Source organism: Podarcis liolepis (assembly GCF_965112155.1).
Source record: "Podarcis liolepis genome assembly, chromosome: 4".
NCBI lineage: Eukaryota > Metazoa > Chordata > Lepidosauria > Squamata > Lacertidae > Podarcis > Podarcis liolepis.
In genome coordinates this window covers 98,379,246-98,618,047 of record NC_139558.1, presented here as the reverse complement: position 1 = coordinate 98,618,047, position 238,802 = coordinate 98,379,246, and the positions used below count along the sequence as shown (strand labels likewise).

Genomic DNA, 238,802 nt, shown 5'->3' with positions numbered 1-238,802 from the left:
GATGGGACATGAAACCAGGTCCATTCCCGCCTCCGCCACTTTCCGCTGGGCTACAGCAGCTTTTTGGAGGAAACAGCCTGTTCTTTATCCATCTTCCCATTCCTAAGGAACAACTTGCCCTTTCAAGCCAGGGATTGCTTTAAGGGCTTGTGTATAAAACCATCAATTGATCTGCTGAGTCCATTATCTTATGGAGTTGCTCTTCGCAGCTTTGCCAGAAGGCAACTGAGAATTCAATGCCTCTTATTGTATTTTATCACTGGCTGGTGATCTACAAAAGATTCTTTAAAAGGCTGCCAAACAGAAGTCTACAAGCCACTGCGGGCAATGACAGGCAGAAATACACAAATACAATCATTTTTGTTTTGCTGTTAAGAGAAGAAAAAAGACATGGTGGGAAATTCTGACAGCTAGCAATTTTGACGACGAAACCAAAGAAATAACCCTGGCAACATATGCCCCCTAGTGGCAAAGAGACCAAGATGATAAAAAATCTGGTTTTGTTAGGCAAGGTTGGAATAAAACAGGGGTCAGTAAACATTTTCAGCAGGGGGCCAGTCCACCGTCCCTCAGACCTTATGGGGGGCCAGACTATATTTTTTTGGGGGGGAATGAACAAACCTATGCCCTGCAAATAACCCAGAGGTGCATTTTAAATAAAAGGGAACATTCTACTCATGTAAAAACACACTAATTCCCAGACTGTCCGCAGGCCGGATTTAGAAGGCGATTGGGCTGGATCCGGCCCCCGGGCCTTAGTTTGCCTACCCATGGAATAAAAGGTAAAGAACCCCTGACAGTTAAGTCCAGTCTGGGTTTGCAGCGCTCATCTCACTTTACTGGCCAAGAGAGCTGACGTTTGTCCGCAGTTTTTCCAGGTCATGTGGCCAGCATGACCAAGCCACTTCTGGCAAAACCAGAGAAGCGCACTGAAACACTGTTTACCTTCCCGCCAGAGCGGTACCTATTTATCTACTTGCATTTTGACGTGCTTTCGAACTGCTAGGTTGGCAGGAGTTGGGACCAAGCAATGGGAGCTCACCCCGTCGCAGGGATTCGAACTGCCAACCTTCTGCCAAGGGATTCGAACTGCCAACCCTAGAGAGCCAGTGTGGTGTAGTGGTTAAGAGCGGTAGTCTCGTAATCTGGGGAACCGGGTTCGCGTCTCCGCTCCTCCACATGCAGCTGCTGGGTGACCTTGGGCCAGTCACACTTCTTTGAAGTCTCTCAGCCCCATTCACCTCACAGAGTGTTTGTTGTGGGGGAGGAAGGGAAAGGAGATTGTTAGCCGCTTTGAGACTCCTTAAAGGGAGTGAAAGGCGGGGTATCAAATCCAAACTCTTCTTCTTCTTCTTCTTCTTCTGATCGGCAAGCCCTAGGCTCTGTGGTTTAGACCACAGTGCCACCCACGTCCCATTAAGGTTGGAATAGCCATTTATAATTAGTACTTTGCAAGAACTGGATTACCTATCCATTCTTAAGGAAATCAGCCTTGGACAGATCCTGAAGCTGAGGCTCCAATCTTTCGGCCACCTCATGAGAAGAGAAGACTCCCTGGAAAAGACCCTGATGTTGGGAAAGATGGAGGGCACAAGGAGAAGGGGACGACAGAGGACGAGATGGTGGGACAGCTTTCATAGAATCATAGAATCATAGAGTTGGAAGAGACCACAAGGGCCATCGAGTCCAACCCCCTGCCAAGCAGGAAACACCATCAGAGCACTCCTGACATATGGTTGTCAAGCCTCTGCTTAAAGACCTCCAAAGTAGGAGACTCCACCACACTCCTTGGCAGCAAATTCCACTGTCAAACAGCTCTTACTGTCAGGAAGTTCTTCCTAATGTTTAGGTGGAATCTTCTTTCTTGTAGTTTGGATCCATTGCTCCGTGTCCGCTTCTCTGGAGCAGCAGAAAACAACCTTTCTCCCTCCTCTATATGACATCCTTTTATATATTTGAACATGGCTATCATATCACCCCTTAACCTCCTCTTCTCCAGGCTAAACATGCCCAGCTCCCTTAGCCATTCCTCATAAGGCATTGTTTCCAGGCCTTTGACCATTTTGGTTGCCCTCCTCTGGACATGTTCCAGTTTGTCAGTGTCCTTCTTGAACTGTGGTGCCCAGAACTCGACACAGTATTCCAAGTGAGGTCTGACCAGAGCAGAATACAGTGGCACTATTACTTCCCTTGATCTAGATGCTATACTCCTATTGATGCAGCCCAGAATTGCATTGGCTTTTTTAGCTGCCGCGTCACACTGTTGGCTCATGTCAAGTTTGTGGTCAACCAAGACTCCTAGATCCTTTTCACATGTACTGCTCTCAAGCCAGGTGTCCCCCATCTTGTATTTGTGCCTCTCATTTTTTTTGCCCAAGTGCAATACTTTACATTTCTCCCTGTTAAAATTCATCTTGTTTGTTTTTGCCCAGTTCTCTAATCTGTCAATGTCGTTTTGAAGTGTGATCCTGTCCTCTGGGGTGTTAGCCACCCCTCCCTGTAATTCTTGAAGCCACTAACATGAGTTTGTCCATGGGGTCACGAAGAGTCTGACACAACTAAACAAGAAGAACTGGAATGGTCAAGCCCCACGTATAGGAGCCAGCTCCTAGGGGCCGAGATCCTTGCACCCCCCCAATAAAATATTTGAGGGCTGGCCCACCCCAAAGTTGATGGACATTGCCATTCAAATAGATGTCTGTGCACCGTGTCATGTGATCAATTGTGCATGGCAGGGCTTACTTGGGCCGTCCAATCAAGTTAGCACCCCTGATACCATGTAATTTGCATTTTGAGTTTGCCCATTGTTTGGACCTCTATTACAGCCTGGTAGATCCTCAGCACTATCCCTTCTCCTTACAAAACGACAAAGAATGAAATCTTATATCCCTTTTACCTGAGAGTAAGCACCACTGAATTCAATGGGCCTTTCAGGTACTTTTGAGTAGATACAGTTAAGGTTCCACTGCCTTGTTTATTTAAAGAGAAGGACCATGCATGCAAAATCCTTGACATCTTCATGTAGGGCTGAGGGGAGCATTGCCTTAAAATCTGAAAGCCACTGTGGTGTAGTAAGTTACAGATAGGTAGCCGTGTTGGTCTGCCATAGTCAAAATAAAAAAGTTCCTTCCAGTAGCACCTTAAAGACCAACTAAGTTAGTTCTTGGTATGAGCTTTTGTGTGCATGCACACTTCTTCAGATACACTGATCTGGCAACTAAGAACTAACTTAGTTGGTCTTTAAGGTGCTACTGGAAGGAACTTTTTTATTTTGACTGTGGTGTAGTAGTTAGAGCAGTGGTTCTCAAACAGGAAGCATATTGGGAAACAAAAATTAAAAAACACCTACTGCTTGATTTATATCACAGAACACAACTACTTTATAATATGATCAAGGGACATCCAGGAAGTATAAAACGACACAGCTACATAAGAATGTGAATCATCCCCAAAATATAATTATAAACGAGCCACTTGCTTTTATATATATATATATATATATATACACACACACACACACCTGAAGTATGTAAACAAACTCAGCGAGAGATGTGAGCTTTCTTTTACAGGGTAATCTCATTTATTAGGTCTAATTTTGAGACAAACACACTCCCATCTCCTCATCAATACAAAGAAACCTTTCTCTTTTCTGATCTTTCATATTTGTTAGAGTAGAAAATCCTTCTTCACAACAATATGCTGTGGAGAACTTTAGAATAGGCAATGCTCCTGCTTTCATTTGAAAAGATATATATATATATCCATATTCTGCAAATTTAATTTTCTCTTATAGTATCCTATATGACACTGAAATGTTTCTTTGGTGGTCCTTGAATCTTCCCACACTTGTCATTCTCTCCTGCCGCACCAATGTGGCATGCCATTATCTTTGAGAACCACTGGGTTAGTGTTGAAGTGGGAGCCCGGGGTTCAAATTCTCACTTTGCCATGAAGTTTGCTGGGTGACCTTGGGCAAGCCTAAGCTATAAAGCGAGGAGGGTAACTATGTACACCACCTTGAGTTTCTTGAAGGAGCAGGCTAGAAATGCAGTAAGAAACCTTGGAGAGCAGCAGGCTGTGCAAAATCTGTTCACTCTACATCCAGCACACCTCCACCACTGGTTTTGGGGTGCCGGACACATTTACGTTGGCCATACCCCATTGTTTCTCATGACCTACTGCATTTTTAAAGCGTTAACCGCCCCCCCAAATCCTCAGCTCTGATCTGAATTACGAAAAATAATGACTTTTATTTAAATTGACCCTGAGTCTACAGCCTCAGAATAAGGCAGCTTGCCATGAACGCATGGAGGCTTACTACCCCGCAACCACGCACCGGATGACCGAATTCCCAGGTAATTGCACGCAAGCTCCAGCAGCGGGACCCCAATCCGATCACACGTGCATAGATAGGATCTGCAAATGTATCTCGCTTGCGCCTCCACGACTCGCTGCATTCGCGGCGTCTTTCCGCTAGGGGGCAGCAGCAGCTAAGCCGGCTCACACTATTTAAGCACGCTCGCACTCGACAGCCAATAGGGAGGCGGGGCAGCGTCGGCGCGTGCGCTCCTTCCCCGCCCACTTAACCCGCCTGTCAGTCAAATCAGAGCGCGAGCGCCCCGCTTAAGCCCCGCCCCTCAAGACTCTCCCGTGTTTCCCCGCCCATTTCTCTCCCCGTGTCTAGGTGGTCGTCTGAATCGGCGGGATGCGGGGCTGGCTTGGAAGGACACCCCCTTTTTGGGAACGATAGAATGAAACGGAGACGGAAAGCATTCGCGTTCTCTTTATCTCCCCGCGCCGCCATCCCTCCCCCCCCCACGTTGTCACGGATGTGAAGCGCGGCGGGTCCCCCTTCACACGTGCGAGGCGATGAAAAGCCGGTCCCGCCTCTGTCACACCGACACGCGCGAAGACGCCACCCCCTAAAAAAAATAAAATCCTATTTTTTTTTGTCCCCTCAGTGCGGCGGCGCCCCTCATTTTCCGCCTGTCAGGCCGCCGCCGCCGCCTCCTCCCGCTTCTCTCCCCTCACAGTCCTCTCATCTCCTCACGACGGTGCGGGAACCCGTATCCCGCTCCTCGCCTTTTCTCCCCCGACAAATCTCTCTCTCTTTCTCCTCACGCCCCCAACCCATTACTCGCTCCCCTCAGGCCCGCACGGGAGGGAGGCGGGCACGCGCGCGCATTCCGTTAGCTGGGCGGCAAAGCCGGCGGCGGCCCCTCAGTGAGAAGACCCCGCCTTTTATAACCTCGCCTTCTCGCGCGCGCCCCCGACGCGAGGTCTTTCTGCCTCTTTCTCTCGCGCGCCAAGCTCCTCCCCCTTCTCTCACAGACGCTCGGCTCCTTCCCTCCGGCGGCGGCGCGGGAAAGGGAGGGCCGAAAGCCGCGCCCCCTTTTCTTCCTCCTCACCCCCCCCCGGCGCCGTAGCCACGCCCACCGCTCGCTCTCCCTCTCTCTCTCCGCCCTGGCCACGCCCACCCGCAGCTCCCTCTCTCTCTCCCTCTCGCTTTCTGCCTCTGCCGCAGAGAGAGCGAGACGCGCCGGGGACCGAGCTGGGCCGGCTTCGCCTCCTCCTCCCTCCTCCGCCGTCTCTCCCGCCGCCGCCTCCTCGGAGCCGACCGTTGCCTGCTCCCCTCCCCCTCCAGCTCCCCTCAGCAGAGCCGCCGCCGCCGCCGTTCGGGGCGGGGAAGGGATTGATGTGGAGGCCGAGAGCGGCAGCGCCGCCGCCTCCGCCATGCAGCCCCCGCCGAGGAAGGTGAGGAAGGGGGGGGGACTTGGAGGGGCAGGCCGTGCGGGGGAGACGGGACTGAGGTAAAAATTAAAACGGGGGGGGGGAGGACGGAGAAGAGGTGCTGCCCCCTCACAGGCGGGGGGGGCAGGCTGAATTGAGGGAGGGGGCTCTGAATTGAGGAGGGGGGGATGCAGAGAGAAAGACAGCCTTGGTTGCAAAAAGGGGGGGCGGGGGCGTAGTGATGTGTGGGGAGGGAAAGGGGAGCGAACGAGAGGGGATGGTCCTGCTTTAGAGAGGTTTAGCGTGGGGGGGGGGGAGAAGAGGGTCGTTGAAGGCCCCATGGGGGGGGGAGTGTGATTTGGATTTTGGGAGGGTGGGTATATGTGTGTTATAAATGCGTTGCATTTGGGGGTGGCACCCACCGCAGCAGGGGCTGCAGAGGTGCCGCCTGCGGAGCTGGATTTCAGGGTGCGGGGCATGGCAGGGGGGTGAAGGCGGCAGCAGACAGGGACTTTTGATGGTGGGGGGGTCTATTAGCTGTCAGGCAGGCTGCAGGAGCCTCTGAATGGGGTTGCAGGTGGAAGGGATGCTTGGTGTTGCAGGCCGGTGGGCAAAGCCATAGGCTTTCGATTTTGGTGGGGGGGGGTGGCATCTTGGGGGGAATAGGAAAGGAGGGTTGCAAAGGTGCTATTTGTGTGTCTGCTTGGGCTGCAGAGCTGCTTGTGGCAAAGATGGCATAGGGCAGGGAGGTGCAGAAGACAGGCATGTGGCTGGGTCTCTTTCCATGAATTGAGGCTTTTTATTTTTAGGGGGAGGTACAGTGCAACTTGTGAATGTGAGCAAGGGTTGCTAGATATACAGTGGAACCTCAGGTTACGTATGCTTCAGGTAGCAGACGCTTCAGGTTACAGACTCCGCTAACCCAGAAATAGTACCTTTTCTTCAGGATGAGAACAGAAATCGTGCTCTGGCGGCACGGCAGCAGCAGGAGGTCCCATTAGCTAAAGTGGTGCTTCAGGTTAAGAGCAATTTCAGGTTAAGAACGGACCTCTGGAACGAATTAAGTACTTAACCCGAGGTACCACTGTATTACTGGTGGAAGGTAGGTTGCTGTCCCTGTGGGACGACATACACTAAGCGTTTTGGAGGTTGGATTCAGATTGCAGTGGGTGGAGGTTGGTAGCAGGTTGCCCTGGGGCATGGAATGAGTGGGGCCTAAGGGTGCTTTTGACATACTGAGATTTGGGGTGTGTTGAGTGTCGGATGGGCTAGTGCCATGCAGGCTACCTAAAAGTAAGGGGCCGTTGGCACAGTGAAGGGGGCACAGGGCTTTGCAGCAGTGCCATATGCTTGCAGCTGAATTGGTGGAGGGCAGTGTGTAATTGGGATGGTTGTAACAGCAAGAGAACAAGCAGTTGTGAGGTGCTGAAGAGGTGGAGAAAATAGTTGCAGTGAGAGCTGTAGGGATTTTGAGGGTAGGCGGCAGAGGAATGGGAATTGTGGCAGAATATGATTGTTAGGGAGGCAAGTTAGCATCAAAAGTGTCTGAAGGCTGTGGTGGTCGGCTATGGCGATTTGGTCTGTTTGGGGGTCAGGTTGCTTGTAAGGGGGCAGATTGCCTGCCTTGGTTAGATATGGGGCTAAGTGCAATTTCTGGTGGATGCTGGCTGTCATAGGAAGTTGGAAACTGACTCGGTTTAATAGGAATGATCTGCACTGCAGAGAGCAGGGGGAGTGGAAGGTAGGATTCTGGTATAAGAGGACTAAGGTCCTGATCAAAACAGCTATATGGATGCTTGATTTGCTGTGAGTGCTGTGAGATTGGAAGGCTGGTGCCGTTTTAGGGTCGGGTCATGTTGGATCACACAGAACGGGCCACAAAAATCTGTGCGGTGGATGCTAGCAGGGGTTGTAGCTCCATTGTAAAGCACCTTCACTGCATGTGCAAGGCCTCAGAAGTTTGCTTACAGGTACCGGTAATTGGCCAGGAGGCCTGCAAAAGACCTTGGACAGCTGCTGTTCATCTGAGTGCATATGTACAGTGCCAAATACACTAGCAGGATACCGAGGCAGCTCCTTAGGGATATAGGATGCATTAGCAAAGTTTGGTGACTTTGTGATGGCGGGGAAAAGAGGGAGTGAGTGTTGGTGACAGCATTAGAGAATAAAGAATCTTTGTGGTGTCAGGTGTCCTAAAGTTGACTTTGACTACATTAAGATGTTAGGAGGTTGGTCAGCTGTTTGCATTGCAGTCATATGATTCAAGAGCTCTGGTAGGTCAGGACAGCACCATGCTAAAGCCTCTAAAGAAATAAGAGAGGCTTGTAGATTCCTTTCTTTTGCGGTGCTTTTGCAGCATCTCTGGTGTTGACACCCAGTGGTGGGGATAATCACTTTGAAAACCTGGGCAGTGAGTTACAGAAGGACTATAAATAGCAATTCAGTCTACAGGACACGGATGAGGGTGGGTGGAGTTAACCATTTGTGATATAAAAGGGGGAATGAGTAAGTCTCAAGAACCTAGGAGCCTGGATGGATCAGACCAAGACCCAATCTAGTCTAGCATTCTGTTTTCACAGAACTATGCACTGTGTGAAGTACTTCATGTTGTATATCCTGAATCTTGATAACCAGCTTAATTGCAAAGCCCTGAGTTCTAGTATTATCAGACAGCATGTTTAATGTGATGCACGGGATTGGGGATAAAAAAAAAAGAATCCAAATAATGCTTTTGGTAGTGTTAGGAGTGGGGTATAGTGCTGTAAGAGTTGAGGACATTACCCTTGAGATCTCGGGGCCTGTTTACTAGAACTCTGTAAAGAGCTGCATATGTATGTTTGTGTGTTTAAAATGGAACTTGGATGCGACCGAATATATTGGAGAGAGTGTGTGTGTTTGAACTGTGTAAAACAAAAAGCCTGAACTCCTCAGTGCATCAAGATAGCTTGTTACGTTTGGGGGAGGGAACAAGGATGCTTTTCTCTGCCCCTCTCTGTTGTTTTGAGGGTGGACTTGGCCAGGAAGCAGAGTTTATGTTAAAGGCCATTCTAGTTTCCACTCTGTTTATATTGCATGCAAGTTTATGCATTGTGCACTGTGTTTCAATTTCACAAGGGGATTTTATCTCCATTCCATGGGTTAAGGCAGCTATGCTTGATGAATTTATTTTTCGTGCTGTTTGGATAAAATTCAAACATGTTCAGCTTTTTGGTTTTTTAAAAAAGAATACTGGATTCTCCATTTGTTTAAAAGTACTAAGTCTTGGCTAACTGGGCATAAAAGCTTGCCTCTTCGTGTTTTTCTAGGATTGGGGCATTCTTGTTGCTGGGGGAATATTTTCAGGGTTGGGATTGCCAGAAGAGGGGGAGGTGAGATTTCTGTTGCCTAGTGGATAAGATGGGGAAGATTGCTTTTGCTTGAGGGAAGGTCTGTTTCCCTGTTTTTCTTCTTCTTTTTTCTTTCAGAAGAGTTGTGTTTTTTCTCTATATAATGATCTGGCTCAACATGATGCTAAAAGCAAGAAGGGTTAAAAGGTTTGAGCCTGTGTCTTTTAAAAAATGTTTGTGAATTTCTGTGGTGATGCCTGTAACGAGTCAGTCCAACCCCTGTCATGCTGCTGAGCGGCAGCTTGAAAAAAACATGACCTCAACATGATGTATTGTTACGACACAAAGGTATATTTGACTGCTATATTCAGAAAACATCATTAAGGATATTGGACTCTCGACTGAGATAATTGCATTTGAAGGTTGATGTTACATGGAGTTAACCAATGTGAAATTTAGTTGCATCAATTGCACCGTTCTACAAATCTAATTAATAATAATAGTAATAATGATAAAATGTCTCTGAATACTAGTTGCTGGGAATCGCAGCTGGGAGATATGTTAAACCCACATCCAGCTTGCAAGCTTCCCAGAGGCATCTTGTCAGCTATCCTGAGAACAAGATGCTGAAGTAGATGGACCATTGGGCAGGCACAGCAGATTCATCCTGTGTTCTGGTGTTCTTCTTAAACATCCTGAGTTTTGGAGTGCTTTACCTCTTTCCCCTCAGTATTTGCACTCTTACTCCAAGCACTACAGAGCTGAATCTCTTGTTGCAAGTGGGTCCGTGCTTGGATGTTTAGAGAGAAGTGAACATATTGCTCGTAGTACCAGGAAGCAGTGAGAGGCTGTGGGTATGAAAGTTTAAATTCAATACAGTGTTTAGAACAGAGAGAAATAAGGACTCACGTAATTCACATTATCTGCATTTTAAGAATGATTTTGAGAATCGTTTCAGTAAGCTTTTTTGCACCTTGGAATTCTGAGCGCCCTCTCCCTCCTTGTTTGTTTTTTGCCAACTTCATATGTGACCTGACTGCAAGGTGACATCTCAGTAGCTCAAAGCTTGAGACTCTGAGTTCTCGTGATTGTTTGACTGTTTAGCAATCTGAAAACTTTGCTTGCGATACCATCCAAAGGCAAAGTTTTTTGCATTGTGCCAGCTTGAGGTATTCAAAATAGGATATGCAAATGACTTTCCTTTGGCAAATGGTATGAATTTAAAAACTCGCCGATGTTAGTTGCTACAGTTGTCAAATTATAAAATGAGAATATTGTGGATTAGGGATCCATAAATGTTACGCTGGCTCACTAGTTGGCCGTTATTTGCCTTTGCTTCTAACTTGTTCTCAAGCTCCATAGTACATCCTGGGGTAGCTTGGCTGAGTGGGAGAAGAGATTCGGAAAAAGAAAGAGGGGTGTTTTCTATAATACCGGATTTGGGTAAAATTGTGAGAGACATTCTGCCTTCTTCAGAGCTCACTGCAATAGAGAAGTGGCTCCTACTCTTCCTTAGTGGTGGTGAGGTGCTTTCCGTGCTGACATTTGGTCTGCTTGCTTCAAATCATCATGACATGAGACCTGCTCCTCAAGTTTACTGCAGTTCAGAGAAAATTCAGAGGAGGGGTATGTTTGCTACATGGTGCCTTCCAGGAGTGTAGACCATATACTGTAAACAGATTGGTAGAGGGCATGCTGCCTGTTCTACAAAGTTTGGAACTGCAATGTTTAGAAGTAAGCAAAAACATGTCTCTGTTCATGGAGCTTGTAATATGAAATAACATGTTCCAGAATCTAGCATCTTGAGAACCAACTTTACAAGACTAAAACCGATTTTAAATCACACCTTTCGCTATATGTCTTTTTATTTTTTAAGGTGAAAATCACTCAAGAGCTAAAACTTATCCAGGCTGAACAGATGACAAAAATTCAAGCCAAACATCAGGCAGAATGTGACTTGCTTGAAGATATGAGGTAAGGCTACGACAAACACTCCCAGATTCCTTTCAGAGCTCCTTTTTGGAAGAACATTTGGGTTACAAAACTCCGGGAACTGACGATGGAATTTCCTCTTGGATTTCCTGCTTTTAGACTCTTAAAGCATTGACACAGCTGGAAATTATAACTGGAACTAACACAATGCATACTTGCTCAGTTTGAAAGAGGGGTGGTTATAAATATGTGTCATGAACAATCCAGGTCCTTCTGGCAATATTCTTCTTATAGAAAGCTCTCCGATGCTTCCTAGCTTTACCTTACAAATGTCTGGGTGTGGTAATTCACCTAAATTGCATTTAACTAACGTTTCTTAATTCAGCCTTTATGCAACTGTCCCTTATGTTGATCAGTACAAAATTCGTTTATAACCTGATCTTAAAGAGGAATTTCTTGTTCTTAGTGTTTATGCATTTTATTGTCAAAGCAACTATGGGGAGTAATGTGTATCTGAGAAGCATCTGGAGAAATAATCAATGGCTCCATTTAGAGACCATTGATTTCTAGGATGGACATGTTGAGGAATATTTAAATGTCAATAAACCTGTAGCTGCCCTTTCCCTCTCAGTACTGTGTTTCACTAACTGCAAATTCAAAAAGATTACCTGGGCTTACATAACAGCACATAGAAAAGGTGGAAGAGACAGATTAGAAAGTGTCGGCTTGATAAAGTCCTATAATCTGACAGTACTTCTGTATCACTGAAATTCTTCTAAAAAGTTCCATAGTCTACGAAGATCAATATCTTAACTAGTTAAACTTGCTTTTTATGGGAAAGATTGCAGCGTATGTTATGTAAAAATAGCAAGTATGCATTATTGGTGAAATAAAACTTTAGTTAACCACAGTCAGGTTGATTTGAGTAGGTTGTTTATAGGGATTACACTTTATGACCGTGGCACTTGGTTGCAAGTCCAGGAACTCTTCTCTCAATACTTTCTATAACATGACACATGTAAAGTTGTGATATCTAGGATGTGTAATCATAGGGTCATCTAGTCCAGCCCCTGCAGTGCAGGAATCTTTTGTCCAAGGTAGGGCTTGAACCCACAACCTGGGGTTAAGAGTCTCTGATTGAGCCATCCCAAGCAAATATGTCTGTTGTAATATAATATATGGTGAGTGATTGTTTACAGTCTTCAGTCTTTATCAAACAAAAGACCTGTGTGGAGCAGTCTATAGTTTCATGAGGGATGTAGCTGCAGCCACCCCACCACCTGCAAACAAATTCCCAGGATTCCTTATTTTTTTGGGGGGGGGGTCCTCCATGTTTTACATGGAATGGCTGTGTAGAATTTCTAATATGATAAATTGGGGTAACTCACACATTCAAAATTTCAGATATGCCCCTAAAACCTGGGTATTTGTAAATTCAGGCTTACATTCTGTTCTTTTCTATGTTAGTTTCTGAAGCATTGCAATGCAAGATAAGGGGGAAGATAACAGGTGCAACTACATAGAGAACATCTGTAATAGAGAATTCGTTACCAGTGCTGATCTGCAAAGTGTTTCCGTTTTAGTTTATGAAAAGGATCTGCAGGTGGCCTGCCGTTGTTGTGGTTGGAGTTTGATCTCTTCACTATAGCAATCAAAGGTTCAAGGTTCTTCGGAAATAACAAGACCGTACAGCATAGGATCTGGCCCTTTTCCAGTTTTGAGGCTTTGGCAGGTTGATGAAAACCACCCAGCATATGAGTGCTGGGAAACCTCTGACCTGCTGGATGCAGCAGCAGCTAATATTCTTCCAATACTTGTCAATATCCATGCCCTCTTCATGTGTTATAACTAGAACGCATCTCTGCCCCAAGACTGAGGGACAATCACAGTCCATCAAACTTGCACAATCTCATACAAATCCAGTTGTGAAACTTCTGCAGGGAAACAAGTACCCTGCCTAATAACTGCTAGATCTTACAACAGTTCATGCATTAAAATAAGACAGGCAGACACTAATCAAATGGTTCATCTGCTTTAGGCTGTAGCTACCTTTTTTAAAACAACAGCAGCAACAACAACAACAACAACAGAGACCTGGGCAACAGCAAACCTTGTCTTTCTGGTGGGTAGAATCAGATGCCCCCTGAAATCCAGATGGGGTGGTTTAGTTATATTTCAAAGTTCTCTTAAGATTCACTAAACTTTAGAGTGTACTGTTAATTAAGTGCCAGCACGCTCTCCTCTTCCCCCCCCATCTAACTTGTTAAATATGAGCTGAAAAATCTGTTGTCTGCCGACAGCCAATTTTAAGATTCTGTGCTGTTACTGTTGAAAGATATTTGTAAATGCCTGAAACATAAGTAATCTGATTTTTCCAACTGTGCTTCAGTTGTCATGTGTTCCCATTCTGGCTGTGATAATGTCCATTCCTGATCATAAAGTTTTTGGACTGCTTTTAAAAATTATTTTGTAATTTTGGTGTCAAATATGCACTGCTAATTATTGCAGAATAATTGGCACTTCTACACTTAAATGTAACTAGCAATTCAGAGTCAGCACTGATTATTCAAAGCAAGTAGAATTAAGGGGTACTCTTAGCAGAACAGAGGTACATGGACAAAAGCGCATATCTGATTTAACATACAAAGGACTGTTCCCTTCTGCACATGGTAGTTTTGTTTCTATAGTAAGTCTATTGCTGTTGTTATTATTGGGTTAATAATTAGGGTCATATTAAACATGGATGGTGAATGCACAAGAGTTCAGGTTCATGTTTCGGCTCTGGTATTTGTGGCCTGGGTTCGTGTTTGGGCTCTGGTGTGGGCAGCCTGGGCTCAGTTTTGGGCTCTGGCATGGGCGGCCTGGGTTCAGGCTCTGGCTCTGCCCCAATTTCTTAATTTGGGGTACAAAAAATAGGGCTTGTTGGTCTTATTCATGGGGGCATCTTATACATGGAAAAATACGGTACTTAAAAATTCAAATTCAAATAACTCCTAATGAATGGATTTCTGCACCTATTGAGCAATGGAGGGTGATAATTTATGCTCTTCAGCAACTGAGATAGCAATAGAGGTGACAAAATGTTGCAGCGTGAATAGTATCTGTTCAGGGTTCCTGCCATTCCATCCCCCCTCCACCCAGTTTTCTGATACCTCCCCCCCCTCCCCCCGGTTATTCAACAGGCTTTGGCTGTTGAGCTGGAGTGGGGGCTTTTGCAAATTTTGAGGTTCCATTTGTGTGTGTGTGTGTGGTGCCATTTTTGACTACATAAGAAGTGGCACTTGGGAGAATTGGGAGCTCTGTTATCATAGATGATGTGCAACTGAACTTGATAAATGAGCTGTGTTCTTAAAACTGCTATACAAGTTACTAATTCGTGCTTTAGCAAATGTGATTAGTAAGACTGAGAACATTCTACAAATGTGCACACTTTTTTTTCCCCCCTGCAATTTCTTTGGGGAAATGGAGGTCCCTCCAGAGGTTACAGATCTTTTTCTGAACTAGCTTCTTTTGCAGTTGCCTTCTATAATGTAAATACACACGGAAAATGTTTTGTTTTAAACATGAATCTTAATTTACTGTGCACTGTAGTTTGCAGGAATTTTTAGTAACTAGCCACATGGCACATTGTTGTGGAATAGATGGCTTCTTTTGACTCTTACTGTGCTGTCCCAGATTTGACTTGGTGTTCAGAACTGTGTTTGTAAAAGAGTGATGTTTATTTTTAACCACCTTGCTTGTACAAAAAGTGAAAGTAATCTGATGCTGGAACTTGATACAAGCATGGAGGTGTGGATTTGGCATGGTGGCTCATCTTCACAGAGGGACAGAAGGTTGCTTGTCTCAGGAGTATGTGTCATGGCTTGTTTATAGATGAGCCAATACTCTCTATTATGCACCAAAGCTCGCATTTAATAATGTGCTCTAGAATGAATTCAGTTCTTTTTAGTATTTCTCAGCGGCCACTTTGCTGTAAACCACACCCAAATTAAAAACACAAAAAGCCCACAGATTAAAATATTAAGTCCCCAGCAGCTTCAGATCACGGTTAAAATGTATAAATTAGAATGGGTTACCCATGCCATCCACCGGAAGAAAACATCTACTAAAACTGCCATGTCTTCAACAGGCAGTGAAAGAGCCAGGCAGACCTTTCTCAAAATGCGTCCTAAAAAGTGGGGGCTGTTTGGGAGAAGACCTGGCCTGAGCTTAACTGCTTGAAGGAAAGGCTGTAAAGTGAGGCCTTCCAGGTTTAAATAAGGAGGTGTATTCATAGAATCATAGAGTTGGAAGAGACCACAAGGGCCATCGAGTCCAACCCCCTGCCAAGCAGGAAACACCATCAGAGCACTCCTGACATATGGTTGTCAAGCCTCTGCTTAAAGACCTCCAAAGTAGGAGACTCCACCACACTCCTTGGCAGCAAATTCCACTGTCAAACAGCTCTTACTGTCAGGAAGTTCTTCCTAATGTTTAGGTGGAATCTTCTTTCTTGTAGTTTGGATCCATTGCTCCGTGTCCGCTTCTCTGGAGCAGCAGGAAACAACCTTTCTCCCTCCTCTATGTGACATCCTTTTATATATTTGAACATGGCTATCATATCACCCCTTAACCTCCTCTTCTCCAGGCTAAACATGCCCAGCTCCCTTAGCCGTTCCTCATAAGGCATCGTTTCCAGGCCTTTGACCATTTTGGTTGCCCTCCTCTGGACACGTTCCAGTTTGTCAGTGTGCTTCTTGAACTGTGGTGCCCAGAACTGGACACAGTACTCCAGGTGAGGTCTGACCAGAGCAGAATACAGTGGCACTATTACTTCCCTTGATCTAGATGCTATACTCCATTCAACAGGTGGTATTCCTTTAGGATACACAGGCCCCGGAGCTTAGTCCTAGCGTTTGTTCTCTTTGCAGGGCTTGGACCTTTAATAATTCACTACTGTACAGTCGCATCTTAAGCACTTTTAACTTGGGTGATTTCAACCATATGTGGCTGAAGGCTGGTGACTGAAATCCCACAAGTTAAATGCAAGCAAGGCAGAGAGCTTAAAAGCTTTTTTGTGCTGGTAAAACCTGCTGCAGAAAGAGCTTTTTAGCTCTCTGCCTTGCTTTGAGGGAGAGGGAGGGCAAGGCCTTCTCGGCACGCTGCCTGCAGCGGCCCCAGGATGCTCACTGGGGAGTTTTCCCCCCAAGGGTTTAGATATACATGATATAATTTTATTTGTATGCTGCTTTTCCATGGTTCAAACCATGCTCAAGGGCGGCTTACAACATGAAGAAACACATAATTACAACATGAACTATCCAAAAACGCACAACCAAATTGAACAATTTCCACATAAATCATACTATCTAAAAAACAAACAAACATCAGTAACAGCAACAAACCCCCCTAAGCAATACTTGAGCCCAAGAGTCTGTTTATCGGCTTATGTTTTGTAGCTGGAGTCAGTCTGGGTCCTGCCTTCCAGGACTCACAGCCATATGCATTTTTGCATATAAGTGCAACCCTTGGAACCAAACACCTGCATAAGATACTGTGCAGTATTCTGTCCTTGAACACTGAGATCAAACTATTGGTGTAGGCTATAGCCACACAATTAAGAACTCTGCTTCCAGCAGAGGCAAGCCAGAGGCTTCTGTAAGTTCATCAGATGGTATGAAACTGATAACTGTCTCCAGCATCTGGCAATCATAAATTAAGCATGTCACCTTCGGAACATTAGGGTTCTTTTCAGCTATCCTGGCCAGAGCTATTGATAAAAAGACACATCTTCCATTGATTTCTCTATTTCTTTTCAAAACAAACTGGCTGACTTAATGCCAACCACTGAAATCCACCCACCACTTCCTGAAGCTCTCCTGGCTTTACCATGTCTTCAGAGGAAGGGAGTTGGTAAACACGAAATAGCCACATGAAAGACAGAACACACCCACTGCAAATAAGATTCACTTCTGTACAGATTCTTCATGAGGCATTGCCTGAACAGAGGTGTTCTTATTGAAGCTTTCTCACTGATAATGTGCTTTTTTTGAGCACTGACTTACTGTCTATCTTTTTCACTCTATGAATTGAGCTACTGGGTTTTTCCGGGTTGCATGTATGTGTTTTGCCAGTGCTGAAATTGAATAATAGTAAAATTGAAAGGAACCCAGGCACAATTTGGCCATCCAGTTCAACTCTTGTAACTTGTGACTCATCACACCAAATGGGAGGTAGGGGGCGCTTGGTGGGTCAGTAAACATTTTGTTCTTGCTTCCTGTCTGGAACTATAATGCCAGGGGGATTGTCAGGCATCTGACACCCCCCCCCCCCATATATGCCTGGCTTGCAGCTTGGTAGGTCACAAGTTGTGTAAGACCCACCTGCCGTATCCTCTGCCCAAATGCAGGGCCATCCATCCACCAACCAAATAAAGCTCAGCTCCCTTACCATCTTTCCATTAATTTTGTTGGCATCCATCTGTCTCCAGAGAGAATGGAGTGTACTTTTGGGGGGGGGAGTCAGATCCCACTGCATTAGTAGTACTGAAGTGACCTCCCCGAGGCACAAGCCTGGGCAGTGTGTCTGGAGGTCCTGAGAGGCCCAGACAACAAAATCTCCCTCTCAGCCTCGCTGCGCAGTCCAAAGAAAAGCAGAACAATACATTGGGTACCAGCTTAGCTGCAGGAGTTGCTGGAACGAGGCGTACAAGGCACCATCCAACCATCTTAGGGATGCCACTCTAGATTTGTGTAGGGTTTACTCCTTAGCCTTTTCTTCTCATGAAGATATCCCACAAGGCATCAGAGGTTTAGGATCCATTTCCCTTTCCCTAGATGGGCTACCTTCCCAGGTTGATGAGCCCCATCTGCCCCTCACTTCCCTCTACAGCTCATGCAGAAACCACCTTCTTGACATTCGACCCGCTATTGGTCTTGTCTGCACAATCTGCCAGAGCCTGTCTTTGAATGCAGGGATAGTCCTTAACTCACTGAGGGTTTAAGACTCATTGGCTACGCTCACCTGGTTTAGCCGGCCAGTCAAAGCTATAATTTACTATGTACTAAGGTAAAAGGTACAGGACCCCTGGACAGTTAAGTCCAGTCAAAGGCGACTATGGGGTGCAGCGCTCATCTTGCTTCAAGTCGAGGGAGCCAGTGTTTGTCCGCAAACAGCTTTCTGGCTCATGTGGCCAGCATGACTAAACCACTGCCAATCATTCTCAAATACATAAAAGCTTGGTGAGTTATCCTTCCATCTTTTATGTCACTGCAAAAAAATAATAAGTGTAGATAAAGAATACTTGGTTATGTGGTTTCTATCCAACACGTATCTCAGTAGGAGGCAGGAATAGATTAAAGTACTGTATCTAAATTTGGGAAGAGCCTAGTCCTACAGAAGTTTGAAATTATGGGGTGAAATCAGAAGATGCTACATACTGCTAACTCAGGTATCGTAAGATAGTTATTCTAGGGCAGCAAATCATGTTTTGATTATTGGGTATATGTCTTAAACGGAATAACTGAGTATAGCCTGTCATTGATGATGTACCTAACAAAACATAAAAGCATCAAAGCAGAAACATTATTTCATTACATTGTTTAACAATGTTAGTTAACAAGTGACACAGATTCCAAGCACTGATTAGAGAAATATGTTCAAGAAATAGACTTCAAAATCAAGATGCATATTGGACATAGACTGTGGCATTGTAGAGACTCAACATGGAAATAAAAGCAATTATTGAATTCAATTTTCTCCTAATGCATAGAAATTGAAGAACAGGGTGAGAAAAGGGTACTTGGAGAAAAACTCCTACAAATAAAATGTGCTTTGAATAACTGTAATTCACATCATCTTTAACACATATCTTAGCAGCTACAACTTGGTTTACCATGTGAAAAGGATCAGAGGTGAACATATTAAGGTCTTCTGCTCTTTGAGTAGATTTTAGTAAAAATGCAATTCTTTCCACTAATCAAAGTCATGGCTCTAGAAAGAATTATTAAGACTGATCAGATTTCTAGGCTCTCCTTGCACTGAAGGTTTTTCAAATACTATTGATGTTTACCTTGTCCTGTTTCCAGACACCAGCAATCTAAATTTCCTTTCCTTTTAAACTTTCCAGTTACAAGAAAAGCTTCTGAGTCTGCCTTCCAGCTTTAGCATTTTTTGTTTACTGTAGAAGAGACTGCCTTGTGTTCGGGAATGCACCTGAGCATGTAGTGGAAATCTTAAAAGCAAATACGTTCAGCTAGCAGGCACAACTTAATGCGTTGCGTGAGCCATAGAATACAACATGTACTGCAAATATGATAAACAGGGATCTGTGATCGGGAATCTGATTAGAGGAAAGAGGGAGGAAATTGAGAAATGCAATACTTAGTGGCTGAGTTGTGAGACTGTAGCTTGCTGTTTGATTTGCATCTCTTTCAAAGCAAATGCTTTAACAATATTGAGCAGGGGAAATGTTATATTGAAAGGACATTAATGCATAGCATGGACAGAGCTCTGGATTTTGCTTCTTTTTGAAGGAATTAAATTAAAAGTGTTGGTGCCTTTCAGTCGTACTCTTATTACAACAGACAGGTAATTTTTGAAAAACAGATAATATTTCCTAGGTTTCTTTCCTTGGGGGCACCTAATACAGTTTCTGCCACTCCTTCATTCTCCACCATAATTATTTTCTTACTAATGCCAGGTCTTTTTTAAAAAAAACACACCAAAAAACACACACACACCAAAACACTCTTGAAAGAAAATCAGCTACGTCTAGCAATTATTCTTCTTTATAGTTACCAGACTATTTTATATTCTAAACCACTCTGTGATCTTAGGATGAAGAGCAGTGTAGAAATGTAATAAACAAACAAAGAAACAAACATTTTACTTATTTGCTGGTAGCCTCTAGACTGTTCTTTGTGCCAGAGTTTGTGAGTCCAACCGCTTTCCCTACTAGCCTTAGGATATTTGGAACAGTAGTAGTTTCAGGGGTGAGATCATCCAGCACTTCTTTCTATTATTACTAGAACTTTCTAGCTAAGGTCTTACAGACACATGCTAGTCAAAACCCTCCATGTAACTTCAACACCATTGGCATTTCAAGTTCTCTGAAAGACATGCTGGTCGCTGGTTTGCTTTTCATGAAGCTGTTTTGTTTTGAAATGGAGCAATAGTTAGATCACACATGTTGCCATTTATTTGTTTTATTTATTGTTTAAATTTGTATATCACCCTTCATCGGCAGATTCTCAGGGCTGTTCACAGCGTAATGCAATATAAAAGCACAAAATACACAATAAAAACAGGAACAGAAAGACACAAACCAATAACCCCTCTCCCCTCCACCCATACAGTATGCATACTGGATCCGTTTCAATCGGGACTTAGGCCTGGGTTTGGCACAGAAACTGCTTTGGTCATCCTGTATGATGACTTCTGTTGGGGGAGAGACAGAGGAAATGTGTCCCTGTTAATTATCAACATCTCAGTGGCTTTTCATACCATCAACAAGTCTATCCTTCTGGAGTAGCTATCCTACTTTGCAGGGTTGTGGTATGACTGTGTTGTGGTGGTTCCAGTCCTACTTGGATGGCTATTTCCAGAGGGCAATGCTTGCCGAGGGCGACGTGGCCCCTTGGAGCCTTCAATGTGGGGTTGCTCAGGGTTCAGTTTTATCCCCCTTATTGCTTAACATCGACATGAAACCGCTAAGTGGGGTCATCCAGAGTTTTCGAGCCTGTTGTCAGCAATATGCTGATGACACACAGCTCTGCTTCTCATTTACATCTGAAGGTGGGGCAGTGGATGTGCTGGACCATTGTCTTGTCTCAGTAATGGCCTGGATGAGAGCCAACAAACTGAAGCTCAATCCAGAAAAGACTGAGGTACTATTAGTGGGTAGTTCCCTAGACCGGATGGATGGGAGGTTGCCTGCTCTTGATGGGGAGCAGATATGTAGTTTAGGGTACTTTGGGATCCATTACTGTTGTTTGAGCCACAGGTGGCCTTGGTGACATGAAGAGCCTTCCATCAGCTTTGGCTGGTGGCCCAGCTGTGCCCCTATCTGGGCAGGGATAGCCTAGCCTCTGTCATCCATGCTCTGGTGACTTCTAAGTTAGATTACTGCAATATGTAATATGTGGGGCTGCCTCTAAATACAGTCCAGAAACTTAGGCTGGTGAAGATTTACATTAATCTTGTCTCTGGAAAATTCTGTATCCCATAATGTAGCCTAGGGAGATTTGGTAGATTAACTTTGATCGCAGTGACATTTTAGCCAATATTTGGAACTATGGGTTGGAACCCAAGAACCATGAGTGGAGTTCCATTTGTGAATGAGGCATTCCTGCCCCTTCCCTCCTGGCTGTACACATATGGGACAGCATTTTTGTTAGTACAGTGGTGCCCCGCAAGACGAATGCCTCGCAAGACGGAAAACTCGCTAGACGAAAGAGTTTTCCGTTTTGGAGGTGCTTCGCAAAACAAATTTCCTATGGGCTTGCTTCGCAAGACGACAATGTCTTGCGAGTTCCTGCTGGGTTTTTTCCCTTCCCCCCTTTTTCTAAGCCGCTAAGCCGCTTATCAGCTGATCCGATCAGTAGATAAGATGCTAATAGCGCTAATCGCTATTCCATCAATGGGCTTGCTTCGCAAGACGAAAAAACCGCTAGACGAAGAGAATCACAGAATGGATTCTTTTTGTCTTGCGAGGCACCACTGTACTAGGGTTAATGCTCACATAAGAGGATTTCCTGTTTCCCCATTAATTTCTCTGGAGGGTTTGGTGGAACCACAGAATTACTTTAAAGGGGTATTGGGGGATGAAAGGGGGAGCTAATTCCATTGTCGCACCAGCACAAGATTTTTCCTTCACATTCTGCTGAGCGCTATATTGAATACAACCCTTGGTTTCAACTAGCATGTTAGATTTTCTGAGTTGAGTCCAAACCGTTGCCCTGGGGATTAGTGAATAATATAGATGGCCTTGGCAGTTATAAACCCTCCAACCTGGCACACAACACCATTTTAAAGAAAAAAATATACATTTACTTCATTGTGTATAACTAATACTTCATTTGCATCGTTAACAATGATGGGGTCCAACCCTCCTTTCTGGAAAGTTTAAATGTTGGTTGCAAATTTCCATAGTGGATATTACAGTGTTTCTTGCTATAATTCCTATAGATTGTTATCTTGCTTTGACTACAGAATACCAAAGAGCCAGCCTTTTGTTTATCTGTGACATAAATTGGCACCGTGTGGTGTAGTATATCCATATAATGGGTGATGTATAGGTGACATGTTCAAAGATTATGATAACACGAGGGGACAGATATCACATGGTTCTGCTTTTTCAATGAAGTGTTTGTGAAGCTTGCAGCTGCTTCAGATAGAATTGTGTGTCAAGTTAAAACTGCACCATACCTTTTGGTATGTGCCATGGAATGCTTTGACTTCATGAAACAGTACCTTCTTTTATCATCTGCAAATCCAAACATCAGTGAGCACTGTGACCTTGACTGCGTGTCTTAGCTGTAACACCTTTGCAAATATCAAAATTCAGTTCTATGTCCATACAACTGTTCTTTCTTTTCTAAAGTCATGTGACTCCACCAGTGTACACAAACATTGGATCACGAGTGTAAGCTACTGCAGCTTAAAATTTCCATTCCTTCCAAGACCTGAACAGATATTGCTTGGTTATCACTTTGCAAGCTCATACTTCTGCTGTATTGTAGATCTGTGAGATATAATGACCAGGAGGGGTGAGCAATGAGGTGACCAAGTTGTGGAAGACTCCAGATTGTTTGTGTGGGCAATGAACACAAAGGGATTTCATAGAGCTCCAAAATGATCTCTTGAAACACTGTGAGCAGGCAAGACAATGGCAAATGTCGTTCAGTGAAAGCTTAATGCGATGCACACTGGGACAAAAATTCTTCTTTCAACTATACACAGATATAGACTGAGTTGATGGTGGCTAAGCAGGAAAGAGGTCTTGGGGTAATGAGGGATTGTTCAAGGGAACGTCAACCCAGTACACAGCAGCTGTGAAAGGCAGATTCCACACTGAGCATCATTAGCAAGAAGATCAAAAATAAACCCACATTGTAATGCCTGTATAAATGTATATCATGTTCACTCTTAGAATTTTGTTTACAGTTCTGGTTGCTACACCTTGAAAAGCTTGAGAAGGCTATCATGCTCATGTCCTGGTTTTGGTTGGGTGCTGAGAAGAAGATGCTAGACCACATACTGTATTATTTTTCCAATATTCTTCCCACCTATGCTTTCTGGGATGGCAGTGGATGTGTTGTGCATCAGACCATTGCTCCATGTCATCCAGGTTCAGTACAATAAGCTGGGTTTTGCTTTATGAGCTGTCAACACTTTGGGTCCTTCCTATATTCAGAAGCTGCCCTCCTCTATGTGTTCCGTTGTGATCTTGACCTCTCAACTTTCCATCAAGCTTGTATGATGGGGTATCCTGCAGTTCTGGCACTCCTTCTGGAGATTTGCCAATAAACTCAAGCACTTCCCAGAAGTGCTGCAATACATTTTTATTTGCACTGGCATTTATAATTGGAAGGTCATTCTCATTCTGATGCTATCTTAGTACATTAATAGGTGTATCTGATGGTTCGCTGTGGACACAGGAGGTTCCTGAATCACAATGAGCGATGACATTTCTTCCTTGGAGGAAAGAGCTGCTTTTATGCTTGACTCAGAAAGGGATACAGGATCACATGTGCAGTTTGCATGCAACTCTATTCCAGGGTTGCAGGTCTTCACCACCAGTGGAGGCACTTGATAGTTTGACCATGTAGTCAGGCGGCTGTTGAATTCTCTGCTGGAACTGGTGAGATAGTAGTTGCAAAACTCACATGCTTGCTCAAGTAAACTTTATATGTTCTTAAGGATGCTCAGACTTTTTGTTAACTCTCAGGATTGAGGGGAGCTTTAACAGAAAATACCTCCTCAATGGTTTTGCCAGTTAACACCGGATACCCAGAGGCTGTTTTCCACTGTTAAACATGTTGGTGGTACATGAGTCTCCAAGGCTTGTAGGGTACAGGTGGCATACTTTGTAGTCCAGGCATTGAGCCAGCCCTTGAGTTCATCTGGTGATATATATATATATATATAAACAATATGTGAAGAGATAACCCATTGGATTGTTGTATCAGCATTCTTGTTAGAGGGGCAGCACTAGCTATTGCCTGCTAATTCTTGGAAATATGAGAAAGGATTGATTTTGTAGAAATTACTTGTATTACTTTTGTTCTTTGTTCAATAAAAAATTAATTAAAGGGTAGCTTAATACTGTCTAGACCAGTGATGGCCAAACTTGGTCCTCCAGCTGTTTGGGACTACAATTCCCATCATCCCTGACCACTGGTCCTGTTAGCTAGGGATGATGGGAGTTGTAGTCGCAAAACAGCTGGAGGGCCAAGTTTGGCCATCACTGGTCTAGATGAAGTAATTACCAACAGCAAAAGCCAGTCAGGGCTTTTATGATGTATTTCTAGCATATTTGTCATTGCGTATATAAAATCAAGCACATCTGTTACTAGCAGCTTTCATTTTAATGTCAGCAATTCTATGATTACCTTCTTCCATAGCTACCCCGCCCTGCCCCTCCCCCCTGGGAAAAACCACCAGTCTTGGTACTCCATTGTGTCTAGGATGAAATGTTCTTCTAAGCATTTGATGTACTCCAATGTCTTTCTGATGAAAGCAGAATTGCTGCCTAGGATTTACTACTTCTATTGCTAAGGGAATTCTAGATGCCCCAATCTGATTTTTTTTAAAGCTTTGTTGCCAATAGCAACGCATTGTAATCCTTTACAGTATGTGGCTTATCCATTTTTAAAACTGTTACACAGACTAGAATATTTTTCCTCTTGGTGTTTACATATATATATATATATATATATATATATATATTCATGCTGCTGGGGTTAGAAGGTTTTATATAGAACTTACAAGTCCTAAATAGATATGGTGTCAGGACAATAGAATCTGACTTCTGCATGCAAAATCTTGGGTGACACAGTTTCTGTGCTAAAACGAGACGTCATTTAATTGCTTCTAGTAAAGCTATAAAGCCAAGTTTACAATTTCACAGTGTTGTAGCTGACTGCCACCTGTCCTGTATTGTTGCATATGGCTTCTGGTCAGTAATAAATGACAGCCAGGTAGGAAGAATAGATGTTTCATACTGGTTGAACCTTTGCATTAAACCACAGTGAAAAGACAATGGTTAGTGAAGGAGTTGTCAGTCCCCATGTTTAGTTTTATTTTCTAAACGGGAAACCCTCCGTGGCAGAAAGATTTCCATAATAGCCTTTATAGGGGTAGTTGCTTTTTAGAATTTGGGGCAGTAGAGTGAACACAGTGTGTCAAAGACAGAACTTCATTTCCCAACTTAAGATGTAACTGGCTGGACCTCTTGAAACGAGATGGTTTTTATTATGTGCAATGGTCTAATATTAAATATCTATAGGTAATCAAAGGAAAACAACATATCTTCCGCTTGGCAGCAGAGAAAGCAGCTGCGTGCACTATTAAAGTGTTTTATTCTTTGGAACCTGAGGCAGTCTAGGTTATATAATAGTCCTTGCATAACAGAACATGAACCAACAGGAAGGAAATATTATTTTTCAATGTAGACTTTTTGTTTGCATTTACAACCTGGCAAAACTTTACATACGAAAAGTCAACATGACCTTTGAAGCATAGGACCAGAAGGAAAATAATTTTCTGCATTACGTTTAAAACTTGTCCTGTACCTCTGAAGAATCTTGGGAGCATTTTCAAATGTTAATGGTATAAAAGAATTAAACAAGCAAAATCTGTGCGTTCAAAAGCGCAGAGGGTGACATCCAGAAATGAAGCCGCAGCCAAGTGGTAAAAGAGCAGGCTGGAGGAATGGCTTCTTGTCAGCAGTGAGGTTCACTTGTTCCAGTTCCAGGCATCCGGAAATATTTTGCCAAAACGTTGCAAAACAACAAATAATCCCAAAGTTTGTTTGTTTATTTGTTTTAAAACTGCCTTTTGCTTTTGGAGCCTTGAGGTTCATGTGTTCTCTGCACTGCTAACCTTTTCATAAGCATAAGATGAAGTTCCCAGGCATTTTGCTCAAGCTGAGAGCCAAGGGCTTAACATTGGAGAAGTTTCTTGTCAAATACTGCAACATTCACGATCAAATAATACAAACTGACAAAAAAACCCCAACACTGTTTAATGTGGGGGTGTAGCAAAGCGCAATAGTGTGCAAAGGCTTTCCTGCAGAAATGGTTTGTGGGTGCCTGTTGAAACTTGCACAGTCAATTGCATATACATTCGTTGAGGGATACAGGTGAGCTACACTGGTAGAAACTGCACTTTTGAGATTTAAGGACCAGTTCATGCATGTATACCATGTCTTACAGTCAGAGCTTGAAGGCTTGCAAGCCAGTGTGTAAACTCACTCCATCAAAATACCGCGTGTGATGGTGCTGTCTCTGCTGTGTGTTTTGTTTTTGTTTTTTTTTAATAAATTTTTATTGATTTTACAAAGTTTTTTAAAACACAATACAAACATATAAAAAGTGTGTTTTGTAATGGCTCATAAGCTGTGCTTTTTTCTGGGGGGACACAGGGGTACACATACCCCTAAACATTTTGTGAATCTAAGTTTGGCCTCATTGAGGGGCAGTATTTCAATATGAGTAGGAAAATGAGAGTGCCCCTAAACATTTTTTTAAAGAAAAAAAGCACTGCTCAGAAGCAAACTCAGGTCATCAAATGACGTGTAAAGTAACCCTAATAAAGCTGGAATAGCCCTTGGTGGTTGTATTCAGGGGTCCACAATTTGCCGTCACCTAGATTTTACTCCTCCCTAGCTCAGTTTGAACTCTTGTTCCTACACTACACAGTGTGTGGCATTATTTTCATCACATCAATTTGGTATTGGAGAATGGCTTGGGATCCCAAGAATGTTTCAAAAAGTGGAGGCATCGTCAGCTATAAGGGACGATGTGCCTCTTTATTACGCCATTTATTGATGGATTGAGCATATATCACTTCCATGCGGTTTCTTGAAAATCTGTCATGTGGGAGAGATTGCAGGGAGTGGGAGGCAGACTGAAAAAGACCGTGTCAGGGCCTGCCTCAGTTGTACTGTCGTCGTCACCCCCCAGCAGCACAGGGTGATCCACCATCTACTATCGTGTGGGGCAGATCCTGCTATGTCGTCCCCCCCCACTTGAATATGCTACTGTTGTGTATATAATTGAATGTTATTTGAAAGCTGTCTTGATTGGATTTAGATTCAAAAAGGTGTGAGATAATGTTCATAAATAAGGTTTTAAAAGAAAACTTGGATAAGTAGCTTTTAAAGTGCATGTTGAGAGCGATGGCAGAATGGCAACTAGTGTTGGAAAAATTAGACCTGGAGACTTTGAGTCACTGGAAAAGCTTCATCCTTTTGAAAACAAGTGGCAGCACAGACATAGAGAAGCTTTCCTTTGCTAGCAAGTCATGTATTTACCCATGTTTTATTGCCTTACAATTGTAAATAAAACAAAGGTTTTTTCCTTCAGTTTCCATCATTGGATGTTATAGTAAAGCCGGGTGGAAAAGTCCACATGTCTTAAAAGAATAAATTCCTTTTTATATTTGCTGGACAGGTGTAGTACTTACTTTTCCTGAACTCTGACTCAGAGCATTATGTACATGTGAGATAAACTTTTAAAAAGACTGCCTGCACTCAGCCTGGTATAAAAGTCTTGGGGGACCATGGAGAATAACTAAAGGGGGAAGGATAGCATTGGACAACTGGCGAAAACTGTGAGCAGACTTTGGCAGCCCCAGCAGGTATTTGACACTGGACTGTACAGATGGGTGTCTTTGCATTCACCAGTTGAATACAAAACTAGAATCAGATTGTGTACCAGAGCACTTGAAAGATTCTCCTTGTCAAATGAGGTTCTTCCACACTGTTAGTATACCTGAGAAGATCACCACAATCACAGTCCTGTTCATTTTGAAGTCTGGGTCCTCTGTTTCATGAACATGCTCCTTTCTATTACCATTCGATGCCTTTATTAGCTTTTGGCCCCTGCTCCACCGTAACTTTCTAAACCTTTACAATCCCAACCTGCTTCCTGCATTGAATTTCAGTTTCACATCAATTTGAAAGCTACAAGGGTGATAGAAAGAGGATGTGCTGGCAGGTGTGCCAAATTCAGTTTGAGTCTTCATGATCTTCTGAGAATCATTAGAAGAAGTCTGTTTCTCTGGGTTCAAATGCACCAGCTTCCTGAGATAATGAGAGGGCTTAATCTGACTCCATGCATTGACATAGGAAAAGGAAACAAAGAAAAGAATGCAATTGGTAGGCACTTAAATACTTTTTAAACAAAAAAGGTAGTATTTACATATCACAATCTACTTTCACAATGAGTGGCAGCGAGCCGTGTATGGAACTGGAGTGGTACAGTCTTAGCTTGGGCTTTTTTCCCTGTGCCACACATGCCAAAAAATAGTTGGCCAATTGTGTTATGCGGTAAATGGTAAATTTAAATAGTAATTAGTAATTATTTTAAGCAAAACAAAATCATACTGCCTTTCCCTCCTGCAGTGTGAACTTCCTTAAAGAGCCTTTATAACTGTAAATTTTATAAATTGTAACTTGTGACAGTTCTTGGTACAAGGCAGAAAGCTGATTTATAAACACTGTGTTAAAACAGACTCAAAGCCACAAAGCTGTCATCTAGCTCTAGCTCTCTGAAGCTAGTCTTTTCTGTTCATTTAAGCAACACTTTGCTGCATCTTGACTTAAGATCTTGCAGTGGCATTGCTTTATAAAGGCATCCATTTCAAGATGGTGTGTAGAATATTATTTGTTAATCAGGGCTATAAACTAGCTCGCCAGTTGCAGCAAACAATCTATAAGGAGGCTACATTCTGTCTGCAGTGGTACATTTCTTGCAAATCTTCTGAAACTGGAGTTGTTCATGAACCTGCCAAGTTCTGTCAAGTGTGTGTGTATGTGTACACACACACACACACACACACACACACACTGCTTGCTTGTTTTGGTATAAGGAGGAAGAACTCTTTTAAAAGCCAGACCACATAATACTGGTTTCCTCCACAGTTATGTATAGAGGAAGAACTAACATATCCCCCTCTCACCTGTTTTAGGTGATTCCCATGGGTACTGTTGCTAGCCTTTCTGTTCCCCTGGAAAGTCCAAAATGTATCTTCGAACGTATAAACTACACTTATATAAAGCATAGTGCAGCTAGCTAGCAGCCCTTAAAAGGGAAAAAGAGAGAGAGAGAGAGAGAGAATTGTTGGCTTCCATCATTCCATTCCCATTGGATTGAAAAAGCTTCCCCTAACTCTTGTGTATGCTTTTTCTCAATGCTTCCTTTGTCCTTCCCTAGTATTTTATTTGTAGAAAGAGGCAGGGGGATCCAGCAGAATGAATGGTGGGGACAGCAAGAAACTTTGGGTCAACCATCTTATTATGCAACAGATTTTTAACCAATGTTAGAAACTCAGATATATAAGCTCGGCGCCAAATAAAACCAGTGTTATAGTTGCCAAAATGGAACACCTAGTTGCCATTTTTGGGCCAGAAGGCCCGAAAACCGCGTTTTTCAATACAACTTTTTGGTTCCTAAAATTCATTCTGATCGTGCAGATAAAATATGATGGATGGAATTCTACGGGATGTGTTGCTAGTGTGTGAAAATAGTCAAAATCCGAGGATCCCCAGGCATGCATCTCCAGGAGGTGGAGACTTCAGGCGACATCTTGGCGCCTGGGTGTCTTCACTTGGTCACAAGTGACTGACAGCCAGGTACACCTGGCGAATTTCAAACACTGCTTTTAACTGCACATTAGGAAGTCATCCAATGTGAATGGGTCTGTTGTTAATTATCTGTCTGGACGTATGCATGGATATCTCACTTTCCCAATGTAATAGCAGGGACTGGTTAGAAGTGCACCAGAAATGTCCTCACTATTGTGCTCTCTAACCTTGGCTCATGCCTTTTTGCTATCCCCTATGTGCATTCTACACCAGTCTCCTGACATGGCTAATACCTCTACAGTGGTACCTCGGGTTACATACGCTTCTGGTTACATACACTTCAGGTTACAGACTCCGCTAACCCAGAAATAGTGCTTCAGGTTAAGAACTTTGCTTCAGGATGAGAACAGCAGCAGGAGGCCTCATTAGCTAAAGTGGTGCTTCAGGTTAAGAACAGTTTCAGGTTAAGTATGGACCTCCGGAACGAATTAAGTACTTAACCCGAGGTACCACTGTACTGTGTTTCTATCCCCACCCCTTCCCTTTTATTGATTCTAGGAGTTCCCCTGGTTTTGAAGTCTTTGCTGCTTTGAGAAGAGGCCCTCCCTTCTCAGAGAGCATGGTGGAATCTCCCTTTTAGGGCAGAACTGTCAAACTCATGGCTGCCTGTTTTCTATTAGCAACCAACAGAGCGCACAAGACAGAGACTCAAGCTCTTGTTTTGAAGTTTACCTGGGGCTACATAAATTATATTTACCGAGCGCTTGGCAGGCTGCAGTACAAGACCGGCGTGTTACAACTGAGGCCCCGCGGGGTTGCTGGCTTGGCAGGTCTGCCCCAGGAGCAAATCTTAATGGGGCAGTACAAGAAGGCCAGAACATGACAATCTCACTTAATTTCAAATGAATGAGTTGTATATAAAATGCCCATCTGAAGAATTTGCGCAGGAAACCAATTTTGTACCAAAAATGACATCTCTCCCCATCCCCTGGTTGACATAGGTTAACTGTTACACATATTCTATTTCCAAAGTTGTTGTTGTTTAGTCGTTTAGTCATGTCCGACTCTTCATGACCCCATGGACCAGAGCACGCCAGGCACTCCTGTCTTCCACTGCCTCCCGCAGTTTGGTCAGGCTCATGTATGTAGCTTTGAGAACACTGTCCAACCATCTCGTCCTCTGTTGTCCCCTTCTCCTTGTGCCCTCCATCTTTCCCAACATCAGGGTCTTTTCCAGGGAGTCTTCTCTTCTCATGAGATGGCCAAAGTATTGGAGCCTCAGCTTCAGGATCTGTCCTTCCAGTGAGCACTCAGGGCTAATTTCCTTAAGAATGGATGCGTTTGATCTTCTTGCAGTCCATGGGATTCTCAAGAGTCTCCTCCAGCACCATAATTCAAAAGCATCAGCCTTCTTTATGGTCCATCTCTCACTTCCAAACATCACTAATGGGAAAACCATGGCTTTAACTATACGGACCTTTGTTGGCAAGGTGATGTCTCTGCTTTTTAAGATGCTGTCTAGGTTTGCCATTGCCTTTCTCCCAAGGAGCAGGTGTCTTTTAATTTCGTGACTGCTGTCACCATCTGCAGTGATCCCCTTCATGGATCACTGCCTTGCCATGGCTAAGGGGCTTGAATAACTCAGAGAAGCTATGAGCTATGCCGTGCAGGGCCACCCAAGATGGACAGGTCATAGTGGAGAGTTTTGACCAAACATGATCCACTTGGAGCAGGAACCAGCAAGCCACTCCAGTATCCCTGCCAAGAAAACTCCATGGACAAAGGCAACAGGCATTTCCAAAGTAAAGCCCTTTAAACCATTTACATGTTTGTTTTCTATCTTGGCAAGCACTTGAGAGGCAGGTGGATTGTTGGGGGCAAGAAAAGATGCATTGCGGAGTCATGAGGACCTGATGTAACTGTGGGAGAATATATGGCTGCTGCACATCACCCTACCCAAAGGCCATTCCTGATTTCTGCCCAGCCCTGATTCCTGGTGTGAGCAGCTTCTTCTGATGTCTGCATATTGTCACATTTTACTCTGCACCCAAGAAACCTAGGAGGTTGTTTTTTAAAGGGGGCATAAGACAGGTACATGATTTTTATGTTTGTGAAAAGGTGCTTCCTGGCCCTGAGAAGAAGATTTTGGATTTGATACCCCGCCTTTCACTCCCTTTAAGGAGTCTCAAAGCGGCTAACATTCTCCTTTCCCTTCCTCCCCCACAACAAACACTCTGTGAGGTGAGTGGGGCTGAGAGACTTCGAAGAAGTGTGACTAGCCCAAGGTCACCCAGCAGCTGCATGTGGAGGAGCGGAGACTCGAACCCGGTTCCCCAGATTGCGAGACTACTGCTCTTAACCACTACACCACACTGGCTCTCACTGGCCCTGAGTAGTTTAGGAGGATAAATGTGAACTTAAATCAGCATATAAAAAAAAATAGGCAAAGCATTTTCCCCACCTTGGTCATCTAAAACAAAACCTTTTGCTTTTTCTATGTGCTCTTATAGAAAAAATGAAGGTAAACATTGGAAGCATACTGCATAAATACTCTGTTAGGACAAGGTTTCCTTACTTGACAGATTTCTTGAAAACACCAGCTTCTGCCTCAGAGACAAGGTCAGAGGGAATGCAGTTTACCATCTTTAGCCTTCTTTTGTAGCAATTATTAATGTCGAAGTCATGCATATAAAACAGCAGTTATGAATACATGTGCGTAATGCATAACAGATGGGGGAGGGGGTTGTGCAAGCAAATAGGGTCTTTCCAGGATTTTAATGAGTGCTACAGAAGGCTTTTGTTAATATATAATGCCAAACATTCACTATTAGAATGCTGGGGAACGAACAAGCCCCCTCCCCTCTCTTGAATTAAACTGTTAAATCTGAAATTCTTGACATTGTACAAATGTGGAATGTCAGATTACTCAAGATAAGACAGTAAACGTTTTAGATCAGTGACTTTTTTCCCTGCTGCTAGCAGAGGTTCTTTACTCTTGGGAAATCTGACTCTTTAAATCTTGTTTCTCTTGATGTCTGGTAATAAACGTCTAGATGTCATAAGAGGGTTCCTGTATAAACTGTCCTGAGGTGGAAAAAAAAAGCTTTGTATATGTCTGTTTAGGGGTGTCAGTAACACAGCTGGAGAGAACACAAATCCTGAAAACATAAAAGGCTGGTACTGTCAGTCTCCAGTATTGCTTCTTCCTAAGTCAATTCTTTGCAAAGAGAGAATAAAATGCAATAGCTAGTTCATGCTGCAATTAAATATTGGGGGCGAGAGAGGCTTTTCCTGTACCTTAGAATAGCATTGCTACAAAGCAAGATTTCTAACATACTGCTTGATAATGATCACAGGGGACAAAAAGAAAGTTTTTAATCATTGTAGTGCAGTCTGTGCAACTTAGTGTATCTGTTGTCACAAGAGACAGGAACATTTTATTTGAATTGGGTGCAAAGCAAACTAATTTGAGGTTGTTTGATGGGTAGGGAGCCTATTGCCATAAAATGGATTAAGACGACAAAAAAAAAATCAGTTTCTGCTTCAGCTGTTGAAATCCTTACCTTGGTTGTTAAATAATTTTCAAAGTGACTAATTTGGAATGCAGAAAAAAATTAGTCTATTTGTACAACATAACCTCGTTGTTGTTGTTTTTTACTTTGTTCTGTAATTTTTGAAAGGTAAAATGCTGCCTTTATTGGCATTTCTAACAGATGTTGGCTATTCTGTATCTTAAAAGCTGCTTGACTCTTTCACAAAGTAGCATGAGCAACGCTCATAGTTGCTGTACAGTATTCGTTCCTGCAATAGAGCTTCAAGTTATCTTGAAGGGAGACTCATACAAAGCAGACTTCTGTGAGAGGAAGCAAGTATGAATTGAACTTATGTTTCAAGTCAGCTTCTTAGGGGGAAATCCTCAAGGCCTTATCACTACTGTTAGTTTATGCTGGGGGGGGGGGGACAAAAGTTTTAAGCTAAACAGTGAGCCATAGCTTAATGCAATTACACAAATTTGCATATTTCTGCAACTCCTGCTCTCGCATAATTTATCATGGTTTTGCTAATCAGAGGAGGGGCAAGGACTTTGGAAAATTTCACAGATTTTAGCAGTCAGAAACGTGCTTTTTAAAAAAAGCAAGCCGAGATTATGAATAATAACTCCATGCTAAACACTATATTCTGTACTCTTGCAGAATTGTAGGAAACACACAGCCCTGACTAAAGCTTGAATGTGTACACCTAAATCTTTTAAAAAATGAATAAAGGGAAAATATTTATTTAAAGATAATAAAAATATTGGAAATAAAGAATTGGTTTGAATATTTTCATTTGAAGTATATAAAAAGGTAGGTCAGCAACTAACTTGGTTTGAAAAATTGTTAGTATAATTACAGGCGACTCAGAAGGAGATATCTAAATTTTAATGGAGAATGAAAAGAATAAAAATGCATTATTTAAAAGCCGAATGAGCAAATTATTGTCAGGTAGTCATTAATGAAAATATAGAGAGAGCATTTTCTTCATCATCATCATCATATATTATTATTATTATTATTATTATTATTATTACTATTACCCACCCATCTGGCTGGGTTTCCCCAGCCACTCTGAGCAGCTCCCAACAGAATATTAAAAATACGATAAAATATCATACATTAAAATTTTCCCTAAACAGGGCTGCCTTCAGATGTCTTCTAAAAGTCAGATAGCTGTTTCTTTCCTTGACATCTGATTTAAGGGTGCCACTACCGAGAAGGACCTCTGCCTGGTTCCCTGTAACCTCACTTCTTTGAGAGGGAACCGCCAGAAGGCCCTCAGTGTCCGGGCAGAATGATGGGGGTGGAGACGCTCCTTCAGATATACTAGGCCAAGGCTGTTTAGGGCTTTGAAGGTAGCACCAACACTTTGAATTTTGCTCAGAAATGTGCTGGGAGCCAATGCAAGTCTTTCAGAACCAGTGTTATGTGATCTCAGTTAAAAATCTCAATCTCAACATGACTAAGTAAAATAAATAAGGATGCACTTGTGTTAGAGATGTGCTGAACCAATACCATATGCCTTTCCAGGTGGGCATGTAGAAATATTCAACAGCTCTGAAAGAAATCTGTCAAAATTATTAAGAATTGCTATGTGTGAATTTATTAATACCATTAAGGCTATTACATGGTTATAATGAGGACCTGGTACCTAAAAGATAACAAGAATTGATGTAAATTCCTACAGCTTGAAGAAAGCTTGTGTTGAGCTGAAACTCATCTGTTAAAATTGGAATATATTTTCATGGAAATATAGCTCTGTTGGTAGAGCATGAGGCTCTTAATCTCGGGATTGTGTGTTCAAGCCCCATTGCACAGGGTTGGACTAGATGATCTTTGGTTCCTTTCAACTCTGCAATTCTATGGTTCTATGTTTCTGGTATAATGGTATCTGAAGAAGTGTGCATGCACACGAAAGCTCATACCAAGAACTAACTTAGTTGGTCTTTAAGGTGCTACTGGAAGGAATTTTTTTATTCTGGTATAATGTAATATTCATGGGTTATTTTATATATAGCATATGATTTATAACCATTATTGACTAAAACAATAAGAAAATACTGGGGGGTTTTAATCTCAGTTTTCAGTTACATGGTCTTTATGTTATTTCTCTGTTGAGAGTTTCCTTTTAAGTAGATTATATATATTTCATTCTGGTGTTGCTTTTATTACCAAGAATTTTAAAATATATCTTGGAATGTTCAGGTTATTACTTGACAAACCTTTACTGAATTTGCTGAAAAGTAGAAAACTGATAAAATAAACACCAATAAAGAATGAATGTCTTTTCACCTCTCAACTAGGACTTGTTCATTACAAGGAATAGAATTGTAAATTGACATGCAGATTTTCAGTCTGCATTTAAAGAAAGCCGTCCTGATGCCCTAGAGAGTGATTTAATTTATTTTAACTTAAAACCTTTGAAATTGCTAGGCTTGCCTGATATTTATTTGTAGTTTGCTGCTAATGAACTTAGGAAATGGAAATAAATTCCTCAGAAAAATGAAGCACTGGGAAATTTCCCATTTCACTTCACTGACAGTAAGGGGATCTATGCCAATGTGACTGAAGCAGGGCATTTCTTTGAGAGGGGATGAGAGTCTTGCACTTGGAAAAACTGGCCAAACATGCTAAGGATAGAACTGGAACAGTTCCTTTCAAAAAGCCTGGGTGTGGCTCAGCTGGGCTGGTTGAAATATCTTGTGGCATCCCCAAGAACTGTCCTCTGCTTGAGGTGGAAGTGCTTCTGAACACATAAGCTACAGATGCCCGTTAATGTTTTAATCATTGAACAGTTCATTGTTTGCGTGTTTTCTTGCCAGGGCAAACCTACAAAGTGAGCTGAGCTTATGCAGAACTTATTTTTAAAGTGCATCAGTTGCATTTGCACTGTAATACTCTCTGTTTTGATGACGTTTCCTTCATGTTTCTTGTAGGATATTCAGTCAGAAGAAGGCTGCAATTGAGAGAGAATATGCCCAGGTAAGTCGCAGAAGAACTCTGTGCTGATTGTCTGAGGGCTGGCAAAGTGTCTCTTTTCCTCTGCTCCAAGTCTTCTCCCTTCCCAACTAACCAAAAAAAGCCTGTCCTGGTGACACGGCCACTGCCAACAAGGCAGACCCAGAAAAGGTAGCAGCGGTCCCACAAAAATTAGGTATAGAGAAACTTAACTAACCTCCACATTCCTGGCAGTAGGAATGTTCTTGTTGTATACAGGGTCTTGCTGATGATCTGTTCCCTTGCCTCAGGTGTGAGACATTCGGCGTTCCTTCTTCCAGTGCGCTTAAGACAGGGATTGGCAACCCAAGGCCCATGGGCCGGTAGCGGCCCACGAGGCTTGTCTAACTGGCCCATGGCGACCCCTGCTGCCCGCTCTTCCCAGCGCAGCACGGGGACCAACTTCCGGGGTGATGGTGCCTGTGCGCACAAGTGCTCCTCCGCCCTGGATGTGTGCCGGAAATAGCGTGTGTGCACACATGCAGGACGGAGAAGCGTCTGGCACCCGTGCGCATGCGCACACACTATTTCTGGTGCTCTTCCGGGTCAGAGTAGCGCCGGAAATAGTGTATGCGCATGGGCGCTCCTCTTACCCGGAAGAGCGTGCATGTGCGCACGCTCTGGCCCATCCTCTGTCAACCAGCCCACCCTCCGATTAAGGTTGCTGGCCTCTGACTTAAGAGCTGGGAAAGAGACTTTGGAGTCTTTGTGCTACAAGGCTGGGGTTGCATAACACGGCCCTGCCTTCAGTGTTCTGCACATTGTACTCTATTCTTAGTACACTTATTGCGTGATCCAGTGTGGTGCTGTTGAATGGCTTTGGACCTCTGAAACCTAGGGATAAATCTCCTTCACCGTGAAGTCCCTAAATAGCTTTGAGAAATGCAGGGTCTGCCTCATTAAAACAGAAATAGGGGCACTCTTCTCTGGGTCTCTAAAGAAGATGAATTTCGCGAGAAATTGGATATCCTTTGCACATTCTATCCCACGTGAACAATAAATAATACCAACAGCACTACTAAAAATGCTACACTGATGCACACAGTTAACTATTCTGGTTTAATTTGGTGCAACTGAACTATTCATGTGCCTGCAAGTGTCTATGCTTTCCTGGCATGCTGACCATCAGCTCGTTAGGCGAATTCGGACACTAAATAAAAACATTTTCTATCCTGTCTGTCTGCAACATATCTGAAATTCATTTTCATTATTTCTGACAAGGAATACATGTATAATGCCTGCTGGTCGCAGTTCTGTCAGACTTGTCACATTCCCCCCCCCCCTTTGTGTCTCCCCTTCTGCTATCTTACGGTCTGTCAATTACCAAACATTTATCTTCAGTTGTTTGTTGTTTGAAGGCAGGGGAAGAGTTATTGAGGGGAAATGTAGCTTGCCAATAAATTTTGAGTGGCATGTTGAAGACCACAAGCAGTGAAGAACAGACCTCATCGTGAAACATTTGGCTTCAGCGAGTCCCTCTTATTGCCCCTTCCTTCGGACAGAAATAGTAACCTTTTTTCTTGCTCTTCAGAAAACGAAATGGTACAGATGAAATAAACTGCTTTGTGTGAGTTCTTTGGTGCTGTGCCAGCCGTGTCTTGTTGGAAACAAAGAAATGGCAGTGTTTTGTCATTTAAGTCCTATAATAAAACATACTGAATTGCAAAGGCTGTGCTCTTTCATGGTCAAAAATGTGTCGATTGAAGGAACATGCGCCAGCATTTCTGAGCAGTAGGAGACCTTGAAGAGGATTGAAACATGAATTGGATGGAATATGTCCATCCTTCAGGCGTAGGTGTTTGTGTATAGTCCTGCTGGGGCCCTTTTCTGTAGCAGTAGTTAAACTATAAAGTTGGCCATGGTTCCCATACATTTAGTACAAATTAAGCCAGACTTTTATTGACCATCCTAAGGACGCCCCTGATTTAGTGAGCAGGACTTTACAGGAGACCCCACCAGATGCACTGGATGGCTATGAGCACAGCTGAGCAAGATGGTTTAAACAGTGCTTTTTTTCTTAGTCTAGGGAATAGAAGGGGCATAGTGAACTCCTTAAAGCCTGTTTCCCCTCACTGCAGTGCTAGAAGCAGTGCTTTCAGTTGCAGAGAAATCCAGAAAGTGTTGACAGCTAAAGAAAACAGAGAGAATGTTTAAGTTAAATCTGTTGTAAATGATTATTCAGTGTATAAGGTCCTAAGTGTACAGTAGCTGACTTGTTTGGCTTCGAGCAGATAAAAAGCCTTCTATCAGCCCAGCTCTCCAGCCTTACCCTCCCAAGGAAAGAAAAGGGGGGAGAGCGGAAATGTAAGGGTGGCCAAGTCGACTCAGGAAAGTGGCCTGTGCCAGCTGCCAAGTAATAAAAAGGCAGGCTCCTAATCTGACAAATATTTGCTACCTGCAGAGAGAAGTTCCTGTAGGGCCGAAGGTAGTGGGTTATATTTGGCTGACCATGGTGAAAGCTGCAGTGCTGCATCTGCCATTGTCATAATTATCTTAAGCAATTCAGGATCAAATTCCCATTCCTCACCTGAAGTGTAAACATTCACTTGGATAGCCTTATTTCATTAACGAAGCTAGAACCCCCCCTTTTTTGTTTGCAATTAATGCTGGAGGGAGCATGCAATATCACTGAGATCTGAATCCACTAGTGTGACTTAAGGCTGCAAATTCTACGCAGTTCCTAGGAGTTTATCTTCTTGAACTCCGTGGGAATTTCCTCTTGGTCAGTGTGCGTGAGATTATAGTGCGAGGCAAGTTAAGATCTGGGTTGCTGTCCAGACAAGAAAAATACTTACTGAATGAAAGTATTGGATTTAAGTTAAAAACCCACCTTCTGCATCTTTCAGTTACAGCACGTTACTGAACTTGTTGGCATAATGGTAGTGTAACCCATCATGCCATCTCTGTCTAGTAGAACTTGCATTCTCCAGCTTTTCATGGATCCTTTAAGAGTGCTTTTACAGGAAAGGCACACACATCCATTGCCCAGTGATCTGAGGACCACTCCGCCCTGGCTTTGTTTGAACATATTGCATAGAGTGGCATCAGTTTCATGTGGATACCCATTTGGACTTCTAGAAAACTTTAAAAACTCATATATTTAACTTAAGATGCATGCCCTGGTGGTTACTGTATCTTTAATGTGAACTGATCATAGTGGTTTTTTATTACTATTAGTTTTATTTATATCTTACATTTTTTTCTTTCTTAAATTTCCAAATAATAAAGGGTGTGTGTGCTTGGTGCTTAATATTTTAAAATTAAAAGTCCGAATTCTGTTCAGTGGGGTGGTACATTTTTGCAACCTGAACTATTGTGTCTTGCCTATTAGACACAAGTTTGTCTTCTGCTAATGTCACAAGGAACAACACAGAGCATTGCAGACTTCCACTAGGACCTGTTTGGCGTGTTCTTCCCCAGGGTGTTCTGAGATTTCACTAAGCGCTTTGAATATTGTCATAACTTTCTCTGTAGCCCTAAGGTCCTTTTTTCTTCTTTTAAAAAAGATTATACCCTAATTTGAAGGAGTGCAGCATTTAGTGATAAGGCTCAAACTCCAGTTCAAATGGCCAGAAGACTGACTGCCGTGAGCAATGTGATCTTATTTAGCCACTACAATGGGGTAAAGGAAATATGCATAGATTTTTCCTCCCCTTTCATAATTTCTGTGCTATGAAGTCATCTGTTAAGGGTTTTAAATTGTGTGTGAAAGATCATGGTTCAGATCCCAGGGACTGGTGAACTTCCTGTGCAAATGTTATTTTGTTCAGTGTGAGAGAGATAACATATAGCTTAATGTCTCCCGCACTGAACAAAATATTTCATACAAAATTTAAAACCCTTAACAGATGATTTCATTATAACTCTGCTGGTTAATTGCAAACTATAGAGAAAGAAATCATGCATACATTGACCTTAGGAATGACTGTCTGAAAGTCACACATTCATTTCACAGAATGATCAGCCCTCTCAGTGGGTTATTATTTGGATAAAAGCTGCCTGAAGTTGGACTCTAGCGATGTCCAGAGGGCCAAAGTTTCCTCATCCCTGACATAGTAAGTTGCGAGCTTAATGTATATGTAATGACCGAAACAGTTCTTCGATTTTAGCTTCAGCGTGCTTTTTGCTCACGAGGAGTGAAACACATATTTTAAAGAGTCACTTTATATGTTTGCATGTCGCCCTTTTACAGAAGTCAGAATGGCGCATGTAAGACTTCCTGTTCCCTTCAGTTAGTGCCCAGCCTCTTCCCACATGGAGAAACATTATTGGACTAATGCAAAATCTGAACTTCCAATAGTGAGCAAACTCCACTCTCTCCAAGTAGTTTGGTTTTGGCTCATTGCTTTGACAGAGCTGTAGGGAGTCTGAAATATTTTTAGTCTCTTGGTAACAAGACACCAGTTTAATTACTCAGGTTTCCTTATCCACAATGGCTAGGTAACAGTCTTCCTTGGCGATGAGATAAAGAAGGTAGCCTCAGTTCCAAGGTTTATCTTGTAAGGTCACACTCAGCTTTGTACAGGAAGAAGGGTTCAATTTCCCTGTCTCTAAAATGTAAGGCCCTTAGTACAATCACAGGAACACCCTTGCCTAATAGCATATTGTTGTTGTTGTTTAGTCATGCCCGACTCTTTGTGACCCCCTGGACCAGAGCACGCCAGGCACTCCTGTCTTCCACTGCCTCCTGCAGTTTGGTCAAACTCATGCTGGTAGCTTCGAGAACACTGTCCAACCATCTCGTCCTCTGTCGTCCCTTTCTCCTTGTGTCCTCCATCTTTCCCAACATCAGGGTCTTTTCCAGGGAGTCTTCTCTTCTCATGAGGTGGCCAAAGTCTTGGAGCCTCAGCTTCAGGATCTGTCCTTCCAGTGAGCACTCAGGGCTGATTTCCTCCAGAATAGATAGGTTTGATCTTCTTGCAGTCCATGGGATTCTCAAGAGTCTCCTCCAGCACCAGAATTCAAAAGCATCAAATCTTTGGCGATCGGCCTTCTTTATGGTCCAGCTCTCACTTCCATACATACAGCATATTATAGGCCAGGACAAATCTGGGATGAAGAAGCAGGGAGTGCGGGCAAAGTCCCCTCCTGAAGATCTGTCTGTTATCGAAGGCTGTGTGTTGTCCTAGGCCGGGAGAGTACAATTTCAAATTCACACCATCCCTCAGCGGAGGAGACGGATAACTATGACATCTCACTGATTTTAAAAGTCTATCTGTGGCCTTCTGTTGGCTTTCAAGCTGCCACTTCTTTCAAAATCACACCATTGCAACATCTGGAAATTCAGCAGAAGCTCAGTTTGTGTAATGAGATTCCTTTAATGGCTGTTGAAGATGATAACCAAGTTATTGAGAGAGAATCAAGAGTGAGTAGACTTTAATTAAATAGCACATTGGCCACAAGCCCAGAAGCAGCGCTTGGATAAAAAGAGGTGTGTTTGTGAGATACAGACTGAGTGAATACTTTTTTTTTGCTTTATTTATTGCCATTGGCTTCAAGATACTCATGCAATGCAGATGTTCAGTCTGTATACAGGTACAGGAGGAGTATCATTGCCAATTATTGGTATCAGTGGTTCTTCTTTTTAAAAGAAGTTTGCCCTGAGGTTACTTATTTTTTATATGGAGGAGATAAAAAGGTTACTTATTTTTTATACAGTGGTGCCCCGCAAGACGAATGCCTCGCAATACAGAAAACCCGCTAGACGAAAGGGTTTTCCATTTTTGAGCTGCTTCGCAAGACGATTTTCCCTATGGGCTTGCTTTGCAAGACGAAAACGTCTTGCGAGTGTTCTGATTTTTTTCCGCTTTCCCCCCCTTTTTCTAAGCCGCTAAGCCGCTAATAGCCTTTTAGACGCTAATCCGCTAAGCCTTTAATAGCCGCTAAGCCTTTAATAGCCGCTAAACTGCTAATAGCACTAATCCGCTAAGCCGCTAATAGGGTTGCTTCGCAAGACGAAAAAACCGCTAGACGAAGAGACTCGCAGAACGGATCAATTTCGTCTTGCGAGGCACCACTGTATGGAGGAGTATTCTTGCCAATTATTGGTATCAGTGGTTCTTCTTTTAAAAAGAAGTTTGCCCTGAGATTACTTATTTTTTATATGGAGGAGATAAAAATGTCCAAACAAGCATAGCTGTGTAGACAAAAAACTGTCTATCCCCGTGTGTGCATGTTGTGTGGACTCTGCGCAGGAAAATTCCTGAAACCCCCCGACAATTCCTTAAGGGCATAAGAGGTAAGGAGAAAACGTGACAGTTCCCTCCGTTGCCACCTGCTCACTTCTTGAAAAAACGGAGTGATGCAACGCTGGAGTCATATGGGATTGCAGATCTTTCTTTATGAAGTGGAAAATTGAGTTTTCTATTACATTATCATCCTTTAAATTTCTATACTGCCCCTTCATCTGAGGATCACAGGGCCATTTGCAATATAAAAAAACAGAAGTACATAACATAGTAGCAAACAGAAACACACGCACACACAAAATTTAAAAGGCCACAGATTCTTTAATTAGCCAAAAGCCTGGGAGAAGAGGAATGTTTTTGGCTGGCACCTAAAGATATGTAATGAAGGCGCCAGGAGGGCCTCCCTAGGGAGAGCATTCCACAAACGGGGGCCATTGCAGAAAAGGCCTGCTTTTGTGTTGCCGCCCTCCAGGCCTCTTGTGGTGGAGGCACATGAAGAAGGACCTTCAATGATGATCCCAGGATCTGGGTCAATTTTCTAGCTCGTGTAAGAAGAGCTCTGTGTGTGTCTGTGTTTTCCTGAATGCTTGAGGTTACTATGATCCAACCATGGGATGAGTTTTCTCAATGTGTGTCCCATCAAACTGTTTGTAAGGAATTGGTCCGCAGATTAGCTTTCATAGCTTCCTTTACTTTCTCCATTCTATTGACAAATCCTTCGCGCCCTCTTCTCCCTTTAGTGTCTTCCCATATACAGTTTCCTGTTAATGATGGGACTTCTATATCACACTGGAGTGTTGAGCTAGTGGCTCAGGGAAGGAAGTGGATAGTGTTGTGCTGAGATGATCAGTGTAAGCATATGTTTAGGAAAACCACTAAGTGTGATACTGGCATCAGCAGTTTGGGAATCTCTGTTCTGGTCTATTTTAAGGCAAATTTCTAAATATTACAGTTGTGGTGATCTATCTGAAAATCTTTGGGCGATATCAGATGAAATCTCTGAAGCCAGAAAAGTGATTCAAGGACATGACGATTGAGCTGCAGTATGTTCCAGTAAAGGAGGGTAGCTGAATGCACAATTTCCTTATGGATTCATGTCCACATGACCTAGTGACAGTCAGTGGCTTAGACCTACCCTCCATGAGTCAGTTCTGTCAATCATGGAGGCTTACGTGATGCTTGTAATGATAGGTGCTGGTCTGAACTTTCTACATGCTTTATGTCTATGGATCATGGCATTCATGCACCCGGCATGAGTTTAATATAAAATATACAGCTCATGAACTATCTGCGACTTGAACTGGGAAGAACAATTAACATCTTGTTCCACAATAGTTGCAAAAAAAGGAAAAAAGATCAGCATACTAATCCTTGTATGTTCCAGAAAGGTTTAATTATCACTCTCCTGCAAGCAGAAACCAGACTTCATACAGATAATGAAAACATTTTAAGGTGACTTAGTGATTCAGGTGTTGGGAAAGATGGAGGGCACAAGGAGAAGGGGATGACAGAGGACGAGATGGTGGGACAGTGTTCTCGAAGCTACCAGCATGAGTTTGACCAAACTGCGGGAGGCAGTGGAAGACAGGAGTGCCTGGCGTGCTCTGGTCCAGGGGGTCACGAAGAGTCGGACATGACTAAATGACTAAACGACAACAACAAAGTGATTCAGGAACTGTAAAGGTGAAGTATGTGGTCTTCACAAAATTAAGGTCATGTCCTCTTCACTTCAAACTCACCTTACTAAAGACAAAGGTGAGCTAGAATGAATAAACAACAGTTCCAAAGACTTATGTGTTACGTTATTCTCTCACTAAGAAACCCCCTCCACTCTCCATAGAAGTTAGAGTTAAAGTAAACTTAATACCCCCCACTCCATTTAATAATTACTAGTCAGCACACAGACAGAAGCAACCTTTGAAGGTGACCCGGAAACTACAACTAATCCAGAATGCGGCAGCCAGACTGGTGACTGGGAGCGGCTGCCGAGACCATATAACACCGGTCTTGAAAGACCTACACTGGCTCCCAGTACGTTTCTGGGCACAATTCAAAGTGTTGGTGCTGACCTTGAAAGCCCTAAACGGCCTTGGTCCTGAAGGAGTGTCTCCACCTCCATCGTTCTACCCAGACACTGAGGTCCAGCGCCGAGGGCCTTCTGGTGGTTCCCTCACTGCAAGAAGCCAAGTTACAGGGAACCAGGCAGAGGGCCTTCTCGGTAGTGGCACCCGCCCTGTGGAACGCCCTCCCACCAGATGTCAAAGAGAAAAATAACTACCAAACTTTTAGAAGACATCCGTCCGAAGGCAGCCCTTTTTAGTGAAGCTTTTAATGTTTAATAGGTTACTGTATTTTAGTATTTTGCTGAAGCTGCCCAGAGTGGCTGGGGAAACCCAGCCAGATGGAATGGGTTTAAATAAATTATTATTATTATTATTATTATTATTATTATTATTATTATTATTATTATTATCTCTCTTGGCCACCTCCACTCATACAACAGAAGGCAGCGATAGCCTAGCAGGCTTTCAAAGAAGATTAGACAAATTCATTGAGGTGAGGGCTACAGTGGTGCCCCGCAAGACGAATGCCTCGCAAGACGGAAAACCCGCTAGACGAAAGGGTTTTCCGTTTTGGAGGTGCTTCGCAAAATGAATTTCCTATGGGCTTGCTTCGCAAGACGAAAATGTCTTGCGAGTTCCTGCGGGGTTTTTTCCCTCCCCCCCCCTTTTTCCCAAGCCGCTAAGCCGCTTATCAGCTGATCCTAAGCCGCTAAGCCGCTTAACAGCTGATCCGCTAAGCCGCTTATCAGCTGATCCGCTAAACCGCTTATCAGCTGATCTGCTAAGCCGCTAATAGCGCTAATCCGCTAAGCTGCTAATGGGCTTGCTTCGCAAGACGAAAAAACCGCAAGACGAAGAGACTCGCGGAACGGATTCTTTTCGTCTTGCGATGCACCACTGTACTTGCCACAATGGCTATGCTCTGCCTCCACAGCTGCAGCCAGTAATGCTTCTGAAAACCAGTTTCTGGAAACGGCAGGAGGGGAGCGGGCCCTTGTTCTCAGATCTAGCCTGCCAGATTCCCACAGCCATCTGGCCGGGCACTGTGAGAACAGGATGCCGGACAAGATGGTCCCTTGGCCTGATCCAGCAAACCCTTCTTATGTTAAGATGTGACGAAAGCTCTAAAGGAAATCTATAAGGACTCTGACAGTTAACTTGGCTTTTTTAAAAGAAAAAAAACAAATCTAAACTTACACCTGCCTTGGGGTTTATTTCCCCTATTTCCTGCCAGCCATTCTAAGAAATGCGTATTCAGTGTAATCCTGGAAATACTTTGTTTCCTCCTGCTTTGTAACTTCGAATAAAGGAGCATGAGGCTGTTAGAACTGCGGACCAAAAAAGAAAAGTCCGGTTTTCGTGAAATAGCCTTTGTGGAGGGAAGAGATTTTCCTCCTCTTGGCACATCTTTCAGGGAGACGAGACACTGTCTGGCTTAGCAACTGCTGCTGGCTGTTTTTGTTAAGATGCAGAGCTGGTCTAGTAACTCATGAGTGGAAAAACAAAACCCAAGTGAGAGCTGTCCTTCAGTTGCTGTGTGGTAAGAGCTAGGTTGCATGCCATTAAATTAAACTGGTAATTTGCTATTTCCCAAGTGCCGTTTGCCCATGAAGGAAATTGTCTGGGGAAACCTTTCCTTTCAATTCCTTCTTGCTGCTTCTCTGCGCAACTAGGCATTCCACTGTTATCTTCCCATATTAGTTATGGAAGCCCCAATTCCAAAGACTTAACCGTAGGAAGAGTGTGCAGCCCGGTCTACATCCAGCCCACCACCACCTCCAAGAACTGGTCTAGCGCTTCAACCTCATCTCTTGATTCAGATGGAGTAGAGAGAGAAATCTGGTGTCATCTGCATGTTGGTGATACCAGGTCTCCTGATGACAGCTTCCAGTGGTTTCAGGTAGATGTAGAATAGCATAGGGGGCAAGACCGAAGCCTGCAGGATCCAACAGACCAACTTCCATGGCACTGAACAGTCCCACACACACCATATCCCCCTTGGGTGACCAAGGCTTTTCCTATGTGATGACTGGGCATGACGTCAGACTGAAACAGTTTCAAATAATCTGTTTTCTTCATCCATGCCTGAAGCTGGCCTGCCACCACCTGTGCCCTCCAAAGAGGATATTTGTCACAGCCTCCAAAGAGGATAGTTGGCATTTCTGGGTTCAGAGAAATCATCTTAAGGAGGGGACGTGCCACCACCTCCTTCAAGGCAGATGACACAGTACCTCTGTCTCCTCTAGTGAAGCATCACTCACTCCCAGGACCAACCAGTCAGTCCCCTTTGGCTAGCTCTAAGAAGTTAAACGGCTAAACAACAACAACAAGAAGTTGCCATGGGTCAGGAAGGCAGGTGCTCAGCTGCACTTCCCAACACGTTGTTGTCATTTATTCGTTTAGTCGTGTCCGACTCTTCGTGACCCCATGGACCAGAGCACGCCAGGCACTCCTGTCTTCCACTGCCTCCCGCGGTTTGGTCAAACTCATGCTGGTAGCTTCGAGAACACTGTCCCAACATCTCCTCCTCTGTCGTCCCCTTCTCCTTGTGCATCTTTCCCAGCATCAGGGTCTTTTCCAGGGAGTCTTCTCTTCTCATGAGGTGGCCAAAGTACTGGAGCCTCAGCTTCAGGATCTGTCCTTCCAGTTGAGTACTCAGGGCTGATTTCCTTCAGAATGGAGAGGTTTGATCTTCTTGCAGTCCATGGGACTCTCAAGAGTCTCCTCCAGCACCATAATTCAGAAGCATCAATTCTTTGGCGATCAGCCTTCTTTATGGTCCAGCTCTCACTTCCACTTCCCAACATACCTCCGCCATATCCAAATATCTTGGGGGAGTTGAGTTTTCAAAGAACTCTGTTTTTTAACAAATCCTGCTCTCCACCTTCAGAAAGATTTTGAATTGAAATTCCATTTATTGTCAGTGCTGTGGAATTCTGTTTGCGTCGGAATTTTGAAAATGAACAGTTTTGCTGTTTTCCAGTATGAACTATATTAAATCTTGTCTGCTAAGCTTGGTATTTAGAATTTGTGGGTGATAGCCATTTGTGTCTACCCATGCGTGGAACAGGCTTCCCTGAGTGGGAAGAGTTCCCAAGAGTTATGGGACTCTCCGGAGCAGAGGCAGGAAAGTCTCATAACTTCGGATACAGGTGTCAGAAAAAGATTTTTTTTCTTCTTTATTCAGGGTAGGCTTTTTTGTTTAGTTTATTTAATATTGGCTGGAATCCGAATAATGGAGCGACTAATTCTCTACTGGGGAGGGACAGTTGGACCTGTGTGTGGAATGTTTGATCTGGGGCTGTTGTGGTATTGAAATCTAAAAGTCCTACATTTCTGCACCTGATGATGACTGGCATTGTAGTCTGTTCTTAGTGAGAGGGCTGCATATGTATCAGCCAAAGGTACTTAAATTTTTACACTGTCCTTGAGTTCAGAATTGGCTCTCAGCCACTGATTATCATAGCTTCAATTTTGTCATCATTTACTGGAAATTCAGGAAATTAAAGAGCACTTTGCTGCTTGTTACTGCTGACCAGTAATTCATCATCTTAAAAATCAACATGCCAATAAGCAGCAAAAGATTTCATTCAACCTCCTTATTTTACTTTTATTGACCAATGTGTTCTCTCTCTAGGCACTTCAGTTCGTCATTTTGAACATGGGATTATTGGTTCCTTTTATTTTATTTTTGGCCAAATTATTTTGTGCTTGTGTGCTCAAATAATACCCCAGGGTATCTGGTTTCCTGTACAGCATTATATACTTCTTGTTGAGAACGCAAGTCCACAGACTCCTCAAGAACACGGGAAGTGTTCCATTTGAGTGTACACCTTTTATCGGTGATGACTGAGTTGGGTTCCCCGAATTAATGCAGAATACAGTACGGTTGGAATTGGTAGGCTTGAGGATACGTTGAATCTGCAGAAGTATTATGTGTCTAGGTCCTTGGGCCTTTTTCAGCCCAAGGGTCATATTCCCTCATAGAATACTTTTCAGGGGGATGAATGCCTTTGGTGGGTTGGGCCACAGGTAAAACTGGAGAAAGCAATGAATGTGACTTCTGCCTTTGTACATTAGGCAACACTCCTGCCACTCCAAAATGTCAGAGGGCTGTGTCATTCAGATATGCCATGTGCATGGACACATATAGCCAAGCAAGGAGGAAACATCACTGTTCAATGACACATACCAGCCAAGCAAAAGTTCCTCCTCCTGCTCCTCCTTCTTATTCATACCCCCCCCACACACACACATGACTGGGTTGCCCCACCTACTCTGGGCAGGCTTCCAACATATATAAAATAATAATAATAATTTATTATTTATACCCCACCCATCTGGCTGGGCTTCCCCAGCCACTCTGGGCGGCTTCCAACAAAATATTAAAATACCATTATAATCAAACATTAAAAGCTTCCCTAAATAGGGCTGCCTTCAGATGTCTTCTAAAAGTCTGGTAGTTGTTGTTCTCTTTGACATCTGGTGGGAGGGCGTTCCACAGGGCGGGTGCCACCACCGAGAAGGCCCTCTGCCTGGTTCCCTGTAGCTTTACTGCTCACAGCGAGGGAGATCTTCTCTGCTGGATTTCATTATCCGGGCTGGACGAAGGGGGTAGAGGTGCTCCTTCAGGTTTACTGGGCCGAGGCCATTTAGGGCTTTTAAAGTCAGCACCAACACATTGAATTGTGCTCAAAAATGTACTGGGAGCCAATGTAGGTCTTTCAGGACCAATGTTATATTGTCCTGGTGGCTGCTCCCAGTCACTAGTGACAGAGCAGAGCAGGACTTGTGAGGCTCGTGGCCTGGGGAGGACCCCCCCAACAAGAACTGGATGGAGGGGCCTGGAGGGCCACATCTAGGTTTGAGGTTCCCCACTTCTGTTCTAGGATATATATGCCTGTTGAAAATGTCAGCAATGATGGTGATATCTGCAGCCTGCCAGTTCTTGTTGCTCCTCACATGTGGCTTGACACACACTGGTATACAATACTCTTAGAGGCTTGGCAAAATTGTAATTCTGAAAGGAAGGCAAGTAAGGGAGGGGTTGAAATGAACCAAAGGAAAATTGTCCAACCCCCTGCCCAGCCAGCCTCCACAAATAAACCTACACACTGCTGTAATTACCAGATAGCAGGTAACGTTGCATGCATTTATATTTTTGCATCACTAAGCATATGCTATCAATATTTGCATGGGGGTTCCTAAATTATATAAAATCTTTGGAAATGCGCTTGATAATCATGAAACTGAGCTTTCGAGGTGTGTAGCAGAATTTGTTTCCTGCAGCTTCAGCACCGCTTTTGACCTGCACAGTCATACAGGTTACAGACGCTTCAGGTTGCATTTTTTTCGGGTTGCGGACTGCCGAAACCCGGAAGTACTGGAACGGGTTACTTCCAGGTTTCGGTAGTCATGCATGTGCAGAAGCGCCGAATTGCAGCCCACGTGTGTGCAGATGCGGGTTGCGAATGCTGCAGGTTGCGAATGTGCATCCCGCACGGATCACTTTCGCAACCCGAGTATCCACTGTATTAACATGTCTTTTAGAGGTAGCACATCTTCTGTTTTGATCTCCCTCCCTCTCCCTCTCTTGCCCACCTCTCTTTCCGATTGTGCCACGCTTCTGTGGAACAGCAGGAGAAAGGGGGACTTGGGGAGTGAGTTGCGAGTAAGTTAATTTTGCCCTCTTACACTTCGGCACACACGTCCACAGGCAGGCCTGCACGCTCTCTTCCCCTCTCTCGCTCCTTTCCTCGCCTTTGGGGAACAAGCAGAGAGGGAAATCCTGGTTTGTTTTTCCACATGACTGGGAAACAATCGCTCTTTCCACATGGACCCCTTCTCCCATTCCTGGGAAAATAGCAGGGAATAGTGGCTATTTGCATAATCGTCTTTAGTACTATTGTGGGCGGGCTCTGGGTGCCAGTGTGGAGGAGCAGACTGGCCACCTGTCCAGAACAAATGAACTTAGCCTTTGTGCAACGTTTATCTCTGTTTCCACAGTGTTATTTCTACGTAATGAATAACTTGATTAAAATATTATAAAACTAATCACTCAGTAAATGCTTGTGCTGGGTTTTTAATCCCCCCTTTCAAGGGAGCGAAGGAATTTCCTACTTCTATGCTAACACAATGATATTTTGAAGGTCTTCTCTGACATAGTTTTATAACTGCCTTTGTGAAATTATCCTCATGAATATTAATTAGGGGTGTGGGAATTGTGGGGGGGGGGAAACCCCTCCAAACTTCAAAATGTTTTCTATAAATTAAGTGTTGTCCAGCATTCGCTAATGGTACAGTTCACCTATGCAGAGCAATTAAATAATGATAATATTAATGACGACGATGATGATGATAATAAAATAGAAAATGGGGGGGAAAGAAAATTGCTGGTAACCAATTATGGAGATGATAAACTTCACTGATGCTTCATTGCAGGAAGTTACATGAACCTCAGAAAATGCTGCATATGAATATAATTTCTAATAAGCAAATAGAAATAAAGTAGAAATAAAAATACCTACTAAATGCATCCATTATTTTTTTTTAACCTCCTTGTGTAATGTTCCCCAGGTGATTATTTGGCCAAGAAAGTGGGCTTACGAAGCTAGATCCGTTTGTACCTCTTTATAAAATGTAATGTATTTTGATAAAGTAATATTTGCTGTTAGTTGCTTTGTGCATGGGTTTTTGTTGTTGTTGTTGTTTACTGTGGGGGGGGGCGCATTAAAATAGAAACTATACCATTTGGCTGCATGGATTTTCACCACATCATTCTGACCTTTCTATGTAGCCCCTGTTTGGTTTAGTCATTAACCCTCTTAAGAACAATAAAATGCTGCTGATTTTCAAAGCTGAATAACTGCATTACTTCTTGCCAAACTATATTAAGACATCAAGTTGAAATCCAAATACAAGGACTGTTTATATTTAAAGAGGTATACTATAATATTTCTAGCCAGCCCTTTCTCTCACATCAATTTACTTTTATCTATGTGTACATGTGGGGACGCGGGTGGCGCTGTGGGTAAAACCTCAGCGCCTAGGACTTGCCGATCGCATGGTCGGCGGTTCGAATCCCCGCAGCGGGGTGAGCTCCCGTTGTTCGGTCCCAGCTCCTGCCCACCTAGCAGTTCGAAAGCACCCTTAAGTGCAAGTAGATAAATAGGTACCGCTTTATAGCGGGAAGGTAAACGGTGTTTCCGTGTGCTGCTCTGGTGCCGGTTTGCCAGAGCAGCTTCGTCACGCTGGCCATGTGACCCGGAAGTGTCTGCGGACAGCTCTGGCTCCCGGCCTCTAGAGTGAGATGAGCGCACAACCCTAGAGTCGGACACAACTGGCCCGTACGGGCAGGGGTACCTTTACCTTTTTATGTGTACATGTAAATCCACACGTAACACCCAGTATGTAAGGGTTAATTCATGTCACTAGATTACACTCGATAGCTGACTTCCTATGAACTGACGTCATTAGAAAGTATGTTTGAGAAGCTCTTGAAAGGACACAAAAGTTCTGTCTAATGCATGATGTTTTTTGTCACCACTTCCTGATGTAATTGTGGAATGGTTGTTAATTGATGTGTCTCAGGTTGATACACTTTTATGATAACACAGCTTTTTAAGAGCTGCCTTTTGTACTTGGATAATGAAGGGTTTGCAGTAGCATAAGCAATTGTTTGACGTGGTTCCTACAAATGGTACAGTGTCTCCCACTTAATGCCACTTTTTCCGATAAGGTTGCTTCATGAATGTTTAAATATAACATCTCTTTCTGGGATATAGATTTTTGTCCTTTTTTTCTGGCCTGGAATAACAGAGCATCCAAACTGAGATCGTTAGAGATGCTGCAGATAAAAATATAGGGGTCTTTGTATTATACCAGGATTCAGGCCAAAGAGTTGTATACTGGACCTGACAACGATCAGGATGGCACACTTTTGGCAGGCAGGGAAAAATATTACTGAGAGAGAAGCTCTGTGGATCCTGGTTGGTGACAAACCATTGCTCTAGAGCAGGAATAACTCACTCAATGCCTTCCAGATGTTAGACTGCAGCTCCCAGCTCTCTCTGGCTGTGATGGCTGGTGCTGCTGGGACAAACCTGGAGGGCACCATGTTGACTACCCCTGTTTTAGAATCAAGTGATTCCATCCAGCTGCAGTGGTTAAAATTCTGGCAGCTAGTTTGAAGCTTCTGAGTCTTCTCCAAGAGCTCCAAATAACAACAATAATAATAAATTTATTATTTATACCCCGCCCATCTGGCTGAGTTTCCCCAGCCACTCTGGGCGGCTTCCAATCAAGTGTTAAAAACAATACAGCATTAAATATTAAAAACTTCCCTGAACAGGGCTGTCTTCAGATGTCTTTTAAAGATAAGATAACTGCTTATTTCCTTCACATCTGAAGGGAGGGTGTTCCACAGGGTGGGCGCCACTACCGAGAAGGCCATCTGTCCGGTTCCCTGTAACCTCACTTCTCGCAATGAGGGAACTGCCAGAAGGCCCTCAGTGTTGGATCTCAGTGTCCGTGCAGAACGATGGGGGTAGAGACGCTCCTTCAGGTATACAGGACCGAGGCCGTTTAGGGCTTTAAAGGTCAGCACCAAGACTTGGAATTGTGCTCGGAAACATACTGGGAACCAATGTAGGTCTTTCAGGACCGGTGTTATGTGGTCCTGGCGGCCACTCCCAGTCACCAGTCTGGCTGCCACATTCTGGATTAATTGCAGGTCACCTTCAAAGGTAGCCCCACGTAGAGCAGTAATCCATGCAGGAGTTAACTAGAGCACGCACCACTCTGGCAAGACAGTCCACAGGCAAGTAGGGTCTCAGCCTGCGTACCAGGTGGAGCTGGTAGACAACCGCCCTGGACACAGAATTAACCTGCGCCTCCATGGACAGCTGTGAGTCCAAAATGACTCCCAGGCTGCGCACCTGGTCCTTCAGGGACACAGTCACCCCATTCAGGACCCCATTCAGGACCACATATAAAACACATTGCCGCAGAGGTAGCCAACGTGGTGCTCTCCAGCCTCTGGAAGACTGGGAGCTCTCATCAGTCCCTGTCTATTGAGCACGAAGGGTGAGTAATTCAGTGGAAAGGCTACCAGATGATAGGTCACTGTGGCAGAACGATCCTTCCCTAGGAATGGTTGTAGCTAATGAACCAACTGAAGCCGGGAAAAGGTATCCAATGCAGCAGAGACCTCCTGAGCCTCTAGTGACCATGCTTGGATCCAGGAATAACCCCAGTCTGCATATCTGTTCCTACATAAAGGGTACCTTGGTTCTCAAACTTAATCCGTTCCGGAAGTCTGTTCCAAAACCAAAGCATTCCAAAACCCAAGGCAAGCTTTCCCATAGAAAGTAATGCAGAACGGATTAATCTGTTCCAGACTTTTAAAAACAACCCCTAAAACAGCAATTTAACATGGATTTTCAGTAATCAAGCAGTAATCAATGTACTGTACAGTGGTACCTCCGGCTATGAACAGGATCTGTTCCGGAGGCCTGGCCGTATCACGAAGATTTTGTAACCGGAGGACCACTTCTGAGCACGCATGCGCTGCCGCAGAGCGCTTCTGCGCACGTGTGAGCGGCACACCCACTTCCGGGTTTGCTGCGGTTGCAACCCAAAAATTATGTTACCCAAAGGTAAAGTAACTCGAGGGTCCACTGTACTAGAAAATAAATAAGCAGTATTGTAGGTGATAAAAATAAAAATTATTTTTTTTTCCTTACCTGCCCTGATGATAGTCATTGTTTGGATGGGGAGCTTTTATCCATTTCCACAGTCACACAATCAATCAGTAGCTGAACTGGGTTCCGCGCAGTCACAAAAACAAATTAACCGAAAAGGCCTCAGAAACAAAAACGCAAAATAAATAGCAAAAACAAAAGCGCAATACAGTAGTACCTTGGTTCTCAAAGTTAATCCATTCCAGAAGTCCGTTTGACTTCCGAAATGTTCGCAAACCAAGGCACGGCTTCTGATTGGAGCAGGCGCCCCGGAAACAATAGCCGACAACCGCATCGGATATGCGGCTTCCGAAAAACGTTCTAAAACTGGAACACTTCCTTCCAGGTTTTTGGGAACCAAGACGTTTGAGAACCAAGGTACCAGTGTGCTTTTTTTCACTCCACAGGCTGCAGAAACTAACTCCTGGGCACAGGAACATCTAGCTATACTGTATTTCTGTCTTATTGCGATTTAGCTTCTGTTTTTTGTTCCTCACCCACCCCATCCCATTACTGAATACAAGCATGTTATTTAGGAAGGTCTTCAGCAAAAGAACTTCTCTTCTCATGGTGCATATGTTTTGGTTGTTTCCATTTTTTGAGATTTGAGAGTTGCTCTGTGTTGCTTTCGGAATGCTTCAGCTTTCATGAAGCGGTGTTCTCTGGTGTGGTTTAATAATTTTTGTGAATTTATTTTGTATCTTGTATTGTTGCAAGGCGCTTTTGAGTTTTTAGGGGGGATGGGAAGTAAGATGCAAGTTTTAAAAATAGATATAGTTAAGTAAACAAGTGACAACTGGGGACTGGCTGACGCATAAGTGAGTCCATAATATCTATGTTTGTCTTTAAGGTGGCACAGGACTCCTAGTTTATTTGCCACAGTGGAATAACCTCGATATCATCTTCTAGAAACGGTTACAAATTGTTAGATTACTTCCCCAAAAGCTAAAAACCCGTCTACCTGGTGTGCGCACATTCAGGGACTAGAAAAATCTGAAAGCGGTCATCTGAGTATGTCTCCCTTGAGTACCCTAAAGACATAAGAGATTTTCATGATATCTAAAAATCTGACATTTCCTAATGTTTTGCACGAGGAATGACTAATTTTCTGAGCCTGGATGGCTGAATTTCTCCCACCTCTATCATGATGATATTACCCTCTCTCCCCAGCATTCATCATCATCATCATCATAGACTTTTGTTGTGCTAGCCATAGGCCATGGCATCATTCAGAAAAATAACAAAAAGAAAAACAGCAATAACCATAAAAATCATCAGGCAGCACACATACAAACCACAGTCACAACTACTAAGATTGTTTGTTGCATTAAATAGAATAGCAGAAGATTCTCTAGTAAAATATGCCAAATTAAATATCCAAATCCCCTTTGCAGTTGACCGCTATTTTATCACTCCCCAGCAGCTTTTCCAGGAAGATCCTGTTCTCCCAGACTCACAGTTCATATAATCATAAAACTGTAGAGTTGGAAGGGACTCCAAGGGTCATCTAGTCCAACCCCCAGCAGTACAGGAATTTTTGCCTTACGTGGGGCTTGAACCCAGATTAAAATCTATGCCAGGATTCTAAAATTAGAAGCCGTGTACATGTATGCATGCTGGGTTCAATCCAGTAGGCGCTCTTTTCTTTGCAAAATGAAATTTACCCCAGAGGCTTTGGGATAGTCTCTCATTTTTGAATGGGAGAAGTGCCCTTTAAGATAAGTGAGCACATGTCTCTTCTTTGACTCTGCCAACCCAGATTAGACTTTAGCCCTCTTGGTTCCTGATGGGAGGGAGCCGTGTCAGGTAAGAAGCGGTGCAGCTTGATCCCCTATTCTGGGCTACAGAGGGATGTCAGGGGCCAAGGTAACACAGAAAGATGCATAATGTGGCCCCTGGGCCTGAAGGTTACCCACCTTGGGACCTTAGGGTGAAGGATGGGTACAAAATATAAACATATTCATAATCCCAGAGACATCACCTTGCCAACAAAGGTCCGTATAGTTAAAGCTATGGTTCTCCCAGTAGTGATGTATGGAAGTGAGAGCTGGACCATAAAGAAGGTTGATCGCCAAAGAATGGATGCTTTTGAATTATGGTGCTGGAGGAGACTCTTGAGAGTCCCGTGGACTGCAAGAAGATCAAACGTATCCATTCTGAAGGAAATCAGCCCTGAGTGCTCACTGGAAGAACAGATCCTGAAGCTGAGGCTTCAATACTTTGGCCACCTCATGAGAAGAGAAGACTCCCTGGAAAAGACCCTGATGTTGGGAAAGATGGAGGGCACAAGGAGAAGGGGACGACAGAGGACGAGATGGCTGGACAGTGTTCTCGAAGCTACCAGCATGATTTTGACCAAGCTGCGGGAGGCAGTGGAAGACAGGAGTGCCTGGCGTGCTCTGGTCCAGGGGGTCACGAAGAGTCGGACACAACTAAACAACAGCAACAACAACAACAATTCATAATCCCTGGTTTAATTGTCTTTTAGGCTTGCCTCTGTTATTAAACCAAACGCCAAGCAAGAGCAAGCCAATATTTCCAATAGCAGCCATGAATGCAAGCTTAAGCTGTGCAAGTGTGCTCTGCTGTAAAACTAGATTTCATAAAAGGCGAAAGATTTATACGATCTGAAGAGAATGAAAATGATATATAGGTGGTATTTAACTCTGAGCAGATTAGCAAAGAAGTATAAATCTGAATCTGATGTGTGCTGGAAATGCAAAGAAGTAGAAGGAACATTTTGTCATATGTGGTGGGCATGCAGAATAGTCAAAGAATATTGGGAAATGATATGCAATGAGATGAAAACAATGTTTTAAAAAACATTCCGCCCAAAACCAGAGGCATGGTGCAGACAGAGGTACCCAGGAGTCAGAAAAACCTATTTATGTATGCAACTACAGCAGCTCGGATTTGGTTAGCCAGAAAATGGAGGGTGAGAGAGGTCCCTAAGGAGGAAGAATGGTAACTTAAAATGATATACTATGCAGAGTTCGCAGGTCTAACCAGCAGATTAAGAGAGCAAGAAGGTCACGTATCTGAAGAGGAGTGGAATATCTTTGTGGAATATTTGGAAAATAATTTTAAACAAGTGAAAACGTTAGCAGGATTAAGGTAAATTTGACAGTATAATGTATAATAAAGAAATAGGATTGGGGAAAATTAAATTAAATGAGGTGGGTTTTTTCAGAATATGCAGAAACTATGGGGAAATTAAAAGAACCATGGGAGGGGAAGAAGGGAAGTCGATTAATGTGGATATTTAATGGTTGAAATGTACGTATAATCAAAACCTTTTTTTAATTCATTTATTTTTTAAACTAGAGTTTGGAAGCATTGTTTTCTAGACAGCTTAAGCAAAATGCACCTTAGTACTTTCAAAAATAACGCAAACTTTGTTAGGTGATAAAACATATAGCCCAACACTGATGGGTTAAATTTGACACCCATATGGAAAAAATAAAAGAAGGAAATCCAGAGTTAGAGCAGGGTGTTGCACTTTCCTCAGCCACCAGCTGTGGAAAGCATGGTGGCATCACCCTTTCAGCTGTTGCTTTTTATGCCATTTAATTGTAAGGTCAGCTTTCTTAAAAAGCACCTTATGGTCAGTTCGGTATGTGAATAAAATGTAAGTTATTTTGATTTGTCTTTGCAGTTAGCACAGAGCGCAGCTGACTTTGCAACTTGAAATGATAAATATTTTCAGACACACTTTGCCAGTATTTTGACACCTAACAATTCTGTATCCTGGGGTGTTAAAGCTCGTTACCTTTGGAACTTGAATGCAAACACATCTGCAGTGATTACAAGTCTATCAGGTATTCAGTAATGTAGGGAAAACAAAGGAAGCATTTTCTATTTTAAGAGAACCTCAGGGCTGCATTGGCCACAGCTCTTTTAAAAGGAATCTTTTTAAAGTTGCTCAACTCTCGCTTTGGACTAACATAGCTCAAATACTTGAGCTGTTACAGCGTATTTTTATAAGCACGTCCTCTAATCATGTATGAGATGAAGGGAGCTTTGAAGGGAGCCTTTAAATACATTTTAAATTTGTTTCAGTGGAATTGGGGGGAAAACACTTGGGTTTCAGGGGGTGTATGAGATGCCTTCACCGTTGCTTAGACATATTTGTCTAGAAAGAACACAGATTAGAAAAAGCACAAATAAAAAGGAGTCAGTATGTTTAATATCAGTCAAGAAATAAGTGAAAATCTTACGCAAATGGTTAAGCACAAACTTAATCTAATCCAGTGTAAAGCTCCAATTCGGCATACCCAAAAACAAGCATATAAACACCTGACAAACGACAAGGTGTCAGCCTTTATTACCTGAATAAATAAAGTAATATGTTAGCTTGGTTGAAAAACACACACACACACACGAAATGAGCAGCTTGCCACATAGTATTGATTTGTGATATGACCACTTTAAGGTATGTCATGAGAGGCATGAGAGGATTAGCAGTTCTCCCCCAGTATGAGGAGGAACTATCCTTTCCCTGGCAATGGTTCTAGGATGATCTGATGGGCATCCACATAAAAGATGGTTCTGATGCTTTCTAGTGTCCTGAATCCCCACACTGAGCAGCTATCAACCTATAGGGCATGGAGTACCAAAATGAGAAAGCTGCTTTTTGTAGCATTAGGCTGACATTCTTCTTCAGTCTCCTATGAAGTTGCTCAACAATACCTGTATCTGCAGTTGGACTTGAAATCAATATACTTCCCTTTTTTAGGTAAAGGGACCCCTGACCATTAGGTCCATTCGTGACCGACTCTGGGGCTGCGCCGCTCATCTCGCTTTATTGGCCGAGGGAGCCGGCATACAGCTTCCGGGTCATGTGGCCAGCATGACTAAGCCGCTTCTGGCGAACCAGAGCAGCGCACGGAAACGCTGTTTACCTTCCCGCCAGAGCGGTACCTATTTATCTACTTGCACTTTGACATGCTTTTGAGCTGCTAGGTTGGCAGGAGCAGGGACCAAGCAATGGGAGCTCACCCCGTTGTGGGGATTCGAACCGCCGACCTTCTGATCGGCAAGTCCTAGGCTCTGTGGTTTAACCCACAGCGCCACCCGCATCCCTACTTCCCTTTTTTTACTTGCTCCTTAAAAAAGGAGGGAGCAATGTATGTCACAGCAAATGATTCATCTAAAGGGGTTGTTTTTGGAGGATTTGAGAGACTTTCCATGATTTGCAAGAATGAACTGGAGGACATTGACAGGATGATGCCTCCCTCTGGATCTGACAGGTATGGTCTTCAGAGACTTCTGCATCCTAAGGGAAGGAGTTGTCCCACCTTCTAGATCTGATCTGCCTCTGTCTACAATAGACTGGGTATTTTATTGCTGTGGCTTAGTTTGGCCACTGTGAGCAGGACTTAGGTCAGTGTGGATTCTGTTAGAATTTGGATATTCTGAAGCAAGAATACCATTCTTCATTAAATTTACATATCATCCTTCATCCAAAGATCATGTCTGGTACTGGAAGCAAGAACAGAAGTACATTCAGAACATAAGAACACAGGGATGACCAGCAAACATCAGCCAAGCAAGAGGACAGGCAGAAAAGAAAGCTAGGAAAGTCGGTGTTAAAAAGAAATGTAAAATACCATGCTGATGAAAAACAGAAGCTAAGGGTTCCTTTCACAGGCTAGCAACAAGTCTTCTCTGAAGGCAGACGTGGTTGAGCCATCTAAGAGGTAGGAGCTCAGCTGAATGGGATGGAAGAAGGAATGATCCAGTATTTACGGGGCTATCTGCTTAGCCCATTTTAGTGTTGGCTAAGTTCTAAAATCTTCCTGGAGCTTTTAACTGTGTATTGACAAATGTACTTTTTTCTGACTGACGGTCGAATAAAAGGTTGATGATGATGATGATGATTCAGTGTTCTCAACTAAGTCTCACTCACCACAGCTCAGTCCCCTGATCCTGACACATCCTTCTGGGGAACTGCACTTAATCTTTCCCCCTTTTTTGGTGGTAAAGTAATTTAAACTAGAATTTAATTCAAGGCAGAAGAGACTTCCATTCCCATCTGGGTGGGGATTCTGAGGTGCCTGGAGGAAGGGTGAATTCTGAGGCAGTTGAAAAGTGTGGAAAAGTAAAGGGACTGATGACTTGATTAGGGATTAATACTCAATGTGTGTCATGTTCTGGGTCTGGCCTCAGTTTCCCATCTGGCCAGAAGATGTGGCTTTACCAGAGTCCTTAGATTTGGAGGGTGCCCCCTGATGTGTTCCTTGCCTTTACACACTAAGAGCCAGTGACTGCAAAACTGGGCAGTGGCCCTTAGCTGGAGTGGGATTAACTGCAGGTCCAGACTAGCCAGCTTTCAGAAGACAACAGCTCTCTTTGGGGAGTTCTAGCCAACACCTGCCACAGTTATCTTTCTATCTATTACCTTGCCTGTTGTGATCTGGCACAGTCTATTTTCACTTTGCACCATGTCACTCTATCAATGAAAGGACACTAGACAATGCTGATCGGATTGCCTCCATTTGTACACTTGCTGACACTCTCAAAGAAACCCTAAAAGGTTACAGAGGCCAGAATTACCCTTGCAGAAGCCATTCTGTTTCTGCCTTGGCAAGGCACATTCTTCCATTTGCTTCCTGTGTCTATCCTTAATCATGCTTTCCACCCATTTTCCTGGAGCAGACATTAAGATAACCAGCTGGTAGCTTCTTGGATTCCCTCTGGGTCCCTTTTTCAGAAGGGTATCACAATGCCCACTTCCCAGAGGCTGATCTTAAAGACAAGTTACTCAACCCCCCCCCCCCGTTTGTTTGTTCGTTCCTTCCTTCCTTCCTTCCTTCCTTCCTTCCTTCCTTCCTTCCTTCCTTCTTTTTTTCAAGATCACCATTTTCACAGTTTAGGACTTTGAGAAGTCTTCTGTGGTTGCCACCCAGACTCAGGTTTTAATTTGCCAGCAAAGCCTAGAACTTCATCTCTTGTCACCACTCCTTGCCTCAGTTCCGCAATACTTTCCTTCCTGAGAAAGTTAGTTCAATCCCTGGAGTATTATTGTTGATGAGAGGCTGGGTCTAAGACAGTGGTTCACCTAAAATCACTCTTTGTTCATGGTTGAGGTGCTAGTTCAGGGGTCAGCACACTCTTCCAGCAGGGGGCCGGTCCACTGTCCCTCAGACCTTGTGGGGGGCCGGACTATATTTTTTTGGGGGGGAGAGAAGAAGAACAAATTCCTATGCCCCACAAATAACCCAGAGATGCATTTTAAATAAAAGGACACATTCTACTCATGTAAAAACATGCTGATTCCAGGACCGTCCGCGGGCCGGATTTAGAAGGCGATTGGGCCGGATCCGGTCCCCGGACCTTAGTTGGCCTACCCATGTACTAGATGAACCAGGGACTTAGTAGCATGTGTCTCAGTCACTACACTAAACCTGTTCTAGGAGAATGTGGCCCCACATGCATGCGGAACATAGAGATCAGAGCTCCCCTGGACCAGTCAAGGATACTGTTAACCAAACCAAGAAATAACCATTAATTTGGCTAGCTTGTATGTACTGTGTGATACAGCAAAGTGTTCAGCATTTAATGATAGGTATTTATCATTGGACTTTGGAACAGCACACAGAGTTACAGCAATGCCCTCATTTAATACAATGCAAAGAGAAGACAAAGCAAAAAATATTCCACCCACTTTTATATTTGTTTAGGGCTATTATAGAAGCAGTGTGTTGCAGAAAAGGATATCCGGAAAAGAAGTATATAAAAAAATCTTCTTTATTTTGCAGTGTAGATGTTATGTGAGAGATCTGGATGGAGCACTTTATAATAAAACTTTAAAAGGTTTCCCTGTGGAAAGGCGCAAGGCCAAATGTATCAGATTTATAATAGTTGACAGCATGGCTATTTTCCAAGTCTTGCTCAATGACCTTCCCACTGCCCCCCTGGAGAGGGGCTTGTTTTCCTCACACTACCATCAAAGCTAACTCTCCCCCTTTCATATCCTTTAATAAAAGAAATAATTGCATTTGGAACCACAGCGTGGTTCACCTGTTCCATTTTCATAACCCATATTTGGACTTGTTTTCATTTTTAAAAGAACTGCCCATAATGTGATCAACTGATTAAGACAATCAACATGGCTGGGTTGGGTAGAGCAACAGTACAACTCACTGATTCTGCCCCCGGCATTCACAAACTAAGAGTGGCTCCATATGGTACCATCCCTTTTGAACCTAGGTGCAACTACAGTGGTGCCCCGCAAGACAAATGCCTCGCAAGACTGAAAACCCGCTAGACGAAAGGGTTTTCCATTTTTGAGCTGCTTCGCAAGACGGATTTCCCTATGGGCTTGCTTTGCAAGACGAAAACGTCTTGCGAGTGTTCCGATTTTTTTCCGCTCCCCCCCTTTTTCTAAGCAGCTAAGCCGCTAATAGCCTTTTAGCCGCTAATCCGCTAAGCCTTTAATAGCCGCTAAGCTTTTAATAGCGCTAAGCCGCTAATAGGGTTGCTTCGCAAGACGAAAAAACCGCTAGACGAAGAGACTCACGGAACGGATTAATTTCATCTTGCGAGGCACCACTATATGAATGGACTTCCTTGGAAGGTGGTGGACTCTCCTTCCCTGAAGGTCTTTAAACAGAGCTTGGGTGGCCATTTGCCAGGGATTCTTTAGCTGTGATTCTTACATCTGCAAAGGGTTGGATTAAATGGCCTCTGGGCTTCATTCTAACTCTACCTTTCTCTATGTGCGCATAAAACAAAAGGCCCAGCCCGTAAACTTCTTAAGTGAGACCATTGGAGCTCCAGTCCGTTTCCGTGCAGCTTCCACCACCATCTCGTAACCCTTTCCTTTTATTACCTACCTTGGTCCTGTTGTTGTTTAGTCGTTTAGTCGTGTCCGACTCTTCGTGACCCCCTGGACCAGAGCACGCCAGGCACTCCTGTCTTCCACTGCCTCCCGCAGTTTGGTCAGACTCATGCTGGTAGCTTCGAGAACACTGTCCAACCATCTCGTCCTCTGTTGTCCCCTTCTCCTTGTACCCTCCGTCTTTCCCAACATCAGGGTCTTTTCCAGGGAGTCTTCTCTTCTCATGAGGTGGCCAAAGTCTTGGAGCCTCAGCTTCAGGATCTGTTCTTCCAGTGAGTACTCAGGGCTAATTTCCTTAAGAATGGATGCGTTTGATCTTCTTGCAGTCCATGGGACTCTCAAGAGTCTCCTCCAGCACCATAATTCAAAATTCAATTATGGTGCTGGAGGAGACTCTTGAGAGTCCCACCTTGGTCCTACTTGCAGAGAAATGGTGGGGAGCCTGGGAAGATAGGCTTGAAATCATAATAGGCTGTGACAGGAGTGCTTCCCTTTGCAACAGCAGGTAAGGCTGGAACCTCTGTTGGAGAACTCCAGGGTCCAGACTTGAGCGGCTCTCTCGCTTAAGAGTTTGTCTGTACAGTAAGCCTGTTCCTGGCAGTAGCAGGGCATTGAGTGGAGCAAAGCCACCAGTCTGGTGATCCTACTGGTTCAAGCACACAGCCATGACCCCATCTAATTAAACAGCTTTGTCAGTGTCAGCGGCAGTGGCCTCAGCACACAAGACACCTCTAGTCCCTGTACTGCCCCACTTCACTGAGGATTGCATGATGGAGTTCGCCTGTGCGCAAATTTACTTTCAGCAGAAAGCTAAGAGTCCTGGCATAACCTTTGCCTTCAGTCCTTGTTAGTGATGCATTCTCACAGCAGTGCAGCTACATGCAAAGGAATACGCAGTTAAACACCAGCGCTTTGCTTTTTGTGGACGCGGGTGGCGCTGTGGGTTAAACCACAGAGCCTAGGACTTGCCAATCAGAAGGTCGGCGGTTTGAATCCCCACGACGGGGTGAGCTCCCGTTGCTTGCTCCCTGCTCCTGCCCACCTAGCAGTTCAAAAGCACATCAAAGTGCAAGTAGATAAATAGGGAAGGTAAACGGTGTTTCCGTGCGCTGCTCTGGTTCGCCAGAAGTGGCTTAGTCATGCTGGCCACATGACCCGGAAGCTGTACACCAGCTCCCTCGGCCAATAAAGCGAGATGAGCGCCGCAACCCCAGAGTCAGACACGACTGGACCTAATGGTCAGGGGTCCCTTTACCTTTACCTAAAGTTTGTTGTTATTATTTCATTTTATAATGTATATAAATCAGAGAGAACACTTATGAAGCACCAGTGCTTTACTGCTCCTTTAAAACAATGAAACCTCTAACCAATTGTACAGATAATTGTATGGTTTTTTTGTGGTGCAGGATTTCATACTGTTGCATGACTTCATATTACTGTATATTTGTTGCTCTATTGCAATAGTATCTGCAGTTATTTGCGAGGTTTTTTAATATCCATTAGTAAGTCGTAATGGAGGAAACAGTATTGTATTGTCTGAAGAGAGAGAAAACATTTCTTGAAGTTTTATCTTGGAATGTAGAATATTGTTACTTCTATAGAAAGAAGGCATTCAAAGAAGCATCTTTCCAGCATTTGCAAAGTGGAGGTGAATTTGAAATTCACATTTCTCTAATGGACATCAGCCCATAATTTTGTGATAGGCAGCTTTATAAAATAGCCCCTTAAAAGAAAAATTAGTTAAGACTTTGATGAATAACTACAAAATTATGTAGTGGCTATACATATACATGTAAATTCACTCAACTAGAACTAGAACATTTTTACAAAATGCATTAAGCTGGATTTGGAAGAGTGACTGCTAACCAGCAATTTGGTTGTGCTTATTATATCAGAATTGCTAGCTGTAAATTGGATAATATTCAGTAAGCATCTCTTTCTCTTCATGATCTGTTTGCAGTTCTCATATTTTGGGGTGATGTGCACCCAGAGCACATATTGGAGCTTTCTATGGATTGTTGACATTTAAAAGTTAATTTATGGTTTGTAATCTGTAGAATAAATGAATTGTATGTTTTTAATCGGTTGTGAGTTGCCTTGGAAGGATTTAGTCCTAGAAAGGAAAAGACAATAAATTAAAGATCTACTTTTTCTTTTTAAAACTTGCCTAGAGAGTTTTGGGGAAAGCTTAGGGCAGAATATTGCCAGTGCCTTGCATTTGCCCTTGAGAGTGTTCACTATAGCTCTGACCTGATGCTCACTTCTTTGCACAATTTGACCACCATATACCGTAATTCAAGGTTGTCAGTTGACTGGAGCAGGCAGCCTGGTCTATTTCTGTGCCTTTTAACAGCAGCTTTTTCTGTGAATCAGGTGACTCTTTTAATGGTATTATTATCAACTAATAGCTTCAGCTAAAGGCACAAGAGCAGACGCTTGTCCAAACGTTGGCAAACCTTGCTTTTACATATTCTCCCTCTCGAATTGCATCAGGTTTTCTTTAATTCTGGGAAATGTGAAATTTTCATGGATAAGGTTTAACTATTTGAAACATTAAATAGTTTGGAACTGTTTCCCATTTTTGCCAGAGCATGCAAATGCAAGGAGGAAACCAGAAAAATATGGGTGTTGGTGCTACAGGAGAATAACAGTAAAAACCTATATGGCCGTGCTCTTTTGTATTCTGCAGTGGGGTTAAGTGATCCCTGAATATACTTTAAAGATGACCTTTTAATATCCTGGGCATGGAGTCCTTAACTGATGCAGCAGTTACTTCTGCCTGTGATAAAATTGCTAAGTGCACTGAAGCAGCTCAGCTAGGCTGAGGCAGAGCATTCTGCAATTTAAATTCCAGTCAGAGGATGGCTTGGTTGCGTCGAACAAAATGCATTATCTGGACCAGATAATTTTTCCTTAACAGTGGGGAGAGTTCATCACTACTTTCTCATCTTCTCTCAGATTAGCCTTATTAGGCTGTAAAGGTGGAATATAAAAGCACAGGCTAGAAAGGGGAGAGCGCACTAATTGCATAGGAGGATGTTTTCAGAGGAGCTGGCCTTTGCTTCTCGTAACTTTCTGCTTGACAGATGCATTGATCTTCAGCTTCCTCTGCCTCTTCCCTTTCTAATGGTATATTATGTGAAAGTTTAAGAATAATATCAGAGGACTATGCATGGAGAGGAACAAATATATTTTCTTATGGCTGGTATAGAAGAGACCATGATTTCTTCTGCTGTGAGTTTATAAAACCTTTACCTGCTCATTGAAAAGAATAAAATGGTGGGGCAAGATAAGAAATAAAAAGCTGAGTTAAAACACATGCACATCATTTGTGCGCGCACAGTCCATTTGCCTATGTGGACATCACTCCCTGCTCCCAAGCCCAGAAACAGAGTGGAGAGGGAAGGGAGCTGGGGAGCATGTGAGTGCAGTGAAGGGACAATGGTAATGCCCATCAACTGGGGGAGGCACGGCTGGCACCCTAAAATATTTTATTGGGGGGGGGCCTAGGCCCCTAGGAGTTGGTTTCCTTGCCCACGATGGCTTCCAAAGAGCTGGGGAAGAGACCTAAGCCCAAGCAGAGAGGCTGCAACTGCAGAAATTATCCCTGGAGTCAGGTCTAAAGAGGAAGTATGGTGGAGGGAACCAAAGAGTTAAAGCATGAAAAAAAATCCTCTTTATCCTTCCTGTCTTCTTTCCATTTTTCAAAGGCTTTTCACTCATCTTGTTAATTATATATTCATGTGAGTATCTAAATGCAAACAGTGTGACTGCTTGCTACTCTGCCAATACAATTTCTCCATTTGCTTTGTTCAGCAATCTAGGAATTGCCTTGCAGGCAAGCAAGAAAGGAAGCCATAGACTGTTTCTCCAAAGCTTGTTTAGTTTGCCAACATCTGCAGTGAGGTAGCCAAGCACACCATGGTTAAGCGAGGCTTCTAGGTTCATCATCATCATCATCATCATCATCATAAATTTTATTTATATCCCTCCCTCGCCAGCAAAAGCCGGGCTCAGAGTGGCTAACAACAGTAAAATGATAAAACATTCTAAAATCATTTCATTATAAAATTAATTCAAATCAAATTAATGGCAACCATTGGGCTAGAGTTCTGTGAGGATTGCCAAAGGAGGGAGTCAGGCTGTGCCTTGGCCAAAGGCCTGGTGGAACAGCTCTGTCTTGCAGGCCCTGTGGAAAGATGTCAAGTCCCGCAGGGCCCTAGTCTCTTGGGACAGAGCGTTCCACCAGATCGGAGCCACAGCCGAAAAAGCCCTGGCTCTGGTTGAGGCCAGCCTAACCTCTCTGTGGCCCGGGACCTCCAAGGTGTTTTTATTTCAAGCCCGTAAGTTCCTCTGTGGGACATACCAGGAGAGGCGGTCCTGTAGGTACGAGGGTCCTAGGCCGTATAGGGCTTTGAAGGTTAAAACCAGCACCTTAAACCTGATCCTGTACTCCATCGGGAGCCAGTGCAGCTGGTATAGTACCGAATGAATATGATCTCGCAGCGAAGACCCCATAAGGAGTCTCGCCGCGGCATTCTGCACCCGCTGGAGTTTCTGGGTCAGTCTCAAGGGCAGCCCCACGTAGAGCGAGTTACAATAATCCAGTCTGGAGGTGACCGTCGCGTGGATCACAGTGGCTAGGTCAGGGCGAGAGAGGTAAGGAGATAACTGCTTAGCTTGGCGAAGATGAAAAAATGCCGCCTTTGTTATACATTAATGCCAAACCATAGTTGGAACATGCCATGGTTCAAAAGCCAACGGTAAACAGTGGCTTCACATCATGGTTTATTTCCAGAAGAGAAACCAGGATTAGTTTGTAGGGCTTGATTTGGACATTCAAACAAACCACGCCACATTTTGGCTAAATAAACCGGTGGCTTAGTTTTACGTGTGAACAACGCCTGTGTGAAATGCTGATCATAACTTAGGCTGGTGCGGCTGAAGAATACGATACAGTACATATTCTCCATGCTGTTCACAGCATTTGTGGGGATGGAGGGTGTTCTTGTCAGGACCGTGATGAGGAGGAAAGGGTTAAATCTACATGTTGCATTCGAAGTGCAGGGCAATGTCCGGCACAAAGTATTTAAGATTCTAAAAATGACCAATTAACATACTCAGGCATATATCATGGATGTCATATGTCTATGAGAATTACCTTCCATTATGTATTATGTGATCAAACCCTCAGATTGAAATATTAGGGAATCCAGAGGTTAGGCAACAGTACCTTTTAATTTCTACGTAGGAATTAAAAAAAAAACCCACCCCAGATTTTTTAGCCCGAATCTTTACAGTTGGACTAATTGTCATATGTACAATAATGGGATTTTGCCTTCATTTAAATATTGCAACCACGACTGTTTGAATTAAAAGGTTGCCAAGTGACCCACAAGCAAGTACTGAGCGCACTCCTAAGCCTCATGCTCTATATAACTGTGCCAAAGGTTAAACTATTGGTAGATTTCCCAGTTGGAGCCAAACAGTGATGGTCTTTGTCTTGGGGACCTTTTGAGAGGAGAAGCAGCAAGTGTCCTTGAGAACAGAACAAGGAGGACCTTATATTATACGCTTGCTGCAAATACAAACCCACTGTACTAGTCTTCACTGGAAAAGAGATACTTTTGCTGCCATTTATGGCTACGTATGTGAGATCCCACCCACCAACCCAAAAAATGTGCAGGCCTTTTGACAATTTGGGTGAATGACAGAATTTTTATCTAGGTTCAGTAGTGCAGAGGATTTAGCTGGGTATTGGTAAAATCACAATATGTTCTTTTCCACCCTATTGCAAGAGATCATGACTGGTCTCGCAATACTTCAGTTGCGTTCATGTCCGCAGTAGTTGTGATAGTCATTTTCTGGGGTCTCCCACATCTAAGCCCCTTGGTCTTTCTACTGTACCATATTGGCTTCATGTCATCTCCCCAATTCCTTGGCAACATTCCCGCAAACCACTAAAAAAATTGTTCAAACAACCATGGCACAAAAAGCATTGTGGAGGGAAATGTATATAAAAAATCCAGAATTCCTTATTACAATAAAATAAACACTATATTTACAAACAACCCAGTAATAAATCCTTATTAGGCCAGTCCTGTACAGTATATTTTAATATAAGTCAAACACATTTCAACAGAAAGTCGTCAACAGTCGCCTAATATAACATCAGAAAAACTAAACAAAACTGTTTTTTAAAGGAACGTAAGGTCAGAATAAGCAACCATGCATAAAAAACAGGATAGCAATATTCACCACTAAAGAGTCAAAGAAGAGGGAAGTTAAACGTTTACTTCAAATTTCCATTATAAGCAGCCTTCCTGGATAAACTAAAAAATGTCAACAATCACTCATTAAATTAATTTTAAAATTTGCATTCGCAAATCCAAAGCCGCAAAAATTAATCTCCACAAACTTATTGAAGTGTTATTTATGGATGCAATCTTTTGCAGGCCAATTATTATTACCTACAACCAAATTTAACTTCATTCAAGCCTTTAGCGTATACGTGAAACCTTTTCCTGCTTCAGCCATAAGTACTTTATATAAAGGCTGTGTTACCTAATAGCCATACACTACCTTAAAAGGCATAAAGGATTTCACATATAATTCTTTTATTGGAATAGTCAGATTTCTTTTACACCGATCACTAGTAGTAGTAAAATAGTGTTAAATACACAGCTAAAATCGCCACTGAGGAAAATCTCTCTGCAAGGTTACCAGCTTCATTGAAATTGACAGCAAAAAGCAGTCTTGAGAGTGACAGGCATAAACACAAGCCACTTTGGGGCATAGGCTTTCTGTGAAACAAATGCAGCAACACAAGTTTTCATGCTACCAATATTTAACTCCTGTCGTAAATGTGTACCGTGAAGCATCTTAGTAGCCGTCAGTGCTGTGATCCATGAGGGTATGTTATGCCATTCTTTGAGAGTGTAGATGGGTCTTGGGTTGCTGGTCCTGTTGGGAATTCAAATAGAAGGAATTCAACGCCTCCTGAAAAACCACATTTAATATTTTGGAGAAATGCCAAGAGTCCAAATTCATTTGTAAATAATTCTCTCTCTCTCTCTCTCTCTCTCTCTCTCTCTCTCTCTCTCTCTCTTAAACAGGGCATTCAGAAATTGGCTAGTCAGTACTTAAAGAAAGAGTGGCCTGGAATAAAAGCTGATGATCGACATGACTTCAGGTAATTTCAGCAAGTTCACTTGCGTTGCTGATGGCATTCCGTGCCAAAGATCAAATGCTCTTTATTTTCTTGCAGATATTCTATATGGACTTGGATCCCAACTTGGTTTCTGTGGGTAGGAGCCATCCGCAGAGCAGAATTCTGGAGCAAAGGGTGCCCCTGCTGGTGAAAGCAGGGGCAACTTTCACTAATTCCCCCTGCAACACTTGCATCCTCTGAAAACCTGCTCCAGATATTGGTGACCCTCCAGAATAGTGGGAGGAGCTGTGGCGTGGGGCAGGAATTAAATAACTTCTCTCCCACCCCATCCCAACTCTGTCGGCAAAGTCTCTGCTGCATCAAAACCTTTTGTGCAAAACCTTTTTTGTCAGAGGCTAAATTTGAATTGAAGCTATTGAAATTATGAAGTTCCGTGGCTCATAAAGTTCTGGGCCTAATTCAAAGTGCTGGTTTTGGCCCAGAAAGCCTTAAATGGCTCAGGGCTGCAGTACCTCAAAGACTGCCTCTCCTCATATGAACCGACCTGGACTCTGCGATCATCATCTGAGGCTCTTTTTTGAGGGCTCTCGGAGAAGTCCAGAGAGCAGCAAAACGAGAATGGGCCTTTTCTGTGTTGGTTCCCTGCTTGTGGAATGCTCCCCCCCCCAGGCACCTTTGTTATATATCTGTAGGTGCCAGGCAAAAACATTCTCCTAGGCCTTTGGCTAATTTAACAGTCCGTGGCCTTTTAAATTAGGAGGGTATTGTTTTGTTGGTTACAGTGGTGCCCCGCAAGACGAATGCCTCGCAAGACGGAAAACTCGCTAGACGAAAGAGTTTTCCGTTTTGGAGGTGCTTCGCAAAACGAATTTCCTATGCGCTTGCTTCGCAAGACGACAATGTCTTGCGAGTTCCTGCTGGTTTTTTTCCTCCCCCCCCCCTTTTTCTAAGCCGCTAAGCCGTTTATCAGCTGATCCGATCAGCAGATAAGCCGCTAATAGCCGCTAATCCGCTAATCCGCTAATCCGTCAATGGGCTTGCTTCGCAAGACGAAAAAACCGCTAGACGAAGAGAATCACAGAACGGATTCTTTTCGTCTTGCGAGGCACCACTGTACTATGTTATGTACAGTGGTGCCTCATGTTACAGACGCTTCAGGTTACAGACGCTTCAGGTTACAGACTCCGCTAACCCAGAAATATTACCTCGGGTTAAGAACTTTGCTTCAGGATGAGAACAGAAATCGTGCTCCGGTGGCACGGCAGCAGCAGGAGGCCCCATTAGCTAAAGTGGTGCTTCAGGTTAAGAACAGTTTCAGGTTAAGAACGGACCTCCGGAACAAATTACGTTCTTAACCTGAGGTACCACTGTATTTTTGTGTTTTTATGTTGTAAACTGTCCTGTGATCCTCAGATGAATGGCAGTATAAAAAATAAGTATGAACAAATTTGCATATGCTGTTGTGCTAAATGTTATAAGTTGCTTAAATGGAGGAAGTTCATGAGAGATGGATTGATAAGGATAGAAAGGTGAAAAAGAATAATGGAGCGTTTCATTCAAGCTGCTCTTTATTAGGCATAGCAAACCACACATTATAAAACAAACACTGTATACAAATTGTGGAAAATACGGATTCAGCATAACAATTTGCATAAATAATACAGTATAACACTACCACATCACCGACCAATCAAGAACCACTAAATTTCTCTATAATGGCCCAGTCTTTCCACATGGACAGCACTCAAAAATTAAAGTCATTTGATCATTCCTGTCCGAGAGCAGGTCCTGAACCGTTGGCAGCATAGAGCCGAGCCTGTTAAGTTGCAAGTCCTCTAACAATTGTCTTCTGGCATAAATGCCAAAATCACAAGGAAAGAAAATATGCTTCAACATATCAGGTTCCTGCCTACCACATTTGCAGAGACACTCTGCTTCTGGGAGAGCTAAATATCTTCCTCTTACTATCACTGAGGGAAACATATTAAATCTGGCTAGCGTAAACAGCCTGCACAGTTCATGATTCTTCAGATTTGCCATGTAACCCTTATGAAAATCTCTACACAAAGGGAGATTTAAATAGAGAGGAGAGCAAGTGCTGTGCTTTGCAACCTTGAGAGTGGAGAGAACACTTTTTCCTGTAAAATATCAGAATTATCGTGGGGTTGAAACAACTTCCCTGTAAGGAAAGGTTGCAGCTATTTAGTAGAGGGAAAAAGGCAAATAAGATGTCGATACAGTAAGTAAAGGTAAAGGGACCCCTGACCATTAGGTCCAGTCGTGACCGACTCTGGGGTTGCAGCACTCATCTCGCTTTATTGGCTGAGGGAGCCAGCGTACAGCTTCCAGGTCATGTGACCAGCATGACTAAGCTGCTTCTGGCGAACCAGAGCAGCGCACAGAAACGCCGCTTACCTTCCCGCCGGAGCGGTACCTATTTATCTACTTGCACTTTGAGGTGCTTTCGAACTGCTAGGTTAGCAGGAGCAGGGACCGAGCAACGGGAGCTCACCCCGTGGCAGGGATTCGAACTGCCAACCAGTAGAGGGCATGTAAAAATAGACATATTTGTCTCTCTCATATTTGTCCAGGAAAAGGCACAGTTGATGCTGCAACTGAAGCTGGTGATGGTCACTCTTTACCATGAAGGGTCCTGGACCTCATGGGCAGAGATGGTTCCAAGGGCACTGTCTCCTTCAAAGTGCTGCACACCACATCCTCATGCAAGAATATGCCAACTACCCCCTGGATTCACCTGCTCATTCCTCCCCCACCCTTTCACGGATAAACCAGGAAGGGCAAGGGTCAAGAGGGCAAGTAGTGGGATGGACAGCCAGAATCGCTTTATCAGGCCTGATTCCACAGACTCGAAAGTCAGTCAGATTTCACAGATTTGAAAGTCAGTTCCACAGTCAGGCCTGATTCCACAGACTCGAAAAAGTCACCTCACCGAAGACAGGATTGCAGCAGCATGAAGATGAGCGATTTGCCCTCAAATTGCCTAGCAAGCTTATCACAGCAGGCCTTTGATGGTTCCAACAGCCCATTAACTGGCGCAAGTGATACCAACCTTCTCTCTCTCTCCTTTTTTTTTTTTTTTTGTATTTTAGGAGCATGTATCCAGTGTGGAAATCATTTCTTGAAGGCACAGTGCAAGTGGCTCAATCCAGACTCAATATCTGTGAAAATTACAAGAACCTAATTTCTGAACCTGCCAGGGCAGTCAAGTGTTTTAAAGAACAGCAGCTGAAGAAGGTATTGTCCTAACAGTTCGTCCGATGTTTCAAACGTTTGTGTTCCAGGGTGCAGATTTGAAGAGAGAGGAGTGAGGGGGAGATGTACCCCCCACTAAGGTTATTTTGTTAAGTGTGTTTCATCTGAGGCAAAGGGGCTTAGCGATTGAGCCAGATGACCTTGAGGCTTGTCTCGACTCTGCCGCTCTCGAGATGATGTACACAGATGCTTTCTGTTGAAGTTAAAACTGAGTTTCTTTTTTCTGAAGCAACAAAGTACCATCATGTGCCTTGTATTTTAGCTGAAATAGCTGGGGGAGAACAGGCATCACAGCTTGCTTTCGCAATGAAATCAAATACATCCCGTGCCGCTGCAAAAAATCTATGAAAAATAAGCATCTTTGGAGGTAGCTTTGAACTTTTCCCAGTTAGTCTGGGGTAGGCTTTGAATTTAAGGTGTGGTACCTTTTTAAAATGTTTGAGGAATTATTGAAGGATCTAAGGGTGTAGCGGAAATCGAGATGATTCAGCCACATCCTGTAAAGGCATCCCAGGCAGCTGGCCAGAAAAATCAGTACAGAGGCAACCTTGTGCCTTAATACACAAAGGGGGCTATTCTGATTAAAGGAGGCAAATGTTACTTTTCCTTTTTTCCCCTCTTTTTTTGAGAAATGATTCAGTAGCTGAAGGGTCAGTCTCCTAGCTTTGTAGCAATATATTTCATGTATGTGTACCTGAAACATGTCCAGTGTGAAAGGTACCAATTCATCAGTTTAGATGCTAATCTTCAGCTGGTTTTAAAGTGACATCGTGGCAATTAATTTTGCATTGGGTAAATGGGTTGCAGGTCAGTGTTAGGATAGAACTTAATGTATTTTCTGGCATATAAGACTACTTTTTAACCCAGGAAAATCTTCTCAAAAGTCGGGGGTCGTCTTATACGCCGGCTACAGCAGCAACTCCCCACCAAAGGACAAAATGAGAGTAAATTAAATCAGAGGACACCAAGCTCTCTAGATGAAGCAGAAATACGCTTGAAAATTGGCCCCAGGTGCCTCCCCAGTCACCAGCAACAGAATGACCCTAACCGCTCCCGGTAGTAGACCACGTGGTCCAAAATGGCAGCCTCGCGTTGCCCCAGCAGCTAGACACGTGGCCCAAGCAGCCCCCGAGTAAAAGAAAAGGAAAGGCTCACAACAAAGGCAGGGAACCAACAACAGCATTAAGCGCACCCCCGGCCACTGGGAAGTGGAGCGGATTTCTGAGCCGGACTGGAGACTGTTTTTTTTTTAAAAAAATTTTATTTGCTGTGTGTTGGAAGAGGGGTAGTCTTATACGACGAGTATATCCCAAACTCTATATTTTAACTGGAAAAGTTGGAGGTCGTCTTATACGCCCAGTCGTCTTACACGCCGGAAAATATGGTAGTTCAAAACCATGTGTCGCTAATTTAACTGCATCTCACAGGGTAAAACAGCTTTGGGGAAAGGGCAGTGGAGAGGTGACAGGAGAAGACTATTTAATTCTTCCTCCAATCCCTGCTTTTCTCCTTCAAATCACCCCTGAAGCTGCTTCTCGCCTCTGCTCGGTTCTAGATGCATGTGTGGAAGAATAATCATGTCCTGAACTTGTGCACGTGTGTGTAAATGCAGTTGAAAAGCAGCAACTGGGAGAAGCTTATCATCCCTCTTTGTTTCAGTTCAAGTCACATCCTCCCAAATAAGCAGCTGCCTGGGTTTTGTTCAAAAGCATTTGTATGTATTGTGTGTTTTAGTCCTACTTTTTTCTTTCTTTTTTTAGTTTTATTTATTTATTAACATTCTTATGTTACATCAGTAAACATTAACATTTTACATTACAAGGCTTATTATAATATAATTTTCAGCATGTATACAAAGTTTATTTACAAAGTTTATATACCTAAAGAAAAAACACAAAGACAAAAAACTATTCCAAAAATCATATATGCACCAACACTTTGGACTTCCTGTCTATCCCGTTGTATATTCCTTTTTTTACAAATGACTGTACTCTTATTATGGTACATTTCTTTACATTTTATCTAATACATTCCTATATCATTATGTACCCTTGGTCTTATTTCTCAACTCAGTCTCTCTCCAGCGTCAATCGAATGCTAACATAGATAGTGAACCTTTACTGTAGTTTTGAACATAAATCTTATATCTATCCCACTTTTCCATAAATTTTTGTTTTGAATTGCCTCTCTGGCTATTTGTCAACGGCGCCATTTCAGCAAATTCTTGTAGCTTGTTATGCCAATCCGTTATTGTCAGGACTTTTTAGTCCTAAATCTTGGGTGTACTTGTGCACCAGTGCAGCAGCTTCTTAAAGAATGCAGCACTTCATTTACATGTGTTGGACAGGTCCGTTTTAAGCCCTGTGCGCATCAGTATAGAAGTATGAGTTGCCTTAACCAAAGGTTTTTGTATCCCGGCTCACCCTACCCACTCCTTTCTTTATGTTGGTTGGTTTAAAATATTTACATGCTGCCCTTAATTATCAAATTCCAGGATGGTTTACGAAATGTATTAAAACAGTGTATATTAAAACAACAACAGGGAACATCACAGTAAAGAAACGAGCGCAGTAGAGAAATCTAAAAACAGAAAGATAGGTCTGTAACAGATGTCAGAACACAGTTGAGATGGGCGCTTGTCATGCTTCAGGGGGGAAGGAATGCCAAAGGCTGAGTCAAAATAAAAAAATTCCTTACAGTAGCACCTTAAAGACCAACTAAGTTAGTTCTTGGTATGAGCTTTCGTGTGCATGCACACTTCTTCAGATACACTGAAACAGAAGTTGCCAGATCCTTCTATATAGTGAGAAGGTGGGGAGGGGTATTACTCAGAAGGGTGGTGGGAATGGGAGATTGGCAGATAGCTGAGATGAGCCTGTTGACGACTCTTAACGACTGCAATAGGTCTTACAGGAAAAGGCAAGGGGTGAGAAGGTGAGAAATGGCTTAGTCATGTATAATGAGATAAGAATCCAATGTCTCTGTTCAGACCAGGTCTCTCCATGGTTTTGAGTTTGGTAATGAGTTGCAATTCAGCAGCTTCTCTTTCCAGTCTATTTCTGAAGCTTCCAGTCTATTTCTGAAGGCTGAGTGTCACAGCAAGGAGGCTGCAGGATGTTCAGATGCAGGTGACAGAACAACCAGGAGGGCCTGATGTGTAGATCTCAAGGGTACAGGACAAGGTGCTCCCTCACATAAGCAGGCCTCTAGCTAATTAGCACCTTGTGCTTCAACCTGGCCTGGTAATATACTGGCAGCCAGTGTGGTTGTATGAGGACAGGCTTCTGGTAGGCTGCACCATGTAGTAACCTATCCGCTGAGTTCTCCATTCCCTGCAGTTTCTGGACTACCCTGAAGCAAAACTCCCCAGAGAGCACATTGCAGTAGTCAATCTCAAGGTTAATATTGCCGTCCTTGTCCGGCAAAGACTGTAACTGGCACATCAGCCGAAGCTGGTAGACAGCTCTCCTAGGCCCTCCTCCTCTTCCGATTTATCAAAAGACATTCTCATATAAATAGCAGATCCGAAATCAATTATTGTACTTGTTCCCTGTATCCGCAACGGTGAGGTCACAAGAAATGGCATCTATTTGTTGCTTCGCTTGCATTCTGCAAATGGAAGTTGTAATTTTTCCAAGAAAGATCAATGAAAATTTGGAGACCATTGTCATAGATCTGGAGAGACTGCAAATGGTAGCTGAATGCCTCTCTTGGAGTTCCAAACGGGACTTAAGCGCACATTTCTTTGTGTGTGTGTGTGTGTTATGCAGGGAGAGCTGCTGTCTATAACACACGCATTGCATGCCATGTAGCATCTGTAACACTTAATAATAATAATAATAATAATAATAATAATAATAATAATTTATTATTTATACCCCGCCCATCTGGCTGGGCCTCCCCAGCCACTCTGGGCGGCTTCCATCAAAACCAAAAATACAATAAAATATCACACGTTAAAAACTTCCCTGAACAGGGCTGCCTTAAGATGTCTCCTGAATGTCAGGTAGTTGTTTATCGCTTTGACATCTGCTGGAAGGGCGTTCCACAGGGCGGGCGCCACTACCGAGAAGGCCCTCTGCCTGGTTCCCTGTAGCTTTGCTTCTCGCAATGAGGGAACCGCCAGAAGGCCCTCGGCGCTGGACCTCAGCGTCCGGGCAGAACGATGGGGGTGGAGACGCTCCTTCAGGTATACTGGGCCGAGGCCGTTTAGGGCTTTAAAGGTCAGCACCAACACTTTGAATTGTGCTCGGAAACGTACTGGGAGCCAATGCAGGTCTTTCAAGACCGGTGTTATATGGTCTCAGCACGTCACAAAAATAACTCTTATATGAGAATTTGCCTTGGGAAGATTTATGTTCTGGAGTAAGCGCCATTCTTTGAGGTGAACTTACTGAGAGTCAAGGTAACCTAGTCACACATACGCAGGAATCCAAGGTAAACCAATGGTCCATCTCCACAGATGGTGCCCTACCTGGTGCTCCAGGGATGATCTCAAATAATATTTGATGGAGAAACTCATCCCCCCGTGTGTGGGGTCCCTGAAAATGGAGTCGTATTTCTGGCTATTATAGCTGGCGGTGATCAGTAGACCACCTTCTCTCCAGTGCTCTTTAAAAAACCATTTATCCCAGTGGCCATTGCAGCATCCTATGGCCACGCTCCCATGGAGTAAGTGCAATTACTTGCTATGTTGGCAGTGCAATTACTTTCTATGTGCTGAACATCTGTTAAACCTTTTTGCCTGCGTCATCTTCCCAAGTATAACAGTTTGCACTGGCTGCGGTTACACTCTGCAATGTTCCCATAGTGGACAATGTCAGCTTGCAGCAGCATGTACAGAATACGAATACTCTGTGTCAATATGTTCAGAATGGAAGGTTTTGTTGTTGTTGTTTTGAATTAGGGATACAGTAGTAGCGACTGTTCTACTTTGATGATGATAGCAATAATAGTTTTTCCTCTTTTGTGTGTTCTTTTTTGTTCAGTGTGTGGACCAGCTGACCAGAATCCAGGCCGAATTGCAAGAGACGGTCAAAGATTTAGCTAAGGGCAAGAAGAAGTACTTCGAAACAGAGCAGATGGCTCACGCTGTCCGTGAAAAGGCCGATATTGAGGCCAAGTATGTAACTACGTGTCTGCAGTTCCTGCGTCTAAATGTGTTTAAAATAGCTTTATGTAATGCACCCTGCTTGAATATTAGTGATGTAATTCAAGCCTGTAAACAGGCACTCTGCTGGTCACCTTTAGAATCGAATCGAGTCGCTAGGAAAGAGTTGTCTCCATTTTCTCTAGTGCTGTGTCTATGTTACATCCATATTGGATCCATATCATCTCCAGATGAGCTGCTTTCTAAATGTAATTCCTGTTCTAGACATCTGCTGATCGATTGTCTTGCTTTCGTTCACAGGTCTAAACTTAGTCTTTTTCAGTCAAGGATAAGCTTACAGAAAGCAAGTGTAAAGGTGAGTGTTGCACAATATAATTCTAGGGATATATTGGGTCTAGAGGGTGAGCTGGGAATGTCCCTAAAGCAGAGCCTCATTAAACTGGCCAAACTGTGACCAGGGTGGACTTGTTTTCTAGGTGTAACAGTACATTAGAATCCATTCAGAACAACCCAGGAATTTGAAGTTCTTAAGCATTTCTCATCAGCATCACGATATAGCTGTCTATAATCTGCGAGAACTTTTTCCATCTCTGCCACAAGTGCAACTCTGACCTCTTCCCAGAGGAGGAAATACTGCCCAGTGCCAAACCCTTCCCACCTGCTGGGTTTAGCAAGCAGGGTTTTAGCAGAGCTCTTGGCTTTGGCCAGTAAGCCTGTTTACCTGATTATATTTAATATGGTCTTGTTTTGCTTACCTCATTGTGTACGGCAAAGTGTCTCCTGTAGCTACTTTGCCAGCCCAGTTAGTCTGCTTATGGCAGGACAATGTTTTTTTTGCCCTGAGAACATTCTGTAATACACAATTTGCAGAAGGCAAAAGGGCAAAGACTCAGATTCCATCTCAGATTATAGGAGTGGCAAGCAATTCTTCTGGTTGTTATGCAGTACTTATGCAACCTTCATAAAATATATTATTTATGTTCCTTACTAGAGCCATTTAGGGGTAGTGTGATGCATTCTTGTCGCCAATGAAGTTAAAATCTCCACCGGTGACATTAAATAACCCACTATGTCAAAAGCTTAGCTTTTCATTTACGGTATATTGTGGTTATAATGATCCGCTCTGTGGGGTTATTAGTAAAAGAACATACACGAAGTGTTTTGAGCCCTCAACACTTAGCGCATAAATGACAAGTTGTATTATATATTTGTACCCTGCTTATTTTATTTCAAAATTGTGTATCTAATTAGATACCTATTCTAGTCCATAAAGAATTGCAGCAGGTAGCATTGGGAAGATATACTGGGCTGTTAAACTTCATCCTCTTATTGCTTCACAATGTTAAACTTACATGTCTTAATCATTGCTCATCATTTGTTTACCAACTAATTTTGTTTTATTGATATAGTTAAAAGCACGACGGTCTGAGTGTAATTCCAAAGCTACTCATGCGAGGAATGACTACCTTCTCACTTTAGCAGCCGCGAATGCACACCAAGATCGCTACTATCAGACAGACTTAGTAAATATTATGAAGGTAATGGCAGATAAAATTAAGTCAAATAATTTATATTTCCCTTCTCTGTATTATAGATTCTGTTATATGATACAGTGTTGGAATAATATAAGAGCGTTATTGCTTTGCACTTAAGTTCATGCTGTGTCTTAAGATTTTGGAAGATTCAAAAATATTTCTGTGCTTCCTTACTGTGTAATACCAGCCAAATAAAGCTGTAACTATCTTTAAACACTGTCAAGTTACAAACCCCCTAGATTATGAGTAGAGGGAATGGGTCAGTTCATCTATCAGACCATGCCTGTATGTGTTACTGAAGTCAGAGTATGATGTTTGACTTGATAGTTTGGTTTATGGTCAGCCGTAAACCAGCACTGGAAATCATAGTTGGATTTTACAGGCCATTGTTGGTGCTGAGAAGATAGTTGGTGAAAGCGGGTAAACCCCTCCAAGTCACTTTTGGATAGTGTGCATTTGAAAGCTCAAACTGTGATTTGGGTCCTAAACCTATGGTTAGTGCATGTGTGTTTGGTGTTAACGTCTGAATTGAGCCAGTGTGGAACGTGATGCATGCTGAATGTTGAATTGGTGCACACTGAGTATTTTCTGCAGCCTGGATCTAAAGAACTAGGGAATTACGGTAGTTCTGCTTGCTCAGAGAGCCTTTGGACTTGTGGTTACCCCTTTACCATGCTTTCGAATTTTGAGTGGTGTCCCAAAGGCGCTGTGGTCTGAATGGCATGAAAGCCCCCCAAGAGGGCGCTGAATGGCATGAACGCCCCACCAAGAGGGCGCTGAATGGCATGAATGCCCCACCAAGAGGGCGCTGCACTGGGCATGCGCAAACCTTTTGAGCACACATAAACAGCATTTTTAAAAATCTCAGCCTGGTTTTTAATGTATGTCCGTAAAATGGTGTTAAATGACTGAGCTTTTTCTACCCTGTCCCCAGTCATCAGCTGTCTGGTGGTAGATTTGAACTGATCTTTTCTAAACAGTCTGGAGATTCTCCACAGTCTGCAGCATCTATTACCATCCCCACCCCTGGCCAAAAAAACCCTGTGCAGTAGTAATAGCAGGCTTTGAAGCAATGTATGGCATATTAGAGGGACGCGGGTGGCGCTGTGGGTTAAACCACAGAGCCTAGGACTTGCCGATCAGAAGGTCAGTGGTTCGAATCCCCGTGACGGGGTGAGCTCCCGTTGCTCGGTCCCTACTCCTGCCAACCTAGCAGTTCGAAAGCACGTCAAAGTGCAAGTAGATAAATAGGTACCGCTCCGGCGGGAAGGTCTAATTAATCTTTGCAACTGTACAACAAAGCTCTGTAACCGATCCCAGTATGCTACATATTTGCAGAGGTTCACATTAAGCAAATAGCTCACCAGGTGGCTAAAGAGCAATTTTCTGTGCTTCTTACACCAAGGTAATAGAAAGTTCCAATTTAAGCAAAGTGTAAGGTTTTTTTTAAGTCCTTTCTTTTTGCAGATTTTTGATAAACCATAGTTAGCAAGGGGGAAGGGATCTGGGTCTGCTCGGTCCCTGCTCCTGCCAACCTAGCAGTTTGAAAGCACGTCAAAGTGCAAGTAGATAAATAGGTACCGCTCCGGCGGGAAGGTAAACGGTGTTTCCATGCGCTGCTCTGGTTCGCCAGAAGCAGCTTAGTCACGCTGGCCACATGGACCCGGAAGCTGTATGCTGGCTCCCTCGGCCAATAAAGCAAGATGAGCGCCGCAACCCCAGAGTCGGCCATGACTGGATCTAATGGTCAGGGGTCCCTTTGCCTTTACCTATGGCTTATTTATGGAACAATGATAGATCACAATGAGAAAAGTTTTGCAGGATCTTCGTAATGTATTTGGCTGGTAGGGGGTTTAGTTTGGAGAACAAAGTTTGTCCCTGACCAGTCAGCTATTAACTAAATAGCAGTTCATCTGGTGATAGAGAAGCAACAACATTGCAAGAAAAATCCGCAGAGCCAAGGCATGGCAGGGCTAAATGAATGTATTCTGCTTTTGGTTTCCCTACCCGCTAGTAGAGAACGATAGCCGCCTTCTGGAGCTGGAGGCTAGATGGATCATTGGACTGCAAAACCTGACACTGAAAAGGTTCGATGAATAGCTGCACTTGGTCACTTAGGTCCAGACTGCATTTGAACGGAACCAGGGAGAGGTCGATTTAAAGTGGCACAGGGCCTTGAATGCATACACAATCCTTCTGTGTTACTTTTATTGTTGTTAGCCGTTCTGAGCCCGGCTTTGGCTGGGAGGGCGGGATATAAATAAAATTTTATTACAGTGGTGCCTTGCAAGACGAAAAGAATCCGTTCTGTGATTCTCTTCGTCTAGCGGTTTTTTCGTCTTGCGAAGCAAGCCCATTGACGGATTAGAGGATTAGTGCTATTAGCGGCTTCTAGCGGCTTCTAGCGGCTTCTAGCGGCTTCTAGCGGCTTCTAGCGGCTTCTAGCGGCTTATCGGATCAGCTGATAAGCGGCTTAGCGGCTTAGAGAAGGGGGGGGAACCCGCAGGAACTCGCAAGACATTTTCGTCTTGCAAAGCAAGCGCATAGGAAATTCGTTTTGCGAAGCACCTCCAAAATGGAAAACTCTTTCATCTAGCGAGTTTTCCGTCTTGCGAGGCATTCGTCTTGTGGGGCACCACTGTATTTTTATTATTCCTATTATTCTGCAGTTTTTCCCTAGCAGCACGTAAACTGGGATAGCACAGTTGGTAGAGAATGAGACTCTTAATCTCAGGGACATGGGTTCGAGCCCCACGTGGGGCAGAAAGCTTCCTGCGTTGCCAGTGGGTGGTGGGTGCTGACCTTGAAAGCCCTAAACGGCCTCGGTCCAGTATACCTGAAGGAGCGTCTCCACCCTCATCGTTCTGCCCAGACACTGAGGTCCAGCGCCGAGGGCCTTCTGGCAGTTCCCTCGCGAGAAGCCAAGTTACAGGGAACCAGGCAGAGGGCCTTCTTGGAGTGGCACCCGCCCTGTGGAACGCCCTCCCACCAGATATTAAAGAGAAAAACAACTACAGTGGTACCTCGGGTTACATACGCTTCAGGTTACAGACTCCGCTAACCCAAAAATAGTGCTTCAGGTTAAGAACTTTGCTTCAGGATGAGAACAGAAATCGTGCTCCGGCGGCGCAGCAGCAGCAGGAGGCCCCTTTAGCTAAAGTGGTGCTTCAGGTTAAGAGCGGTTTCAGGTTAAGAACGGACCTCCGGAACGAATTAAGTACTTAACCCAAGGTACCACTGTACCAGTCTTTTAGAAGACATCTGTTTAGGGAAGCTTTTAACGTTTAATAGATTATTGTATTTTAATATTTTGTTGGAAGCTGCCCAGAGTGGCTGGGGAAACCCAGCCAGATAGGCGGGGGTATAAATATATTATTATTGTTGTTGTTGTTGTTGTGTTACTTCCAACTCTACAATTCTATGATTTTTACCAGCTGGGCCAGTATAGCCTTAGAAGATTTCAGAGACTTTTGCCCCCTCATCACTATTGAGCTTCTCCATTTGTGAACCAGGCGTTATACTGGGTTTAGGACAAAGCCTGCTTCCTGCCTTCCCCGCTACCCCAGAAGCTCAAATCTCAGCGGTGTCACTAATGACTACCCTTCTGCGCACAGACCTTATTGTGAGCCCCTGTGTGCATTTTGGTGGTGCCTGTGCAGGAACCGTTGCTTGGACTTTGTCTTGAGGGTGAAATATGAGATGGGCACTCTTAAATCCCCAGACAGACAACTGTGCAGTGTGCTTTTCAAAATGCCGTTTTAATTATTAATACAGTCTGGGAGGATGATCCAAAAATCAATTTAATGTCACTTTTCCTGGAGACCTTCCATGCCTCTTAATTTCTTAAATTATTTACATTCGTTCTCTCTCTCTCTCTCTCTCTCTCTCTCTCTCTCTCTCACACACACACACACACACACACACACACACCACTTTGGCACAGCAGAGCATGATGTAATTTTAGTTCTGTCATACATATCTGGAATACAAATGTGCTGGACCAAAAAAGAAGAAGAAAATCCAGTGATCTGGTCGGATTAGTAATTTGAAGCCCAGGATGAGCTTTCAAGGCACTTTGATTTGCAATATCCTTAAATCATAGCTAAGCTGACGTGTTGTTGTTTTTATTCTAGCCTGTGCTTGTCTTCTTAAGTTTCATACAAATAATGTTATAACCTCAGCACCAAATACTTGAGCATATCTGATTTCCAATGAGCAATTTGTCTAGCATCATATGACCAGCGGCAATATTTGTGTCTTCAGAGAATTTCTTTGGGAGTAGACATTTATTTATTTATTAAACTTCTATGCTACCGTTCCTTCAAGGATCACAGGGCAGTTTACAATATAAAAACACAAAAATACACAACAACAAACAAACAAATAACCCTCCCACACACACTGTTTAAAAGGCTATAGATTGTTTAATTAGCCAAAGGCCTGAGGGAAAAGGAATGTTTTCATTTAGGTCAGCAACCTTTTTCAGCTGTGGGCCAGTCCACCGTCCCTCAGACCATGTGGTAGGCTGGACTATATTTTGAAGAAAAAATGAACAAATTCCTATGCCCCACAAATAACCCATTTTAAATAGAAGCACACATTCTACTCATGTAAAAACACCAGGCAGGCCCCACAAATAACCCAGAGATGCATTTTAAATAAACGGACACATTCTGCTCATGTAAAAACATGCTGATTCCCCGACCGTCCACGGGCCGGATTAAGAAGGCGATTGGGCCGAATCTGGCCCACTGGCTTAGGTGGCCTACTCCTGGTCTAGTGCCTAATGGTCTATAATGAAGGTGCCAGGCGATCTTTCATGGGGAAAGCATTCCCCAAACAAGGAGCCACTACAGAAAAGGCCTGTTATTGTGTTGCCACTCTCCAGACCTCTCGTGTATGGGGCACATGAAGAAAGGCCTCAGGTGATGATTGCCAGGTCTAGGTCGGTTCATATGGGGAGAGGTGGTCTTTGATGTGGTGTGGTCCTGAACCTTGACAGTAATGTTGCTTGTACTTTATGCAGAAATGCCCCACCCTTACACCTAGAATGCAGAAATTCAGCTAAATTTCCAAATTGCAACTTTTCCCAATACAGTGGTACCTTGGTTTAAGAACTTAATCCGTTCCAGAAGTCCGTTCTGAAACCAAAGCATTCTTAAATCAAGGCGTGCTTACTCTTAGCAGCAGGGGACTCAATTTACAAATGGAACACACTCAACAGGAAGCAGAACATGTTCTGCTTCCAAGGAAAAATTCACAAACCAAAACACCTACTTCCGTGTTTGCAGCGTTCTTAATCCAAGTTGTTCATAAACTAAGCTGTTCTCAAACCAAGGTACCACTGTATTGGGAAAAGTTGCATTGCACAAAAGTTGCATTGTACAGTGGTACCTCGGGTTAAGTACTTAATTCGTTCCGGAGGTCCGTTCTTAACCTGAAACTCTTCTTAACCTGAAGCACCACTTTAGCTAATGGGGCCTCCTGCTGCTGTTCTCATCCTGAAGCAAAGTTCTTAACCTGAAGCACTATTTTTGGGTTAGCGGAGTCTGTAACCTGAAGCGTATATAACCCGAGGCTGGGAGATCAATGGCAAAATGAATGCTTCGTATGCAGAAGAACTCAGGTGCAATTTGTGGCATCTTTTGATTAAAAGAATATGGGCGAAGTCTCCACCTGACGGAGCTATAGCCAGCAAGAGTAGGTGGTCTGCATTGGTTTATGGCAGCATCATTTGTTCATATGAGCCAGGAGGGCAAAGAAGGAAGCAATGGGCATGGAAACTGTTTGATGAAGATGCACAAAACTAGCCATCAGAGAAGGGGAGGGTAATGTTGAGACCCACGTTACATCAAAACAACGTGGTGTCTATGGTAGCAGGCGGGGGCTGCTGTAGAAATTCTTAGTGATCAGAAAGATCTCTAGGAGCACTTAACCTTGTATGTTGCTTTACCTTCTTGGGAGTTAAATTCTTTGCCATATGCTCCCAGGGTTGCTCTTGCGTCCACTCAGACCTTGAAGACAATGGGGTCCGGACTCTCCCCTCTTTCAGGACGCTGCTTCCATTTCAGATTTGTGCAATCTCCGGGTTACAATCAAGAACACCTTGTACTGTCCCAAACTTCGGAAACTTGGGAACGAAACAGATGTGGCACAGCATGTTTTTCCTTTGTTACGAAAGGATCCATGGGAGGGCTGCTAATTTTGACTGAAGGACCAGCACTGGGGGAGGAGAAGGGAGAAGAAGCAGAATGTTTAGCCCTCTGCGGCCCCTGCTACTTAATGCCTCCATGTGCAGCCCCAAAGTGCTGCCAGCGGCGCTTTTGCTAAACGAAAATCCCTGACATTATTTCAAGATGGTTTTGCATTTTGCACCATTTAATTACAATTATTTGATTCTAACCTCGGTGTTTCTCTTGCGATTTTGCAAGTTCAATCTCTTTGTCAGATTATTTTTTCCAAGTACAAGAATTTGTGCTGCGGTTCTTTCCTATCGGAGGGGCAGCTGCCCACTGATCTGCTTGACAGTGTGCTTGTTTGATGCCTGACTTGTTTTGCTGGAACGGATCCAGTTCAGAGATTGTACACGTTAATTGCTGCTGACTTGAGGTTTTCTGAGGAGTTGCTTCTGTTGAGGCATCTGCCATTGCTGTGACCTTGCCATTGTACAGATGGGTTGTGATTTTCCTTGAAAGCTTGCTGTTCCATTCTTGTATCATTTTCCGAAACTGTTGGGGGAGGTTAATCGCAGTACAGGTTTCATTCCTGGGGTGGGGTGGTATTGTTGCACTCGGGCCTAGGCTGCGGGATCTGTTGTCTTGTGCAATGTCCTGAACATCTCAGTTTTCACAGTTGCACTGGAAATCTTGGAAATGTGTCCTTGATTGCTGCTAAAGGTTAAAACAGAAACTGAGGGGGCATTGCAGCTGTGTCAAGACAATGATGGCTGCCTCTTGTTGGACCCAGCCTCCTAACCCCTACAGAATTATTCTCCCTTGGGTGTCAGCTGGGCGCTACTTCTCCATTTGATGTACAGTACTTACTGGTCCAGGGACACGGGTGGCGCTATAGTCTAAACCACTGAGCCTAGGGCTTGTCGATCAGAAGGTCGGCAGTTTGAATTCCCGCCATGGGGTGAGCTCCCGCTGCGCGGTCCCTGCTCCTGCCAACCTACCAGTTTGAAAGCATGCCAAAAAGTGCAAGTAGATAAATAGGTACCGCTCCAGCGGGAAGGTAAATGGCGTTTCCGTGCACTGCTCTGGTTCGCCAGAAGCGGCTTAGGCATGCTGGCCACGTGACCCGGAAGCTGTCTGTGGACAAATGCTGGCTCCCTTGGCCAGTAAAGTGAGATGAGCAGCGCAACCCCAGAGTTGTTCACGACTGGACTTAACTGTCAGGGGTCCCTTTACCTTTACCTTACTTATTGGTCTAGAGTATAAGGACCTCATGTCTTGTGCTTCCGTATGAGCTTTCGTTTGCATGCACACTTCTTCAGATACCTTATTTTATTTTATTTTAAATAAACAATAAAAGTCAAGTGCTGCTATAACAGCTGCCCTAACACTCCTGCAGTTTTCACTGGTAAAGAAAGCACTGTCATAATCGGTGTGGAATGGGGCTCAGCTAGTATTTTTAGCTCTGTTTTACTTGGATAACCCAATTCGGGTTGCAGTAGGGAGAGAACTGCCTTCTATCTAAACCTTGAAAAAAATAAAAACAGTAAATTTTGTTTAGAACAGGCATAAAATACCAGCACTACTTCTGAACTCCCAGCAGAAACTGTGCATGTGTGTTGCAGTGTATCGACTTGAGAGATATCATAGAAAAGGCTTTGCATATGGCAGGTGTCCAAAGCAAATAAGCTTATTAATTATATTTTCCTGGAAAATGTTTGCTTAAGTATTTCTCCCCACACCCACCCAAGAATATGTTAAAGCAGGCCCTGTACAGAAGAACTGCCTCCACAAGGTTTTGAAACATGCTAGAAATAGTACCTCACGTGAGTCTTTTTTGGAAAAAAAAATTGATTGAAAGTTAGAAAAATACATAACTATATGTGCACTAAATGTGAGTCTTTATACTTAGCTGTGCATAAAATCCCGGATTTACAGTTGTTTTGGTGAATTATGCTGTTGGCCTCATAGATCACATTTCAGACAATGGGTTGTATCCAATGTTGCTGTGGCGCCAGTGGAACCGACTTCTGCTTGCGCAGCGGGGCTTACCCTCTCCAGATGGGGGGACCCTCTGGAGCAGATTTGGGGTGACATGTGGGAGGCAGCAGAGGAGAGGAGAGGAGAGGAAAGTCCTGTTATCTTAGCAGGGCTTGGCTCACGCAGAACTAGTTACAACCCAACGCTTGTGTTGAAGAAAGTGACAAAAAGAAACTGCGGTGGTCTGCATAACATGGAGCTGTTTAGAGACTTTGATTGATGAAATTACCATAAAATCTGGGGGGTGGGGAACCATTATTGTGAACTTAACAGGCAGTGGCGTAGCGTGGGTTGTCAGCACCCGGGGCAAGGCAAGTAATTTGCGCCCCCTAACCCGTGGATTTGCGCCCCCTAACCCGTGGATTTGCGCTCCCTAAGGTAATGTTGCGCCCGGTGCGGCCGGCCCCCCCTGCACCCCCCACGCTACACCACTGTTAACAGGTAGTGTCACAAGTCAGATTTTCTACATAGTCTTATAGCCCCCCTCCCCAAAGTATGTGCTATTAATCTTGTTTTGATTTTTTTAAAAAACGAGAAGGATAGCCCAGACCTTTTGAGATACAGTCATACCTCGAGTTGAAGTAGCTTCGGGATGAGTATTTTTGGGTTGCACTCCGCGGCGACCGGGAAGTAACAGAGCGCGTTACTTTCGGGTTTCGCGCATGCGCAGACAGTCAAAATGATGTTACTCACGGAAGCGGCGAATTGTGACCCGCAGGCGCGGGTTACATTCGCTTCAGGATGAGAACGGGGCTCCAGAACGGATCCCGTTCGCATCCAGAAGTACCACTGTATCTTAGAGAGGTTGCCCGATTTATTCCTCTCCCTTTCTGTTTGGCAGCTTGCAAAATCCCCTTTCTTCCTTCCGCTCCCTATTGATTTATCTCTCTGCTTTTGTTTGTGGCATTTTAGGGGTGATGCGCAATGTTGGCTCCCCAGGGGGAGTGGGAACCTTAAGCTGCAGGTTCTCTGTGCATTCTAGACAGAGGGCAGCTTACAGACAGACTGTGAGGTACTCTCAGCTTGGTCAGGGAAGTTCCTTTGGGGTGTTTGCCCCACAATACAGTGGACGCTCCAGTTGCGAACATGATCTGTGTGGGAAGCACGTTCGCAACCCGCAGCGTTGCATCTGCGCACACGTGGGTCACGATTTAGCGCTTCTGTGCAAGCGCCGAACCCGGAAGTAACCCGTTCTGGTACTTCCAGGTTCGGCGCAGTGCGCAACCCGAAATCGCGCAACCCAAAGCGTCTGCAACCTGAGGTATGTCTGTAGTTTCTAGATACTGGAATTCAGGGCTCCTTGAATATACTGTTTGTGCCCAGATGTTGCAACAAATGTAGGAAGAGGCCATCTTGGTAGCCCAGCTGGCAAGTTCTTTCCCCACAGAGGCTTGTTAGAGCTGCTTTTGGGGCACATGGGCCTTTTAATCTGGAATGACTTTGAGCGGCTTCATCGAGTGATGGAAAAATGCAGGCTTAAATGTTTCCTAATTGTAGTGGTTACTTTTTCTGTGCTTTGGGTGTTTCGTTTCTTTGACAAGGGTGGAATTGAATTCGTATGTTTAGGGAGCCAGCCTTGAGGGTGAGTAAGAAGGGAGGTGAGTTTAGGTGTGGATGCATTTGCAAAACAGGGCAGAAAGAAAGGGCATCTTCATGTGTACTTTTTGGTGCAGCCAAACATGTGCTGAAAGTTCAGTGTCCTCCTCCTTGTTCTAGAACCCTGCCTCCCTCCCTCCGTCCCTTAAAATACATTGTCACAAAAGACCTTTTTGCCTTTTCCAAAGCCCTGCACTCAAGAAAATGAGAACTGACATCAGCTAGTCCCATCTGTGTGTGCTTCCAGAATCATGCCTTAACCTTTAGTAATACAAGCAGTCCTTTGGAGAGCGGGGTTCTGTTTGGTACTAGATGAAAGGTGAACAAGATCTGACTGCAGAATGTTGGAACTAGGTCCTTTGAGATGTGCCAAGGTGGAAGGAGGCTGCAAAGTTAAAGCCCTGTAGCGTTAAACCTTCAGAACATCGAAAAAGAAAAATGGTGGTATGTTGGCTTCTGGTGGCTAAAGAGTAAGAGGCAAGCTGTCTCAAGGAATTCTTTGCATTTTTACATACTGTGAACTCTTCAAGTTGTGGCGGTGTTTCTCCAGTCAGATGCTTCCTCTTTCCTCTCTGAACTGTTCAAATCTTCCTCTGTCTCTAAATCAAAAGACGATGAGCAAGTTCATAGTATTTCATTCCCTCGGGACATCCATGCAGTCCAAAAGAAAGCATTAACCAAACAGTTTTAATTTTGTTGTGGGCTTAGTCTGTGTGTGGTTTTAGTGCTGGCTGTGTGTGAGACAAGCCCCAGTTCCTCACTCCCCTCCTGTTAAAGGCCGCATCCAGCAATCTCTCTGCTTCTCATCTTTTCTGGGTTAGCGAGCTTGTCCTGAAGGGAATGAACTTGTTCCTGGAGAGCCAGCCGCTCATTTCTCATTGGATTTTTGTGCAACAGGGAGATAGCTGTATATGTGACATACAGTAAAAAGAAAGAAAGGTAATAACCTGGAAATCCCCCACATGCCTTGCTTGCATTTCACTAACATACAGTAATTAATTTTCTAATTTTAATTGCTTTATTTAGAGGGAGGGTTAAATCAAGGAAAGGAGGGGCAGAGGAGTGTGCCCTGAACTCATTTGTCTGTCAGCTCAGGTTTTTAAACTGTGTAATACATACTGCAGTCCTTTTCACAAGCCCCTGGGATTTGGTGGTACATAAAACAAATTATTTAAAAATAAATAAAATAGATTCACTATAAATCTTCAATGGATGATATATTTCCTCTTTCCCAAAGGGGTGTTTAAAACACACACACACACACACACACACACACACACACACGTGTCATCTTCTCCATTTCATTTCTTCTCTTTAGCCTCTGCTGTGGCAGCCCCTGTTCCCTTACTCAGTCACAGCTTGGTGGCATGACGTATTCTTTCATTTCTCCCTGATGCGTAGATTTCAGAATTTATTAACTACTTCTGCAGGGCCCTGCATCTATCTATCTATCTGTCTATCTTATCTGTTTAAAATTCAGCCCAGCCGGTAGGAGTTCATAGTTATTTCTCGCAACGGTTTTGGCATTGATTTCACAAAGGCAGTTTTGTTGTTCTTTGCGCTACTGAATGTTGAAGGAAGCCCGTCTGAAACACCCTGCCCTGGATATGAGAGCAGATTGCTGATAACCGGGTGATTGCATCAGTCTTGTGGCATGCCTTTCAAAAAGACCCATGTGATTTGTCAAACAGGTCATTTCTAGACTTTGGGGATCCAAAGGAAACCTTAGCCTTTTATAATGTGTCCTCACCACTATTGCTACCACATCCCTACCCATCTTTTGTATATCTCTTTTCTCCTAAGAGGCAAAATATTGTATTTGGTCTCCAGGATCTGTCTGAAACAATTAGGGGAGAGGCTGTCCTTGGCTTGGCTGCTAGAAGCCTGGAGCAAACACCCCATTGATCTGCCCCTAATGTTAGTTTGTAAGTTAACAGATTCCAGATCAGAATGATATTCCGGAACTGTTCTCCAGTGAAAGACAGAGCAGCTATCAGGATGAAAGATAGGGCTAGAAACATGTTTTGAAAGGTGAGAAATATCCAGTAATACAGCTTTGCTAGCATTGCAGACTCTGATCAGTACTGGACACGGTACTGAGCGAAACAGATTCTCCCTAGCGGATTAAGAGAGAAGGGAAATGGCTTGGTCAAGAGACAGGATAGCTCTTCAAGGCTGAAGGAAGTGCATGGGGGAGAGAGAGAGAGAGAGAGAGAGAGATGGTGGATGGAACAAAAGAGACTGAAATTTGGATTGCTGTTTATCTATACCTATAAATCGGTTTAAAAAGACCATCTTGGGTGCTTTTTTGTGGCTTAACATTTTACCAAGCAGAGGAAATTTTAGAAAAGAACAACACCTATTGCTTTTTACTGTCCCTAGATTTTCAGTTGTTCAAACATCTGCACTGGCTGTCAATCTGCTGTCAAGGCAGCTTCAGTGTCTTGTGTTCACTTACAAAGCCCTGAGCAACTTAGGTCTGGGTTGCCTTAGGAACCACCAGAACCCAGAACAGCTCTATCACTGAAATCACCTGTAGGAGCATCACTGTTTGTCCCCAGTGAATGAGGCTCATTTGACATCAACATGAAACTGAGCCTTCCGTGTGGCTGGGCCGGTCTTGGGGACTGCTCTTCCAGTAGAGATTCACCAAAGACCTTCTGTGTTAACCCTCAAATGCTAGCTTTGCCACCAGGTGACAGTTAAGGAAAACGTTTCCCATGCTATCTCGTGGTCTACTGTAATTTTTGTGGGTTTTTAAAATTGTATTATAAATATTTGTCTTGAGATCATTTTATGACACTTCAGTGGTACGTATGATTGCAGCAATTCCTCTGATGGTGTGCATGTTACCCACACAAAGGTCTCTTATTCTGAAATGATAAAGCTGGATAGGAACTTGCTACAGTGCCTTAGGGACGCAGGTGGTGCTGTGGGTTAAACCACAGAGGCTAGGGCTTGCCGAACAGAAGGTCGGCGGTTCGAATCCCCGCGACGGGGTGAGCTCCCGTTGCTCAGTCCCTTCTCCTGCCCACCTAGCAGTTCGAAAGCACGTCATAGTGCAAGTAGATAAATAGGTACCACTCCGGCGGGAAGGTAAACGGCGTTTCCTTGCGCTGCTCTGGTTCGCCAGAAGCGGCTTAGTCATGCTGGCCACATGACCCGGAAGCTGTACGCCGGCTCCCTCGGCCAATAAAGCGAGATGAGCGCCGCAACCCCAGAGTCGTCTGCGACTGGACCTAATGGTCAGGGGTCCCTTTACCTTTAGAGTGCTTTAGGTATGGGATAGCCCATCTTACGAACTAAATGATTGCTGGAGTCCCTTGCAACTGTGTTTCCCTAAAACTCTAAACTTTTGATATAATACCTTAAAATGCTTGAGGGGAAATAGTATGGTCTCCCAAAGAATCCCACCTATGGTGCAGTCTGTGACTAGATGCGCACTTTTTAAAAGTCTTGATTGTTGGAAGACACTTGAGGTTGAAATATCTCTAAAAGGTGAAGCAAGTATCTGTTTTACTTTGGGCCACAAACATGCCAGTTCAAAGTGCTCTACTCTTTCCATTATAAGGCACTCTTTTCAGTTTCCCAGAAATTGACTGTCCAGGCTCAAACTTTCCATAACAAATATGTACCATTAGGCTGAACTGTTTGAGGTTTCTGCCAAAAAAACAACTAAAATTCTAGCTTGGGGGAGGTGAGGAGAAGAGTAGATCCCTAGTAAGTGATGTGTGAGGCTTTTGGTTTGCTGCCGGGAGAAGCGTCTAAAATATGTAACAAATACACTTTTGCTAAGAGACCGAATTGGTGTGGAATGCAGCTACTAGCAATGAGCTTTTCCTGTTCATCCTTCCTAAAAAAAGAAAATGTTGGCCACCCCTCATATTTTCTGCTACTCAGAGTGTTGCTGCTGATCTCAGCAGAGTTAAGGTATGTTAAGTTCATTATTAATGTCCAGAAACTGTTAAACTGGAAATTCCATTAAATACAAAAATTGTCCTAAGCAGTAACAGTTCCGTTGACATGGTAATAAGATCAAGACTGTGTTTTTCAGGATTATAAATCTTTTCCTTCTTGTTATTTGAGCGGTTTGCTCGCTGTGTAGTTCGCCAGGCCAGTCTTAGGTTGGTGTCGCACCACTACAGCAACACATGGTGCTGTAGCCATCCCATGTTGTGTCCCTTCCCAAGTATAAATGTAAAGGGACCCCTGACCATTAGGTCCAGTCGTGGCCGACTCTGGGGTTGCGGCGCTCATCTCGCTTTATTGGCCGAGGGAGCCGGCGTACAGCTTCCGGGTCATGTGTCCAGCATGACTAAGCCGCTTCTGGCGAACCAGAGCAGCGCACGGAAATGCCATTTACCTTCCCACTGGAGCGGTACCTATTTATCTACTTGCACTTTGACATGCTTTCGAACTGCTAGGTTGGCAGGAGCAGGGACCGAACAGCGGGAGCTCACCCCATTGAGGGGTTTCGAACTGCTGACCTTCTGATCGGCAAGTCCTAGGCTCTGTGGTTCAATCCACAGCGCCACCCGTGTGCCCTCTGCCCAAGTATAATTTGTACAAAAAGCGGGTTATAGGGACAGAATGAGAGAAGCAGGCAGAATCAGGGGCTTCTAAAACACTAGCACAAAATTGTGCATACTGAGTGCTGAGGCTCATCGCCAAGGAGAGTCAGCACAATAAAGGCTTGTGTGGTACCATTTCTTGTAGGACGTTGAATCATTTTACACCAGTGCAGGTATATGAAGCAATAGGTCCTAGAGAGTAAAAGATACAAGACAGATGCCTTTTCAGTGAGTGTTCTTCTGGTGTGAGTTTGCCAGTTAACAATTAGAGAACATTATTTTTCTCTTAACCCAGGGTGTTTCTGTAACTCGAAAGCTTGCATGCTCTTAAAATGAATGTTGTTGTTTAGTCGTTTAGTCATGTCTGAGTCTTCGTGACCCCCTGGACCAGAGCACGCCAGGCACTCCTGTCTTCCACTGCCTCCCGCAGTTTGGTCAAACTCATGCTGGTAGCTTTGAGAACACTGTCCAACCATCTCGTCCCCTGTCGTCCCCTTCTCCTTGTGCCCTCAATCTTTCCCAACATCAGGGTCTTTTCCAGGGAGTCTTCTCGAATAGGTTTGATTAAATATATAGATAGAACATTTGATCATGTGATGCCACTTTGGGAGAAAAAGGTAGTTCTTCCATTGGAGCTGGAAGCAGAATCATGCACAGGGCAGTATGAATTCTAGGATTGTCCCTGTGATTCTAAGACTTTATAGCAGAACTGCTATCCTGTGCATAGTTGCTCTTATGCAGCTGTTGAAGATTTGAGCAGGAACTTTGCCTATGTCAAGGAGGAAAAGCTAGAAAGCACATTAAAACAGCATTTGAAGTCATGATAAAACAGTAGAAGTCCCACTGGAATTTAAGCCTGCTGTTAAAAAAAGAAACACCTGCCATTTCTCTTGAAGCTGTTGGTTTCACTTCCTGAAAGTCCTATGGATTTTTGAAACCCCAAACCACTGATGATTGGTTCTGTCTCAGATTTAGGAAGCAGGCAGTTGATGCGGTTAATATTATACCGCTTGATGAAGCTCTTATCTTCCTTAAACTCTTAGCCTTCCTCTAAATGAGTCTGTAGAGCAGCAGTTGTTTTAAAAGCAAGTAGTGTTCACATACTAGGGTGGGAGGTGGGGAATCCAACTAAGTTAGCAAATACATTTGCTTTGCTAATGATTACTTCTTCAGTCATTTGTACAAGAAATTGTTCCTGACATAAGCTAAACTTGTCGTTTAGTCGTGTCCGACTCTTCGTGACCCCATGGACCAGAGCACGCCAGGCATTCCTGTCTTCCACTGCCTCCCACAGTTTGGTCAAACTCACGCTGGTAGCTTCGAGAACACTGTCCCACCATCTTGTCCTCTGTTGTCCCCTTCTCCTTGTGCCCTCCATCTTTCCCCACATCAGGGTCTTTTCCAGGGAGTCTTCTCTTCTCATGAGGTGGCCAAAGTATTGGAGCCACAGCTTCAGGATCTGTCCTTCCAGTGAGCACTCAGGGCTGATTTCCTTCAGAATGGATAGGTTTGATCTTCTTGCAGTCCATGGCAGTCTCAAGTCCTTGGGACTCTCCTTCATGGATCACTGCCTTGCTGTGGCGAAGGGGCTTGAATAACTCAGAGAAGCTATGAGCTATGCCGTGCAGGGCCACCCAAGATGGACAGGTCCTAGTGGAGAATTTTGACCAAACGTGATCCACCTGGAGCAGGAACCAGCAAGCCACTCCAGTATCCCTGCCAAGAAAACTCCATGGACAAAGACAACAGGCATATAAGCTAAACTAGATACCGTACTTTTAACTGACTTAGTCAATAGGCTATGCCTTGCAATAATCTCATCCACTGCCCTAGAAGATTCCGTCTGTTGCAGCTCTCTGATTCTATGATGTCTCTAAGCATGCACCTTTCCCCCCTATATAAATTGTAGAATTGTAGAGTTGGAAGGGACCCTGAGAGTCATCTAGTCCAACCCTTTGCAGTGCAGGAATCTCAACTGAAGCTTCCATGACAGATGGCCATCCAACCTCTGCTGCCACTGTCTGCCACTCATTCCTAAGGGGAAAGTGTGTTTGAGATGCCATCATGGTGATGGGAACTCCCATAGCCTCAACGCATCCTGGCATGTATGCAGAGAAGCCTCTTTGCGGGGGTGCCCTGTTACTTAGATGCACAGAGGTGCTGCATCCCCAGAGGTTCATGCAGTGCACATACAATGCGCCTCCAACCCACTCTCTGTTGCAGCCCTCATAATGACCATCATCATCATCATCATTATTATTATTATTTATACCCTGCCCATCTGGCTGGGTTTCCCCAGCCACTCTGGGCGGCTTCCACCGAATATTAAAAACAATACAGCATCAGACATAAAAAACTTCCCTAAACAGGTCCGCCATCAGTTGTCTTTTAAAAGTAAAATAGTTGTTTATTGCCTTGACATCTGCTGGGAGGGCGTTCCACAGGGCAGATGCCACCACCGAGAAGGCCCTCTGCCTGCTTCTCTGCAACTTTGCTTCTCACAGGGAGGGAACCGCCAGAAGGCCCTCGGAGCTGGACCTCAGGGTCCGGGCTGGACAATGGGGGTGGAGACGCTCCTTCGGCCCTCTGCCTTTTGTTATATAATGTGAATGGTTTTGTGGCCAGTCAAAATCAGCTATTACAACCCTGATGGAAGTGTGATATAAATTACATTATGCCTATTCACACATTGTTAGCTTTTTCCTTTCTGAGCAGTTCTCGGATTTGCACTTAGCAAGTAAGTTTATATTGCTCCTAAGGCGCTCCCTACCATGGCTGTATACTTGCTTCGTATCTCTTGCTTGCCGTGAATTAAAAAAATCTTTAGAGTCCCTGCTTTATCTCAGCTGGCTACAATTAAAGCAGTAGTTCAGTTCCTATATGCTGAATGTCAGCGTGAATGTTCTCCTGTTTAATTATCTTCTCGCATGATCCAGGGATGTGTTGACAACCACTTTACACTGAACTTGAGAGATACCAACATCTTTAAATGCAGTAGGTGAAATGAGAAAGCTGCAAACATGCTAGCTGCGGATAATTCTCTTGCATATCTAGAAATAGCACTGCATACATTTTCACTTTGACAACCTCCGGTAATTCTCTGCAAAGTGGCAGAAGCTATCGCAATGGGCATAAGAGTAAGTGAGGGAGTCAATTTTATTGTATGTAGCCAAAGGCCTTTACAATGGACGACAGAGAATAAAAGGGAAAACCTTCTAAAATCATACAATGTAACCTGTAGCAGTTTACAACATAAAAAGGAAATTTACAACATTAGATTTTAAAACTGGAGTGCATTCACATAGCTGGAACGGAGCTTCTTGGCTGCCGGTGCAAATTTGGCTACCTGGTGTGTAATAGATAGATGTTTCTCTGCTAGGAGTTCAACTGTCACTTCCTGTGTGGATTGACCTGGAAGCCAGCTAACAATTGGTGCAGATAGCATGTGATGACCTCTACCTGATTGTATCCATTTATACATTTGCGATCCATATGGGGAATTTCCCGATATCTCCCCTTTAAATATGCCAAGGAATCTTAGTTCTACAAAGGCCCTGCATATTTATGGGAAGGTCAGAGTCTCAAGATAATGGGGCCTTGAGTGATTGGCCTTAATTTGAGGGTACCAAGTTAGAGGAACAGGTGGCAATGATGGTTGCTCTCTTGGTTGGCATCCTGGTCAAAAATCCAATTTCTAAAGCCACATGATTAAGGGGTGTTCTTTTTCAGAAGGTCAGCGGTTCGAATCCCCGTGACAGGGTGAGCTCCCGTTGCTCTGTCCCAGCTCCTGCCAACTTAGCAGTTCGAAAGCACACCAGTGCAAGTAGATAAATAGGTACCACTCTGGCGGGAAGGCAAATGGCGTTTCCGTGCGCTCTGGTTTCCATCACGGTGTCCCGTTGCACCATAAGCAGTTTAGTCCTGCTGGCCACATGACCCAGAAAGCTGTCTGTGGACAAACACCGGCTCCCTCGGCCTGAAAACGAGATGAGTGCCACAACTCCATAGTCGCCTTTGACTGGACTTAACTGTCCAGGGGTCCTTCACCTATTATTTTCTGTGACTAGTCAACTACAATTTATTAGCAATTAGAGTATCCTTAAATATTATTACTCTTTCAAGTAAAAGCATTTGTTAAGAAAGCAAATGGTTAATCGAATAGGAATTGTGTGTTTCTTGCAGGGACAATCACTTCTGCGGATGAAATGCAACCTTTCTAAGCTAAATATATTATTCAGACCTGATATCTCCAATATATGTTATAGGTACACCCCCTTTGTGAAAATGCAAAAAAAGTGTTTTTATTAGCTCCTATTGGCTTTTGGAATACTCTTTAGTGCCAGCTAGTGGGAATAGATAGCAATTTCAGTTCTGTTGCGGGATGCTTATGAGCCCAAGACGACCAAGCATGAAGGTGAATAAATGCATTTTATTTAGATAGCGGATATTCACTCCACCATTTGAGCATGAATAGGATTTTTCTTTTTTGCTTCTATTTTAATACAGGCTCTTGATGGGAATGTATGTGATCACCTTAAGGATTATTTAATGGCATTCAGCAGGACTGAATTAGAAGTATGCCAAGCTGTACAAAGCACATTCCAGTTTCTTTTGGAAACTTCCAGTCGGGTAAGTTTTTCAGCAAACTAGTTTTTTTGTCTGTGTTCCAAAATAGTTGTGACAGGGTGGGCCCTGTGACCTTTTTTTCAAAAATGGGAGGAGCCTGAAGAGGTCACAACCAGGCAGTGGCGTAGCATAGGGGGTGCAGGGGGGGACGGCCGCACCGGGCGCAACATCTGGGGGTTAGGGTTAGGGGGCGCAAATCCACGGGTTAGGGAGCGCAAATCCACAGGTTAGGGGGCACAAATTACTTGCCTTGCCCCGGGTGCTGACAACCCACGCTACGCCACTGCAACCAGGGAAGTAGAATACTGCACCACCACAGTGTTAATACTAGCCACCATGAAAAGGGTGGTGGGGGCAGAGAGGCCAGCATTATGGAGATGGCCAGCGCTTGGTAAGGTAGTGATTTAACACTTAATAGTGAGCTTTAAATGCAGGAAGTCTGAGGTTCTGTCCTTGGTGTCAGTTAAACATCTATGGTGGCAGAGCTGAGAGACCTGTCTTCCTGCAACAGAGGATAACTGCTGCCAACCAGATTAAGCGCTGGCCGGCTGGCGCAGTGGCCTGAATCTATATAAGTCAGTTTCATATACCTGGGAATAATTCGGAGTAAAAACCTGACATCGCCACCCCCTACTCCATTTCTTACAACAGGGATGTCCAACAGGTCGATCGCGATCTACTGGTAGCTCCCCGCGAGGTTTTGGTGGATTGCAGTCGATCGCTGGCTCCCTTTTGTTAGCGGTGGTAAAATCTGGCTCAACGTTGACCTGAACCCCTAAAAAAGGGGACTTTCCTCCCTAAAAAAAGACAACAACTTTGCCCTGAACCCTTAAAAAATTGGACTTTCCTCCCTAAAAAAAAACTGGTAGATCACTGCCAGTTTTTTATTCTGTGAGTAGATTGCAGTCTCTTAGGAGTTGGCCTTCCCTGTCTTACAACAATAGCATTATCCCTTTGACTTGGAGCTCTGCACTGTTATCAGAGTTGGCCTGGAATCCTCCAAGTATAGTTTAAAAGCAGTTTCAAGTTCTGTAACTGTTTACAATGCAGTTACAATACTCCTTAAGGAATATTTTGCAGCATTGGTTTTTCCTAGGATATGTTTATATAGTCTCCCTTAGCTGGCAGTTTCAATCCATCAAATGGATTTATCCATTACGCATCACCTCTGCACAGGACTGTAGTTGTACAGGCCACCCAGGCCAATTGGAGGAATCCACATAAGACTTTATCTGCATTGCATTTGATACTGATGTGGTTAATCCACCCTTGCTGTCTGTGAAATGTTTGGATATCCCAAGCTCATGATGGTTTAATCCGGCTTCTCTAGTCTCTTCATAAGCCTTTTGACTTTCTGATACTACATTTCACTCTTAATGTTCTGCGGTTTCTAAAAATATAGATATAAATAACAGACACTTACAACTCCAACCCAATTTGTAGAGTTTTAAGAATTAAAATACACCCTGATAAAGATGGTGCACACTATTGAGCAGGTGGCTGCATTGGATTCTGGGATCATATGTGCGTTCTTAAGTTTCCTGAATAATGTTCCCGTTTAAGATCAATATGCATTCCAGCCATCAGGCATCTACAAATCCTGTATACATTGCAATTGTATACAAATTGAGAGCCAGTGTGGTGTAATGGTTAAGAGCGGTGGACTCGTAATCTGGTGAACCGGGTTCGCTTCCCTGCTCCTCCACCTGCAGCTGCTGGGTGACCTTGGGCCAGTCACACTTCTCTGAAGTCTGGTTACAGATAGGTAGCCGTGTTGGTCTGCCATAGTCAAAATAAAAAAAATCCTTCCAGTAGCACCTTAAAGACCAACTAAGTTAGTTCTTGGTATGAGCTTTCGTGTGCATGCACACTTGTATCTGAAGAAGTATCTGTGTATCTGAAGAAGTGTGCATGCACACGAAAGCTCATACCAAGAACTAACTTAGTTGGTCTTTAAGGTGCTACTGGAAGGATTTTTTTTATTTTCTCTGAAGTCTCTCAGCCCCACTCACCTCACAGAGTGTTTGTTGTGGGGGAGGAAGGGAAAGGAGAATGTTAGCCGCTTTGAGACTCCTTTGGGTAGTGATAAAGCGGGAGATCAAATCCAAACTCTTCTTCTTCAATTGCAAATTGCCAGTTTGCTGCTGGGCCAGGTTTGAGGAATTTACATTAATTCAAAAAGCCCTAAACAGCTTGGACCCAGAGTACCTTAAAGATGGCCTGGTTCCAAAAGCTCCAACTTGAAAGGCTGAGATCCTGTGATCAGGCACCTCCTGTGTTTTCCCTTGTGGCCCCCCAAGGTTCAGCTGGTCTTCACTTAGGGCCAAACTTTCAGTGTGGCAGTCTTTTGAACCCCCTACCACTAAAGGTTGGGCAGGAACCATGTCTCCCTTTCTGCATATGTCCTGTGAAAACTTTTTTTCTTTAGACAGGCCTTTACAAAATGGTGTTTTTTAAAAAATAATAATCCAGTAAGTATTCATTGTTGTTTTATTGGTATTTTAAATGATGTTCTTACAGTATTTTCGTTGATTTCATTTTAAATGTTGTACCGCACCTTGCAGAACTTCTGGTGTTGGCTTAACTATTGCAGTGTAACAGTTTCTTCAGTTTTTCTGTCTCACACATTCTCTCTTTAATATCAGGGATTAAATGCCTGTAAATGTATTCATTGTCTCTTTCAGGTAGTGCGAGATTACAACTTTCAGCTGTTCTTGCAAGAGAACTCCGTGTTTCATAAACCACAGTCCTTCCAGTTCCAGCCTTGTGACAGTGACACCGTAAGGGCATTTTTAAAAATACATTAATTCCACTCCTTTGTTCAATGCTTTGAATGAGCCACAATCCAGGGAAGCCGCTTTTGTAAGGGGAACAAGGTCTACGTGCAAATAAATTGCCGTGTGCAGTTGTCTGCCTGGGCATGACCCAAGAAATTCTAAAATCCATACTTCTGCAGGGAGAAACACACTGATGTGCTGTCCAAGAGTTTTGCAACCTCGCATAGCCTTTTTAAGCCTTTCTTCAGCAGACAGGGAACACTGGATTGTGACCCAGGTGTGCTAAGGTGCGCTGAGTCAGGTGTGCTAAGCCTGTTAAAAGGAGTGGCCTCAAGTGCACATAGTTGCTTTGGACAACAGCAAAATTTATTGAGTGTTACCCCTTTTCAAGGGACGCGGGTGGCGCTGTGGCGTTAACCACTGAGCCTAGGGAGGTTGGCGGTTCGAATCCCCGCGATGGGGTGAGCTGTTGCTCGGTCCCTGCTCCTGCCAACCTAACAGTTTGAAAGCACGCCAAAAAGTTCAAGTAGATAAATAGGTACTGCTCCGGCGGGAAGGTAAACAGCGTTTCCGTGCGCTGCTCTGGTTTGGCCAGAAGTGGCTTAGTCCCGCTGGCCACATGACCCGGAAAAACTGTCTGTTGACAAACGTCAGCTCCCTCGGCTAGTAAAGCGAGATGAGCGCCGCAACCCCAGAGTCGTTCGCGACTGGCCTTAACTGTCAGGGGTCCTTTACCTTTCTACCCCTTTTCGAACATTCAGATCCCATGAGTGGTGGGAGATTGGGATTATACCAACTTACCCCACTCAAGGTGTATCTTCCTCACCCGATACTGCACATTCAACTTAATATATCCGTAGGGACCTTGGTGTCTAGAGCCCAGCACGAGTTCTTCCTGTTGGCCCCACACAAAACTGAGCTGTACAATAGATTGTATTCTATTCGTGCCATTCCCTATGTCCAACATGCAAATGTTGTATGGGGTGAATGCATAATGAAAGGTGAGGCCGGATGGCGCAGTCCCATCCCCTCCCGCATGTAGGATTTGAGCAGTTGCACTGGTGGGTTAGAATTTGAAGCTTATTAAGACATCTGTTCATTTAGACACATTTTTAGAGTATGGTAGCAGAAGGTCTGGGACGTGGGTGGCGCTGTGGGTTAAACCACAGAACCTAGGACTTGCCGATCAGAAGGTCGGCGGTTTGAATCCCTGTGATGGGGTGAACTCCCGTTGCTCGGTCCCTGCTCCTGCCAACCTAGCAGTTCGAAAGCACGTCAAAGTGCAAGTAGATAAATAGGTACCGCTCCGGCGGGAAGGTAAACGGCATTTCCATGCGCTGCTCTGGTTCGCCAGAAGTGGCTTAGTCATGCTGGCCACATGACCCGGAAGCTGTATGCCGGCTCCCTCGGCCAATAAAGCAAGATGAGCGCCGCAACCCCAGAGTCGGCCACGACTGGACCTAATGGTCAGGGGTCCCTTTACCTTTACGTAGCGGAAGGTCTAATTAATCTTTGCAACTGTACAACAAAGCTCTGTAACCGATCCCAGTGTTTTCCTTGCCTTGTGTGTTTTCCTTGTATGTGGTCAGCCCTTGCTTATTGCCCTTTTTTTAAGGTTTTAGGTCCTCAAAAAAAATTTATTTTATGTTGAGAATAATTCGTAAATACAGGGGAGGCTGGGAGGGGTTTTGTAAAAATTTATCGTGTTTTAAGAAATGGTTGATAATGGGAAATATTTTTTTTCCAAATCGTACTGTCTCCCCAAATATTTGCAGAGGTTCACATTAAGCAAATAGCTCACCAGGTGGCTAAAGAGCAATTTTCTGTGCTTCTTACACCAAGGTAATAGAAAGTTCCAATTTAAGTAAAGTGTAAGTTGTTTTTTTTTAAAGTCCTTTCTTTTTGCAGATTTTTGATAAACCATAGTTAGCAAGGGGGAAGGGATCTGGGTCTGCGCTGCATTAGGGGAAAGACAGATAAAAATTGGGTAAGCCTTGTCAAAAACAACAAACTTGCCCTTGAAATTCAGATGTTTTCTAACTTCATCCTCAACAAAAGATAAGTTAATTTTGTATCTCTGACTGTCCCAGCACATTGTTTACATCAAGTCCAAGGGTATATAAAAGGCAGTGGGCTGAGTTTTCCCTGACTAACCATATTTGCCTAATTGTGTTTGCCTTGCAGTTCTAACTGGTGTGTGTGTGTATGTGTTTGTGTGTGTGTGTGTTTTGTCCTTGTGCAACCTTTGACATTCAGAGTTTTAATGCCGTTCAGCTGGTGGATATTGAGCCTTCACCTGTCAGTGCTCTGAGAATGACCTTAGTAGAGGTATATGGCAGCATCTGCTCTCACCATTTACTGTCTCGTGGTATTGCTGATATGCATGATGACAAGGACTGTTATGGTGCAACCTGCTTCCATGCATAAAGTGACAAATGAATGCATAACGTGTTAAAAAGCAGATTCCTACTGTCAAGATCTCAGAACTGAACTAAATTCTCGGAGGCCTGCTTAACTTTGCTGGACCAAACAGCGCACAACTTATAATAATTTGGAATTTTGAAGCGAGATGTCAATGTACCATCTGAGATCTAGAGTAGATTTACATAATCCTGTGACCAGAAGTCCCCCCTTCAGCACCATGTACCCTTCTGGGAAAGCGGAATAAAACTACCATACTCTTGATTTCAGTTAAACTAATTAAGATATTTATATGTCATTTTTCTGACTTAATTGCTAAAGCGCCCGAGGCAGCATACTTCAGCAGCAGCAGCAGCAGCAGTAGCAGCGAACAAATATTATTAAGATAGCAGAGGACAGCAGACAAAAATAATTCATCTGCTAGGACATCCTTCCCCAACCTGCTGCCCTCCAGATGAACTACAACTTCTGTCTTCCCTGACCATTGCCCATGCTGCCTGGGATCAGTGTGAGTTGTAGTGCAAAACATCTGGAGGGCACCAGATTGAGGAAGGCTGCCCAAGGGATTAAAATACCTTAAGCTGTGGCCAAAAGCCATCTTAAACAATAGTCATCGAGTGGTCCCTGGTGCAAGGTATTGCACAGAAAATGCCCTCTTAAGCACCCCGTTTAACTTCATCTTTGAAGGTACAGTGAGATACAGAAGGCCCCGTAATTAACTTGTCCTAATCTTCAAGGGACGTGGGTGGCGCTGTGGGTTAAACCACAGAGCCTAGGACTTGCTGGTCAGAAGGTCAGTGGTTCAAATCCCCGTGACGGGGTGAGCTCCCGTTGCTCAGTCCCTGCTCCTGCCAACCTACCAGTTCGAAAGCATGTCAAAGTGCAAGTAGATAAATAGGTACCGCTCCAGCGGGAAGCTAAACGGTGTTTCCATGTGCTGCTCTGGTTCACCAGAAGCGGCTTAGTCATGCTGGCCACATGACCCGGAAGCTGTATGCTGGCTCCCTCGGCCAGTAAAGCGAGATGAGCGCCGCAACCCCAGAGTCGGCCACAACTGGACCTAATGGTCAGGGGTCTCTTTAACTTTAATCTTAAGGGGCCGGGTAAAGGATTGGGTACAGAGCTCAGTTAGCCCCCCACCACCAAAGATGCAAGAGCTTCAAATTGTAGTGTAGGCTCCATTATTGAACCAGTACAAATGTATTCAGATACAGTACTTGAATTTTTTCTTTGGTTTTCATTATACTGAAGTTGACATAAAAGCAAGACAAGCCTTGTTTTGCTTTTCCAAAAACACGTGTCATAAAATTGGATCCAGGAAACTGATAGTGGGGTCCTTATTTCTATCAGTCCACATAGCCAATGTTTCATTTTTGGCCATTTTACTTTCCTACTAAATTTCATCCCGCAAGTCAGTCTTTGGATAATACTCAAAACCAGGAAATCTATATTTTTCTATTCGTCAACAATCCTTGAAGTAGGGGTAAAAACATGCAACTGTTATGCATTTTAGTCACTTCATTTCCATTTTGTGTTGGAGCTGTTCGGCGCAAGTAGCTTTTTCATGGGATATGCATGATTATTTTCAATGGGCAAACTGTGCAGTGAACATTATGGAGTAATCTGCTGACCTGAACTAAAATCAAGACTCCCCCCCCCCCCGATCAACGACTGATTTTCAATCAAATAAATAGTTCAACAGAACTTGGGTGCCTCTTCCGAGAGAGGTTTCAGTTGCTTAATTACAGAGCAGGGAGAGATAGGGGCATGTGCAGTCTAACATTTAGACTTGGCAGGGGGTTGGACTCGATGGCCCTTGTGGTCTATTCCAACTCTATGATTCTATGATTTATAGCTATTCAACTGCTGTGCCATTTTTCTGCTTGGAATAATTCAGCATGTTTTCAGGGTGCGAGTGAGAAGCCGGCTGTCTCTTGGGAGGGTTAGTAAAGTCGCCTACCCAGTATAACACCTTCAGCCATCGAACACATGTAAAAGGGGGTCAGTAATAGAGGCAGGCGACTCTCTTGCTTCCAACAGAGAGTTGTTCCTTATTTTACCATACAGTTTCTGACCCAGCTCCCTGTACAACAGCAAGCAGAAGGTGAAATTTCAACACACAGCCATTCTCAACTTGCCGGATTATCCCAATCACTTTGTACAGGGCAGGTGTATCCCCAGTTTACACTCCTACAAGATTATCCGCCAACATTTGTATAGTGCTGGGACTCGGTAAAGAATTGAGTACCTGCCCTGGTCACGTAAATTACTGGCTATGGAACATTGGGTTCCCACCCAACCGTCATGCTACCCTTTGCAGGAGGACGGTAGATCACATTTGAATGTTGCGGTACAAAGCTGGTGGCTTACACAATCCAGGCTGAAGGAAAATCTGAGTGTTGTGATTAGAAAGACTTTGTCTTGAGGCCGAGGTTGGGGAATTGGAGGGTGGAGGCATAGCAAACAACAGAAGACAGTGGGAAGAGCAATGGAGGGGAACAAAAATGGGTGAGATCAGAGGCTTAAAGGAGGTGGTTTTAACTTAGCAATGGGGTGAGTGGGGTTTGATCAAATTTTGTTAAAAGCAAATGGACTAAAATCAAATCCAAACCACAAAGCTGTCAGCAGGCAAGGTAAACTTCTTAATCAGAAGTTTCCCCAAACTGCAATGCACACGGAACTTACTATCAAGCTCACTAATGCATAGATAAGCATATTTGCAACAGCATGGCAAAATATAGGAGGAAATTTGCTAGCTCTTTATATTTCCTGATTGGAAATGGAGGCCCCTTCCTCAAACAGCATGTGATCCTGTGAGAAAATGCAATAAACAACTAAATCTACTGCCAAGATAATGGCCCCAAAGAGCTGAAACAATTTTTTTAAAAGCAGTTCTTTCCTGTTTTTGCCAAGTTGCTGCCTGTGATATTATATTCTGTACATTGGAGGTTGACTGCGTTAACCTTGGGGTATTGCAAAATTCACTCATGCCTGATTCATTCCAGCCAATATGCAGAGTGATGGTCAGTGCTGAAGTGTAGAATTCTAGCTGATACTAAATACTACAGGTTTTATTTATTTATTAAATTTATATCTCACCCTTCTTCTGAAAGGAACCCAGAACTGTGAACACCAAGTGATAAAGCAATGAGCCCATATTTAAAGCACCTTAAAAGCAATCCCGATACAGATTGGAAAAGATATTAGCTTAAAGCAGGCTTCCTCAACCTCAGCCCTCCAGATGTTTTTTGAGACTACAATTCCCATCATCCCTGACCACTGATCCTGCTAGCTAGGGATCATGGGAGTCGTAGGCCAAAAATATCAGGAGGGCCAAGGTTGGGGAAGCCTGTCTTAAAGGCTTGCTGAAAGAGGAAGGTGTTCAGTAAGCTGCAAGTCTCCTTGGAGTATTGGATCAGAATCCACAAGTTATTTCACATTCTGACCTAAAAGTGGGTCACGCCAATGGCACCCCACAATTTTTTGGTGTTTTGTTTTTTTCAGCAAGGGGGTGAAAGGGCTAAGGAAATACCGTATTTTTCGCCCTATAGGACGCACTTTTTCCCCTCCCAAAAAGAAGGGGAAATGTGGGTGCGTCCTATGGGGCGAATGCAGGCTTTCGCTGAAGCCTGGAGAGCGAGAGGGATCGGTGCGCACCGACCCCTCTCGCTCTCCAGGCTTCAGGAGAGCCCCAGCGCCAGCCCCACAAGGTCGGGGGACAGAGGGAGGCGGAACGCCGCCATCCCGCTGTCTCCCGAAGTGGTTTGGAGGCTGACGGCGGGGAGAAGAGCGCTTCTCCCCGCTGCCTGCCCCACCACTCCGGGGACAGCAGGGAGACGCAGCGCGTCTCCCCGCTGTCCCCGGACTTGATCTCAAGGCGGGCGGCGGGGAGAAGAGTGCTTCTCCCCGCTGCCTGCCCCACAAGCGCCTGGGGGGGAAATAAATTTTTTTTTCTTTATTTCCCCCCAAAAAAACTTGGTGTGTCCTATGGGCCGGTGCGTCCTATGGGACGAAAAATACGGTAAAACATGCAGAAAGAAAGGCGAGTACAAAGAAACAAACGGCGAGTGTGTAGGTTAATTTCTTCTTGCAGATATTGTGGGACCCCAGGTCTGAAACGGTTGAAAACTATCACTCTCACCCTTTGAGAAAACCTGCCGCAGATGAAAAACAGGACCGTAAAGTGAGAGCCATTCTTCTCTCCGAACTTCCTTTAGGGTTTTCCGAAACTCCTGGGAAGGCGGTGAATAGATAAGGCAGAACAAAAATAGTATTATTAACAAAGTTGGGTATTTGTGCAGGGGCATGAGTCACTTCATTCTGTGGGACCCAACAGGCTTGTGAACACCCCCATTTAGAAAGTGAACTTTTTTTCTTCTCCTCCTCTTTGCAGTCTTCCTTAGACAATCAAGGAGTCTGTAGTTATGTGCCAAGAGCCTTTCAAAGATGCTTCTCTCCCCGTTCCCGCACCCCGCCTCGGAACTGGGGTTGCTTTAACAGGAACCTTTCTTCTGCTTCTATTTAAACATCTGCGCGTTGCATGTGAGAAGTGCTAGATTCGAACACAGCTGCTGTGGTAGTTGGCTTGTCTGCACAGAACGAGGAATTGTTGGGAGTCTTTGTGCAAGTTTTCACACTGCATGTGAGCGCTATTAACAGAAGAATACATTATCCCGCAGTGCCTTTTGAGACTCCTCTAAAGTAGAAACGGTACAGCGACTAGTCCTACAACTAAAGTAAAAATAAAACAAGCCACAATAAATCCAGACTGAAAACAAGAAAGAGGGGCATCAGGGTGGTAAATTCAACTGTGCCTTTTTAAAAGGCAGAAGTCTGTGAACCCTAAATCGTGCATATTCTGCTCTCAGTGGTTGGGCCCTACAGTGGTGAGCTGTAGAAACCTTGCCCCATGTCTGTCCAAAGCAATGACTGAGTTGTTTTGTTGCACTTTGTGTATGGTAGCTGGCATGCAATAAATGCTCATTTCTGTTGGGAGTTTTCTGATTTTTACAATGATCAGCTAGGCATTCCCTTTGCAGCTCTAATGAGAGCCTAGCATGTTGCTGGTTTTTTTAGACTTTGAGCCATTCCTCTCTCAGACTCCTCACCATTTATGAGAAAATAGGTGAGAAATCAGGTTTTCTCCTGAATAAGCAGTCAAGCTTGCAACCCAGTCCATCAATACATATTTGACCCAGTCTTTCTGCCTTTCTGTAAGGCAGGTGCGGTGCTTCTGATGGGGAACAGAGTCTAGAGATTCTGAAATACAGACTGTGGCCTGGTTGAGGTTGGGCTGAGCAACTTCGGACTGGTGGAATGCTCTTCTGTGCGCGCGCGCACACACACACACACACACACACAAATAAATAAATAAAATCTGTGCAAATAGGAAAGTAGCTTGATAGGGGAATGGCTTGGCTAACATAAGAACATAGGGAGAGCTTGCTGTATCAGGCCAATGGCCCAGTGTAGTCCAGCATCCTGTTCTCACATTGGCCAACTAGATGCCTGTGGGAAACAAGGGAGAAGACTATAGGCAAAACCTATTGGTGTTTCGCAACTTTCCGACTAGTTGCAGGACCTTAGCCAGACCTAGCAGAGTAACACAGAATCCACAGAAGCAATTGGCAACTTGTCTGCAGACAGGATAGACAAAGCAGGAATCAGGAACTTGTAGTTAGGTGTTTATTATATACAGTGGACTATTTACAGGAACAGAACAGAACACGGATCTTTAGCTAACTCTCTCATACACGACTCACAACTCTCAACCTCCAACTCCTACACTCAAACTCGTACTACTGAACTAACACATTCCAGTTAGTAGGCCGTTAATCATCACTCCCTTGAGAGAGCTTGACCAATCATGGAGCTGTCTCCATGCCTCTGTATCACCAGGCAGACTCACTCCTCCACATTGCCTTGGCTGTCTGCCAAACCCTAATTGACTCTGTGTGAGTAGCTGCACGTATTCAGATTCCCAACAAAGACCACCATCATTTTGGTGGCCCTTTTCTGAGCTTTTTACAACTCCACAATATCCTTTTTGAGATGAGACGACCAGAACTATACCCAAATGCAGTCGCACCATAGATTATAAATTGTGATATTGGCAGTTTTATGATTATTGAGGAGCGTTTCATTATGCAACCCTGACAAAGGCCCAGTTACTATTTGTAAGTTCTACACAATTGCCTGTAGTTCTTTGATCTAATCTGTTTGAGAATCGGTATGTTAGTTACTAACCTGGCTGGTAGTTGTTGGCTTGCAGTGGGTCCAGAGGCCAGCTGGCTAGCCCTAGCTGGGTCGTGTCCTTCCAGCCATCCCACTGCGAAGACCCATCAGCCTCTGCTCCGACGTAAATCAGCAACCCAGGCTTCAAAGCCAGGGCAGACTATATTAGCAGAGCAAACTGCACACACAGAATAGGCGTGAGGCTTGTGGAAGTATACTACAACTACGAATTTATTAATCATAAATCAGGACAAAGAAACATGTCGTCTCTCTCTTTGTCTTCTCGGCAAAAGAAGCAAAAGCAAAAGCTATACACGCGATGGAAGTTCGCAGCAAACTGTGCTGGAATGTAAACAGACATGTGACATGTAATAATCCCATGTTTGCTCCTTAAGGTGGAATGGAATTTTCCAACAGTTTTGTCAAGCAGCCAAGCTGGTCTTTGGCTGAAGATGCTGTTAATGTTCATATCTGGGATCCCTAAACAGCATCTCACATTACGTTATAATGTCGTGGTCCCCAGTTTAGATTCTACTTTAGTGCTCCAGGCACAATTTCTGGCTTCCCTTGTTGCTGTTTGAGCAAACCATGCCGTTTTTTGGCATCACTTCCTATCTCAGGACGCCTGTCCATTCCCCTGCCTCCTTTTTTGATAGACAGTTATTCTACCACTTCTTAGGAGTAACACTCTTTTCAGGTAGGGTTCATCTGGCTAGATGGTTGCGCCACGGGACGGCTGATATTGTGCCATTTTGTGTACTTGAGTGCTCTCTTTTGCTTTCAAAGGCTGAAGGGTTTTTCAGAGCGCTTTCGCTGCAAGTCTCAAGGCAGAAAGTGAATCTATAATTAGCTCCGCTTTTTGGACTGTTGTTTGTCCTTTCAGGCCAAAATGGGGGAGGGTTTGTTTTCTTCCTCCTGGATGGAGTTGGAACTAAGATCCCGTAATAAACATTGGCACCATCTCAGCAAATACACATCCCTGCTGGAATTCAGTTAGTGTGGCTGAAGCCTATTTGAGCTTGTAGCCCACGCAAAAAAAGAGGGGCATTTCAAGAACTGTTGGAATTCTTACGTCAAGCAGGCCACAGCTGAATAACAATGGAATAGACCATTATGTGTCCTGTGTTTCGAGGCAGAAACATGTTGTTCCTGGCAAGTGAGCTGGCACAACATACCAGATTAGGCCATACCCACCAAAGTTTTCCCTGGAGCTGGAGAAATTTTCCTCATGGTGCACAAGACGTGTGATTGGTTGGTTGAAATAAATGGTCCAGCAAAATCTATAATCTTACAGAATAATAGGATTGATGAGCAAATCATGCAATTTTCTTGGTGGAACACTTCAAATAACCCAAGAATCTTACGGCGCTGAACCAATGTGTTGGCATTATGGCAACTGAATACCGTCCATTCCAGCAGAAACAACCAGCACAGCTACCCTTCAGGAAATGTATTGGCATGGTTTCTATTTTATTTCAGAGACAAGCCATATTTTCTTTGGCAGCTGACACTCAAAAGTGGCACACATCCTTTGTCGGCATCCGTCTGTCTTAAGAGTGTGCCTCTTAAGTGACAGCACTGAACTAGATGAACCCAAAGGTCTGACTTGTGGCTTCCTATGTAGGTGGTGAGAGAACTGAAGTCTTCTACAGTCTGGCCCCTTCTCCCAACACCAGGGTCTTTTCCAGGGAGTCTTCTCTTCTCATGAGGTGACCAACGTATTGGAGCCTCAGCTTCACGATCTGTCCTTCCAGTGAGCACTCAGGGCTGATTTCCTTAAGAATGGATAGGTTTGATCTTCTTGCAGTCCATGGGACTCTCAAGAGTCTCCTCCAGCACCAGAATTCAAAAGTATCCATTCTTCGGTGATCCATGGACAAAGACAACAGGTATAAAACATTAAGAAAAATTAATTAGTGGAACAACAGGGACACTAGTTGAAAGTCACCAGAAATACCCAAACTACCCTAGTGATGCAGTGGGTCCATGTGTCTGGCTGTTAACCAGAAGGGTGGTAGTTCAAGCCCATCCAGGGATGGCTGTGGGCTGGATTACTTCATTGCAGGGGATTGTACTAGATGACCCCCCTCCAACTCTGCAATCCTATGATTCTATCAATTTAGTTCTGAGACCTTTTTTTTTTAAGGAATAAAAATATCTGCCTGGTACTGAAAATATAAAAAGCAAGCCTCCCTGGCCAGGAGTGGGGGGGGGGGGAGAGAGAGAGAGAGAGAGAGAGAGAGAGAGAGATCCACTGGTGGGGTGGATAAGTGTGGGAAATGTCTGCTCCCCAGCTTCCTGCTACTGGGGCACCTTGCGGGAGGGCATCATCCGACAACATCTGTTGCTTAGGGGAGAGTTAGGAGATTTCTTATAGAACCTTTAAAGAGGAGACTGGAGCCATTCGTAAGTGTAGTTTGAAGGATTAAAGTGGCTAGCTCTTCGATTTTTCCCCAATAGACGTAAAAGTCCCTATTCACGGGGAAGGAGATAATGGGCACAATCTTCCTGCTTTAGAAGAACGTGCTTTTTTTTGCATCTCTGCAAGATGCTCTGATGAAAGAGAAGGGAGGAAACCAGCAACTGTTACAGTGGAGAGGATTGCCTCTCCTCAACTTCTGGACCACTTGTACTTTATATGGTTCTTTGGATGATGGAGACCTTTTCCGTTCTGTGACGTGCAGGAGCTCAGGGTTGAATGCATATCCCTTTATCATCCAGCCCACCCCGAACACCCCTGCTGTCGGCTTTTGCAAAACGGGGTTGTCCCATCATAGGACCGTTGCCTGTGATGCGAGAACCGTCCTGTAATGGTGCAAATAAAGCATTGCATGCGCTTGTCAGCTGCTGGTAATTTCTGGGGTGGGAGTGCGGATCAATACCTTGCTTTTGCCTCTATTAAATGCATGGGCTAGTTTGGTAAGTATTCAGGGTCTTTGTGAAATCATCTTTTGTTCATGTGCTCACCAATCTCGTGAAAGCTTATGAAACATTGGGAAACGCAATGCAGAATAAAGTTTAGATCTCAGCCCCCAAATTCCCTCTTTGCCTGAGGCATTTTGTCTGCTCTTTGTTTGGTTCCTCTGCTTCAGAAATTTATCGTATTAAAGATAATTCATTTTCACTTTACAGCAGCCTCTTTTTTAAAAAAAAAGAAAGAAAACAACCCGATCTTGCTTTTGAAAAGCATTAAAGAGCAAATTACACTGGTTACAGTTTTTTCATTTCCCCCATGACAAAACTCATGGACAGACGGCAGGGCTTTTTCTGTGTTTGAAATTTGCTTGTTATGTTCAGCTTCATATAACAAGAATCTGGGAAAAGCCCTTTTGCGAAGTCTTGTAAGTGAGTTAAATAACATTTTTCGGATGGCTACATAAACGAGGATGTCACAGGTGGGAAGGCCAGACCCAGGAAATCCCCTCACTCACTTTCCTTCCTTGTATGTGTGTGTTTCAGAGTAGACAACTGGAATCTGAGACCGGAACGACAGAAGAGCACAGTCTGAACAAGGAAGCGCGAAAATGGGCGACGCGTGTGGCAAGAGAGCACAAAAACATTATTCACAGTCAACGGGTAGGTTGAAAACAAATAAGATTATTGGTGGCTTCTTACCTGTCCTGTTCATCCAGCCACCTTGGTGAAGGATTACACCTCTCATATTCCATTTCACAGCATCTGTCATTCCATGAGGAAAGGAAACAGCTTCCTTGGTATACCGTATTTTTCACTCCATAAGGCGCACCGGACCATAGGGCGCACCTAATTTTTAGAGGGGGAAATCAAGGGGGGATCTTATTTCCCCCCCCCCCAGCCAAAAAGAGCAGCGTACAGGCTGTGCACAGCCTGTCCGCTTCTCCCAGAGCTCCTCTTTAGCCGCGCGCAACCTCTCCCTGCCGGAGGGGTTGCGCGCGGCTATGGCACAAGCCAAGACAGTGAGTGGGTTGGATCCCGCTCGCTGTCTTGGCTTCCTCTGTAGCTGCGTGCAACCTCTCCAGCCGGGAGAGGCTGTGCGGGGCTAAAGAAGCCATAGCCGCGTCCATCCTCTCCCTGCCGGAGGGGCTGCGCGCGGCTATCCCTGAAGCCTTCCGAGCGCAGCGCGAGTTCCCGCTGTGCTCCTCAGGCTTCGGGTTCCTTTTGCTGAAGCCAGGAGAGCAAGACTCTCCTGGCTTCAGCGAAAGGAACCTGAAGCCTCCAGAACGCAGCGGGAACTCACGCTGCGCTCCAAAGGCTTCAGGCGGCTATCCCTGAAGCCTGGAGAGCAAGAGGGGTCGGTGCGCACTGATGCTTCTCGCTCTCTAGGCTTCAACAAAAGCAACGCAAAGCCTCCGGAGCGCGGAGGGAGTGCTCCCTCTGTGTTTCGGAGGCTTCGCATTGCTATCGCTGAAGCCAAGGAGCCTGCATTCGCTCCATAGGATGCACACACCTTTCCCCTTAACTTTTGGAGGGGGTAAAGTGCATCCTATAGAGCGAAAAATACGGTATATATTCCATCCTATGGCATCCCACGTAACTCTGGTTTTGGCCTTGTTTGCACTGAGAGAGTTCTTTGTTCCACATTGTCCCAATAGATCACCTTGTTCTTCAAAGTGCTTTAACTGGGATGTGTGATAATTAACATGTGATAATTACTCTCAGTCATGTTGGCTATGTTTTAAAGGGGCTTGCCTTTGCCAGAGTTGTCTCTTTTGTTTATTAGTTGTGTGCTGCCACACTACGCTGCAACGTTACCTTGCCAAGATGTTTCGTTTTTAAGGACAGTCCAAATTAGAGGTCTCTGGTTCATTTGCAAATCTATGTCCTTGTCAGTTCGCACCAGGAAGGCCTATATGACATTTAGGATTCTGAGAGGTGGTTCTCCTTTTGGTTTTTCAATCCCCTAATTTGTGTAGCTTCCAAGTAGCTTCAGGAAACATTACATGGTACTACCTGTATGCATCGCTGAGGGAAAAAAGTAGTTCTCCAAATATGCAAAGCAGTAGCTTTATACTGGTATAAATCTCAATTCTATTCGGACTCTTGTATGTGCTGTTACACACACATTTGTTTTAAAAACAAGCCTACAAGGTTTGGTTTTTATGTAAGCAAGACAACATGGGTAAAAGCTTGTACCTGAGAGGACATAGAATTGGAAACAAATAAATACTTCCCTCAATGTATCGTCATCTTCTATGTCTTCCTTCAGTTGTCCTTACCTTACAAGTCTGTCATTTAAAATAATCCTTATTTATTTTACAAAATTTATTTTAACGGCTTGCATACTGCTCACTCAAAGACCTCGTAAGCCACCAACAATAAGAGAGCAATTCACATCGCAAATAATTGACCCAAGTGCTCTCCTGCACTCTTTCCATAAATCGTTTACATTTGCAGACATCTATTTTTATATATTCATGGTACTGGAACCACACCTCTTTTCCTACATTTAAGGCTGCACTTTTGTCAATTTTTGTTTGCATTTTGTTTGAGAAGCAAGCAGAGACACTGCCCATATCTAAGCAATTGTATTTGAGTGGAAATGTCTAGATCAAAGGGTTATACAGTGGTGCCCCGCAAGACGAATGCCTCGCAAGACGGAAAACCCGCTAGACGAAAGGGTTTTCCGTTTTTCAATGCGCTTCGCAGGACAAATTTCCCTATGGGCTTGCTTCGCAAGATGAAAATGCCTTGCGAGTCTTGAGATTTTTTTTCGCTCCCCCCCTTTTTCTAAGCCGCTAAGCCTTTAATAGCCTTTTAGCAGCTAAGCCGCTAAGCCTTTAATAGCCGCTAATCTGCTAATAGGGCTTCTTCGCAAGACGAAAAAACCGCTAGACGAAGATACTCGCGGAATGGATTAATTTCGTCTTGCGAGGCACCACTGTATCCTTAATTCTCCTTTCCTCCCTCTTCTCCCCAAGGGGGTGGGCAGGGAAAATCTTGGTACTCTGTAGCATGGCTGTGACATTGCTGTTTAAATTTATAAACAAAGCCAGCTGAGTGAGAAAGTTTCCAAGTTTCTTCCTTTCTTTTCCTCCTGATCTCTTGGAAAGACACCAGTCAGAGTAGGAAAAGTGCATGGCTTGGAACGTCCACCCTTACAGCATTAGAAATCAGAGCAAGCTCTGGCTCTTTTAGTTGTTTGTGCTGTGAGTTGTGGTTTGCATAAAATACAAGCTCTGTTTGGTTCAGCACGGGCAAAGGCACCGCTGTCTTAAGCAACCATGAGATGTGTGGACCTAGATCTGGGTTCAAATGCGAATGTGTAAAGTGAGCAGCATTAAAGGATGCGTGTCTGGTTAATTCTTCTTCTTCTTCTTCTTCTTCTTCTTCTTCTTCTTATTATTATTATTATTATTATTTATTTGTATCCCACCCTCCCTGGCCAAGGCCAGGCTCACAGCGGCTAACATCATAACAATATGCATAAAAACAGACATCAATTGATTAAAATACCTCTTAAAATTAATTCAGACAAGTTAAAATCTGGGCAGGTGGCAATTATCAGGTTGGAATTGAGAGTGGTTGATATTTGCCAGGGCCAACTGTTTCCACTGATCACACGAGGACCTGTGAGTGGGTTGGGGGCCTCCTTCGGGCTTGTTTTATACAAAGGAAAGTAAATCAAACTGCATAAGGGAGAGCAGCAAAGAATTCTCTTCTTCCCATTTGTAAATCAGGATGGCTGTCCGCCTGTTAAAGCCTTGCAAAGGAAGAGCTTCTGCGCGAGGTTTGAAGCGACGCTTCATATCCCTTCCAGAAACAACAGTTCAATTAAAAACACACCAAATGTTTTCCCCCTCCCCTTCCTGTTTTTGGCAGACTCTGGAAGAATTAGAATGCCACGGGTCTGTGGTGTCTGAGCAGAGCAGAGCAGAACTGGAACAGAAGATAGACGAAGCCAGAGAGAACATCCGCAAAGCCGAGGTGAGAGGAATGTTAGCTCCAGCCTTATCTCTGATGGTTTAGGGCAGCGGCTCAGATTGCAGCAGCTAGTGGGTCGTCTTGCACCAGCAGTACATTAATTTTTTTAGCAGTTTTCTCGTTGTGTGTGCAGCAGCTTAGAACATGCAAAAGGGTTCCTAAAATCTGTTTTAGATTGATAAAATGCAGAATAAACATGAGGCTGTGAGGAGAGGAAATAGCTCTCTTCCCCCCCAACCCCCCCCCCAAACCGGGCAGTGTTGTGTTAAGGGTATGGTCACTGATTCAAGACACCTGTTGGCAAAAACAAGAACTGATGCTGCCAGGTTTCTTGGCTGAATGGGCTGCAGTAATTAAAGCAGCCGAGGGGAGGACTCCAATTACGTCAGTGATGTTAACTCCCAGGTAGTTTTGACAACTCCTCCATCTCCAACTCCTCGAAAGATTCCATCAACGGTGTCTCCGGAAAATTTTACACATCCCTTGGGAAGACAGGTGAATGAATGCCAGTGTACTGGAAGAAGCAAAGATCACCAGTGTCAAAGCAATGATTCTTCAACATCAACTTCGTTGGACTGGTCATGTTGTGCGGATGCCTGATGATCGTCTTCCAAAGCAACTACTCTATTCGGAACTTAAAAATGGAAAGCGTAATGCTGGTGGTCAACAAAAGAGGTTTAAAGACTCACTCTAGGCAAATCTTTTAAAATGTAGTATAAACACCGACAACTGGGAAACACTGGCCTGCGAGCGCTCCAGTTGGAGAACAGCCTTTACCAAAGGTGTAATGGGCTTTGAAGACACTCGAACTCAGGACACAAGGGAGAAATGTGCTAGGAGGAAGGCACACTTGGCAAATCCACACCGTGATCAACTCCCGCCCAGAAACCTGTGTCACCTCCGTGGAAGGATGTGTGGATCCAGAATTGGCCTCCACAGTCACTTACAGACTGATTGTTAAAACTGTGTCTATGGAAGACAATCTTACTTGGCTACGAGAAGAAGATTGGGTACAAATTGCTACTGGAAAGGAAATTAAAAAAAAAAAACTTCCCCATGCTTTACCACCTAACATTTATCTGAGTTGAGTCTGTGTCTTGCCAGTGACAGTTCTCTTTTTACTGATCCTCAATCATGCTTCACATGTGTCGTCCTCTCTGAAATCCTGCAGCCTTTGTCTGTGTGTGTGTGTTGCATCTCAGTGCCTGGGCCTATCCTGGTGCTGGCATATTTTTTGCTGCTAACTTTTCACCTCAGTGCCGACGTTTGCGTGGTTTTCAGCACATATTAATAGAGTCTAAAATTAACCTAGTCTGTTTTGGGGAGAAAATGAGGAAATCAATGAGAAAATGATTTCACACCTTCAGTAAGGCAAAGCAGCTGCTGCTGACATGTGCCTTAGTGCAGAAAACCTTTGTGAGGGAGGAGGAGAGTGCAAAAGTATTGAATGTCGACTTTTCCCCTCAAAAAAGAACGTAAGGGCCCTGCTTGGAACAGACCAAAGAATCTGGTTCCATATGCTGCCAAGAAGCCCATAAGCAGGTCGTAATAATAATAATAATAATAATAATAATAATAATAATAATTATTATTATTATTATTATTATTATTTTATTATTTATACCCCACCCATCTGGCTGAGTTTCCCCAGCCACTCTGGGCGGCTCCCAATCAGTGTTAAAAACAGTACAGCGTTACATATTAAAAACTTCCCTGAACAGGGCTGCCTTAAGATGTCTTCTGAATGTCAGGTAATTATTTATCTCTTTGACATCTGATGGGAGGGCGTTCCACAGGGCAGGCGCCACTACCGAGAAGGCCCTCTGTCTGGTTCCCTGTAGCCTCAGAAAACAAGGGTTTCTTTTTACTGTTTTTGCAAATTGTGAACATCCACCATGCCTCTGTTTCTTTTCTCCTTTTTTTTTTTTTGGCATCTGTCTGTCTCGAGACACAATGCAGTGTACCTCCAGGGGTGAAATCAAACTACTGGAGAATCACAGCGACTGCTGTGGCTGCAGAGACTGGTAGCTCCTAACTGCTGCCTCCTGCGTTGTTTTTGCTGATTTAACAGCACGAAAGTGACCTCTCTGGAATTCAAGCCTGGGCAGAGTGTCTGTAGGTCCTGGGCTTCCCACACAACGACCCACCTCTCGGCCGCACTGATGAGGTCCAAAGAAGAGCAGGACATTTGGCACCAGCTTGGCTGCAGGAGTTGCTGGAAGGAGGCCTACAAGGCACCATCCAACCATCTTAGGGACTCCACTCTGGATTTGTGTAGAGTTTGACTCCTTAGCCTTTTCTTCTCCCAAAGATGTCCCATAGGGCAGCTGGTATGGGTTTTCCCTCTGGGTTTGCTCCCATAGCCTTTCTCAGGAATGGGTATAGCTGCAAGGCAGCAGAGATTTAGGTTCAGAGTTTTCCTTCTCCTAGGTGGGCTCCCATCCGAGGTTGATGGGCCCCATCTGCCCCACATTTCCCTCTACAGCTCGTGCAGAAACCACCTTCTTGACTGTGGGATCCACTCTTGGTCTCATCCATTCAATCTGCCTGTCTTCACATGCAGGGAAAGTCCCTAACTCACTGAGGGTTTGAGAGACCCTCACTTGGTGTAGCTGGTCAGTTGAAGCTGGGCTGTGGTCTTACCTCTCTTCAGTACATTACTGCTTTTTATCTTCCAGTGTAGATCATGGTTTCTGTGGCAGGCCCTTTTTGTTGCATGAGTTTTGGGAGTGTTTGCCTCCCATGTACAATGATAAAAATGCTGTGTGCTGAGTAAACCTTATTTGTGTTATAATAAATGGGTTTCCACCAAAGCTGTCATGGGTTACCTGCTAACTTGTGGAACAAGTAAATATTTGTAAGGGGAAATGGCTGGAAAAATCCACTACAGCACTTGCAAAACAGCTGCTAGTAGCTGTTTATGGTTGGACTTTATTTCGTTTCTGCATAGTGCTGTTTTTCTGCATGGATCTGTTCAGACAAAATAATGAACTGTCCTGCTTTTTGTGAAGTACTTGGCTTCCCATAGTTTAATATTTAGGCAAATCCAGGCTTAACAGAATTTCAGGTGTTATTTTTCCGCTAGTAAATCATCTCCTAGGAATGTTCAACTGAGTCATGTTACTGGTCAATTATGTTCAGAGATGCACATGCCTAAAATTAGATGTCCAGTCTCACCAAAGCCATAATACTGCTTTTATGAAATCTGCTTTTAAAACATTCCGAGGAGCCTTGCTGCATTAAGTAGCTAAAAATGATGTGTTCACCTGTACATTGATGGAGGAGTGTTGGTTTGCCAAGCTTCTTTGATCAGAAGCTGAGGAGTAGCGTCGGGTTAATTGACTTGGCAATGTTGATTTTTCACTAAATTCCAGAATATAATGACAGTTAACATTTCCTGTGAATGGTGACCTTCACCAAACTTGGATACAAATTATAGCATCGATGCAAAAGTAACTAAACTAACATCACCCACCAGATTATAGAAGGCCTGGCAAAATCTTGCCTGGAGACTACTTTTTAAAAAACAAACTTCCCCTGTTTCTGCTTACGCATAAGTATATATTGTGCAACATTCACTTAGCAATCTTGTGTGTGTCCGTATATTTTAATAAATCACTAAGTGCAGGAAGCCAGTTCATGTTTTTTCCCCAGATAATCACTTCAGAAAACTGAAGAGCTCTGCTGTCCTGTTCTATCCCTGCTCCGGCTTCTGGAAGTTATCCGTGTAGCTTTTGCAGACATCAGCATCTCTTTCCAGCTCTGGGAAACAATTTTCCCTCTCCTGAACATTTGCCATCACATATCTGCCCCACAGCACTGCTGGAACAGGCCTCCAGCACCTATTTTGCTGTTTTGTGCTGATTTGCTGGAATAGACAATGGAATATTGTGTCCTAAGGACTTGAATCAGCTGGTGCAGTAGTTTTTAGCATTCACTTGCAATGCAGGGTTGGGTCAACCTGCAGTCCTCAGCCTAATTCCAAACACAGCCTGCAAGCGATTGGCTCAGGCTTGTGGCAGCATCAGTCTGTCCATCACCCCACAGCTTGCTGGGCAAGAAGGTAGAGATGCGGAAAGACAAGGGTATGGGGACACACTGGCCACGGTGATCTGTGGCAGGTTACCCTACAGGAAAGACCCTCTTTCAGAAGAAAGGTTGCTGCTGTTGTCCTATTATCCTTAGTCTTTTCCACTGAAACCTCTGAAGAGACCCAAAACTGGAAGGAGCTTTGCTGTATCAGGGGTTATGCAGTAGCAAGGTGAACAATAGATTTTATGAAAGCCCATTTGTGTTGGAAAAAAAGAGGCCACCTTATTGCAAGTCAGGTCAGTCCATCTAGCCCAGTGACAGGCAGTGACTCCCAAGGGTTGCAGGTGGGGGTCTTTTCCCAGCCCTGCTTAGAGATGCCTGGGATTAAACCTGGGACCTGCAGAGCAGGTGGTCGGCCGCTGAGCTGCAGCCTCCCCACCATGACTGATCTTTTACCACAAGGCGCAGCTGCTGTGGATTATTTGGGACAAATTCTGGCATTTGAGCAGAGCAAAGGCAAGCCTGCCAGTGCTCCAGGTGGATGGAGTGCAAGCCCAAGGAGAAGTAGTGGAATCTTCTGCAAAGTGCAGGGGAGCCCATGGAAAGTGCATTGGGGTTATTGGAAAGGACTGTAGCTCACTGCTAGAGGACACGCTTTATATGAAAAAGTCCTCAGGTTCAGTTTCCAGGTAGTTCTGGGGAATTCTGGTTCCTGAAACTCTGGAGAACTGCTTCCAACTAGTTCAGTTGACAGTACTGAACTAGATAAACCCAAAGGTCTGACTTGTGGCTTCCTATGTAGATGGTGTAAAAAGCAGAGACATCACCTTGCTGACAAAGGTCCATATAGTTAAAGCTCTGGTTTTCCCAGTAGTGATGTATGGAAGTGAGAGCTGGACCGTAAAGAAGGCTGGTTGCTGAAGAATGAATACTTTTGGATTATGGTGCTGGAGGAGACTCTTGAGAGTCCCATGGACTGCAAGAAGATCAAACGGATCCATTCTGAAGGAATCAGCCCCGAGTGCTCACTGGAAGGACAGATCCTGAAGCTGAGGCTCCAATACTTTGGCCACCTCATGAGAAGAGAAGACTCCCTGGAAAAGACCCTGATGTTGGGAAAGATGGAGGGCACAAGGAGAAGGGGACGACAGAGGACGAGATGGTTGGACAGTGTTCTCAAAGCTACCAGCATGAGTTTGACCAAACTGCGGGTGGCAGTGGAAGACAGCAGTGCCTGGCATGCTCTGATCCATGGGGTCACAAAGAGTCGGACATGACTAAATAACAACAAATGTAGATGGTGAGAGAACTGAAGTCTTCTACAGTCTTGCTCTAAGGAGGTGACAGAACTGACGGTAGCTCACTGTGACGACTTTGCAAAGCATTTTGAGGATAAAGTTGCTTGCATCCACTGGGACCTTGGCTAATTAAATGATCTATGGCCTTTTAAAGTGGGGAGGGAGGTATTGGTTTTGTTTGTAACTATGGTATATATTTTTCAGCTTTTAAAAATGCAAACAGTCCTGTGATCCTCAGATAAAGGGCAATATAATTTTTACAGCAACAATATTCCTTGGCACATAGGTTGGTGTAGAAAAGATTACCTGAGGATAGAAAGTTGTGACAAATAGTGTGTTAAACTAGGGCTTTAGGAAATCAGACTGGGGAGGTCTAATTTCTTGTAGACAATGAAATTCAGTTTTTAATTTTGATTGTAAGTGGAAGAGGGTAGACTAGAAATGCCGAAGGAGAATCTCCCCACCCCTTTGCGAACTCATTCTCCTCTTACTTCATGAGAGGTTCAAAGTAATTATTAATGTTACAAGTTCTGTCCAAAAATGTTTCATCTTAACAGGTTAGGATGCAATGTAACTATTGTTACTGTTTTCCTTTCCTTCTGGAACATATTTTTCTGCTTCTGTTGCAAACTAATGATTCTGAGAATTATGCTGACAGGAAAGGACAGTTTAGACGGTTTCCTTGTAACATGCTTCATTGTTTTAACTCGTTACCCTGAGGCTTGCTTAATAACAGGAAAGAGGGGCAGGCCCCACACTAGACCAGTGTGGGCTCACCTTGAACTGGCTGTGCAACCTCTAATCTTCTGGTCCGAATTCAGGATGCTGATACCAGGGCTGTCTTAAGCATATGCGGCGCTGGGGTACAAAGATCTGCCTGGTGCCCCCTCCCCGGTTGCCAAGTCCCAGGCGCGCAGCAGGGCGGAGCCAGCCAGCCGCCTCAGCATCTCACTGGCTCAGTCGCCCCAAACTCACGGCACTGAGATGCCCGCAACAGAAGAGTCCTCCGCGGCGCTCCAACCGATGGGCGGGCCCTTCCCCAGACTCAACTCTTGGGCCCCGGACTCTCGGCCTGGTGCCCCTGAGAGCCCAGCGCCCAGGTGCCCCACACCCCTAGAGCATATGGGTAAGACGGCCCTGGCTGATACTTTCCTTTAAAGCAAGTTTGGGGAAACTGTGACCCATCAGAGTCATTGGGTCGCAGTTCCCACCTCACTGATCATTGGCCAAGCTTAGCAGGGGCTGATGGGAGTTGGAGTCTTAGCAACATTTAGATGGGCACAGATACCCCCCCTTGCTTTAAAGCTTTACCTGGCCATGTTCTGATATATTTAAAGGGTGTGCCTTCACCAGTTTGATCCTTCCCACTATTTGAGATCTGAGGATTTATCTGTTTTCAGGCTTGCTCTGCTGGAGCATGCAGCAGGCAGCGCTTTCTCTGTGGTTGTTCCCACGCTCTGGGTTGCCATCTTCGGTGAGAGATGTGGGTGACCTCACAGTTTTTTAGCTTTAAGTGGAGACTGTTTCTTTTTTTAAACAATCCTGCTGCCAACATAACGGCTTCCGCTGGTGGAGCTTGCATTTTTACACTGGGGTTTTATACTGATTGTGCCACTTTGTAAGGGGTGTTTAAAACTGTGTTTCTGTGGTGGAAGTGTGTTGGTTCTTCTCCACCTGAGGTACCACTTCTCCTAGTAGATTATCAGTCTTGCACATGCACAGAAGAGACCGGCAACGTTCTCAGCCTGCGGCAGCTCCCCTTAACATAGTCCATGCTGTGCTATCTTACCAGATCCTTGTTTCCTCTTCCTGCCTTCGATTGGATCCTCGGTGTCAGGGGACTGCCTGGGAAGGGAAGGGAGACAGAGGGGCAGTTGGGATACAGGGGCCCTCCGAAAATCTTGCGAAGCAGTTCCTCTTCCTGCAGTGGGGAAATCCATACCTCCAGTGGGGAAGAGGGGAAGGGACCAGAGGATGCTCCTGGGAGCCCCAGCGCCGCACCTCAACAGTCTTAGGGTGGGGAAAGCCACACCTCCTGGGTAAAGGAGGGGAAAGGGCTAGAGGAGGATGCTGGGAGCCTCAGCACCACTCCTGGCCAAGCCAGCCAGGAGGGAAGCACGCCTCTTCCGTCGCCCACCTTGCGCAGAGGTGTAAAACGCAAAGAAGGAAGGAAAAGGCTGGGGGTGACTAAGCTCTTATGTTGGGGGAGGACCCAGAAACGACCACTCCCGGATTCTGCTAGCGATCGAGGCAGACATGAACTTGTGGTTCTGCACTGTAAATAGTTTTGCACCAAAATAAAACCTGTAAAAGACAGGTCGGAGTCCTGACTGGTTACTCGCGAGCAACCACCATTGCCATCTGACACTCGGCATTTTAATACAAGTTGAAGGCAAACGGTGTGTGGGCACACATTCGCTGTCGCATGAGAGAATTTTGATTTCCCGTTTGAGAAATTTGCCCGTGAGAATCGGCATCTGTGGCATTAAATCATTAATCCGACGGTTCGGCGATAAGCAACGTTGCCTGAGCGGCTGTGATGCAGAAACCTTTTCCTGGTTCAGTAGCCGTGCTCTTTCCCACAGAAACGCTGCCCTGAACTCTTGCTCCCATCATCCACTCCCCTATTCCCTCCTTCCAATCCTTAATAGGAGTATAACCTGGTTTTTTTACATGGTGTATTCCAGTGCCTTTTAGTTTGCTGTTCTTGTTGAAAAATACATGCTTGTCACTGTCAGGCCTTGCAAATTGGGGTCAACGAAGTGGGAACCTTTCTTCCCCCACCCCCTCTGATTCAAGGGTACGCTACTATGAAGTCTGCTTCCCACGGAACGTTCAAGCGATGCTGGATTGGTCTCGTGAGTCACTTCCTTGTCTAAATCATCACATGGAAAGAGTTGTTGTTGTTGTTTCCTACTATTTCTGGAAGGAATGGTGCGCACTGGCAAGCTGCTCCCAAACCAGCAGTATACCTTTAACCCTTATGCAGACATCCTGCCGCCACGTGTCAGATTTGATGGGGATCGTGTCCCGCCTCACCTGACATCCGTGAACGGTGCTCCTCCATCCTGTAGTGAAGATCACACAAGTAGGGTCCTCTTTTGATAACCTCTAGACTTCTTGTCCCATGTGAAATCCAACATGTGGGTATACAGGGTAGAGGACCAAGGCAACATTCAGTGCATTGTATACAGAGTGGCGAAGGGACGCGGGTGGCCAAGGGACATGGGTGGCGCTGTGGGTTAAACCGCTGAGCCTCTAGGGCTTGCCGATCGGAAGGTCGGCGGTTCGAATCCCCACAACAGGATGAGCTCCCGTTGCTTGGTCCCTGCTCCTGCCAACCTAGCAGTTTGAAAGCACATCAAAGTGCAAGTAGATAAATAAGTACCTCTCCTGCGGGAAGGTAAACGGCGTTTCCATGTGCTGCTCTGGTTTCGCCAGAAGTGGCTTAGTCATGCTGGCCACATGACCCGGAAGCTGTACGCCGGCTCCCTCAGTCAATAAAGCAAGATGGGTGCCGCAACCCCAGAGTCGGCCACGACTGGACCTAATGGTCAGGGGTCCCTTTACCTTTATATGTAGTGGGGGGATATCTGCACGGGGCTTGGGCTTTAGTTAAAGGCAGTGGTGTGTTGTAGGGTTCACAGTTTGCTCTCTGTGGGAACCCTTCGTTTTTATTTCGTAGATAAATCAAGGTGGTATATAGGGAGTGTCAACAACACTTACGCAACATTCATCAAGGAAAGAACACTGAAGTTTTCTGGAATAACATTTCTGTTGAGATACAATGGGTGCCTCACTTTCCAGAAACAATTGAAGACATTTTTGTTCCTACAGACTTTCCCTGTCGGATGAATGGGTCCACTTGCTAGGGTTTTAGCCTTGTTTTAAATGTATTTGTTGCTTTTGTGTTTTTAACTCCTGTGTGTAAATCACCTTGAGATGGTGTTTTAGAAAGCAATGAATGAATGAATTGTGGCAATAATTTTTTCTCAAGAGGTTGAGGTATCGTGGGCAAGGTATCCCAAACACTGCCCACCCAAGGATAACATTGCAGTAAATGTCCTAGTTTCGCAATCCTTTTCTGGGCCACTTCTGGGCCATCTCATTGAACTTCGGGCATATTTGAGAGAAGTCCTTCCAGACTGCTTTGGTGTATTTAAAGTTTCCGGAGAGATGGTGTAGTAGTGGCAGTGAGCAATGAGATGGGTACAGTAATGTGTGAAAATTGTTCCTTAGTCTTTGAGTTTGAAAAGCAAGGGATGTTTGCTCTCTTCTGCTTTCTGAAGCTTTCAACAGCTTTGCTTTAAGGTTTTGACAGCATTTGAAACTGCCTTACATTGAGATCAGGCTATTTGTCCATCTAGCCAAGTAATGGCAGCTGCTCTCCACGGTCTCAGGCACAGAGAGAGAGGTCTTCCCCAGCCCCGCTATAGAGTTCCTTTTAGCTGGGCCATACCAGAGATTCAACACAGACCCTCTGTATGCAAATCATATTCTTAACCACTGAACTGAAGCCCTCAAACCACCAGCAGGTCTCAGAATTCTGAGCTTGTATTATTCAGCTTTTATTTTTCTATATGCAGGGGGGGGTTTGCACAGAGCTATTTTTTAAGAGCTACCTTCAAACCAAACAACAACTGATAGTAAATGTGTAAGTCCGAAAGGGTGGCTGTGATCATGAATCTATACATCTCCCCCGGCACACACTGTTTTATTTGTATTGTAACATACTGTTGAATCATATGATGAAGGGCAATCTAGAAATCATTTTCTGAATAAGTAGAATATTTTGGCAAATGCTTCCATAACTCTGTACTACAGATGCTGCAGAATGAAATTTATTTATTAGATTTCTGTTGCTCCCCATCTCCCTTTAGTTGAGATATCTGCATTGCCAGGGGGTTGGACTGGATGACCCTCTGGGCCCCTTGTTACTCTGCAACTCTATGATTCCCAAAGGAGCCCGGGGTGGCAAGCAACCGAGCAGGAGAACGAAACAATAAATAAAAGACTTATTTAAATCAGCCCTTTAAAAGCAGTCACAACACCCTCGCAGCTAATCATTTCAAGATTACCAGGGACAGTCTCTTTTAGCCATCAAATGCCTGAATGAACAGGAGTGTTTTTAAATTCCTCCTGAATGCTAATAATGAGGGAGGCAGGTGCAGCTCGCCAAGGAGGGTGTATTCCACAAAAGGTGGAATTGCCACCGTTAAGGCTCTGTTACGGGTCAGCGCCACTCAGCACTGGCACCACGGGCAGGACCTTTGCTGCTAATCGAAGGGCCCAAAATGGTGGGTGGGAGGGAGAACAACTCTTTTAAGTACTTCATTCAAAACCTTTTAGGTACTTCATTCAAAACCTGTTTAGGGAAGCTTTCAATGTTTGATGTACTATGGTTACAGATAGGTAGCCGTGTTGGTCTGCCATAGTCAAAATAAAAAATTCCTTCCAGTAGCACCTTAAAGACCAACTAAGTTAGTTCTTGGTATGAGCTTTCGTGTGCACTGAAGAAGTCCATCTATCTGAAGAAGTGTGCATGCACACGAAAGCTCATACCAAGAACTAACTTAGTTGGTCTTTAAGGTGCTACTGGAAGGATTTTTTTATTTTGATGTATTATGGTATTTTAATATTTTGTTGGAAGCTGCCCAGAGTGGCTGGGGAAGCCCAGCCAGATGAGCGGGGTATAAATAAATTATTATTATTATTATTATTATTATTATTATTATTATTATTATCATCATCATCATCATCATCATCATCTTCTTGCTGACGTCAGTCTTCCTCAAGCAAGTGCCTCAGGAAGTGCAGGGAGCCTAACTGCTTTCTCTTTTCCCTTCCACCAACAGATAATAAAGCTGAAAGCAGAAGCCCGACTCGACCTTCTGAAGCAGATTGGGGTTTCAGTGGACACCTGGCTAAAAAGTGCAATGAATCAAGTCATGGAGGAACTGGAGAATGAGAGATGGGCCAGCCTCCCCACAGTGGCCAATAACGGCTCTTCGCACTTGGTACGTTCCTCTTCGTGACGTTTGCCTTTCCCCTCCTCTTTCCTTTTGAACCCTTCGTTACAGTCACGCATCCCCGTGGTGCGTCTGCATCTCCTCTGGTACTGCTTAAGTGGAACAGACAATTGCGGATTGTCAGTGGGTGTTAGAAACCATCAGAGGTGGCTGTTTCTAACTTCAGCCCAGAGTATCCATGAGTGCATATTCCAAATCAAAGTGGAATAGAGAGCCACACCAATAACAGGAAAGGTGGAAGAGGGCGTGGTTATGATTTAATGAGTATTGATGTGTTTTGGCTGTCTCTATACCAGGAGAATTTATGCGGCCGGTAGCTACGTGGCCAACTGCATCTCCTTTTAATATATGTAGAAGAGCCTTTGGAAACGTAAGCCCCTTTGTGCATAGAGTGAGATCCAACATAGTGTGAGCAGGCATCTATTCAGTGGGGGTTCTCAGTCTCCTTTCCCCTTCAGCCCACTGTACACCCAAAATCTTCTCCGAGGGAATGGAAGGCTCTCCAGAGCAGATTTGGAGGCACACACAGGAGGCAGGAACGGGGAGAAGACAAACAGGGAGTCCTGCTGCTTAAGCGGATGTCTGCATATTTTTAGGAGATGCACTTTTAATTCTAGCTCATTGCTACACACATTGCCCCTTGAAGATAGCCAAAACATGCAAGGTTCAATCTAGCAAAGACTTTTGAACCAGGCTTTTTCCTTTGCTTGTTATGAATTGCCTAGCAGACTTAGAGCCAAACAAGGCATGGCGTTACTCGTGTTTTTAAGCCTTATGTGGCTGTTTTGGCTTTTTTGGCACATGAGGGCCCATCATATTAGGAGGGTTTTATTTTTATTTTTTTGCCCCCACCACGTTTCCAGTCAGAATCCTCATACATGCCCCACCCCTTTTAATGGGGGAGGGAGTTCCCATTCATACCAACTGGAGCTTTCCTTCCATTGCAGATAGCAGGCATTTATTTATATATACATTTATCTATAGTTTTCATCTATATCAGGGTAAGTATTGGTTTAAGTGTTTGCAGATTGTATTTCCATAACCGGTGCCGTAAACTCTGATATTCCCCCCCCTCCCCTTCCATCGAATTAGAAAGTTTGCTTCGGATTGCTTAGTGCAAGGATGTCCAACAGGTCGATCGCGATCTACTGGTAGATCCCTGGGAGGTTTTGGTAGATCACGGTCGATCGCTGGGTCCCTTTCCTTAAAAAAGGTAAAGAACCCCTGACTCTGGGGTTGTGGTGCTCATCTTGCTTTACTGGCCAAGGGAGCCAGTAAAGCCAATGAGAGCCGATGTTTGTCTGCAGACAGTTTTTTCCGGGTCATGTGGCCAGCATGACAAAGCCGCTTCTGGCGAAACCAGAGCTGCGCACGGAAACGCCGTTTACCTTCCTGCCAGAGCAGTACCTATTTATCTACTTGTACTTTTTGGCGTGCTTTCGAACTGCTAGGTTGGCAGGATCTGGGACCGAGCAACGGGTGCTCACCCTGTTGGGGGGATTCAAACCACCAACCTTCTGATCGGCAAGCCGGAGGCAATCTGTGAGTGGCCCTTCCAAGAGCTTAGCCTTGATCTCCCCAAAAACGGGGCTTTTGTCTCTAAAAAAAAGCTCAACAACAACTTTGACCTGAACCACAAAGAGGGGGTAGATCACTGCCAGTTTTTAATTCTGCCCCGTGAGGGGCATTTTTGTGGGAGAGATGGGTGCAGGAGAGTATAAGCACTCCTGCCCACTGACCAAGTCCAAGACCACTTTCCTTCTCTCCTCACCTCCCTTCCTGCCACATTATCTCTGCTGTGGATCACTCTGGAAGCCCCGCAAGGATCCAAAGGGTCCAGAGCTTTATTTCTGCAGATGGTTATAATCAGAATTGCAAACCGAGGTCTACATTCAAGTGGCCATTGCAACTGGTGTCAATGTGCACATTCCCCCCCCCCCTTACATTTATATCACACCATTCCTCAAAAGAGCTCAAGGTGACGCATGTCACTCTCGTGCCTTTCCTCACAGCAACCCTACGAGGGCAGGTTGGGACTGTCTCAAGGTGACTCACATGGCCGAATGGGGGTTTTGAACCCTGGTCTCCCAGCTCCTGTGTCAGATACACAGCCCTCTTACACCACACTGGCTTGACAGGGCAATATGGGGGGGGGGGGAGAAAGCCACTTTCTTCCAAGGAGCTTACGGTATACATTTTGGTGGTGGGTGGGTTGGGGGTTGGAAAGGATGCAGAGGCTAGGCTCAAGAGGAATGTGAATGCACACAAATGGATTTAAGTGAATTTGGGCTTTGTTTCTGCTGGGAAGAGGCCTGGGGGGATTAAGCCTTAGATCTCTTTTCACCACCACGCAGAAAAAGAAACATCTCATTCCTCCAAGCTGCTTTCTCCCTCCCTCCTTTCATTTGGCTCCCAGCTTCCCTTCCTGTTGCAAATCCTGGATTCTCCCCAACTCTCTTCGTCTGCCCAGTGCAGCATGCCAGCAGTTGGAACGGCATCTATAGCCGTTGCCAGTCTCTGACAAACTGGCAGATGCTGGAGTGTGGGAGGATAAAATCTAATTTCCATTTCCCCCCTTTGACACACACTCCCTCTAGCCAGCTTCCTGGCTTGCCCTTGGCAGGCATGCTGGAGTTAGCTAGAAGCTGGCTTTTTTTACAGCAGTTAAAGGTGCGAGTTTCCGAAACAAAAATACCTGTTTGTCTCATTCTTGTTCTCTGTTGTACATTCCCTAGGGGCACGTGCGATTAAAAAAAATGACAACAGCAAAGCTATTTCTGCCATTCCTTACCAAACGTATCTTAGCAAAGGTACATTTGTGTTCTTTGCATTTGCATTTGCAGACCCATTTTTTTCAAGAGGTTCTTGACAGCTGTGTGCCGAACAAATTCTAAATAAGAGAATAGCGTCCCCCAAGCAGCTTGAAAGTTCAATATTTAGCCTGTCAAAATGCTTACTAAAGAATCAGTTTCAAGAGGGGTAGCAGTGTTAGGCTGTTGCAACAGCAACTAAAAGATGGCGTTTTACAAGCCAGCAAACTTATGGCATAAGCGTTCATGGACTATAGTCCAAGATTGTATGCTATTACAGAATCCATTTCCCAGTAAGATACTCCTTTGGCCTGCCTTTGTTATTTAATGCGTAGAGGGGGATAATCTGACTGCAAAAAAACAGCCCATGTAGTCACTTGTGGCAGCAAAAACGTTTCAGTGCGCCACTGAAGCAACACGAGACCTGATGGATTTGAAGATCCCATGCAGAAAGCGCTGGAGCTCTGCAGTGGATCACGTTGGAACAGTTGTCTCAGGGCAGGAAAGCCTCATGCATCATTGATCCAAGTTGTGCAGACAGCAGCTTTTGTAATTGCATGTTACCTTTGCTAATACGACCGAGGCCCCTTCGTTCTTCATCTGCAGGTTGTGCAGAGCTTTCGTCAGTAAGTCATTTTACTGTAGGCTCACTTTGAGGAAGCAGTGAAGGCTGGTGGGTTAGGCCCTGCCACCACTTTCCAAGCTGGGCTGCTGCCAAGTTCTGCGGCTGCAGCCAGGGCTCGTTCGCACCTCACCACTTTAGCGGAATGGCACCTAGAGGATGTAGCAGGAGAGGCGTGGAATTGTCCCAGTTGCTGATGCTTACTGTGTGTAGCAGATTGCTGCGGACAGCCAACTTTCCCATATAGATAAAGGTAAAGGGACCCCTGACCATTAGGTCCAGTCGTGACCGACTCTGGGGTTGCGGCGCTCATCTCGCTTTACTGGCGGAGGGAGCTGGCGCACAACTTCCAGGTCATGTGGCCAGCAGGACTAAGCCGCTTCTGGCGAACCAGAGCAGCACACGGAAACGCCGTTTACCTTCCCGCCGGAGCGGTACCTATTTATCTAATTGCATTTTGACGTGCTTTCGAAGTGCTAGGTTGGCAGGAACTGCTAGGTTGGCAGTTTTCCATATACTTGCACAGAAATGTAGGGCAGGAGAGGATTGCCCTTTATGAACACATAGGTTCTTGCAGATTTGTTTTAGAAAGATCAAGAGATCCAATTAGAGCATCAAGCATACATGGATTGGTTATTCACAATTTTGAATGTGGTTTCGGAATTTTTCCACAATAATAACTTCCTCCTCCCGCCCTCAAAAATTACAATTTATTCCAATTCTAGTTTTCCTATATCCTGAATACTGCTTGTTCTGCTTTGCACATTGCACATTTAAGCACCTCTCCCCCACCCTCCTCAAAATGTTAGCCGTTCACAAATGAGCATGTTTTTAATGATACCCAAAATTACTCATACTCTGAAAAGACAATTGAAATAAATGAACTTAAGTCTATTCATTTTGGTGGGTCTCTAGGCTGTGCATGACTTCGGGTAGCTATCACCCTGTGCTTTTAATTCTAACAAAGGTGTCTGTAGGCACAGTTTGGTTGTGTTCCACGTTTTATAGGACTACAAGCTGCTGAACTGGCAATAGCAATTGCAGCAGAGTGGCGCCAGCTTCTAGCTTGTGACATTTACAGGCTGCCATCAGTTGTATTGCACATTAAAAAATAAATAAATGCAGGCTTCCAATTTGTGGCTGTTTTTTAAAAAAAAACATTTTTAGTTTAGAATCTAAACTTTCAGTGGAATGTCCAGTACACTTCCTATTCAATTACATCCTGCTAGCATTCTTTGATTTATTGATTTATTTCTTAAAATGTTTATTCTGCTTCAAAGTGATGTTTTCGAAGCGTGAGAGGGTACCGGGGACTTGTTTACGTTCTGCAGGTTGGCATTTCTTTGACATTCTTCTTGGGATTCCAGCTTCCCTGTGCAGGAGCAGTGGCTTCCAGGCTGTTTTGGAGCTGTGCATATGCTTTGCTGACATCCCATTGCTTAGCCTCACTTGATCAAATACAGTTGTACCTTGGGTTTTGGAACAGCTTAGTTCCCTAACATTTTGGCTCCCAAATGCCGCAAACCCAGAAGAGACTGTTCCGGTTTGCAAACTATTTTTGGAAGCCGGACGTCCGACAGGGCTTCCTGCTGCCGATCAGAAGCTGCGCTTTGGTTTCCCAACGTTTTGGAAGTCGAACGGACTTCCGGAATGGATTCCGTTTGACTTCCAAGGCACGACTGTACTCATGTGCACAGAGAACCACTTCATAATGTCCGGATGTGACTCTTAAAAAATCATCATCATCATTTTTACTAGGTTTTACAATACAAAATTATTTAAAATTTCAAATACATAACCATGTACAAAGATTCCTCCGAATCTCAGGACTTACCCCCTCCCTGGAGTCCCGTTTTAAACAATTAAAACTGCTTCTTCTTCCGCACTCTAACTATTATATCAATTCATATTTTCCATGATAATTGTTACACTACAAGTGAGATCAAAATCCTGCCTCTTGCCACACCTCTTTCTTGACTTACCTTGTGACTGTTTATGGAATTGGGAGATATGCCCACCAGAGCTAACCCTGCTGCTTGGTTTGCACATTTACTTTTCCCTTGCATGAAAAACAAAGGATTCAAGAGGCAGCAAATGTTGTCACCCCTAGTTTCTGAATTAACAATTGTACATGCAACACCTTGGAGGCCAGTTAAATCTTTTTGGACAACTGCGTTGCAAGCTGCTCAGCATAGGTGATTGTGTAAAAGGGCCCTAAGTGGCTGCAGAGTCCAGGCTCTTAACAGCTTTTTCCCACAAATTCATGTAAACCCAAAAGAGCCTCTTGGTTTAAAAAGGAGATATCCAATTCCAGGACTTCCTGCCCTGAAGCTTCTCATGCATTTAGGGGCCATAAATCCATTGGATAATCTGATTGTCAATTGCCTCTTCGTGTGGAAACTGAGGGGTAATTAACATACTGTTGTCTTAAGGCCACATGGGTTACAAAACTTGAAAGTGCTAGAAGTTTTGACCCTAAGGGCTTAGAATGTGAACTAATGGAGCATGCCTCCAGTTTTCAATTCAAGTAATGTTATAAGTCCTCCCAGATATCAGAGGTTTGGGAAACGCTGGCGTAAGGACCAGACCGCTGGAACACCAAAAGATAGGAAATGCAAAATAGAGCCATTTCTGTTTGCTGGCAGCACTCTGCACTGTCTGTGAAATTGTCAGCAGTCACATTCCGTTCCTTTGAGGATGCCGAGCCAGGATTGTCTGGAGAGAGTTGTTTCCAGGATTTTTCGACTGGTGGGAGAAAAAGAGGAGATTCCTGACTCTCTTTGTGCTACAGCCTCTCCCTGCGTACAAAAAAACTACCGTATTTTTCGCTCTATAGGACGCACCCGACCATAGGACACACCTTGTTTTAGAGGGGAGAACAAGAAAAAAAAATTCTCCCCCTCTCTGCTCAGCGCCCCTTCAGCGAAGCGGCAGGAGAAACGGAGACCCTTCCATTTCTCCTCCCGCTTGGCTGAAGGGGCGCTGCGCAGCTCTCCCTCTCTGCTGAAGCCAGGAGGGCCTTGCTGTCCCGGCTTCAGCAAAAGGAACCCGAAGCATTCGGAGCACAGCGCGAGTTCCCGCTGCTCTCCAAAGGATTCAGGTGGCTATCCCTGAAGCCTGGAGAGCGAGAGGGGTCGGTGCGCACTGACCCCTCTCGCTCTCCAGGCTTCAGTGAAAGGAACGCGTAGCCTCTGGAGTGCCAGGGAGCCTGCATTCGCTCCATAGGACGCACAGACATTTCCCCTTAGTTATCGGAGGGGGAAAGGTGCGTCCTATAGAGCGAAAAATACGGTATTGCTTTTCTCCATGGATGGTCAAACTGAGACGTGGCAGGTACTGCAAGCGACTCGGGGCTTCCGAACAGAAGGCGGAAGATTCATGTGCGTGGCCGTCGGAGAGGTTTGCCATCCACAAAGTAGCGCAGCTGCTTCTGTACGTAGAAGAGGGAAGGAGAGAGACACAGAGTGAATTTCCATAGGAGGGAAGGATCACACAGGCCAACTTAACGGTCGCTTTCTAACTCATTCATGGAGAAGGCGTACAAGGCAATTCACACCTTTTTGATTTGGTGCTTTTTTTCATAACTGACTTCACAGCTGGGATAATATCCAAGGTAGAATGAAATTGTTTGGGCAGCAGCTTCTTGGCAAATAATGTTGTTATCTCAACAGCTCGGTCCCCTTGCTGCCTTTGCTTTTGGATCCTCACTTGGCAAGTGTCCTGCTGGTGTTCCCTTTAGGTTGTAGGTTTAATTGTGGGATGCGGGTGGTGCTGTAGGTTAAACCACAGAGCCTAGGACTTGCCAATCAGAAGGTCGGCGGTTCAAATCCCCACGACGGGGTGAGCTCCCATTGCTCAGTCCCAGCTCCTGCCAACCTCGCTGTTCGAAAGCACGTCAAAGTGCAAGCAGATAAATAGGTACCGCTCCGGCGGGAAGGTAAACGGCGTTTCCGTGCGCTGCTCTTGTTCGCCAGAAGCGGCTTAGTCATGCTGGCCACATGACCCGGAAGCTGTACGCCGGCTCCCTCGGCCAGTAAAGCGAGATGAGCGCCGCAACCCCAGAGTCGGCCACGACTGGACCTAATGGTCAGGGGTCCCTTTACCTTATAATTGTAACAGGTTTTTCTTCTTCCAATCTCTCTCCTATTAGCTAAATGTTGACATGGAAAAGGAAGAAGGGGAAGAGCTAGAGGATGGCATGGATGCTTTCGATGACAGCAGCTCCAGTCCTTCTGGTACGCTCAGAAACTACCCGTTGACCTGCAAAGTTGTTTACTCCTACAAGGTATGTAAAAGGGTGGGATCTTGTTGTGAGTCGAGGACCTGCCACCCACATAGTAGTAGTAGTAGTAGTAGTAGTAGTAGTAGTAGTAGTAATAATAATAATAATAATAATAATAATAATAATAATAATAATTTATTATTTACACCCCGCCCATCTGGCTGGATTTCCCCAGCCACTCTGGGCGGCTTCCAACAAAACACTAAAATACAATAACCTATTAAACATTAAAAGCTTCCCTAAACAGGGCTGCCTTCCGATGTCTTCTAAAAGTTTGGTAGTTATTTTTCTCTTTGACATCTGATGGGAAGGCGTTCCACAGGGCGGGCGCCACCACCGAGAAGGCCCTCTGCCTGGTTCCCTGTAGCTTGGCTTCTCGCAGCGAGGGAACCACCAGAAGGCCCTCGGCACTGGACCTCAGTGTCCAGGCAGAACGATGGAGGTGGAGACGCTCCTTCAGGTATACTGGACTGCATAGGATTATAATAAGACACAAAGACACATTATTTTTGGTTAATGGGCAAAATAAGGCCACAACTTTATTGGTTACAGCATGTGAGTAGTATTGGCTTAGGCAATGGATAAAACAGCAATACATGACTCCACCCCGCTCAGCAAGGAGTCATTTCAGGGTTAAAAACCAGTGGGAGGAGCTTGTTGATGCAAATACAACTGGAAGCTTCTCCATGACATCACCGGGGGTCGTGCCATGGCCCTAGCCATCAGCAGGGCATTGGACAGGATCCACGACCGCCAGATTCCTTTAATGGAATACCCAAAAGAGGAGGCGTAGATTATGGGCATACCCAATCCTCCAACACAGTACACATATTCCAATGCCTAACCGCCAAAGTTGTGACGAGTTGCTACGAGGTAGGCGAAAAAACCAAGAGGCTGGTGCCAATTTGCCAAATGGATAAAAAAAGTCCTACCGGGTCCCTTGGGCAACCGAGGCAACCAACCGGAGTCCATAGCAAGGTCAGTCCACAGAGGAAACTGACCTAAAGAAAGGGAGGGCGGGAGATCCGATGCCAGCAGGAACAGACTGGGGACAGATCGCTGCCGCGGCTGCTTAAATGCAGCTAACCCCGCCCACCAGCTAGCCCTATTGGCTGGCTGAAGGGCATGGTCGCGGTAGCAGGGCAAATCAGAAGCAGGGAGCTGAATACGCCTCCCTGCTGCTGCAGGAAGCTGCTCCCACTCACAACCCCTCCCTTCCGGGAAGAGGAGAGGCCTTGGTAAACAAATGATCATATCGACTTTGACATCAATGAAGCCTCAGCTGTGTTCAAAATCAGAGCATCCTTAGTAGACCTCAGTGTGAAGCACTAGGTTTCGGTTAGAATGAATGCACTGCGTTTGGAGGAAGGGACTGTTTTGCACTAGCTCTGGCCCCTTTCAGAGGAGCAGCTCCTGAATTTCCCAAAGAGATTTCCAAAAGTGGGAAAAGCCACAGTCGTTTTTTGGTTCTCCGCTATAGAGAATGAGGCACACAGAGATTCATTTTATAGCACGGCTTCAAATCCAGAGCACATATTGAGGCAGAGGGAACAGAGAGCTGTATATAAACAGATCAGATTCTTTTAAATCATTTTTATTTGATTTTACAAATATAAAATTATAACAATCCAAATGCATATCCATATATAGAGATTACAGTGGTACCTCGCAAGACGAATGCCTCGCAAGACAAAAAACTAGACGAAAGGGTTTTTTGTTTTTTGAGCTGCTTCGCAAGACGATTTTCCCTATGGGCTTGCTTCGCAAGATGGAAACGTCTTGCAAGTTTGTTTCCTTTTTCTTAACACCGTTAATAAAGTTGCGACTTGACTTCGAGGAGCAACTCATAGCCTTTTTGGTAGCCTTTTTTGAGGTTTTAAAAGACTTTAAAAGACTTTGGTGATTTTTGAAGCTTTTCCAAAACTTTCCCGACACTGTGCTTCGCAAGACGAAAAAAATCGCAAGACGGCAAAACTTGCGGAACGAATTATTTTCTTCTTGCGAGGCACCACTGTACTCTGAATCTCGCGACTCCCCCCCCCCCAACCCCTTCCATGGGTCCTATTATCAACATTTACTACTGCATATTATTCCATACTCTATATTTTATGTCAATCCAAATTATCCATGGTATCTGCTACATTACAAGTGAAATTAAAATCCTGCTAATGCTTCCATCTGCTTGCAGTGGTCTCCTAGATACGTTATAAATTTTCCCCATCCTTTTTTAAAGTTTTTGTCCTCTTGGTTCCTGAGTTTTCCAGTCAGCTTTGCCATTTCAGCATAGTCCATCAGCTTAGCTTGCCATTCCTCTCTGGTAGGACCTTCCATCTCTGGCAGATTTTTTTTTTTTTTTTTTAATGACCAGGTTACAAATACAAGGCGAATTTGGGGGACATGCACATCCTGAGGAAATAAGTTTCTAGGAAGCGTGATAATTAACTGCACCTGGTTAATATGGGAGAAGGTACTCTTTCAGTTGTGAATAGATTTCAAGAAATCGCTTGACGGCTGCTTCAACCAGGGAGTGGCATCCTTGATCCTTCCCCTGCTACGATTGACCCATTACAAATTGCGTTTTCCTGAGCCTTAGTATCTATATGCCAAGATATTTATCGCTCTTCTTCACCACAGGCTTCCCAGCCAGACGAGTTAACCATTGAGGAACATGAAGTTTTGGAAGTTATTGAAGATGGAGATATGGAAGATTGGGTAAAGGTATCATTTTGCTTTTCCTGTCGTTGTGGCATGTTGAAAGGGCCGTGGCGGGTGGTGGGCTGCCCCTTTTTTAACGGAAAAGGAAGACAGAAAGGTGTATATATATGGTCCTCCATCCATTTGCCCCCTTCTCTTAAGCCTTTCATTTTCTCAACTCCCGCAGGCACGGAATAAGTCTGGCCACGTGGGCTACGTCCCAGAGAAGTACCTGCAGTTCCCAACTTCCAACAGTCTCCTGAGCATGTTGCAATCACTGGCGGCGTTGGACAGTCGGTCTCACACTTCTAGTAATTCAACGGAAGCCGAGCTGGTCTCAGGGAGCCTCAACGGAGACTCCAGCGGTGAGTGCCAGCAACTTCTGGTGTTCTGCAATGAGCTCCAGTCCTTCAGGTGGCGAACGTTTAGGGTTAGGGTTAGGGTTAGGGTTAGGGTTAGAGTTGGGATTAGGGTTAGGGTTGGGGTTACAGTTGGGATTAGGGTTGGGATTAGAGTTAGAGTTAGGGTTGGGGTTAGGGTTAGGGTTGGGGCTAGAGTTGGGATTAGGGTTGGGGTTAGGATTAGGGTTGGGGTTGGGGTTGGGGTTAATGGAAGCAATGCTTAAGAACAAATTCGTTTGCTGAAAGATAAGTGGTACACAACACTACCAAGCCTATAGTTACATAAATTCAACTGACAATAACACCCACAATGTAACTGGCTGTGTTTAACTATATGAATTCTTTATACATCATATAAACATACCTCTATTCACATTATCAAATTAAGTAGAAGCAATTAAAGACCAGCACTTGAACAGAAAATACAAATAGATCAGTTCTTATATACGTAATGTCCAAATAGAAGCTTTTTTTGTGTTCCACGTATGTCTTTACGAATACAAGTGTCAGACGCGACAACTTTAAGGAGCAGTACTTGCAATAAATGAACTTTTTCTTTGTAATGTTCCACATATGCCTTTGCAAAGTATAGTTGCATACAGCCGAGCATACTATGCTGACGAAGCCCAGCAGGGTGAAACAAGGTATTAGTCCAGGAATCCTTGTCTTAAGTTCTTTCGTCTGATACCTGCATACAGCAACTATATTTTGCAAAGGCATATGTGAAGATCTTTCGTATCTTTCGTCTGATACCTGCATACAGCAACTGCATACAACAACTATACTTTGCAAAGGCCCAGCCAGTTACGTTGTGGGTGTTACTGAAAGATAAATGGTAGCCCAGATGATCCGTAAACCTCTCTCACAAGCACCACTATTGTCCAGCTTTTGTCACCGGCGGAAAACTTGCCTGTTTAATATCCGACTCCAAACTGATTGTTTTAGCCTGCTAATTGAATATTTTTGTTGTATTCTGTAACCAGTTCTGGGATCATAAACTAATGAAGGGCAGGATAGACACTAACCCTAGAAACTGAAGTACAGTGGTACCTCTGGTTACGTACTTAATTCGTTCCAGAGGTCTGTTCTTAACCTGAAACTGTTCTTAACCTGAAGCACCACTTTAGCTAATGGGGCCTCCCGCTGCCGCCGCACGATTTCTCATCCTGAAGCAAAGTTCTTAACCCGAGGTACTATTTCTGGGTTAGCGGAGTCTGTAACCTGAACCGTATGTAACCTGAAGCGTATGTAACCCGAGGTACCACTGTATAGCTGTGCTGGGAAAAGCTCCAGGAGCGACCCTTAGGATTCCAGCAGAAACTGATCTAGGAAGCACATTCAGCCAAAATACGTTTCGAACCTTGTCAAATTCTTGTATCGTGATATTTGCCATTTCTTTCCCAGTATGTTTTGTAAAAGCACTTTATGATTACGAGGGGCAGACAGACGACGAACTGTCCTTCCCGGAGGGAGCGATAATCCGGATCTTGAACAAAGAAAACCAGGACGATGATGGCTTCTGGGAAGGGGAGTTCAACGGATGTGTCGGGGTCTTCCCATCCGTACTAGTAGAAGAGCTAACCGCCTCGGAAAATGGAGAGATTCAGTGCGTTGTGGATGCTCAGGTATGGGAAGAATTTTGCCCGTGCCCTGAATGGGCATGCATGGGACTGGACAAAGGCTTGTTCAGCCACAATGTAATCAGCAATTGCCACATTTCCCCTGTTTCGCTAGACAGTTGTGCTTTTCAGAGAGTGCCCTTAACGCTGCAACAAAGGCAGGCAAGTATCTGGGAGCTAATCTCTTCCTCTCCTAGCTCAGGAGCCAGGCAGGTGGCAGACTGCTTTCACACTGGCAAACTTTGATTGCTGGATTTCTCGAAAAGGTCTGCTTGCAGCGTTCCGCACAATGACACGTCCAGCAGAGGTGTAATATCTGAAAGAAGCTCCACCTACATGTGTGCGCCACCATCGAGGGAACAGAGGTGCACAGCCAAAGCAGCAGGGTTCCATCCTGTTCATCTTGGCAAGTTGCAAAGCCCTTCCTGATTCCAGAAAGAGCTTGCATGGAAATCCCTCTCCTAAAACAAAAGTTCCTGCCCTCCCCCACTCATTTTAGCAGAGGATCCCGTGTAAACCCGTTTCTGAACCCCTGCTAAAATAAGAAGGTGGGGAGTCTTCATTTTAACAGTGCAAATGTTCTGTAAGCCACCCAGAGTGGCTGCAGAAACCCAGCCAGATGGGTGGGGTATATATAATAAAATTGTTGTTGTTGTTATTGTTAATAACAACAACACCAGCTTCCTGATCCAGGAAGGGGTTTGCATCAGAATTGCCTACTCAAAATGGGGGAGGGGCTTTGTTTTAACATTGGGTTGCGAGGTGCTTTCAAATCCTGAATGTCATTGTGACATCAAAATAAAAAAATTCCTTCCAGTAGCACCTTAAAGATCAACTAAGTTAGTTCTTGGCATGAGCTTTCGTGTGCATGCACACAAAAGAAGTGTTCATGCACACGAAAAGAAAAGAAAAGAAAAGAAGTGTGCATGCACACGAAAGCTCATACCAAGAACTAACTTAGTTGGTCTTTAAGGTGCTACTGGAAGGAATTTTTTTATTTTGACTATGGCAGACCAACACGGCTACCTACCTGTAATTGTGACATCAAGTGATGGACAGATGGGCAGCTCCCCCCACCAATCAAATTTGACCTGTGGAGCCAGTCCCGATGATAATCTGGCCCGTGGAGCCAAAAAGGTTTCACATGCCTGCTCTACAAGGACGAGACCACATTGTGGGCCGACAGAACAAGTAAGGATCACTTATTTCAGTATCTCTGTGCTCCTTAGTTTTTGTAAGTGCTCATCAAAACCCTGGGATCCCTTTGTGGAAGTTGTAACAGCCACCTGATCCTAACTTTCCCCCTATGATTCGGGGCAGTAGCTGCTTCTGAGATCTTTAAACGCCAGCGTAAATGGGAGGTTTTTGGAGAATTCCAAACGAAGGCCCCAGCCCTTAGCTTTCTTTGCCCGAGTCCATTTAATATTAATCGTGCTTCGAACATTGGCAAAGGTTAACAGCAGATGTGCACAAAGAATGAAAGGAGTGGTGAGGGGCAAAAAGGAAATAAGAGGCAGAAGAAGGAAGTTCCCCGTCTCCTTCCTGTAATTAATCTCTGTGTGGTACATTGAGAGATCAAACAGAGCTTGGCAGCAGGAGAATTGCCAGTTCTTGCAGTTCCAGCCTAGTGTGTTCATTTCTGAAAAATGCGCCTTCATTTTGGAGTAGTGAGTCAACTTTTTATTGTTGAACTTGCTTCCTTGCTTTCTTTTACATTAAAAACGTCTTTCCTTTGTTTGTTTGTTGCCTCCTCTTTCTCCAAGGAGCGAAGGGTGATGCATGTGGGGCTATTCCTGTGTGGCGGCATGGGCTGAAAACACACCCACTGAACTTCATGGCCTTTATCTTTCACACCGCTTCGGCCGCTTTGCACTATGAAGCAGTCTGCGCATTTGTGTGTTTTTTTTTAAAAAAAATAGACAAGCGGGGATTCGAACTCGGATCCCCGCTGTAGCACATTGATTCTGTAAACCACGCACGTGGCAAAGGCATGCTTTTGGCCACTTGCATCCTTCAATTACACGCCACGGAACTGGACTTGGCTGCAACTCCATTCTGCATTTACACACACAAGGGCACCACTCCTTTGACACTGCTTAAATGGTGGAGAGGCCTGTAGCCCAGAGCTCTGTGGGTTCTCTGGTACGCAGGGAGATCTCAATGAGCAAGGAGCTTTGGGGGACGCTCTTCAAATGCCATGCAGATGTGCCCATGAAACTTATCTCCAGCTGTGGAGTTATCTCCCTCAGGAGGTCTACATGAACCCTCCTGGCCTCCCTAAAATTGTTTTATTCCGTTCTGCTTTTTAGGGTATATTTTTCTAGCTTGATATTTTATATCTCTGCTGTTTTTAAGTATTTTTCGTCCCATAAGACGCACCTAGTTTTTAGAGGGGGAAAGCAAGGAAAAAAAAATATTCTGCGCAGAGCATGTAAGCGGCTCTTGCTTTTCTTGCTTTAAACCCTTCCGTCCCTCCTCCTGCTTCGCTGAGAAGCCAGCAGAGCAAGAGCGTTACCTGCGCAGCGCCTCTTCTGCTGGCTTCCCAGCAAAGCGGACGAAGGACGAAAGGGAGCACTTACAAGGGAGCGCTGAGCAGAGCCTGACAGCGTCTCTTGCCGTCTTTTCCGAGAGGTGTGGGAAGGGACAGAGGGCAGCCCGTCAGTCCCTTCTCCCACCTCAGGGAAAAGCTCCCAAGAGCCACACACACACTCCGCGTGGCTCTTTAAAGGGAGCGTGGCTCTTGGGGGCTTTTCCCTGAGGTGGGAGAAGGGACTGACGGGCTGCCCTTCTCCCTCCTCAGGGAAAAGCTCCCAAGAGCCGCACACACGCTCCACACGACTCTTTAAAGGGAGCGCTGAGCAGAGCCTCCTGTCTGCATTTGCTCCATAAGAAGCAGGTACATTTCCCCTTCCTTTTTAGGAGGGAAAAGGTGCATCTTATGGAGCGAAAAATACGGTAATCTCAATTTCAGTGTCTTGCTTTTAAATTTGTTTTCAGTGCACTGGGGTTTTTTTAAAAAAATTGTTATGCTTTTGTTTACATAATGCGTGTCTGCCTTTCTTCCTTTTTTTCCTGTGAAGCCAAAAGCAGCTTACAAAGTAATCCTTTTAACTTCTTGTTTGATCACCTTGGATCACTGTGACAAATCGGTCTTGGATAGTATTCATAAATAACAAAACTTTTTTGCCGGTCGCAGAATTACGGTGAATGAATGAATGCTTCTATTCCTGTCATTTGAAATTGTTAAGATAACCCTGAAAAGAGCCTATTATGCAGGCGCGACTCTTTGTAGGCAGAAACTACCCGGTTTACTTTGTCGCAGCTCTTCCTACTGTTTATTCCTTGTCTTGCAGGTATCTCCATCTCCAGCACCCCAGAATTCTCTGGCGCCACTGCCGCTCTATGACCAGCCTCCAACCAGTCCTTTCCACAGCCCTGATAAGAGAAGCTCCCAGTATTTCCCAAGGTTTCCAACGACAAATGGTAAGAGAGATGAAAGCTCTGGCGCTAAGATGAAAGCCTGGGTGTCTCTGTGTACCCTGCAAGAGAGAATAGCCAAATTTTGTAAGGTGATGGAGCAGGTTTAATGTAAGGTATTAGCAGGGAGCACTGCAAACCACTGGGGTTTGCCCATCTGACTTCTCAAAGTCCTGCATACACCAGGAGCTAGGGCAGCAGTGGCGGTGGATAACCAGAAAATAAAGACTCTCAGAATGTTAAATTTCGAATGAGGTGTTGTTCTCTTATGTGGCCACACAGAAAACACACATCGCTGAAGTTCCTGAATCTCCATTGCAAAAGAAAAAAGTCTCCCCAAAATTAATGTTCTTACACAAGGCTTGAAATCCTAAAGTTCTCCACTCAGCATATGTCAGTGGTGCAGCCTGTGTGACCGATTTCGTCTAGAAGCAAATATTGTCAGGGACTGGCTGGACGAGGAGGAATGGTGGGAGAAGAGGAAGGCTCAGAGCCCAGGGAGTGGTTGGTGGTGGTGGGGACGCTGAAGACAGGTCAGAGTTTGAAGGGAGGGGGGCAGAATGGTTGGATGCTGAACAAGCAACAGGCTGGAGTGAGAGAGAGGAAGAAGAGGCAGAAAGCACTGCAGACGCAGGACAGGCAGCTGAGGAGGAGGTGGGGGCCATAGCTGTCAACTGTCCCTTATTTGGCAGGAAACTCCCTTATCCCAGTGCCGTTTCCTGCTGCTATCCCGGATTGATGATATCCCGTAAATTTCCCGGGTTTCAAAGGAAGCAGCTCCTCTCCCTCCCTCCCTGCCGGCCAGGGAGGAGGGAGGCTCCAACTGTGTTGCTTGGCTGCGTTGCTCACCCAGTAAGGAGTCTAAGAACGACTGGGGGGTGGAGCTTGCATGCCTTGTGCCGATCAAATCGGCCGCGTTGCCTGGGTACTCGCCTTTGCTCAGCGCTTCTCAGCAGAGAGGTGACGGTGGTTTTCCTTGCTGCATCCCCTTTGCTGGGTTGCTGCGCTGTGGGAACCGCCGCTTGAGGCTTCGTTTGGCTGCTGACTGGGCTTTCTGCCTTTGGCTTGGAGGGGCTCAGAAGTTGAACATACCTGTGCTCGGAATCGGATGGATACGTCATCGACAGCCCACTCACCCTTGCCGGGGATATGGTCTGTCTGGAGCGGGGGCATATGGTGGTGGTGGGGAAAGGAAATCCCTTATTTTGGCTGCTGATCCCTTATTTTCAAATCTGTAAGTTGACAGCTATGGTGGGGGCTGAGGCTGCAACAGATTCACAAGAGCCGGCCAGTCCTACTGTATTTGGCTCCCCTCCTCCCTTGTCTACAAGGGCACAGAGTGCTTTGTGTGGAGCAGAGCAAAGACAACCGAGTCCCTTCCCGGAGTTTAAGACTGCTGGGAAAACAGCCGGACGGGGAGGTGACTAAGGGGGAAGTGGGAGGCACAGATCGTCAGTTCTGGCAACTGCTTTACAGGGGCCAGTCTTGCCCGTAGCTTTATCTGTTCGTATTCTGTTTCCTTGAATAAAGGATCGGCTTTACTGCTCGTCTCTGTGCTGGCCTGCAGCTGCACCAGTCCTGACATACGTTTGTTTTTGTTTTGTTTCTCTCCCCACCCCACCCCCCACCAATTTCAGAAAACAGCTACACTGCAAACTCTCCTGGATTCTCTCAGCCACCACGACCTCTTCCCGAAAGCACTTCGTATGGCAAACTGAGACCAGTAAGTTTTCCAAACGCACCACAGAGCTATAGAAATTGAGTGTTGTTGCTTTGACTCTCGTTGGGGTAAAGTCAACAGCTTAACTGCACTGGGCCCAAACACAAACTGGCTTAGAAACAGTCTGCTGCATGCTGCACCTTTGGGCAGAACTTTGTCATTACATTACATTGGTGGCCAGCCTGAGATATGGGTAGCTGAGTCTTCTTGGATAAGAGGCTTGTAAGCTAGGTTGTGGCCCCTGTTCTCCTCTGTTCCTCTACTTCCTGCTCCCCAGTACAGTAGACCAGAGAAAAAGGTTGCCCTGAGCAATGCCAGCAGCCATGGTGGTGGCAGCAAAAGCGGTGGCCAGCATTGGCACACAGTCCTGGCAACGAGGATGCGGTCCCAGAGACAGAAGATGCCAGGCTAATTGTCGTGGTGCCAGTGGTGCAGTCCTGTGACTCCACGGGGCTCAGGAACCTTGCAAGATTTTTGAGTGCTGGCAGGGAGCATGTGCAGGAAGTGGTATATAATGACAGGGCCATGTTCTTCCTGCCCCCTCTCCCATCAAGGCTGTGCTGGAGCAGTCAAGCAGATCCCGGGGGCGAGGGCAGAAGAGGAGTTTGGTGGCGGATCACCCTCTTTCCACGATGTGATGCTGAGAGGCGTCCAATCTTTCACACCCCAAATGTGGAAGGCCTTAGATGCATGAAGAACCTAAGAAGAGCCATGCTAAGTCAGACCACAGATCTAGCTAGGCCAGCACACTCTTTCCAACAGGGGTTGGCTGCCTGCTTGCATAAAAGCTCCCCAGTAGTCCTGTTGCTATGGCCACAGCATCTCATGTTCAGAAGCAGACTGAATACATGGAGGCTCCTTTTAGCTCTCCCGGCACGATAGGCAAAGTATCTCATAACTTTGCCCTTGATTTGTGGCACCCTTCGCCACCGCTGCTGTAAATAAGGAAGTGCACCTCCAGCAAAATAGGGAGATAGCCACCAAGATCTTTGCTGAGCACCCAAACCAGCTTGTGGTGGAGGGAGCTATTGATGGCTAATAGCCATGATGGCTACAGTTGGAGGCAGCGATGCTTCTGAATACAAGTTGCTGGAAACTGCAGGAGGGGAGAAGAAAGCTCTTGTGCTTGCCTTCTTGCAGGTTTTCCACAGGCACCTGGTCGGCCACTGGGAGAGCAGAATGCTGGTCTAGGTGGGCCATAACACCGGTCCTGAAAGACCTACAAGTCCCAGTATGTTTCCGAGCACAATTCAGAGTGTTGGTGTTGACCTTTAAAGCCCTAAATGGCCTCAAAGGCCCAGTAGACCTGAAGGAGCGTCTCCACCCCCATCGTGCAGCCCGGACACTGAGGTCCAGCGCCGAGGGCCTTCTGGTGGTTCCCTCCCTGCGAGAAGCAAAGCTACAGAGGGCCTTCTCGGAGGTGGCGCCCGCCCTGTGGAACGCCCTCCCATCAAATGTCAAAGAGATAAACAACTACCTGACATTTAGAAAACATTTGAAGGCAGCCCTGTTCAGGGAAGTTTTTAATGTGTGACACTCTGGTGTATTTTTAATCTTTGTTGGAAGCTGCCCAGATGGGTGGGGTACAAATAATAAATTATTATTATTATTATTATTATTATTATTATTATTATTATTATTATTATTATTATTATTATTACTCGGCAGTCTCTTCTGTTCTTAAACTGCACGCATGAGGACCATGGTTGGCTCTGTGCTCAGGTTGGTTTCTCATGCTTGGTTTTGGCTGTTTCAGGTGCGAGCTGCCCCTCCCCCTCCCACTCAGCACCGCAGGCCGACAGAGAAGATTGAGGATGTTGAAATCACCTTGGTGTGACCAGCGGGGACGAATTGCGCAGTAGTGCTACAATCAAGGCCAAATGTTGGCGATGTTTGGTCAGCTCTCATTCTTGGGCACCTTTGCATGATGATGATGATGACGATGATGATGGAAGAGACTTTTTTTAAAAGACTTGAGGAGAAGCGGGAGGATTCTCCGGGGCCATGGACGTGGCGGTGGCCCCTTCTTCCCACGGTCATTAATATTTTGTGCCTTTTAATTTTTTTGCTGTTTGGTTCCACTTTATATATCTGCCATCCTTACTCCTTTAGCACAAAAAGCAAGCAGAGGAACGCCTTTGCAGCTGAAAAGCTGGCCGTCTCAGTTTCCGGCGGAGGCTTCTGGGACCTCCCCTTTCCGTGTCGCTTACAGCCGGTCTACAGATCGCAGCTTCCCTTGCGGCAACCATTTTGCAGGTCGACTCTTCCCCGTAACTGCTGCAGCGTATAGCACCACGAGTTAAGGCCCCCTTCTTCGTCGCATCAGACACCTTGAGACCTCTTGACAAGGGAAATGGGGGCGATTTTTATCGGTGCTTGCGGGCTGCAGCAGGAACGGAAAGTCACCGCAGGAATACATTTCTGCAAGGCGGAAGCTGGGCATGTAGGCCAGCCCATAGTCTTGCATACATAAACCATGTGCATTAGTACAGTATATTACTGTTGCCATAGGAATGTGTCAAAAAAAAATTCTTTTTCCTATTCAAGTAGCGTTACTTATCTGATTAGGTTTATTAATCAGAATGTATGGGATAGAGGAGGGGATGCACACAAGTGTAAGTTAATGGAGAGGCTGGCTCCTCTCTCCCCCTCTCTTTCTCTCTCTTTCTCTCCCCTGCCCCGAACAAAAGATGAAACAAACAAACAAAAAAACCCAATCCTACAACTAAAGAAAAGCACTGCAGATCCTATTGGGGTTAATTACTTCCGTGCGCACCTCTTTTCGTAATTAACCGCGAAACCCGAGCGCTGAACGTTCCTTTTGTATTGATATTTATGCGGTGCATTTAGTAATAGAGTATCTACTACTACTACAGAAATGCTGACTTAGTAGCAACGACATGTTTTTCTTAGGGTAAAACTGAATAAGCAGGATTCTCATCATAGAGCTGGAACTAGCTGTTCATTTCCTCTTTGAGAGGGTTCCCCCCACCCACCCAAACCCACCACCCTCCCGTCCTTTTGTACTTGTGTCTCTCCCGGCCCCACTTCTTGCTGTACTGTAGTTTGCTCTCTTGACATTAGCAGTATATTTTGGACACTGGAACATCCGGCTAGAGTGAAGAAGTTTTAAATGTTTAGAATATTGACGTGTGGTGTCTAGCTTTAGCTTTGGGTAGTGCTAGCTCAGAACGCCGCGCGAAGCCCAACAGCCAGCCTCAGACCCGGGGGGCAGCGGCAGTGTCGGCTGGAGACGGACAGCCCTTTGATTTCTCCTCCTCACCCCCAACGGCGTTGAAAGAGGCCCAGCGGCGCCATTGCCGCCTCCCGCCTGCAGCACTCGTTTTGCTTGTCCAGCTATCGCCTCTGTTCCAAAAGGCTTTCAAATAATCTCCCCACCCCCAGCCAGCTCTGCAAAAAATCTGAAAAACCTGCTTGGCAGAGGAAATGGCACCGGGTCAAAAGAAATCGGCAACAAGGCCTCCGTCTTGCCTCTCTCTCTCCCCGCTCTTGGGACTAGGGGCAGGGGAATAGCAACCATGCCCTCCCCAAATGAAGCTCAAAAAGACATCCCTGGGGTCTTGCCAGCTCCTTCGCCCCACTTTTGAGGGCGGAAAGTAGATGTTCTCGGGGGGGGGCGCAGCAGAGAGGCCCCTTCCAAACCCCGGTTTCTCTGAGCGAAAGACGCTTGCGACTTTCGAGAGAGGCAGTCGTTTCGTAGTTGAATAACAGTCAAATAAGAGGGAGAAAATGTATTTTGGGTGGAATTAGTCTCTGAGGGGCAATACTCGAGGGAAAAGGAAGAAGGGGCAACCATTTGAATCAAATTCCGTCCCAAGTAGTTTCCAACCAAAGGGCTGGGATATATATTTTTTAAAAAGCCAACTACAGAAATGTTCTCGGAGCTGAAACGTCAGTCCTGTTGAAAGAGCTCTTGTACGTTCCTTCTCCAACCAACCACCCCGGCCCCCCCTGCAAAGCGAGTAAAACCTAGAATCCGTTTCCGCACTTTGTTGCCTAATGGAGTACATCTCCCTTTTTTTTTCTTCCTTTTTAATTCCGTGGCTGCATTTCGTGAAACCGTTTGACGAGATTTTCATCTTAAAACTTTGCACAAATAATCTTGGCTGGGTCTCTGGACATATGACTGTTTTTTGCCAATTTTTTATTTCCCTTTCGTTTGGTTGGCCTGAGCAAGGGAGGAGCTGTTTGAAGCATAAAATAGCGCCTTCTGCAGCAATTGCCAAATATCTGGCAGATTTCCTGTGAAGAATTTTTGGGGGGAGGGGTGGGGGATTGCGGGGGGGCTGCTAATTCTGTCCTGTTGATCTGTTTGAGGTCTTTAAAAAAAATGTTTATCAAACTTATTCTTAAGTTTTTTTAAAAAACAACACCACAAATCCAATTTTTTAAAGAGCTGTACTGCATACATTTTAAAATGCTTCATGAAAAACGTTGCCAATAATATCAACATGTTCCATTTGGTTGGCCAGTCTCCCCGCATATTTTTGTGTGTGTGTGTTACCCAGACTCTCAAAATTCAGAAAGTGTTATTTAAAAAATAAAAAAAAATCTTCTTAGTTATATTTTAAAAATATTTTCTGTAAGAGCTGCTAATTTTTATTTAAAAAATAAAAGTTGTAAAAATACACCTCCTTTTTAAACTTCATACAGGGCATGCAATAGAACATATCACTGTGTACACCGACAGTACACTTGAAAGCAGAACTTTGAATGCTTTCTTTATATTGGCTGTAAAACTTTGTATTTATTATGTATAAAATGTTGAATAATAAAAAGTGGCTTTAAATCATGGGGTGTGGCTTAGTGCATATTGAACGCTGAGGTATTGCCTTTCATCAAGCTTGAACAAGTGGGGCACTTTTATAAAGGGATTTAGGGTGGCGCTGTGGGTTAAACCACAGAGCCTAGGACTTGCTGATCAGAAGGTCGGCGGTTCGAATCCCCGCAATGGGGTGAGCTCCCGTTGCTCAGTCCCTGCTCCTGCCAACCTAGCAGTTTGAAAGCACGTCAAAGTGCAAGTAGATAAATAGGTACCTCTCTGGCGGGAAGGTAAACGGCGTTTCCGTGCGCTGCTCTGGTTCGCCAGAAGCGGCTTAGTCATGCTGGCCACGTGACCCGGAAGCTGTACGACGGCTCCCTCGGCCAGTTAAGCGAGATGAGAGCCGCAACCCCAGAGTCGGCCACAACTGGACCTAATGGTCAGGGGTCCCTTTACCTTTACCTATAAACCTGAATGTCTGTGGGTGTCTTATCCTGAATCGGACCTTTGGCCCATCTCAGTTCAGTATTGCCTTCACTGATTGGCATTGGCTCTCCAGGGTCTTGGGCAGAGGCTTCCGAGGTGACTTACAGATCAATACGATCAAGAATCATAGAGGTGGGAAGCATCTTGAGGGTCATCTAGTAAAAAACAACAACCCCTCAACCAAAGCAATGTCCAGTTCTTCCACTCCATTATCCATACATTTCAAAAATCTCAAAACACACACACATGTTTGTTTGATATACATCCTAAATATTACAACGCTCACAGAATTTTAGAAAGGACACAGGTGGCTCCGTCGGTTAAACCACAGAGCCTAGGACTTGCCGATCAGAAGGTCGGCGGTTGGAATCCCCGCGACGGGGTGAGCTCCCGTTGCTCAGTCCCTGCTCCTGCCAACCTAGCAGTTCGAAAGCACGTCAAAGTGCAAGTAGATAAATAGGTACCGCTCCGGCGGGAAGGTAAACGGCGTTTCCGTGCGCTGCTCTGGTTCGCCAGAAGCGGATTGGTCATGCTGGCCACATGACCCGGAAGCAGCACATGTAAGTGAGCAAGGTCCCAACCAAAGAGAACTAGCAACCTAAGTTGACAGAATGTGCGCAACTTGCAGATTTAACATCTAGAACAGGCATAGGGAAACTCGGCCCTCCGGACTACAATTCCCATCATCCCTGACCACTGGTCCTGTTAGCTAGGGATGATGGGAGTTGGAGTCCCAAAACATCTGGAGGGCCAAGTTTGCCTCTGCCTGATCTAGAATAAGAGAGCAAGAAGAACATATGTTTAAAGAAGATTGGAAAACATCGAAAACATATGGCTGAAAACGCTGGCAGCACTAAGATAAGTAATTTTTGATGGATGTAAAAGTGGGAAATTGATTTGAATGGTCATAGTAAAATATGCAGGGATGTATGATATGTAAAATGAACCGTGGAAAGAGGAGAAGGGGGAAGTCATTGGATATTTTAAAGTTCGTAAAACGTTTATTTGGAATAGTAAAACAAAAAAAATTAATAAAAATTATCATCATTGAAATAGCACGTGTACAAGCCAGGCGTTGTTACACGTGGAAAAGCTGGACCGATGAGCTGAGTAAAGAGTCCAAAATGGCTGGGGAGGGGGGTACAGCAAATATTAATAATAATAAAATTATTTATACCCTGCCCTCCCCAGCCGGAGCCGGGCTCAGGGTGGCTAACACCAGTAAAATTACAAGAAAAACATAATGGGGTAGGGGGAGAAAAGAAAAGAAAAAAACAATTTAAAATACGGGTTAAAATACAATTTAAAATGCAGCCTCATTTTAATAGTAGCCCATAGATCAAGACCATAAGGGGAGGGAAACATAAGGGTCAGACTGAGTCCAAACCAATGGCCAGGCGGAACAGCTCTGTCTTGCAGGCCGTGCGGAAAGATGTCAAGTCCCGCAGGGCCCTGGTCTCTTGTGACAGAGCGTTCTACCAAGTCGGGGCCAGTACTGAAAAGGCCCTGGCCCTAGTTGAGACCAATCTAACCACCTTGCGACTTGGGACCTCCAATGTGTTGTCATTTGTAAACCTTAAGGACTTCCGTGGGACATACCAGGAGGGGCGGTCCCGTAGGTACGAGGGTCCTAGGCCGTATAGGGCTTTAAAGGTCAAAACCAGCACCTTGAACCTGACCCTGTACTCCACCAGGAGCCAGTGCAGTTGGTAAAGGAGCCTCTCCGTAAGGAGCCTCGCCGCAGCATTCTGCACCCGCTGGAGTTTCTGGGTCAGTCTCAAGGGCAGCCCCACGTAGAGCGAATTACAGTAGTCAAGCCTGGAGGTGACCGTTGCGTGGATCACTGTGGCCAAATCAGGGCACTGGAAGAGCTGCTTTTCCTGCATGGTAAGAATTGTGCAGTGTGGAAACTGGCAAAATTGGGTATAAGTCTTCCAGGCCGCTGCAAGCTGACTGTGTGAGCGAAAGAGGAAGATCTCTGCCTGTTATCTACACAGCAGGATCCGGGAGATGCTGAAAATGTTCTTGGAAAGGTGAGCTGCTCCTACCTGTCCCCAGCATTAAACCCAGAGGAACTGGGATTATAAAACTGATTGAAGGCTCTGACCGGAATGTGAACGAGCCTCTGCATTGCAGGAGAGGAGAAGAGGAACCATTTTTACAGTCAGATGGAAAGGGAAATGCACGCCGAGGAAACTAGGAGTCCTTGAGTCAGGGGTTGCTATGTGCAAATGAAGCAAAAAAAAAAAAAAAGCTGCCTGCAGAGAATCATCCGAGTTGGAAGGGGCCCTCCAGAGGTCATCTGGATCAACCCCCTGTGATGCCGGAATTGCAGCTGAGTTTCTGAACGGGACCCCAACAGATCCACTTTCGTTAACGTGAGTCCATCCCAGAGGATAACTTGTAAGCTGCACAATATTTCCCCCTGAAAGTCAACGAAGAGGAAGACCGACCCATTTCACACGCCGGGGGGGGTGGGGGGGGCCGATTCTGCAAGTCACCACTGAAAAGGCCCTCTGGAATGGCTTTCAACCCTTCAATGAGAAAACTAAGACAAAAGAACAACCCTGCAGGTAGAAAGCCAGCAGTGGTGGGGGCTCGCTCCCCCCCCCCCGGAGTTTTGCACTCGCTGCAATAATAATAATATAATAATTTATTATTTATACCCCCCCCCCCATCTGGCTGGGCTTCCCCAGTCACTCTGGGTGGCTTCCAACAAGGATTAAAAATACATCAAAATGTCACACATTAAAAACTTCCCTAAAAAGGGCTGCCTTCAGATGTCTTCTAAATGTCAGGTAGTTGTTTTTCTCTTTGACATCTGCTGGGAGGGCGTTCTACAGGGCGGGTGCCACCACCGAGAAGACCCTCGGCCTGGTTCCCTGTAACCTCACTTCTTGCAGCGGGGGAACCGCCAGAAGACCCTCGGAGCTGGACCTCAGTGTCCAGGCTGGACAATGGGGGTGGAGATGCTGCTTCAGGTCTACTGGGCCTTTGAGGCCGTTTAGGGCTTTCAAGGTCAGCACCAACACTTTGAATTGTGCTTGGAAATGTTCTGGGAGCCAATGTAGGTCTCTCAGGACTGGTGTTATATGGTCTCGGCAGCCACTCCCAGTCACCAGTCTAGCTGCCGCATTCTGGATTAGTTGCTGTTTCCGGGTCACCTTCAAAGGTAGCCCCACGTAGAGCACATTGCAAACGCGAACCCAAACTTCTGAGGGAGGTAGAACTGCCAAATGGTTTTACACCTCCTGATCTTAACCCCCAAGAGTGTCTGTGGGGAAGAAGGTGATCTCTCAGATATGTGGGGCCTGATTCAATCTTCCTGGGTGCAAACATAAAGCACCTAGCAGAGGAATTCGCTTCATAGGGAATTCCCTAGCAGAAATAATAATAATAATAATAATAATAATAATAATAATAATAATAATAATAATAATAATAATAATAATTTATTATTTATACCCCGCCCATCTGGCTGGGCTTCCCCAGCCACTCTGGGCGGCTTCTAACAAAATATTAAAAAACAGTTATGCATCAAGCCTTAAAAGCTTCCCTAAACAGGACTGCCTTCAGATGTCTTCTAAAAGTCTGGTGGTTGTTGTTCTCTTTGACATCTGGTGGGAGGGTGTTCCACAGGGAGGGTGCCACTACAAATAGATCAGTTCTTATACAGTGGTACCTCAAGTTACAGACGCTTCAGGTTACAGACTCCTCTAACCCAGAAATAGTACCTCGGGTTAAGAACTTTGCTTCAGGATGAGAACAGAAATCGTGCTCCGGCAGCAGCAGGAGGCCCCATTAGCTAAAGTGGTGCTTCAGGTTAAGAACAGTTTCAGGTTAAGAACGGACCTCCGGAACGAATTAAGTTCTTAACCTGAGGTACCACTGTATATATATGGGGGCACCAAAATATTTTAAGTGCTGTGCGCCTCTAAAGGTTTAATCCAGCACTAGCAGGTGGAAATGAGGCATCTTCATGAGGGGGAGGACAAAGGACCCAGATGGTGAGAACCAGCGGGAACACAGATTTCTTCTGATTGATGTGGCCCCTCTATGTTTGGGACCCAATACAATTGCCCCCATTATATCCCTCCCATACACAAAGGCCTTCTGCTTCCATAAGCAGATTGTTTGTAGAATGTAGACCTGGAACGGACTCCAAGAGTCATCTAGTTAATGGGTAGGCAATCTAAGGCCCGGGGGCCAGATCCGACCCAATCGCCTTCCAAATCCGGCCCGCAGACTGTCCAGGAATAAGCGTGTTTTTACATGAGTAGATTGTGTCCTTTTATTTAAAATGCATATCTGGGTTATTTGTGGTGCATAGGAATTCGTTCATTTTAAAAAAAATTCAAAATATAGTCCGGCCCCCCACAAGGTCTGAGGGACAGTGGACCGGCCCCCTGCTGAAAAAGTTTGCTGACCCCTGCTCTAGTTAGTACAACCCCTTGCAAGGAAGGGATCTCAACATTCAGCCCCCCATCCAAATTGAAACCATACCGGACGCTGCTTAGCACTGCAAATGTGCTAGCAGTATTATTCCTGCACCACCCATCAGCAGTTTGAACTTTGTTAAACTTCAGTAGGAACAGAGCGGCGATGTGCAGACACACATTTTTGGCCGATTAGGGAGAATTTGCGCTAATTAATCAAGGGGGAAGGAACGGAGGAGAAGGTATCTAGGACTAACTGCAAGCCTTAACAAGTATTAATTGCTGCTTCTAAAATCTTCTGAACTGGCCAGGTAAAAATCAATGGCAAGGATCCAATTAAAAAATTGTTTTGAGCCCGAGGATTAATTTCATTCTTAGGCATCAAGCATACTGAATTTTCGCAAAAGCGGGAAAATGTTTTATTTGGTGAACAGAAGCAAAGTTGCCATTTGAGGCGGCGTTCTTTCCCCTGGCTGAAGTTTACTTTCAGAAGGGTCTGCTTTAATAATAAAAGGGGGGTTCTTTCCTTACAGACGCTTGCTATAATCCCCTAAAATTCTGTTCTTATGTTTGATTGCACAGCCATTGCAAAGCATGAGACATAAAACAAAACGCGTTGCACAGTTAAAATAATGATTAAAACTATAATTCATTCATTCAATTTATATTTTTTATTATATTTTTTATTAATTTTGACATATAAATTATAAAATGTACCACAAAACTTATCACTTATACAATCTTTTTAGCCTTCCATCAGCACCTCTGATGATCCACCGTTTTAACCACTTCTTATGCATTTCTTAACTTTATATTGCCTTTACATCTCTTAACAAATCATCCTCCCCCTTGTCCATTTTTACAATACTTCTAATAATACTCCTCACAAAACTTCTTGCAACCCTACAAACGTCGTCTGTTCTTCACAATTACTTTTCAAATAGTCCGTAAATTTACTCCAGTCTTCCATGAATTTCTGGTCTTGCCGGTTTCGAATCCTTCCTATTAGTTTATCTAATTCTGCATAGTCCATTAACTTCATCCTCCATTCTTCAATCGTCGGTAACTCTTCTTGCTTCCATTTTTGGGCCAGTAATATTCTTGCTGCTGTTATTGCATATAAAAAGAGCTTACATTCCTTTCTATTTATGTCACTCCCCACAATGCCCAATAGAAATGCTTCTGGTTTCTTTATAAATGTATATTTCAACATTTTTTTCAACTCATTACATATCATCACCCAGAAGCGTTTCACCTTTTTACATTCCCACCACATGTGATAAAATGTTCCCTCTTTTTCTTTACATTTACATTCATTCAATTTATATGCCGCCCTTTAAGCAAAAGATCCCAGCGCAGTGTACAACATTAGAAACACAGTACAAAACATCAGTGATAAAAATATAATAAAAACATAGTAAAAAAGTATACAGACTGACAGCCTAACAATAAAATAGTCATCATAATGGCAGCCCATCCCCCCCCTCTTTAAAGGCCATAGATTATTTAACAGTCATAGGCCTGGGCAAAGAGGAATGTTTTCACCTGGCGCGGGGAGCCACCACAGAAAAGGCCTGTTCTCTTGTACGAACTAGACATTCTGTCCAATTAAAAATTCTGTCCAATTAAAAATTCAACTCACCATCCCTGCAAAGCTTTTCATTTTAATTTGCCACTCTTGAAAGCAAAACTGGTCACCTTTCGAGAAACACCAGTGCTCCCTAATCAAAGTACCGAATCGATCTGTCAGATGAGATATTGCCAGAGAAAATAAGAAAATATCCCTTTACGCCATAGGAGCGGCGAGAACACTAATTGCCAATAATTGGGAAAAAGAAATAATCCCGACAAAAAAAGAATGGCAGGACAAATTATTTGATTATATTGAATTGGCCAGATTGACAGAGGCAATCAAGGGTCAAACCAAGCAAAAATGCCAAAAAGAATGGGTAAAATACAGAGACTGTCTTAAAAAGTAGTGCCCTCAAATTAATACTTGGACTTGTTTCCATTAACTTCTGCAAAATAATTTATGGCACTTAAGTTAAAAACAGAAAGAAAAAGGTAATGATGAACTAAAAAGGAGACAGTTTACCAAAAACGATAAAAGAACCATGTTGAGGATGAAGGAAGTCAATTGGAAGAAGTGAAATGTGTGTGTGTGTGTAATTGACAATTTGTTTTGTATAAGTTTTCGTACGTAATCATGTTTTATTTGTCCTTTTTTTGTTTTGTGTCTTCTTGTTGTTTGGAAAGAAGAAAGAGTCTCTACCAGAGAGGAATGGCAAACCAAGCTCCAGGACTACGCCGAAATGGCAAAACTGACCGGAAAGATCAGGAGCCGAGAAGACAAAGACTTTAAGAAAGAATGGGAGAAATTTATAATTTATTTAGGAGACCACTGTCAGCAGGTGAACACCGTAGCAGGATTTTAATGACACTTGTAACGTAACAAATATCATGGACATTATGGAGAGATATTTAAAAAAATGGATTATGAAATAATATGCAGTTGAAAATGTTGACAATAAGTCCCATGGTGGGAAATATGGAGATTCAGAGAAATCTATCTTAATGTGAATATTTACTTGGTATTGTTATAACTCTATGCTTGTAAAATCAAATAATAATAAAAAAAGCCTTAAAAAATCAGCCGAGAGAGCCCTTTTAGCAGTTCCATTACACTCAGAAGCTGCAGTCTGCTTTGGGGCAGCAGGAGAGGGCCTTGCCTGTGGCAGCCCCTAAATGGTATACCTCCCCACAGAAGTGCTTAGGTGCTGCAAGGCTGAATAATCTCTTTGTGGCATCACGCTAGTCCTGCATACCCAAAGCTATTTCCAAACACCTCTGTAAAAAATGGAAAAATCCACCCTAAGAACAGCCAGCAAAAACCAGACTGCTGCTATTTTGCTAGATCATGGCCACTGGTCCCATCACCTCCTGGCAAATAGAAGGGGAAGAAATGGAGGCAGTGAGAGATTTTGCTTTCTTCGGCTCCATGATCACTGCAGATGGTGACAGCAGTCACGAAATTAAAAGACGCCTGCTTCTTGGGAGAAAAGCAATGACAAACCTAGACAGCATCTTAAAAAGCAGAGACATCACCTTGCCGACAAATGTCTGTATAGTGAAAGCTATGGTGTTCCCAGTAGTGATGTATGGAAGTGAGAGCTGGACCATAAAGAAGGCTGATCGCCGAAGAATGGGTGCTTTTGAATTATGGTGCTGGAGGAGACTCTTGAGAGTCCCGTGGACTGCAAGAAGATCCAACCTCTCCATTCTGAAGGAAATCAGCCCTGAGTGCTCACTGGAAGGACAGATCCTGAAGCTGAGGCTCCAAGACTTTGGCCACCTCATGACAAGAGAAGACTCCCTGGAAAAGACCCTGATGTTGGGAAAGATGGAGGGCACAAGGAGAAGGGGATGACAGAGGACGAGATGGTTGGACAGTGTTCTCGAAGCTACCAGCATGAGTTTGACCAAACTGCGGGAGGCAGTGGAAGACAGGAGTGCCTGGCGTGCTCTGGTCCAGGGGGTCACGAAGAGTCGGACACGACTAAACGACCAAACAACAACAACATTTTGCTAGAGAGGAACTTCTTCTCTTTTTTCAATGCTCAAAGTCTGGAGGACAAAAGACCTCGGAAGGGCAAGAACTCACCTTGTTCCCGCAAGCTGCAGAAGGCTTCAGAGTCCGTCCTCAGAGCTATTTCTGGAGCTTCTACAAACCCCAGAAGGGCTGGAACAACGAAGAGGGTTATAAACCAAAAGAAAACAGGCGTGCTAAAACACCGGGTGATTAATGCCTGTGGTCCGAAATGCTAAATTGCTGCATCCCAAGAATTACTTTTGCATTACCAAATGCAAAGTTCTCTGTTTATTTAAAAGGATTTGCTTTACTCAAATGCCGTCCATTACAGGAGACCAAAAGAGCACTTGCAGGATCAATAGAAAGCACTTTATAAATTTGAGGCTGGATCCCCAATTAAATCACGGGTTTTTCTTAAAAAAAAACAAAACAAAAAACCACCAGTGCTGCAATGTGTAATCAATTAATTGGTTGATTTTAAAATTAAAACTGATCAATTTCAAAATATTTTGAAAAGCATCTCCGATTAATTGGGCAGCAGATAACTCTGTGTGTCTGCACTTCTGAGCAGCTTACTATTAAAAATATCTAAGTAGTATACAAAAATCACGAATTTTTGGGAATATTTATTTTTAAATCTAATTATGATTTATGTGGAAACTGTTCAATTTTGTGTCCTTTTTGATGTGTTTTACCCATTTTTTATGGCTGCTTTTGTAATGCTGTAATTTATTTGCATAAGCTGCTTTGACATGGTTTTTGTGGTATAACCAGCCTCATTTAACCAACATGCTTAAGTCTAATTAATGCACGAAGGGGTTAATGCCACAGAGTAAGCTGTCCTGCCAGGCTTGGCTAGGTCCCCCGCCCCCTCACCTTGGGAGGAAGATAAAAAGTCTATGGTTATACTTTCAGTCTGCCAGAGAAGAGGCTTTGAGCTGGTTGCTGCAGCTCAGACTGCATGACTTTAACAAGCCACTCTTTAGTTCCTGTACCACTAACTTAGGAAACTAAGCCACGTTTTACAGCCTGTGTTTTCTGACTGATGTGCGGAAAAGCATATGAACCTGACCTTTGAAGTGTTTGTAAGTAAATCAGTTTTTAACTTAGCAAATGTGTGGTCTTTTTCTGTGGGAGGGGAACTTAGAATCATAGAATCATAGAGTTGGAAGAGACCACAAGGGCCATCGAGTCCAACCCCCTGCCAAGCAGGAAACACCATCAGAGCACTCCTGACATATGGTTGTCAAGCCTCTGCTTAAAGACCTCCAAAGTAGGAGACTCCACCACACTCCTTGGCAGCAAATTCCACTGTCAAACAGCTCTTACTGTCAGGAAGTTCTTCCTAATGTTTAGGTGGAATCTTCTTTCTTGTAGTTTGGATCCATTGCTCCGTGTCCGCTTCTCTGGAGCAGCAGAAAACAACCTTTCTCCCTCCTCTATGTGACATCCTTTTATATATTTGAACATGGCTATCATATCACCCCTTAACCTCCTCTTCTCCAGGCTAAACATGCCCAGCTCCCTTAGCCGTTCCTCATAAGGCATCGTTTCCAGGCCTTTGACCATTTTGATTGCCCTCCTCTGGACACGTTCCAGTTTGTCAGTGTCCTCCTTGAATTGTGGTGCCCAGAACTGGACACAGTACTCCAGAACTGGACACAGTACTCCAGGCGAGGTCTGACCAGAGCACAATACAGTGGCACTATTACTTCCCTTGATCTAGATGCTATACTCATATTGATGCAGCCCAGAATTGCATTGGCTTTTTTAGCTGCCGCGTCACACTGTTGGCTCATGTCAAGTTTGTGGTCAACCAAGACTCCTAGATCCTTTTCACATGTACTGCTCTCAAGCCAGGTGTCACCCATCTTGTATTTGTGCCTCTCATTTTTTTTGCCCAAGTGCAATACTTTACATTTCTCCCTGTTAAAATTCATCTTGTTTGTTTTGGCCCAGTTCTCTAATCTGTCAAGGTCGTTTTGAAGTGTGATCCTGTCCTCTGGGGTGTTAGCCAGCTTTGGAAGGTACTTGGCCATATCTTAAAAGTCTAACAGCCTGTATTTCCATGCTTTATTTTGTTGCATATTTTGCGATTCTACATCTCTTCGGGGTTCTCTCACCAAAAACTTGGATCCTAGCATCCAGGAATTCTCCTTTTAGGCCTATTTTACCCCCTTGCCACCAATAGTTTTAACAATGGAAAGGCGGCCTGCAAATAAAATGACGGTGTTGTTGATCTCCAGGAAGCTGGGGGAAGGATCCAGGTACGAACAGGGGAAATGTTGTTGTCTTTTTGCAAACAAGAGATTTGCTTTCCCAGTAGCATTTCACTCCAAAGAGGTTGTTTCCTTTCTCTCTCTCTTTTTAATTTTAATGCACCACTAAATTATTGAAGTGACGGGTGTGTAAACATAGGAAAGGAAGAAGACAGAAAGAACAAGGAGCGATTTAGTCTGCATTTGTTCCGCACTTTACACTTTAATGAAGCGGCTGCATTTAGCCTTCGCCTGGGTTAACCCATGGACTGGAAAGCAGGGAGCACTGCTCCCTTTGAGGACAGCTGAGTGGGAGTTCAGAAGCACAGCAAACAGGTTTCTTCTATTTGTCTCCATGTCTAACGCTAATACGCCCAGGAACCTCACCGAAATGCTGGAGAGGAACTTAAGTAATTCTGGAGGTCCGTTCTTAACCTGAAACTGTTCTTAACCTGAGGTACCACTTTAGCTAATGGGGCCTCCCGCTGCCGCCGCGCGATTTCTGTTCTCATCCTGAAGCAAAGTTCTTAACCTGAGGTACTATTTCTGGGTTAGCAGAATCTGTAACCTGAAGCATCGGCAACCTGAAGCGTCTGTAACCCGAGGTACCACTGTAGGTAAATTCGGAACTGAGTTAGCTGCATGCAGACACAGTCTCTGGTTGCTTGGGGAAAGCCCTGGAAAGTAGGGGGGACTTGGACAGCTGTGTGGCGGTGTAAACCTTCATGCTGCATGGGGGCAAGACTTGCTGGAGATGAGTTGCTGTGCTCATTTCTGCTCAGACAATTTTGGCTAATGAAGAGTTAACTCCCATTGCTCGGTGTGATTTATTGCTGGCTCGCTCCTGACCCTAAGCGCAGCTTCCTGTGTTCCTATGTACTGGGAGATTCAGGGAAGAAACTGGAGGTTAGAGGGGTGGCAAAGCCCACGCGTCTATCCCTTATTCCTCCTAAAATCTGAGTCTAGTCGAGTACGCACTAGTACAAGTTTTTTTTCCCCAGTGAACCTGCCGCCTCTGGAGCCAAGAGACAGGTTGGCATGTGTGATGCAACAGCAAGAATTATGACCCCTCGGCATTTCTGCGGAAGGGAACTTTTCTGCTGCAGATGGTCTGGGCAGATAGGCAGCCTGGCCGTTGAGACGCAGGGGCCCTTTGCCAGATGAGGTTGTTTCCAAGAAGGAATAATAATAATAAAAGACATGCCACATATATATAGTCAAGAGTCAGCATCCGCTGAATGTTCGCATGATTTAAGAGGAAGCGGAAAAGCAGGTTGCTTAAAAAGCAGAACAAGTTACAAACTGAAACGTTGGCAGAAACAGAAAAGGCGATGATAGGATGTCCGGCCTGGAGGACAGATGTTGCTCTATGAATTTCCAGAAGGGCAGCTGTGGAGAAAACAGCTAAGAGTCTTGTGCCATCTCAAAGATGAACACATTGGTGGCAGCATAATAAGCTTTCATGCACTTCAGCCGACTTTGGTCAGATGCAGGAGGAAGGTAAATCTTGGCCCGGCCTTTATTCCAAGGGGGGGAAAGAATCACATGGTGGGAGTTGAATGGCAATGAGATGCAAAAGTTACAGTCCGTGATCATCAGAGCTAAAGTGAATCAAAATCAGAAGAATCTTTATTTGCATCAGCCACTGTTGTTGTTCAGTCGTTTAGTCGTGTCCGACCCTTTGTGACCCCCTGGACCAGAGCACGCCAGGCACTCCTGTCTTCTACTGCCTCCCGCAGTTTGGTCAAACTCATGCTGGTAGCTTCGAGAACACTGTCCCACCATCTCATCCTCTGTCGTCCCCTTCTCCTTGTGCCCTCCATCTTTCCCAACATCAGGGCCTTTTCCAGGGAGTCTTCTCTTCTCATGAGGTGGCCAAAGTATTGGAGCCTCAGCTTCAGGATCTGTCCTTCCAGTGAGCACTCAGGGCTGATTTCCTTCGGAATGGATAGGTTTGATCTTCTTGCAGTCCATGGGACTCTCAAGAGTCTCCTCCAGCACCAGAATTCAAAAGCATCCATTCTTCGGCGATCAGCCTTCTTTATGGTCCAGCTCTCACTTCTATACATCACTACTGGGAAAACCAGAGCTTTCACTATACGGACCTTGGTTGGCAAGGTGATGTCTCTGCTTTTTAAGATGCTGTCTAAGTTTGTCTTTGCTTTTCTCCCAAGAAGCAGGCGTCTTTTAATTTCATGGCTGCTGTCACCATCTGCAGTGATCATGGAGCCCAAGAAAGTAAAATCTCTCACTGCCTCCATTCCTTCCCCTTCTATTTGCGAGGAGGTGATGGGCCCAGTGGCCATGATCTTTGTTTTTTGGATGTTGAGCTTCAGACCATATTTTGCACTCTCCTCTTTCACCCTCATTAAGAGGTTCTTTAATTCCTCCTCACTTTCTGCCATCAAAGTTGTGTCATCTGCATATCTGAGGTTGTTTATGTTTCTTCCGGCAATCTTAATTCCAGCTTGGGATTCATCCAGTCCAGCCTTCTGTGTGATGAATTCTGCATATAAGTTAAATATGCAGGGAGACAATATACAGCCTTGTCGTACTCCTTTCCCAATTTTGAACCAATCAGCCACTAGCCATAGCAATAAAATAAAATACAATGTACTAAAGATAGAGGTATAAACTTAACTGTACAAAATACATTCTGGAGATTTACATCAATAATCAATAACCTTATTCTAATTTCCCCTGCTAATTTTTTTGATCTGCTAGGAGAAAGGACACAGTAGCAACAGTTGAGCGATCTGGCATGGATAGTAATAGAGGGGTAATAACCTCACTCCTCAAATTTTTATAAAGAGTGCAAGCTAGAAGCACAAGCCACTGACTTCACTACTGCCATCTCCACATGGGACATAACTGTTTTTCCCGCGGAATTTTTTGAAACCAAAATATATTTACACAGCATCTTTAATCTTGCACAAGTGAAAACGTGTCGGTATTTTGGAATTGTTAAATTTTGCAAATAGGGCGGCAACGTATCAAAATGACTAGGTGGGAAATAATCATACCATGGACAAAATTTCCTTACCGTGGCCAAATTATTCTGCCGCTCGATATCATATAGGTGCTGTCTAATTAAATTATTTAGAGCTAAAGCGTATGATGAGTTCCTGATTAGGTGTGGTGTAGTGGTTAAGAGCAGTGGACTCGTAATCTGGTGAACTGGGTTCGCTTCCCTGCTCCTCCACATGGGCTAGTCACACTTCTCTCTGAAGTCTCTCAGCCCCACTCACCTCACAGAGTGTTTGTTGTGGGAGAGGAAGGGAAAGGAGAATGTTAGCCGCTTTGAGACGCCTTAGGGTAGTGATAAAGCGGGATATCAAATCCAAACTCCTCCTCCTCCTCCTCCTCCTCCTCCTCCTCTTCTTCTTCTAGGTTCAAATCAGGAAGAATGTGAATGGCATGTTTCCCCATTTTCTGTGCTCAAACTGCATTTTTTAATATTTGCCTTGAGAGCGTCTGTTATGTACTGAGTTGAATAGGATCCAAAATGCAGCAGTCTGATTGGTCCTAGAACAATAGGATCCAAAATGCAGCAGTCTGATTGGTCCTAGAACAATAGAATTCAGAATGCAGCAGTCTGATTGGTCCTACAACAATAGAATTCAGAATGAAGCAGTCTGATTGGTCCTACAACAATGCAGCAGTATGACTGGTCTGCAGGACCCACCCAATCCGGTTCCAGATGGAAGTGAACCCACAACCTGATTGGCCTACAGGAGAATTCCGGAATTAGCCAATCACATGGGGCCCATTGTGTAAATAATGTATATAGAGCAGATACTTTGAGGGGACTTCCATTCCTCCTCACCACTATGAGCTGAATACAGAGCATTAAATCCACAATCGACTCTGAGTATATTTCAGCGTATTAATATAGAGTACCGTATTTTTCGCTCTATAACACGCACCCGACCATAACACGCATGTAGTTTTTAGAGGAGGGAAATCCGTAGGCATGCCACCCGTAGGCATTCCCTCCATAACACGCACAGACATTTCCCCTTACTTTTTAGGAGGGAAAAAGTGAGTGTTATGGTGCAAAAAATACGGTAGTTGCTTTGGAAGACGATAATCAGCCATCCGAACCACACAACCAGTCCAACGAAGTTGATGTTGAGGAATTGTGTTGAAGAAGGTTCCCTTGGGGATTGAACCCCTGGGCCCTTCTGCATGCAAAGCACGTGTCCTGCCAACTGAGCTTGCGGCGCTCTCCTCTGAAAGCAAGACCCCTGCCTTCCCGGATGTGCTCAAACTGCTAAAATCCACTACACGCCGCCGCTTTCTGCAGAGACCTCTTTCTCGGCGAACAAAGCTGGGTCTGTGTTGCAGCCGTCTTTGCTTTGGCAGCGGAGAAATCAAGGCAGCCTCGCATGAATATTTGCGTGGTCCAGATAAGAAGGTCTGAAGGGGGACTGTGCTCTGCTTGTTTGCCCTTGCTGGGGACAGGATACGGGCCTGTAATTATCTGCGCTTTGTGTTTTTGCCTCCTTGACCTTCTCCTCTTGCTTCGGCTGCGGCCGACAACCAAGGAAAGCAGCCATTTATTTACTATATACTGTATTCGTTGTTTATAAGAACACGGGAAGAGCCCGGTGGACTCTTGCTATGATTATTAACTCTCTACCCTCCAAACGGGGGTTATGAATGGAAATCTCTTTTAGGAAGGCACTACTCATCTCTCTCTCTCTCTCTCTGCAATGTCCAGTATACCTGAAAGAGCGTCTCCACCCCCATCAGACATGGAGGTCCAGAGAGGGCCTTCTAGCGGTTCCTTCTCTGCAAGAAGCGAGGCTACAGGGAACCAGGCAGAGGGCCTTCTCGGTGGTGGCTCCCGCCCTGTGGAACGCCCTCCCATCAGATGTCAAGGAAATAAACAACTGTCTGACTTTTAGAAGACATCTGAAGGCAGCTTAGGGAAGTTTTTAATGTTTGATGTTTTATTGTGTTTTTAATCTGTTGGGAGTCTTCTCTTCTCATGAGGTGGCCAAAGTACTGGAGCCTCAGCTTCAGGATCTGTCCTTCCAGTGAGCACTCAGGGCTGATTTCCTTCAGAATGGATCGGTTGGATCTTCTTGCAGTCCGTGGGCTTCAAGGATGAAAACACTAGCAGGATTTTAATCTCACTTGTAATGTAACAAATACTATGGACAATATGGATAGATTTAAAATATAGATTATGAAATCATGTGCAGTTGAAAACGTTGCCAACAGGACCCACGGAGGGGATGGGGCGAAATCTCAAGATTCAGAGAAATATTTATATGGATATGTATTTGGTTTTGTTATAAATTTATCCAGTGGTACCTCAGGTTAAGAACTTAATTCGTCCTGGAGGTCCATTCCTAACCTGAATCTCTTCTTAATCTGAGGTACCACTTTAGCTAATGGGGCCTCCTGCTGCCGCCGCGCCACAATTTCTGTCCTCATCCTGAAGCAAAGTTCTTAACCCGAGGTACTATTTCTGGGTTAGTGGAGTCTGTAACCTGAAGCGTCTGTAACCTGAAGCGTCTATAACCCGAGGTACCACTGTATGTGCAAAATCTAATAAAAACGATAATAAAAAAATACATTCCACCTTTACCGCCCAGGACCTCAAGGTGGTACACGAGGGTCTCTCCTCATTTAATCCTCACAACAACCCTATGAGGTAGGTTGGGCTGAGAACCAATGACTGCCCCCTTCAGGCCACCCAGTGAGCTTCAACTTGGCTCAGTGGGAGATTTGAACCCTGGTCCTAGTCCAACACACTAACCACTACACCACACTGTCTCTCAAACTACAGTTCCCGGGATTCTTTGAGGGAAGCCATGGCTGTTTCAGTCGCCATGATGATGCTTTTTTTTTTGCAGAAGAGTCCTGAAGTTGCATCTTCTCACGGCTTCAGCTATTGGGCTTTAGTCACGGTGTGGCAGTGGCCCAAAAGGCCACAATAAATGTGATAATGTGTATCCCTGTAAATCCTTGAGTGTGCTTCTAATAGAGAAGTTATGGGAGCCTGTTACTTTATGAAACATTATTTTGCAAGTTGCCAAACACCCCCCCCCCCAATTGGGGCAGAAATACAGCTAATTGTGTGAACCACAAAGATACTGCTCAAAGCTAGAACATAAGTTGCTACATGGTGCAAATGGCTCCACGTAACACAGTTTCCCAATATGCACACTAACACAATGTAACAGAACACGGTGGGAATCAGAACTTAATCAGCAGAAATTGCCACTGCTTATTGCGCATGTGTGTTGAACATGAAATGAGGTGATGATGTGTATGATTGGTGAAAATTGAAATGCTTTGTTTGAAATTTTGTAAATACCACTGCCTTGACCACTGGGCGGGGTTGCAGTTGTAATAAACGAAAATCTGCCCTCATTCCCTTATGGGGGACACAAGAGCCCTTATAGAGTCCTTTGCAGGTTCTCCATCGGTTGGAGGAAATAACAGAGGCCAGCCAGAGAATATTGAGAAGCAAAGCAGCTAGGAAGCCTGATCTTTATTGAACTGTTGCAACAGGGTGCCCCCTTCACACGCAGAAGGAGGAGGACCCTGAACCAAGGTGTGCCCATCCTTATATAGACATTTTAAATTGCCTGCCCTGGAGTCCAAGACCAGATACATCATACCTACATCACAGAAAGGGCGGTCTACAACAGAAATCCGAGTGTGTTATCTCCTGTTTGGCAGGTTACCTGTTAATGCTTACTTGATTGGATACCCTGGGGAGCCTGGCCAGTCTTTTGTAATGACAAATACTTAGTTCCTGAGCCAGGTCACAGGCTCACCCTATTCATACACAGACATACCCTTAAGGCAGGATTTGTGAATGAAAAGACAATGGGGAGGCTTTTCCATTTTCCTTGACCTTGCAGAGAAATCATTTGGTCAGTCTGGGAGTCAAAATGGTCCCAGGGCTGTTTTCCTGTGCTGCTTCAGACATGTGGTTTATATATTTATGTACATGTTTGCTTGGTACATTTTTGTTGTTGTTGTTTAGTCGTGTCCGACTCTTCGTGACCCCATGGACCAGAGCACGCCAGGCACTCCTGTCTTCCACTGCCTCCTGCAGTTTGGTCAAACTCATGCTGGCAGCTTCGAGAACACTGTCCAACCATCTCGTCCTCCGTTGTCCCCTTCTCCTTGTGCCCTCCATCTTTCCCAACATTAGGGTCTTTTCCAGGGAGTCTCCTCTTCTCATGAGGTGGCCAAAGTCTTGGAGCCTCAGCTTCACGATCTGTCCTTCCAGTGAGCACTCAGGGCTGATTTCCTTCAGAATGGAGAGGTTTGATCTTCTTGCAGTCCATGGGACTCTCAAGAGTCTCCTCCAGCACCATAATTCAAAAGCATCCATTCTTCGACGATCAGCCTTCTTTATGGTCCAGCTTTATGGTCTTTATGGTCCACCCCTTCATGGATCACTGCCTTGCCGTGGCGAAGGGGCTTGAATAACTCAGAGAAGCTATGAACTATGCCAAGCAGGGCACCCAAGATGGACAGGTCATAGTGGAGAGTTTTGACCAAGCATGATCCACCTGGAGCAGGAACCGGCAAGCCACTCCAGTATCCCTGCCAAGAAAACTCCATGGTACATTTATGAACATTTATTATATATATAAGACCTTACATTTTTTATTTCACAGTTTTGCAGAACGATCTGACTGTAACCTATTGCTTTGCCATAATCAACGCTGGACTCCTAACTCCTCACGTTTCTGAGTTTTATTGGCGTAAAGGTGATAAGCTATTTTCTGGCTTACAACAACGGGAGTGTTGATTTCAGCTGAAAAGGAGGAGGAAGCAATTGGACCATGGAACCAGTGACAATTGTGGACGATGGTGAGCTGTTGGTGGCTCACGTTCTCTCCTGCTATGTGTGACCCTGGTGGCTCAGCATATGTCTGATGCTCAAGGCTGTACGTCACTAGAGGTTTGTGGGCTCTTGTCTTCTAGGAAATCATCTCTCTTGATTGTCCTCTCATTGAGGAAGCCCCTGATCAGCTTCTAACGAAGCACAGAGTCCACCCGCCCCCTTGGAAAATGTCTCTATCTTAGGCTAAGCAAAGCATGTGTCTTATTCTGCAGGAAGGGACTGCCCCACTGTGGTCATATCTAGAAATTTTCCTTTTTTAAAAAAAAGATACAGGGAATCATAGAATTGCAGAGCTGGAAGAGTTCCAGAGCAGTTTTGGAAACTCAGATGTAGAAGCTAATCGCCAAATGGCACCTTAAACCTAGGTTATGGTCAGCACAACGAAATGGCTAGGCACCATTTTTTTTTACAATGAAATTTACTATTCTTAGTTATTTCATTTCTATACCGCCTTAGATTTTAAAGGGGGGGGGGGCGAATCTCAAAGTGGTTTACAACACATCACAACATCAAACAAAACAACAGGAAAAACAGATGCTCTACTAGTGGAGCGACAGCTTTTCCTCTTATTGCATCCGGCCACCTGTTCCAAAATACTCTGGAGGCGGCCAGCCAGATGCCAATGCAAGTACACAAACAGCTTCTCCATTGCTGGCTGTCGCTGTCGTCTGGCACTTAAAGGTAGACTGCCTCTGTTCCTGGAGGTTTCATTTGCCTATTAGCAATTTTATTATATTTTATCATATTTTATTATATGGCCATACTTCCCTCAAGCAGCCCTGTTCAGGGAAGTTTTTAATGTATGACATATTAGTGTATTTTTGGTCTTTGTGGAAGCCACCCAGAGTGGCTGGGGAAACCCAGCCAGATGGGCGGGGTACAAATACATAATAATAATAATAATAATAAATTATTATTATCAAGCGACTAATGTGCGCTGCTGTGAATTATCTTTGCGCTCATTTAACAATATTTCACTCCTCGGCCCCGCAAAGTCTGGCCAAACTCCTTTTAATTTGGGTAAAAAACACAGAAAGACTACATTTCCTACATTTCTACATTTCACATTTCTGTGTATCTGAAGAAATGTGCATGCACGCGAAAGCTCATACCAAGAACTGACTTAGTTGGTCTTTAAGGTGCTACTGGAAGGAATTTTTTTATTTTGACTATGGCAGACCAACACGGCTACCTATCTGTAACTACATTTCCCATGATGCACTCTTGCGGGGACCACCGCGGACCAATGGGAAGCAGCGAATTGCTGCGACGAAATCCCGCATGCGCCACGAGCCGTGCTGCGAAGGTACGTCGACTACGTTTCCCAGCATGCAGAGCGGCTCCCCCCACATGACACCCGTGAGCCAACGGAAAGCGGCCTGCCCGCCCTATAATCCTCCGCGGCGGCGGAAGCGGCCTCTTTTCAGCCCGGGCTGCTCGGCTCAAGATGGCGGTGCAGATCTCCAAGAAGCGAAAGGTGAGGGAGCTCGGGGGCCGGTGCGGAGCCGCGGGGACGAGAGCCGGGAAATGACGCTGGGATGAGGAGCAGAGGGCCGCGCTGTGGGGTTTGAGGTCTCCGGAGGCGCCGGCGGCGGGGCGAGACCGGCGGATGGAGGTGGATTGAGGCCGGTCTCCCCCCTCTCCCGGCTGGGCCTGGCTTGAAGAACATGGCGGCAAGGCAGAGGCCGGGTGAGCCCTGGACAAGCCGGGCTGGGGAAGAAGAGAGGGCCTCTCGAGGCCCTCAAAGGTTTGCCCAGGAGTATATATAGAACACAGGAACCTGCGCCATGCCCCACTTAGGCCATAGGTCTGCCTGGGCCTATATTGCCTGCACTGGCTGGCAGCAGCTCTCCAGGTTTTGGGAAAGGGGACCTTCAAAAAAGCTCCTGGAGGGGCCGCTGGGGGTTGAGCCTGGGGCCTGTTTCACGCAGCGCAAGTGCTCTCGCTGCTGAGTGCGAAGAAATTGCTTTCTTTAATGGAAAAAGCATAAGAGGCTGCATTCTAGTACCAAACCCCTATTCCAAAATGAATAAGAAGGGTCTGTGACTCTCAGCTAGATGCCCTTTGGGGACCATTAAAGCACCAGTATCTTGGTGACTGGTATATTTGGCAGGGATGCTGCTTTTCCACGTGGAGGTTCTGGGGGGCTGTCACGGCTAAGAGCAATTGCTAGGTTTGTCCCCGGAAGCTAAATGAAGTGCTGGAGGACCAGGAGTTTTTGCAGGAAAAGGGGACTTCTTGCAGGGGTGCATCCTGTTTTGTTGTCACTAATGCATTATTTTCCTGTTGCATGCTGCTGCTCTGACAGGGTAGTACATTGCCTTTGTTCAGGGTAGACAAAAGTACAAGGTTTCGGCTAAAAGTTTTCATTTAAAAAGTGGCAACCCGGTTCTGTGGAAAGCAGGTTCAAGAAATTTGTGTGTGTGCGCGCGTGCGTTCATATCTACATTGTACATGAGAGCAGGATCATACCACTTAAAACAGTCAGAGCTTCCCCCAAAGCATCCTGGAACTAATTTATTAAGGGTTCTGAGAGTTATTAGACACCCCTATTCTCCCGTAGAAAACTACAGTTCCCAGTTTCCTGTGAAGAGGGATTGATTGTTAAACCACTCTGGGAAGTGTAACTATATCACTTAGCTAAGGTTCTTCCAAGAGTCATGGCAGAAACTTGGGTGGCTCTTAATCCAGTCCATCTCCATACTGAGTGAAATTTTGAGCCTTTTGGTTATGCTGCACATGCACTGGGTGGGATTGGTGCACATCAGGCCCAGCGGATAGTAACTGCTTGTCAATTACTACATAATATTTTTTAAACGAGACTTTCCCCCTGGGGTTTGCAGGGGTAAACTGCTGCTGGCTTCTAATAATCTGTTTTGCTCTTTGTAGTTTGTGGCTGATGGTATCTTCAAAGCTGAACTGAATGAATTCCTGACTCGGGAGCTGGCTGAAGATGGCTACTCTGGCGTGGAGGTCAGAGTTACCCCAACCAGGACAGAAATCATCATCCTTGCAACCAGGTGACTTGCATCTACGTGTCTGGTGGTGGGCGAACAACTCTGCCGTTGCGATAACTCAAAAGTCTGGCGGTGTGTTCATGTAGGGTGGTTTGACTGAATCCAGGAGGCAATTGAAATATTGAAGCCTGTACCTACTACAGACATGTATACACTGCAGGAAGATTGAGTGGGTTTGTAAATGTATGGCTCGTGTATTTGAAAACTACCATATCTCCAGTCTCCCACACATGCGAAGTTTGGGGTGGAATATAGGAAGATGCCTTTTACCAAGCCAACCATTGGATCAGCTAACCCTGTATTGTCGACACTGACTGGCAGAGGTTTTCCAGGGTTTAAGACGGAGAATATCCCTGGCCCTACATGGAGAGGCTAGGGCTTGAACCTGAGACCTTCTGCATGCATAACACATGATCTGCCACTGCAGCCCCTCTTCTGCATTTTTACCATCTACTGCATTCCTGTTGGATAGGAATGGTTTCTTCCTGAATGTTGGATCAGAAGAGTTGCTGTGGTTTGCATGGTTTCCCTATATATATTGCTCTGTAGAAGCAAACAGCTTGCTTTGTATTCCTCACCCTTTTCAAAAACCACGGGTGCAGGAGCCACTTGGACTCACTTGGTCATAGATCCAGATTCAGACAGTACTTTCCCATGAACTGCAGGGTGAAATACTGATCTTCTGCATGTTGGTGCCCTCTGACTGTTGTAGACGACTGTTATCCTGGTCCCTGACATTTGGTCATACTGGCTGAGGCTGATCGGAGTTGTGATCCGTGAGGGTAGGGGTGGCCTAAGTGCTGCTGCACCTGGAAATCTAACCCATGTTGCGCCAAACAACATGTTTCTAGCATTTTCAGGATTTTTTGCAGCAAAAATTAATGTGGGATTCATCAGTTTTAAGTGTAGCTTAGTTCCTTTTTAAAATGTGTGTTTTTGTAGTTTTAATTCATTTTATGTTGGAAATACTATTATACTTCCTGTTAATGGGTCAGGGACTGTATAATAAAATTGATTTAATTAAGAGCTGGGCCTTACATCTGCTGCAGATGATTTGGTGTGGAAAAACAATGGCAGACCCTTCCACCTGCGTGTTGACCCAAGGGCTGCTTTTTGCTAAGAAAGAGTCATGTCCAGTCCTAAATGCACAGCCTAATGTAACTGGGAATAATTCACCTTCCTCCATATCAGCCTACACTCACATGGTCAGCTCCTTCAGTTTAACACCTCTTAATGTGTTGAACTCTGGCAGTGTCAGAGTTAGGACGGGACAAATTGTTGCTTTTACACACTGTTTCTGAAAGGGGGAAAACCTGCTGGATCAAGCAACCTGCCTCTTAGATTCTCAGTGCTGATAACTTCTAGAATACCCCATGTTATTTCAGCAATTTCAAAATGGAGACTAAAATATCTGAACATCTTGAGGACTTAATGCCTTGCCTTTGCTCTTTCTTTCAGAACTCAGAATGTTCTGGGCGAGAAAGGGCGCCGTATTCGTGAGCTGACTGCTGTTGTCCAGAAGCGGTTTGGTTTTCCCGAGGGAAGCGTTGAGGTAATGGCTCCCCCAGTTTTCACTTTCTGCTTATTGTGTGCCAAGTTTCCCCTTCAGTGATGATCTGATGACGAGTCAGAAATGGCCACCTGCCTGCTCAGAGTAAACAGCACAGCGCCACGTTCTGTGGTGCTGTGTGTGGGTGCTTGGGCAAAGGTGTCCTGTTCATTGGATGATCTTGAGGCATTTGTCTGAGAAGGGCGAGTCAAGGTTTGGGGAGTATTTCCTCAAACGGGTGTCGATTTATTGATCTAGGCTGATGTGATTGTAACGCTACGAGAATGGGGTTTGTTTTTCAGAGACAAGAGCAGCCTTGTCTAGCCAGCCACCCTCCCTCCAGTTGTCAGGGGTCCACAACTTCTATCAGTCCAGTATGGCCAGAGGTTGTGCTTGGTGGAAGCTGGATCCCAAAACATCTGGAGGGTTGCAGGAGTCTAGGTTGGAGCATTGGCTACGAAGGTCAGAGGCTTCAAATCTTCTGGGTGGATGAGGGTTAAAATTAGCAAAGCCCCTAAACATGATCAGAATTGCGAATCTCAAACAAATTTGCAAACTTAATTACCCTTTCAAGTTTCATATAGCTGCTGGACTCGCCAAACACCTATGTTAACCATTAGTGAGCTTTACAAAGCTGTAAGAATCTACTTTTATGCCACAACCATGCTAGCTGGGGGTGCTGGGAATTGTAGTTCAAAACATTTGGAAGGTGCTGGGCTGTGTTAAGAGAAGTTCTCAGATGTTAGCTTCCCAGCTAGCGCTGTGTTTCCATCTCTTGCGTATATGGCCCTCTTACTATTAATTTCTTTTTAAGTTTTTAGCCCCTTTGCCCCTTCTGTGCTTGGCATGTCTGGAATGATGTTTTTGCCCAGTATTGGCCAAACAGGTTGAGTCACCTGGTTGAGCTTTCCGTAGACACTTTCCACCCTTGGAAGCGTCTCAACGGTGGCATCTCCAAGTTGGCCAACGGTTCTGGAACCAAACTGGCTTTTAAAACGCATTTTCATGATACTGCAACAAGGCACAGCGTAAGTGGGCCCTGCACTGAAAATTGGTGTGTTTATGGGATGCCTTGGCTCAGCCTGTGGAGCGGAGGGGAACACCTACAAACCCTTAAGGTCATGTAAGTATTCTCAGAGAGTTTGTGAGTGCAAAGTGAAGATGAGCCTGTAAAGCAACAGAGGTGCCTGCAAGCCTGAACTTTGCAAAAATGAAAAATGGACAAAATGTTCCTGCTTTCTTTTCCAGCTGTACGCTGAGAAGGTGGCCACGAGGGGGCTGTGCGCCATTGCTCAAGCAGAGTCGCTGCGTTACAAGCTTCTGGGGGGGCTTGCCGTCCGTAGGTAAGCAAGCAACACTCCGTCTAATCATTTTGCAATAGCATTTAGAAAACTGGGGTTTTAATTGTGCCTCTGCGGAAGTTTATAATCAACACATTGGGCTGAATAAACCCCACCTTAATGAACCTTAAAGCTCCCCTCAACTCTGCACTGGTGCAGTTGCTCCGTTCTCTTCTGCGTAATGGGCAAAATTATTTATGTAGCATGATGTTTCAGGGGTGAAGACTGCCCTGCGGAGCTTGCAATCTGATGTTCAATATAGGGAAAGGGAGAGCAGAGTGGGGAGACCCTGACCCAGGCAAGTTTATGCCACAATGAATTTGCAAGATTCTTGTTTCTACTCGAGCTAACTTGCCTTGCCAGATTCCCCCAAAGTATGGCCTCTTCCTTGAGCGTTGATGAATGGCAACCCTTGTAAGAAAGGGAAGAAAAAACCCTTCAGTGATGATACGATGACGAGTCAGAAACGGCCGCCATCCTGCTTGGAGTAAACAGCTCAGTGTCACGTTCTGTGGTGCTGTGCTTGGGTACTCCCAACAGAGGCGTCCTGTTCATTGGATGATCTTGAGGCATTTGTCTGAGAAGGGATGAAGTCCAATGTTGGAAGTCTATGGGGATGGGGGGGCGTTGTCCTCCTTAACTTGATAATAAAGCAGTAGATCAGAGGAGAAGGCCCAGTGCCGTTCAACGGAGAGTTTTCCTTCTCTTCTAGGGCATGTTATGGTGTCCTCCGCTTCATCATGGAGAGTGGAGCCAAGGGCTGCGAAGTGGTGGTGTCGGGAAAGCTCCGTGGCCAGCGAGCCAAGTCCATGAAATTCGTGGATGGCCTGATGATCCACAGCGGAGACCCCGTCAACTACTACGTCGACACGGCTGTCCGCCACGTCCTCCTCAGGCAGGGTGAGTGGGGGGGGCAGGCAATCTCTCAGGCAGCCCCCAGTTGGCTTCCTTGTTCCTAAAAAGATTCTGGGCCTTCTGTAACCCCCGGCTGCTTCGTAGTCTAGCCGGGCTGGTTCTCCTGTTGCGTCAAGCCATGGTTTGGCAATAGGTCAGAAGCGGGGAACCTTCTTTGGCTCTTCCCAGCCTCCTTGAGTGTTCCCTTCTGGAGGGCCACGTGCCAGTAGTTTAGGGGGCCAGAGGCAAAAAGCAGGAAGAACAGCTGGTGTTACCTCTGCACAGTGTGGGAACTTCTGTGTACTCTTAACATAGGGCCCTAAGGAATTTAGATGAGCCTCAACCAGAGCCAGGGCCTTTTCAACACTGGCCCCGGCCTGGTGGAACGCTCTGTCTCATGAGACCAGGGCCCTGCGGGATCTGATTTCTTTCCACAGGGCCTGTAAGACAAGAGTTGTTCCGCCTGGCCTTTGGCTTGGAATCTATTTGATTCCCTCTTTCTTTTTTCCTTTCTCCTCCTGTGATGGAACACCTGTTTGGGGACTTCCCTGGCTTTTTTCCAGCTCACGTAGGACCAGCCTTGGTGAAGATTTTGATGTTTTTATCCCCCAAAAAGTTTTGATTTGAGTTTCCATTGAAATGAGGCTGTGTTTAAATGTTGTATTTTAATCATGTTTTTAAGTTGTATTTTAATCAATTTGTTTTTTTATCGGTTGTTAGCCGTCCTGAGCCCGTCCTATCCATCCTGGACTTATTGGTACCCCTGCTTCCTTGGTTTGAGGCAAGCCATAGTTTGCTGTCTTGTCATAGCTTGCACCTGTCTTGCTAACAGTGCTTAAAAACCTCATTTCTTATCTTAGCTTGGTATAAATAATAAAGTTGTTATTATACAATAGTTGCTGGTTGGGACAAAATTGCACACTGGTTTGCCTCAAACCAAGAGAAGGAATTGCCATGTGTTGGGGGGGGGGACTGAACCTGTAACTCCTTGAAAGCTCAGTTTCACGGCCTGTGAACCAGCTTGCAGAAGTGTCTCGAGAATCTTTTCTGGCTTGTTTCTCTATTTTTCATGCAGAGGTGTGAGAGGTGCCCATGGACAATGTTCTGAAACACCAAACCCCCCAATACTGCGAGAGGGGAATTGTCTGTTGGTCTCTCTCTCTACAAGGACAGCAAAGACTTAAGACCAGGCATAGGCAAACTTGGCCCTCCAGATGTTTTGGGACTACAACTCCCATGATCCCTAGCTAACAGGACCAGTGGTCAGGGATGGTGGGAGTTGTAGTCCCAAAACATCTGGAGGGCTTTGCCTATGCCGGGTTTGCCTATGCCCCAAGACAGAATGAAGGCCTAGGCTGTGGGTGGCAGAGGAAACTCTCTGCCCAGGCTGCTTTTCTTGACAGTGTCTCCTTGTTACTCCAGGTGTTCTGGGCATTAAAGTGAAAATCATGCTTCCCTGGGACCCAAGCGGGAAAATTGGCCCCAAGAAGCCCTTGCCAGACCACGTCAGCATCGTGGAGCCCAAGGAGGAGATCTTGCCCACCACCCCCATCTCGGAGCAGAAAGGCACAAAGCCAGAACAGCCCCCCATGCCGCAGCCCGTCCCCACGGCATAAGGGGTGAGTCGCTTTGCTTTATTCCTCACGGGTTTTTGGGAGAAAGTGTTGGGGGTGAGCCGCAGTGTAAATAATAATAATTAATAATTTATTATTTATACCCCGCCCATCTGGCTGGGCTTCCCCAGCCACTCTGGGTGGCTTCCAACAGGATATTAAAATACAATAATGCATCAAACATTAAAGGCTTCCCTAAACAGGGCTGCCTTTAGATGTCTTCTAAAAGTCTGGTGGTAATTGTTCTCTTTGACATCTGGTGGGAGGGCGTTCCGCAGGGCGGGTGCCACTTCCAAGAAGGCCCTCGGCACTGGACCTCAGTGTCCATTTAGATCGATGGGGGTGGAGACGCTCCTTCAGATATACTGGACTGAGGCCATTTAGGGCTTTCAAGGTCAGCAGCAACACTTTGGATTGTGCTCGGAAACGTACTGCACTTCTTGGCTGCATGTTGCTGCTAGTGTTTCGTAGAGGGCAATCAGTGTATTTAATGCTTTATAACTGCAGCCCACCAGATGTTGCAGGACTACAACTCCTATCATCCTTCACCACTGGCTTTGTTGGCTCATGGGAGCAGGAGTCCGTCAACCTCTGGAGAGCTACAGGTTCCCTGTACCTGCTTTACAGGGATAAAACAACGCAGGCTGTTGCCCCAGGGATTGTGTTCATGGTATGGGTATTAGCTCCCCACTCACTAATTCTTCTGTTTCTGTTGCAGGTTTAAAAACATCTGGAACAAAGAGTTTGGCGTCTTGTACAAATATCTCTTTAATAAAATCAGAAAAAGACAACATGCTGGAGGTTGTTTCTGTTACCTGCTTGTCTTACTTTTTTTTGTCCGCTCTGGGACCTAAATCCTGGCCAACCAATATCTGAAGCTTACTAGTTTTTTCCTTTTTGATACCCCCAACTCAGATTTCACCATTGAGTCACCCATGTGTTCAAAAGGTTCTATGAACATTCTCATTAGCACCAACTTCAATCTGCTGCCTAGCCTGTTCCAAGTCTTCCCTCGATTGGGGCTGCTGCCTTGCGTTCCTTCCCTTGATAGGGCAGTAGCCCAGTGCTTTGTGCACAGGTGGGGGGGTAGTGTTCAGCGCATGAACCATGTATTATATGCAATTCAGTCTCATGGGAAATAAGATTGCCGCCAACAGGGATTAAGAAAAATTCATAGTGTATAAGGCTCTTGCCTCTTGTCAAAAAACCCCAGAAAAGCCTCAATACCAGCTCCTTGTGTGCTTTTTTCCACTTGGCTAAAATGTGTCCTTGAATTGTAGCAAGACCTTTGGGTGGATTGGGTCCTCTGTGTGTGTTGCTGTATACAGAAATGCTTTTTTGTTTTTCTGTGAAAGCCAGACCTGCTGCTTCACTCAAACTGCCATGTGGCCCACAAAGTTTCCCTTGAGGTCAGGTGTCCCTCTGGATCATGGGTAGGCAAACTAAAGCCCGGGGGCTGGATCTGGCCCAATCGCCTCCTAAATCCGGCCTGTGGATGGTCTACGAGTACTTTTTACATGAGTAGAATGTGTGATTTTATTTAAAACGCATCGCTGGGTTATTTGTGGGGCATAGGAATTTGTTCATCCCCCCCCCAAATATAGTCTGGCCGCCCACAAGGTCTGAGGGACAGTGGACCGGTCCCCTGCTGAAAAAGTTTGCTGACCCCTGTGTCTGGATGAAAATGCCAGGAAGCATCAATGCTTCTGAACACCACTAGCTAGAATCCAGTTGCACTCTTGCTCTCAAATCCTGAGTTTCCCATAATGGGCACCTGGTTGGCCACAGAGGACAGGATGCTAGAACACATTTGTAGCTCAGTAGAGCATGAGTCTCATAATCCCAGGGTTGTGGGTTTGAGCCTCACATTGAGCCAAAGGATTCCCTGCATTGCAGGTGGTTGGGCGATGACCCTAGGTGTCCTTAGGTTCTTAAGGTTTCCCACCTGTGCTGTAAAGGAAGAATTAGTGTGGATAATGCATGTGAGAGCTGAGATCCAAGCTTCAGGCTTGAGATTTTTAAAAAGGTGGGGCTAAGGCAGAGGTCTGCAACCTTTAAGACAAAAAGAGCCACTTGGACCCGTTTCCGAAGGGGAAAAAACTGGGAGCCGCAAAACTCATCATTATAAAAATAACTTTTTTGTCACCTTTTATATTATTTCTTTGTTTGACCCCTCAGAATTACTCCTCCTCATTGAAATAAACGTTAAATTAACAAGTTACCTTTTTTTGTGTGTGTGTTCTTCACTCCCCTTCATAACAGTGACCAGCGTGCATGCCCCCTTTCAATGCAGTGACCAGCATACATGCCCCTTACAATGTAGCGGGCGGGCGGGAAGGTGATGTCGGGACGGTGCGTGACTAACGCATGCACCGCCCCCATGCAACGTCACAGCCAGTACAGCGCCCGCCACAGTGGGGAGTGTTGGGGCGCACAATGCGCCTCCTCCCCTCGCTAGTATCCGCCCCGGAGCTACGGCAAAGGTGTAAAAGAGCCACATGCGGCTCCGGAGCCGTGGGTCGCAGACCCCTGGGCTAAGGGAAGTGGCAATTAAAAATGTCAACTAGAATCAGGAACAAAAGAGCCTGGCTGGCTTGGAGCAAATGATTGCCTGGTTTAGTTCCCAGTTGCCAATGGTGTCTCCCAAGGAGCATACAGTGATACCTTGGTTGTCAAACTTAATCTGTTCCGGAAGTCCATTCGAAAACCAAGGCGCAGTTTCTGATTGGCTGCTGGACCTTCCTGCACTCAAATCTGAAGCTGCGTCGGACTTTCGGCTTTCAAAGAATGTTCGTAATCTGGAACACTTTCGGGTTTTTGGCGTTTGGAAACCAAAACATATGTACCAAGGCATCCAAGAGCCAAGGTACAATACTGGGTCATCTTGGGTGATGAGGAATTAGGTGGCGGCGGCAGCTACCCTTGGCAGGTCCTACAAAACATGGTTGAGGGGCCTGCTATCTTGACGCTGGACTCAAAACTCATCAGCTCCAGCCACCATGACACATAGTGAAGAACGATGGGTGTTTACTGCATCAGTTTATGGAGCGACAAAGCATTGGCTTTGCACATACATGGCTTCAGGTAAGGCCAGCGGAGAATGCTGGGGAGCTGCTGCCAACCCGTGTGGGCAGTACTGAGCTAGCTGGACCACTGGCCTAAGTAGGAAGCATCTTCTTATGTCCATTCCCCTGTTGTCATGGGCTTTGAAGACACTCGAACTCAGGACGCAAGGGAGAAATGTGCTAGGAGGAAGGCACGCTTGGCAAATCCACACCGTGATCAACTCCCACCCGGAAACCAATGTCCCCACTGTGGAAGGATGTGTGGATCCAGAATTGGCCTCCGCAGTCACTTACGGACTCCCTGTTAAGACCGTGTTTATGGAAGACAATCTTACTCGGCTACAAGTGATCACCAAAGAATAAACTGCATCAACACACAGTATTCATAGATCTGTAAGAAATATGGGAAATATGTGGCCTGTGTTGGAAATCTCTTAGGACCTGCAAGCCTTGAGAGTTTGATGACTTATGCATATGGCAAGAGCCACCCCCTGCTAAATTCAAGGGTTTTAGGACGAGTCACCGAAAAATATTTTATTGCAAAAAAATTGTACGACAAAGGTTTTGTGCGACCATAGAAAATAAAGGCATCTGATACTTGCATTCACATAACACAAATCAATCATCTCACAATTGCGCTTTGCCCTGTTCTCTTCCCCACCCAGACCCTCTTCCCAAAGTGTATAATAGCACCAGGATTCAGTGTGTGAATTGTTCACTGTAAGGCCCATGTTTTGTGTCCATTGCCCTGCGCCCACCCTCCTCAGTTTATTCTTGGCATTCTATCTTTTTTGGCACCCTAAATGCTTCCTTGCCTTACTACGCGAATGCTGTTAAGAAGGGCCAAGAGTTGCCAACGTTAACTCCGGTAAAAGGGAATGTTAACAGTGGGGAGCCTCAGCACAAAGGGAGAAAAAGAAATGGCAAGGTTAAGGTAAAAAGATAAGGCACCCATCGCCAATGCAAGCTTCAGCTGCTCGTTCAATGATGGATGTAGCCTCTTAGGAGGAAAAGCACCAGTTAGTTACTAAGGGGACATGACAGGAGTTGAGAGTGACGTGGTTGTCTGGAAACACAACTGGGAACCAGAGTGGTTTTTTATGTAACCCATCACAACCGGAATCTCTTTTTCCACTTCAGAAAATGTCCCAACTAAAAACAAAGTGGGCTTTTCAGCTGACAAAAGGATGCACTAATGAGAAATCCTTTTAATTCACCCCTCCCAATGACTAGTTGGTCTTATAAGTAACGGGTACGAACTCAGAATTTCACCTATTAGTGATCAAATATTGTGTGTAGCTGGTTGTACCCCTGTTTCACATTCAACAGCAGCAAAAACGCCTACAAATTAAAAGGATCTCTCGCCGGGCAATGGATGCCACCCTGCTAAAGTTGAGCTCATGAACAATGAAATTTGGGAGCTGTTTCCCCCTTCTGGTGCCAGGGCAAGTCTTAAGAGGATAAGGTGTAGAGCGTCAAAAAGTGGTTTCTCGTGGGGATGGCTCCCTGACCCAAACTCCCCGCTGCTTTACGACCTCCAATATTTTTTAGTGAGTTAATGGCATGGGTGTACCAGTTTGTAGAAGATAAACCATATTCCCCCCATTTTAAAAAAATAAAACGCAACCCAACGCAAATGGCCTATTTGGGCTCACACGCTACAATTCATCACGCATCTTGTCTCCTTTGGGCCTCACTAGTCGGCCAATGAAAAGGATGGAGTTGGTCTTATTGTCTTTGATCAGGAAGAAGAATGGGTGATCTGCGTAGAAGAGCTTTGGGTTTTTCATCTCTTCCCGGGCGTAGATGTCGCCTTCAAAGGGGTTCCCCTCCGTGTCCCACTCCAGGGCCGCAGCGTGGAAGACGTTGGAGAGGTAGAGATCCTTCTTGCCCGAAATCTTAGAAAGGTCAGCCTTGTTTTTGTCGACGGCTTCTGTTAGGCCAAGATCAGCCAAGTGTTTCTGGAAAACGAGGGCACATATATATTATATTCTAATGGATTGTTGAATATTGCTTTACAGTGGTACCTTGGTTTATGAACTTAATCCATTCCAGAAGTCCGTTCTTAAACCAAAGCGTTCTTAAACCAAGGTGTGCTTTCCTATAGCAACGGGGGGCTCAATTTACACATGGAACACACTTAACAGGAGCGGAACATGTTCGGCTTCCAAGGCAAAGTTCACAAACCAAAACACCTAGTTCTGGGTTTGCAGCGTTCTTAGTCCAAGTTGTTCATAAACTAAGCTGTTCTCAAAGCAAGGTACCACTGTATTTGACCTGTTGTTACTGTGACTTTTTTTTTTGTATTGGATCGGACTCTTATTTGTGATCTTTCCTGTCTGATTCATCGTTTCCTCAGCTTACAAACCACCTTGTACATAGTAACATACAAAGGTGGTATACAAATTATAATATATATATATTTGAAAACAATGCAATTAGTCAAACATTTTGCAATACACATTCCCTTGGTAATCGACTTCCCTTCCACCCTTCCATGGTTTCCTCAAATTATCTATTACTGCTGCATATTATAATTATGTGAGACCTTCTTTCCTCCACCATATTCTCAGAGTAACTTTTACTGATGAGCTTACTCCAAATCTGCTAGCATTTTAACACACACACACACACACACACACACACAGAGAGAGAGTCAGTCGTACCTTGGAAGTCGAACGGAATCTGTTCCAGAAGTCCGTTCGACTTCCGAAACCAAAGCACGGCTTCTGATTGGCTGCAGAAGCTTCCTTGAAAGCCGCACCAAAAACCAAGGTACGGCTGTTATATAATCTACAAATGTTTTCCAATCCTCCTTGAAGGCTGTCTTGTCTTGTCCTCCAGTTTTATGAGTTTAACTTGCAAATTCGCCATACAGTGGTACCTCTGGTTACATACTTAATTCGTTCCGGAGGTCCGTTCTTGACCTGAAACCGTTCTTAACCTGAAGCACTATTTTAGCTAATGGGGCCTCCCACTGCTGCCGCTGTTGCACGATTTCTGTTCTCATCCTGAAGCAAAGTTCTTAACCCGAGGTACTATTTCTGGGTTAGCAGAGTCTGTAACCTGGAAGCGTATATAACCTGAAGTGTATGTAACCCGAGGTACCACTGTACTCCCATCCATTTCAATTTCCGCTCTTCTTTCATATGCCATTTGGGGGCATCAAGTACCCTCCTCATGGCAGTAGAATCATAGAATCCTAGAGTTGGAAGAGACCACAAGGGCCATCGAGTCCAACCCCCTGCCAAGCAGGAAACACCATCAGAGCACTCCTGACATATGGTTGCCAAGCCTCTGCTTAAAGACCTCCAAGGAAGGAGACTCCACCACACTCCTTGGCAGCAAATTCCACTGTCAAACAGCTCTTACTGTCAGGAAGTTCTTCCTAATGTTTAGGTGGAATCTTCTTTCTTGTAGTTTGGATCCATTGCTCCGTGTCCGCTTCTCTGGAGCAGCAGAAAACAACCTTTCTCCCTCCTCTATGTGTAGTTGCATACAGAGAGAAATTCCTTTGATTCTAGTAGTGTACAAACGAAATGCAATGCAATGGCGGTACTCACGTGCAGATCGTGGCTGACTTCCAGGCTGACCTTGGGCAGGGAGATGGCGACGGCTCGCTGCTTCATCTTCCCCAGCCAGACCTTCAGCTGCTCCCGGGTCAGCAGCTTCTCCAGCCTCTCCAGCGGCTCCACATGGTTGGGCATGATGAAGATCATGCTGGACAGCTTGTGCGCCAGAGGCATCTCCACCATCTGCAGCTTCTCTGCCTCGTCATTGAAATAGTTGTACAGCCCTGCGGAAACAAGGGGGAATGAGTCAGCGGCTGCAGGGAGACAGGCAAAGCAGGCAAGTGCACAGCGGCACATCAATGCAGATCGCACTATTCTTTTCTGGCAATAATTTTTATAGGGGTTTCTATGGAGGCAAGGCAAGGGAGGCGGGTGGCGCTGTGGGTTAAACCACAGAGCCCAGGGCTTGCCGATCAGAAGGTCGGTGGTTCGAATCCCTGCAACGGGGTGAGCTCCCGTTGCTCGGTCCCTGCTCCTGCCAACCTAGCAGTTTGAAAGCATGCCAGTGCAAGTAGATAAATAGGTACCGCTCCAGCGGGAAGGTAAACGGCGTTTCTGTGCGCTGCTCTGGTTCGCCAGAAGCGGCTTAGTCATGCTGGCCACATGCCCGGAAGCTGTACGCCGGCTCCCTCGGCCAATAAAGCGAGATGAGCGCCGCAACCCCAGAGTCGTCTGCGACTGGACCTAATGGTCAGGGGTCCCTTTACCTTTACCTTTATGGAGGCAAGGCAAAACAGTACCGAGAACAAGGGAAAAAATTAAGCAACTAAAGAGCAGTCATGCCACTTAGGAGCAGGATTAGGGCTGGCTGATGTCTGTTTTTCAACATCGTGATAGATCACCAGCTAAACATCACAATATAAACCACTTTTAAAAGCCATCTCCAACTCCTTGAAAGATTCCATCAATGGTGTCTCCTAAAACATCACCTGGGAAGACAGGTGAACTAATTGCCAGTGTACTGGAAGAAGCAAAGATCACCAGTGTCGAAGCAATGATTCTTCAACATCAGCTTCGTTGGACTGGTCATGTTGTGCGGATGCCTGATGATAGTCTTCCAAAGCAACTACTCTATTCCGAACTTAAAAATGGAAAGTGTAATACTGGTGGTCAACAAAAGAGGTTTAAAGACTCTTTCAAGGCAAATATTTTTAAAATGTAGTATAAACACAAACAACTGGGAAACACTGGCCTGCGAGCGCTCCAGTTGGAGAACAGCCTATAACAAAGGTGTCAGGGGCTTTGAAGACACTCGAACTCAGGACGCAAGGGAGAAACGTGCTAAGAGGAAGGCACGCTTGGCAATCCACACCGTGGTCAACTCCTGCCCAGAAACCTGTGTCCCCACTATGGAAGGACGTGTGGATCCAGAATTGGCCTCCACAATCACTTACGGACTCACTGTTAAGATCGTGTTTATGGAAGACAATCTTACTCGGCTACGAGGGATCGCCAAAGAAGAAGAAGACTATGACTGCATTGATGGCATGTTGCAGAAGATACCCACAAAACACCCATCTGGAGGGACCCTACATTCCATCTTACTCGGCTACGAGGGATCGCCAAAGATACTGATATACCACGAAGTCTGAAATAAGGATGGAGCCACGCAGAGGCGAATGGGGCCATGTCCTGGAAAGTGTTAGCAGTCTAAAACTGAAGCTTTTCCAGCCAAGAATGAGGCCGGGCTCCTTTTCCAGGCTCTCTTACCGGTGCGGTGCATCATGGGAATGCCAACCGTGTAGGAACGCGTCACCATAAAGCCACGATTGTCCACCATCTTGTGATGGAACCTTTCGTCCCAGTGAGCTGTGGAAGCAAAGAGATGATGCAAGGCCGGTTAACAGCAGGATGGACCAGTTTGCTGTATCTCACGCATCTGATTCAATCGCGCGTGCCCCCCCGGGTTACACAATTCAAAGAACACACAGCTGTTTCTTGCTTTGTAGCTGCGGTTTCAGGCCTTTCAAGAAGCCAAACCCAGAAGCAAGGAACTTGCACAAAACACAGCTGCCGGCATTTTGACTGGCACTTGCAGGCAATGCTATTTAACACTATTTATTCTGTGCTGTATTTACATTGGCAGGCCAAATCCAGGGTGCTGATATTAATATACAAAGCCCTTAGAAGCTTGGGATTGAGGTATTTATCTGAGCGCCTCTCCCCGGGCCAGCCAGCTTGCACCCTGAATGGATGCCTTTTCAACAATAGGTGTTGCTCACTGAATGGTGACTCAGAACAGGGCCTTCTCTGTAGTGGCACCCACAGTTATGCAACTCCTTTCCCCTAAATGGAACCAATTGCCACCACACTGTTGACGTCTCGTTCTTGCTTGTGCCCAAAGCCCACACTGAGAGTACAGTGGTACCTCAGGCTAAGTACTTAATTCGTTCCGGAGGTCCGTTCTTAACCTGAAACCGTTCTTAACCTGAAGCACCACTTTAGCTAATGGGGCCTCCTGCTGCCGTGCTGCCGCCACACGATTTCTCTTCTCATCCTGAAGCAAAGTTCTTAACCCGAGGTACTATTTCTGGGCTAGCAGCATCTGTAACCTGAAGTGTATGTAACCTGAAGCGTATGTAACCCAAGGTACCACTGCATTGCCAATCTCTCATTACAGCCCTTTACCAATTGACTGATATTCCTCTGTTGCTGATACTTTCACTATATCTTCCATTTTATTTCTATTATTTCAGTTATCTTAACGCTGCCAGCGTTTTCAGCAGTACACCATTATTTCCCATATATTCAATAAATGTTTTCCAACCTTCTCTAAACGTATGTTGTTCTCGTTCTCTTATTCTATACGTTAAGTCTGCAAGCTGCGCATATTCTGTCAAATTAAGTGGCCATTCTTCTTTGGTTGGGACCTCGCTCGTTTTCCATTTCAGAAACCCTTGGTTTCATCCAGTAGGGCTCTTCCTGCTGGCTGAACAATTCCACCACTCCTATCTGGACCCCACATGCTCAGCAAGACCTCAGGGCTTGCACCCCAAAACCACCCTCCCCGCTGGCTTCCACTTACGTTTGAAGAACATGGCGTTGACGATGAGGGCTCCGTCCGTCTTCTCGACATCCTTAGTGACCTCGGGCAGCTTGCCGTCGGTGGTCTGGGAGGCCCACTCGTTGATGGACTTGAGAGCGCTGCGCTTGTCCCGGAAGTTGATCTTGGAGTGCTCGTAGTTGTAGTGCTTCTTGCTGCTCTTGACGAAGTCGTCGGTGAAGGTGATGGAGCTGGGGCCGTATAGGCGGCTGCCCATCTTCCAGGTGACGTTGCGGGCCGTGGAGTTGCTGAGCTCGCTCAGGAGCTCCGAGAGGCCGCTGTGGACGTAGTCGTCGTTCAGCTTGTCGGCGCTGAGCAGCGCCTTGGCCTGCGAGGCCGTGGTGGCCTTGCCGCCCAGGGACACCAGCCCGAGAGAAGACGCCACCACCACCGGAGACACCAAGATGTTCTCCATGTTCTTCTCCTTGGCCATGGCGTGGTAGAGGTTGAAGGCCAGGGTGGCGCTGCGGTCGGCCAAGGTGGCTGCCTTGTCGCTCAGCTTCTTGTCTCCGGAAGAAGCCTTCTTCTCGCTCTTCTTCTTGTCCTCCGGGGGAACGGCAAGGACCAAGGCGCAGAGCGCAAGGAGTCGGATCATCCACATGGTGGCTGCCATGGATGCTGGGAACCAGCTGAGCCTGCAAGGAAACAGAAGGCAAGGATCAGCGAGGCTGAGCAGTCCCGTTTCCCTGTTCCTTCTCCAACCAGGAGATGTATTCTATGGGTAAAGAAAACCACCAGCGCTGGAAGGGCCTATGTAGGGAAGGGATGTTGCTTAGTGGCAAGTGTAGGGGCAATCAAGGAGTTTAGTGACCTGACATGGTCTTTTCTTCCTGCCTGTGTTTACTTCCCCTCTATCTCTTGTTAAAGCTATGGTTTTCCCAGTAGTGATGTACGGAAGTGAGAGCTGGACCATAAAGAAGGCTGATTGCCGAAGAATGGATGCATTTGAATTATGGTGCCGTAGGAGACTCTTGAGAGTCCCATGGACTGCAAGAAGATCAAAATTATCCATTCTGAAGGAAATCAGCCCTGAGTGCTCACTGGAAGGACAGATCCTGAAGCTGAGGCTCCAGTACTTTGGCCACCTCATGAGAAGAGAAGACTCCCTGGAAAAGACCCTGATGTTGGGGAAGATGGAGGGCACAAGGAGAAGGGGACGACAGAGGACGAGATGGTTGGACAGTGTTCTCGAAGCTACCAGCATGAGTTTGACCAAACTGCAGGAGGCAGTGGAAGACAGGAGAGCCTGGCGTGCTCTGGTCCAGGGGGTCACAAAGAGTCGGACATGACTAGATGACTAAACAACAACATCGCTAGTTCTGCTCTTTGATGGCTGAGAGTAGCCTTTCTGGTGGAAGGAAGAAGCGATAATGTTGGCTACCTTTTGACCTTCTTTGATGTACAAGCATTGGGAAGAGGGTGACGAATGAACAACCTGCACGTAGTGACTAATGAATAAACTTCAAACCAGAGGCATATTGACTGGGTATGATTGATGCGGACTTTCCTAATCAATTTCAGGATATCTTTCTCTTTGCAACGGTGGCAGCGAGGGTTCTTATAGCCACAATGTGGAAAAGTAAAAAAGCTCCCTCAAGACAAGAGTGGGTCCAAAAAATGATTGACTATGCGGAGTTAGACAGCCTATCCGGAAAATTAAATAAAATTTTATTTTATTTTATTAAGGAAAGAATTTATTTCAAAATAGGAAGCATTTAAAATATATTTGAAAATTAATAATACTGACTTAAAATCCATTGCGGCATTTGAATACCAGCAATATCGTTCATTAGGTATATTATATAATACATTTTGAACTGATTTGAGACAATAGCAATAATAATAATAATAATAATAATAATAATTTATTATTTATACCCCGCCCATCTGGCTGGGCCTCCCCAGCCACTCTGGGCGGCTTCCATAAAACCAAAAATACAGTAAAATCACACGTTAAAAACTTCCCTGAACAGGGCTGCCTTAAGATGTCTTCTGAATGTCAGGTAGTTGTTTATCGCTTTGACATCTGCTGGAAGGGCGTTCCACAGGGCATGTGCCACTACCGAGAAGGCCCTCTGCCTGGTTCCCTGTAGCTTTGCTTCTCGCAATGAGGGAACCGCCAGAAGGCCCTCGACGCTAGACCTCAGCGTCCGGGCAGAACGATGGGGGTGGAGACGCTCCTTCATAACATGTATTGGCAGCAAAGAATGGTAATTAGATTTATGGAGTAGATGGGAAGTCGGATTTAAAAGGAAGAGATCATTACTGTTCATGGATTATGGAATTTATACGAATTCTTTTATGTAATGTGCGACTGATGGTATTCTTATTATGGTGTAATATGTCTTTTTGTTGTTGTTATGTGTTGAGCAAATAAAATTTAATTTTTTTTAAAAAAATTAAAAACTGCATCTTCTAGGCAGTTGGACAAGCCATACAGGCTAGCTATCAATAATCTATAAATCAGATGGTTTTGGGACATAGTTCTGAGAAGCTTGCGCATGGACTGATGGCCGCAGGGCCGTGCAAGCAAAGGCCACATGGTAGATCGATTCACCACTTCTCAAGGGCTTCCCAGTGGCAGATCAAAGTGCTTGCTTGGTAATGTACCGTATTTTTCGTCCCATAGGACGCTCCGTCCCATAGGACGCACCTAGTTTTTTTTTTGGGGGGGGGGAATAAAGGAAAATTTTTTCCCTTTTTTCCCCCCCAAAAGCAGGTCGGGGAAACCGAACCAGGTCAAGGAACAGCAGGATGGAGGCGCTGCGCCTCCCTGCTGTCCCCTGAGCTTGTGGGGCTGGCCAATGTCTGCCCCGCGCGAGGGGCGCTCTGCATCAGGGCGCCCTGCCCACCGGGCGGCAGGCTGCTATCCGCAGCGTGGGGAGCCTTGCGGGGAACTCCTGCAAGGCTCCCCATGCTGTGGATGTGTTCCTGAAGTGCCGGGCGCTCTGCTTGAGGGCGCCCCTCGCACCGGGCGGCAGGCTGCTATCCGCAGCCTAGAAATCCCTGCGGGACCTCCCGCAGGGCTGCCTAGGCTGCGGATGTGTTCCTGAAGCCTGGAGAGCAAGAGGGGTCTGTGCGCACCAACCCCTCTCGCTCTCCAAGCTTCAGCAAAAGCCTGCATTCGCCCCATAGGACACACACAGATTTCCCCTTCATTTTTGGAGGGGAAAAAGTGCGTCCTATAGGGCGAAAAATACGGTATATAATGCTTGCTGTTTAGAACAGAATCTTTAATCTTCTCACTCACTTGTGCTTCTGAATCTCATTAAAAAGAACCACCTTGCATTTGGCAAGACAGCAGAACGCCTGCCCTGCATGCAGAAGGTCCACGGTTCCATCCCCGGCATCTCCCGCTAGGGATGGGAACGTCCCCTCTGAAATCCTGGAGAGCTGCTGCTGCTGCTGCCATTCACGAGTTGACAATATAGAGGCCCATGAATCAGCAGCGCGGCTCAGTGTAAAGCTGTATCTGGAATGCAGCATGTGGTTCTGGTCTCCTCATCTCAAAACGGTGGTGGAAAAGTAGCTGGGGTGTTTTTAATGTATTGTTTCAAGGGGGCCTTTTTTGTCCCAATGTGGGTTTTTGGTTGGTTGGTTACAAGCTGCTGCAAATCACCTTTGGCCAGTAAATAGTAAGAGGTGCAAAACGAGGACACATCCCTGCCAAGGAATCAAGCTGAACTCCAGTTCCCATCAGGCATGCCTAATGGCCAGGGATGATGGGAGTTGTAGTCCAACCATATCTAAAGGGCCACTGGTTCACCATCCCTGCAAGTATTTAGGGCCATCAGGTTAGATAAAAAGAGGAATATGAAGGAGGTTTGCAGAGTCCTGCACTCTGTGGAGGAAAAGGACAGAAATCGGTTGCAATCTCCAAATGTCAACATGAAGCTATTTGCACTTCCTTATAGGACCCACCAGAGGGAGCTTTCAGATTCTGAGAAAGTTTGAGTATTTAATGGTCGTCCCCCACCCAAGAAAATCGTATCACAATCTTATTCCTCCCTTTAATTAAAAATGTGATGTATCCACTACTCTCCCTGCACCTGAAAAAGCTTCGTTTCAGCATGCAAAAAAATTAAAAATTAAAAAAAATTCTGCACCAGCCGTTATTCTGGGAAATACCGTATTTTTTGCTCTATAAGACTCACTTTTTCCCTCCTAAAAATTAAGGGGGAATGTGTGTGCGTCTTATGGAGCGAATGCAGGCTGCGCAGCTATCCTAGAAGCCAGAACAGCAAGAGGGATTGCTGCTTTCACTGCGCAGTGATCCCTTTTGTTGTTCTGGCTTCTGAAATTCAGAATATATTTTTTCTTGTTTTCCTCCTCCAAAAACTTGGTGCGTCTTGTGGTCTGGTGCGTCTATAGAGCGAAAAATACGGTACTTCTGGCTGAATGGTGTTAATTATTTACTTTAATCCCAGAGCACAGACTCAGGCAGCAAAGCAACGGGCAGCCTCTCCCAGAGGTAGGAGATTCTCTTGTGACTCCACATCAGGGCTAACTGAATGTTCCCACTACAACATCTGTACCACATCTGTCCCAAAACCAATCTCCGGCTACATCCCATAATCTACGACCGCTCGTGAGGCCAGGTGAGGCCGATGGGACTTGGAGTCCAGCGACATGAGGACACCAGCTTTAAGGAAGGCTGGGACAGGTTGTTAAATGCTTTGGATTTGTCCGAATTGGCTAAGTGCCTCGATGGTGCAGTATTAATAGCAGCAACTGCCTGTTGAAGAAGCCTTAATCCCAGATATTCCCACTGGGGAGGAAAATGTCCTTTCGCCAAACCGGAGGGTCGAATCAATGCACAGAGCTGCTGCCACTACTGGGACGTTGTCCTTTTTCTCGATTCAAGAGAGGTTAAAAAGTAGTTTCCGAACGGGAACAGAAAGCCAAAACAGTGTAAAAAGAGCCGGCTGGATCAGGCCAGGGACTCATCCATGGGAAGCTAGCGAACAGGATTTGAGCACAAAAGCCCTCGATTCTCCTATGGTTTCCTCATAAGCATTGCTGCCTCAAACTGTGGAGGCAAGGCACAGCCTTCATGGCCAGTAGCCACTGAGACACTCTGTGAATTATTTTAATTTATTCATTTGGTTTTTCAAATTACAGTTTTACAATCACAACATCCAACATAAAAACGAGATTCCAAAGAATCTCATAGACTTCTCTCTTTGACGTTTGTGGGTCCTGTTGTTAGTCATTTCCTCCTGCATCTTTTAGGATAATCCAAATCTTTTACCTCTCCATTGTGTCCAAAATTCACCATTAAACTACAAGTGTTATTCCAATCCTACTAACGATTTTAATGGTTTACAGTGGTTTTTAAGGTAAATTATAAATGTCCCCCCATTCCTTATTAAAATCTGGGTCTTCCTGATTTCTGATTCTTCGTTTTTGCCATTTCTGCATAATCCATCAACTCGATCTGCCATTCTTCTCTGGTCAGGACTTTATCTTCTTTCCATCTGTCTAACTCTCTTTTAAAGCCCTCTTGAGTCGGTGGCCATTATGACATCTGGCTGGAGCAAATTCTATAGCTGAACTTTGCACTGTGTGAAGAAGCACTTTCTACCTGTTGCAAATATTCCAGTGTTCAGCTTTATTCAATGTTTCTCTTCGGATTTCAAAAAGTGCCCTAAATAATACTATTTATCCATCACTATTATTATTATTATTATTACTACTACTACTACTACTACAGGGACACAGGTGGCGCTGTGGTCTAAACCACTGAGCCTCTTGGGCTTGCCGATCAGAAGGTTGGCGGTTCAAATCCCCCGATGGGGTGAGCTCCCGTTGCTCGGTCCCTGCTCCTGCCAACCTAGCAGTTTGAAAGCACGCCAGGTCAAGTAGATAAATAGGTACCACTGCGACAGGAAGGTAAACGGCGTTTTAGAAGACATCTGAAGGGAGCCCTGTTTAGGGAAGCTTTTAACGTTTAACAGACCACTGTATTTTAATACCTTGTTGGAAGCCGCCCAGAGTGGCTGGGGAAACCCAGCCAGATGGGCGGGGTGTAACTATATTATTATTATTATTTGCGCTGCTCTGGTTTCGGTGTTCCGCTGCGCCAGAAACGGCTTAGTCTTGCTGGCCACATAACCCGGAAAAACCATCTGCGGACAAACACCGGCTCCCTCGGCCTGTAAAGCGAGATGAGCGCCGCAATCCCAGAGTTGTTCGCGACTGGACTTATCTGTCAGGGGTCCTTTACCTTTACCTATTATTACTATTACTCCGCCTTTCAGCAATCTGGTGCTCTCCATGGAATCTTAGCGCTAGAAGGGACCCCGGGGTCATCTAGTCCAACCCCCTGCAATGCAGAAATCTCAGGTCAAGCATCCATGACAGATGAGCATCCAACCTCTGCTTTAAAAGGAGCGTCCAAAACATCCAGATGTTCCAAAACACCTGGAAGGCACCAGATTAGCAAGGGCCAGTTCAGACAAAACTCTTTTTGAGCTTCCACTCTGCTCCCAATTCTGAATTTTTCTTCCCTGATCCCATCTGGGAGGTAGCCAAGACCTCATCCAGCTGCGCTCTGTGGCACTGTGCCAAGGGTGGGGTCTGAGCTATGTATTCTTCATGCAGCAGAATAAACCAAAGCGAAGGAAGTGGGAGAAGCCATTTTCCCCCGCCTCCCCCCGGGACATTCCATGCAGAAAGCGGGGGGCGGGGGGAGAAGAGCCACGCAGGCAGGCGGGCAGGCAGGCAAAAGGCCCTCTGCAATTAACTCCTGGAAATAGCACAGCTTTCCACCGTGGGGTCAAATTATAGTTCCGAGCAATGCAGATAGTTAAAAAATGGTCTTTCAGTGGTGGTGGTTGGGAGGGAGCAGGGATGGAGATGAAAAAACACAAAGGCTTTTAAAACCAGACGTCTTCTTTCTTGCTATATATATTCTGATCTGGTTAGAACCAGTCCCTGGTTAGATCTGGCGGAACAGGATCTGAAATGTCCACTTCGCGAAAGGTACAGCCTGGAGCAGCGGTTCTCAGCCTCTGGGTCCCCAGATGTTGTTGGACTACAACTCCCATCGTCCCAGAGCTCTGGCCTTGCTAGCTAGGGGTGATGGGAGTTGTAGTTCAACAGCATCTGGGGACCCACAGGTTGAGAAAGGCCGGCCTGGAGAGTCACTCTGGATCTCATAGTACCGTAGAGCTGGGATTATTATTAAGGCAGCCCTGTTCAGGGAAGTTTTTAATGTATGACATATTAGTGTATTTTTGGTCTTTGTGGAAGCCCCCCAGAGTGGCTGGGGAAACCCAGCCAGATGGGCGGGGTACAAATAATTTATTTTTATTTTTATTGCCCAACATGGGGATCAAACCCATGACCCCAAGCTTAAGAGTTTCATCGTCTTTCCCAATGTGTCTTGAGCAGCTGGTGTCTTTGCAGCTATGCTCCAGCGGCACATTCAGCAGTAACAAATCCCCTATGACGGCTGTAGCTTCGGCCAGCAAAGATTTACTCCTCTGTAGTCCGCATGGCTAAGACTCTCAAACTGCAGCAAAAGCTGGTCTTCAGCGGTTAAGCAAACAGCGTTAGCGGTTTGGACACAGCAGACATGGACAGGGGAACCTCTGGCCCTCTATATGATTGCGCCAAATATGATGATGATTTGTAATTTGAAACACCTGGAGCAGGGATAGTGACATCTTCCAGATGCTGGTAGACTCCATCTCCCAGCAGCCAGCAGTCAAGGAAGATGGGATATGTCGTCCAAAAACATTGGAGGGCAAAAAGTTTTGCTACAGAAGCAAAGTAATTGACTGCTGGGGTTAAACTGCTTGTCTTTGAGAACGTTAAGAGTGAGCTCGCCTGGACTTGCCAGACTGCAGAGCTCTCAGTCTCCAACATATTCTCCCAGTATGCCCCGTGGAGGACCTTAAGGTCCACAAATGACAACACTATGGAGGTCCCAGGTCGCAAAGTGGTTAGATTGGTCTCAACTAGGACCAGGGCCTTTTCAGTACTGGCCCCAACTTGGTGGAACACTGTGTCACAAGAGACCAGGGCCCTGCGGGACTTGACATCTTTCCGCAGGGCCTGTAAGACTGTTCCACCTGGCCTTTGGTTTGGACTCAGTCTGACCCTTGTGTTTCCCTCACCTTATGGTTTTGATCTATGGGCTACTATTAAAATGAGGCTGCATTTTAAATTGTATTTTTAACTTGTATTTTAAATTGGTTCCCCCCCCCACCATTATGTTTTTATTGTAATTTTACTGATGTTAGCTGTCCTGAGCCCGGCTCTGGCTGGGGTATAAATAAAATATTATTATTATTATTATTATTATTATTATTATTATTATTATTATTAGCTCTGCAGCCAAGAAGGAGGAAGATACAGGAAGGTTTCTACACCTGTTCTTCACCTGAATCTCCCTCCTGTGTCTGCAGAGCTGTTAAGATGTTCTCCGGGTTGTGAACTGACGACCCAATTATTTTCAGACCTGCCGCTCCACCACTCACAAGGTTTTCAGAAAGGAGGCGTCATCGAGGCTCTATATTAGGTTCCCAGCAAAGAAAAGCGTTTTAACTCTCAAGAAGGTGATTTTAGCTTCAACAGGGAAATAAGCATTAGGTGCAGTGACCTGATCAAGGAGGTTGTTGAAACTTTATTTTTTATTTTTTTTTGCAAAAGGCAGCACTCTTTCAATCAAAAAAACATTTTTTTGCGTGTTTTTTTTTCATTGGAAAAATGATTTTGGTGGTCCCCCCCCCCAAAAAAAAGCTTTACAATTTTCGGGGTATTCTGGTTTTTACTTTTTGAAATATGGCAACCCTATATGGGCCAAGCTAGCTATTTTGGATGCTTTTCCTGGACCAGGTTAACCTGTCTCAGGGCAAGACAGAGTGCTAGCTTTTAGGTGTTATTTCATTTTGGATGTGTGCTGTGACAAGTGTGGAGGGTTTTTGTTTTGTTTTTGTTGTTCTTCTAAAGATACCTTGGAACTTTCTCTTAGTGTGGTCAACGTTTGGCTTTTTCATTCTGAAAAAAAACAAGACAAATCAGGCAGTTCCCTCAAGGATCCGAGAACATTTGCACAGAACAGATCAACAGGATGCTTTAGAAATTACAGTTTACATGTCGACGGGCCAGGAAGGAGGAAGGAATCAGAGGGCACTGCTAGCTAGGAGGTTTGGAGCAGTTCCTTTAATTGCAGGAAACAACTTTCTAGACCTCACCGTTCCAAGCGGACTTTGAAATCGGAAGGGGACCAATCACAGAGCGACGCGGCCGCCCCTCTGGAATTCCTGCCTGAAAGCCAATGCCTGGGCGGTCCTCCTGCTCGCTGTTTTGCATATCCCCTCCCACTTCCACATGGCATAATGTGGATAGGGCTTCCAAGAAAGAGGGCGGGGCCTCAGGGTCAGGTGGGCGGGGCCAGCAGCTGTGGAACTCCCTGGGATCATAGATATGTGGGGGGGGGGGGGAAGAATTTGGGTGCCCTAACTGAGTAACCCTCCTCCTTTTCTCAACCAAATCGATGGTGCTTCGAGAGCAATTTGTGAGATCTGGGGTTGGCAGGAGTGGCGTAGCGTGGGGGGTGCAGGGGGGGCTGGTCGCACCGGGCGCAACATCTGGGGGTTAGGGGGCGCAAATCCACAGGTTGGGGGCGCAAATTACTTGCCTTGCCCCGGGTGCTGACAACCCACGCTAGGCTACTGGTTGGCAGTCCTGGGATTTCAATTTTTTTCAATCCACCCTTTAGGAAATTAGTTAGCTACCAGCTTTGGAATGTTAAATATGCAATTATAAGCATTTTAGGAAACCAGTTAGCTACCAGCTGTGGAATGCAAAATATGGGTAGAGCTTGTAGTGTTTGCTATGCATTTGAATATTAAAATGCTGGTGCTTTTCCTCTACTGGGCTGGTGCAGCCGTTACCTGGGAGACCCGGGTTCAAATCTCCACTCAGTCATAAAAAGGTTCCTTGGAGCATTTAAAAAGGTGTGGCAGAAATGAAAGAAATCTGTAACATGTTCCAGAAGTGTGCTAAAACTTTCCCCAAGCGAATGGGCAAGCTGGAAAATGCACAAATCGACCTCTGGCAGCGCATAAAATCAACACTGCATCCTTTGCAGTGTTCCCTCAGCGCTACACATAATGAAGCCCCTCCTATGTCTCTGGCTGCCCCCACACGCCACGTAAGCAAGCCGAGGCAAGACCAGACACCGAGAGAGTTAGCAATGGTATGCCGTATCTAAACCAAAGCCGGGCGCAGTCTGCACAAATTAACCCTCGGCAAAAAAGCATCTCAGACAAATATCGCCCACTGTTTATCCGTACGCATCGCAAAAATTGGGCTTTCGTGGAATTTGGTTTATTTTGGCAAAACATTTTAAATGGAGTGACCGGGGATGGGGAGGGAAGAGAGATGTGGAGCTGTACAAAACACACCCATCAAAATGTAAGCCATTGTCCCAAATGTCCTTGCTATGCTGTTGAGACTTTCCCATGAGGGTCGGACACTTATTTTTAAAGATAACAATTTTTGCATTCTGCGTTGGATTTCAGAGTTTGCACGTGAAACGTGACAGTATTTCTCGGGTTACCAAAAGATCCGACCCTCCAAAGTTAAAAAAAAACCAGATTCTGGGTTTGCAGACAAAGAAACCATTATGTCACAACGGCTGCATTTTAGCAAAGAGGTAACATTTTGTAAGTTGCACATGAGAGCACAATGCGCCTTTTTGAACTTGGCTTTCTTTTACCTTTCGAAGCTTTGCCTATCAGGGGGAACTCTGGGTTCCCACGGCAAAAAGGGAGGATCGGTTTACACTTCTCGTTTCATACTGTAGGCGCACTACACCACATTGGACCTGAAATAAGCCTGTCTGCTATGATTCTGGAACACCTACCTTTCGTATTTATTCATCCAAACAAGGGATGAACTGTATGGAATTATTTTTGGAGATTCTAAACCACAAACCCTTCACACTGACCAAGATGCTAATTCTGCTCTCTTTTGGGGGGACAAGTTACCCCTCCCCCAAAGTTAGTGGGGCTTGCAGCTTTTAGCTGTTTTGTTCCTATGCAAGGCATTGATGAGGGCAACAGGTTCTAAAATATATAGATATTGAGTCTGATCCAAAAGCAAGTCTATTCCTACCTTTTAAGGCACTTAAAACTTCTCTCATGGGATGTGTTTAGCAGTGGCGAGATTGCGCCCTCTCTGCCTCTTTCCACTGCTTCTGCCATCCCCAAATATTTAGTGGGTGCCTGCCACTCCACCCCACATTTGAGACCTTTGGTCATTGGGGGTGGGGAGGAATAACCCAACATTTAACCTGCAACACCCTCCCCCAATCTAGGCACTGAACGCAAAGTATAGTACCACATCGCTACCACCAAAAACAAACAAACAAACATCCCTTCTATGGGGCCAGGCTTGTATAATCGGGAGTATCCTCCCCCCATCCTTGCAACTCCCCCCCCCCCGCTGGAGGGGCGGGGGTACATTTCCTCCAGCAATCTTTCCATGCAGTCAGCAGCCGGGAGGAAACCGGAGCAGGCTTAATCCTGCCGGCAAAAGTTGCAGCCAACTAGCTCGCAAGGCCCAGGAATAGCGCTGGAGGAGAGAGAGAGAGACGGGGCGGAGGCGGCGGCGGCTGCTCCACACAAGGAAAAGGGCGATCTCACGATCCTCCCTGCTCTCCAGGAGATCCCGGGGGTCCCTCTCGGCATCCGCTCTCCAAAGACGGGTCCTAAAGCGAGCGGGCGCACGGGCATTGCGCGCGCCCTGCAGAGCGCACGGCGAGGCGCATGCTAGAGCGCAAGATGCGCCCCACTTGAGTTGTAGTCCAACAACATCTGGGGACCCACAGGTTGAGAACCGCTGGACTAGACCAACCTTGGCCTCTGGCTCCATCACTGCCAGGAGCCCCTGGCTAAAGCTTTTCATTGTACAGCCTGGATAACTCAATTTGGATAGAGCCTGGTGTTGATAGTGCCAAGGTTGCAGGTTCGATCCCTGATTGGGACAGCTGCATATTCGTATTTTCAGGGGGTTGGACTAGATGACCCCCCAAGGTTCCCTCCAACTCTACAATCTGTGATCCTGGATGGGGAGACCGGAGGCGTTGCATGAAAAAGCCGCCTTCCCCAAATAAGGAGAGCTCGACGGCTCACCGACGTGTCTCAAAGGTCCCGCCTGGTGGCGACGGAGGGGGTTTCTTTTGAGCGCACCCCCAAAAAGCCAGCAAATGAATCAGCTACAAAAGGAATGCAGCTTTGCAAAAAGGAGAGGAAACTGATCCCCCTACGCCCCTGCGAAGTTCAAATCCAATATCAGCTCCACCCTGAGCCTTAATCCGAATTCACGCCTGGGGCAAGCGGGGGTTAAGGACGCCACCCGGGCGCGGGCCGTTCTCCTGCCAAAGCCTCGGGACCACGACGGCACGGCTTCTCCCAGCGGGGCTTGCGCAGGAGAACCACCCGCAGGGAACGGACGCCTCGCCGTCCGGAAAGGGAGAGTCGCTTTCCCAAGCAAGGCAGGCTTGCCAAAAAGGAAAGCTCCCCAAACCGGCCTTAAGGAAGCTTTGCGCTTCCTTGGGAAGAAGTCCCGCTGAAGGTCAAGGGGCTTACTCCCGAGTAAGCGGCCACTCGGAGCCGTCAGCGGCGCCGCGCGCGTAAGCCGCGCCGGGTTCCCCGAGAGTTGCGCAAAAAGTCTCCAAAAGGGGCCCCGCTCACCTCGGAGATGGCGCTCGGGCGACGGAAGGAAAGCCGGGCTTCTCTTTGCGCTTTCTGCGACGCGGCGGCCCGGAGGAGGGGGCTATATAACCCCGCGAGAGAAACTTCTGGAAAGTTGTAAGGGGGGGGGAGGAAAAAGCGCTCTCCAGCTGCGTCTTTGCAGCAAAGGATGGGGCCCCCGTCCCGAGCAGCGCTCCTCTCTCCCCACCTCCTGCTGCTCCCTCCCGGCCCTGCAGGGTCCTATAGAGAGTCCAGTTCCCAGGCGCACAGACGTCGCTCTGTCTCCTTTTCCCTCCCACGTCCTTCAAGCTCTCGCTGCAGATCGGCACGAGAAGCGAAGGGTTTCTTGAACCGTTGCAAACGTGAGCTGTTCTCCCTTCCACCCACCACCTCAGCCCCCGTCCTAAGTGGAAAGGCAAGGCATAAAATGGATTTTATGCATGTGCTGGTTCTGCTTAAAACTGTCTTTATAGTTATAGAAACAGGATTATAGAATTGGGTCACCAAGTCCAACTTCTTGCAATGCAGGAATCTCTTTGCCCAACGTGGAATAATGATAATGATAATAAAAATGAATATAAATATAAATATGAATATAAATATAAATATAATGGCACCCACCTGACTGGTTGCCCCAGCCACTCTGGGTGGCTCCCCCCAAAAATATTAAAAGCACAATACAACATCAACCATTAAAAACTTCCCGATACAGGGCTGCCTTCAGATGTCTTCTAAAGCTTACATGCTTACAGTGGCACCTCGGGTTACATACACTTCAGGTTACAGATGCTTCAGGTTACAGACTCTGATAATCCAGAAATAGTACCTCGGGTTAAGAACTTTGCTTCAGGATGAGAACATAAATCATGCAGTGGTGGCGCAGCGGCAGCAGGAGGCCACATTAGATAAAGTGGTGCTTCAGGTTAAGAACAGTTTCAGGTCAAGAACGGACCTCCGGAACAAATTAAGTTCTTAACCCGAGGTACCACTGTACTCATCTCTTTGACATCTGATGGGAGGGCGTTCCACAGGGCGGGCACCACCACCGAGAAGGCCCTCTGCCTGGTTCCCTGTAACCTCGCTTCTCGCAGGGAGGGAACCGCCAGAAGGTCCTCAGCACTGGACCTCAGTGTCCAGGCTCAACTATGGGGGTGGAGACGCTCCTTCTGGTCTACTAGGCCGAGACTGTTTAGGGCTTTAAAGTTCAGCACCCGCCCTTTGAATTGTGCTTGGAAATGTACTGGGAGCCAATGCAGGTCTTTCAGGACCGGTGTTATATGGTCTCGGCGACCGCTCCCAGTCACCAGTCTAGCTGCTGCATTCTGGGTTAGTTGTAGTTTCCGAGTCACCTTCAAAGGTAGCTCCACGTAGAGTGCATGGTAGTAGTCCAAGCAGGAGATAACCAGAGCATGTACCAGCCAGATATTCCCCAGGAGAGAATGTGTTCCACTTAAAGCAGGGCTTCTCATAGGGTGTGGAGCATCACACAGGTGTGGCAGGAAGATTCAAGCACACTCAAAGAAACATTTAAGCATTAAAAGACTTACCTCACAGTTTCCAGTGAATTTCTGTCACTTTCTGTACTGCAAAACTATTGTTTTGGGGCATGGGATTGTTGTGCAGGACCTCCCAATCACCTATACAGTGGCACCTCTGGTTATGTACTTAATTCATTCCGGAGGTCCGTTCCTAACCTGAAACTGTTCTTAACCTGAAGCACCACTTTAGCTAATGGGGCCTCCTGCTACTGCTGCGATTTCTATTCTCATCCTGAAGCAAAGTTCTTAACCCGAGGTACTATTTCTGGGTTAGCGGAGTCTGTAACCTGAAGCGTATGTAACCTGAAGTGTATGTAACCCGAGGTACCACTGTAATTGTGGCAGCCTGAATTTGCAAAAGACACTGACAGTCTGGGAAGGGACCTGCGTTATAAACTATTGTTTCATAGGGTTCGATTTCTTTTGTAAACTGCATTGCATTCGTTCTTCTTTCTGGATGGGAACCGGTGCATGGATACTTGAAGCCAATGAATTAAATGAATCTGCCCTCAGATGAACTGAGAGCAAAATCTCCATATATCTCCCTCATCTAGTCTCCAACCAGCCTTTGCTAATGGGCATTACGGCAGTTGAGAGAGACAGGAATGTCTCCTCGCCCCCCCTCCTATTGCCCATCTTTTGTGTCCAGCTGTGAGCGAAATAGCTTGTTTCATCTGTTCCCCATAATAACCTTTTATTACATCGGAGGCGGCACATGGAGCGCACAAAAATGCAGTCATCTGGAAGGAGAACGACAGAACTCCAGAAGGTAGACAGGATAGTAAGGTCATGCAGAATAAGAGGACAGTGTTCCTAATTCCAACCCCCCCCCCACAACCCACCCCAAGCTGTTCATGCAGCAAAACAACAATAGCAACACTGGGATTTGTTGGGGTTTCCCTTTTCCGCAGGGGAGAGAACCTCATGGGGAAAAGTTCCTGCCTGGCGCATGAGTTTTGTATCCCTGGTTTGGCTTCTCCTGGGCGTGCAGGTTTCCCAACGTAATGGAGTTTTCGGCATGGGGGAGCATTTGATCACATGACACCCGCTCCCAACTGGTCCCAGGAAGACTGTGCCAGTGCCACATGCTCGGAAGACAGACCAGCCAGGAAGTTGGACAAGAGCTCAGTGGCGTAGCGTGGGTTGTCAGCACCCGGGGCAAGGCAAGTAATTTGCGTCCCCTAACCCGTGGATGTGCGCCCCCTAACCTGTGGATTTGCACCCCCTAACCCTAACCCCCAGATGTTGCGCCCGGTGCGGCCGGCCCCCCCTGCACCCCCCACGCTACGCCACTGCAAGAGCTTTATTCTCTCCCCAACAAGAACAGGAACAGGATTAGCTGCGATGAGATCACGCTTTAGGTCCTTGCTCAGCTCTGCAAGAATTGAATCTAGGAAGTTTCTGGCCCCATCCAAATGCAGTTAGGTCCATTACAGCATTACCACCTTGGGACGCTTCCAGACACTTCCTTCAATGCTGCACCGTTAAATTTGGGTGGCGCAGTTGGAGGATTTCTGCAACAAACCCACTTTCCCCGAAAGATCAGACTCTTTGCGATAGGAAAGGGGGGTGCATAGGAGAAGGGGTGGGGCAACCCTTGTTTTGATGCAGTGTCGTCAAACCTCCCCGCGAACAAGTCAGGATGAATAGCTGGCAGCATCTACGATAATCTGGATTGTCATTGTCCCATACAGAACAACGAAACTGAAAAAAATCTACATCAGACATTCAAAAACCAACAAGCCTGCTATCTCAGCTATCCCAACCTGGTTAGCCCCTAAAAACTCTGATACCCCATAATTGAATACAATATACTCACATAGAGACTACCTTACACTGTGTTTAAAACCAAAATCGCATTTGGATAGAAACTGCTTCTCAGGCGGCTAGTCCTAGTCTTTATAACCCTGGACCTTCTTCCAGAAGGCAGAAGCTGAAAGAGATCATTTCCGGGGTGCGCACTATCCTGCACTATCTCTGCAGCTTTCTTTCTCTAATCTCCTTGTGCACAAATCAAGATGGATGCTCTATTCACAGGGTCTTCTGGGTCTTCTGGAAGGACCCTGAGTGACTCTTTCCTACCCAATGTGATTGGGGAGTGAAGTATAGGTGGGTTCCCATGTGGCAAGACACAACGATAACAGCAAGAACCTTTATTGAACTACATAACTGTGAAACGGGGGCAAAGCAGCTGCTTATATACATTCCCGAAAGCCTGGGCCACTCCCACTCCCAACGTGATTGGCTGTCTAAACTTCCAAGCTGCGAATCACGACTCAAGAGTTCAAGGGCCAATGGCAGAGGCCCAAATCCTGAAATGTTCTGTGATTGGACATTGTGTATCGAATCAGAACACAGGAGCTCAGAATCCTTAGTCCAGAGTCAAAGCTCAGGCAAATACTGATCACATAACAGGGAGCCCCTTGTCAAGATGGGGGGCCGTCATTCCATCTGAACAGGGTGTTTGTATCTCCACACTCACAAGCCCACCTTGATAGAGCAAAGGTCTGCAGCTCAGTTGCGGAGAACACGTTTTGTGGGTGCAACAACAACCACCACAGCTTCAGTCCCTGGCTTCAGCAGCTGCCATCCAGTGCAGACAATACCAGCCTAGATGAGCCACAATCTGACATGGCCTTCAGGTTGCTTCCCATGGCTTCTTCAGGAATGCGATTTTTCCCCCTAGCAAAAATCCTTTTCTTTCTTTCTTTCTTTTTTTTATGTCTCCTGATGTTTCCTTCTGCCTAGGAACATTGAGGGCATGTAAGGACATCTCTTTCTCTTTTCGAGCTGTTTTTGATAAGCGCAACTCCAAGCTCTGCTTGCAGAACCAGACATGGATGCTGTTAGTTCCTCCAGGGCTTCCCCCCACTTTGGAACCAGGGAAGAGAAATATCGATCTGAGCTTGAATCCACCTTTTCTCTGCAAAACACTCACAGGCAATGGAGCCGAATTTTCTGAGACTGGTGCTTTTGTCTATGAGGCAGTCCCTGGGTAGAGGAAGCCAGGCATTGTATGCTATTCTGTAAACTGTGTGAAAGAGCTAGGCATTCCTATTGAGAATCATTTTTTGTGGTGCTTGCTACACTCAGTGATGTGGCTGAGATGCAATATCTGTTGTCTTGGTTTCAACAGGGCTAAATCGGAACAAACCACAGTCCACGGGAAACCCAATTGCCTTTTCATTCCAATTCAGCGCTAAAAGATCAGGTTTCCCCAGGGGAGAGCAGTCGGGTAAAATGGAAGTGTGGTGGCACAGCAATAAAACTTCTAGCGCCTTTTGCAAAGCTGAGCAGGGCCTGGTATGGTTTGAAAACTGGGTAAGCTTGTGTATTGCAGGGTTTTGGACTAAATGACTCTCTGGTCCCTTCCAATTCTACAATTCTGTAGCGTGCAATCCCCCTCCCTGAGATTCTGTTTTTAAATTATGGTTTGCCACAGAGCCTAGGGCGTGCCGATCAGAAGGTCGGCGGTTCGAATCCCCGTGACGGGGTGAGCTCTTGTTGCTCGGTCCCTGCTCCTGCCAACCTAGCAGTTCGAAAGCATGTCAAAGTGCAAGTAGATAAATAGGTACCACCCTGGCGGGAAGGTAAACGGCGTTTCTGTGTGCTGCTCTGGTTCGCCAGAAATGGCTTAGTCCTGCTGGCCACATGACCCAGAAGCTGTACGCCGGCTCCCTCGGCCACTAAAGCGAGATGAGTGCTGCAACCCCAGAGTTGGCCATGACTGGACCTAATGGTCAGGGGTCGCTTTACCTTTTGCTTATTGTACAGGTCACGTGTTTTATGTTTATGTGTAATTCTTAGAAATAATTTAAGCTGATATGTTTCCATTTGGGTACCATCTATATTTGGTTGCCTTATTAATAAATCTGGAATAGGAATTTAGACGCAACCGACTACAGCTGCCCCCATCCTCCAGTGCTGCTTCTTCTTCTTCTCCTCTCCCTCTCTCTCTCTTTTTTTAAAAAAACCCTTGCTCTGCAAATTTCTGGTGCAATCGCCTGAAATCTGAGAAATCTGAAGGGGTGTGGCTTTGCAACTCTGCATCTTCCAGCCTCCACCCCCACCCACTGCCACGCTGGACAGTTTGCCGCAAGCCAAGGGGGAACTGGAGCTGGGGAAGCGGGGGGGACGGGACGTACATATGTGTAAGCATGGAAGGAGAAGTCTCTTTCTCTAATGACAGGCCTCAGCTGCCAAAGGACCCATCTCCTCCTATAGCACATTCTAAGAGACGTAAATAAGCAAATTCCCGCTGTACGCACAGCTCCATCTTGCAACGAAACAGCTCCCGGGATCATCTGCAGCGCTTATTCTTAATTTTTGCCACTGCCCTCTTTGCCATTGCCCTGTTCTGCTTCTGGATCAGCAACAAAAGCTCCAGGAATTCTAGGATGTGGTTGTGCTAGTTCTGGGGTGGCCAGCCTGATTATTTTATCCCCTGTGCCTGCCGCTGTTCTGTGTTTACCTTGCATACAGTCAAACTTTAATTGCTGCTATCTGTACTTTTTGAATTTGTCTTTCCCCTGATGGCACTGCTGCCTGCGATGAATGATGCTTCATGCATCTGATGAAAGGGACCGCAGTCTACGAAAAGCTTATGCCACCATGAATTTGATCGTCTTTAGGGACGTGGATGGTGCTGTGGTCTAAACCACTGAGCCTAGGACTTGCCGATCAGAAGGTCGGGAGTTCGAATCCCCGCGACGGAGTGAGCTCCTGTTGCTCGGTCCCTGCTCCTGTCAACCTAGCAGTTCGAAAGCACACCAGTGCACGTAGATAAATAGGTACCGCTCTGGCGGGAAGGTAAACGGCGTTTCCGTGCGCTGCTCTGGTTCACCAGAAGCGGCTTAGTCATGCTGGCCACATGACCCGGAAGCTGTACGCTGGCTCCCTCAGCCAGTAAAGTGAGATGAGCGCCGCAACCCCAGAGTTGTCCACGACTGGACCTAATGGTCAGGGGTCCCTTTACCTTTACCTAGTGTACTGCAAAGCTCTCTGTCTTTTGACTCAATAGGCAGGGATCAGAAAACATTTTCAGCAGGAGGCCGGTCCACTGTCTCTCACATAATGAACGAATTCCTATGCCCCACAAATAACCCAGAGATGCATTTTGAAGACATGCCCCCCCCTTCCATAACAAAAGAAAAGGACACATTCTACTCATGTGAAAACACACTGATTCCCAGATCAGGTTTAGGCCGGGTTTAGAAGGCAATTGGGCCGGATCTGGCCCCTGGGCCTTAGTTTCCCTACCCATACAATAGAGCCTCTGTAACTGACTAGTACCTGCTTGCTTCTCACTGTCCGGTGGCGCAGAAGGCAATTCTTGTCTCTTGCCAATGTGCCCCAAGGGAAATTCCTCCTGCGCTCCCAAATGAAAACAAAATGCTGTTATTCTGTGCAGAAGACTCCAGCTTGGGTAATGCCAGCTAGGCAAATTACCCCAATCCAATTGCAAAGGGTGATGCTTAATTCAACTCCAAGGGTGTCAAAGCTTCAGGGTTCAGTGTGCAGCTGCCCCATGTGGTGAAATGCGGGACTGCAGGGGCGGGACTTTCTCAGGGAAGAAGCTTCCGGTCCTGAACTGACTCCACCCACTGAGGCTTACCATTGGATGTCCCTGGCCGGAAGGGGTATAAAAGGGCTTCCTTGGATCCAGATGTGCCTTCCTTGGACATCAAGAGCTTCTTGGTGGCCTCCATTATCCTTGGTTGCTGTTTGGTCCTTACTATTGCTTCTTCCAAACGACAGAAACTTTAAAGCCCTAAATGGCCTCGGTCCAGTAGACCTGAAGGAGCGTCTCCATCCCCATCGTTCAGCCCGGACATTGAGATCCAGCTCCGAGGGCCTTCTGGCGGTTCCCTCCCTGCGAGAAGCCAAGTTACAGGGAACTAGGCAGAGGGCCTTCTTGGTAGTGGCACGCGCCCTGTGGAACACCCTCCCACCAGATGTCAAGGAAATAAACAACCATCTGACTTTTAGAAGGCATCTGAAGGCAGCCCTCTTTAGGGAAGTTTTTAATATTTAATGCTGTATTGTTTTTAACACTCGATTAGGAGCTGCCCAGAGTGGGCTGGGGAAACTCAGCCAGATGGGCAGGGTATAAAATTATTATTATTATTATTATTATTATTATTATTATTATTATTATTATTATTGGTTTTCAGAGTGCCACCCATTCTCACTAGGCGCCCAGAACTCCCTCAACGAGGATCATATTCTTGACTTCCTTCAGATCCCTCCTTGGAACACACCTTTCGCATAAAACACTCGATTTACGTCTAGTTCCATTGAAAGCGGGAGATGACAATGTCACCTTAAAAAGGGGAATCTTCGTTCTAGAAAAATACAGTGCAGAGCAGGGTGAGGCGGCTGGGGGATATTTTTTTTTCATCTGCTGCTGAAGTGACTTCAGAAATACAGGTCTACTCCTCTTCTGGGGATGCAGGTGGCGCTGTGGTCTAAACCATTGAGCCTCTTGGGCTTGCCGATCAAAAGGTCGGTGGTTTGAATCCACACGATGAGGTGAGCTCCCGTTGCTCTTTCCCAGCTCCTGCCAACCTAGCAGTTTGAAAGCACGCCAGTGCGAGTAGATAAATAGGTACCACTGTGGCGGGAAAGTAAACAGTGTTTCTGTGCATTCTGGTTTCTATCACAGTTTCCTGTTGTGCCAGAAGTGGTTTAGTCCTGCTGGCTGCAGGACCCGGAAAGCTGTCTGTGGACAAATGCCGGCTCCCTTGGACTGACAGTGAGATGAGCGCCGCAACCCCATAGTCGCCTTTGGCTGGACTGTCCAGGGGTCCTTTACCTTTACCTCACTTTTACACCTGTCCTCATCCCTGACCAACAGCCATGCTGTCTGAGACTGAAGGGTGCTGCCTTTCAAAACGGGGCTGGGCAAGGCTGATCTAGGGACTGAACCAAGCGACACGTGTGCATCCAAATTGTGGGCTTGAACATCAAACCGTGGACTCCTCCGCCTGTCACCCAGCTGAGCTCAGTTTCTTCCCGCATGCTCATTGTGATCTCTGCATCTTGGCACCCGGCCCATGAGAACAGGAAGGGTTCCCAATTCTCACCACCCACATGCTGCAGAAAGCGGATGTCTGCTTTAGCTGACCCTCCAGATGTTGAACTACAATTCCCAGAATCCCTTGGGTCGGAGGAACTGGCACTTTTATAATAATAATAATAATAAATTTTATTTATATCCCGCCCTCCCCAGCCGAAGCCGGGCTCAGGGCGGCTAACAACAATAAAACAGTATAAAAGTATAACATAAACAACACTCTAAAATCATTCATTGTAAAATTAATTAATTCAGGCCACTGGCAACCATTGGGCCAGAGCTCCGCGAAGATTGCCGAGGGAGGGAGTCAGGCTGTGCCCTGGCCAAAGGCCTGGCGGAACAACTCTGTCTTGCAGGCCCTGCGGAAAGATGTCAAGTCCCGCAGGGCCCTGGTCTCTTGTGACAGAGTGTTCCACCAGATCGGAGCCACAGCCGAAAAAGCCCTGGCTCTAGTTGAGGCCAGCCTAACTTCTCTGTGGCCTGGGACCTTCAAGATGTTTTTATTTGAAGACCGTAAGTTTCTCTGTGGGGCATACCAGGAGAGGCGGTCCCGTAGGTACGAGGGTCCTAGGCCGTATAGGGCTTTAAAGGTTAAAACCAGCACCTTAAATCTGATCCTGTACTCCACCGGGAGCCAGTGCAGCTGGTGTAGCACCGGATGAATGTGATCTCGCAGCGAAGACCCCATAAGGAGTCTCGCCGCGGCATTCTGCACCCGCTGGAGTTTCTGGGTCAGTCTCAAGGGCAGCCCCACGTAGAGCGAGTTACAATAATCCAATCTGGAGGTGACCGTCGCGTGGATCACAGTGGCCAGGTCAGGGCGAGAGAGGTAAGGAGCCAACTGCTTAGCTTGGCGGAGATGGAAAAATGCCGCCTTTGTTATAGCTGCAATCTGCGCCTCCATGGAAAGGGAGGCGTCGAAGATTACACCCAAACTCTTAACAGACGGTGCTGGCACTAATTGCGCCCCCGCAAGAGATGGGAGTTGCCCCCCCAATCCCATATCGCCCCGCCCTAGCCACAGGACCTCTGTCTTCGAAGGATTTAGCTTCAACCGGCTCCCACGTAACCATCCAGCCACAGCTTCCAAACATCTGGTCAGTGTGTCTGGGGCCGAGTCAGGATGGCCATCCATCAACAGATAGAGTTGGGTGTCATCGGCATACTGATGGCAACCCAGCCCAAAACTCCGGACAAGCTGGGCGAGGGGGCGCATAAAGATGTTGAAAAGCATCGGGGAGAGTATCGCACCCTGAGGTACTCCACACACCAAGGAGTGGCGCGATGACAATTCCCCCCCAAGCGCCACCCTCTGTCCCCGACCAGAGAGAAACGAGCGCAGCCATTGAAGGACTGTGCCCTGGATCCCCACGTCGGCAAGGCGGTGGTCCAGAAGTTCGTGATCGACCATGTCGAAAGCTGCTGATAGATCTAGAAGAATCAGCAGCCCCGACCCGCCTCGATCCAGCTGTCTACGAAGATCATCTGTTAGGGCGACCAGAGCCGTCTCGGTCCCATGACCAGTGCGGAAGCCGGACTGGAATGGATCCAAAGCCGATGTTTCATCCAGAAACCCACCAAGCTGTTCGGCAACCGCTCTCTCAATCACCTTACCCAGGAACGGAAGATTCGAAACCGGGCGGTAATTGGATAGATCTAAAGGATCTAATGATGTTTTCTTTAAGAGCGGGCGCACCACTGCCTCCTTCAGTTCCCCTGGGAATGTCCCCGTGCCAAGGGACAAATTGATGATATCCCCCAGGAGGGCCCGCACCTCGTCTGGACACGCTCTAATCAGCCAAGACGGGCACGGGTCGAGAGGACAGGTGGTGGGCTTTCCAGCTCGGAGGAGTCTGTCCACATCGGCTGGGGATATCCGGTCGAAGTGGTCCAATACTGGACCCGAGGACAGTCGAGGGGCCTCCAGTTCCTTTATTGTATCCAAATTGGCAGGGAGGTCATGGCGGAGCAACAAGACCTTCTCCGCAAAGAAGCTCGCAAATGCCTCACAGCTAAGTGTCAAATTGTTATTTAAATTTGGCTGTCCCACAAGGGCCGTTAAAGACCTGATTATACTAAATAATTGCGCTGGGCGAGAGCTAGCGGATGCAATGGAGGCCGAGAAGTATGACTTCTTAGCAGCCTTCACCGCCATCTCGTAGGTTTTCATAAAAGCCCTATAAGATGTTCTTGAGGCTCCGTCACGGGCACCCCGCCATACTCGCTCTAGCCGTCTGAGGTCCCGCTTCATTTTCCGGAGCTCCTCGGTAAACCAGGGAGCCCGGTTTCTGCGGGGTCGCAGAGGGCGCTTAGGTGCGATCTCATCGATGGCTGCCAGGAGCTGGATATTCCAGCCCTCAACAAGCTCAGTCAATGAGTCGCCAGGGGGAGCAAGGTCCCGCAAGGCCTGACGGAATCTATCAGGGTCCATCAGCCTCCGCGGGCGAGCCCAAATTGGCTTGCCACCTAAGCAGGGTGGGGGCGGAAAGTCAATCCTGGCTTTCAGAGCGTAGTGATCAGACCATGGCACCTTCATCGAAGGAGACATGATCACATCTATACCTACGCCAAAGATCAAATCCAGCGTGTGGCCTGCTTGATGCGTGGGGCCCGAAACAAACTGGGAGAGCCCTAGTGTCGCCATGGAAGACACCAGGTCCAGAGCCTGTGAGGAGGGAGTGGCATCAGCATGGATGTTGAAGTCCCCCAATACCAATAGGTTGGGGAACTCCAAGGCCCAGCCGGCCACCGCCTCCAATAGGCCTGACAGGGTGGCTGCTGGTGCGCTAGGTGGCCGGTACACCAGCCAGACAGCCAAGCTCTCCTCGGAGCCCCACACTAGGCCAACACATTCAATGCTGGGGATCGATGGCGATGGTAGAGCCCTGAAAGGACAATCTTCCCGGATTAATAATGCCACCCCTCCCCCCCGGCCCACAGTCCGCGACTGGTGGAGGACGGAGAAACCCGGGGGCGCCATCTCTCGTAAGGTAACTGTTGCCCCTTCGCGCACCCAGGTCTCCGTCACACAAGCCAGGTCGACCCCCTGCGAGATAAAGAAATTTCGCAGGGTGGCGGTTTTATTGCCTATAGACCTGGCATTGCACAGCACCAGTGACGGAGGTGAGTAATCCTTGCTCACCCTACCCTCGTCCCTCGGGATGGGGCGCAGATTGGAAAGGGTACGAGCGTATCCATATCTCGATCCCCTTCGCCTGTACCATCTGCCCCCACCGCCATACCTCCCTCGCCCCTCCACGGTAGCAATCCCAGGCCTCATAGTGGCCTCCATTGATGGCAATTAATGTTATTCTTTCGCAGCCTAAAACAATAAAACCTTAAAACAATAAAACAAAAACAACCCAGAAAGCAATAAAACAATACAAATAAAACTGCAAAAATTACAAATTCATCAAAATCTAACAAATTCCCAAGCCCACCCAAACATCCATCCCACCTCCATATATAAAAAATCTAAAAGGAAAGGAAAATATTTTTTAAAAAAATGTTAAAAAGAACTCTGCACCCCCACGGGTCCTCCTGGGCAGTAGCAGCATCAGTGGCAACAACCATCCTTGTGATGCCCCACCCTGGGCCAGATAGTAGGTGGCAGGAGCAGTCCTTGTGAGGCCTGTCAGGCCCTCCCTTGGCCAGGTGGTAAGTGGCAAAAAGGAGCAGGGCCCTCAGGCACTCACACAGGGGAGTCCTCCTGGGCAGCAGGCAGCAGGCAGCAGGCAGTCCTTGTGAGGCCCCAGGCCCCGCCCCAGGCCAGATGGTAAGTGGCAAGAGCAGGGCCCTCAAGCACTCACTCAGGGGAGTCCTCCTGGGCAGCAGGCAGCAAGCAGTCCTTGTGAGGCTTCAGGCCCCGCCCCAAGCCAGATGGTAAGTGGCAAGAGCAGGGCCCTCAAGCACTCACTCAGGGGAGTCCTCCTGGGCAGCAGGCAGCAAGCAGTCCTTGTGAGGCTTCAGGCCCCGCCCCAAGCCAGATGGTAAGTGGCAAGAGCAGGGCCCTCAAGCACTCACTCAGGGGAGTCCTCCTGGGCAGCAGCTTCGCACAACACCTGTTCTGCATTTGCAACAGCTCAATCTTTGCGGGTGGTGCTGTGGGTTAAACAGCACAGAGCCTAGGGCTTGCTGATCAGAAGGTCGGTGCTTCGAATCCCCGTGACGGGGTGAGCTCCCGTTGCTCGGTCCCTGCTCCTGCCAACCTAGCAGTTCGAAAGCACACCAGTGCAAGTAGATAAATAGGTACCACTCCAGCGGGAAGGTAAACGGCGTTTCCGTGCAGTGCTCTGGTTCGCCAGAAGCGGCTTAGTCATGCTGGCCACATGACCCGGAAACTGTACGCCGGCTCCCTCGGCCAGTAAAGCGAGATGAGCGCCGCAACCCCAGAGTCGGCCACGACTGGACCTAACGGTCAGGGGTCCCTTTGCCTTTACCTAGTTGTTAAGAATGTTGGTGCGAGTTTTAATCCAGTGCTGAGGAGCACGAAGCCTCTTTCAGGCAGAACTTCCAGGAGAAAAAAGTCAGACTAAGTGATGACAGCTGGGCCAGAATTGAGGAACTGGTCGGCCAAAATTATGTAAATCCAGAGCTATCTTCCAGAGGCCAATCCTGAGCATATTGCCAGCATTCTTTGGATGGCATTGATCTTTTTCTGGGTGAAAAAGAAATCACAGGGATGGCTAGCAGGAACTGCACACAGTGTTTAATTTAGCCCAACACAAATTCTCCCTGTTGAGAAAATTGCTTGTTTCCTTTGCACATTTATGTAATGCTCCTGCATTGTATAGATATACAATTTAGACTTCAAGCCCCCACAGAGGCAGAGAGATGATTGTCTAGAAAATTCTGGGAGTCGGCATGATGCAACTCTGGAAAAATATTGCCAAGCGATGTCTGCTAAGAGAAACGCAGATGTCGGGAGTCCTGGCCAGCAGCTGTGAGAGGATCTCCTCCACAACTCCCCTCCCTCTTCCCTCCCTTCTTAGGATTCGTGCTTCCAAGCTGGGAACGCTGTGAGTTTGGGGAATGGCTCTTCTCAAAGCTGCATTTAAGAGTCAGGCAGAACACTGTGTTCATTCTGGGGTTAAGATTCAGCTACACTCCCCCCCCCCCCCGGAAAAGGTTCAGAAAAGAGCAGCCAGAATTATCAAGGCTCCTCTATGAAGAACACTTGCAGCATTTGGAACTTTTAAGTTTAAAGAAATGGCAAATAAGAGTTGATATAGCAGAAGTTTATGAAAATTACTCATGACTTGGAGAAATTGGATAGAGGAACGTTTCCCTCCCTCTGTCACAACAGTTGAAGCTGAGTGAGTGGGGAGGCCCAGCCAGATGGGCGGGGTATAAATAATAAATTATTATTATTATTATTGGAAGATTCAGGGCAGAGAAAAGAAAGGGCTGCTTCAAGACTGTGCACAGTTTATCTGTGGAGCTCAATCCCAATGTTGGAGGCCATGACGGCTGCCAAACTGGGTGGTTTTAAAGAGGATTCGACAAATTCAGCCCTCTCAGCGAAGACACCCGGGGCGATCCGTCCCCACTGCATCCCGCTTCCTCTGTCCCTGGTCACAAGTTAATGCCAAAAAACCCAGCCTTGTCCGATTGACTCCAAACACAGTTTTGCGCCTAGATGGGCCACTGGCTTGATCCAACCGGCTGCTGTCATGTAATAATAATAATAATAATAATTTATTATTTGTACCCTGCCACTCTGGGCAGCTTCCAACAAAGATCAAAGATACATTAAAATGTCACACATAAAAAACTTCCCTGCCTTCAGATGTCTTTTAAAGAGAAGATAGCTGCTTATTTCCTTCACATCTGAAGGGAGGACGTTCAACAGGAAGGACTCCATTGCCGAGAAGGCCCTCTTCCTAGTTCCCTGTAACCTCACTTCTCCCAGTGAGGGAACCGCCAGAAGGCCCTTGGAGCTGGACCTCAGTGTCCGGGCTGAACAATGGAGGTGGAGATGCTCCTTCAGGTATAAAGGACCGAGGTTGTTTAGGGCTTTAAAGGTCAGCACCAACACTTTGAATTGTGCCCAGAAATGTACTGGGAGCCAATGCAGGTCTTTCAAGACCAGTGTTATGTGGTCTCGGTGGCTGCTCCCAGTCACCAGTCTAACTGCCGCATTCTGGATTAGTTGTAGTTTCCGGGTCGCCTTCAAAGGTAGCCCCACGTAGAGCGCATTGCAGTAGTCCAAGCGGGAGATAACTAGAGCATGCATCACTTTGGCGAGACAGTTTGTGGGCAAGAAGGGTCTCATCCTGCGTACCAGATGGAGCTGGTAGACAGCTGCCCTGGACACAGAATTGACCTGCGCCTCCATGGACAGCTGTGAGTCCAAAATGACTCCCAGGCTGCGCACCTGGTCCTTTGGGGGCACAGTTACCCCATTCAGGACCAGGGAGTCCTCCACACCAGCCCGCCCCCTGTCACCCAAGAACAGCACTTCTGTCTTGTCAGGATTCAACCTCATGTGCACTTTCTGAATCACAGTTTGCAGGCGGCACCATTTTTAGACGGGGTGAGGCTCCCTTCTCTGTGATTCAGCCCCACTTGCGGTTTCTAAGCCATCAAATGGTTTTTCCAAAAAGCCTTCCTTGAGGGCAGCCTTTCGTCACCTTCCTGAAATGCTTCTCACGGGGTCTCCTCCTCTTCGCCGTGCCTGAACACGAAGGATCAAGCTGCCTTTAGAAGGAAACATCTTGCCTGGGGACACTGGGCTCTGTGTGACTCAGCTCGGCGAAGCATTTCACACTCTGCTGTCAAACGGAGGTAGAGTTTCCCAGCCCTCCCTGGGTCAGCAAAACGAAAAGCGTTGCAGCTTTAAATTGCCATTGGAAACGTTCTAACAGTTTGGCCGGGTCTCAAGTTTGGTTCGGTTACGCTTTCTCCTCAGGGCCTGAGGTGAGGCGCTTTGCTATTTCAGTGGACGGGTCCCCCGTCTATCCCTGGACACGAATAGCCAGACCACCGTAGCGCAGTGGCGTAGCGTGGGTTGTCAGCACCCGGGGCAAGGCAAGTAATTTGTGCCCCCTAACCCGTGGATTTGCGCCCCTAACCCTAACCCCCAGATGTTGCGCCCGGTGCAGCCGGCCCCCCCTGCACCCCACGCTACGCCACTGCCGTAGCGCAGAGCTGGCTCTGGCTGATGGGCTTTGTAGTCCAAAACATCTGGCTGGGGAAGACCGCTTTACAGTAGCCCACTTACCCAATGGCCTGCAAGGCAATGTGGAACATGCAAGTCGAGACAAGATTTAGCCCAGATAAATACATCTTGGAAGCAGAAGAGGCAGGAAGGCAAGATAAGGAGACATTAGCGCTGATTTGGGATGTACGCCTAGACAGTGAGTCTGACAAACGGCTGCTCTCATTTGTCCCTCTGTCTTCAGTTAGCAAGACCATTCTTCCAGGTTCGCCACACCAAGCAGGCTCAGTACAGGGGGGGGAATGCCAGCACTTTTTCAGGGATTAGCAATTGGAAGTCATAGAATCACAGAATCATAGAACTGTATAAAATTATTATTATTATTATTATTATTATTATTATTATTATTATTATTATTATTAACAAAAGATGAGTAAGAGAGGGTGGCTAGGTGACCTACGCTGCAGAAGACAGTTTTATGGCACCCTCTGTCTGAATGGCTGTCTGGTCCAAATCCACTTAAAAAACTAAATATTGCCTATGGAATTCTGCAAACGTCCTTCTTATAGTGCATCCATGATGATTTGTGTTCATGATGGTATCAAGGCATTTATACAGTATCCCACTTTCAGTCCTTTTTGCTCCTGCAAAACAACAACAACAACAACAACAACAACAACAACAATAATAATATTTATACCCTGCCCATCTGGCTGGGTTTCCCCAGCCACTCTGGACGGCTTACAGCATATATATATACAGCATCCAGTTTTTTTCCCCTTTTAATTTTTTTGGGGCCCCCAAAAGAGTGGGGCCCTATGCTATAGCTTGTTTCGCTTATATGTAAATCCAGCACTGCCTTTGAACTGCAAACATATGCTTTTTCCACTGAGCCATTACCCTTCCGTTCCTTCTGCCCGTGCAGAATAGTACCATGTCATCACGGAGAGTATTTCTGGAGGGGGAAAAGTGCTCAGAGTGCAAAATAATCCTGCATCCAGTCATTCTATTAATAAAGCTGACCTAATAGGAGACTTCCCTTTTTTAAAAAAACAAAAACAAAAAACGAGTGTTAAATTGCTTCCAAGGCAGAGATGTGTGTCTGCCAGCAGGTGGCGAAACGTCACCGTTTCTAAAACGCTTTCCTGCAAGCGAAGGATGCTCCAAGCACATTTCCTGCAAGGGTAGCAGTTAGAAATGCAATGCACGCATGCCCCCAAAATCGGTTGTAGGCAGTGGCGTAGCGTGGGTTGTCAGCACCCGGGGCAAGGCAAGTAATTTGCACCCCCTAACCCGTGGATTTGCGCCCCCTAACCCTAACCCCCAGATGTTGCGCCCGGTGTGGCCGGCCCCCCCTGCACCCCCCACGCTACGCCACTGGTTGCAGGAACCAGCGCTGGATTTACGTAGAAGCTAAACAAGTCATAGCTTAAGGCCCCACTCTCTTGGGGGCCCCCACAAAAATTTAAAGGTAAAAGAACTGGATGTACATTTCCAAAATATAAGATAAAAAACAAATAAAATAAAACCTACATGCAGGAACAGTGTTTTGTATTGTGTAGGCTCCTATAATGTAAATCATGGGCCCCGCCTGCTAGCCTGCTCCCTAAAATATCACTGCTTTGCTCCTTTCTATATACAGTGGTACCTCAGGTTACATACGCTTCAGGTTACAGACTCCGCTAACCCAGAAATATTACCTCGGGTTGAGAACTTTGCTTCAGGATGAGAACTGAAATCGTGCGGCGGCAGCGGGTGGCCCCATTAGCTAAAGTGATGCTTCAGGTTAAGAACAGTTTCAGGTTAAGAACGGACCTCTGGAACGAATTAAGTTCTCAAACTTAATCCGTTCCGGATGTCCGTTCCAAAACCAAAGCGTTCCAAAACCAAGGTGCGCTTTCCCACAGAAAGTAATGCAAAACAGATTAATCCGTTCCAGACTTTTAAAAACAACCCCTAAAACAGCAATTTAACCTGAATTTTACTATCTAACCAGACCACTGATCCATAAAATGAAAGCAATAATCAATGTACTGTACTATAAAATAAATAAAACAGTATCGTAGATGATAAAAAAAAATATCTTACCTGCATTTCTTACCTGTTAGGTCCATAAATAACCATCTAGCATATATTCAACACAAAAAACAGCAACGATTTGTTGTTGACAAAGGACAGCTGGACACATGAAGCTGGACATTACCTTCAGTAGCTAAGGGCCTCATCAAACCTAAATCTGGCCCTGGGTGTGCACATGCCCCCAAAATATGTTGCAGGAACCAAAATTTATTCAGGATCCTCTCCTGGGCCCAGCTATCTGGGGAGCAACAACAGGAACATAAAGAGATGTTCATAGCAATGCAGAGAAAGGGCCAGGTGTCCATCTTTACAGAGGGCAGTCCTCTCTACCCAATGGGCCATCAGAGGTTGGTTGGGAAATAGTCTATTTTTACAATGAGGCTGTTATCAACATTTGGATCTCCGCTTTGACCCCACTGAAATTGTGATTCATTTATTTATTTTACCCAAAATATAGCCTCTCAGTCACAGGTTAGACAGTCTTAAAATCGTGTCAGCAGGAATATTTGCAGAGGTAAACAGACAAGAACATTGGCAGGATTCTTGTAATAACCTGCAGTTTCATAAACGTATACAGTGGTACCTCGGGTTGCAGATGTTTCAGGTTACAGACTCCGCTTCTGCGCATGCGCATGACGTCATTTTGAGCGTCTGCGCAAGCAGCAAAACCCGGAAGTAACCCTTTCCGGTGCTTCTGGGCCGCTGTGGGACGCAACCTGAAAAGACGTAACCTGAACCGAATGTAACGAGAGGTATGACTATAGATGAATAAATGAGCAAATTTAGTTAATTTGGATATGCGGAAGATATTAAAAATAAACTTTAGCAACCGCACAAAGGGGGGAGGGGAAAGGAAGTTGAGTTTTGAAATGTTGAAATGATTGTAAAATGAATGAGTGAAATGTATAAAACTGAAAAGCAGAGGAAAAGAAAAAAGAATCGTGTCTGCAAGAGTATCTGTTCTGAGACGGAAGAGGGAAGTGAGCAGAGAGAGAAAGAGAAAGAGAAAGAGAGAGAGAGAAAAAATTGGACCAGGGCTGTATCTGCCTGAATGAGCCAGAAACATAAATCTCCTGTTGCATTCTAGAGCCTTGGTGATTTCCAGGAGCCAGTTATGTGCTAATCTTGGGAGGCCACAAATGAGGAAACGTAAGTCAGCAGTTCTGCTTGCTAAGGACTTCGGGGCATAAATGCCAGGGCCTCATTTCGGAGAGGAAGCAGGAGATTCTTCAAGCACCAGGGACCTAGATTGTGGGTGGCAGAATTCCTCTGCTATTGCCTGCATATTGCGAATGCTTTTCATCGCTGCTGTTGGGAAGCAAGATAGGTATTTTGTTTTCCCCGATGTGTTGCATGGAACATTAAGGGATTCTATCTTTCCCCTCTCCTTCCCTATGGCACAGTGCATTTGTGCAGACATATTCTCTTCAACGAAAGTTACTCTACACGGAGACCCAGCACAACTGTGGTCCAAAACATTAGGACGCTGCCAGCTTTGGCAGAGCTGGTTTTTAAGGTAAGGCAGGCAGTGGCCAGTGCCGGATTTTCGTATAAGCTAAACAAGCTATACAGTGGTACCTCAGGTTAAGTACTTAATTCGTTCCGGAGGTCTGTACTTAACCTGAAACTGTTCTTAACCTGAAGCACTACTTTAGCTGATGGGGCCTCCTGCTGCTGCTGCTGCGCAATTTCTGGAGCACAATTTCTGTGTTCATCCTGAAGCAAAGTTCTTAACCTGAAGCACTATTTCTGGGTTAGCGGAGTCTGTAACCTGAAGCGTATGTAACCTGAGGTACCACTGTAAGCTAAACAAGCTAAAGCTCAGGGCCCCACTCTCTTGGGGCCCCCCAAAAAATATAAAGAGGAAAAAACTGGGTGTACCTTTCGAAAATATAAGATAAAAAAACAAATAAAATAAAACCTACATACAGCAACAGTGTTTTGTGTTGTGTAGGCTGCTATGATGTAAGTCATGGGCCCCGCCTGCTAGCCTGCTCCCTAAAATATCACTGTTTCGCTCCTTTCTATATATAGGGTGCCTACATTCTGCATGGACTGTTACGTGCAAATGGCTTGAGATACCTATTAGGTCCATAAATTACCACAGAGCATATATCCAACACAAAAAACAGCGACCATTTGTTGTTGACAAAGGACAGCTGGACATATAAAGGGCCCCATTGCCTTCAGTATCTTAGGGCCTCATCAAACCAAAATCCAGCCCTGGCAGTGCCATATTTTGAAGAGCAAAAAAGAGGACACATTTGCCGACTTCTGCTTTTAACTATGGATCGCTATGACGACTCTCATTTTACCTACCCATTAAAAAGAGCCTTCTTATTTTGTATTTTACCTAGCCATTAAAATTGCCTTATTATGCCCTGGAAAAAGAGGACATATGGCAACAACGTAGCCAGAGGAAAAAGCTGGCCACGAAGGAACCTGAACTAAGGCGGTGATATACTCTTCTATTTACAGCATAATCAGGCAATTTTGGGATGCATCCGCTTTGCTTTTGCTTTTTTTGAGGGCTGACAATTACGCATCTATTTTTATCCCCTTTTTTAGTTTTTCCCAGGGTCTGAAACAGCCTTTGTGGGATCCTCAAAATCAGAGCTTTGTGGAAGCGGAGCAAAAATCAGGAGAGCTGCTAAGGTTTCAGACTTCAAAAGATACGGAGAGGAACAAAGGCAGCTAATCTACCTCCTTGCTGAAACTCTTTAAGATTTGCCTGCCCCTCGCCAGTCAGGGGTGGTTATTTTATTTTGTTTTGCAGCGTGTCTACCTGCTGGGAAGAGCTGAATTTTCCAAATAGAGTCTAATCCAGGCTTGCGCTCTCTCTCCCTCTCTCTCTCCCTCTCTCTCTCTCTCTCTCTCTCTGAGCTTACATAACTGTTCAGGGCGTTCGATTTTTTACAGTTGCGGGTGCCCCAGCTTCCACCCTAGAACAGCAAACCAGCTTTCTAATTAAGTACACGCTGAACAAGGCGGGCAATTACACACAGATAAGCAGATGAGTCAAATTAGCTGTCTGCCTTGTGGGCCTGGAGCCACACTCACACACTCACACATACAGTGTCCAGAGCTGGTGGGTTGTGCAAACCGCTAGTCCGAATGATTCTTTTTATAGACTAGGGGGTGCTGGGTTTATGGAACCAATAGGGCCCCCAAAAAAGTTTGGGAAGCTCTGCGTTCGTCTATATACTGATCGTTCCTTCTAATCAGTTCAGGGGTACATGTTAAAGGACAACAGACTTTTATTCTCCATTCATCCAGATTTGCTTTTGGGACATCTGCACATCTTCCTCTTGGCCATTCATTCAAGCCCCACACTTCAGTGCCTTTCCCTAAAGGTAAAGGTAAAGGGACCCCTGACCATTAGGTCCAGTTGTGGCCGACTCTGGGGTTGCGGCGCTCATCTTGCTTTATTGGCTGAGGGAGCCGGCATACAGCTTCCGGGTCATGTGGCCAGCATGACTAAACCGCTTCTGGCCAACCAGAGCAGCGCACAGAAACACTGTTTACCTTCCCGCAGGAGTGGTACCTATTTATCTACTTGCACTTTGATGTGCTTTCGAACTGCTAGGTGGGCGGGAGCAGGGACTGAGCAATGGGAGCTCACCCTGTTGCTGGGATTCGAACCACTGACCTTCTGATGGGCAAGTCCTAGGCTCTGTGGTTTAACCCACAGCACCACCTGCATTTCTATAACTTCCCATACAAGCAAAAAGTCTGCTTTGTGTCCCGTTCTCCCGTGGATTGGTTTTGCTAGAGCATGGGTAGGCAAACTAAGCCCGGGGGCGATTCGGCCCAATCGCCTTCTAAATCCGGCCCACGGACGGTCCGGAATCAGCGTGTTTTTGCATGAGTAGAATGTGTGCTTTTATTTAAAATGCATCTCTGGGTTATTTGTGGGGCATAGGAATTCCTTCATATGTATTTTTTCCAAAATATAGTCTGGCCCCCCACAAGGTCTGAGGGACAGTGGACCGGCCCCCTGCTGAAAAAGTTTGCTGACCCCTGACCTAGAGGCACAGAGCTCTTTAACCCACTGAGGTCCAGCGCCGAGGGCCTTTTGGCGGTTCCCTCATTGCGAGAAGTGAGGTTACAGGTAACCAGGCAGAGGGCCTTCTCGGTGGTGGTGCCCGCCCTGTGGAACGCCCTCCCTTCAGATGTGAAGGAAATAAGGAGCTATCTTCTCTTTAAAAGACATCTGAAGGCAGCCCTGTTTAGGGACATTTTTAATATTTAATGCTGTATTGTTTTTAACACTCGATTGGTAGCCACCCAGAGTGGCTGGGGAAACTCAGCCAGATGGGTGGGGTAGTAAAGGTAAAGGGACCCCTGACCATTAGGTCCAGTCGTGGCCAACTCTGGGGTTGCGGCGCTCATCTCGCTTTATTGGCCGAGGGAGCCGGCATACAGCTTCCGGGTCATTTGGCCAGCATGACTAATCCACTTCTGGTGAACCAGAGCAGCGCACGGAAATGCCGTTTACCTTCCCACTGGAGCGGTACCTATTTATCTACTTGCACTTTGACGTGCTTTCAAACTGCTAGGTTGGCAGGAGCAGGGACTGAGCAACAGGAGCTCACCCCGTCGCAGGGATTCGAACCGCCAACCTTCTGATCAGCAAGTCCTAGGCTCTGTGGTTTAACCCACAGCACCACCCGCGTCCCTAGATGGGCAGGGTATAAATAATAAATTATTACTACTACTACTACTACTACTACTACTACTACTACTACTACTCGAAATGTGTAAACCCGAATTCCCTATACGCCCTTTAATCCCCACTGCCAAACTCATCTAGAGACCCCAGACCATCTTTGCCCCTTATTCATTGCAGAAGTCCTTTCCTGGAAAGAAAAGCCCTTTCCCCTTGGGATGCACACACACTTGGGCTGCCGAGTCTCGTGTCCTATAAAAGGCTGGGATTAAACACCCGCCTGCTGCAGAATTTGACCCCCTGTGACCTGCCAGACTTTGCCGAGGTAAACCCCAGTCAGCTGATGTATCTCTGCACACTCATTAAAGGAATTATGTTCTGCTGACATTCAGTCGGTGGCTGTAAAAAGAGAGAGAGAGAGAATGCGGAATTCAGAGAGGTGGGAGAGAGGCAGCGGAAACAGCAGGATTGGTTTTATGTAAGCAGGAATTAAAAATGGTTTTTCAGGGAGCGCAGAAAGGATAGACATTCCCCGCGTGTTTCCTGTTTACCTGATGAAGCAGAGTTTAAATCCCTGGATGGTTTTTGTCCCCCCCCCCCTTTTTTAGTTGACTCCGAACCGCAATTACACGATGATGTCTTTGATCCACGTGTTTTATCTGCCAGACACGCATGCTGGGTGTTCTTTGTGACAGCCTCTGCAGCGAAGGCCTGCTCCCGCCGACCTATTTATCGAGCATCCTTGCACCAAGTTTGCTCGGAGGTTAAACCAGGGCTTGTTCCAGCTGAGTTCTGCAATGGGGCAGAGGAGGAGGAGGAAATTGGGGGCCAGTGCGGCCCTTTGGACTGGTTGCAAGCAATGAAGCAGGGAGGCAGTGGCCAGCTGAGGTTTCAGGGGCAACACCCCATTTATCCTAATGCACCAGAGTCCACTGGCTTCCACACTCTTTGGTGACATTTTCCTTGGCCGAATAAAGGGATTGCCCTGATGGGTAGAATCATAGAATCATAGAATCATAGAGTTGGAAGAGACCACAAGGGCCATCGAGTCCAACCCCCTGCCAAGCAGGAAACACCATCAGAGCACTCCTGACATATGGTTGTCAAGCCTCTGCTTAAAGACCTCCAAAGTAGGAGACTCCACCACACTCCTTGGCAGCAAATTCCACTGTCGAACAGCTCTTACTGTCAGGAAGTTCTTCCTAATGTTTAGGTGGAATCTTCTTTATTGTAGTTTGGATCCATCGCTCCGTGTCCGCTTCTCTGGAGCAGCAGAAAACAACCTTTCTCCCTCCTCTATGTGACATCCTTTTATATATTTGAACATGGCTATCATATCACCCCTTAACCTCCTCTTCTCCAGGCTAAACATGCCCAGCTCCCTTAGCCGTTCCTCATAAGGCATCGTTTCCAGGCCTTTGACCATTTTGGTTGCCCTCCTGTGGACACGTTCCAGTTTGTCAGTGTCCTTCTTGAATTGTGGTGCCCAGAACTGGACACAGTACTCCAGGTGAGGTCTGACCAGAGCAGAATACAGTGGCACTATTACTTCCCTTGATCTAGATGCTATACTCCTATTGATGCAGCCCAGAATTGCATTGGGTATTTCAGAGATGTATTCAACTGCCTTCAGGGGCATCTCTCCTCCATTAAGAAGAGGTGGCTTAGGGCCCTCGTATCTACGGTACCACCTCTCCTGGTCTGCCCCGCAGAGGACCTTAAGGTCCATGAACAACCATAGTTTAGAGGTCCCGGGCCCTAGGGAAGTCAGATTATCCCCCACCAGGGCCAGGGCCTTTTCAGTGATGGCTCCGACCTGGTGGAATGCTCTGCCCCAGGAGACCAGGGCCCTGCAAGATCTGATTTCTTTCCGCAGGGCCTGTAAGACAGAGCTATTCTGCCTGGCTTTCAATTTGAACTTAGCCTGATCTTTTATTCCCCTTCCTTCCCCTCCTCCCCTTTTTATGAAGATTACCTGCTCTGGGATCCCACAGCTAATTCTCCCCTGGTCTCCTCGCTGGCCCAAGTAGGACTAATTTAGCCAGCTAGCCCTGGGGATCATCTAATGTTTATTGGATGGATTTCCCCCTAAATTGATTTTTCATTTTATTGTTATTCACGTTTTATACCGTATTTTATGCTTATATATTATTATTATTAAGAGCACATGCACATCTTGCCAGGAGTGAAACTCATCACGCACCTTTTGCAACATCTCAGGTTGAGGGAGCCAACAAGCTGAGCTGATTCTGCAGCCCCTGACGGGAGCCACTATGGGGCACGCTCTCTCTTCCTCTGCCCTCCCCACCGCTCTCTCTCCTCCAACCACCAATCAGCCTTCATACTCCCAACTCCCACCAGCTACCAGCCAACACACCCGGGGCAGACTTTGGTCATCTTGTGTGCTCTGGCGAGCCCCAAATTCAGCACCCCCGAATTGATCTTCTCAATTTTGTGCTCCCTTGCCTTGCCGCCCTGGGCTGAAACTGCCCACACTTTCCCAAATCCGGCGCTGAGACCAGGAAAGCTGCCCTGGGCAGGACTGCCACTTCATTCCACATGGCTGGCTTTCGACGCCCTGGAAACGGGTGTCAGTTCTGAGCAAGCAGCCCAGTGACACAAAGGCCATCGCTTGACAGGTCCGTTGCCCGCCTACTGACAGCCAGGAGAGAACCGGCAAGGGCCATTGCCGATGAATTTGACAGGTTCATGCCATCGAAGCCGAGGCAAGCTTGCTTTTAAAAATGCTTGGTAAAGGGGTCCAGATCGGAAAAAGGAAAAGGGAATTGAAATCTTTCACATATTTTAATATTTTGTTGGAAGCTGCCCAGAGTGGCTGGGGAAGCCCAGCCACATAGGCGGGGTATAAACAATAAATTATTATTATTATTATTATTATTATTATTATTATTATTATTATTATTATTATTACTACTACAGAATTCTAGAATTGTAGAGTTGGAAGGCGGGTCCCAGGGTCATCTAGTCCAACCCCCTGCAATACAGATGAATCTCAACTAAAGCATCCAGGACAGATGGCCAAGGCAACCATGGCATTTTGTGGAGGGTAGTGGTATTTCTGTGTTCTTCTTCCTTGGCGATCCCTTGTAGCCGAGTAAGATTGTCTTCCATGAACATGGTCTTAACAGTGAGTCCGCAAGTGACTGTGGAGGCCAATTCTGGATCCACACGTCCTTCCACAGTGGGGACATTGGTTTCCAGGCAGGAGTTGATCACAGTGAGGGTTTGCCAAGCGTGCCTTCCTCTTTGCACGTTTCTCCCTTGCGTCCTGAGTCCGAGTGTCTTCTAAGCCCATGACACCTTTGGGAAAGGCTGTTCTCCAACTGGAGCGCTCTCAGGCCAGTGTTTCCCAACTGTTGGTGTTTATACTACATTTTTTTTTGATTTGCCTCGAAAGAGTCTTTGAACCTCTTTTGTTGACCACCAGTGTTACGCTTTCCATTTCTAAGTTCGGAATAGAGCAGTTGCTTTGGAAGACGATCATCAGGCATCCGCACAACATGACCAGTCCAATGAAGTTGATGTTGAATCATTGCTTCAACACTGGTGATCTTTGCTTCTTCCAGTACACTGGTATTAGTTTGCCTGTCTTCCCAAGTGATGCGTGTCACAACATTGACAAAGGGATGACAGAGGACGAGATGGCTGGACAGTGTTCTCAAGATGGGCTACCAACATGAGTTTGACCAAACTGCGGGAGGCAGTGGAAGACAGGAGGGCCTGGCGTGCTCTGGTCCATGGGGTCACGAAGAGGCGGACACGACTAAACGACTAGGAAACATTAGGAAGAACTTCCTGACAGTAAGAGCTGTTTGACAGTGGAATTTGCTGCCAAGGAGTGTGGTGGAGTCTCCTTTTTTGGAGGTCTTTAAGCAGAGGCTTGACAACCATATGTCAGGAGTGCTCTGATGGTGTTTCCTGCTTGGCAGGGGGTTGGACTCGATGGCCCTTGTGGTCTCTTCCAACTCTATGATTCTATGATTCTATGACTAAACAACAACAACATGCCCATTCCTTTTATCATGTCACCTCTTCCTTGCCTTTTCTGTAGTCTAGACTACAGAAGTCCCCAATACTGCATTGCAACCTTTCTTCACAACTCCCAGCTCTGCTTGATGGGAGTTGTAGTCCAAAAATATCTGGAGTGTGCTCTGTTGAGGACGGCTTCCTTTAGCCGTGGGGACTTGGAGGTGATGGTTGAGTCACACGCGACACCAGCAAATTCCTCACTTTGGATCCCGGAGGCTTGTGACCTCTCGGCTAAATTTTTGATGTTTCATAATTAAACTGGCACAGCAAATTATGAAAATGCAATTGGCAAATGCGTGAGAGAACTTGTGGCTTAACACTCTTCAGCTCCGTTCAAGATCAAACAGCTTGAAGCCCAGAAGTGAAGAGACTGCAGCTCAATCAAGCTTTGCATGGATGAGTTTCCGGGTTCAATTCCATTAATAAACAAGTAGAAATTATTATTGTTGTTGTTGTTGTTGTTATTATTATTATTATTATTATTATTATTATTATTATTATTATTATATATCCATTATTATTAATAATACAAAAACGTACAAAAATTTAGATGACATACAAACGCAAATGTCTTTTTCAAAGATTGTGTGTGATGCTTCATTCTTCACAAGTGCTGTTTTATTCATATTACTAGTATTGTATTTTCTTTTCTTTTCTTTCTCATGCTCCTTTTTAATAACTGTGCAATCAGGACAACTTCAAAGGGTCTGCTTGTTCCCGGCATACGGAGGTAACAATGGGAGAATTCCCCGCCACCCTATTATTAAAGGTTCCCAGCTAGAAAAAAAGCACAGGGAAATCTCATTCATGCAACAGAGCACTCAGAACACACATTGCATGATACGTCTCCAAGCCTGCTTGCAAATAACATCTTTTGTCCGCCTGCCAGACCATCAGAGGCATCTTGCAAAAAAAACCCAGAACGGGTCTGTGAAGCAGGCAAGACAAAACATGCCGTTTAGGGTTCCTTCCACCGCAGCTTTTGTAATCTGCCACCTTTACAGGCCAATTAAAGTTTTCAGGAAGATGGACCGTCTTGGTGTAATACAGCCTTCCCCATGCTGATGTCGTTGGACTACAACTCCCATCATCCCCAGTCAGCAAGGTCCATGCTAAGGGATGATGGGAGTTGTAGTCCAACATCTGGAGACCCATGGGTACCACATCTCTGGTGTAGGCAGTACTGAGTTAGATGGACCAGTGGTTTGACTTGGTCTAAGATAGCTTCCTGCATCCCTGGAGATGCCAGGATTCGAACGTGGAGCCTTCTACATTCCAAGCAAGTGTTCTGCAACTGAATGGTGGGCTTGCCTGAGACACCACAAGCACACTGCAAATCAGAACTACTTTAATATTTGTCATGCCGGAAGGGTGGACTTGCAACACTTCTTTTATCTGTGCACCATTTAGTTTTGCTGCTGTAATTATGATCCTATTTTATTTTCTTGGAGAGGGCAAAATACCCTTTTAATGTGCCTTTTTAAAAAAAACTCTGCAATTAATGAGCTAGCGGATTCTTTGCGGAAACAGCTTGCAGCCCTTAAAAACCAGCAGGTCCAGGAAAGTTCATGGCACCTGTTGAGGCCAGATTTATGTCACCAGTGTCAGGGTGTTCCCTGGTATTTGGTCACAAGGTACGGATTGCAAAAGGGACATTTTTGAACATGAGCTAATGTCTAGCAGAAACCAAGGAGTTGCAACACGCTTTCTGCTGTTTGTGCAAAAGCCAGTAACTGCTGGCTAACTGCACTAAGCAAAAGCATGACAACGGCGAGGAAGTACCGTATTTTTCACTCTATAAGACGCACCAGACCACAAGACGCACCTAGTTTTTGGAGGAGGAAAACAAGGAAAAAAATATTCTGAATCCCAGAAGCCAGAACAGCAAGAGGGATGGCTGCGCAGTGAAAGCAGCGATCCCTCTTGCTGTTCTGGCTTCTGGGATAGCTGCGCAGCCTGCGTTCGCTCCATAAGACGCACACGCATTTCCCCTTACTTTTTAGGAGGGGAAAAGTGAGTCATAGAGCAAAAAATACGGTAATTAGAGGAAGCATGGAAGGAGTGCTTAGATTGGATGCACGGGCAAGAGAGGAGCAGAGCAGCCAAGAGACTGGCAGATGAATCAGAAAGCCCTTCCCTCAGATCTTGTCTCTGCCACGAGGCACTAGAATCCACTAGAATGGATTACTTTCCTTCGGCTGCTCCCTGCTCAACATGCAGCAATTGAGGACCAACCTTATAGTGCCGTTCAGCGTGGGTTGTCAGCACCCGGGGCAAGGCAAGTAATTTGCGCCCCCTAACCCGTGGATTTGCGCCCCCTAACCCCCAGATGTTGCGCCCGGTGTGGCCGGCCCCCCCTGCACCCCCCACGCTACGCCACTGGTGCCGTTGTGAGGATATTGCATGCGAAACACTCTTCGACTGAAAACATACTAAGAACAGTCAACTCCTCCTCACTGACAGTTCTCTCAGGTCTTCAGTGCAAGTAGATGAAACTTTTCCTCCACTTTGCATTTCTTATGTGGCTTTCGATGGTGGTAAAGGTAAAGGGACCCCTGACCATTAGGTCCAGTCGTGGCCGACTCTGGGGTTGCAGCGCTCATCTCGCTTTATTGGCTGAGGGAGCCGGCGTACAGCTTCCAGGTCATGTGGCCAGCATGACTAAGCCGCTTCTGGCGAACCAGAGCAGCACACGGAAACGCCGTTAACCTTCCCGCCGGAGCGGTACTTGCACTTTGACGTGCTTACGAACAGCTAGGTTGGCAGGAGCTGGGACCGAGCAACGGGAGCTCACCCCGTCACGGGGATTCGAACCGCCGACCTTCTGATCGGCAAGCCTTAGAGGCTCAGTCGTTTAACCCACAGCGCCACCCGTGTCCTTTCAATGGTGGTAGGACAGCAGAATTTCAACAGGTGTGACTCCCCCTGCACCAAATCTCAGCGCTGGAGAAAGCTTCGTCAGTTGAATTTCAGCCTGTCATACATTTATTAGAAGGACAGGAAGCCTGCTAGATACATAATGGCAGCCAGTGATCCCGGGAGGAATCTATTTCTCACATCAGGATATTGCATTCTGTTTTCCAAATGAGATGGAATGTAGGGTCCCCCCAGATGGGTGTTTTGTGGGTATCTTCTGCAACATGCTATTGATGCGGTCAAAGTCTTCTTCTCCTTTGGCAATCCCTTGTAGCCGAGTAAGATTGTCTTCCATAAACACGGTTTTAACAATGAGTAAGTAAGTGACTGTGGAGGCCAATTCTGGATCCACACATCCTTCCACAGTGGGGACATTGGTTTCCGGGCAGGAGTTGATCACGGTGAGGGTTTGCCGAGCGTGCCTTTCTCTTAGCACGTTTCTCCCTTGTGTCCTGAGTTCGAGTGTCTTCAAAGTCCAAGACACCTTTGGGAAAGGCTGTTCTCCAACTGGAGCACTCGCAGGCCAGTGTTTCCCAATTGTTGGTGTTTATACTACATTTTTTAAGATTTGCCTTGAGACAGTCTTTAAACATATTTTGTTGACCACTGGCATTACACTTTCCATTTTTAAGTTCAGAATAGAGTAGTTGCTTCGGAAGACGATCATCAGGCATCCGCACTACATGACCAGTCCAATGAAGTTGGTGTCGAAGAATCATTGCTTCGACACTGGTGATCTTTGCTTCTTCCAGTACACTGGCATTAGTTCGCCTGTCTTCCCAAGCGATGTGTAAATTTTTTTGGAGACATAGTTGATGGAATCTTTTGAGGAGATGCCGTTTATAAGTGGTTCATGTTTCACAAGCATACTACAAGGTTAGTAGTACCATAGCTTTGTAAACAAGCATTTTGGTTTCCCTGCAAATGTCCTGGTCATAGTGCATTAGTGCTGGATGTACAGTGGTACCTCAGGTTACATACACTTCAGGTTACAGACACTTCAGGTTACAGACTCTGCTAACCCAGAAATAGTACCTCGGGTTAAGAACTCTGCTTCAGGATGAGAACAGAAATCGTGCTCCGGCGGTGCGGCGGCAGCAGGAGACCCCATTAGCTAAAGTGGTACCTCAGGTTAAGAACAGTTTCAGGTTAAGAACGGACCTCCGGAACAACTTAAGTATGTAACCAGAGGTACCACTGTATACTGGAGCATCTGCACGTCATTCTGCTTTCTTAGTTGTTCTGCGCTGCTTCCCCAGTGGAGGGGAACTCTTGCGCTATAGCACAACAATAACAGCAGCAAGGGAACAAATGCAGAATATTTGTCATAGGAAAAGTGGCAGGATTTCAGCAGGAAGCTGCCAGGAATGCATGGATTGAGAACGAAGCGGTGTGTCTGCCCCTAAACTTTTGCAGGCGCAAACAGTATTTGAAGTGGGGTCGTGTATAATGCCCTCAAGAGTGCAAATCATAATCGCATAATAAAAAAATACTTTCATATGCACAAAGATGTAAAAGACTCATCTTTATCAACAATGGAGGAATGACTGTTAAAATGATTGGACTTAGCCGAGATGGAGAAATGTTTAAGCAGAGAAAAATCATTGTTAACACTTGCTAAAGATTGGCAACCTCTTATCGACTTTTTGCATGAAAAAGAAAATGAATTAAGGACATTTGGGCTTGATGATGATGTTGGTTTATAGAAAGTGGTTTTGATAGGTGTAATATTGGAGTGGATCAGTTGAATAACGTTTATAAATAGCTGATAGACAATGAATTAGGTCTTTATTTTCCTTCTTTTACTTTCTCTCTTTATTTCTTAGCTTGCTTTCTTTTCTTTCCTGTCAATCTTTCCCTCCTCCTTTCTAGCTCTCTCTTTTTTTCTAGGTTGTGCTTTTATCTAGATTAACCTTTTGTTGTTGTTATTGTTTAGTCTCCTCCAGCACCATAATTCAAAAGCATCCATTCTTCAGCGATCAGCCTTCTTGATGGTCCAGCTCTCACTTCCGTACATCACTCCTGGGAAAACCATAGCTTTTACTATACGAAACTTTGTCGGCAAGGTGATGTCTCTGCTTTTTAAGATGCTGTCTAGGTTTGTCATCGCTTTTCTCCCATGAAGCAGGCGTCTTTTAATTTCGTGGCTGCTGTCACCATCTGCAGTGATCACGGAGCCCAAGAAAGTAAGGCAAACCTGCCCAGTCCACGCTTTGCAAAACAGTAGGTGAACCACAGCACAAACATCTTTCAAAATGCACATTACTCCACGTTTTGCAATTTCTGCATACCTATTTCTAAATTCCAATAAAATCTATTTTTTGAAAAAGAGTGCAAATCATAACTATACATGGATGTTTGGATGGGTCCTAATCCTGGCCCAATATATTGTCTGTGCACATGTAGTGGAAGAAAGAGCTGCTGTCTTTTATTCATTTATCATTATTTATTTCATAAAATTTATACACTGCTTGTTTGCAAAAAGCCTCAAAGCGGTGTACGAAAGGTTGTGGTTGTTGTTTTTTGTAGCCACGGTCCTTGTGCCTTTGGTAAACATTGGTTTGCCAGGCAGACGCCTACAGGTGACAATACCCATTACCAGGCATATTTCTGGACAGAAAAAGTGTTGATTTTTTTTTAAAAAAAAAATTTGGCCAAAGTTGTTGAGCTATTTCTGAGGGAAATCGGCATAAACGACACGGGAGACATGGGTTGCCATACGTACGTGAAATATACTCGGAGCTGAGAGTGGATTTCATGCTCTTTATTCAGCTAATAGTGGTGAGGAGGAATGGAAGTTCCCCCAGAATGTCTGCTTTATATACATTATTTACACAATGGGCCCCATATGATTGGCTAATTCTGGGATTCTCCTGTAAGCCAATCAGGTCGCGGATTCACTTCCACCTGGAGCTGGATTGGGTGGCTCCTGTGGACCAATCAGACTGCTGCATTCTGGACCCTATTGTTCTAGGACCAATCAGACTGCTGCATTCTGAATCTTATTGTTCTAGGACCAATCAGACTGCTGCATTCTGAATCCTATTCAACTCAGTACATAACAGTATGGATTTCCCTGGACATTTCGCTTGCGGCTGCAGTATTCCGGACGTCTGGCAACCTTATCTTCTGCTGATTTCTGAAGATGAAGCTCTTGCTGAAGGCACAAGGACAGGACAGTGTCCCCACAAACCTGCTCTCGTTCGCTCCTTGCACATATGCTCAGGTTTCCCTGTTTATGTCCCAACCAAGAGACCAACTTTGCTTTGTTTGCAAAGATCTGGAATTGCCGATTGAGGTGGTTGGGATGAAACCCGATTCAATGGCAAAGCAAATGCCATTAAACATTTAGAAAGGAGATGGTACAATTTCGCCCTGCCCTGCCAACCGGCCTTCCTTCTCCCATACAGGGTTGAGATCAGTTGGAAGACAGAGCCTGTGCTGTTTATATTTAATTGCTCTGAATTTCCTTTGAAATTGCAGAGGGCTTGAAGGATTTAATTGGCGGGGCCGAGTAAAAGTGGATGTTTACTCCTTAGGAAACAGCTTAAGCCCCTCTTTAGTTCCAAAATGAAATTATATATTTTTTCAAGTGAGAAATGTTTGCAGGAAGCCTCGCTGTTTTTGTGGCTGAGGAAATCCGTAATTGGAAATTGCTGAGCCAGGGCTGGTCATCTTGAATTTTTGCAGCTCTCTCTCTGTGTGTGGAGAAGGAATTTCTAAAACACACCCAGTCTATCAGGTGAGGATGAGAGCCACAAACCCATAGTCGCCTTGGACTGGAGTTAACCGTCCAGGGGTCCTTTACCTTTTTCCAAGGACAGTCCCGGAATTACAAAAACCATCCTGGCTCCTGATTTGATCTTAGGTAAAGGTAAAGGGGGACGCGGGTGGCGCTACGGGTTAAATCACTGAGCCTTGGGCTTGCTGATCAGAAGGTCGGCGGTTCGAATCCCCGCGACGGGGTGAGCTCCCGTTGCTCGGTCCCTGCTCCTGCCAACCTAGCAGTTCGAAAGCATGTCAAAGTGCAAGTAGATAAATAGCTACCGCTCCGGCGGGAAGGTAAACGGCGTTTCCGTGCGCTGCTCTGGTTCGCCAGAAGCGGCTTAGTCATGCTGGCCACAAGACCCGGAAGCTATCTGCGGAGATGTTGCGGGGATTTGAACTGCTGACCTTCTGATCAGCAAGCCCTAGGCTCTGTGGTTTAGACCACAGACCCCCCCCCCACTCCACCAACACCAGCACTGCTGAGCTTGGAGAGGAGGATGAGCTGATGCTTGTGCTGAGCAATGGCAACTGCGAAGGAGCAGCCCGTTGCCTCTCCATGGATGCTACTGTTGTCCTCTTCTACACAAGACCCAGCTCCACTTGATGTGTCAGCAGGATGAGGCCAGGGCTGCGTTGGGCGGAAAAAAGGGGAGAGGAGTGCAAGGAGTCTGGATTTTTTTAAAATAAAAAATGCTTTGTGCATCTGTGTCTATTTTTGCCCCTTTCTAAAATTTATTTATTGGTGTGTGTGTGTGTGTGTGTTTCCCTTTTTGTAAATCTACCAAAGGATGTAATAAAATAAAACCAGGATAAAGAGGTTTTCTCAGTACAGTGGTACCTCGGGTTACAGAGGCTTCAGGTTACAGACTCCGCTAACCCAGAAATAGTACCTCGGGTTAAAAACTTTGCGTCAGGATGAGAACAGAAATTGCGCAGTGGCGGCGCAGTGGCAGCAGCAGGAGGCCCCGTTAGCTAAAGTGGTACCTCAGGTTAAGAACAGTTTCAGGTTAAGAACGGACCTCCAGAACAAATTAAGTTCTTAACCCAGGGTACCACTGTACATTTTGGAGGCCCTGTGTCCTGTTGCTGAAATACTGGTGGCAGGGGGGGTGGGACAAAAATGGGTGTGTGTGTGTTAAGAAGGGCCACTTGGTATATGCAACATATGTAATCTAGATTGTATTTATGTATAATCAATGAAAATTAATAAAAATGTATAAGCAAAAAAAAAAAAAAAAAAAAAAGGGCCACTTGGTGGGGAGTGAGAAATGTCCTTATTTTCATCTGAGGAATGTTTGGAGAGCATGTGACTTCTCTCCAGACAGGCAGAATGTGGTACATGTGATATTTAGCGCAATACCCTGGAAACTCCCATCACTTCTGCTGCTTTTCAGTCTGCTAAACTGTTTCTTCAGCTTATTATTGAGTTGCTTTTGTGGGCTTCTCCCCAGAAAGATGTACAGAAATGAAGGCCAATCGTACCTCCAGCTTAGAGTTGTCAACTTTCTTTATAGACTGTGCTCCTGTGCCTTTGACAGCAGTGTAGAAGTTAAGCAAGCAAACCTTTGCCCTTCCTTCCTTCCTTCCTTCCTTCCTTCCTTCCTTCCTTCCTTCCTTCCTTCCTTCCTTCCTCGTAGCCAAGTTAGATTGTCTTCCATAAACATGGTTTTAACAATGAGTCCGTAAGTGACTGTGGAGGCCAATTCTGGACCCACACGTCTTTCCACAGTGGGGACACAGGTTTCCGGGCAGGAGTTGATCACGGTGTGGATTTGCCAAGCGTGCCTTCCTCTTTGCACGTTTCTCCCTTGCGTCCTGAGTTTGAGTGTCTTCAAAGCCCATGACACCTTTGGGAAAGGCTGTTCTCCAACTGGAGCACTCACAGGCAATCACCTTGTTGTGGTGGGTGGGCTTGCACATTCCTATGACTCTTGTGAGTGAAGCTTTTACTTCTATCCCCGCTGAGAAAACTGCCAATAGCTTAATTTCTGCATCACACAGCTGGATAAAAGACCCAGGAAAAAACGTTGGCAGTCAGACACATCCCTTTTGGAAGGTGTAAGAAGGAAGGAGTGTTTTTTGATGAGCAAGGCTGGAACTCATAAGCCAATAGTCCTACTGGGATGTGCTTGATAAAATGGGAGATATCTATGTAGCTTGTCCCATTAACTGCATTTGGGTTCAGTTCCCAGTCATTGCTGATTCCACTCCGGTTCTCTAATGGCTTTGAAACATCTCTCTGTTTACAGCTGCGCTGTAACTCCTGTAAATATTTAACTTGGGCAAAAAAGACAAGACCAAAAAAACATGGAAAAGGAGAACAGCTCCTCTGCTTTAAAGAAAGCAATAGGCTTAGCTGCTCTCCTTAGCCATGAGGACTAAAACCTCGGCGTATTCGATGTGACGGAATACCAGATTGCAGGATGTTTTCCTGACCCCGGAAGCAGCCAGAAAGTGCCCCAACCAACAGACACGGTAGAGACTTTCCCAGTATTAATCAATAATGGCTAAGATCTTGTTATTCATTAAAACCTGGACGCCATGCTCCCGGACATCAATCAATCCCTTTCATAGGCCTCTCTTTACAGTCGCATTCTTGATAAGTGATCTCTTGGGTTAATATGTTTTTTTGTTCCCAAGGGAGTCACAGAGCCTATGCATTCTCTATTCCCGTATCTTATTCGCAGGCCGTTCGGATGGAGTGACTCTCCCAACAACCCGCTACTGACTCGGACCTTGTTTGCTGAACAAAAGGCCTCTTATTCCACCGCCGGATCACATTCCTGCTTATCTCGGTGCCATGCTCTCCTTGGCCAAAAGTTCTGGAGCTGTGCTCGCCTGGCGATGCCATGATGCTTCAGGTTGATCTGCCACACAAACTCAGACCCGTTGGAAGTCCGGTGGATAAAATTTCTTGACTGGTGCAATTCGGGTTGCTGTCATCTGCACATTTTAAAATCTCTATCCTACTGTTCAGCAAGCTGGAACGCTATTTTGATTTATTTATTAATTGCAGCTTGTAATTTATTTATTTTTAAAGATTCAGACAAACCACAGGGAGCAGCAAGAGCAGCAGCAATAATAATAAAAAGCAGCAATAAAGAAAACAGCGGGAGTGAGATAAATTATCCATGAAAAGTTCTGGAAAATCAGATTGTCTTCATTGAAAGCTGAAAAGCTGAAACCTAGATGCTGCTTATAAGAAAATAAAGTTCACATCACCCGTGTCTCTGAGCAGTGAGAGGGGTCCCAGGCACTTGCCAAGCAGGGTCAATCGTGTCTTTAGGATAAATGCTTTTATTACACATGTATACAAGCTAGCAGTTCGAAAGCACATCCAAGTGCAAGTAGATAAATAGGTACCACTCTGGCGGGAAGGTAAACGCTGTTTGTGAGCTGCTCTGGTTCGCCAGAAGCGGTTTAGTCCTGCTGGCCACATGACCCGGAAGCTGTCTGCGGACAAACGTTGGCTCCCTCGGCCTGTAAAGCGAGATGAGCACTGCAACCCCAGAGTCGGCCACGACTGGCCCTAATGGTCAGGGGTCCCTTTACCTTTACCTTTTACAACCTGAGCATGAGATGGAGGAGCTCAGAGCATTAACACCTCAACAGATCTTAATTCTCCATTAGTCACAACTTTGGATCCAGCACAGAACACGCAGGTCTCTGTGTCTCCCGCTTCCTGTCTGCTTCCGACTCAGCTCTCACACAAAGCTCAAGCTATTGTTCTCCTATACAGAGGTGATATCTGGTTTTCAACTTTGTGATACTGTCATACCTTGGGTTACAGATGCTTCAGGTTGCGTTTTTTTGGGTTATGGACCCGCCGAAACCCGGAAGTACCGGAACATGTGCAGAAGCACCGAATCGCAACCCGCGCATGCACAGACATGGCGCTGTGAGTTGCGAGCGTGCCTCACGCACGGACCACGTTTGCAACCTGAGCATCCACTGTATATCACCAGCTAAACATCACAATATACTGATGTACTGATATATCACAATGGAAGGGAGTGGGTGGTGCTTTGGTCTAAACCACTGAGCCTCTTGGGCTTGCTGATCGGAAGGTTGGCGGTTCGAATCCCCGTGACGGGGTGAGCTCCCGTCGCTCTGTCCCAGCTCCTGCCAACCTAGCAGTTCGAAAACATACCAGTGCAAGTAGATAAATAGGTACTGCTGCGGCAGGAAGGCAAATGGCGTTTCCGTGTGCTCTGGTTTCTGTCACGGTGCCCCATTGTGCCAGAAGTGGTTTAGTCCTGCTGTCCACATGACCCGGAAAGCTGTCAGTGGACAAACGCCGGCTCCCTCGGCCTGAAAGCGAGATGAGCGCCACAACCCCATAGTCACCTTTGACAGGACTTAACCGTTCAGGGGTCCTTTACCTTTTTTACCTATATCACAATGCCTGAAATAAAGATGGAGTTATGGAGAGGTATTGGCTGGCTTCATGGTTTTTTTGTGATTTTTGCACAGCACACACACACATCTTGATTTGCAATATATTGCCAAGTCAAAAATTGTGAAACCGATAATCATGATGTGGTCTTCAAACCAGTTTTGGACGATATATTGCCTAGCCCTAATAGTAGGTAGGAGGGAAAGTCCATCCAAAAGTCTGGAGGGTGTTGCCACTTCACTGTAGCTCTTGTAACCTTGCTCATTCTTTTGGGATGTTGATGAGTATACCGTATTTTTCGCCCTATAGGACACACTTTTCCCCTCCAAAAATGAAGGGGAAATGTGTGTGCGTCCTATG

At 45.6% G+C, this 238,802-nt stretch overlaps 4 protein-coding genes across 14 annotated transcripts; 2 read left to right on the top strand and 2 right to left on the bottom strand.

Moving 5' to 3' along the window:
• The first annotated feature begins 5,417 nt into the window (after positions 1 to 5,417).
• On the top strand, positions 5,418 to 151,368 carry FCHSD2 (FCH and double SH3 domains 2). 10 transcript variants are annotated; one of them, XM_083499537.1, is made up of 21 exons: positions 5,423 to 5,754; positions 10,933 to 11,030; positions 36,251 to 36,296; positions 70,260 to 70,336; positions 73,426 to 73,570; positions 78,577 to 78,710; positions 78,999 to 79,053; positions 80,108 to 80,236; positions 99,120 to 99,242; positions 101,924 to 102,019; positions 104,273 to 104,344; positions 114,131 to 114,247; positions 117,470 to 117,574; positions 128,757 to 128,918; positions 136,513 to 136,647; positions 139,279 to 139,362; positions 139,526 to 139,703; positions 141,144 to 141,364; positions 144,712 to 144,841; positions 146,467 to 146,558; positions 148,312 to 151,368. In XM_083499537.1, exons 1-21 carry the CDS (start codon positions 5,734 to 5,736, stop codon positions 148,390 to 148,392), a joined length of 2,301 nt encoding a protein of 766 aa, XP_083355663.1. In that variant the 5' UTR covers positions 5,423 to 5,733; the 3' UTR covers positions 148,393 to 151,368. The 10 variants fall into 10 exon arrangements, 8 of the variants coding, with proteins under 8 accessions (XP_083355663.1, XP_083355664.1, XP_083355669.1 ...); XM_083499538.1 differs by having other exon boundaries at positions 5,424 to 5,754; positions 146,473 to 146,558; XR_014525179.1 differs by lacking the exon at positions 104,273 to 104,344 and having other exon boundaries at positions 5,428 to 5,754; positions 146,473 to 146,558; positions 148,312 to 149,917; positions 150,021 to 151,368.
• On the bottom strand, positions 67,167 to 212,454 carry LOC310705311 (uncharacterized protein). Its single transcript, XM_083499944.1, has 2 exons — positions 211,538 to 212,454; positions 67,167 to 67,363 (listed from the first exon to the last, which is right to left on the bottom strand). Exons 1-2 carry the CDS (start codon positions 212,383 to 212,385, stop codon positions 67,282 to 67,284), a joined length of 930 nt encoding a protein of 309 aa, XP_083356070.1. The 5' UTR covers positions 212,386 to 212,454; the 3' UTR covers positions 67,167 to 67,281.
• RPS3 (ribosomal protein S3) lies at positions 171,309 to 179,193 on the top strand. The gene is made up of 7 exons (XM_083500013.1): positions 171,309 to 171,466; positions 172,879 to 173,009; positions 174,465 to 174,558; positions 175,804 to 175,898; positions 176,608 to 176,795; positions 178,212 to 178,408; positions 179,121 to 179,193. The coding sequence occupies exons 1-6, from the start codon at positions 171,437 to 171,439 to the stop codon at positions 178,403 to 178,405; spliced, it is 732 nt and encodes a 243-aa protein (XP_083356139.1). The 5' UTR covers positions 171,309 to 171,436; the 3' UTR covers positions 178,406 to 178,408; positions 179,121 to 179,193.
• SERPINH1 (serpin family H member 1) lies at positions 181,987 to 201,113 on the bottom strand. Of its 2 annotated transcripts, XM_083499815.1 has the most exons (6): positions 200,793 to 201,019; positions 197,045 to 197,088; positions 188,065 to 188,717; positions 186,750 to 186,848; positions 185,031 to 185,263; positions 181,987 to 183,428 (listed from the first exon to the last, which is right to left on the bottom strand). In XM_083499815.1, exons 3-6 carry the CDS (start codon positions 188,693 to 188,695, stop codon positions 183,126 to 183,128), a joined length of 1,266 nt encoding a protein of 421 aa, XP_083355941.1. In that variant the 5' UTR covers positions 188,696 to 188,717; positions 197,045 to 197,088; positions 200,793 to 201,019; the 3' UTR covers positions 181,987 to 183,125. The 2 variants fall into 2 exon arrangements, with proteins under 2 accessions (XP_083355941.1, XP_083355940.1); XM_083499814.1 differs by lacking the exon at positions 197,045 to 197,088 and having other exon boundaries at positions 200,793 to 201,113.
• Positions 212,455 to 238,802: the final 26,348 nt, after the last annotated feature.

Excerpts from the sequence above, each read along its gene's own strand:
- SERPINH1 (XM_083499814.1), bottom strand. The coding sequence starts at position 188,695 with ATGGCAGCCACCATGTGGATGATCCGACTCCTTGCGCTCTGCGCCTTG. Across the intron at positions 185,264-186,749 it reads TCCCATGATGCACCGCACCG|GGCTGTACAACTATTTCAAT; the intron begins GTAAGAGAGCCT and ends TTGTTTCCGCAG. Across the intron at positions 183,429-185,030 it reads AAGTCAGCCACGATCTGCAC|AAACACTTGGCTGATCTTGG; the intron begins GTGAGTACCGCC and ends CTCGTTTTCCAG.
- RPS3 (XM_083500013.1), top strand. The coding sequence starts at position 171,437 with ATGGCGGTGCAGATCTCCAAGAAGCGAAAG. Across the intron at positions 173,010-174,464 it reads ATCATCATCCTTGCAACCAG|AACTCAGAATGTTCTGGGCG; the intron begins GTGACTTGCATC and ends TCTTTCTTTCAG. Across the intron at positions 174,559-175,803 it reads TTCCCGAGGGAAGCGTTGAG|CTGTACGCTGAGAAGGTGGC; the intron begins GTAATGGCTCCC and ends TTTCTTTTCCAG.
- LOC310705311 (XM_083499944.1), bottom strand. The coding sequence starts at position 212,385 with ATGGCGCCCCCGGGTTTCTCCGTCCTCCACCAGTCGCGGACTGTGGGC. Across the intron at positions 67,364-211,537 it reads GCGGTGAAGGCTGCTAAGAA|GGCCCTGCGGGACTTGACAT; the intron begins GTCATACTTCTC and ends CCAAGAGACTAG.
- FCHSD2 (XM_083499536.1), top strand. The coding sequence starts at position 10,749 with ATGCTGCCTGTTCTACAAAGTTTGGAACTGCAATGTTTAGAA. Across the intron at positions 10,791-10,932 it reads TGGAACTGCAATGTTTAGAA|GTGAAAATCACTCAAGAGCT; the intron begins GTAAGCAAAAAC and ends TTATTTTTTAAG. Across the intron at positions 114,248-117,469 it reads ACATTATTCACAGTCAACGG|ACTCTGGAAGAATTAGAATG; the intron begins GTAGGTTGAAAA and ends TGTTTTTGGCAG.